The 257,811-nt window shown below is 46.7% G+C and overlaps 3 protein-coding genes and 1 long non-coding RNA gene across 26 annotated transcripts in view; 2 read left to right on the forward strand and 2 right to left on the reverse strand.

Annotated features, from left to right (window-relative positions):
- Window positions 1-2,170, forward strand: part of GADD45A (growth arrest and DNA damage inducible alpha) — a 2,957-nt gene extending 787 nt beyond the window's left edge. The window contains exons 2-4 of the mRNA XM_053592319.1: window positions 1-66; window positions 274-511; window positions 1,514-2,170. The exon at window positions 1-66 is cut by the window's left edge and continues 36 nt beyond it. Coding sequence (XP_053448294.1) covers window positions 1-66; window positions 274-511; window positions 1,514-1,627 — 418 coding nt within the window. The 3' untranslated portion in view covers window positions 1,628-2,170. The remainder of the gene's footprint in view (window positions 67-273; window positions 512-1,513) is intronic.
- A 14,653-nt stretch (window positions 2,171-16,823) lies between these two features.
- On the reverse strand, window positions 16,824-139,640 carry GNG12 (G protein subunit gamma 12). 20 transcript variants are annotated; one of them, XM_053590982.1, is made up of 6 exons: window positions 138,426-138,544; window positions 87,881-87,931; window positions 79,412-79,435; window positions 21,579-21,642; window positions 21,034-21,152; window positions 16,824-19,568 (listed from the first exon to the last, which is right to left on the reverse strand). In XM_053590982.1, exons 5-6 carry the CDS (start codon window positions 21,124-21,126, stop codon window positions 19,443-19,445), a joined length of 219 nt encoding a protein of 72 aa, XP_053446957.1. In that variant the 5' UTR covers window positions 21,127-21,152; window positions 21,579-21,642; window positions 79,412-79,435; window positions 87,881-87,931; window positions 138,426-138,544; the 3' UTR covers window positions 16,824-19,442. The 20 variants fall into 20 exon arrangements, with proteins under 20 accessions (XP_053446957.1, XP_053446956.1, XP_053446951.1 ...); XM_053590981.1 differs by having other exon boundaries at window positions 21,579-21,694; XM_053590976.1 differs by lacking the exons at window positions 21,579-21,642; window positions 138,426-138,544 and adding an exon at window positions 139,224-139,640.
- Window positions 139,181-140,392, forward strand: LOC128585752 (uncharacterized). Its single transcript, XR_008380100.1, has 2 exons — window positions 139,181-139,294; window positions 139,638-140,392. It is a non-coding gene; the product is annotated as an uncharacterized LOC128585752 (long non-coding RNA).
- An 83,092-nt stretch (window positions 140,393-223,484) lies between these two features.
- DIRAS3 (DIRAS family GTPase 3) lies at window positions 223,485-226,052 on the reverse strand. 4 transcript variants are annotated; one of them, XM_053590964.1, is made up of 3 exons: window positions 225,679-226,052; window positions 225,044-225,138; window positions 223,485-224,855 (listed from the first exon to the last, which is right to left on the reverse strand). In XM_053590964.1, exon 3 carries the CDS (start codon window positions 224,812-224,814, stop codon window positions 224,128-224,130), a length of 687 nt encoding a protein of 228 aa, XP_053446939.1. In that variant the 5' UTR covers window positions 224,815-224,855; window positions 225,044-225,138; window positions 225,679-226,052; the 3' UTR covers window positions 223,485-224,127. The 4 variants fall into 4 exon arrangements, with proteins under 4 accessions (XP_053446939.1, XP_053446940.1, XP_053446938.1 ...); XM_053590965.1 differs by having other exon boundaries at window positions 225,645-225,713; XM_053590963.1 differs by lacking the exon at window positions 225,044-225,138 and having other exon boundaries at window positions 225,679-226,051.
- Between the last annotated feature and the right edge of the window lie 31,759 nt (window positions 226,053-257,811).

Genomic DNA, 257,811 nt, shown 5'->3' on the forward strand with positions numbered 1-257,811 from the left:
CAGCAAGGCCCTGAGTCAGCGCACCATCACTGTCGGGGTGTACGAGGCGGCCAAGCTGCTCAACGTGTAAGTGGGGCCCTCGCGCATCCCCTCCCCCATCCTCCCACGCACCCGCAGCCCCGCCACCGGCCACTTTCCCCTGTCCCCGTGGCTGCCTGCCCCAGGGGAGCGAGCGGGCCGCCTTGGCGACCCCCGGGGGCCCGGGCGGGGCGACGGGTGCCACCGCGGGCCAGTCGTGGCCCTGCGGTCAGCAGCCCCGCCCGCTGTCCTCAGTGACCCGGATAACGTGGTGCTGTGCCTGCTGGCGGCGGACGAGGACGACGACAGGGACGTGGCTCTGCAGATCCACTTCACCCTGATCCAGGCGTTCTGCTGTGAAAACGACATCGACATCCTGCGCGTGAGCAACCCGGGCCGGCTGGCCGAGCTCCTGCTGCTGCAGAGCGACGCGGGCCCGGTGGCCGGCGAGGGCGCCGAGCAGCCCCCGGACCTGCACTGCGTGCTGGTGACGGTGAGGGGCGCGGGGGGCGGGGACCGCAGGGCGGCTGCCTTTGTCCCAGTGCGAGCGGCTGGACTTTCAGCCGAGATGGACTAGTTTCATCATCAGAGTCCTGGGGCACAGAACGTGTCTGAGCATGCCGAGGCTGCCACAGCGGAAGAGATCCCCAGATGCCTGTGAGTCAGCAGTCAGCCCGGCCGCGCCTCCTCCGTGTGCTCGACCTCCCGTGACTAATTCCCTTAGCAGGCAGATTAGATAAAGCCACAGAAATTCCTGGCTCACCCCTCATTAAGGAGTCAGCTTCATTCTCTGCCAGTCAAGGCTAAAAATAGAAATGGTGTAGGAGAGAGACCTTATTAATGATCTGGAAATACATCAGGAGAACAGAATGGAATTTTTTTCTTTGCAATCTTGCATTTTCTTAATGGACCTTTTTTTTCCTGATGGAAACCTTTGGTAGGTAGATAAATTGTGTTTAGAGAGTTCAGTGTGCTGTCTTTGTCTTCTGAATTCTACTCTTTTTTGGCCAAGTGGCAGCCTAATTATTTTGCCACTTCTGAAAAGTCTCACTTTCTTTTGGGAAGAGAGCTGGTGGTAATTCCATTTAACTGCTGTGCAGTTCTCATCTCATGGTACACGGAGCATGGAAAGCTTTCCTCCAACTGTCACTCAGGGCCCTGCCAGGGCAGGCAGGTTTGATGAGGCCAGCCTGTGACAGGCACTGTTGTGCAGAGCTGCAGCCTGTCCTGCAGACCTGCGTGTGTCTGAGCCAGGACTGCACGTGTCCATTCACCACAGAGTGTACAGTTTAGTAGATAATCACCGTTAGCAATTTTGCAGGAAACCTTATCACCTAGAAGTAACTTTGTTTCAGGGGCTTGTAATTTGTCTCCATGTGAGATGGCCAACATACAGACTGTTCAAACATCTTCCCCTCAAAAGTAGTAGAGTTATTAGAAAATGCTGATTTTCTTTTTTGAAATAGTAAGTTTACTTTTCTAAATTTGTTCCCAGAATCCACATTCGTCCCAATGGAAGGATCCTGCCTTAAGTCAACTAATTTGTTTTTGCCGGGAAAGCCGCTACATGGATCAGTGGGTTCCAGTGATTAATCTCCCTGAACGGTGATGGCATCCGAATGAAAATAACTGAACCAAATTGCACTGAAGTTTTTGAAATACCTTTGTAGTTACTCAAGCAGTTACTCCCTACACTGATGCAAGGATTACAGAAACTGATGTCAAGGGGCTGAGTGAGTTCAACTACATGTTCTGGGGGCCCAGAGATAGATGACTTTGCAGATGGAAAGAAAATGAAGAAGGAAGCTGTGTGGAAAGAGAAACACAGGTCAAAAGGAACAAAAATTACAGAGAACTATGCAGGAAAGGAAACTATGTATTCATTTGCGATGGTTGAGTTCCTTTAAAACAAACCAAATACGCTTTGTTAAAGTTTAAACGTGCAGCCATAGTTCCAGTATTTTTGGTTTATACGCCCTCAAGAAAAAGGAAGCCAAAAGGGTTAATCATATTTTATTGTATTTTGATGAGATGTTGATTCTCAGAAGTTTTATTATAAATTGTACTAAGTTATTTTATGACATGAAAAGTTATTTATGCTAGAATTTTTTGAAACACAATGCCTACAATAAACTGATATGGAATAATTGCACAGTTTTTACTGTGTGCTTTCGTTTCTTTGAACGTGGACTTTACTCACACATTTTACTGATGCTCTGCTCTATTCAAGGTTCAAAGTCAGAAAAGCAGGTGATTTTTGGAAGAGCTGATATGAGGGAAAAAGGATTAGAGATTCATCTTGCAACATACGAGTATTAGTTCAGTGATAGTAGAGCTGTACCAATGTTATATGCAAAATGTTGAGAAAACAGAGAGAGTAACCAAAGCTACCTGCAGGGCCGGTGAAGTTTTTACTGAGGAGAAATCATTGTATTTGGGTCTTTGAGTTTCAGGTCCTGAGTTAGGAAAGGGATGTTGCTGGTAGCTAGTTTGTGCAGAGGTATGGAGGCCTGAAAGATCACAGCCTTCTGTGCACCGCTGGTGTGGAGAGATAAGGGAGAGACGAGGCCGGAAAGGAAGGTGGGGATTGCACCCAGGATGTGGAGGGCATCCCGGTCACCCTCACGCACTTGGGCTTCCTTCTGTAAATTCAGGCCGATAGCAGAGATCTTCACGAAGGAAATGGCACAAGCAGTGTTCTAGAGGCTGTGAAAGCTGGTGGTTAGGATGAGGGGCGATAGGTAAGAACGTCAGTGAGGAATCTGAGAAACCAAGGCAGCAGCTCGCAGGACGGTGTTTACACAGCCAACAGGGAAGTGGCCTGGCACAGCCCTCAGTCTCTTCTCAGAGCTCTGTACTTTCTACTGTGGTTCCAAAGGGTCGGGTTAAATTATATCAGATGGGAGAAACGGCAGACAATAAAGAAGCAAAAGGAAGGCTTTAGCAGAATGATCATCTTTTCGTTGAACAGTCACTTGCTAATTAACTGCCATAATCCGTTCGAGGTGTAGCCAGAGAAAGCAGAAATGCCCGCTGAGGCAAGGCCTGGCACAGCTTTGGTTCACAGGGTTTTTCTTTCCCTACTACTCCCGGTACCCACCGTGGCTTCCCTGCCATTTGTCTTCCAGCCTCTTTACACACAATCTGTGAAAAGTAGAGAAAACCAACCAATAGCAGTGGCTCTAAGCTGCATATCTTATGAATAACACAGGCCCATGAGTCCTTTTTGCAATTAGGTTTGTTTTTCCACATCTGCTAGTATTATGGGTTTTAGGCTTTGTTCAGGTTTGTATCCTTTTTTTTTTTTTAAAGCCAATGTCTAATCTGAAATATAACTGGTATTTAATAACTGTTTTTTGTTTCTTATATTACCAAACGATTGAAAGTGGTAAGTGTTTTGGGGTTTTTTTTTTTGTTTTTTTTTTTTGCTTGTATTTGAGACACAGTCTCACTCTGTCACCCAGGCTAGAATGGTGTCAGCCTAGTTCACAGCAACCTTAACCTCCTGGGTTCAAGTGATCCTCCTGCCTCAGCCTCCAGAGTAGCTGGGACTACAGGGGTCCGCCACAATGCCAAACTAGTTTTTCTATTTTTGGTAGAGATGGGGACTCACTGCTGCTCAGGCTGGTCTCCAACTCCTGAGCTCAAGGGATCTTCCCACTTTGGCCTCACAGAGTGCTAGGATTACACGGCGCCCGGCCTGAAAGTGATGAGTTTTAAACAGCAGGATTTTTTTACCATCCCACTCAAGGATTTTGCATCCTTTTTCACAACTATATGATAGAAACCATTCTGCAAAGATGAGTGAAACCAGGTGGGCAGAGTGGAGAAAGCAGCTTTGCCTGGAAAGTGTATTAGTCAGCCTTGATCACGTCTTCGTTGTACTTGCTTCCTCTGTAAAATGGAGATAAAATACCCATCCTGCAGAGTTGCAGCCTCTCCTACAACTCTGGAACCTCCTGGAAGACAAGACGCGTAGCCCAGTAGTTGACACAGGTGCCAGCAAGCGGTAGGTACTGAATTAATGTTGACTGAATACGTGATCAGAAGTAATGATAATAAACCACCTGGCACATGATAGCAGCTCCAGAGAGCGCTTGTCACTGAGATACAGGTGACGGCCTTAGGGAGACTAGGAAAATGGCACAGAGCTGCCTGTTGCTTATCATATGTACGTTTACAAATCTATACTTTAATTCATAATGCTTAGAAATACGAAATAGTAGGAGTTACATATTCTTCAGATTGTTTTGTTTAAGGAAAATCTCAACAATGCAATGCTGTTGTTTTTGTCTTACGTTTTTAACTGTTTTTCTTTCCCGATTAAACATAGCACAAAGTTAACACAACACTGAAAAACTTAGTCAGGAAAGAGTTCCTTGTAAACAAGTCTAAAATTACCCAAACAACTTTACTGATAGTCCTCAATTGTTCCCTCAAAACCCTTAAACCTCCTTATTGCCACCCTCAAGGGTAGGAATGTTACAACAAGCACAAAAATCCCCTTTTCTACCTAAGGTGTGCTGTATGCTGAAAATTGGAAAACACCTATTTTTTCCACTGGCAACTTCATCTCAGTGCCATAAATAACATTGTCTCCTCCTTTTTATAATTAACCAAGGCCTCAGTAAGTTAAACTTTTATAATGAAAGGATCCATGAAAGTAGTTAATCTCCTCTAATACATACGCTGTTTCCCAAATAAACCAAAAAAAAGGTCATTTCCAGGAATGAGTTGTTTGTAAACTGTCAATTGAAAGTGGTCAAGTGTGTTTTGAGATGCCCTACTGGAACCTTTATGAAGTAATTATTGCCTTAATTTTCTTTTCTTTCTTTCTTTTTTTAGGCAGAGTCTCATGTTCTCGCCCTTGGTAGAGTAGAGTGCTGTAGCATCACAGCTCACAGCAACCTCACACTCTTGGGCTTAAGCAATTCTGTTGCCTCAACCTCATAAGTGGCTGGGACTACAGGTGCCCACCACAACACCCGGCTATTTTTTTGTAGCAGTTGTCATTATTGTTTAGCAGGCCCAGGCAAGGTTGGAACCCATCAGCCTTGGTGTATGTGGCTGGCGCCCTAACCACTGAGCTTCAGGTGCTGAGCCTGTTTCCTTAATTTTCAACTACATGGGTTAAGTTTCATTCTTTGATATATGGTAAAAGGCTGCAAACAGTGAGATATGTTCCCTTCTCATGAACAAAACTTAATGGCATGATCTGACACCAAGCCAACTCCCTCAAATTAAGAATTGAATTTTTTTTTTTTAAGAAACAGGTCTTGCTCTTTTGCCCAGGTTGGAGTGTGCAGTGGTGTAATCATAGGTCACTGTAACCTTAAACTGGGCTCAAGCCATCCTCCTACCTCAGCCTCTCTGGTAGCTGGGACCACGGATGTGTACAACCATGGGCAGCTAATTTTAAAATTTTCTGTAAAGATGGGGTCTTGCTATGTTGTCAGGCTGGTCTTGAACTCCTGGGCTCAACTGATCTTCCTGGCCTGGCCTCTCAAAGTACTGGGATTACAGGCATGAGCCACCAAGCTTGAATTTTTGTTCATTTTTTAACAATTCTTTAATAAACATAAGGTATGTGCGAAAAAGACTGCATTCAGGAAAACCACCAAGTAATATAAACGAGAGCTTAGTGTAGGCAAGCTCTATGCCAATTATAGCGAATTCTATGAGAAAATCAGACAAATACTCTGGCCTGAATGAATACACCATCTCGTGAAGCAATGTGATCTGTACACTGATATGTACAGTCCAAAGCAGATGATAGCCAGCAGCATAAGAAAGGTCCAAAAAATTGTTTAGGGTTTTTCAGAGGGTGCAAATCTCTGGAGAGTATGTAGGGATAGAATGGAGAAAAGGTCGGCCAATCTCTGATCAGAAGCAAGCACGGTATTTCACAAATGGCACAAAAACAATTGATTGAATATTGAATATAATTCTGCTAGGTGCGGCAGAAAATACACAGATGTAGCCTGGGAACACACTTACCCTTAAGAGCTCTATAATCTACAGGGAAATCATGGGCACTTCTTTAAAAAAAGAGATAAACATAGTCATTCATTTAATGCTATTTATTGAATGCCTATCGTCAGGTCCCCAGGCTACAAAAGTGAAAAGGCATCTGCCTTCAAGGGTGTGCATAATTCAGGAGGGACACCAGACCCCGGTGATGCAGGGAATAAATGATAACGAGATATATTCAGGACTCAAGTTTTCTGGGGGCAGGAGACTGAGGGAGGAAGGGATCTGCCAGATGGGTGTGAAGGGCATTCACAGCAGGAGAAGCAGGGTGTGGATTCGAGGCGTGCCTGAGCCTCGCATCTGGGGGACAAGGACGGGGCTCACGACATGCTGAGCTCCGGGCATTCTACCTGCAGCAACTCCTTACACTCACAACAGCCGTGCGGAAGTAAGCACTGTTACTATCCTCTTTCTGAAGTGGAAGACGAATGCTCGGGGACCTTAACGTGCTCAGAATCACCCTGTCAGCAAGAGGCGAGACTGTACGCAAGCGTGTCCTCCAGTGGTGAGTGATGAGGGAAGATGATCGGAGCCAGAGCACGCCTTTCCTGCAAGCCAAACTTTTCTCCACTAGGTGACAGAAGCCATTGGGCAGTAGGAGGTAAAGCTAAGAGGAGACGTTGGAGACATGTGTCACCACCACGGAAGAGTGAAGGCTGAGATGATGCCACCAAGTCCTAATGTGGGCATGGAAACGTGGCCAAGAGAAATCTGGTTCACACAAGGTTTAACAACTTTTTAAAAAAATCAATTGTAAACATTTAAATATGGGTAAATTTCTTAGACACATCCTGATTTCTATTGTCTTGAAAATGTCCTGCTCATGGTGACAATGGATCCGCATTCTGAGTGGAGATGATTGGCTGGAACTGAGCAGAGACCCTTCCCCTTTAGGAACTCCACGTTGCCACAGACCTCACTCCCCCCTATTATAGCTTGCTAGGCTCAGGTAGGTTCCTCTCTCCAATCCTTTTAGGCATGGGTGGTCCACCCTTTACCCCAAGAACAACATCTCTTAGTCTGAGGCTCAATCTTTCTCAGTAAAGTGAAGTGTTTGCACTGTCAGAATTTTTTTTTTTTTTGCAGTTTTGGCTGGGACCAGGCTTGAACCTGCCACCACCAGCATATAGGGCCGGCACCCTACTCCTTGAGCCACATGTGCCACCCTGCCCTATCAGAATTTCTTAAACTGTTATTAACTGTTGTTAATAAAGGGTACTATGGGCAGCGCCTGTGGCTCAAGGACTAGAGCATGGGCCCCATATACCAGAGGTGGTGGGTTCAAACCCAGCCCTGGCTAAAAACTGCAAAAAAAAGGTGCTTGTTAAAAATACGCTCCAAGACCCCTTCCCAGAAGCTCTAGATTAAGTGTGGCTGGGAAGTGAGAAGGCTCAGAATGCAGCAGCCCAATCCCACAGACGTGAACCACCTCACTTGGCTGACTTTCCTTTTTATAGAGAGTGTCTGACTATGTTGCCCAGGCCAGAAAATTCATTTTTAAATAAGTACTTTGGGTAATTCTTATTATAAAGGAAGTCTGAGAGACACCACATGCTCTGTCAAAGTTCTTCCAGCTGAAGACTCAGCAGAGCCACTCTCCACAAATCTCGGGGGTCAGGGAGGGAGAAGCCCCCACTTTAGGGTCAGCTTCCCGTCTCCCTTGATTTCTCTGCAAGAGTTGCAGGGACGCCCAGGGGACAGGTGTACCAGGAACGTCTGTTAGTTGGGGACAGAGTTAGAACTTATTAGTTAACTGAACTGCAAGGGCCACAAGAGGGGGAGAGCCTGCGGACAGAATGGCTCTTACCTCCCATTGAACTGACAGGTCACCAGATCTGTTATGAGCTAGACACAGCCCTGAGTGCTCTGAAGACCAGAAGCAGCCGAGCAGTGAGATCAGAACAGCCTGTTGTCGTAGGAGGAGCGTTGCTCCGTGTCAGGCCCACCGTGGGTGCTGGGAGTAAATGGGAGTAAGCTTCTACTTTTCTTATACCCACCAGCATTCTCTGCCTTACAGTGTGCTTTCACATTTATTAATTCATTTGATTCTCTGCTAAGCAACTGAGTCTCAGCAAAGTCAGAGGGGTCCCATGGCAAGGAAGCGGAAGAATCAGGATTGACCATGAACTCAGAGCTCTTTGTGCTAGAGCCTTCTGTTAGGGAGGCCACTTGGAGAGCAGAGATTAGCAGGAGGATCAAGTAAATGGAGTCTGATCTTTCATTTATCCATGAAGTGGGATAGAGCCTCAGGAAAACTAAAGGAAGCAAAGACAGGAGAGAGTTCTAAGAATTGTTCCCTTTCATCTCAGAACTGGAAAGGTTCTAAGGACTGTTGTAAAAGTGCTCTTTGTCCTCGAGTGCCTTTATGCCACGTCTTTTTCAGAATGAAGGGTCTGAGAAAGCATTTATGCAGAAATGCAGCAGGCTTTCTTAGTAGCATCACGTAGCGCGCATGATTAGATCACCACACTGTAATCTGAGCTGTGGAAATGAGCACCCAGGAGCGCAGCTCACCTGGAGGCTCTTCTGAGTCCAGGCTGCTTCTTCCCACCTAGAAAGGACAGGGCGGGCAAAAGGCCACACAGAGCTGGGCTCTGATCCCGGATCCTGGGATGGGAGAAAGTTAGTGCAACTTCTCTAAGCCTTCATTATTTCTCCTGTAAAACGGAGAAAATAAACAAGGCTTATACCATTGTGTTGTGAAAATGAAAGAATGCACAGACATCACAGCTCCTAGGTGTTGTGTGCCCGAATGTGATTACTCTATGCTTGCGCATTGCAGGGTTATATAAATACAAAAGAACCCCCCAATCTACTCAGCCCAACATAGCTGAGGACAGCTAGAGGCCATTCGATTAAATTAATTTTCACTAAATGGAGAGGAGGAGAAACTCCTTCCCATTCCCATTAACTTAATTGAGCTCTTTATCTCTCATTTGGATGGTCGGAACAGTTTCTGTTCAAATAAAGGGCTGAGCACATGGGTGTATCCAGCACTAGGTGAGGGTGACTGTGGTACAGTCTCACCTGCAGTCTAGCAGAGGAAGTGCAAGAAACTGACAGACCAAGGAAACCTTCAAATGCTGCATCCTGGCAAGTCTGGGCATGCACAGAATGTGTGTGTGTGTGTGTGTGTGTGTGTGTGTGTGTGTGTGTGTGTGTGTGTGTAGGGGGGTGGTCAGGAAGCCTTCCAGGAAAAGGTGATGTTTGACGTGTCTTAAAGCATGATTAGGACTGAATCAGGGGAGAAGGGTGTGGCTCACGTGTGGCTCTGTAAGTCTGAGAGTTTACGAGAGGATTAAGTGTTCAGGAAAGAACTGGAGAAGGGCTGGCTGGTAGGTAGAGAGGACGCAAAGGGACCCAGGCCCTTCTCAAGAGCATGGAGTTTGTCCCACAGGCAAGGAGGAGGTTTCGAAGATTTTATGTAGGAAAAAAAGATTCAAATTTGCATGTTCTGTGGTTCACAACTCTCAGATAGATTCAGTTGCCCAGACCACAGTGTGCTGGAAGGGCCATTTATCATTCTTGTCTGCCAGGGTCCCCTCCCTCTTTCTCTCCCCTAAGACCTTCTTTCTTAACAGCCCTTGCCCTAGCCTCAAATCTACCCAAGGCTAGATGTGTCTGACAGGGCCTGGTCAATCCTCCTGGCCACATGATTGGTTCATAGATCGATATGGTTAGAACTGTCAAGGACTGCTGGACGCCATCTTGCCTGCCACACAGAATAAGTCTGTTCAAGATAGGAGGCAGGGCCAGGTGCCCGGTGCGTGCCCAGTCCATGACCCTAGCTGCTGTGGAGGCTGAAGTAGGAGGATTGCTTGAGCTTGGAAGTTCCAGTCAGCCTGGGTAACATAGCAAGACTTTGCCATCCATAGAAAAACAAAAACAAACAAAAACCACCACTAATTAAAAGAAAAAAGGAGGCTGGACACAGGGGCTTGTGCCTATAATCCTAGCAACCCTGGGAGGTCAAGGCAGGAGGATTGCATGAAGTCAGGAGTTCAAGACCAGCCTGAGGAAGAGTGAAACCATGTCTCTACTAAAAATAGAAAAATTAGCTGGGTGTGGTGTCAGTTGCCTGTAGTCCCAGCCACGGGGAGGCTGAGGCAGGAGGATCACTTGAGCCCCAGAGTTTGAGGCTGATGTGAGCCATGATGACTCCACTGTACTCCTGGGCAATAGAGTGAGACCCTGTCTTAAGAACACCACCACAAAATATAGGGAGGGATGACAGGAAGGGATGATTGTGTTGACTGAAAATCAAGGACATTCACACTAAAATGGAGACAGCAAAAGAAGTTGGAAGAGAAGACTGTATACAGAAATATCATGAAATAAATGTTTCAATCTTAACAAAAAGTGAAACCATAGCATAAAAAAAGGAATAGGATATGGAGCTAAGGGAATAGCTGGAGGGCTTCATCTTGATGGGAGGCGGGAAGGTTGGGGGCGTTGCTTCTCATGTATAACTGGATGGATGTGATCAGGACGCCCACCCACCTGTCTCCATCACACTCACTGGATTCCCAGTGGGTACTGGGAGCGAGAAGTTTCAGAATTCAGGCCGGATGGCCCGGACATTCTTCTGATGGAGAAGTAGGAGTACTGCACAGCAGAAAGGAGATACATGGGGTGTGGAGTTTGAGGAGGGTGAGAAGGGTTTAGAGGAGTTGAACAAGGACTAGCAGGGACACTGAAATACCACGGGCTCATCCACCCGGGCGTTAGAAACAGCACCACCAGCTCCTCTCCACGGCAGTTCATTCGAGTTATCTTTGTGGTGAGAAAGGTTATCATGTCAAGACTCCATTTAGAAATCTCTACCAGCTCCCCCACCCCTCATTCAGTACAAACTCTTGGCCATTGGTGATTTGGCCCGACCATCCTCCCCAGCTTCAAGCACTTTGTCCTGTACCATGTCTGCCACAGAGATCTGTCGCGTTGACACCCCAGCCTTCTTTAGACTCTAAGGGCTTTTGCACACGTTATTTTCACTGTTGAGAATACCCTTTCTCTATTCTTTACCAACCAACCCCTTCTCATCCTTCAAAGCCCAACAATAGGTTGCTTCCTCTGTGAAATCTTTTTGGAGTTATTCAGGAAGAGCAGAGTAACCTGGTGGTGTTACTCTTTACCAAATTGCATAATAGTGCCTCTGTTCACCTCCTGCTCCCATCCCCCACTCCCCCACCTCCGCTGTCCTGGGAGACCCTGCTCTGTCCTGGGTTTATCCTAGGCCGTACCTTCCACAGTGCTAGTAAGAGCTTTGTCCTGTTTCTGTAAACCTAATGTCTTGTCTTTCACATTTCATGTTTGAGTGAGGTATTTTCTGCTTGGAGCTACGTTTTATGAACTCATGAGTTGTATTTATTAAAGAACTTTGCTCACTTAATTCTCTAGGTTGGAGGCAGTCCATATTCAAAATACCTTTCTACGATTCATTTTTTCCTTTAAAATTCATTCTAGTCCTGCTGATGCGTCAGTAGCTTGAATATCAGGAAGTGATTCTTTTTTTTGTAGAGACAGAGTCTCACTTTATTGCCCTCAGTAGAGTACCGTGGTGTTACAGCTCACAGCAACCTCCAACTCCTGTGCTTACGCGATTCTCTTGCCTCAGCCTCCCAAGTAGCTGGGACTACAGGTGCCCACCACAATGCCTGGCTATTACTTTTGTTGCAGTTTGGCCAGGGCTGGGTTTGAACCTGCCACCCCCAGTATATGGGGCTGGCACCCCGTTCACTGAGCCACAGGCGCCACCCAGGAAGTGACTCTTTAAATATCTTTTAAATATCTGTAATTATACACAGCAAACCCATTACTCTGATTTACAGCTCAAGGAGGGAGGTGCAGAATGACCTGGAGATGGCAGGAGAGATGCCGTCCTCTCAAATTTATATAAAATTAAATCTTTTATTTTTTATTGGAGAGTCTTGTTCTGTGACCTGGGCTAGGATTCAGTGGTGTGATTGCAGCTCACTGTAATCTCAAACTCCTATACAAAAGCAATCCTCCTGCCTCAGCCTCCCGAGCAGCTGGGACTTGAGATGTGCACCACCGCCGCAGGCTGACGCTTCTATTTTTTCTAGAGATAGAGTCTTGCTATGTTGCTCAGGCTGGCCTCCTGCCTTGGCCTCCGACAGTGCTGGGATGACAGGCATGAGCCTTAATCCTTGAAAAAAAAAAATAGATGAGGAAACAGACTAGAAGTCACACATGTTCTAAGGTCACGCAACAAATTAGTGGTAATCAGACCAGCACAGTTCCTGATTCCAAGGTGTGAGCTCTCTTACATTTTCTGCCACTGTGCAAAATGTGGGATCCTTAAGCACATCAAATGTGGTCTGGACCTCTTCACACTTCCGTTTCCTTGTAGCTAAAGTGGGGATAATAATGGTAGAGATCTCCTGGATTTGTTGGGAGAATTAAAAGAATAAACACAAATGCTAAGAATAGTTCCTGGTCCTACCAAACACCCGCAAGAGACCACGGTTCATTCTTAAGGCTGGGATATTATACTCTTGGCTACTTAAGAACTTATGTGCTCACTTCGCCTTACTTAAAAATACAGAATTATTAGTTCAATCCTATTCAAGTTGTGCTAGGAACATGAAGGCGGCCCACATGCTCTGGAATCTGCCTGACTGGGGTTTATAAACCTGGGATCTGTAGTTTTCAGCTGCAGAATCTAGCACAACTTTAATTTCTCTGAGTCTCAGTTTTCTCATCTGTAAAATGAAGTTCAGTTACATTTACTTTTCCTTAGAGAACTTATGTGAGGCTTAACGGAGGGCAGGTGCAGAATGCGGGCCTGGCCTGATGTCTGGAGTTCAGTGTCCAACGCCCCTTTCCCCAGAGCCTTGCACCATGTCTGTGAACACCCTCAGATGTCCCATGGCCCATGCTGAAATGTACATACTTCACTGTCATCAGATATAATGGGTTTACAGGGTGTCCCAAAAGTTCCCCTAGAGTCACCATACTTAGGGAAAATGTAACTAAATATACCCGTATTTACACTATAAAATATTTACAAATATTCTCCATGTGTTGGCCACCTCTTTGTAAAATTTTGTAGTGCACTGGCCATAGAAAATATTTCAAGGTTAAAAGTAGAAATAGGAACCTGACTTCCCTATGTGGATGACTCTTAGGAGTGTGCCTGACTCTTGGAGTGTGGCTCTTAGAGGGGATGCTTGTCTTTTGAGATGTTAGAAGGCTTCTTTACAACATTTGCCATATCCTTGGAGAAGCTATACTATTATATACTTATGTTTAAAAAATGTACATTAGGGCTGGGCAAGGTGGCTCACACCTGTAATCCCAGTACTGTGGTTGGCCAAGGTAGGTGGATCCACTGAGCTCAGGAGTTCAAGGGAAGCCTCAAAAAGAGTTAGACTCTGTCTCTGCTAAAAATAGAGAAACTAGTTGGGCTTCAGGGCAGTTGCCTGTGGCCCCAGCTACTCGGGAGGCTGAGGCAGGAGGATCACTTCAGCCCAGGAGTCTGAGGTTGCTCTGAGCTATGCAGAGGCCACAATACTCTAGCCTAAGGCAAGAAAGGGAGACCCCCCAAAAAGTAAATTGGCTTTTAAATTTATTTTAAAAGGAAACTTTATATCACGTAGTAGAAGTTCTAGTTTTCCTAATACACACAACTACACAATTAGTAAGTTAGAAAATTAACACGTGTACTACCTAAATCTCACATGTCAACCTCTAAAGTTGGCCTTTCCTGATCCCAGGGGACTTTAGTGGCCACATGTGCTTGGCTCAGAGATGGCAGCATTATCCATGTTTGTTCAGGGAGTGACAGCTTCAGCCTGCCTCAGCACGCAAACTTACAGACCCACCGGGCACTTACACTGCCACACGGTCAGGACCAGAGTTACAGATGAAGCCCTCTTATCGTGGAGCAGGGTGGGAGGTGACTGGCTCTGCAGGGCAGAAGTAGCCACTCTCACACATGCCTCAACTGCAAATTTATTAGAGTTCTTATCACGATGGATTGCAACCATTTCAATCACTTGCTTTCATCACTGGATAGATTGTTCAGGAGAATTCAGAGAGTATAGGGTATAGGAATGTTTTAAATGTGAAACTAGTTCTCAGTGATGCCTAAACCGTCACTGCTACTGCCACTGCTCTGCACCAAGCATCGCTGCCCCCGAGCTCGACTCAGGGCAATGGTCTTCTGCAGACCAGGTGTCAGGCCATCAGCACTTCAGCATGTATTTACCACAACTGCATTGTCCTCCAAGGGTAGAGAAAATACTGGTTTCTGAAAAAGTTGACAGGTTAGGTGCGGGTTCCCTAGCCTAACCGCACATTTGCCCAGGACTGGCCTACAGTTAATGTCTTTAATAGGCTTGACTCAGATAAGGAGACAGTAATTGGGGCCAGAGGTTACTTGCCGTTCACAGTGAAGGGGTAGAGCAGGAAGAAGGGCCACGATCGGAAAAGGAGGCGAAGGCTCTCGCCACCCCAGGGCAGGCAGAGGGCTAGAGCTGATGGCGGCACCGGGTTCCACACACGCGGTCAGAGCCCTCCCTGAGATCGTGTACCTAGCACAGGAAGACACACATCGACTGTCTACTGGGCCCTGAATAAGGCTTATAAAGCCCCAGATGAAAAGGCTCGGGTGAACACACGTGTTCACGGGTAACCAATCCTCCTGCCAAGGAAAAACTTGGAGAGCTGAGAAGCCAGGGAACATGCACCTCCCCACCAAACCCCCACCACTCCCCAGGGGCTCCCTCTGTTGCTCGGCTAGAGCACAGAGGCATCCTAGCCCTCAGCAACCTCAAACTCCTGGGCTTAAGCATTCTCCAGCCTCAGCCTCCCGAGTAGCTGGGACTATACGTATGTGCCCCATACTCAGCTAACATTTTTAGGAGAGATGGGGATCTTTCTCTTGCTTAGGCTGGTCTCAAATGAAGCTCCCTTTTCGGCCTCCCGGAGTGCTGGCACCGAGTTTCTTGTTCACTCTGAGACAGTGTGCATTTCACCTGCCTCCTTAGCTTCCTGGCCCCCGCCCCCCCAGTCCTGCCATCCTGCACTGAGTTACAAGGACTTCTGTAATTTGGTCAGAACTGGTGATGTGCTGGTCAGTTGTTACCTACTTTTCATAAGGAAACTAAGCTTTTCAGTTCTCTCCTAAGGGGCTGCCTTTGAGTGCCAGCTCTCAGGCCTAGTGCCCTAGGACTGCCCTCACTTGTCCCCAGGAATCCCAGCCTTGGGGCGAGGGCCAGAAGCCGCAGGCGCTTGGACAAACAAGGTGAATATGAATCACTGCGAGTGGATGACCTTGCCCTTTGTTATCTGTTCCCATGGTCACGGCTGGTCTCGGCCTGGGAAACGCCCCTCACAGGCTGGCAGCACCAAGTCACTCCCCGATATGCAGCCTGCACCGTCTCCTTGAAGCTCATATGACGGTCGCAGGAGCGACCTTCCGCTTTTGTTTCCAGAGGCTTCATTCCAAAGCGCTGTTTCTTCTCAGACTCCCCCTCAGCGCCGGCTCCCTGGGAAGGCTTCTTGGGGCCTCGCTGAGGGGGCTGCTCCTTCCTCTGGGCTCCCAGGCACTCTGGGTTCTCCCGAGTTACAGCTCTTGTCACAGGATACTATAATGCCCAGTTTGTGCATCTGTCATCCCCACCCTACTTGCTCTGGACCGGCAGCTTCCCCCAGGCAGGTGCCTTGCTCATTTGCGTGTCACCAGAGCCTGACTCAGCCCCTTGCCCCTAGCAGATGCTCAGAAAAGAAATGAAGGGAAGAGAAGTGGCTTTTTATCACATTGAGCAAAACAGGCCGGGATGATACAATGAGGTGCTGACACAGTAAAGAAAGCAACAGTGCTTTCATCAATGAAACTTCTTTCAGATCTGAACATGCTAGCTGTGAAGTAAATACTTTTATTCTTTCCATAGGACAGATTTCCAAACGATCACAGTGTTAAGGTTAATAAGATGCTGGACAGAAGAGCAGCCAAAGAATGTTGTAACAAAATCTCACCAATGATACATCAAATGTAGATTTACTGAGACATCAAGAGAATGTGTTTGTATTCTAAAAATAAGACATTACAGTAACCAAGCCCATAAAATTAGGAAAAAAAGCACTGTATAACAAAAGGCCTTTTTAAGCTACTAAATAAGCATGTTATAGACAAACCAATTTTATACTGAAGCAGCTTATAGCACCAGGACTAGCAGAGGGCTGGGGTCACTGGATGGGACAGGACCTCCGCCATCACCTGCTCCCAGCTAGCTCCTCATTTAACCAAGGGAGAAATGAAGGCCCAAAGAGATGACGTCCCTTGTCCAAAGTCACAGGCACAGAATCAACTAGGAAACGACACAGCATTAACACCCTGGCCACTTCAGCTCAGTGCTTGGTTCAGTTTGATACATTGTTCCGTTTGGTGCATTTTTTTCCTATTAACAGGTCTACCATAAAATAAATCACTACAACCCATTATATGTGCATGTACAGTCTGGTATTGCACCTCACTGAGAAATGGAGTGTGTATTTCTTGGACCTATATATCTCTTAAATTAAAAGTCAGTAATCTGTCAAGACGACACTAGTTATAGATTGGTTGAGAAGACGGCATTTGAAGAGAAAATTTGGCACATCTTCCACAATGTAAGATAACCTATGCTTCAAAATCATTGGTATAAAGTTGTGGTTTCTTCTTGATGGATTAAGAGATTAAACAATCCAAACAGGGAAAAGTCAATCAGATCTTTCCTTTAAATGCTAAGAAAGATGGCACTTTTTAAAATAATTTAAAAACCTTTTTTTAGAGAAAAAATAGCTGCAACCGATAGCTTGTGAACCACCCAGTATATAAAATATTTCCCTGTTAAAAAAATGTGTTTCTGTAAAATATTTTGTAGTCATGAAATCTTGCCATGGTCCTGTGGCCTGGATAGATTTATGAAGTATCACAATGAAAATAGAAAAGATCACTGCTAACAGAAGCAGCATTAAAGACAAAGTATTCTGAACATATTTAAATAGTTCATGAAATGAAGCCCAGAAGTTGCCTGTACGCATGAGAAAGTCATTGTAGTGGTAGGTGGGAAAACACACACTGGGCATTTATCATCATAAACCAGCTGCTGCAGACACAAACTGTGGCTTCGTAACTAGAATAAAGCCTGATAAATAAAACTGACTTTTTCTTCGATAGATGCCTAGTTATAAGTAAATCAATATTTAGCTACAGTTTTTCTTCTCTTGGATCCAGCATCCTTTTTTAAGTGAACATGGCCTATACCTGGTGAGGAAGTTACACGGCATATAACATAACCTTTATCATATCTGACCCCGGAAAATAAAATCTTAGAACCCCAAATCTACTGCTCACCACCACAAGCAAATTAACATATGGCAAAACATATTTACTATTAAAGAGCATATTTTAGTACTAAATAAACTACGTTTACTATCAACATGGAGATAACAGCATAATAGAATTTCATGAAAACCTTTTGTAATAAGCTGTAGTATAAATGTTTAAAGAAACATGATAATCAGTGAAAAGGCTAGCATTTTGAAACTATCTGTAGAAAAATATAATGTCTCATTAGGTGAAGCAATAAATGTAAAGTTCTTAGTGTACATATCAAATTTCACCCTTTGAAACGTACAACCTTTATCTTTCCCCAAATAGGTATCGATCACGTTTTTGAAACCCAGGCAGAGTGCAGAACCGAGCTGAGGACACAGGTCAAGGGCAGTGCCCTGATTTTTCACACGGTCTTGGAAAGTGAGGGCCAATCACCACGCTGACAAGACAGACTTGGAGGAACCTGAATGCTGCTGTGAACAGTTTGAAGACAGTGCTGCACCTGTTAACCCTCAGTGGGCGGACCACTCACAGCCCAGATATCAGATCCTAAAGGGGCCTGAGCCGCAGAGCAGATGGCATAAATCTAGGGAAGCTGTTGTAAATAATTCCTTCTTGGGTTAAACCCTTTATTTTTAGTGAAGTGAGAATGATTAAAACATTAAAAGCTTTGTATGTGGTTTAGCATTTATGTGCTTCCCTAATTAAGCATTTAAAAGTAGGAGCCTCTTCCTCTCCGATAAAGTCAAGATGTCCTCTTGGCCACAGGAAATTTCTTCTTTTGGGATCCCCTACTGTAAACCCCAAGGCTGTGAGGGATATATTCATTCCCTGGGGAAAATCAAGGAGTCAGATACCTATGGGCTGGACACTTTGGGCCCCAAGCAGGGCACCACAGAATCTGCACCTCTCCCCAGCCAACTGCACCTGTCTTGCACAAGACAGGGATGAAGCTGCAGACCCCCGAGAAGACTGAGAATCTTGATAGTCTTAGACTTTTTGTAGGTTTCCTTTCCACGGTTCTCCACCCACCTGAGGTTGGGGAGGGGAACGTTACTGTTTCTGCACAGGGATGCTGTAGCATCTGAAGGCAGAGAGAGGGAGCATGTGCTGACCACACATTCCTGCTCCTCGTGCCGGCTCCTGTTACTTCACCTCATTCCAATCATCGGGTGGACATTCCAGGTGTCTGTCCCTAATCCAGTAGGGAACATGAGCCTGGGAGCACAGCTGCATGGGATCCTCCCACCAGTCTCCTCCCCTTCCCTTGATTCTGCCACTGATGCCCAAAAGGCTCCTTGTGAATTAATACCATGTATTACCGAACGGCTTTCAGTTCAGTTTAAAATTTTTAATTGGCACAGTTCATCACAGCCTAAGAGGTCCAGCAGGATTCGAGGAGAGGACAGATGACTGTACTACTTGATCACAACAAATACGTTTTGGGTGCTCTTTACTTTTTGTACACTAACTATGAAAGACATTTTTATTTTCTCTATTCACAGTTCAAGATAAAGATAACTTCTGGAACTGAGAAACTGATGGATTACAGAGAGGGAAGACTTTTAAGCAACCAGCTTTGCTATGTGTATACACAGAGACTTATATACACACAAAATACCCCCGTCCTTAGTATACTGTACAGGTTGGCACAACTTTATTAGGAACATATGATACAGGGTTTCAGGATTTAAGTTATTCTTGGCATTTTAATTTGACAGGTGCTTAAGCCATTTAGGTCTTGACACAGCTGCACCAACTGTATATTTAAAGTGTGTGTTTTAAAACAGGCCCAGATCAACTTTCCTTAAACAGTAACCCAACATAACACCACAGTTAACAAATGGAAAACAAGATTGTTATTGTGTATAGGGCATTTTAAATGAAGAGCAACTTGGAAAATAAAGACCTCAGAGTCCATTGTTCCAAGTTAAGAGCATTTTAGTTATGAGCAGTGGTTACCAAATAAGCTGAAGGTAAATCTCTTCAAGGAGCTTCTCGTCCTTGGCTTTGTGGAGAAGAGGCGAGGAAGCGTGTCACCCTTCCATTATAAGATGGTGCAAGTTTTTTTATCCTTGAAAGGGTTTTCTGAAGTTGGTATCCCTATCAGCAAAGGGTCACTCCTGGCGTGTTCCTCACAGTATGACATGAGGTCCGCTGATGCTTTCGAAACCTGATGTGGAGACAAACCAAAGCAAACAAGACAGACTTTATTTCCACACTTGCAGGGTGTATCTGAGCGCTGAGCCACTGAGTGGGAGACAGGTTTGAACAGGATCAGAGTCACAGCATCACTCTGGGGTTACTTGTCAGGTAGAAAGGGAAACCATATCTTTAAAATGGAGCAATCTGGCAGGCAGGGCCTCGGTACTCGTGTGCGCACGAGGACACGTGCCAGCTGCCTGGCTTTCCTGCCAAGACATTTAGCTGGAATCTGATCAGCAAAGGGTCACGTAGAAGTGAGGGAGACCCTGAGAAACATGTGGCCTGAATTCTGTGTGAGGTATTATTGGGTAATCCTGAATTGGAGGTAACTTTCAAGTGGTTTAAAGAAAAACGTACGTGTACATGCATACAGGCAGAGACAGAGGAGAGTAAGGAAACCAATCTTGGTATAGGATATATAAATGCTTGTGACAGCTCTTCCGGAGGTTTAAAATGTCTCAGAACTTTAGGGTTGGGGGCCAGGGAGGAAAAAGCCTATGTGAATCAGGAGAAGGTTGTATCTCACTTCTATCCAAGAAAAAATAGACTGGAATGCAGATTTTATAAACCAAATCATGAGCTTGGAGCATCAAGATTTACCGTCAGAGACTTGGGAAGTGAAGAGAGCAACCAGCACACACCTGACTCTAGCACGAGTTAGAGGGGAAGTAGGGCCAGGTCTGGGGGCCTGGCAAGGAGATGCTGAAGAATCATTACATCAATGACCTAAGGCCAGGAGCATGGGGCTGCAGAGCTCGGTCAAGGGCAGCAAGAAGCCTCTGCTCGGAAGACAGGCGACTATCTCCAGGCACACAGGAATCTATAGTGACGCTTCAGTTTCTAGGAAGCAGCAGGCGTCACAACATTCCAGGGTTCTTACTGCCTCTTCCTCTCTTGGGATTTGGGGGAATAAAGACTTCAAAGTCAGGTGACCTAAGAAAAGCATTCCAGTTTCTCTCGAGGATTTCAACCACAGCTGGCACTGAAGGCCACTTTAAAAAGCTTCAACTTCCTTAAAAGGAGATTTGGACTACGGACTCGTGATGTGAGGCTGCCTCAGCCACACTGATAACTCCAGAACTCTCAGACTTCTAATTACAGAAGGATGAGGAGGGTGTTGATGAAGTCTGCCCAGAACCCATCCCAGGATCAACCCTAAGGACCTCTGGGCTTTGCCATGTTCACTCAGGAAAGGTGCGTCCTCAGGAGATCCTGACCGGAGCTTTACAGAGAAGGCAGCCCAGGCCCCCCAGGCTCCTCAGCTCCCGTGAAATGAGGCCCGTGCTCACAGGAAACCAAGTTACGATTCTGAGGCCTCCTAGCACTGTCAGGAAACCCTGGAAGGTAAAGCAAATGGCCTTCTCCCCTGACCATGCCAGCCTTGGTGGGCAGGGGCTGATCATGGAGCACATCTGACCCCGGCAGCCTCCTACCTTGATCCTCTCGATGGAGGCTTCCAGCCTCAGCTGCTGCACGGTCCTTCGCGCCTGGGCCGTGCTGTTGGTGCTCGCAGCTTTGCTGGACATCTTTAGTGGCGGCTTCTACCTGAAATCTGAGGAGACCTTTCTTTAAAAGGCAAAGAATAGTCACCTGTAAACTATGTGAGCATTCCCAACTTGCACCAGGTAAGTAGATGGACACACATTCCCAGCCGTCGTAGCCTCTTGGAGGCCGGCACTAAAATGCCCCTCAGCGGCTGCATGGTGGCCTCCATGCAGGAGCTCGTCACGCCTCGAGCTCCTACATCAGCCTTTGGTTTGCAGAAACCCAGCACCCGTTTACTCAATGCACCCGACATCCACAGGATGGTGGCCTGTTCTCACATCTTCTATGAGGAAACAAACATCTCCTCTCATCACAGGGCTCTGGGCCAGAGAGAGCATTTGCCACTGGGGCTACATTACGGGTCAGATGGTGTCACTGCTACCACTGCTACTTTAATCCAAGATCTGACTTCGCTTATTTTGGGGTCTCTTACCCGACTATTAGGCTGACGTAGGCCTGAGTGATGGAACACGGGGTGGGGGCTCCTCTGGAAGACTCTGCGTTGCACAAAGGGAGCATTTTTAGGTGCTATCAAGATGTGCAGTCATTCTGGAAACATCAGGCAGGCATATAGGAAATTCTTTATTCATAAAAAGTGGGGGCCTGCCAGCTGAGACTGTCAGTGGTAGACACACCCACAGTAAATATCAAATGGGAGACAAAAATAGCCCAGAGCCTGAAATGCACCACTATTATCCCCCTTAGACCTCTTCTGGGACACATCCTGGGCACGGGCTGTTCCCCACTGTGTGTGTGTGGGTTGACTCTCCTCTCTAGCCTGAGTCCCTGGACTCCAGGCTACCCTGCTGCCCTCTCCCCAGCCCCCTGGTAAAGGAACAGAAACATCCTGGCCCTTGTGCTGCAACCTGTCTGGCTGTCCCTGGCACATTTTACAAGGTGGTGGTGGGGGGGGAGGGTGGGAGGAATGTTGCCTGGTGCCCTGACATACATGGCTAAGTGCACGCTTGGCACAGCGGTGACCGGAGGAAGACGCTGGGCTGGCAGCAGCATGGCAATTTCGTGAGTCATGAGTCATGAGAGCAGGTGGATGACAGGTGTGCTCATCCTCAGAGCTGCAGCTGAAGCCGCACAGGCCAGGTCTGCCATGAAGGCTGAGAGGCCAGACTCGGCTGTAGAAAACAGGAGCAACCACCACTCCACAGTACAAGAAAGCACCGAGGTGCCGTTCCACGTTCCTGACTTTGAGAATGTTCTCAAAGGCTGCGTTGGAGGACTTGGGTAGGGCATGTAGCCTTTGCAATCAGGGGAAGCTTTAGGTCAGATGTACAAGCACCACTGTGCCTTTAACTGTGTGCAGACCTACCCGATCAGCTGTGTTAGCAAGCTCCGGCATCCTGGTTTTGAATCTGCCTGTGCCACTGACTAGCTGGGTGAAACCATACAGGCTACTTTACTCTGTGAGCCCCAGTTCTGTTTTTAATATGAGGGTACATTACTGTCCTCAGAGACAGGCTCTATGAGGGGCTGGGGAGAGAGTCAGCTCACTGGTGAATGTGCAGCATTCAGCAGAGGGTCAAGGCCTCCACAAACAGCTGCCGTGGTCACCATCCTGGGGGTGCACACCGCACTGGGAATCGGAATTAATTCCTTGTTTACCTAATTGTTCCCAACCACCTCCTTCCCCACTGGTCAGTGAGCCTCAGGATTTGGCTGGGCCTGGGTGGGGTGCTGGGCACGTGCCCTTCTGGGAGTCCCAAGGCCACCCTGCTGTACTAGTGTCAGGGCACTGGCAGACAGCAGAGAATTTTCATCGGAATAGGGAAGCTGGAGCAGTGTAGGAAACTGGGAGGATGAAGTGTGTGGCAGGGCACGGTGGCCTGGCCCTGCCTTGTCCCAGGGCTTGGGTGACCTCATTTCAACATACTCTGGGACTAGGTCCCTCTTTCTGAATCATCCTGCCCCACCCACAGGACAAGTGCAGGGTCTGACTTTCCTCACACCCTGCAGCACGGCGCCTTTCAGGGCTCCCAGGCTGGTGGTAACAGAGCATCTGAAACCAGTGAGGCCGCCAGCAGCCTTCCCTGGCTGCGCAGCTTGGGTCTCTAGCAGCTCCTGTTTTATTCCTCATAACATATTAAACTGGGCTCCCTTGCCGCTGCCACTGCCTGGCTCTAACCCAGGAGGACAAGACACCTTTCCTCTCTAAATGTTCTCTTTACATGAGAACCACCAAGCACTCCCTTCTCCTTAGCCTCCAGGGCATGAGATTTCCCAGGCAGAGCTGGACAGTCTGCTCCTACCCTGCAGCACGGCCCCAAGCAAAGCAAAGCAAACAGTCCACAGTGAAGCTCTGTTTGTAAAAAGCTTTGTGCAGGCTCCTCTGAAATTGGCCGGAAACTTGGCTTTTAGTACTAGGAGAATTCTTTCTTTCTGACAATACTGACAGTCAGAATTAAAGGCAACTGGCCACTCAGGTGGGCTTCCTGCAGCTCCTGTCCTGTTGTCTGTGCTCACCTGCCCCTCCAGTGGCCTCCTCCCTCCTCATGCAGACAACTCCCCTCTGCTCCCTCCCAAAGGGGAGTCCTGCAGGGCCCAGGCTCTGCAAAGTCCACTCAAATTTTTAAACTGGGTGCTACTGATACCAGGCATAGTGTGTTCAGAATAAGTTGGGAGGACAGGCGACAGCTCCTGCCCTCAGAGAGGGTGTCAAGTAAGCCCTTGGCTATGCCACCCTCCTCACGTTCCCAACACAAGTGTAGTTTCTCTTCCGAAAGTCCTTTCGCTGCTGGTACAAATATGGACAACTCCCCAGCACCCCCCAAAAACTAAAGTTTAAGAGATGGGTAATCTTTACAGCTTCTAAGATTAAAACATAAAAACTTCCTACTGACCACTGTAGGGGATACTTTGGGAAGTCAATTACATTGGTGTTTGTGGCTATAGAGGAATAAAAAATGTCTTCTCTATACCTTTCCTAGGTTCTTTGGCTGGGATACAAATTAAGTTGACTTATAAACAGCCTAATGGGAGAAAAGTCACATTTAATTATGTATATAACAGGGAGCTCCACAAAACAGACTCAGGACCAACTGGCTGGACCTCACCCAGCATCCTGAGCTGTAGAAAGGGCTCAGGGCTTCTGGCAGGTGGGGGAGAAAGGTGTGGGAAGGAGATGTTTGGTGAATAAAGGTGTTATCAGGCACAGAAAAAGTCTCAGGTAGTAAAGGTTGTCTGCCTTCAGTAGAAGAGGTGACAGTCTGGGTATGGTGTCACTTCTAGTCCCCACTCCTGTGACCCTAGTTAATCTTCCCCTGGTTGATAAGACTCCTGGGGAGAAGACTCATGACAATTGAGTATTTCTGGGGAGATCGTCTGTGGGCAGATACAGGAGCTCAGAGAAAGCCTCCGGCCTGCACGGTGCTCCCCAGAAGCCCCCTCGGTAGAAAGCGCTCAGCAGACCAGAGCATCATCCTATTTTAGGGTGACGTTTCCTCAAATCCTTTGATTATCACAGAAAAAGCTGCACACTGGGCTAATGGGAAAGGATATAATCTGATTATACCTTTACTCCTATGGGAAACCAGGTCAGTACTGTACTGTCTCACATTGAGAAGCCTCTTCAAAGAGCGGGTCTGCAGAGAGGCACAGCCTGAGCTGGGAGGCCCACCACCTTCATGGAGTTGAGCCGCGCCCACAGCTACCTTCCCACCTGCAGCTGCTCGCAGGTCCCTCCACAGCTGGATGGGACAGGACAGAAGCGAGCCAGGGAAACGAGCCTTCCCCAACACCCCTGCGTCTTGGGAAGGTGTTCTCCAGTATTTCCTCAGTGACCAGGACGTCTGCCCAGCCATGTGTTTGTGCTGCCGGGTGGATGAACAGTCTGCTTTATTCATACACCAAACATAGCCGCTGCCAAGGCAGATGCTGCCTGACATGTAGGAGCCTGGGCTGCTTTCACGTACTTTCGTGAAGCCTCACCTGAAAGGTGCATCACGAAGTGAGAAAACTCTGCTTCAAGTTAACCCAGCTCGAAAGCCCCCCTCACTCCAGAAGCCTCCCTTTCCACTGCACCAAGGAAAAGACGGTTCGAATTAACCTGGATTACACACACTCAGGGTGTCTCTGACACACCACAATGTGCTGCTCAGTGCAGAGGGACTTGGACAGGTCGTGACCCGGAGTTGGTGTTTGCTGATGGCCCTTTGAGCAACCCCCTTCCGATGGATGGGAAGGCTCCTTTATCTAGTGTTTGGGGGCAGACCTCCCCTCTCAAGTATGCAAGCTAAGCAAGAATGCTCTCCGGCCCCTCCCTAAAGTCAGCATCTAGAAAGCTGGGGCCACAGTGCCACCAGCCCAGACGGGCTGAGGCCTGCATATATCTGTGCAGACAGAGGTCTGAGAAAGCCCCGCTATCTCTTCTTCAGCCATGCGTCCATTTTCACATCTGGGCAGCAGATTTGAATAAACATGCAGTTCTCAGCTCTTCAAATACTTTGCAACAGTTTTGATGCTATGGTTCATCTGAATTCTCAGGTTCCCAGAAATTCCCAGGAACAAGATGTCCCAGTAGGGAAATAAGGGCATTTTAACCTTTGTGGAGAGAGGCCTGAAGCTGGGAGAGGCAGGCAGGGACGTTTGAGTGTCACAGCATACTCTGGGAGGAAGGCACCAGGAAGTCCCGGGGCCTGAATCACAAGTCGTCATGGTCTGGTCAGTAATTGAACCGCTGGAGTGAAGCCAGCTTCGTGAGCAGACACACGCCCTTGTGACAGGAATAGGGAGCAGATTTTAAAAAGCCATAGGCTTGCACTTATCCTGATCTCAAGTTCAAGTATCTTATTCTAGCTTGTTTGCCGGCTCTTCTGTAAAAGGGAGACAGCGACACAGAACACACGTGGTCTAGAGGAAACGCAGGGAGCACAGAATCGGGTTCTTAGAAGCAGTTGCTGTTCTCACAAACATTTATATCAGAACCTGCAGGTGAAACCCAGGTTATAGAAGTGTTTTGTTGGGCCCCACACAGTGCGAACTCAATGGTGAGCATTTTGATTTGTCAACATTTGGAAAATGGAGGGATTTTACTTGAAAAGGAAGATTTCTGGGAAAATCAGGAAATTCTACAAAACTTGGTTGAAACAAGAAGTGTCTGCCATTTTGGTATTTGCTGACCATGTGGGGCTGTGTGAACTCACTGCCTGTATGCTATGCCTTGGACATTTCCTTCCCAGGACACAGTCCAGGACTAGCCAGAGGATGTGGTCTCATTCCTGCCTTGCCAATTCCCAGATCTAAGGCCCTGGCAGCACTTGGAACCTGCTTAAGCCTCAATTTTCTCCTGGGACGAATGGGGAAAACAATACTTACCAATCTCAAAGGACTGTTAGGAGCATCAGATAAAATGAGCACGAATGTAATAAATGAAACGGACACATTTCCTGAGTGTTGGGCACCTGGTAAAATACCCTAAGCTCTTTGCAGGCCCTGACCAGCTGGCTCCAGGCAGTTCTGGCCTCCTAGCATGCCTCACTGAGCCGCAGGGCTAGAAAGTTTCCCAGAGATAAGGGCTGAACTGTGTACCCCCAGAAGTCATAAGTTGAAGTTCTAGCCCCCAGTAACTCAGAATGTGACTGTATTTGGAGACAGGGCCCTTGAGGAAGTAATTAAATTAAAACGAGGTCATTAGGTCATAGACTCATATCTGTAATCCCAGTACTCTGGGAGGCCGAGGAGGGTGGATTGCTTGAGCTCAGGAGTTTGAGACCAGCCTAAGCAAGAGTGAGAGACCCTTTCTCTACTAAACACAGAAAAAAAAAAAAACAAACCAACAAAGAAACTAGCCAGGAGTGGTGGCAGGCGCCTACAGTCCCAGGTATTTGGGAGGCTGAAGCAAGAGGATCTCTTAAGCTCAGGAGTTTGCTGTGAGCTGTGATGCCACAGCACTCTACTCAGGGACCCAGGACAACAGTGTGAAACTGTCAAAAAAAAAAAAAAAAAAGAAGAGGAGGAGGTCATTAGGGCTCCCCCTAATCCAATATGAAGAGATGGGAAGAGGAATGTGGACACAGAGGGTTACTGGGAGGGCCCGGTGAGAGGCAGTGGGGGTCGGGGGAGAGGCACCTGTGAAATAAAGAGGGGTCTCAGACAAGCCCACCCACCAGTGCAATGCTCAGACTTCCAGCCTCCAGAAGTGAGAACACACATTTCTGTTGTGTGAACCCCGAGTCTGCAGGGGCTTGTCAGGGACTCCTAGCATACTGACACACCCAGGGGCTCCCGCTGATGCAGGCTCCACCAATTCGACTCACTGAGGACAGATCTGCTGGGTGGGAGAGAGAAGGCAGCCAGTTTTCTCGCTGTTTGGCTCATGTCTGCTGACAGCAGGGTGGTAGCAAGTTTCCCTGTGGGGAGGTGGAGCATCCCAGTGTCTGTTCTGAGAAGCCGTGTGACGGCAGCAGCCCCCCAGTTCTCACACCCTGAGGGCCCCAGCAGCCAGTTCTATGCTATGCCTGTATGCTGGTATCCAGGAGCTGTTCCAGAGAACAGCTGAGAGCCTCCTCCCCCAGCCCTTCCAAGGCTTATGCAAGCTCTGTGCATTAAAGCCCACTCTGCCAATATTGTCAAGAGTGGTTTCTGTTTACTGTAAAGGAACCCCAACTGATTGATCATCTCTTGTTTTGTAAATAGCAAATAACTTATTACAAATATTAGCTGTAATTTTGGTTATTACCATGCCGTTGTTGCCAAACATCCCAAACCCTAAGACTTGAAAGGAAGGAGGAGTAAGACACAAAATTCTTTCTCCTGCTCCCCAAGTTGCAGGCCAGGAGGCAGTGATGGGACCTGTGGCCAGCGGCATGTGCTGGCCTGCAGCTCTCACAGCAATGGGCCGGGGAAACATGCTGCTGGCTTAGGGGAGGGAGAGGAGGAAAGGCTACGTGTGAAGCATGGTTGAGCAGGGGAGAGAGAATGTCTGGAGCTCTTTTAAGAGAAATTTTTATGGGCTCAGAAATAAGCAGAATGATTAAGACCTCAACAGAGCTCATTCTGCAAAAGCAGTATGCTTTGAGTTCTTTGAGTCTTTATCTAGGATCTGTCATTAGTTGATTTCACCTGCCATCCAGGGCACAAGTCCCTGAATAATAAAGTTATGATGATTAACTTTGACAATGAACATCATTTACCAAGTACTTAGTCTGTGCCAGGAGAATAAATGTCACAAATCGTTGCATCTAATCCTCTTAACAAGTCTAAGATGAACTTTATCATCATCTGTTTTACAGATGTAGCACAGGATGTTAAAAAATTCTTGCCTAAGATCATGAGAGCTAACGTGGTGGAGCTGGGACACAGGGCTACCTAACTCTCAAGACCATGGCCTTACCCCTGAACTTACTGCTCTGAACGGCAAGGTCACAAGGGAAGAGTTGGGGGGAAGGTGGGCAAGTGCCAGCCAGAAGCACCAAACCAAAAGCAACACTGGGCTTCAAATGGTTTATGAAGTGAGTGTATGATGCCCCATAATCATATCATTGTATACAGTTATGATTTAATAAAAATAAAAAAAATAAAGAAAAAAATAAAATAAAACCTGAAAAACCAAAAAAAAAAAAAAAAAAACACTGGGCTTGGTGCCTGTGGCTTAAGCGGCCAAGACACCAGCCACATACACCTGAGCTGGTGGGTTCGAATCCAGCCCGGGCCCTCCAAACAACAATGACAGCTGCAACCAAAAAATAGCCGGGCTTGCGGCAGGTGCCTGTAGTCCCAGCTACCTGGGAGGCAGAGGCAAGAGACTGGCTTGAGTCCAGGAGCTGGAGGTTGCTGTGAGCTGTGATGCCATGGCACTCTACCCAGGGTGACAGCTTGAGGCTCTGTCTCAAAAAAAAAAAAAAAAAAAAAACCACAACCCTGGCCTCTGCTGAGGGGCTGTCCCTCATTCAGACAGGTGGTCCCTAGAGCGATGTGGGAAACAGGAAGCTTAGTGGTCTTACTGTTAGGTAGAAAACTAGGAATCCTCTCTTGGGGAAGGAGGGAGGACAAGGACACCAGCCACCAGGCCCCTATCTTGGTGCCGTCCACCTTGATTCTGTCCCAGGTAATTGCTCACACCTGAGGAGCAGAGACTGTCTTATCAACCTCACAGTCAGAACTTAGTGTGCCAAATGCAGAAGTATGGGGGCCTGGCAACAAGTTCAATAGACTCTCAAAGGTGACCTGGAATAGCCTTATGGCTCAGCTCATTCTTGTGTCATTAGCTTAAATCTACATTGTGGGCTCAAGCTCTTGGGAGGTCCCAAGCACAGTAAGACTCTGGTTCCAGGGTGACCGCTGAACCAGGACGCAGGCCTGACAGGGACAGTATAAAAGAGACATCCCCCCCCTCCATCTTCAAAGCCCTTTGTTTGTCCTCACGATGACAATGGCTGCCCCTTTGCAGGAGTCTATGGCAAACGTTTTGCTCTGTAAGCCTGTCTTTCTCTTCTTCCATAAACTTTGTTTCACACTTGCATTACTTTGGGGTATCTAGTATTTTTTGACCATGAGCACCCTAAGAACTGAGGACACAGCTGCCTCGACACCTGACATTTTCAGAAGAACTAGAGGAGGAGCATTGGTTGCCCTTATTCATAAAGAAGGCCGCCCCGGATTCTAGGTAAAGCTACCGCGGAAGACTCAGCTAACCCCGTCTTCCTCCTGTGCCCTCGGGAAGCTGGCAGGGAGCCAGGGGAATGAGCCGCTCCCGGCAGGAAACCTGGAGCAGTAGAGCCTCAGAGCCTGGCAGCCAGTTCCTGACTTCCCTGTGTCCAGAACACCTGTGGCTCTTGTTTTTAAAAACCTGATTCAGTAGGTCTGGGGTGGGGCTCAAGAATGTGTATTCCAAAGCTTCCTTGGTGAGTCTGATAGGGATGGTCCTGAAAAACACTGAAGTGACCAGAGTTTTTTGCCTCTTAATCCTGCCCATGTTTATTTCTGCCCAGGGAATTAAAAGCCTGTCAATTTAATAGCATGTCACTTCTAAGCTTAACTTTTCTTTTTCTTTTTTTTTTTTTTTTTTTTAACTTTTCAAAGCTCAGAACAAGCCCTGAGAAATTCTAGCTCCCTTTAATGACCTTAACCTACAGGGTCAAGCCTTCTTCAGCTTGAAATTGCCTTTACCACACCTCTTGGCCACAATGATTTGTTTCTGTAACAGCCACTGTGTCCTGGAAAGTGCCTTCTCCCTGATTCAACAATGCTGGACTGTTCTCATCTGACTGGGCATTCTCAGGGGCTCAGAACCAGCACTCCAGGGGGCAAAGTGGATGTGGCTTTTACAGTCAGATAAATTCCAATCCTAGCTCAATGACTTCCCACCTAATTGCTTTCCTTCTGAGCCTCAGTTTCCTCATCTATAAAATGGGAAGGGATAATTACAGCAGGATGAACTAAGAACACAGGCAGGTTACTCAGTCCTCGCCTGCACACACCAGTCCCCAGGAAAGGTAGGCGACACTCCGCCCTTATGACCTTGGCTGTGACCCCTGCACTACATGCGTAGCCCTGACCTTTCACCTGAATTCCAGAGTCTTTAGAAGACTAAACTCACACTTGCAGTGTTGACAGTTGCTTGGGCCAGCACTGTCTGCCCCCAACCGTTCCCATGCCCGTTCCAGGGGTGACATCACCATGGCCCTGGTCACCAAGGCACCTTTTGCCTCAAAGTCAATAGAAATGTGGGCTTCGTGTGATTTAAACTTTCTTAGTAGCTACATTTTTAAAAGTGAAATTTAAAGTATCTTTTAGCCCAATAAGAAAATTGACACGTAATTACTGTAAAAAATAGTTTTTTTGTACTGAATCTTTGAGACTGGCATGCACTTTACACTTATGGCACATCTCACGACAGTGGCCACTTTACTGGGCAGAGCGAGCTTAGGCCCTGGCACTTCCTGAATCCTACTTTGACAAACCCCATGTCTCCCCCCCAACACGTACACACACTTCTATTTTACCTGAGTCTTGGCCCCTCAGATCAGGGGTGCATGTAAGCCTTGTCACAGCTCTTCCCAATCTCTCTCCTGCTGATCTACCCTGAGGCTATAACCAGACACCACTTTCAGCTTGGTCCTCTCCAGCTTTCCTAGGACCCTATAGGAAAAGTCCAAAGTTTGCACTTGCGATCCTAATGTTTCTGCCACCGTAATAAAAACCCTAATCATGAAAACGGCAGATTTCTACAGAGCCTCCTGTATGCCAGACACCAGGCCACCTGTCCATCACTGCGACAGTGTCCCACTGAACCCTCATGATGACCCTGAGGGAGGCACTATTTTCATGCCCATTTTACAGATGAAGAAACAGAGACAGAACCAGAGACAGATGTTTACAGCCAACACCAAGAGTGACATTTACAAACAAGTTTTACTTTCAAACTGGTGTGGCAAGATTGGCTGAGGAGATTTGCTTTTATCTACATGGCTGGCTTGAGTCAGATGTGTTTATCCACAAATGAATGAATTCAATCACCATTTAATGTGGAAAGCAGAAGTGAAGATTTAGAGTGCTTTTTCTGTGGCAAGGGCTTTATGGAAACTTATTTTGTACTAATTACTCTTCACAACATCCCTGAAGAAAAGATCACTATTATTTCATTAACTTATTTTCAAATTTTAAAAGGATACATGCATATAGTAAAAATTACCAGCAATCCAAAAGGGTATACAGCAGAGACTAGCTCTCCGTACCCTTTAGACTTTCCCAGGCAGCCACCTATCAGCTTCTCTCGTTTCCTTCTGGAGTTGTCCCCTGCATATAGAGACGCAGTGACATGCATGTATCTGTCCCTAAAAATACAAGTGGGGTGGGGTGTCGGGGTTCACACTTGTAGTCTAGAACTTTGAGGTCAGGGCAGGAGGATCACTTGAAGCCAGGAGCTCAAGATCAGTCTGGGTAACACAGTGAGACCCCATTCTCTATAGAAAAATAAGAAAAATTAGCTGGATTTGGTGTCGTATACCCGCAGTCCTTTCAGGAGGCTGAGGCAGGTGGATTACTTACACTCAGAATGTGAGATTGCAGTGACCTATGATTGCACCAGTGCACTCTAGCCAGGGTGACAGAGCAAGGTTCTGTCTCTTAAAAATATAAACATAACAAAAAATACATATGAGAACATGTTATGTGCATTCTCTGTACTACATTTTAATATAATCTGGAGATCATGATAAATTTAGTAAAATTAATCCAGTTTCTAGATACACCTTCCTCGAAGCATTCTGAGGCTGGAGAGAGGGAGCAGAAGCGATTACGGAAGTTGAAGACAAAATTCCTGCCCTACAAAGACTCATTCTTTTTTTTTTTTTTTTTGGGGGGGGGGTGCCAAACAGTACTACACAAAACGACATGAGAACTTGTCCAGGAAGTTCAGCTTCAGGAAGGGAAGGAGCCTCAGAGTGGGGGCGACCCTAGTGAGGTCCTCTACAACAGAGGGGTGTCAACAGGTGGTCCCCACACCAGACATGGCAGCAACACCATCACTATCACCTGGGCACTTGTTAGAAATGCAACTTCTCGATGGCCCCCAGACCTGTACCATCAAACTCCTGGGTAGGCCTAGCCACCTGCTGCTGAAGTCCTCCCAGGATGTTATGCTCCCTAAGGTATGAGAACCACTTCCTAGGGGGAGGTGAGTTCTGAACTAGAGATTTTAAACAGGATGAGAAATCTAGCTGTCAAGTAAATTCACAGTTTATGTAAACCAAGCTTGATCCATATTCCTGGCATTATTTTAGCACTAAGCTGAGAGTGGGGGATACAAAGACAGACCCTACTCCTTAAGGAGGTTATTCCTGGCAAGGAGCATAAGATAAATGTATCTAAGGAAGGAGGAAGAATATTCTAAAAGCACTGGCTGAGGGCTCTCTGTCCCAGCTGTAATAAAGTGGTCTGTGGCCCTTTTGATACCTAGACCTGGAAAACTTGTACCTTCCTTACTCTCTACATGGCCAATCGGCAGTCCTCCCCCTCAGCGTTCCTACAGAAGCCTTTGACCCTCCAGCTCCTCCCTGGCTGAGCGGGGTTGGGGGTGCCTGCAGTGGGACCCCCTGGCTGAGCGGGGCTGGGGGGTGCCCATGGTAGGACCCTTGCCCTGGACATTGCTCCCCATACCCACTCTACCCCGTGCCCGGCAGGGGTAGAATCCTATTGAGGGTCTAGCATCTGATCATTGTAAAGGCATACTTTACAATGTCGCTAAGCAGATGGAAGTTCACTTAAGAAACCAAAAAACACCCAATGGGAGAGCTGAAAATGTGACAATAGGCAAATGCTTCAGCTTAAGAGGTTGTTATCCTATACTGAACGGTGCCAGCTTCCTGAAGGGGCAGGAGAAAAGAATTCAGGAGGGAGAAAGGCTGAGAAGGAACTGAAGAGTATGTGCAGCTGACCTTTATGGTCACCAGCTGGGGCAGGGCACACCCATAATGAATGTGGGTTATCGGGCTGGTTGTAACGGGACCCCAGCAGGACGGCTGAATGTAAGTCCTGAGTATAAATAAGCCATGCCTGTCTCTATTTCTCATATTACGTGGCCAGATACTTTCCGCTCATCAAAAGCAAGCATCAGGAGCTTCAAGAAGGAAGGCCAGTGAGGACTCCAGCAGCCAGAGTAGCTCAGTCCTCGAAGGGTAGGAAACGGAGAGTGGGGCGGGGATGGGGGGGTGCAGCAGAGGTTAAAGCTGACTTTCCTGAGTGAAATGGGATCCACGGCAGGAGGGGCAGGCGTAAGGAAAAGTTGTCAGAAAACTCAGCATCCCTAGGTAGGCTGGAAACAAGTGTGAGCAAGAGGGACAAGGCGACTGTTTGCACGGAAGGCCTGGGGCAGGCAGCACAGTCAGGCTGTGGCGTCCCATGGAACTGGGTTCAAATCTAGACTCTGCCACTAATCTCATTCAAGTCACTAGTCTCCCTGAGCCCCCAGGTTCTCTGTCAAACAGGATAGCAAGAGTGCCTAACTCACAGGACTGTCATGATTAAACAAAAAATAGAAACCCCCAGTGTTGCCTAAACATCCATCTCTGCCATCATCCTCTGGAGCTAAGAGCATGAGATTTCAAACAGACGAAGGCAACTAGAGTGGAGAAAAGGCTGGATGCAAGAGACAGGAAAACGTAAGGACGAACAGGATTCAAGAACTGCAGCGGGAGGGGCAGCCCTGAGCGCTGTGACTCCCGAGAAGCCTGGGCAGGAAAAAGTGCAGCCTGGCTGGGGGCTTCCGCAGGTGGAGGGGACATGGAGGGCAACTTCGAACAGCAGAGGGGGCGGGGAAGCCGCAGGGACCAGGCAGCACTCTCACAAAAGCTTGGAGTGCCTGTCGCCTCATTTTCAACTGTTAAGCGTTTAGGTTTCTCTGCTTTTATAAAAAAATGTACTTTATAGGCAGTAGGTGGGCTCCTGTCTGCTTGGTAAAAGGGCATGTTAAGAAGGGTAAGTTAATTCTGTATAAATACATTGGGCTAAAAACAGTATACTCAAAGAACATATAGAAATCCAGATCCCAGAGTGTCGCTATTGCTTGGTGGTAAAGGTTTTAGGGGATGCGCAGTGCTCCCGCACTCCTGTAGTTTATAAACTGGCGGTTTTGTGCAATTAAGAGCATATACAGCACTTGCCAAGTATAGTTCCCAGGGCTTAACCCTTATTAATTTACTGAACTCTCAAAACAATGCTATGAGGCTGCCCAGGTTAGGGAGGGGGCCCCTCAGAAAAGGCCAGAGGAGTGGTGCTGCAGCCCGGCTCCAGGCTCTGTGTTCTTACCACTTTTATGATTGGAAAACAAAGAAAAACCCACCCAGTAATTGTTATTCACAAAACCAGGAGAAGAGAAGTAGGTATTTCAAGGAAAGGGCAGGAAGAGCTCGCTGGATTTGGGGACTTGAGTGAGCACTTTCCACAGTGTGAAGGAACAGGGGTCAGAGGACAATGGGCTACAGAGAGAACCATCAGTTCAGGGACATGGGCAGAGGAAAAGTTAGAGGAACTGGCCGTGCAGCAAAGACAAGGACTTGGCTGGAGACTTTCAGGGGCAGGAGCGTCATCTTAAGAGATGACTGGCACCAGGGAACACCTCGGAAGGACTGGGGGACGCTTGCAGAGAGAGAAGGGCGTGACCTAGGGCTGGGCAGGAGACCTGGAGGGCACAGGAGGAGGGCCAGATGGGGGGCAGACGGGAGGATGAACAGCAGAGGGTGGAGGCAGACACCTTCTAGATGCGTGCAACATGGTGCGCCTCAGACACTCGGAGCAGAAGCAGCCAATCACAGGGAGCACATTGGTCCCATTTCCCTTATATGAAGTTGGAGAAGAGGCAGAGCAGATGTAAGGTGATAGGGACCACAGGAGTGCAGAGTGGGTGCAGAGGCGGCCAGACTGGCCAGGACTTAGCTGCTAACTGCTGAAGCTGAGGGATTTCAACAATTAAGTTGCATGGGGTTCATTTTGATTGTGCATATGTTTGAAAATTTTTACTAAAAAATTATAGTTCTGTGATCCTAAACACCACAGAACAGATGGCACGGCAACTATTAACATTACCAGCTGAGATTTATCCTTAAGGAATAAAAGGTATGTTACATGATTAACTTCTCTCCTCAGGTCATGATCTAACAAGTACGTCCAACGTCCACAGTACAAAGGAAGCAACTGCCTTCTGAGGGCGCACCAACGTGGTCTGGGCCCTCTGTCCATGTCACGCAGGCCCGTGGTCTGGGCCCTCTGTCCACGTCACGCAGGCCCACGGTCTGGGCCCTCTGTCCACGTCATGCAGAGCTCAGGCTCTGGGTTTCCTTTGCCAGGAAGCATCACTTCCCTGAGGCACCTGCCAAAAAGGAAAGGCCCAACCTTGTGCTCCAGTTACCCAGAACCTGGACATGCCCATAGACTGCAAAATATGACAGATTTCTTCATTTCACCTTTCCCACAAAAACACAGCAAGGGGGCGGCGCCTGTGGCTCAAAGGAGTAGGGCGCCAGCCCCATATGCCGGAGGTGGTGAGTTCAAACCCAGCCCCGGCCAAAAAAAAAAGGCAAGGGAACATGCTATCACTGCCTTCCAAACACGTCTGGGCATGAGGAAACATGTCCTCCAAACATGTCTGAATTTTGATAGAGAACAGAGTCTGCGGGATTCCTAGAGTGGCCAGCAAGACGAACATTGTTCTGGGCCTCGCAGTTAAGGCACCTGTTTCGAGCCTCACACGTACACGTTTACATATTATATTTGAAAGGAGCAACACTGAAGATACAAGATGTTCCCAAGTTTTCTTGAAGTTCTAGTTCATTCTCTATCTGAATTTACTAGAATTCTCCCTCTAAAAGCAAACTTGTTGATTTAACAACTTTTTAAAACTGTTACTTAAGGGTAAGTATGAGTGGGACGGGAAAGGAAGCTAGGTCAGTTAAGGTCCAAACGCCACCAGCAACATCAATGCAGTTTAAATCATGGGTCGCCCACAAGGTCCAGTTCTACCTTAGTTCACGGAGTTTTATAAAATTTTAGGATGTTTCAGTTCATCTCAGGGAATGACGTAAAATCTCTCAAAAATACGAATTCAAATTCATTAAAAAATTCTTCTGTAAATAAGGTATAGAACTTTTAAGGAAGGTGGCTGGGTTAAAACACATCGTAACAAAACTAGAACAATGATGTCAATTTAAAGATGCTGCAGGTTACTACAAACTACCAGCTTGTTCTGTTCTCACCCTCAAGACTTCATAAAACAAGATCAAACAGAAGATTTCCCACTTCTAAGACCTGTTCCAGACTTTCTGTGCCAAATTTAGAAAATTCTGCCTCCTTTGGTATGTGAGGAAGTGACCAGACCAGGAATCCCGAGTCTTGGCTTTAAATCCCTTCACAAACACTGACCTCGAGCTCAGCCAGCGTGCGAGTCTAGTCCTGCCTCTGATGCGATGACAGTTCTTTGTATCTTCCAAATGTAACACACAAATAATAAGTCTACTATGAGACATGTGGACAGCCCTGAGTGGCAGCTGTTCAACTCTTCATACTCTGAGACACAGAGGGAGGGATGGCACATTTTTGGGCTGGGTAGTGAGCGGCACCTCCAACCCCTCACCCAGTGAGATGACAACGTGGGCCCGTGGTGGTGCTGTAGCTGAGTGACGAGGGCCTGGCCCAGTGTGTACAAGTTGGAATCTCACTTCTGTCCCCTAAGAGACAGGATCTTGTTCTGCTGCCCAGGCTGGGCTGCAGTGGCGGGGTCATGGCACGCTGTGGCCTCACTTCTGGGTTTGAGCGGCCCTGCCACCTCAGCCTCCCAAGAAGCTGGGACCACAGGCCAGGGCCATTATGCCTGCCATATTCTTCCTTCTAATAATCTCACATGACCTCAGAAGAAAGAATTGCTTTTCCTCTTTTCAATAGAGCATACTTAATGATAGATTTTTTTCTGCTTTCTTAGAAGCAGATTATATCTGCGCATACGAGGGTGGGTGGAATAAAGACCCAAAACACAGACGAAGCCCCTACAGGATAGATTCATCACCGGCTGACTTTTGGAGTCATTTGGACAGCTCTTTTAACACACCCACGTTCAAACCTCACCCCACACCTCCAGAATCAGAGAATCAGGGGTAGGACCTCAGTGCCTTCTGGAAAAGCTCTGCTGGTGTTTTGTGATTTTTTTTTTTTTTTTTTTGAGAGTCTCACTCTGTCACCCTGGGTACAGTGCTGTGTCATCGCAGCTCACAGCAGCCTCCAAGTCTTGGGCTCAAGCGATCCTTTTGCCTCAACCTCCGGAGTAGCTGGGACTACAGGCGCCGCCACAACATCCGGCTAGTTTTTCTATTTTTAGTAGAGATGGGGTCTCACTCTTGCTAAGGCTGGTCTCGAACTCCTGAGCTCACCCCAGCCTCCCACAGTGCTGGGATTACAGGCGTGAGCCATCGTGCCCGGCCAGCCCCCGTGATTCTGATGTGCACTACTGGTAAGAGCCATGAGCAGGGAGCACATCAGGACTGCTTGGCCAGGCCAAGGTCTTCCTGACTGCTCTGCCTGGTGGCGTGGGCAAGTCATTGCCCCTCTGGGCCTCAGTTTGTCCTCAACGGGGGGGGAGGACACACATGGTGTGGTCCCCTCTGCCTCTCTGCACAGCCCTCCCTTCCCCCGCTCTTCAGAACTGCTCAGGCCACAGGCACAAGCTTTTGATATGTACATATTATTGTAATGATCAAGACAGGCACTGTGTCACTGAAGGGAGGTGAGTAGGGGACAAACTGCAGCAGGTGCACCAGTGCCTAACAGAATTATGCACCTGGAGTGGGGCTGGGGGACAAGGTCAGCTCTTAGCTGCTCCTGCAGCCCCAGAAGACATTGTAATTGGAGACCAGCCTATGGGGGGTGGGGGAGTGGGGAGTGTTTCCTTACCAAGGAGGTTCTAAAGCAGGTAAGCGTTCAGGAGAAAAAACACAGTAGGACCTCTAAGCTGACCACCCAAGGGACTGCGACACACTGGCCAATGTACAGACCAAGGCTCCTGTGCTGATATATACACGTGGTTCATGTCTGGTCTGTGGAAATTAGGTCGGGGAGGGGTCAGTGTGGGGAGGGGTCAGCTATGGAGGTTCTATTGCAGTTTTAATGGATTGTCTTTCTTTCTTTTTTTAACCCATGCCCACACAGAGTGCTTTCTTCCAGACAAGCATGTTTTGGAAAAGGGTATCACAGCAAACTGAAGTTTTTGGCTGAGTTACCACGTGCGAAGTGGTGGTGACTTACTGCTAGTTTTCAAAGAGAAGAGCAGGACTCGGATGAGACCTGGAGTACAAGCAACAGTTATGAGGCATTTCTAAAAATGTTACAATTTCAGACAGAGCTCACAACCCCTCTGAATACTGGCCTCCGGCCCCCACCCCACCCTGGGGGTGTCTTCCCGTTTCTGATGGGCCCTGACGTCTTCCATGCTCTTAACTCAGCTGTCCTTGGAGATCTTGTCCAAATGCCCACCCTCCTGTGGCCCCTCCCCTCATCATCTCCAAGTGCCTGTAGAGAACTGACCCATCTGCCTCTGGCCTGAGCCCGAGAACCGCCCCTTCACCCCTCAACTTGCCTGTTTCTGGAACTCAGAGTCTGAATCCCCTCCCTCTACAGGAGCTGCACTCTGGATGGTACTCTCTCTGCTAATGAAATACCTTTGTGACAGCTGCCTGGACTAGAATCTTCTGTTCTCTTTCTGACACCACCGGGCCCCCCCACATCAGAAGGCCTGACATCCTCCCCGACGTCTACTCTCCGAGATTCCTCTCCAGCCCACAGCACCCTGTTGCTCAGGCCCTCCCTGGCTATGTGTGGGGACAATGCCGCAGCCTTGGTTTTCTCAGTTTCCCTTGAGCCATCAGACAGTGGCCCACTGTCCGGACTCCTGGACCATGGCATGAGCTCACTAAACAGATGCGAGTGAGTCCTCTCTGCCCAAAGCCCACCCTGGTGAGCCTGCTCCCTGGTGACACCCTGAGAGTACTCTGCAGGTCCCCAGGGCTTCCTGAAACAAAGAATTCGAAACCTCTGCTGCAGCCACTCCAGACACTACAGTCAGATGAGTCTTCCTAAGATTCAATTCTTATGACTCTATACCCCTCAGAAATCAGATGGGGTGGGGGGTAGGTCACCATAGTCCTAACTCCACCAGCACAGGTGCACCTTGCCAGTCTAGTACCAGGAATATTCCAGAGCTGTGCACCTGTGTTCACCCAAAGATGGGTGTCAGAATGTTCACAGAAGCACTTTCCAAACACACCCCGGATGGAAACTGTCCCAGTGAGCAGCCGGGAGCAGACTGACCCACTCGAAACACGCAGCCGACGCGCTTTAACCGACCGACCCACTCGGAACACGCAGCCGACGCGCTTTAACCGACCGACCCACTCGGAACACGCAGCCGACGCGCTTTAACCGACCGACCCACTCGGAACACGCAGCCGACGCGCTTTAACCGACCGACCCACTCGGAACACGCAGCCGACGCGCTTTAACCGACCGACCCACTCGGAACACGCAGCCGACGCGCTGTAACCGACCGACCCACTCGGAACACGCAGCCGACGCGCTTTAACACGCAGCAGGACGAGTCCCACCAACAGCTGGGAGGCGGCAGCCGAGGAGGGATGGAGACGCACCCACCAACGCAGACCCCAGCTCACACTGCTCACACCAACCCAGGGACATCCGTCGGTGCTGCTGCCAAGGTCAGGAGGGGGTGGGGGCAGCTCTGAAGGGGAAGGAAAGTAGAGAGGAAATGCAAGAGGCTCCCAAGTGTCACCAATGAATCATACTCACGATTTGGGTACTTTTCTGTATAATATTTTACCTCAAAAAGCTTAAAACAAGCCATCAAATGTTCCAAATTAACTATTGAACTAAATGAAACTTTCACTGTGGCTATAACTGACCCTTCCAGAGTCTTCTCTTTAGGATAACGTTGGGGGGATGTGCACTTTCTGGGAGCAGCGTCCACTGCATTGCAGCATTTGCAAAGGGCCCCACCACCCAGAAAAGGTGAAGAACCATGGCTCGCCTTGCTGTTCCTCAATGGTCCCTAAGATTTAACTGACTCACTCCTGACTCACTCAGAAAGCCTTCTGACTGCTCCCTTTCAAGGGCCTGTTTGTAGGGCCTCCCCGTCACCTCTACCGCCATCACTGTTGGTCCCCGACCACAAACCACCAGCCCCTCCCACAGCTATTTACCAGGGGTCTGCTGTGGTGCTTCCACAGGCACTGAGGATGCACAAATAAGCAGACCCTGCCTCTGCCCCAGGGAGCTTTCCAGGCACAGATGCAGCCCCACATAACCCCCGGCAGAAAGGGAGCATCAGCTGAGAGAGGGTGAGTGCAAGGTGAGTTCAGAGGGGGCAGTGGTTACTTCTGGCTGGGGAAATCCAGGCAGCTTCATGGAGCTTCATGGCACTGCCCTGCAGCACGTGGAGCTGGGAGGGAAAGGGCCCTCTCAGGCAGGTGCTATGAAAGCCCGGAGCCCCTGTGGGGCCAGAGAATTATATCTTCTCAGAGCAGAGACCCCAGGAAGATCACTTAGAAGCTACGGCCTGCAGTCAGAAGGTTGCTATCAGGCCTTGGAGGTCACTGAAAGGAGTGAAAGGAGATAGATTAGGGGGATTGCTTCCTCCTGGGGGGGGGGACAGGGGGCACTCATGGCCTTGCCTCTCTGGAACTTTCAGCTTTTCCTTTATAATGTGGCTATCTGTATGCTTTTTGTACTCTCTTCCTTGACTTGACTCAACCAACCTAAAGGAGAAAACAGATGGTTTTAGCACTAGCACACCATCCTACGTACCATGGCACTCCGTGAACGTGTATGCTATGTGCAGTGACCTGCGCCTGTAATCCTAGGTATTTGGGGAGGCAGAGGCAGAGGATCACTTGCAGCCAGGAGTTTGAGACCAGCCTGGGCAATTCAGTGAGACCCCATCTCAAGAAAAATTCTGAAAAATTAGCTGGGTGCCGTGGTGTGTGTGTGCCTGTAGTCTCAGCCACTGAGGAGGCTGAGGCAGGAGGATCCTGAGCCCAGGAGTTTGAGGCTGCTGTGAGCTGTGATTGTGTCACTGTACTTCAGCCTGGGCAACAGAATGATACCTCATCTAAAATTACAAAATACAAAACAAACTTTAATGAACGTGCGACACCCATTTACAATGGTTTTGAATGAATGAGAAAGGAGGGTTCAAAGGGAAAACATACAGGGACTAATATAAATGAGCTGGACAAGTCCAGGTGCCTGGTTCACCCCTCAGACCCTAAACAGTCTGTGCCTAAACGGTCACTATTCTGAGTGACATCTAAAGGAAAAACTTGCAGTTGTGAAGAACGTTCAAAGTTACTTAAGGACTCTACCTGGAGCCCGCGTGAGAAGTGCCACCTGCCTTGTAACCTCGAATGAACTGCTATTAGTTGGGGGAGGGGGGAGTCCTTAGAATAAAGGGAACATTATATTGAACTTCCTGGAACTTGGAATCTGAAAGTCCAGCCTTACCCTGTTCCTGGACTTCCAGTGGCATCTGGCAGGTGGGGAGAAGAAATAGGTAAGAAATGGAAGGGCCTGAGAGGTTAGCCCAGCAAGGAGACTAAGGACTTTGAACGCTGTGAAGGAAGGGACCCGGCATGGCGGAGGAATGAACCGCTACTGGGAAAGAAACCAACGAGGTACCGAGAGGTGGGTCCCACAGCTCACCTCAGCCAATAACCACGTTCATTGTGCTTTTTCTTTGTATGTCTCCACTTACTTCTGAAGCTCTTTCATCTTGTTACACACCTCACAATCACCCTGTAAGGTCTGGCTGCCACATGAAAGTTCCCTCAGAACTGGGCCAAGAATCTGGATGTCTGACTCTCAGATGAGGTTCCCTCTGTCTGTCTCAAGGCCTCTCTGGAAGGGTACCTTTCACGGAGATACCTCTGCAGGGGGGACCCCAAGACAGCTGCTGCCCTCCCGCCAGTGTGCCCACTTGTGCATGCTTAAGGGGGGCTCCATTTGGCCCGGCCTGGGTGATTAAGTGTTTTATCACGGCCAAGAGCAATACTTGGGAAGCTGAGCCTTGCAGGATCTGAGCAGCTGGCATGGCCTACCCGAGGGCGTGGGAAAGGAAAAGCAAAGCTCAGCACCATTTGCAACTCTACAAGCTCCCGCCTGGTTCCTGCCCTGGTCAGTGTTCAGGGGCTGGGGCAACTGCAGCTGGCACCGCACGGGGTGTGTGGTGTGCAGGGGCCGGGGCGATTGAGGCTGGCCCCACATGGGGTGTGCAGTATGCAGAGCTGGGGTGATTACAGCTGGCCTGGCATGAGGGGTGCAATCTGCAGGGACGGAATGACTGCTGCTGGCCCCACATCAGGTACACAGTATGCAGGGCCGGAGTGACTGCAGCTGGCCCCGTGTGAAGAGTGCAGTGTACAGGGCCGGGGTGACCGCAGCTGGCCCCGTGTGAAGAGTGCAGTGTACAGGGCCGGGGTGACCGCAGCTGGCCCCGTGTGAAGAGTGCAGTGTACAGGGCCGGGGTGACCGCAGCTGGCCCCGTGTGAAGAGTGCAGTGTACAGGGCCGGGGTGACCGCAGCTGGCCCCGTGTGAAGAGTGCAGTGTACAGGGCCGGGGTGACCGCAGCTGGCCCCGTGTGAAGAGTGCAGTGTACAGAGCTAGGTGACCGCAGCTGGCCCTGTATGCCGTGTGCAGAGTCTGAGTGACAGTGGCCGCCCAGTGTGCAGGGCTAGGGTGACAGCAGCTGGCCCCGTGTGAAGAGTGCAGTGTACAGAGCTAGGTGACCGCAGCTGGCCCTGTATGCCGTGTGCAGAGTCTGAGTGACAGTGGCCGCCCAGTGTGCAGGGCTAAGGTGACCGCAGCTGGCCCTGTATGCCGTGTGCAGAGTCTGAGTGACAGTGGCCGCCCAGTGTGCAGGGCTAGGGTGACCGCAGCTGGCCCTGTATGCCGTGTGCAGAGTCTGAGTGACAGTGGCCGCCCAGTGTGCAGGGCTAGGGTGACCGCAGCTGCCCAGAAGGTAGGAGTTTCCTGCCTTCTCACTGCAAAGCCTTCCAGCCTGCCAGGCAGCAATGCAGTGCAGGCCACCACTATTTAGTGTAGCCCTACACTAGGGCTAGACCTTAACTTTTCTTAAAAAAAAAAAAAAAAAAAAAAAAAAATCAAACTTTACGTATATGAATAAAATAAGTTAAAACTTTCCATCTCATTTCACTCAAAAAGGATAATTACTGTCAATACAGCCCTTTTCCTCCTTCCTCACCTTTTTCTGGCCTTTGCAAACATAAGCACCACACACGTGTATGATTTTTAAACCAGTAAGATCACATTTACATGTAATAGTTCTGCAAACTGCGTTTTTCACTCGACTATAAACTTCAGGAACAACCAGATTTGGCTATATAGAAGGTTGGTGTATTTTTCTCGCTTTAATTTATTTTGAAACGCTTATAAAATTTACAGAAAAACCAGAAAGGATGACATAAAAGGATTTAGGGTCAATTCTACAAATTAGTGAATTCCTGCGATTGCGCCTTCCTAATGGACCTCCCCCAAGCCGTCCTGGAAGTCCCTGCAAGGACCAGCTCAGAACACATTGAGAAGGGGAAGAGCAAAACCTGATCAGACGCTGTCCACCTATCGCAGGACCGTCCAAGCGCCTGGCAGGCTGCTGCTGGGAGAACAGACCAGAAGCTGAGCCTGCAGAATCATAGGGTCCCCTCCTCCAGAGCTCATTCCCACTGGAAAACAGTCACAGGTACCAGGAGGCAGTGGCAAATTCAGTGATGGTGCAAAGCTTTGCGATGCTTCCCCTTTAGGCAACCCAGGGGTCAGTGGTCTGCAGCAGCAGCCTGGCTCAAGCACAGGGAACTTAAAAGAATTTCTCATTGAAGACTCTGCAGGGGACACCCACAGTATACGGCTGACCTGATAGTGGTGTCGGAGTGTGTGTAATGCCCTCCCTGGGGCAGAGACTGGAGCCCAGGTCCAAGCCAAGCTGCTATCTGAACCAGCAGATGGGGAGGGGCAGCCAGAGCTGGAGGACGTGGGTGGGACTCACTGCTTCTGTGATAGGGCTTCTGAAGGAAGTAGCATTTTGGCTGTGGCCAGGCCCCGTAGAGAGCAACTTTGAACATTTTTTTTTTTTTTTAATTTTTTTGGCCTTTTTAGGCTCTAGAAGGGAACAAATCTTTTGATTCCTCCTGCTCCATTCAGAACATTGAGCACTTCTCTCTGTGCAGTGGCGTCTGAGGCCTTAGATGTGGTGAATACTTTAGTCCTCACAAGTGCCTTCCCAGAGAGGGCCACAACATCCCCATGACAGACAGGGAAGAGATAACTGACCTGGGGACAGAGACATGAGGTCTGGCCCCAAAGCCGAAGCACCCGACCATCACAGCCCCCCGCCTCCTCAGACGTGTGTTTCTCAAAGTACATTACAATGTAATAGTGTACAGGGATGGATGCGGGCTCCACTGTGCTTTGGGAAGCCCTCATTCACACACAGATAGGCAGCCTTCCTTCACCAGGGCTTCCCTGTATTAAGAGGCACATGGTCTGCAGCACCTCCTCCCACTTATGAGAGCAGAGATGCTTCCTAGGAGCGTCTCCCGAGCTCAGTGTTCTGCTGCCCAGACTACGTGCTGGCAAAGGCTGCTCCTAGGAGCAGGGGGCAGCGCTGCCTGCCCTGCAGCTGTGTGACTCGAAGTCCTGCTTAACCAGAGCCTGTCTCATCTGCAAAAGACGGGCACAGTCCCCGTGCCACTTGGACTACGTGAGGATGACGTGCACAGGACAGCCCTCCTCTCAGCATTCAGTAATGGGAGCCCTCAGGATCATACAGAACACTAAATAATTTAACAAAGGAACTACGAGAATTCAGTGAAAAGGAGCAGAGAATCACAGCAGATACAACCTGAGTGACCTTCACTAACAGCCCGTCAGAAATCCGAGAGAAAGTCTCTCGTGAAAATACCCTAAGACACCACAGAATGCAATAGCACCCCAAGGAAAGGGGAAACATGGGAAAGTATTTTTTAAAATAGCTCAGACTTAAAGTTTCTTGGGCAAAGAGGGCCCTCTGATAGCCGATAGCTGCAGACCAACGACATGGGCCTCTGCCTGAGTGTCGACCTGGCTGAGTAGCCTGTCACAGAGAAAGGGCCAGGTGCCAGCACCGCTGTGTGGTGACAGAAGGAAGTTGCGGGCATTTTCGGGGGTAAATTCTCACCACTGGGCTGAAAATCTCTTGCTACGCACAGGACATCTTCCCGCCCCCACTGAGGAAGTGTCTCTAGCCTCATTTCATGTGCACCACTGGGAACAGGGCAAGGGGTTCATCAGGGGCTCAGCTACACTGGACACCCTGTCACTCCCTGATGCCTTCTCCCCACCTTCTTCCAGCTGCACCCACCAGACACAAGAGCACCCCCAAGAAACAGAAGCCCCAAGGCCCACCCAGTGGCCCGCAGGGACAAGGCTGCAGAGCAGGGCCAGGGCACTGGAGTGACTGGCTGGCAGTGGGCCGGGCAGTTCTGGCCACTGGGCCCGCTTCCTGCTGTGCAGCTGTGTAAGTGTGTCTTGTGCTGGGCCAGGGCCTGCTGGCAGGGCTGACCGGGGAACAGAGCCACCAGCACAGCCTCGGTGGAGCTCTCTAGAGCAGGCTGCAGGTTAGGCCGGGCCCAGGAGCAGTGACCCCCACAGGAGATGCTGCCTGTGTCAGGGAAGCCAATTCCCTGGCAAGCATAGCCTGAGAAAGGCAGGAACCGCGAACTGCAGGGAATGGTGGAAAACGGCTGAGCTAAAACCTGGGAGATTAGACCAGGCTGACTCAGGATGGTTCCCTTGGGTCCCTTCTCATCAGCCTCAGTTTCCTCATGAGATGAGACAGGCTCATCTTTCTCTCTGGGCATCACCTGCGCAGGCACCAAACTTAAGTACTCTAACATTCGCAACACTGGAAAGGAAGCATCTCACACCCCATTTTGCAGATGTGTCAACGGAGGTTTGAAGGAGTCAGTGTGGCCAGCACTGTACAGGTACATTAAATCCTGGCTACACAACATTAGGAACTCAGAATTGTGCATATTCAGACATATCGCCTCCTGAAATTCTACACAGGCTGCTAAGCTTCCTTACAATGAGGGCTGCAACTAAAATCAAGTCTTAATTTTTCGACACAAGCATTATTCACTTGATAAATTATCCAATGCAAATTAAAAATCGTTCATCAGCCCTTCTCGGGCTACTGATTCTCTTGCATTGCCAAATGGGATGTGCTTTGGGAATTGTAAATGAAATGTGCAATCAGCTGGAGCAAAGTCTAACTATAATCTTCAGATTAAATCATCAGCAAGACAAACCACTAACAGTTCTGCGGGCACATACAAATGATTTCTGTTCTGTGACAGTATCTTGTTCATTGGTCTGGAGCAAGCTGAAATTAAAAGACAGACCAGGCACTTGGACAGGGAGGGAGCCCTGCGCCCAGGGTCAGAGACCTGGAGTGTATCTGGCCCTTGTTGGTAACTACTGTTGGGCAACTGTGTAAACCACACAAGTCACTTAACCCCCTTCAGCATCAGTAAAGCAAAGGCTTACATTAGATCAGTGTTTCCTACCGCCTTAATATAAAGACTCCTTTCCGTGTACACACACTTAGGAGATTCTCCTCCCTCAAACGCAGGTGTTTTGAAGCCTATTGGTTATGAAAAAATTTACTAAGAAGTTAACAGAATAGCTCTTTGTTTTATTAACTGCAAGGATATCAGAATAGCACTCTCAGGTTTGAAACATCATTACTCAGTTTTTGTCCGTAGGTGGCCCCTATAAACATTTGCTTACCCTTCCCAATCAACTATTTATTCCCCTTGCCGTTCTTCGCTGTGAATTTTGAACCTTTGTATTAAATGGTCTCACGTTTCCTTTACAGTGGCAAGCTTTATCCTATTTTATGATAAGCCAATTATTTATAAGAAGCTACATACCAGGCTTCCATTTTTTTGTTTTGGATAATAAAACATTTTTAGTTAGTGATTTTGTTTTGCATTAAAGACTCACTGCACGATAGCCATGGGTTAATTTATTCATCAGATATATACTGAATGCCCATGCCAGATATATAGTCGCTCTCCTCAGAAGGTCTGTTCCTTGACCTCAAGACCCCCTCTGTTCGTTAGCCTCAACCTACCCCAGAGCTATGGTCTCCTGTCTCCCCCTGCCTGCCCCACACCACCTGGATTTCTAAAATGCAGCTCAGCCTTAACTCATGTAGAGCAGACTTCTAGACTCCCTCCCACGCTTGCCCAACCCTTCCTCCTGCCCACTCCCATCTCTGAAATGGCAACAGCATTCACTAAGTGCTTAGGCCCAGGGGTCAGGTCTACAGAGAGTTGATCATGGGGACCAGTGTGACCTTAATCCCGTGTAAGTTCACTGAGAGCCTCCTGGGTGCCAGGGCCCCCAGGGACACAGGCGAGGCAGGCCGACACCACATAGGTGATGTGAAGCTGAGTGTTTGATGGAGATGTCCTCAGTGTTGGGAAACTGGAGCACCAAGGGGCTCTAGTAGGGGATGGGAGCAGCCTCTCAGAGGGGTGCTCAGGACCTACACTCTCAAAGAAGAGCCTGTTTCAAAGCAGTCTACTTGGAAGGTTAGAAATTTACTCCTACTAACATTGCCACTGCTCAAAATATCTGACAGATGAACTTCAAGGGCAAAGTATGTTTCTATACTCCTGTAGGACAAAGCAAATCAGAGCTGGCCACACCCCAGAAACAGGGAGCTCAGACCAAATCAGTGACCTGCTTAATTGAAGCCTAACTTTGTCCTAAGCGATTTCCCTCTTCAGAAAGCATCAACATGTTCATGCCCTCTGTCCCAATACTCTGAGCCCAGGGAATTTATCTTAAGGAAATCAGGCAAAGTACATGTCCTGAGATATTTACTACAGTGTTATTTACTGAAAAATTAAAAAAGAAGGAAAATACAGAAAACACAAATAAATAACTCATGGCATGCCAACTGCATGGAACGCTCTACCACTGAGGATATGTTTGAAAATTGTGTTGCCGTATGAAATGTTTAGGATATTACCCTGAGAAAAAATTATATAATTTCATCTGTGTTTCACACAAGGTATTTAAAAATTATGCATCAGATGGCTAAAGAGCAGAACATACAAAAATGAAGTTAATTTGCTAGATAGGTCTATGAATAATCTTACTCTTATTTAAACAAGAACAATTAGAAACAGCAAGTCTTTTACTTCTTCACTCACCTGGAGCAGAGGTCTGCAAATTAAAGCCTGTGGGACTGATTTTTGTAAATAAAGTTTTATTAGAACACAGGCATGCCTACTTATTTACATATAATCCATGGCTGCCTCTGCCTTGCAAAAGTTGAGTGGTTAGGATAGAGACTGCATATCCCACAAAGCCTAACATATTTATTTGGTCCTTTATAAAACAAGTTTGCCCTCTATCGCTCTAGAGTCAGGAAAAATTCTGTTTCAGTCTAGAAGTCCACCACATACACAATTGCTATGTTTAAATGTCAGTGTCTCTCCAGAATCCGTATGGAGAAGTCCTAAGCCCCAAGGTGATGGTGATCAGACAGCGAGGGTAGGACCTTCACAATCGGATTAATGCCCTTATTAAAGACGCTGATGGGAGCTCATTGGCTCTGCCTGGTGAGTAAGCAGGGAGAAGGTGCCCCCTGTGGGAAGCAGGACCTCAGACACTAAGCCTGCCAGAGCCTTGATCCTGGACTTCCCGGGCCCCAGAACGGTGAGCAACAGGTGTTTGTCACGAGCCATCCAATTTATGGTGTTTCTATTGTAACCAACACGCATACGGCTGAATGAACAAGCAATCTTCTATGCTTTATATTTCCATCCACTAGTTTTTTAAGGAAAAAGAAAACCCAGACAATAAAACTACTCCCCCAAATACACTTCCCCACTGTTAGTTTCTATTTCAGCACGAATACAAAGGTCATGCAGTAAACAGATAGCTTATTACCTCATTTAAACCTCTGTTCACTTTTACAAAATATGGACTGAGGGAAGGAGACAAATACTGCTGAATTTAAAGGTTCTTTCCAGCAACTAAAAAGTACTTCCCACAATTTAAGGGTGTTTTGTTTTTAAAGGAGTTAGATTCCTGGCCAGCGCAAGGGTGCACCTGCACAGTAGGGCCTCTGCCCTCTTGCCTAAGGCCATTAACACGCAGAGACTACAACAGATTTTTCTCCCAAGCTATTCCCCATTGCACTAAAAAAAGGCCTTCACCTTTGAAGAAAGTTCACCATATTCTGTCCAAAGTCCCTAACAAGTTACCTGTGCCATTAATTGCCTGGCAACTGTTTTCTTTGTTTGCCAAGCAGGGAAGAACTGTAACCCTAGCTTAGGGTCAAAGGCTTATTCTCAGGTTTTAGAGGAACAGGCATTGTCCCAAATAGAAAACCAACACCAAAGCCACAAATTGCTCTTTGATTCCAGCATTTTGCAATCTGTAACAATTAAACTAGATGTTTGATATTAGAACCAATTAACTTAAAACATTATATAACTTAGGAAAAACTCTAAAATTGGATCAAGAAAGTGAAGCCTAAGTCATAAAGTCCCAAACTGGCGGTTGGATGAAGTTGGCTTGCAGATCTGTTTCATTTGGCCCACTGAAAATTATTCAAAAAAGTGCAGCCAACATTTAAAAATTGGGAGTTTTCACATTAAAAAAAATCTCTTTCTGGTGTTTTTTTTTTTGAGACAGTCTCTCATTACGTTGTCCTCCATAGAGTGCTGTCCCGTCACAGCTCACAGCAACCTCAAACTATCAAGTGTAAGCAATTCTCTTGCCTCAACCTCCCAAGTAGCTGGGACTACAGGCACCCACCACAACACCTGGCTATTTTTTTTGTTAGTTGTCGTTGTTGTTTAGCAGGCCTGGCCCCGTGTACGTGGCCGGCACCCTAACCACTGAGCTATGGGCGCCGAGCCCATTTCTGGCTTTTCTACGAGAACACATTCCCACGTGGATGCTTGACTACGGCTGAGTGCAGGTGCACGCAAGGCCGGGCCCAACCTCACCTCCGGCACCATGGTGCTTGCCTGGGCACCCCAGGTGGATGAGGGTGTAACCATGGGGTGAGCCAGCTTTTGGAAAGTTGTTCTTATGTTTCAAGCAGGCAGTGGGGTCAAGGTCAAGTCTAGGAACCCAAACCTTCAAAGTACTGAGACTGCATGTCAGTCCCTTCTGCTTTTCCACTTGGAGGTGGCCCAAACGTGAACATCTCTCCAAAAAGGACTTAAAGGTTCACGAAATTCACAAAAGATTCATCTAGCCCAATGTGCATCAATACTGAGAAATGTTTTATTCTCATGACCCCAGTTGTGCTTCTCCCCCTGATGTACTCTAAACTGACCTGACCTTTAATGATCTGGTAAACATGTCCCAGCATTTTCTAGAGGCCAGTCGCTACACCATATACTCAAAGTTCCAGAATTATCTAACTCAAGGCTTTGGAAATTCAGCTGGGAAGAAAACTCCCACTCAGACCAAAAGATAAGATACTAAGAGGGATAAATCTGGAAGAAAAACAGCACAGAACCGTGTGCAGAACAGGGGACATACTCCTGAGAAGAAAGGGATCTCGGTTATAAGTGAAGTCGCTAAATTTCAGAGAAAGGTCACTGGCAAATTATACCATATGCTTATTCTGTACATTAAAGAATACGGCTTTCCACTTTTGGGAACATCATTTTTGGTGGTATATAGACAGATTTTTTTTAATGGGAACAGCTCATATTTACTTAAAGATTACACATCAACCAGCAGTTATATGGATTGTTTGAGACAGGATTAAATTTAAAAGTGACTTAATTTAAAATAAAGAAAAACAGTAAATATCTGATATTAGGCAGTATGCAGGTGTGATAAATACTCTGATGGTGGCGTGCAAAATACTGGTGTCTAGAATGTGTTACTGTATTAGGAGGTACAAGCTGTCTACTTATCACTCAGGAAGAACCAGGGTTCTCTGACTGCTCCATACAAAATCCAGGGTAACACTGGACTCACTGACAGCCCCATCTCCGGGTACAGCATTTTCACTGAAGCCATCTCCTGGGACCTGCAGCCTAGGAGGGAAGGGATGGGGCAGGTGGGTGAGGCTGAAATGCCGTGTAGCGTGTCAGGAATCTGAACCCAGAATTCTCAGCACCAGGGGTGAGCATGCGCTGAACTTAGGACCTGAAGGAGCAAAGAGGTCCTCGTTGCCAACGTTAGCTGCATAGGCAAAACGTGAATAATAAAAACTGCACCCAATTCCATGGAACAGATGCTTCCATACAGCAAATGAAAGTTTTTATGCGCTGCAGACACAGCCAAAGGCAACAGAAGGAAAAGAGTGAAACCTAGATAAGGCTGGGTTAGATAAGGGCAGGGTCTGGCCGCAGGCGCTGTAGGCAGGATTTTGCAAGGAGAGTCCCAGGGAAGACATCTGTCTCTGAATCTGCTTCCCGCCCACCCCACGCCACCCCTGAAAACATCCTATCAAAATTCATGGTATAAAAATCTCAAAACTTCACAAAATTTGAGAAGCAATTAATATAGGCTATTTTAATACTTAAAATATTTCTGTATTTCTATTAATTAAAACATAGAATTTGGTTGGGTGTGGTGGCTCAGGCCTGTGATCCCAGCACTCTGGGATACTGAGTCAGGTGGACTGCTTGAGCTCAGGAGTTCGAGACCAGCCTGAGCAAGAGCGAGACCCCCTCTCTGCTAAAATAGAAAAATTAGCCAGGTGTTGTGGAAGGTGCCTATAGTCCCAGCTGCTTGGGAAGCTGAGGCAAGAAGATTGTGTGAGCCCAGGAGTTAGAAGTTGCTGTGAGCTGTGACACCACAGCACTCTAAGGGTGACAGTGAGACTCTGTCTCTAAATAGATACACAAACAGAACTGTGTTGGAAATAGGCGAGTTCTGAGGAAGAACAGTCACGCAGCTTTCACAGAGACACTGGCTTCTAAGACGTGGGAACATTAGTTGTATGTCAGATACTTTTCTGGAAATACTGACATCATAATAGATAAGATGGCATTTACATCCATCAGTGAAGTACTAAAAACGGTCAGTGGAAATAACGCAAGCCACTCTGGGTGTGTTTGTGGGGGGGGGGGGGGGGAAGAGACCCCAAAGGGCACTGCTGAATGACAACAGTAACGACACCACCAGTGGTGACCAGGACAGTATTTGCTGAGTGCTTCCCGACCCCCTCATGCGGTCGTCACCCCAGCCCTGGGAGTGACTGCTAACCTCCCTACCCCTGTCAGGAGAAACTAAGAGAGCCAGTCAGAGCTGGCATATGATCCCAGGTGAACGGACTCCATATTTTACTCCTGAGATGCTGGTCCCTCCACTGCCTTCCCAGCAAGGTGGCTCCATGTTCAATAGCAGGGTCCTTGGGCCAAGGAGCGCTGAGTGCCGCCCGGAGCCTGGGCTGGAACTCCCCCGGTTTCTTCTCTGCCGTGCCCCACGTGTGCTCACGGCATGTCTCTCAGTAACAGATTTTCAAAGACATAGAGAATGTTTGTGACAAGGAACACGAGGGCCCACAAATCTCAGTCTGGCTCTATAGAAGTGGACAGCAAGGGCCACGTCCAGAGTCACGACTGTATGACCGCCACTCATCCGGCAGCTGCTAAGAGGATGCGGGTGTTTCTGTGACAGGCTGAGTAGCTGCTCCCTCATTCCTCTCACGCCAGCCCCTTGGAGTGTGCCCTGGGTCTGCATCGTGGGTGGGAAGGGTGACAAGTCACCTGCACCAGATCACATACCCAGCAGGGGCAGGCCCAGAATTTGAGTCTACACCTTTGTCGCTCCACATCTTAGAAGCTTGGGTCCTACTTAGAACCATGGCCTAGAGTAGCAGCTAAGTTCACAGACTTGGTGCGACCAGCTCTTCCGCCCACGTGCTGTTTGAGGGCAAGTCACTCTGTGCCACCTGCTGTAAGGTAAGGTGAGCGGAACTGTACCCACCCCGTGGGTTGTGCTGAGTAATGAAGGCAGTGTCATCTGCAGACTTTGGAACAGTGCCTGAAACACAGCGGATGTTTACCTAAGTGTGTGAAATAAAAATTTCCCTCTCTGTGAGCACTTATGTCCACCAGACACGGAGCTGTTTTCTACCTGAGTTGTTGAACTGAAGGACACATTTGGAAAAGAGCTCCAGGCTTTAGTCCCAGGTCCGACATGAATCAGCCCTGGGGCTTGGAGAAAGCATTTCAGCCCCAGGGCCTCCTTTCCTGCCCCAGTGTGGCCCAGCAGCAGAGCACCCAGAAACCGGAGTCCAAATCCCCTGGGGCCTGCTCTCCCATATAGGATATAAACAGCTTCATTCCTTTGAGTCTCAATTTTTTTCCTCTAAAATGAAGAAAAAGATATCTGTGCTCCTATTTTACAGGGTTGGGGGCAAATAGAGCAAACATGAGCGCCTGGGTAAACAGGCTCCCCAAGAGCACCTCCTGCTGCCGGGAACAGGTGGACACTTATAAATATTTGTGGAAATGACTCCCACCATCTACTACGGCCTGAAGAAACCGTTTATTACTTGTCTCTCCCTCCCCTTAGAATCTAAGGTCCCTGAAAGCAAGGGTATCTGCCTCTGTTCCTGCAGCTGGCAGAGTCAGCATTTAACATTTACTGACCGAGTTTGTGGAAAGTATGAACACATGAGTCAACGATTAAATCACTGTGAAGTTACATAGGGAGCAAACAAACTGAACTAAACATTTTTAACAAAACCCCACAGGACTAGGATACAGAAGCAAAGCTGTGGAGGGACCAAGCCCTCCCTGCGTCCCCTGACCCCTCTAACTCCTTCTCTTTGGGGAGTTGGCTGGGGTGGGGGAACAGCAGAGTTAAGATACTATAAAGTGGTCAAATTAACATACTCAGCAGGCACCCAGACTTTCTAAAGCTGATACCAACTGGGATAATTAAAGGCCAGAGCCTTCTCCTTTTTTTAATTGACTCCCCTATAAACTACCTGCTGACAAAAGCATAATTACGTTGATTCCTGTAAGAACACATGAGGACACTTTGCTTCTTCATTCTTAATTAAAAAAAGTCTCCACTTTCACCCCAAGCTCAATGAGCACTTAAATTCACCAGAACTAAAAGGAAAGTTAGAAAAATAACTTAAGAAAAAAGCAAACCCAAAACCAAGCTAAGCCTGCAACATCCCTTCTTCCCAGGAACCAATTCTGGAGGCTCAGAAGTGGCTGAGCCAGGGAAGGCAGCCCAGGGAGGTGGCCACACCAGCTCCTGGGGCAGGGGATGCGGCCAGAAGCCGCCCCCATTACTGACTGTCCATATTGTCTAAAATAAAAGCTGCCCTTTAAAAATTACTTTCTAAAAATAGAAGGGTTCGCTTGAATCTACCAGTTGGTGTTTTGATTTTTAAATTATGTACAACAATGTATGCTTGAAACCCAATATAAGTAACAGACGCAAAAGACCTGACTTCCAATTTGAAAACAAAAGGTGACTTGACATTCCCAAAACACACACACATTTAAGAAAAAAAAAAAAAAAAAAAAATTACTTACTCCAAATAAATGGAAGAAAAACCAGTGAGTTTCAACTTAATTACTCCAATCTTTCCTGATGCCATTTCTGGATCAAACCTTCAAGCACACAAAACTATAAGTAGTTCCTAACGGGCAGCTTTAAAAGCATAACTTTTGAGTGTTGGGTGACCCAATTCTGTGTCTTTGGAATAAGAGTTTTAAAGTCCCCCGTCATTAGGCACTAATCATAACCAGAGCATATTTCCAGCAAAGGGAAGATACATTTCACATGAAATGGGGCTACTCTTAAAAGGAGTTGGGTGGGTAGGTGGGATTATCAGAAGCATTAATGCTGTCTGCTTCTGGACAAAAAGAAGTTTCTTTAATGTTTGGTTTGACCTGTGAGCTTTTGCTCAATTTTCAGATAACCTATAATTAGATCAGATTTAGACATGTTGTGGGTGGGTAGCATCATGTGTGGACCATGAAAGTCACCATCTCTCCCCCTCTCCCCGGAACAAACACCCACAAACTGATGGCCTGCTCTGAAGGTTAAACTGGATATTTCAACTGTCAAGGAATGTTCACTATGCAAACAATGTCGGCTCCCGGTGCCAAGGCAGAGACGGAGGGGCTTGAGGCTGCTGGTGCAAGAAGGGTGGTGGGGCAGAGGGGATCCCACAGAGAGGCTGAAATGTTTCCTTATTTTAATCTGCAAAAGACAAGTAATTACAGAGCTTGCTATATCAGAAAGAGTCTGTGTGGGGAGCAGGTGGAAGGGAGAGAACGGAGAGAAGGCAGTGATAACGAACCTTCTTTTTGTCTGGGGGTGGAGGGAGGAAGGAGAGAAGCTGCAAAGTCCAGTACAATTGACTTTTCAAAGGAGTCTTCTGCTTGTAAAATGTTTCTTTTGAAGAGTGGAAATCCTAGGCATTTAAGAGTTTGGTTAGAGATCAATAAAGAAGTATCTGGCTTTCCAGAGGCAGAGGTGGCAGGCAGTCTCCAATCAGAGACCAATCAGATATATCAATCATATATAACAGAGCCCAGCAACCACACCAAGGCTACTGGGAAGATGGGGCTTGCTTTGCAACAACCTCCTATGTTCATTTTTCCCCAGAGAAACAAAAGGAGCATGGGATCTTCCAGAGGCAGCAGGGAGGACGGGAGGACACAGGAAGCAGAACTCAGGGCTGGGGAAAGGGGACAAGAAGAGGGTGGAGTGGCGACGGCAGCGTCTGCCCTGGGACGGCAACTATTTTATGTGTACCCTGGGAGAGTTCCTGGAGTCATTAACATGAACTGCCATTCTTGTTTTTCCAGTGGTGATTTCATCCCAGAAACTCAGAATTACATGTCATGGCTTTGTTTTTGGAAAGGCAGACTCTCCCCCAAATAAAGGAGCTCTGCATACCGCTGAGAGCACACAAGATCTGAGATGTCTGCAGAGCTGATCATTAACCAGCCTCTGCAGGCAGGCCTGCCCTTCCCCTGCTGGCCATCAAGCCGCCTTCTGTTTGATCCGCCCTGTCCTGGTTACTTGGTTTCTCCCACCCATTTCCACGCATTCCTCCATAACACATGTGAAGTCCAGAGCAGCCTCCCCTCTCTGCTGGCTAATCCTCTATTTCCCTCATAAACCCTCCTTTCTCAAAATAAATTTGTCTCTGACTTATTTTCCAAGGTTTCTCCCTCTTCCCACTCCTCTGAGGGAAGGAAAAGAAAAGCCAAAACCCCTCCACGCCCTCTTGAGTAACAGGGAGAGCAAAGTGAGGTCAGGTCTGTAACTACTGCAGAGGTGTCTGAGAATAGTCTTGCTAATGAAGGCTGGAGGGAGGTGGATCCGGGCTGTTTTCTGTCTTTTCACTGGTGGGGAGGCTATGGATAGTTACTTAACCTCCCCTAAACTTCAGTATTCTCATCTGCAAAATCTAACTTTAAGTTAGGATAAAATCATTTCAGGATAAAATTATTAGAAGCTTTTAATGATGTAAAACCCCTTCCAGGGTTATAAGGGACTTAAATGAAACAAAGCACATACTGGCTCCAGGGCTGGAAGCTGGGAAGCACTCAATAAATGTTTGCTATTTACTATTATTATCATATGAATCCTTCCGCTAGGAATGTCATACCTTTTCTCCACTGCACTCCTGGAAAAGAGGACTCAGTGCTTCTACAAGCTAAACAGTAGTAAGGTATCTATCAGCAGGAAGTCCTGATGCAATTATCTGCTGTGGGCAGCCCTGGGAAGCCCTTCTCAGAGGCAGCCTGCAGCAGAGAAAGGCTTATTTTAGGAGCCTCCACTCAGGACAGACCAGTAGACTGGCCTGCCGGCCGCCCGGGCATCCCCAGCCACATGCCCTCCACAGGCTGTCAGCATTCCCCAGGGGGCGCACAGGCCCCAAACTGGAACTCGGCTGCCTGCCTGCCCCTTTCCCTTCTCCCTTTTGGAGACCTCAAGGCTTTAGAGAAATGGAAAGCAATAGCTCTGGCTCTCAAACAAGGCAAGGACTCTGTCTGGTCTGGAGTCGCTGGTTACGACCTGTCACAGAAACACCATGTCAGGCTGCAAAACTTCAGTGCACTCAGAAGGGTTCTGATTCATCAGGGCGTGCTTTGGAGCTGGAACTCTGGGCATGGGAGGTACCCACGCTGCCCAGCCTGCCAACAGCTTATCTTCCTTGGAAAACAAAAAAGAAAAATGCCCAAACCTTTCCTAATAAGGTAACGACACATGCCATTTGTAGTCAGGAATTGCTGGGCACACTGGGATCATAGGACACCCACTGCGTGCACCATCAGCCAGGCTCTGCAGGGAGGAGGAGGGGAGTCTGCAGTGTGCCTCTGGGGCTGCAAATAACCACGTTCTCCCTGTAACCACACCTGCCCCCGCCCCGCCCCCAGCGTCGGCTTGGCAGGGCACTGTGAAAGGTTTCCAGCTGCGGCTGCCTCCTAGGCAGGACTTCTCTCTCCAACTAGGTACCTGCTTCTGGGAGGCAGAGGCTCCTTTCCTTTGTTGCATCCTGCCATGCTTATCATGGGTGTAATCTGCCCAGCAGTCACCCAATAAACGCTTGATGACAGAGTACCGCTGAGAATTTCTCAGATCAGTAGGTGATTGCTTTATATCATTAGCCCCCAACTTATAAATCAGCAGGGGTTCGAAAGCTGGTTTCAAAGAGATTCTTGGAGGGTATTTTCCCATAGAAAAAGGTGTTGTAACTGGGGCTTCGGTCCCCAGGCCCGCCCACCCCTCAGATGATCTCATGTACGTTTACTTATCTTCTTACCAGCTCCGTCCTTCACCTCAGACTGCCAGTCCCACGCAGAATAAATGTTTGTTCTTTGAATTATAGTGACATTGACTTGCATAGATCTCTCTCGTTAGATGTATTTTTATCATTTTATGACATTACATGCAGCATTCGGTACTAATTGACATATTAGATACTTGACAATAACGTTAGTAGGTAAGGAATTATTTTTGCTTATCTAAATATGCACACATTTTTCTCTTATAATATTCTTCCAACAGTTTTCAACCTCGGTTGTTTGGGCCACTCCAGACTTTCCCAACCGTCTACACGCACTTACCCTCATATAGACTCACTCCCAGTCTACCTAAATCTAACAAAGATTTGCAGTAAAAATTACAGGCTGTTCAAAGTCTCCGTACACAAGAAAGATGCATAACGCGGCATCTCGGAACACATTAGCCATGCGTGGGAGAGAAGAGTTTGTGTGTGTAGAAAGATGCAGCTGACATGTAGAAATTTTATAAATATTTTATGAAATTTTATAATCAATATTTTGTAAATGAAGGTACATTTAGCTACAATTCCTCATTTTGTTTATGTATGGCAACTTTATGGGTGACCTTTGGGACATACTGTGTGTACATAGAAGGTGCCAAAAAATGTATTCCTATTTTAAGAAAGGAAAAATGGGGCCAGGCGAAGAGGCTCACACCTGTAAATCCTAGCACTCTGGGAGGCCAAGGCAGGTGGACTGTCTGAGCTCAGTTTCAAGACCAGCCGAAGCCAGAGCAAGATCCTGTCTCTAAAAATGCCTGGGCATTGGGGTGGGCGCCTGAGGTGAGAGGCCAAGAGTTTGAGGTTACTGTAAAGCTATGACACCATGGCACTCTCCTAAGGATGACAAAGTGAGTCCAAAATAAATGAAAGGAAAAATATTAAAATGGTAATAATATTAGCTTTAAAAGTAAAAGCTAATATTGTTCAATGGTAAGGCAGAGTCTGAGATAACCTCCTTGCTGCAATATAGAATGTTTAATATCTCTGGAAACAACACTGCATCTTAGAAGCAGCTTTCAGTGGCTCAGAGGATACCCCTCCAGTTGCCTTGGCCTATCAATGAGGATAATCTGGGGTCCCTGTGCCCAGTTCTCTGAGTGGCAGCTTCAGAGGAACACGGTCTCCTATCCTGGAGAGGGAGGGCCTTTAAGCCAGTCAGAATTGCTGGGTTTAAAACCACAAGTACAAGGTCAACTGAATTCTCGAACTCATCCTAGAAGTGCTACATCCTTTACTGCTGAATATCACAATGGCAGTCGTTGAGGTGCTCCCCTTGGGAAGCTATGCGCTGATGCCAGCCCTCAGTCCACCCTTCACAGTAACTTTGGAAATCTTTCTGGAATGGCCAAAGCTGTAACCGTATTACCCTTGATGTACTGAATGTCATCAAAATGTGTTCAACATTTCCTTCATTGTCAGGTAAAGAGAAAAGCCACTGTGGTCCAGATCAGGTGAGTAGGGAGGGTGTTCCAAAATAGTTGTTTACTGGCTAAAGACTCCCTCTCAGTGCCGTGTGAGCTGGTGCACTGTTGGGATGCAAGAGCCCAACTTTCCCCCACGCCAGGATCTTCAGTTGAGCTTTTCCTATTTCTCCACCAATGTCTACTTGGTCTGCTATGCTTCTCATAGTCGGCCTACGATTTTGATGCACAATTTGACAAATTTTTGCAATGTTTTCAAACAGTTCTGCCTGCTTCTGGCCACCCTGACTTCTCTTTACCAGTGATACTTTCTCTACCTTCAAAAAAAGGTTTAATCCATTTGTTCACTGCCATTTTTTTTTTTTTTTTTTGTAGAAACAAGAGTCCTCGGGTAGAGTGCCATGGCGTCACACAGCTCACAGCAACCTCTAACTCTTGGGCTTATGTGATTCTCTTGCCTCAGCCTCCCGAGCAGCTGGGACTACAGGCGCCCGCCACAATGCCCGGCTATTTTTTGTTGCAGTTTGGCAGGGGCTGGGTTTGAACCCGCCACCCTCGGTATATGGGGCCGGCGCCCTACTCACTGAGCCACAGGCGCCGCCCACTGCCATTTTCTTCATGACATCATCCCCATAAACTTGGAGTAACACGCCCCTGATTTCACTTCACTCCTGCTAAGTGTGACAAGAAATTTACAAATGTTTGTTCACTATTCTAATTCAGGCTCGACATTCTCATCACGATACGCAACACCACCACTCAGCAAGACACCGCCAGACGTCAACCCCAACAGCTGTGAGACACTCACGCACTGAGGTTATGAAACGTAACGGAGCTGTTTGACAGTGCTGCCAATGGAGGAGAGCTTGTGACCTTAACCCCATACGCACACAAATGTCAACTGTTGTACTGCGCCCGACAGTTTACTGGACACTTAGATAACATGAAAAGCCGTGTCATGCTTCCTGTCCCCGTTCAGTAGCATCCTGAACACCACTTTCCAGCACCATGAGATGCATCGTACCTCTAAGGCTGATAGAAAAGATTATCATGCAGATATTCTAGTCAAGCCTCAACAACATGCAAACAGAAACCTGTCCTAACATGTTGAACACATGCGCTAAATAAAATGGACCTCTCCGTCTCCAGAGCACACGGCTGCTTTTCTAACGCAAACCAACGTTTAAGGCTGCGCAATCAAGATATCAGGTTAACGTCAGTGAGGCATGACAAGGGTCAGTCCATCTGTTCCACAACTGTCTGTGAGCAAGTTATTACCAAGACACGAGCATCTGTGGTCCCTTCCCAGCCCTGTCACACCTCACAGAAATGTGACGGCCCATCCCTGATAGACTCATCTTTTGATGAGATGTTCTGCATAACCACATATTCTCCTTAGCAGCCCTTTGACCAGTTCTTATAGAAAATCCAGTATATTCCTTTAACCTCCTACCACTGGAAGAAATTTAATTGAATCGAGGTGGTGATTACCCTGTATTTCTCTTTCCTTAGTGTTTCAGATGCTTCTCTGCTTCCAGGTCCAACCAGCAACAAGACAGGTGCTGGCCAGAAGCAGCCCGTGTTGAAGACTGCTCTGAGTACACTTAAGAGTTCAAAAGACACTTTCAGGTATGACTGCCCACTTCATCTCTGAAAGTCAGTAGGTCTTATATAGCCAGATCCCAGTTAGTGGAACTATTATTCTGACTAAGGATGGCAACATGTGGCCTGCAGGCTTTTTCTCTCCTGCACCCACAGCAGGCATCACTAATGGATCACAGCACTTTCTTGCTGGGCCCAGCCATAAGTTAACACCTCTTTTTAAAATCTGGCTCCAATTGACTGTAAGTCGTAAGTCGGAAACAATTAGCTATTCCAGTTTTGATTTAATGTGCTTTACCTTTATGTGACTAATAGTCACTGATCTTCCTTAGCAACACTCTACTCTCCTCAGCTAATCCATCCACTAATCTGAGCTGCAAATATTGAGTGCGGATCCACTGCCAGACACAGTAAGACATTGCCAACTTACGCCTGTGTTTTTGAGAATCCCAAAGCAGGCAAAGGTAGTTTGACTCTGACCTGTGTCACAGCTTCCAGCAACTTTCCCTAGCAGCTGCCGGCTGAGTTTGTGGACCCCCCACCCACCTGCCTCCTAACAAGGGGGCTGCTGCATTTGTGCCTTGCACTGAGATGGTCTGTTACATGACCTTCTACGTTCAACTCCACGAATGCGAGATGGATGCCTAGGACCAGGACCTGCTGAGAACAGTGGCTGTTTAGTAAACATGCTGAATTTTTCTTTTTAAATAGGTTCTGTCACCCAGTGGCATCACAACTCACTACAGCCTCCAACTCCCGAGAGCTCAAGTGATCCTCCTGCCTCAGCCTCCTGAGTAGTTGGGACTATACGCATGTACCACAATGCCCAGCTAATTATTCTCTGTAGAGATGGGGGTTCACTATTGCCCAGGCTGGTCTTGAACTCCTAGCCTCAAGCAATCCTCTTGCCTCAGCCTCCTAAAGTGTTGGGATGACAGGTGTAAGCCACTGTACCTGGCCCAAAGCTCCTTTTCTAAAATATAAGTTAAGCGCCTCCATCTGAAAATCTAAAGTGTTTCAGTAGCTGAAATTCTGGGGGCACGGACATGATGCTCAAAAGATTTTGGTATTTGGGATGCTTAAGTATATAGTGCAAATATTCCAAAATCTGAAAGCTGGGACACTTCTGGTCCTACACATTTTGCATAAGGAACGCTCAATGTGTACTGAGTCTCATGCTCAGAGCACAGACGATCCAGAACATGTGTTGCACTGGGTTAGTGAATTGTCTACACCAGGAAGCGAGGAGCGCTGTGTAGGCAGCCAGAAAAGAGCCGGGGTAGCCCCCGGCGGCACACACTTCACCTGAGCTCGTAAAGTGCCATGGTCACTCAGAGCTGTTTCTGCTTTCACGCTTTTCTTTTCACTGTTCTGTGTCTCTAGCACCTGGCAAAGTATTTGGTCAGTAATGAGTAACGGTCATTACTAGAGTAAAGAGCATAGGGAGATGGGAGCCGCTTCCAGCTTTGCCCTACCTGATGTGGGCGGATTCTGTCCTCATCAGGGAAGGACACCCGTCCAGCAGGACGGGCGGCCATTGCTCTGCCAGGGGCTCCCTTCTCGTTTGAGGCTGTACACAGGGCAGGTGCTGTCACCCACTCCTTTTTGGCTGCCTCACCCCCTAGCCCACGTTGTACAGACCACTTACTGTCATGTACAACAGCTCGCCGCCCACGTGTGCCTGGAGTGCAGCAGCTCCTCTGACTGCTCCTGGGACTTCCTTTTCTCCTCCTCTGCTCACCTCCCCTGCCCAGGTCTGAGGGTCAAGGGTGATCTCCAGGCAAGGCCCTGCCTGCTCTGACTCCTGGTCACCTCTAGCTGGCTGTGACCCGCCCACCTCCCACAGACTAAGCTCTGGTCATTCTTGTGCCCTGCACAGACCTCCACCTACTGCTGTGACCCAGCTCAGGGAGCTGCCAGGCCAGACCCCTGGTACATCTGGCACCCCCACTTCTAACACCCAATCCTCCTTGCTCCCCCCACCTCAGCATTTCTCAAGTCACTGTTCTGTCCCCATTGCCCCCAGTCCACGTGGGACTGAGTGCTCAGTGCTGGGTTTCTGCAGTGGCCTCCTAGCTCTCTCCCTCTCAGCAACTTCTACAGTCATTCTTCTCATCCCGAGACCTTTCTAGAAGGAAAATCTCACCTGGTCCTCCCCTTTCTAAACTGTCCACAACTCAGACATGGCCTCCTTTAGGGGCACCATGCTGACATGTCCCTGAGCCCTAAAACAGTAGCAGCTCTCAGTCTCTGCATCAGAGCAACCCCACCCTGAGGGCCCACCAGGCCTCCCACCTCCTCTCTGCTGGCAGAACAAGTCTACACTGTCCTCATGTGACCATTGGTCTCGGAACATAAATGGCCCCAGCCTGTTTGGAAGGTTGAGGATTGGGGTGGGCTTGTGTCCCCGCTCTAGTCAATGAGACACCAGGGAAAGTCGGCAGTTTGGAAAGGTCTCTCCATTCTTACATACAAGCAGTAGTTCTCTACCTTGGCACTGGTATGCAATGACAAGCTGCCTGCAGCCTTCCTGTGTCCAGGAGGAGAGCTGGCTGACGCTGAGGAGGATGTAATAGGAAGAACATGATGTTGCTTCGACCTGGTGAGTTAGTGAACTAAAGCCTCCCCGGGAACCCATGTAAGTCCCCTTCTGGTTTAAGCTATCATGAGCTGGGTTTTCTGTTACTTACAGGTACAACAAATACAGACTCTCAGGCATTTTTCAATCCTTATTTTGTCACAGAGGTATCTCAGGCAAAAGTCTTGCTCCTCCTTTTAGACTATGGGCTTTGAGAGGACAGGTCTGCCCCGAAGGTGGGCAGCTTACCCACTCCTGGGCTTAAAAAGCCACCATCTAGCAACCTCACATTGTAAGGTCCCACTGTGCATGAGGTGAGCCTTCTTCAGGGGAGCAGCTTGTTAATGCACAACATAGGAATACACGTGAACAGAACACAGAAGCTTCAGGGGGCCAACCCATCCTGCCCATCCTTATGCCTCCTCAAGCTGAGTGCACGCTGTCTGCTAAGTGGGTACTCTAACTTGCCTCTGATGAATCAAGAGCACTTAAGAGTTTTATAATGTCCTAGGGTCATAATGACAGTAATTAACAAAGTGTGCTAAATATACCCTGATCCTAGGAGATCACTAGTGCTAGGTTCTTGTTTGTATGAGAACCCTGACCCTGCCAAGATGCTAAAGCTTTAAAGCAGAACAGAGCCAGCCATCATGAAGGATGCCCAGGCTGAGGTCGGAGCGGCAGGGCTGCCCGTGGACACGCTACACTGAATGCCCGTTTTGCCTTGCCAGGCCGTGGGGCTACAGCCTCCAGTAAGAGCGTCCCACTGTCGTCAAGGGGCTGAAGACTACAGTGGAAGGGAAACAAACTTCACAACAGAGTGGGTAATGTCACGGCAGGTGAGCTGGAAGGTGCAACAGGAACCCCAAGGCCAGTACTGGTGTGCTGCATACCCCCCAGACGAATATCCACCCCCACCCCACCCCCGCACTGTATCTGAACTCAGGGGAAGGTCACCAAAGAGAAAAAGAGTGGCAGAATCAGGTCGGGAGTTTATGAAGAGCCTGTTCTGGCTGCACGATGGGGCGGGAGGGACAAGGCCGGAGTCAGGGCTGATGCTAGGCAAGGTCCCCAGGAACGCGTGCTGCTGTGGCCACTGCTCACAGGACGGCGGCTCTGGACACCAGCCTCCCCCTTCTGGTTCAGGATGGGCAGTGGGTTTGCACTGGAGGCAGCATGGTAGGAGCAAAGCAGTTTTAATATTTGTTTTGGCTGTAGTTTCAGTAGGGAAAAAAACCTTGTTAGAGGGAGAAACATTCAGAAGGAAAATCAGTGCTTTCCTGGAGGCAGCCACATCATGCCTGCCCGGAGATGCTGCGAGTCTGGGAAGCTCTGAGAAAGACTCCAGGTGGCTCATCTCACTTCGAGAGAAAATGCAGGGACGGGGACACAAAGTTCAGGGCTCAGAACGACAGGTGTGAAGAGGTTTCGTTTTTGTTCTGTTTTGGTTTCCTACTGTAGCCCCATTAGAGCAGAGCAGCAGCAAACCCTGGGGACTGGAGGATTATTAGTGTGGCCTGCGACCTTCAATCTCATGGGCCCTGTGATGACCAGACACTGTACCTGGCAGCAGTGACCAGCATATTCCTGGGCAGCAGACCCCCACGCTCTTCACCACCCCGGCATTGGCCTAGCCTCAGGACGGGGGCGGGGAGGGGTGCTGGGTGGCCCCCGTACACACACCAGACACATGCTGACAGTGCCTGGACACTGGCCGGCCCCAGTGACAAGGCCAGACATGACTATATCAGAGCAAAGAGATTCAAGCAACGCCTCTGCTGGGAAAACGTGAAGCAAAGAAAATTAGCCTGGATGCTTTCTGTGGAAGTACGTCTTGAAAACATTTGCCATGGACACCTTTTCCCGCCTGCTGATAGAAGAATCTCTTATTACAAACAAGTCTGGGACAGCATGTGGGTGCTAAACAGTGGGTGTCAGAGGGAGAAAGTGGAGAACGGGGGTCACCAGAGGCGGGAAAGGGGCTGGGGGCACAAAAGTGCTGTTAGAAGGAATAAGTCCTAGTATTTAGTATAGTGAGAAATAGTTTTTATATTTCAAATAGCTAGATGAGAATACTTGTCCCCAACAAAAAATATTTAAGGTGACAGAGATCCCAGATATTCTGAATTGATCACTACACAGTCTACATGTATCAAAATATGATGTACCCCTAAAATATGTACAACTATTATACATCAGTAAAAAAAATCTTTCTAAAGTTCGGAGTAAAATCCAATAATACTAACGGAGGGCAAAGTGGTGCGGCCTGGGGAGGGAGGAGTGTCAAGGTGTGCAGGGTTCTCCGGGAGTCTTCTGTCAGCTGATTACAGTTTGGGAACTAGTCAACTCACTCACCAAGTGCCTACTGCAGTGTACTGTGGGAGGCAGTCCCGTACAGTGGTTAAACACACCCCACAGTCAGGTAAGTCTGGGTTTGTGTTCTGATTCTTCTCATTCCCTGTGTGACCCCGACAAAGCTGTATAACCTGCGTTTCAGCTCCCTTCTTGGTAAACTGAAGGTAATAGGATTATTGTGGGAATATTAAGGCTCTTGGAATAAACGACCTCTATTACTTCATACCTGTTGGCCAGTATAATATGGCTGCACCTCAATTTCCTCATTTATAAAATGGGCATAAAACTGTACCTATACTTGAGCAGCACCTGTGGTTCAAAGGAGTAGGGCACTGGCCCCATATGCTGGAGGTGGCGGGTTCAAATCCAGCCCCAGCCAGAAACTACAAAAAACAACAACAAAAACTGTGCCAAGTCCTCATACAGTTCCTGTGAAAACTAAATGCCTTAAGACATGGATAGTGTTTTGCATAATGCCTTGTACCTAGTAGGTGTGCAACAAATACTAGTCATTATCCCTGGACAAGTCTAAATTTTAAAAATAAGACACCCTGATCCAAGTGAGAGTCTACGCAATAAAGGAACCCTTGCCTCGAACAATCCCAGCAAAGGACATTTTGTGACAGTGCTGCCTCACTGCTTCCCCGCCAAGCCCCAGTTAAGCAAAAAATACTTTGTTTTATGCTGATTAAGCTCCACAGTGACACTCCAAGGAGTCCTGACAGTGTCCAAATGTTACAGGCTGCCCTTTTAACCTGAGACTGACACACCACCCACTCTGCTGTTTAAGGGGCTATTTTGTTTTTGAGAGACTCTCAAGGTGTCACTCTTGGTAGTGCTATGGTGTCACAGCTCACAGAAACCTCAAACTCTTGGGCTTAAGTGATTCTCTAGTCTCCTCCCAAGTAGCTGGGACTACAGATGTCCACCACAATGCCCGGCTATTTTTGTTGTTCTTGCAGTTGTCATTGTTGTTTTAGCTGGCCCCGGGCTGGGTTCAAACCTGCCAGCCTCCGTGTACCTGGCAGCGCCCTACCCACTGAGCTATTGGCACCGCCTAAGGGGCTATTTGTAAATGAGGCTTTCTAAGACTGGGAGCAAGGCACAAAACCTACAAAGCTTTAGCTCTTGACTCAGCAGGGAACAGAAAAGCAGCATTTTACAGTATGAAGCACCAGAAGTGGCTCTTGTGGCTGTTTACGGTGGCTGGCTCCCTTCCTCCATTGAAGCAAAATGCCCCGTGAGGATCCAGCTGGTGTGAGCAGAGCCGGGGCTCTAACTTACACCTGGTTCTAAAGTCCATGGGTGCAAGCCCTGGGGCCACCCCTGGCCTCCCCAGGGGGACCCAGCCAACTCATGCAAAGGCAGCTCTGTGTCACTCCCTCCACCTTACTGGGAGAGTGAAAAGCCCAATCCTTCTCTCTCCCAATCTTTTTTGCTTTCTCTGCTGACCAACCGCGACACCTAGTGGCCACACAAGCACAAACACGCTCTCCATGAAAGTCTGGTAGACAGGGGTGGCTGGTACCTGCACACATGGTACCCACCAGGAGGGACCTACAGAGCGTGTTCAAGGTGATGACCTGGAAGCTCAGAGGTCAGAGCTTAACTGGAGCCATATGGAAAGCCTGGAGATCAAGTCAGGCATGCGTTCTGATTCAGACTTGGCCCACCTTCCACCCTTCGCAAGACACTTCCATCAGTGAGCACACACTAACCCAACTCCTACTGGCCAGACTGGGGGGATGGCATGACAGAGCAAGCAGGGACAGTCTCCATCCTCAGTCAAATGGAAGGAGGGAAGGCAACCAAACAGGAATTGACAGTAACAGTACCAGCTAACACATATTAAGGACTTAATTCTGACAGAGCCTTGCATACACTAACCTCTGTCCCCAAAACCACCCTATGATGGGGGAACAATTATTCTTGCTCTAAGAATATGTCAGAATATTTATGTTATGGTAATAAACTTGGGCCACTATGCCTTTCTAGGTCTAAGTTTCTGAAAATAAGGTCAAGGTCTCCCTCTGTCACTTAGGCTGGAGCATAGAGATGAAATTATGGCTCACTGCAGCCTCAACTTCCTGGGCTCAATAGAGCCTCCAGAGTAGCTGGGACTACAGGCATGAGCTATCACACCAGCTGCTTTTTAAAGTTATTTTATAGAGATGAGCTCTTGTTATTTTGCCCAGGCTGGTCTTAAACTCCTGGGTTTGAGTAATCCTCTTGCCACAGCCTCTGGAAGTGCTGAGATTAGACACAAGCCACTGTGCCCAGCAGTTAATAAAAGAATTATAAGGCCTTGTTCCAGCTCGTTTCTCCTTACTTCTGGGATTTTTTTTGGGGGGGGGGGGGGAGAAGTGGAATTGGACATCAGCTTTCCTAACAAAGAACACCTGTGCTATGTTCTCTTTACTCTGCTGGTTCCTATTAACTAGTTACTGAATGCTTACAAAGTGCCACACCCTGAATTTATATCAGTGTGCAGAATCTTTGAAACAATGATAGCCTGAAAATGGAAGTAACACCTGAGTAAAAAATTATGCTATAAAAATTTGGGTTTTAAAAATACCCAAGATAAATGGAGAGACTTCCAACCTAATGTAGGTGTAGGACTCTTGACCACTGTTCTGTTTTTTGTCACATGATAGATTAAAAAATTGCATATTAGCGTCCAGGCTTTTATCATGGGGAGGCACTGCCCAGGGAAACTGGGAGCATATTGTTCAACAAAAAGGCTGCTTTGCGGTAACTCTGGGTATCCAGAAACATCTATAAAGCCTGCAAAAGGCAAAGCCAAGTGCCACATATAAATGAAACCAAGGGGCCAAGTCTGATTCCAGATGAATAAAGCATATTCCAGCAGTTCGACCAAGTACATCAGATCTGCAAACTCCAGGCTGGTCTCACTGCTTCCCTTTCTTCCCTCCCTGAGGGTGTCTCACCCCATTTACTTTCTGTGGTGGGGGCGAACAAGCAAAATCCTACAGTGATCCTGGAAGTGGGGCTGTAAGTTCAACCAGTGCTTTGCTCCAGGACCACAGAAAGCACCTACCTGCAGCATCCAGGCCAGGCCTCCCACACTGGGAAAGCAGACTCAGCAGGACCTGGGAAGGTATTGTGAGACTCTGCCCTGTTTGTCCAGGGTCTCCAGAACGATGCTCCAGGGGGGCCAGGGCAAGAACACACACCTAGAACACTCTGCTAGCCTTCCCTAAATGGCAAACTCAATGAACTTTCTAGGTCTAGAGGATCAATGCCCCCTCTTTGGTTTAGCTTGGCCTGAACTAAGCAGTGAGGAAATCACAGCTCACTGTAGCCTCAACCTGGGTCACCCCTGCCCCAACCCAAGTCTGTGCACAGTGGGAACTGCTACACTCAGAGGACCTAGCACGGGACCCCGTCCCTGACCCGTTCGCCTGCCCACTCCCACGGGCCCCCGTCCCTGACCCGTTCGCCTGCCGGCGCCCACGGGCCCCTGTCCCTGACCCGTTCACCTGCCCGTGCCCATAAACTATGAACTTCTCTCCCAGATGGAGTAGGTGGCTTAGCCATATTTACTGCTCAGGACTGCGGAGGCCTACCATGCTCACAACCCTTCCCCAACCCCCAGAGACCTGCCCTGGAAATCCACCTGATTGGTCTATTTCAACACTTCCTTTGCAGGAAAGTGGATGGGGCAGCTCAGAGGGAGCTGGTGGGATGATGTTGATTGGTTTTTAATACCAAGGTTGCACTTACATAGACCAGTGAAACTCTCAACACCCACTTTCCCACCCTATGAAGGCAACGGCATCGAGCCAGCAGCTGTAGATGTCATCTCAGGCTGTTCCCCAGCAGGCTTGGACTAGTCTGCACACTCTGGTCTCTTGGGGTTCATGCATTATCCTGTCAAGTGCAAAGCACAGGTTTCCAGCCTCAGCTCTGGAATACTGATGCCCAAGAACTGGACTGCTATTTACGACCTCCTTTTTAAGGATGAAGTGATGTGGCCAAGGAGGACGTCTAGACACCAGAGTTGGCAGATAAGAACATGCCAACCTTCGCATCATGAAGGCCAGGCAGTCTCTCAAATCACGAGACCACATGAAGGAAGTTTGCCTGGAGACATGTCTACTGGCACTTACCAATCACCAGCATCTCCGTGATTACCTGCACTTGCCCCACACCCCCAACCCCGCAATTGTGCCTGCCACCCTGTACCACAGCCATCCAGAGACAGGCAGACCTCGGCCGAAAGTCTGGAAGGCAAGCAACCTGCAAGACTCAGAGAGGAAGGGTACAAGAACACCCAATGACGGAGTCCTGCGTACCCCCGCCCTCAACAAGAAAGCTGAGCTAAGGCACAACTGAATTCCAGTTTAGAGGCAGATTTGGTTGTGGACATGGTCAGCTCCTTCAGTAAAACTGGAGAGGATTACTTTGGCTAAATAAACCTGTAGCTGGAATAACTTTTAAAAAGTACCAAACACAGCTTCTATATCAGAAGTGCTGACTCCCAAAAAAATGGGAGGCAAGAACTCCAATGCCAGACTAGGAGGAAGAGGTCATCTCATTTATAATCCTGACCAATATAGAGTTTTCCCAGAAAACTTAAAAAGACCAAAAGTTTTTAAAGTGTGTTTATGCACACGCATGTGCACATGCACCCCCCTGGAATGGGGTGAGGGTGGTAAAGACACGGGGAGTCACTCTGATCATTCGGAGCCTGTAAGTTTTCCCTCTTAATTTTTTTTTTTTTTTGTAGAGACAGAGTCTCACTTTATGGCCCTCGGTAGAGTGCCGTGGCCTCACACAGCTCACAGCAACCTCCAACTCCTGGGCTTCGGCGATTCTCCTGCCTCAGCCTCCCGAGCAGCTGGGACTACAGGCGCCCGCCACAACGCCCAGCTATTTTTTTGTTGCAGTTTGGCTGGGGCCGGGTTTGAACCCACCACCCTCGGTATATGGGGCCGGCGCCCTACCGACTGAGCCACAGGCACTGCCCTTCCCTCTTAATTTTTAAAAAAATTATGTACTAAAGAAAAAATTGTAAAATATATTAGAAGTGAATACAGTAAGTTAACATTCTAATTTTTTTTTTTTTTTGGCCGGGGCTGGGTTTGAACCCACCACCTCTGGCACATGGGACCGGCGCCCCACTCCTTTGAGCCACAGGCGCTACCCTTAACATTCTAATCTTGTCTGAGTTTTTAAGGTAGCAGAAATCACACTTTGATATACAATTTTGTATTTTGCTCTTCTAGCAAAAGCTTTTCCCTATGTGATTAGTTACAGGGTGCCATGTTTTAAGGTTTTTATTTTGGCATGAGTTTGGACTTAGGGCAGTGGTTCTCAACCTTCCTAATGCCATGACCCTTTAATACAGTTCCTCATGTTGTGGTGACCCCCAACCATAAAATTATTTTCATTGCTACTTCATAACTGTAATTTTGCTATGAATCGTAATGTAAATATCTGATATGCAGGATGTATTTTCATTGTTACAAATTGAGCATAATTAAAGCATAGTGATTAATCACAAAAACAATATGTAATCATTGTGAAATATTTATTTCTAATTAGAAATAAATGAAATTTTGTTTTGAAGCATGGTGTAGCCTGGGTAACAGTCTTAATATAACAATAAACTACATTGCTACATTTCGCAACAGTATGCGTAAAAAGCCAGCGTCAGTGCAAAGGTTGAGATTGCATCTTCTCACCAGCTCAGAAATTCTCGGGGCAGTCTTTGCAAGAGCACAACGAAGATCATCTTCCTCAACTTGATAATCAACAAGCTAGAAAACCCTGTTTCACACAGATATGTCATTGGAAATGAAAGGTGGTGGCGCAACTCAGTCTCAGAACAGGATATGACTGCAAACACTGGATCCAGAATTTTGTAAGTGGCATTGTAGAGAAATCAGTTATCGCTGCATTGCTGTTAATAAGTTCAATGAACTCCTCTTGTGCTGTCTCAGGAACATCTTCAACTTTGACTGCGAATGGGCTTCTGGCAAGTGCAAATGGAGTGTCAGGTAGATTTGGAAAGTATGATGAAATTTCATCTACAAGCATGTGCAAGTGTTCTTTCACAGGAATTATCGTAATCTTTTTGTCTGGTTTAACGTCATGTTCCTCAAAGAAAGATAGGGTAGGCAACATGTAAATTTTATTTTCATCCAATTGTTTTTTTTTTGCCAAAGCTGAAGTTTCATTTGGAATGATTGCATCTTTTCGGACAAATCAAGGCATGTTGTGTTTGGTCTGTACAGTGATAAATTTATTTCATTCAAGATGGCAAAGATGTCAACCAAGTAAGTTATTTTCTGCAGTTCACTTTTATTGCTGAAAAGTGCTTCGAACTGCGGTCTTACTTCTGGTTAAAAAATGTTTTGAGTTCATCACGAAGCTCAAAAACACGTTTTAAAACTTTCCTCTCGACAACTGTCTCACTTCAGTGTGAAATAGCAGACCATTGTTCAGTGCATCCAGCTCATCGCACAGTTGCAAAAATAGTTGACTGTTTAAAGTGATCGCATCTACGAAATTGACAGAACTTATGACGCTTTTCATTATTTCTTGTAACTCTTGTGGCAGCGTCTTCATCGCTAATACGTGATGAATCATACAGTGAGTTCCGATGACTTTTGGTGACTCATTCAGTACCAAACGTTGAAATCCAGATCGACATCCTAGCATAGCTGCAGCACCATCTGTGCAAACACCACAAACCTTTTCCCAAGAGATATGCTCTCTCGTAAATGAACCGTGTCAAATACGTCATGTGCAGTAGTTGTCATGTCAAGAGGTTTACATCTTTAAAGTCACCATCATTCATATACCTCACGTAAACCAGGAACAGTTTGCAACGTCCATAGAGTCATCAAGCTGGATACTCAACACTGGAAGTGGAGCAGATTTGATTTCCTGGATTACCTGATCACGGATATCAGCCGACATGTTGTCTATTCTTCTGCGGACAGTGTCGTCAGATAAGGAAATTGCACTCAATTTCGTAACAAATTCATCTCCGATCATAACTGGAACAATGCCTTTGGCCGCTGACAACAGTCAATCCTCAGCAGTGGTGTGAGGTTTCATAGCTCTGGCGATTCTGAGGGCCACCAAATATGAAGCTTCGACGGCCGCTATGTTTTGTTTGTGGTACTTGCCACCAGTGTCAAGTCCGGCTTTCTTGAGTCCGTCAGCTTCTAAAATAGTTGGTATCCTTGCTGGCAAAGCTCAGATGCTTGCTATCAAAATGGCTTTTTAGTTTGTTTGGCTTCATAGATTCGGCTGATAGAACTTCACAACAAATAACACAATTCGGTTCCTCAATTCCTGCTGTAATTGAGGTAAAACCATACTGTCAAAAATCCTCACTATATTTTCTTAACGTTCTTCTCTACACAATCCATTACCATGGGGTGTTTTGCTAATGAAAATATATAGCAATAGCTTTAATAATACAAAAGACGATCCGTGGCATAGTTCAGTCAATACAGTTAGTTAAAGTTTCCTATGACTTACCATTCTTTTTTTTTTTTTACATACCTGTTACTATCACAAGGGGGCAGTATTCACAACAACAGCCGAATATAAAAAGATTGATCAGCATCCAGATTACGTTCCCAGGGCAGACATTTTTTTCAGTAGTTGATTTTACAGTACATGCTTTTACATTTACCCAATAATTACAATTCATGAAGTGTCATTCTACCTCCAATATTGCTGCTTTCAACACAGCAGCTGCTTTTAGCAGAGTAGCTGCTCTCTACACAAGTGTGACTGGTCCACATTATGGGGCCAACCCCATCACATACACCTGTATTTGTACAATGACATCATCGCGCCAGGTACTCGTATGTGGGCGTATCCGCACGTGGGTGGACCTGCCTGGAGACGGGTAGAGGAGCCATGTCTCGGTTCCTAAGACCATTCGAAATATGTGTTTTCTGATGGTTGTAGGCGACCCCTGTGAAAGGGTCAGTTGACCCCCAAAGGGGTCGTGACCCACAGGTTGAGAACCACTGACTTAGAGAATAGTTGCAAGGACAGCACAAACAATTCTGATGCCCTTTGCCCAGATGTGGACGCCTCAAATGGTGACATTTTCCTGTATTTAACACCTGCCCTTTCAGTGGGGAGAAAGGGAGACAGACAGATATGATGTCTTAGCCCTGAATGCTTTGGTATGTATTCCTATGAGTCAGGAGTTCTTATATAACCACACCACAACTAGTCAAATGAGGAATTAACAGACATGTTACTATTATCAACCTCCGATTTTGACAACTGAGTAATGTCCTTCATAGTAAAGGTCAACCCAAAATTACACTGTTCTCAAATATCACGTCTCTTCAGTCTTGGGCACTTTGAGTCTTTGTGTTTTACGATACTGTTAATATTTAAGGTCAAGATGGGTGTGACGGCTCATGCCATAATCCCACAATTTGGGAGGCTAAGGCAGGTGGATTGCTTGAGCTCAAGAGTTCAAGACCAGCCTAAGCAACGGCAAGACCGTCTCTACGAAAAACAGAAAAATGAGCCAGGCTTTGTGATATACACCCATAGGCCCAGCTACTCCAGAGGCTGAGGTAAGAGGATCACTTAAGCATAGGAGTTTGAGGTTGCTGTGGATGAAGACCCCATGGCACTCTAGGTTGGGGAACAGAGTGACACTGTCTCAAGGAAAAAAAAAAAAAAAGTAAAAGTCATCCATTTTGCAGAATGCCCTGCAGTTCAGTTTTGTGAGATGTCTCTCTCTGCTCAGATGCAGGTTATGCACTTTGGGCAGGAATTAATGTAGAAACACATGCACTACTTTTAGTGATTGATGTGAGATTCCATTTTATACAATTATAGAATCTTATTATAGAATATTAGGTTGTTTATAGAATTATTATAGAATCTTATTATAGAATCTTAGGTTGTTTTATAATTTTGCTGTAATTCCAAATCAACCTAGTCCCCTTCCTATCGAATATCTATTGGTTTTTCTCCACTAATTTCTATAGTAATAATTTGTTTTAAAGAAGGAATATTTTAAGGCTTTTGATACTAAACTTTTTCTAAAAATCTCGAATTGCAGTCTAACAAATGAGTGTGTCAACACCACCTAAGGCTAAGCAGCCTCACATGCTGATATGCTATAAAATAATTTTTACTTGGGCTTGGCGCCTATGGGTCAAGCGGCTAAGGCACCAGCCACATACACCTGAGCTGGCAGGTTCGAATCCAGCCCAGGCCCACCAAACAATGATGGAATAGCCAGGCATTGTGGCGGGTGCCTGTGGTCCCAGCTACTTGGGAGGTGGAGGCAGGAGAATCGCTTGAGCCCAGGAGTTGGAGGTTGCTGTGAGCTATGATGCCATGACACTCTACCCAGGGCAAGAGCTTAAGGCTCTGTCTCAAAAAATCATAATTCTTACTTTGAAAGACAAAAATATTTCATTGCTACTTCAGGGGCTTTTATCTTAAAGTCTGACTATAAAGGCAGTTCCTCTCATGACCCTGAACACATGGGTTTGTTCTCTTGTTCACTCATTCTCAAGTAAATACTGAGTGTCTACCCTGGGCCAGTATCCTAGGTCTAAGATAAAGATGTAAATGAGATCATGTGAATCGTGGGAAGGGATAAAACACACAGGTTTGTGTACCTGGAGGGAGTGCTCCATGTAGGCAGGACTGAGCCTGGGACCAAGAAAGACCCAAGAGCCTGTGGGGCCGCAGGAAGGGGTGGGGCTTCTACTGTCTCTGTTCTATCTCTAGGCCCTCACCACAAAATTCCAAAATGTCTGCAAAATATTACCCTTCACTAAAAACACAAACCCTATCCTGACCTGTCCCAAGTACTCTCAAAGCTTGCCCTTGTTCTCCTCCATCCTAGTCAGCAGAGTCTGAATTTCAGTGCATTGTAACTTACTTATGAACAACAATGAAAGCTCAAATGTGCTTTGAAATTACAGGGAACTGTCATGCCATCCTGATACTGCTTAGCCTTGCAATTACCTTGAATCAGATGGTCTCAACATGGCTACTGTCAACTGTGGAAAGGGGATAGATGTCCAAGGTAGGTAGGTACAACCAGCTGAGTGTGTATTATCCTTCAAATAATAGGGACAGTGGCTGTGGCCTTAACCAAGAAAGATGAATGTCCACACACACACACACAAAAATCACTAGCCCATGCATTGGACTGTCTGGTGGACCAGGAATTCTGGCTCTCCAAGCCCCCCCCCCCACCACCACTGTCACATTGGACTTTGCCAAAGGGATTCAGAAAGCAAGAAAAGAGAGGAGTCCCCCAGAAGCTAATCCTGGGAGAAATACATCCTCAAAGACTGGGGCTTAGGGGTAAAGCAAACATGAAACTGTCAACATTTTTCTGACATTAGAAGTCATGAGATGAAAAATTAGACAATATATAAGATCATGACTAATCATTATAGCCCTTGTCAAATATTGAAAAAACAATCTGTAAGATGTATTCACACTCTTTTCACATCCTTTTCAGGAAAAATAGCCCCAATTAAGCAACTAATCTAATGTATAAGTAACCACCTCTTAATGCCCTGCCCTCAGATAGTAAAGTGCATCTCTGTGTTTGAGTACAGAAAGAAAAAAAACAAACATTGAAACCATTACTAATATAAACAATATAACTGTATCCTCCATTTGAGGGATGGAGATCTGAGTGACTCAGAGTGCTTCATCCAGAAACACAAAATACTATGTGGTGAGTAAAAGACGAGATTGTTGTGAAGTCTCAATTTACAGAGGACACAATAGAAGCTGAATAACTGGGTCAAATCTATAACTAAAAGCAGCTGAAAAATCACAGGATTAGCAAAGGTGTCAGGATATTTTCAAAGAGGATGAAATATATGGGAAGCTTTTTATATTCTAACCATTACCCTTTTGAGTCTGTAATGTATTTTTAACAAAAATGCAAAACAAAAAACCATGGAGAGTGGCAGTGAAATAACTGTTACCTAGTTAGCCGAACCATGACTAAGTTCTGCCATTTGTTACTAAGTGCAAAGGAGACGATGCAGTTAGTTTAAAGCAGTGGGGCTAAGTCAGACAATCTCAATGCTGGTGATGACTCTGGCTGGTTTCATCATCTCTGCTACTACCCAAGGAGAGAAAGGAAGACCAGTATGGCTGTGTCAGAACCAGCGCTGGTGACAGAAACCTGGGGAGAGTACGCTGTAGAGTTAGTCGCCGCCTCACACCTGGTGGCACTGTTACCATTTTACTCTTTATAGGTGTAAAAGTATTCAACTCTAAGTTTCCAATGTCTCAAAGCAAAACCAGAAAAATCTAAACACAAAAAACCCTGCAACAGCCTGCAGAGTCAGCCCCTTTAGCTGTCCCCTTACCCCAAACTGGACGGTCCATCAGGAAGGACAGCATGGATGCCCCAGGCCCATTTTAATCAATTCTCTGGTTTTTCTCCAGGGGCCGAATTTGGCTAGCAATGTCACTGAAAAAGGACATTTTCAAAGTGATTTTCACAGAATGCAAAAAAGGCACTCACATACAAGGGGCCTCTCCCTCCCGTTTTGTCCTCAAGGCATTTCACCCTAGCTGAGGAGATGAGCCAAGTACCCAGCCCCTGTGTGGTGACAGGGAGGGACATGGGGGCTCAGAGGCAGCGGGGACGTTGCATCAGCACAGCCCTGCAGGCTGGCCAGCTCCTTTTCAAGCTCGAGAGTACAACTGTGATTCTGCCAAAGCTGACAGTTTCAAGAATGTTCTTTTTCTTTATAAAGGAGAATTTTCCACTGGGTCTATTCCAGCCAGGCGAAGGCTCACACAGGGCTCTCCAAGCCTGTCTCCTTTGTCAGACCTCCCTCTGAGAGATCTAGGCGAGGCTGCCCGGCCTTCCTGCAGGAACGGTGGCACCTTCCCACTCTGGGAATAGCATCTGGTGGCCAGGAAGGAGCCAGACAGAAGAGTTCCCCCCAGCCCTCCCTTCCCTTCACGTAAGGGTTAAGAGTCCCAGCAGGAAGTACGGTCTAGCTTGCACAAGGGCACATTTATGAGAAGCACATTCAAGTCTCAGCATGGTGGTGACCACCCAACAGGGCAGAGGGGAAGACCCTGAGGGTGCGCCCCTCACCTAGGGACAGATCCGGTTTTTGTGGGTTCCGAGATTTACACCATCAGTTGGAGGGGGATTTGCTTTAGAAAAAATTAGGAATGCCACGTTACCCACAGAGCACGGGACAGGTTACCACCAGTGGAAGTCCCTGTAACGCAGGCCCTGCTGGTTGAGGAGAGGTGGCAAGGGGCTCCCTCGAGCTTTATCTGCTCAATAGCAGCGCGATGGTTTTGCACAGGCCACGTGGCTCCCCTCTGCCCAGGGGAGGGGACTGAGGAGCTCAGGGAGAGGGCAGTGGGCTGACAGAGCCCCCTCATCCAGCCCTGAGGGGCCCCGCTGCCCTCTTTATAGCTTGCCAGCCGCAGTCCGTCCAGGGAGATGTGCTCAGTCAGGCCTGACACTACACACACACTCATGTGGGGCACGATACAGGCACGTGGTGGGACACGGGACCAGAGCACCACCTACTACGGGCTGCCCACCACCCATAGACACACCCTGGGAGCAAACTGTGGAAGGAACCGCCTCCTGAGTGAGCATCCCGGCACTGCCCTCAGTCAGCTCTTCACACATGCCCCCTGGCCTGTGGCCTTCAGTGTGGCTCATCCTAGTAGTTCAGCCTCTGCCTCGTCCTCTACCCGTAGACAGTTTCCAGCTCCTTCCAGACCTCCTTGGGCTGCTTCAAGGGGCCAACTGTGCTGATCTTTTCTTGAGGGAGCAAAATAAAGTGATCTGCATTGAGAGCATTTAGCTAAATATAGTTGGTTTGCTTATTTTCATAGTCCTTGTAAAAATATCAATTTCCCCTTTCTGGTGGCAAAAATCACTTACCCAAATCCTAAAATGAGGCAAGGCCTAAAAAAAAAAAAAAAAAAAAAAAAAAAAAAGTGAAGTTGTTTAGTAAACATAGCTTGTTTTCAAATGTGCTAGGTTATTTGTAAGCAAACCAGCTACTAAATGTTCTCTTGAACGAAACAGCGAGTGCAACTTATATACAAAAGTGTCCCCGTGAAGCCATTTATCCACAAGAAAAAGTATTCTGCAGATTTTATTTTTATAGAGAGTCTCACTACATTGCCTAGGGTAGACTTGAGGTCCTGGGCTCCAGGAAGCCTGCTTCAGCCTCTCAATTAGCTAGGAGTACAGGTGTGTGCCACCATGCCTGGCTTGTTCTTCAAATTCTCACCTGTAAAATGTAGGTGATACTGTGATGGGAAAATACTGGCCACCAATATTGAGTTCTCCCTGTGTGCTCCACCTGTGCTAAGCATTTCATATAGATTATTTTACTCAATCCTCTCAGTAACCCATCTTGGGAGGAGGTGGGCAAAGCTCATGTGATGAATCTGGCTGGCGGGGGAAGGGGAGGACGACGTGATAGTAGGAAGGAAGGGAAGGAGCTGTGTCCTACCATCTTTACAAACAGCCAGTAAAAGTAACCTGGGAACGTAAAGAAGGTTCGCGTCTGGATATATGATGTTGAGTCTTGCTAAGGGAAGCAGTGTATGACTGAACTACTCCAACTGCCTTTAATCCATTCTTAAGGCTATTGTCCCCAGGCAATTCCAACTTTAGGTGACTGAGCATCTTGCTAGCCTGTGTCTGTTACTTGTTCATCTGAGAGGCCATCTTCACTGCTTGGTGGTGGCCTAAACTCAGGAAGTGATCGAACGGCTCCAAGACTCAGTGACAGAATGGCCCCACTGCACACGACGGGAGGGCTTATTGGCAGAGAGACTGAGTTCAGTGTGGAGCCTGGAGAAGGCAGAAGAGCACGTGGACTTCAAAGGCCATGTGAGCAGAAGAGGAAACTGCCAAAGTTCATAGAAAGGGGGGTTCTGTGGAGGGAGTCAGATCACCTCCCGCAAACCCTGCATTGGCAGAGTTCACGAGCTGCCTGGAGCCTCAATCGGAATGCCTCCAGGAAGCACACACATCAGCCTCGGATCAGATCAAGAGACACGTTAGGGTCATGTGCATGAGAAATGGCAATGCGGCGGGGGGAGGTGGAGTTTCCAAGTAGCAGCCTTCTGTTGGGGTCCTAGCAGGTGCACTTGGGGGTGCAGGCAGGGACCTAACCAGAGACACCCGTCAGAGGCTTCCCTATGGTCCTGGGGAAAGGTGTTTGAGCCCCACTTTGGAAGCCCGACCACCCAGGCTGCATGCACACACCCCCTTTCTACCCTATTAAAAGCACAGGGTGTGACACACACCCTCAAGCTGTCTACCGAAGGCAATGATTTGGGAAGGAGGTAAGGAGCTCCTCACTCCTGGGTGGGTCTGAAACGCTGGACCAGGGAGGACCACTTTTCAGGGTGCTGAGTTTCTTATACGGGGTCAGAGGTTAACAGTTACTATTACAAGATGCTAAAGAGAAAGTTTCCACCACAATATCAAAATATAACAGAAGGGAAATTCCAAAGCAAAGAGCCAGACCAGCGTGTGGAAACTTCTAAGTTATCTAGCTGGCTCCGAGACCCAGGAGGAGAACACAAACAGGTCTGGACAGTGGAAAGAGAGGAGTGTGCAAGGAAGATTCCTTGGAAATGCTGAGTTTCAGGCTCCTGCGGCTGTAGAGTGGAGAGGGCTGGCCTTTAGGCTCAAGCCTAGAGAAAAGGCTTTGGAAGGCTGTGTCTGGAGGGCTTGAAATGCCTGAGTTCTGAGACCAGTATATGACATTTGCCTGAGAAAGTAAGCGTGACAAGTGACTAGAGGTGCAGCCCCTTCCCCTAATGTGAGCCTGGGCACCCGGAATCTAGCCTGGGTCTGCTCAGAACAGGTGCTACCTAGGAGGGTGCCGGTTGCAGAGAGGACCCCAGAGAGCACGGAGCCCAGAAGCTGTTCAGGGACAGCAGGCAGGAAAGGCCACCACCCAGGAGACCGAGTGAAAGGGGGGTCATGGAAAAAGCCAGAAGCAGCAGTGAGGAGAGAGAAAAAGCCCCTTCCCCCTTCTGCCAGGCTCAGGGGACTCAGTGCCAGGTGTGATCACTGATCAGGCGACCACCTGCCCAACCCTTCCCCTCCCCACCACCCAGAGTGTCCAGAAGAGATGGGGAGCTGAAAGAGGCAGCCCTGGCTGGCCATTCTTTGGCATGAGTCCGACCGCTTATAGACTAGAGGAGGCCTTCTCGTGCTTCTGAGCCAGCCTGGACCGTGTGTGGTGTGCACATGTGTATATGTAATAGACCAACTCTGAGACACGGTCTCTCTGTTACCCAGGCTACAGTGCTGTGGCATCAGCCCAGCTCACGGCAACCTCAAATTCCTGGGCTCAAGTGCCTCGGAATTCTCCTGCCTCAGCCTCCCAGAGTGCTGAAATTATAGGCATGAGCCACCGCACCTGGCTTTGGCATTAGGACTTTTCTTTATCAAAGACTAGCCAGAAAAGTCATAGGCCTGATCAAGTTTTTAGCAGGAAGTGGGGAAAACACCTCATGGAGCAAAGTTTAAAGGAACCATGGGAGGTAATGAAGCTATGTCTTCATTACACCTCCCGAGCTGTATTGGGCCATGTACTGGCTACAGCTAACTCTGCTAAGCCCCAACTGTGTGCCAGGCGCTGGGCCGAGGACTTCACAGATAATACCTCACTGAGTCCCCTCATAATTTGGAGGCAGGTATTGACAGGTAAGGAAACTGTGGCTCAGAGCTCACTCAGGCAAGCTTGCCTTGTCACAGCTCAGTAGTTAGAATCTGTATTCAATCACAAGTCTGATGTTCAACCCTGAACTCTTAGTACCCTAGACCCCTGGTTCTCAGCAGCACCATGTGTGACTGAAGTGGGAAGGGGACTTGGATCCCACCCATCCTTCCCGCTTGCAAGTCCCAGAGCTAGAAAACCAAAGAGCAGAGTTTGAACACCACTGATGGTGTGACCTTAGCAGTCTCTTCCAATACAGGTTCTCTGGTTCCCGCATCTATGGGTGGGAAGGGGGATAGGACAGACCTGCCATGGGCAAAAACCCAGTTTGTGTCCTGTGTCCCCAGTGAGCTGGAAGGACCTGATTCCAGCAGGTGGCACTAGGACAGATGTGAGGCTCAGAGTTATAGTCACGTGTGGAAAGATGTAGTTCAGATAAAGCACGTGAAATGCTTAGTGCACAGCCCGGCATTAGGCAAACGGCAAGTGTGACTGAAAAGTTTTCATACACACCCAGAAGCCTCAACATGTGATTTAGTGCAGCCTACTCTGCCGCTGGCGTCACTGTGCCTGTTCCATAAGGAGCTATGTTTATCACGGACACTACACTAGGACGGGAAAGGAAAGTGTAAGATGCAGCCGCCAAGTTTAAAATAACTGGGGTGAGTTTGAAGCAATGGTTCAGACCAGCAGGGCCAGGACGCCTCGCCGCAGTAAAAGTCACACATGCCCAGCCTTGCCAATGACCACAGGAGATTCGCAGATCTGCCGAGGTGCGTTACCGTCTGAAGTCCTACTCCCATAGATTCTGGGGGGAAAACATGAGGTCCTCAGACAGGGAGCTGCCACTGGGCTCCCCATCCTGTCCTCTCCACACACTGACTGTGGTTGGTCTAGGATCAGGACAAACTTGTAGTTGTCAGTATAGCCAAAACCAAATCTCATTTTCAGCCTTTCTGTTTAATAACTCCATATTAAGAATGCCTAAACCAGGGGATTCTGGGGCGTAGACATTATCTCCTTGGCATGTTCTCCTGTAACAAATCCCTTTTTCATGGGGAACACATCTCATGTGATTCTGATGGGGTCCGTCCCCTCTCCTGGGATGCACAAACTCTGGCCAAAGAGATACTGCATACGGGTCACCTCTTGCTTCTGGCCATGCTGGTTTAGGCAGGAGATCCAAAACCAGGCCAAGTTATAGTACCTCCCTGGGTCTACTGTGGGAACTATGGCAACCGATGCACAGCTGTGAGCATGGAAACCTAGCGCTGAAGGCCACCTTTGCCATCATTCTGGGGGAAGGAGCCCGTGAATGCAGCCTGTGAATTAAGCAAAGCCAAGAGGTAGAGAGTGATAATGGCCTGGTATCTTTTGAACTCCTGGATACAGCTGTGCCTGAACCCTGCCCTACCATGGAGTTTAGTCACGTAAGTCAAGATGCTTGTTTAAGTTGGATTTCTTGTATTTGCAACCAAAATAATTCTAACTTCTAAGTCAGATCTAAAGGAAAAAAAAAAAAAAGCAAAGGAAATTCCCCTTCCTGGAAGTCCGTGTGGAATTCTGGGCTCCTAACAATGATCCTAACGCAATTAAAAGGGTCTCTTTCTGGCATTCCTGCAAAGACGTCAAAGCCAAACATTGTCCCCATAGGACCTTTTGCACCAGCAATTCCCCTTATCAGTGCTGCCACCACCGAGACAGTTCTTGTAAACACCGAAGTTCCCGCCTGGGAGAAGAGGCGCCCAGAGGCGGAGCATGGTAGCCCAGTTTATGGTTTGCTACCATCAAGTACTTGAAGTCTCATGAGCTGTCAAACTGCACAAGTGTACTGGACACTGCAGGATAATAAAGGACCTAGAGTCACAGGGCTCAGAACAGAAGGGAGGCACACGGCACGGGGAGGACCACACAGGGGCAGTGTCACACCTGTGCACAGAGCAGCCACCCCCAGGCTGAGTCCCAGCATAGGACAGAAAAACGGCATCCACACTGCACTGCTGTAAAGTTGGTTCCTGTTTTTTTTTTTTTTTTTTTTTTAAGAACCAGAAGTTGGTGAAAAGATTCCAACTTAGGTGCCAGATCTGGTCCATGGCTAAAATGCCAAGCGTGGCATCAAAACAGCCTGGTAGTCTGGGAAGTCCATCATGATGTAGGGCAGAGGGGAATACAGGGAAATACGAACATAAGTATGTTATTCCAGTTGAAAGCATTAAATTTTATCCTTGACTTAAGGCCAACAGAAATGCACATTTGGACTGGAAAGGCCATCCGGGCTGCACCGCACGTTTCCTCTCCACCTGCCCGACGGCGCCCTCCCTGTTCTACTAACGGCAGGGAGTTCCTCACCACCCTGGGTGGCATCTCTTACGACCACTCTGGAGGAATTTCTTAGGGCTTAGCCATGATTAGCTGCCTTGCATCTGAGTAACCGGCGTGCTTCTGGCCACTGTGAGTTATTAACAGAACATACTTTCCTTCTGGTACTGACTGCTCAGCTCGGAGGCTGTGGACCTGCTAGTAAGCAGGCTCTCCCCCACACACCGCAGCCGACTGCATCTGACTTCACCCTGCTTTTCCCTCCCCACAAATTTCTCCTCCCTGATTTTTCTGAATCTCGTATGTACAATTAAAAGCCACTTAGAAAATCTCTGAAGGACAGGCCATGTACTAGGTCAACAGCAGCCAGATAATGTAGAAGAAATGGCTGGTCAGTAGAGGACAATTTCACAACCCCCTGCTGTGACAACCATAGATAGTGGCCTGAAGACCAGAACAGGCTTGGACCAGACTCGACTCAGCAGGTGTCTCATCCCCCCGCCCCTGCTCACCTCCCTGCGGCAGCTGGGTGCCCTCTGGCCCAACCCTGGACACCTGCTCCCTCTTTCATACAGTAGTTCTCCTTTCCCGACCTTGTACTCGGCTGTGTGTTGGTGATGCCCCACAACAGCTTCACATCTTTCCTCGCTCAAAGACAGGCACGTTTTAACCAGGTATTTTGAAGAGGAGAAAAAGCCACTGGAATAATTTATAAATAGATCATAAAAATGGTACAAATGCAATTGAACAAGGGAATCTTCCTGTAGATCTCCAATAATTCTATATAAAACAGCATAGTGCCCAGTACACAATCAGCACCCTAAAAATACAGATTTTTTTAGTACTATTATCTTTATTTTTTTTTTTGAGACAGAGCCTCAAGCGGTCCCCTTGGGTAGAGTGCAGTGGCATCACAGCTCACAGCAACCTCTAACTCCTGGGCTCAAGTGATTCTCCGCCTCCGCCTCCCAAGTAGCTGGGACTACACGTGCCTGCCACAATGCCCAGCTACTTTTTGGTTGCAGCCGTCATTGTTGTTTGGCGGGCCCAGGCTGGATTCAAACCCACCAGCTCAGGTGAATGTGGCTGGTGCCTTAGCCACCTGGGACAGGTGCCAAGCCTGTTACTGCTATTAACCACTCCACCACCACTGTACTCGCTGCCTGTTCTTCCACCATCACCATTTAGGTCACTGTCCTTTTTAGAACCGTGGCAGGTTAGAGACCCACAATTGTATGTTTTAATTATATTTTGATTTGTAAAGCACTTTTATATACATTATCCTTTTCTTGATCTCCCCAGCAATCAAGTTACATATTATTCCCATTTTACAGACAGAAAAACTGAAGCTAAGATCAACTTTGTAAGGTCCCAGAGCTCAAACCTAGGCCTTATATAAATCTGTTCTCACCATAACAAGCAGTTGCCAACTGTAGGGTGATCACAAGCATCTAAGCTTCACGATTCCTGAGGTCCAAGTTTATGAATGTGGACAGCACAGCAGAAGGGGCTGTGGGTTGGTTTTCGGAGGCACCCCTGTGAGTGATGCACTGCTGCTGATGAGTGTGTAGAACCTACGCTGCTCCTGGTTGACCAGGCACCTGCTGTGCCCTCGGCCCTGTGCTGACAATAAGGAAGGGGTATGTGGCCCTTGGCTCTCAAAGAGCTAACAAAGCAACTAAGGAAGTGGGACCAGCCAAGGTGAAAGAAGAGTGAGCCAAAGACGATACTGCCTGGCTCTGAAGGAACTCAGGGCAATGAGCTCACAGATGGCAGGGGTGGGCAGGAAGGCCAGTCACAGAAGGGAAAATTCCACTGGGCCTTGCAAAACGGGCAGGATTTCCAGTAGAGAAGGGGTAAGCAGAAAGACATGCTCAAGAGAGAAGCTGAGCAGACTGGCAAAAATAAAGGGAATGGTGGGAGTTGAGCAGGAGAGGGAGAGGCCACACACAGGAGCCGGGGCTGGTGGGGCAGGGTGGAGGAGGGTCCCTGAGCAGAGAAGAGCCCTTCTGAAAGATGGCCAGAATGACCACTAACGTGACAGTTCTGCACAGAGCAAGGGGAGACCTGGAGGGTAGAAAACCTGGTGCTGGTAGGACCACCTCGGGATCTGAACTCAGATGCCGATGGCAAGGGGGGACACTAGGATTCTAGGATGCCGGCAGTCAGAACAGAGCAGAAGGACGGACCAAGAGATGGGCGTCCATTCCCAGTCCCTCACTTGCCACATCTTCTCAGCCTAACATAGCTGCTTTCATGGACCAAAATGCCATGGTTGGAAGATCGTCAAGTATGGCTACAATTCTCCCCCTCCCTGTATCCATGGCTCTCTGCAATGTGATTCTGCAGTGCTATGGCAGTCAAGTTCTGACCTCAGCCTCAAGATACTTCTCCCGGTGCCCTGCCCAATCACCTCATGAACACACTCAGGGCAATCTGCAGCTTTGTCCCTGTTATCACCTCAGCTGACAGCCAGGTGACCCCCAGAAACAAAGCCTTGCTGTTTGCAGAAACATAAGTTACAGCCGAAACCAGAAGAATCACTCAGCTGAGCCCAGCCCCAATTACCAACCTACAGAATTGTGACATAGTTATTTATCACTGATGGTTATTTTGAGCCAGCAAATGTTGGGGTGGTTTGTCACACAGCAAAAGCTAACTCATACACATTGCAAACAACAGCATAGCCACAATGTCAGGGATGAAGCCCCAGAAGCTTTTCCCCTTAAGTAGTATATTACTTTCCTAGCACTTGCTTTCTACCACTACAGAACTGTTAACTCATCACAACCACATTTGGGTTGAGAGACAGAGAAAAAAGTAGAGCCCAAATCAGTATGTTGTAGCTGTGAGCTGAGTGTGAGCCCACACTGAAGGGACTGTCTGAATTCCTTGGCTGAACTAACACTGTTGTTTTGGATACTGCCTGAAACAAGCAGACCATAAACAGGGGCCTGGAAATAGTTTCATTACCAAAAAGAAAAGCTTTTATTTTAATAGTATTTGGCATGTAATCATGGATCTTTTTCCTGACCATGGCCTTAGCAAAAGAACATGTGTTACTCTTTTTTTAAGGCATGGAAACATCATAAATCATTTTGGAGAAGCAAAGTGCAGATTAGCAGACATCTAATCACAGTACTGATGGGGTGCATGCAACTTAGAAGTGTCAACTTCATTTCAAAAATAATGTCAAACACACACTCTGCTTAAAAAAATACAGGCAGTGGGCGGCACCTGTGGCTCAAAGGAGTAAGGTGCCAGCCCCATATGCCAGAGGTGGCGGGTTCAAACCCAGCCCCAGCCAAAAACTGCAAAAAAGAATATACAGGCAAACTTACCAGTAAGACTGTGTGGGCCAACGTTTTGAGGTTTTAAGTGGTGGGATGAATCTGAAATAGAATTAAACAAACATTCTGTGAGTAAATCACACTTGGAAAGGGTATGTTTTTGATCTCAAGGGATTGCCATAAACTTGGGCGTTTATTCTTGGGATTAAAGATTAACAAAGCCTTTTCTGGCTCCTGATGGAATAAGGAGCATTTTTCGCCTACATATTTCAGCTTCCTGAATAGGGAGCATTACTCTCATCTACTTCAGGGAGTGCTCAAGTCTGAGGCCAGGATCACTATAAATGGTAGTGTTTCTGTCCAAACCCTCCACATCCGGGAAGTCTCTCGTCGCTGCTCTTGCCTCGGTTCCCTCAAACCCCTTCTTCTGGGACTAAGTTGGAACCAATTAAACAGCTGGTGGTGCAGTGCAACCCGGAAGGCACTAGGATGGGCACACAAGGCTCTCACGGAGACCACGGGACCATGTGAACAGCTGTGCATTTCTGTCCTATTTATGGTGGGTGGAAGGCAGTGCTGTTGGACAGAAATACAATGCAAGCCACATACCTGATGTTAAATGTCCCATATGAAACAAAAAAAGCACCTGAATAGCCAAAGCAATCTTGAACATAAAAAAGCTGGAGGCATCGCACTGCCTGACTGTAAGGCTAGAGTATCCACAGTGGCACGGTACTGGTATAAAAATAGACACACCAAAGGAACAGGAGAGAGAACCCAGAGACAAAACCACACACATCCACCTGATGTGACAAAACCAACAGGAACAGACATTGGGGAAAGGACATCTTTCTCAGTAAGTGATTCTAGGAAAGAAGGATTGCCACGTGAAGAGCAAAACCCAGGCCCTGTCTCTTACCATGCACAAAAATCAACTCTAGATGGATTAAAGATTTGAATATCAGACCTGAAACTCTAAAAACATTAGAGAAAAACTGCAGGAATCTCTTTTGGACATGACTGAGACCTCAAAAATCACAGGCAACACAAAGTCTTAACTACAAACTTCACAAAGCAAAGGGGATCCGCAGAGCAAGTAGACCTGCTGAATGGGAGAAAATACGTCAAACTACACATCTAATGGGGGCCCAACATCCAGAATCGACAAGGAACACAAACTCAACAACAAAAAACAGCCCCATGAAAAAGTGGGTTAAGGACATGAATTGACATTTTTCAAGAGACAAGAAATGGACAACGGCATATGAAAAATGTTCAATCTCACTAATCAGAGAAATGCAAATTAAACCACAATGAGACATAATCTTACACCAATCAGAATGGCTACTGAAAAGAAAAAATAGATGTTGGTGAGGGAGGCTGAGAAGAGGAACTCTTAGCACTGTTGGTGGGAATGTAAATTAGGGCAAGCTCTATGGAAAACAGCGGGCAGGTTTTGCAAAGAACTAAAAATACAACGACCATACGATCCAGCAATCCGACCTCTGGGTATCTATCCAAAGAGATCCATAGGTAAAAATGATACCTGCACTTACACATTTATTGAATTTTTAGTCACAATAGCAAAGATGTGGAACCTAAGTGTCCATCACAGGACTGGATAAAGAAAATGTGAATACCCACGACTGAGGACTATCCAGCCACAGACAAAAATCAAAGCCCATCGTTGGCAGGGACAAGGATGGAACTGAAGGCCATTATCTTCAGTGACACGACTCAGAACACAGACAGACCTCATTTCTCACAAGCAGGAGGTGATCGGGAGGCACGGAAGCAGTGAGAGAGAAAACATGGAGCCTCCCAGACAGGGTAGAGGAGGGAGGCTGCCCAGTGGGTCCTGGGTTGCTCTAGTGATGTTCGTATGAAAGTACCGACTTCAGGGCGGCGCCTGTGGCTCAGTAGGTGGGGCGCTGGCCCTATATACTGAGGGTGGTGGGTTCAAACCCAGCCCCGGCTGAACTGCAACCAAAAAAAATAGCCGGGCGTTGTGGCGGGCGCCTGTAGTCCCAGCTACTCGGGAGGCTGAGGCAAGAGAATGGCTTAAGCCCAGGAGTTGGAGGTTGCTGTGAGCTGTGTGATGCCACAGCACTCTACCAAGGGCCATAAAGTGAAAAAGGAAAAAAAAAAAAAAAAAAAAAAAAAAGTACCGACTTCACCACCACTGATCAATGTAGCAAAACTGTACTTGCACCCCACGCTTACAAAAATAAATGGAGAACAATTTTTATTTTGAGACAGTTTCCCTCCATCGTCCTGAGTAGAGTATGTGGCATCATCACAGCTCACAGCACCCTCAAACGCCTGAGTTCAAGTGATCCTCTTGCCTCAGCCTCCTGAGTAGCTTAGGACTACAGCCGCCCGCCATAATGCCCAGCTAGTTTTTTCAACTTTTAGTAGATGGGGTCTCTCTTGGATCAGGCTGGTCTCAAACTCCTGAGCTCAAGCAATCCACTTGCCCCAGCTTCCCACAGTGCTGGGATTACAGGCATGAGCCACTGCACCTGGCCTGGAAAATAATTTTTAAAAAGTCCTAGTAGCCGGGGGTGGCGCCTGTGGCTCAGTCGGTAAGGCGCCAGCCCCGTATACCGAGGGTGGCGGGTTCAAGCCCGGCCCCGGCCAAACTGCAACCAAAAAATAGCCGGGCATTGTGTAGTCCCAGCTACTCGGGAGGCTGAGGCAAGAGAATCGCTTAAGCCCAGGAGTTGGAGGTTGCTGTGACCTGTGTGAGGCCACGGCACTCTACAGAAGGCCATAAAGTGAGACTCTGTCTCTACAAGAAAAAAAAAAAAAAAAGTCCTAGTAGCCCCATTTAAAAAGTAAAGAAACAGGTAACACATTAATTTTAATATAGTTAACCTAATTTATGCAGATCATTTCAACATGTAATCAATATAAAAATTATTTGTGAGATATTTCACTTTTTTTTATACTAAAGCTTCCAGATCTGGGTACCTGAACTTAAGCCGGCCACGTTTCAAGACGATAAAAGCTACACGTGGCCAGTGGCTACCAAACAGGACACCACAGGTCTAGGGAATCTTTTTCTGGGCCTTCAGTTATTGGCAAGTATCCAAAATCAAACACCCATGGAGATCTTAGGTACCTATTTTTCTTCTCCCAGTAATCCATCTTCATCCCATTTCATGACATCATATAAACAATGTGGATAGCAAGTGTGTGCATGGGGATAGCAAGTGTGTGCATGGTGCTGACCGTGTGCAGGAACTGTTCTGGGCACTTCCCTGGGACCTCAGTTGATCCTCATGGGACCTGAATATACCACCATCCTCATTTCATGACAAGGCAACTGAGGCAGAGAGGTCATGTCTGTTCCCTGGGGCTGAGAGACAGTGGAATTCAAATCCACGCCATCTGCCTTGAGAGCCCAGGATCTTAGACGCTATCCTCTCAAATTTGAACAGCTCAAAATAAGATAATTACTTTCAGTTTTAATTATAACCCTCAAATGGGCCGAGCCTGCGCTGATAACAGGGTTAGATGATAATGGTGACGGCAGATGGGAGAGTTACTGAATGCGCCGGATAATTAAATTAGAACAGTTTGAAAAGGGAGCAGGAAAAGCATGTGGGAGCCCCAGGAAGGGAGGTCAGTGTGAGGATCGATGGAGAGTCTTGCTTTTGTGATTTTTTTCTAAGGGAAGGGCTTACTGCTGTCAGATTTTCATAGGGTAAGCTGAAGCGTCTCTGTTTCAGCGGGATTGGGAGTTAGAATCACGTGGAGGAGTTAGGAAAACACACACTTTGGCTTTGTTAATCCACAGCCCCCAAAGAAATCGCACCCAGTGAGCAAAACAGGTCCATACGCTTGCTTCTTGCCCAAGTCAGACGGCAGGAGGCTGGGCCGTGGCCACTGGAGGGGGCCTGCCTGGTGGGTCCAGGGATTGCTCTGGAGCTGCCCAGGCTCCACACCAGCCCCGAACCTACTGGAAACCTCCCCCGGTTTCCTCCAGCTTTAGGAGTCAGTCCAGCTTTTCAGCCCCCTCCCCAAGGCCCTCTCCCCAAGGCGGCTGCCAGAGGGCGCCCCTCACACCTGCGCCCTTGTAGATCATTCTTCCTGCCAAACATGTTCTTCCCCGACAGCATCTGCTGACTTCACGTTTCAGGGCAGAAGTTGCTGCCTCATAAGCCCCTGAATTGTCAATGGGCACACCCCACACACTGACCCAGCATCTGAACTTGATTAACAGGAAGCCGGGGCTAAACTACTTCACCCTGCCTGAGAACCAGGGAGCATTGCATTTCTCCACAGGGTGGTGGAGAAGAGGCAGAATGAACCCGGCGTGCAACACCTCCCTCCCGTCTAGGCGTACTCTTTCTCCTGTTTCAAAAGACGGCAAGGACATGAAGTCAACTTCCACCTATCTTCTGCTGCTGGTGTCTTGGTATTCTTAATTTGACCTGACTCTTCTGTCTTTTGGCTTCATGTTAGGGGTTCTTGGTCAAAGCCTGCTTTGATGTACATGAAGATTTCAGATTCAAAAATCAATGTCTTAAAACAAGTATTTTAAGGTATGGGGTGGGTAGAGCAAAGCAGGATATAATTGCCAAAACCAAGTTGGAGGTTGGTGACTCTTGGAATGATTTTCCTTCTTCAGGGCCTAGGTCTGAAAATTTACTGCAACAATATCATCTCAAAAGAAACCCTTTCAGGGAGCCAGTGAATTATACAGTATCCACAATTGAGTCATCTAAAGTAGATGTCAGTGTAGGAAACGTTTTTCATAATTCCTAGGCAATCTCATTTTTTGGGCTTTTTTCCCTCCCCTACTTTTGTTTTTATCCTTGAGTTGACATTTTTGGGGGGTGGGGGCAGGAAGTACTTAACATCTCAAAAGTAGATTGGGAAACATGCTGAACTATAAGAGCTGAGCTTTAAATTTTGACTTTAAAGATGTACATCAGGAACAGTTGGGACAGGTCTTTTTTTAAAAAAAATCTTTCAAATTTGATTTTCTGTGCATATTGCTGTTCTGTAAATACTTTGGGATTTTTCATTTTTTTGAAAGTAGACAAAATCTGTTGCGGGATTTTTTTCCCCAAAAAACATTACAAAAGAACCTGTTTATTTACATGCAAATAAATTTCTTTGATTAAAAAAAAAAAGTTGCTGCCTCTGGGAGGGCCTGGTAAACTCCACGGAGTGGCTTTGGGACAACTCTGCTGGTGTTCGCTCAATCCCACTGGCAGTTAGGTCTGGCTGCAGTCAGGCAGCTCTTTACAGCGGGAATATGTTCTGAGAAATGTGTCGACAGGACGTTTTGTGACTGTGTGATCAGAGTGCACGGACACAGCCCAGCGTACAGCCTACTGCACACCCAGGCTACCAACCTACACAGCACACATCCCCGTGCTGAGTACTCCCGGCAACTGTAACAACAGCCAGTAGCTGTGCGTCTAAACTTACCCAAACACAGAAAAGGTATAGTTAGAACACAGCATCTTCTGGGACCACCATCCTATATGTGATCTATTGACTGAAATGCTGTTATAATGGCATGACTATCACTGACAATAAAAGTTGGATTTTATAATCATTTTAGTTAGTAATCCCAGGCGGTAGATTCTTTTATTATTCCATTTAGCAGTTGAGCAAGCTGAGGCATAGCGGTTAAGTCAGGCCAAGGTCATACGAGTTGTAAGTGGCAGGGCCAAATTGTGAACCCAGACCACCAGCTCCAAGGCCTGCACGCAACAGCCACACCACACCAGTCTCCCCTGGGAACTCTGCGCCCTTCCCTTTAAGTAGCCCCATATTTTAGATTTCCACACACTGCTCTCTGTCAGCTTTCTGCAGAATCCCTGAAAGCTGAGAATGTGTCTAACTCAGCTCTGTCTCTCTGGGACCAGTGAGGTGCTTAGTATATACACTAGGTGCTCAATAAAGGCACAGAGGAAAATGCTAGATTAGCACTAGGAGGACAGGAAGCGGGGCTATAAACCTGGGCCAAATAAAAACACTAGTACAGAGAGTCTCCCAACATGCACTTTACCAAAGCAAGCTTTCAACTTCACCTTTTAAATCTAACCAGTAACAAGGGGGACAATCACCTCCTACTCTTGTTCAGCTTCAGAGGGAAAAGAAACTCAAACCCTGCCAGACTTGGTCAAACCTGAGAAGTTCATCAGCTGCCTTTCACTTTGCACATGGACCTGAGTGATTAACACACCTGTGTGACAGCACACCCAAGGTCTCGGCAAGAAATCTAGAGCTGTGATTTCTAATGCAGTCATCACTTGACGTGTGAGTATTTTTAAATGAGACAATTGCAAACTCACTTCCCCAGTTTGAGCCACACTGCAAGAGGTCCAGTAGCCACAGCCAGCTACTGTAGGGAAAGGCGTGGCTAACACTGTGTTTTCACTTGCAAATTCTGATGTGATGTTATCTCAAAAATAGCAAAACAGATGTAAAAGGGCCTTAGACACACACAAAGGACCCTACCGTGGGGATAAAAGGCAAATGCTTCACAAAGGTTGAGGGAAAGAAATTTTCCCTCCACTTTAAGTGCATCACAGAGACATCAGTGGTCATTAGATGCTGGCAGGGCCACCAGTGTTATAAAGTAAGACTATAGATAAGGAAAAGAAAAAAAAAAAAAAAAAAAAAAAAAATCACACGGTGAGTCTTGAGCTCCAAAGGTGAAAGTGTAGGGAGCAAAGGGCTGACAGTTTGTCCCCTTGTGTGAGGGCTTCATCCTAGGGACCCGCATACCCTGTGTGAGGTGCACCGGCCTACTTTAACCAAGTCTCCACAGTGGCACTGGTCCCCGGCCAGGAAAACTAGTCCAGGCTGTTCTTCTAGAGACACTCCTCTACCTGGTCACCATCCTAACCCACAGAAAGCTTCTGTAGGCATAAAATTGTGTTTTTAATTAAGGAGCTGGTGATGTATGTCCTCAACTAGTTTGCAGATAATACCAAAGCCAACATTGAAATTTAAAAAATACACATGGATTCCTATTTTTGTCATACCTTATTAAAAGGTCAGAGTGTACAGTAAACTAAAATGTAACACTTGACATTTCCCCATTTTTCTGGTGGAAGGACAATGGCAGTTTTAAAAGGATAGTGTCTCTGGAATGTACCCATGTCCACACCACCCCATGCCGTTTACTGTTGCCTGTTACCCTTGACAGACATGCTCTTTTACACAACGATGGCTGTAGTTTATCTGCCATTGGTATTAAACCTAGCAAAGGCATTGGACTCTGAAAGATCTGGGTTTGAACATTAGATTCTCAACTGAGTGGCGAGTCCTTAGACAATTTGATCTCTAAACCTCAATTTCCTGAAATGGGAAATTCAGGAAAAATAAAATGGGACTAATAATGCCTTTTGCCTAGATTTGCCGTAAGGATAAAAAGGGAAAACGTTAAGCAAAGTGATACAAGGAAAAACCCTATGAATGATGGTTATTTAAGTTTTACTTTAAATTGTAAAGATTTTTGTATTTCTACACATACATTCCTAAGTCCTTCATGCTGAAAAGCCACGTCTACTAAACAACTCCCCTCTGCTGGGTATTTAAGTCCATTAAAAATCTGACTACATGGGTGGCACCTGTGGCTCAAAGGAGTAAGGCGCCGGCCCCATATGCCTGAGGTGGTGGGTTCAAACCCAGCCCTGGCCAAAAACTGCAAAAAAAAAAAAAAAAAAAAAAAAAAATCTGACTACATGGACCGTCCTCCCACCTCCGTTCTCTCATTCCTTACTTCTCTAGCGTCCTTCGATTCTGAACAATCTTTTTTGCTTTTAAAGGGGATGTTACTAACATACAATACCAAACTAACAGTTTCTGAGATCTTGATGTTTTATACATAACTAAATGCTGTTCTATTTTGCATTTCTTAGTGAAGGTGAACATTTTCTGATTAATGGTTTGTTACTTTGAGAAGGTTATATTCGTTGGTCATTCATATAGTAGAATCTTGACATTTTTCTTAGGAATTCGAGTTCTTTATAGTACGTGATAATCAACAATTAATATGTTTGCTGCAAAATATTCCTAAGACTTTTGTAATTAAGATTTTCATTTATATAGCCTTTAAAAACGAATATGCAACAGCCATATTTTGTATAAACCTTCTGAGTTATGATATTGCTTCTTGGCAAAATGCTTGGCTTTTGACCGTTTCTCAAAGTCCATTTATAACCATGTTGATCTTCACAGCAACTTGTGTTATACAGGAAGTATAACAAGATCAGATCAGACAGGAGATGTAGGGTTACCGAATCCTGGAGTTGGGCACAACCAGAGACTAAGTCCCTCCTTCTAAGCCATGCGACCCCTTGTGAAAGGAAGCTTGTGAGGTAAAAACAGGGTGGTATATTTTGTGCACGATGGATTACTGCTATTCAAACCACCCCTTCTGTATCATTTCCTACTGGAAGCCTTTACACAGAGCATCAGAACCAACCACGACCACAGTGGGGGCTCCCAAGAAACATTCAGTCTTTGCAAATCCATCAGAACAATGGCTAACATAAAAAATGCATCAGGGAACTGTATGGTATTGGCATAAAAACAGAGGTAGCTGTCTGGAACAGAATAGAGAACCAAGAGATGAACCCAGACACTTATCGTCATTTGACAAGCCAATTAAAAACATTCAGTGGAGAAAAGATTCCCTACTTAACAAATGGTGCTGGGTGAACAGGCTGGTGACCTATAGAAGACTGAAACTGGACCCACACCTTTCACCATTAACTAAGACTCTTACTAGATTACAGATTTAATCTTAAGACACGAAACTCTAAAATTTCTAGAAGAAAGTGCAGGGAAAACACTTGAAATACGGCCTGGTCGAATATATTATGAGGAAGACCCCCCCCCCCCACCCCGGGCAATTGAAGCAACACCAAAATACATTACTGGAATTTGATCAAAATAAAAAGCTTCTACACAGCCAAAAACAAAGTAAAGCAGACAGCCCTCAGAATGAGAGAAGATATTTGCAGGTTATGTCCCCAACAAAGGTTTAATAACCGGAATCCACAGAGAACTCAAACGTATAAGAAAAGAACACGTGATCTCATCTCAGGCTGGGCAAGGGACTTGAAAAGAAACTTACCTGAAGACAGGTACACGGCCTACAGACACATGAAAAAATGCTCATCATCCTTAATCAGAGAAATGCAAGTCAAAACCACTTTGAGATATCATTTAACTTCAGTAAGATTAGCCCACTTCACAAAATCCCCAAACCAGAGATGTCGGCCTGGATGTGGAGAAAAGGGCACACTTCTACACTGCTGGTGGGAATGCAAACTAATACGTTCCTTTTGGAAAGATGTTTGGAGATCACTTAGGGATCTAAAAATAGACCTGCCATTTGATCCTACAATTCCTCTACTAGGTATATACCCAGAAGACCAAAAATCACATTATAATAAAGATATTTGCACCAGAATGTTTATTGCAGCCCAATTCATAGTTTCTAAGTCATGAAAGAAGCCCAAGTGCCTATCGACCCATGAATGGATCAATAAATTGTGGTATATGTACACCATGGAATATTATGCAGCCTTAAAGAAAGATGGAGACTTTACGTCTTTCATGTTTACATGGATGGAGCTGGAACATATTCTTCTTAGCAAAGTATCTCAAGAATGGAAGAAAAAGTATCCAATTACACAGCCCTACTATGAAACCAAGTTACAGCTTTCATATGAAAGCTATAACCCAACTATAGCCCAAGAAGAAGGGGAAAGGGGAGAGAGAAGGGGGGAGGATGGGAGGGGAGAGGGTAATTGGTGAGATCACACCTACGGTGCATTTTACAAGGGTACAAGTTAGATCTACTAAGTGTAGAGAATAAATGTCTGAACGCAATAAGAAAACGTGGTGAAGGCTATGTTAACCAGTTTTATTTCAAATGGTATATAAAACCAGCACATTGTACCCCATGATTGCATTAATGTACATAGCTAGGATTTAATAAAAAAAGGAAAAATGCAAAAGGGTGGCCATTATGAGGCAAAATAAATTAGCTCTAAGTTTTGTTTCATTATTTTACCTGGTGCAAATACCACTTCTTCTCCCAAGTGGTTCATTGAAACCACTCTTTCCTTCAACATTTTCTAACTTCCTCCCTTTTATCACAGGTATTTAATTTCTCCCATTTTTTTAACTGTTGGGGATTCATTGAGAGTATAAGAAACCAGGTTACAATAATTGCATTTGTTAGGTAAAGTCCCTCTTACAATCGTGTCTTGCCACCAAAAGGTGTGGCACACACCAAGTCCCTCCCCCCCTTCCAATTTCTCCCATTTTTATTACAGGTATTTCAGAATATGCAGCACTTCTCATACTGGATGGGTAGCCCCCCAAAGTTTGCCTTCTTTATACCTCTAAAATTGCCTGGCACCTTGCTTTGTACACAAGAGCACTCAATAATGGGGAGGTGGTTTACACAGTTTTGTTAAAATAAGAACATTCCCCTCCGGCTGCCCTGACTGGGCTCTGCCGTGCCATCCCATCCCTTACTTTGACAAGCTTCCTTTCACGAGGCAGCTCTAATGTACTCATAAACCAGAAGTCAGCATTAGCTAAACAATACTAAACAGAACGTCCAAAATGTTTCCAACCTTGAACAGATCTGTATAATTCCGCAGATATATCTGTTATGCTTTTATTTGCAAAGTCTGATAACTCATTCCTCAAAAATCCACTGTGTACACATGCCCCCAGAACACACGAGCCACGGTCAGCATGCGGGAAAGACTCAGATAAAAATATGGGACATCTGTTTCCTAATATCAGGAAAATTTACAGGAAATGATTAATGTTAACTAGGGTGAGAAAAATAATCTGTATCAAATTATGAAATGAAAACATCCAAAATTCACAACTGGCTTCAGCACAGCCTGTGAGTCATCAGATCTTCAGAACTGGGGAGGATTCTTCATATTTTACTGAAGTACTTGTCACAGTGGAAATATTTTATGTGGATATACAAATATATAGATATACAAATGAGCATGACAGCATGTGCCCAGCCTGCACGGCACTCAGGCTCCGTCTCCGCACTGATATTTCCATAACCCTTGGCAATTAGGGTTATTTCGTGTGTATTTTTATTACACACTCAATGCCTTAATAACCAGGACCTATCTAAACCAGATGGTGATCCCTGGAGAGCATGTGGCTCTTTCGAGAATGTTCTAGTGTGAAGGACAGTGATGGGCAGCCACAGAGCAAGGCCACAGGTGAAGGGGTCTATAACCTCGCCAGCTCTTCACCACCCTGCTCACGTGCTTCTGACTCGCGATGTGCCTGTCGCTGGGGAAAGCTTCTGGGAGGAAGCAGTGTTGAAGCTAAAACGTGAAGAATCCTCGTGTGGGAGACTGGAGTTCGATTCCCGACCAGGGAGTCGAAAAGTAACAAAACACATAATGACCAAGGTTAACTGGGACAGGAAAGGTGGCGGCGTGAGGAGGAGGAGACAGCTCCTGCAAAGCCTTGGGAGGAAGAGCCCTGTGGGCTCCAAAGAGCTCAGCGTGCTGGGGCAGAGCTCCAGGTTGGAGGATGGCTCTGTGGTCAAGCTGAGCCTAAAGCAGGGGACTGCAGGGAGGCGCAGGGGATCCACGTCTCTAGCATCTTCCATCACACAGGAGCAAGCACTGATAGAGGGAGTAGCTGCAGCCCTCTTAGGTGACAGAGCTTCAGGGGGCAAGATGACAGATGGTCCCAAGGCCACCACCTCATCAATGCCGGTACTAACGCCAAGGATAAAGCCAAGGGCCGGCTCCCAGCCTGACAGAGGGGACAGCAAGCGGGAAGTCAGGATTATCTCCATCTTATAAGTTGGTTTTCAAACACGGTGTGTATTTATGTTTCTTCCTGTTAATTGATCCTGCTTCTGCCTAGGGAACCAACTCATCTTCCCACTAAAACTTGAAGTCCCAAAGGATGTCCCATGTCCCAGCAATCCCCTCCGTGTCACAGAAGCCAAAATGGTTGGTCATACTACTCAGTTTACAAAGCACCTGAGTGGCCAGGAGGGCTCATGACCCAGGTTCTTGTGCAGGTTCTGGTGCAAAGTGAAATGATCTTCATCAGGCTAATCTGGGCCTTTCAAGCTGTATAGGATCCTCTGGAATAACTCAGGGGCTTCCCAGGGGCTCCTGTGTCATTTTCGATAATTCATTTTCAACAATACTTGCAAAGCAAAGGTCTGGCGGAGGGCCTAGTGGTGACTATCTGTCCTAAACAGCAGATAGCAAGAAGGGTGGTCCAAACTTAATTTTGTCATTTTCTAAGAGTTAACCAAATATATTTCCACTTTGACTTTTGATACTGGAAGTCTTCCTAAAACAACCTCCTAACACAGAGCAGTAAACATTCGCACGTATCTTTGCAAACCAGGGACTGCAGTGGCTCCCGTTCCTACTGTTCAGCAGAGTTAAGGTGTAGAAGACAGAACACACTAGAAACCAGTTTCCAACACACAGTCACTACAGGACGTTACTTTATGGCAATATTTGACAGGTGGAGGGTGACTGACCAACCTTTATACAGACTGATAGTGGAAAATTAAGTAACACAAAAGTGCAGAAAGACTAAGGATTGCGGATGAGATGAAGGCCACCCACACACTTGTGCCTTTGTCACAGGGCACTGATTAAGGCTGTGGGAACCTCAAACTGCTGTACACCTGTCTTCTGCTACAGGCAAGCAAAGCTCTTCAGGAGGAGTCCTTTCCTTCCAACACGGTAGTGAGTAAAACAGGTGATCGGCCTTCAGTCAGAAGATGAGGAAAGATCAAACTAGGAGGCACCGAGGGCCCAGAGTAAAGTCCCGATTTAAAGGCTTCCTCCTCCCGAGAGCTCAGCAAACCTTACCCAGGCTTAAAGCCATGTGGGGAGAATACTGACAGGAATGAATGAAGATGGGCCTTAGAATCTCTGATAAAAAAAAAAAAAATGACGAGCCAACACTTTAGATTTCAATGAATACATACGTCAAAATCTAACCATGCTTGAAGTTATTAAAACTAAACTTTCTAAAGGAAAACAGTCTTCACTGGTAGTGTCACAATTATGTTTTCCTCTAGAAATCCTGGTTTTATCAGCACATTCTTAGTAACTGAGATTTTGATATACGTTGAAGATAATCACTGGCCATGAGCTTTAGTTCTCTAATCATCTCTCTCCTTTTGAGGGCAACTTTGAGACACACAGATAGAATCACTGCAGAGATGCTCAGATTATGTCTTCGGCACAGAATCAGGGCAGTTGGAGGAGGAGGCAGCACAGGGGCAGAGGAACAAGACCTGCAGGGTTTGCCTCCACCCAGACTTCGGGTGTGGACGTGCTTGCTTCCCCAGCCTCATACTGGAAGGACTCCTCAGGGGGGCTGTGGACTCCAAGACCACGTGTTCACACAGGAGACACAGGTGTGCTCCTCAGAAACGTCCCCCCCCCTCCAGTTTTGAGGATTTGATTCCATTGCATAGTTTATGCAATGACAGCCACCAAAACATGGCTGAGCATTGAATATTTTTTGCCATTAAAAACCAATCAGAGGTCAGGAACCAAGGCTCGTGCCTGTAATCTTAACACTCTGGGGGGTCAAGGCAGGAGGATCACTTGAACTCAGGAGTTCCAAACCACCCTGAACAAGAGCCGAGATCCCAGTCTCTACTCCAAGTAGAAAAACTGAACAAGTGCCCGTAGTCCCAGCTACTCAGAGGAGGCTGAAGGCAAGAGGGTTATTTGAACCCAAGAGTTTGAGGTTGCTGTGAGTTAATGCCATGGCACTCTACCCAGGACACGGATTGTCTTAAAAAAAAAAAAAAAAAAAAAAAAAGTTAGCAAAGGAATTGTCTTTTCCTGAGTCATTAAGTGATAAATGGCTTATTAAAAACAAAACTGTTCAACATGAATCCACTCAAAGCCACAATTCAACAGGAAGATGACAACTCTGAAAAAAATCCAGCTTACCCTGCACCACCCACCTGCTCTTACACGCACCAATTGCTTCCTTGAAGGGGTAAATTACCTCTAATTTTAGTTTGCACCCTGCCACCATTCTCACAGACCTTTCTGATTTATATACATTCTCAACCACACAAGGTGCTAACCACTTGGGGAGGTATATGAGCATATAACACTGCACCAGGAAACCACCCAAAACAAAAAACCTGGAGTCAAGGAAAATGTCCGTTCACTGTATCACTGAAAGGGCAACTCAGGGCACCTGACCAGGTTCCAGCTGGTGCCAGCCACTTGCAAGTCCAGCCCTTCTCCTCAGGGTCTCCCATTATTCATTTGATTAACCGTCTGCACTGACAACGTGGAGGTCTCTTAACTGCGTAGGCCACACTTTGCCGTGTATTTGCTGCTTTCCTTCCCTCGAGGATCTGCTTTATTGGCACAACCTAGGTTTTCAATGAATGGAAATACAAGGTCTGGGTGTACATGTGTATAACGGAAACATTCAGTGGCTCGGGGGAAGGGTGACGGCACAGCTAATTCTGGTTTTCTTCTGTCAAAAGTAGCTTCTGTTCCTGAGAATACATCCATCTTAATTCAACGATTACATCCACAGTGGATACCGATGAGGTAAGAGTCTTACCCTTTCAAAATTCACATACATTTTTGATAATCACAAAATCCTTACCCTCCATAAGCAGGTGCCCTTCCCTGGCCTTGGGAGGCTGGCATAGTCTCAGCCTCCCTCTTCCCCACATCTGATGACTCTCAAATCTCCAGCGCTGGCCTTCTCTGAACTCCTGACTCACTGACCAACTTCCTGGCATCTCCCTGGGTCACTTTATTAGGCATCTCAGACTTAATGCCCCAATCACATTTGAGGGGAGGTGTCAAATGGTCCTTTATTGAAATATTAATTGTTGAGGTCATCATGGCCATCTACATCTACATCTACAGACTGGGCTATCCCCAGGTTCTAATGGTTCCAGAGAGTTCTCTGGCTAAAGGCTGGTCCCCATCTGTCTGGCAATGTTGACAATCCAAAATGGTACTTATGTTGTGTTGAATGTTTCTCTGCTTGTCTCCTGGTGGTTCCTTGAGGGCCTTGCTGATCAGGGCAGAGGCAGAAGGAACCAGTTCAGCCTGGCTGGTCTCTTCTGGATGGTCAGTTTCACTGTGAGGCTCAGACCCTTCCAGTCACCAACTGGAAGACAATTGCCATTGTCTTAGCAATGTCATCACCAACCTCTCTTGGAGACAAACCCCAGGGGCTAATCTTGGGGACCAGAGCAGATGTGGCACCGACTTTGGCACTGGTGCACCTCGGGTACACAACTTTGCACTTGTTGGGGTCAAACTCGGGCACATGGTGGAGGCAGCTGGTGTCAGGTAGACCAGATTTGCGATGACTGAAACAAGTTACACCATGGCCTTCTAAGTCAAAAGCTGAAAAAAAGCCACATCCACATTCTTAATCATTGCCCCACACTGCTCCCCCCTCGGTGGCCCACATGGACATCAGTGGCATCAGTGGGACATTACCACCTGTGCCCTGTTCAAGCCCAAATCCTCATTCATCTTTGGCTCCATTCTCACCAACCGCAAATCCAACCAGCCCATCAGCAAATCTTCTTAGCCCTGCTCCCTTAGAAATCTCCAGAATCCTATCTGGTCTCTATGTATCCAATCCCATCCATGCAGATGGCAGCATCTGGGCCTGAGGGCTGACAGGTCTGTGAGTGTGAGCGCCAGGTTTCACGCTGGCTCCCGACCCACAAAGGCCTCGTCTAACAGGCAGTGTGAGTTACCTCGCTTCTAGAAATCCTTAATGCACGGAATCAACCCATTGGTCAGCCAGGCTCTACAAGGCTGGCCTGGCTCATTCTGACCAGCCAAATAGCCCCCCCAACTTTTCAAATACACCCAGCAGCCCCCTCTTGGGCCCTGACACCAACCTTCTCCTGTCTGAGCTTCTTTTAGGTCTGACTCCCCAGGAAAGGCCTCTGTCCTTCCTGTTCCCTGCTCGGCCTTGTCCTCCCTGTTAACTGTCCCTGGCACGCTTTTCTGTCTTCTGAACCTCCAGCCCCCTCCTTCACCGGAAGGCCAACACCATGAGAAAAAGCTTCTCATCCCCCACTGCACCCGGAGCCAGAGGCAACTGGCGGATGAGGGATGGACCAGAGACATGCTCTTGGTCACCGAATGAACACATATTCTCAACTGCCTAGAAACAGCAAACACATTTGATTTTCTAATATCTATACCATGAAAATATTCTCTTTTCAAGTGAACCATAAGCTAATGTCTGATTCTGAAACCACACGCGCCTCCCTGCAGGCTGTCTGCCCTGAGCACGTTTCAAAGTGTACAACTCACAGCTACCCGGAATTTCACTAAACACCTGGCATGTCGTTTGTCTTATTAAAGCCACAAACATTTCTTACCTTAAGAAAATGCTCATAGAATTAAAGGATTAGAGACACCATTTGCCCTGTCTGGCAGCGTTCCTTTCAGTCATCTCCGAATATGCCCGGCCCAGCGTTCACCGCCCCTGCTCCGTCCCCTGGTTGGCTATAGTACTTCTGTTGTATGGGTGCACGCTGTGCTGAAGGGGCGTAGGGGTGCACGCCATTCGAGCCCGGCCGCCACAGAAAACACTGTGGGATGTTAAGAAAACTCCTCAGGGGGGACCCAGAAGGAAGCACAGATCCCTCCTGCCCGGAGTGTCCTCCCATTTGGGTTCTCTGGCTGCTTGGCCAACACCGGGTGATTCTTAGAAAAGCAGTGTCTTCCCTCATGAATGAGCCCATTTACCATGATGCACCAGGCCTGTGGTGTCAGCCTCCAGGGGACAGCCATTCTCCCAGCCTCCCTGGGCCCCGTCCCAGGGTGGCCATGGACACCACCCCACGGGGACTGCCAGGGCTGCTCTCTCCCTCAGTGAACTCCATCGTCCCGTGACTTGGTCCCTTTAGCAACTCTCAGCCTCAGAGAATTCAGTCAACAGGCATTTATCTGTTGTGTCTTTTCTCCTGTTCTTAAAGCATAATCTTTCTGGAGTCTTTAGATAGAAGATTTAGGAATTCTAACATAAAAACAAAACTCACTGTGTCTAGTTACTTGAGAAACAAGTCAGAAGTAGCACAGTTCAAGGATCAGGCCAAATTCTAAAAGAGCAAAGACAGAAAATAGTGACAGCGACCACCAGTTCTGCCCTTTCACCTCCTCACCAACCAATGTGAAGGCACAGGCCGGTCCTGGTGAACTCTGATTTACAGGCCTATTTCTTTAAAGCTTAAAAGTTCGGATTCCGTGTCATAGACATCACACACCTGATCAGTTAGGACTTTAAGTTGAACGGCTTGTCTAAAACCAGGACTCAAGTAGATACCAATTTTTAAGCTTTTGGCCATCCAACTTCACTCAGAATTTTTTGTTTTAAACCACAACTCTGGATTCCTAGAACATGGTGTGCAGCTGAACCCTGGACTTAACTCCCTGCAGTCTTCACATCCCTCCCGGGCTGTCCAAGTGGCTTCTTCTCTTCCTGTCCAACTGCGGAGAGGGGCAGAGCCACCACAAACTGCACACTGGTGGCATGCTGGGCAACCCCCAGATCCCTGTTCTCTTTTGCAAAGCTTCACAGCCAAGCCCCCTCCTGGCCCCTGCCTCCCTCAAACACTGTTTTGCGTTCACGCCCCACCTCCTGCTCAGCGTGGTCGGGGAAGATACCAATTCTTGGCCAGTTCAGCAAAGCGTTTGAGACTAGTCAGGGCTGCAGCTTTGCAGAGGCCTTGTGCTGACCACGGGAGGAATCTTTTTGAACTCCTTCACGCCTGTCATTCAAACTAGGGGTGGGAGGGGAATAAATTCACAAATACAACCAAGAGACAGATAGCCACAAAAAAACATTTCTGTTCAGCTTAAAACCAACAGAATCTTAACACACCAATTAGGGGCTTGCAAATTCCAAATCCCTTGATGCTGATAACGAGGTCCCATGAATCAATTGCGTCCCATTGTCTGACACTTGCCTTTTCCTTCCTATTTACTCGTGTGCAGATGTGGCCGACAGACACTACAGTCGTCCACACACTAGACAGCCAAGCATCTCCCTGGCAGAACCCAGTTTTGTCTGAGTGGAGCCCCTATCTGGGGCTGGTGCTGAGGAGGTGCTGAGAAAGGCATCCGCTTCTTCACAGGTCCTCAGCTGTGAAACTGGCAGTGAGGATGGGACTGGGGCAACTATGACAACACTGTGCTGACAGTCAGCTTTGAGACAAAGCGTGTCTCAATTTACATACCACTGAGGCAGCTCACAGGGAGAAGGGCAGTGGCCCCTCCTGACTTTCCAAAGATGCAGTGAAACCACCCTACTTCTAGGGCCACAGTTAGCTTTTCTTACTTTAGACTCATAGCTTCTTAGTTTGGTCTCCTCTGAGAGGTGAGAACACCCACTTAGCAAGCTCCCAGCCATATCTGTTACTTAGTACAGAGGATCTTGGTCTTAATCAGAGCTCCTGCCGTGTCCACCCACCTACCCCACCGTCTGTCACTCCCTGACCCCACCTGCTAGGCCAGGCTCCGCACTGGGGACAATGCTGAGCAGAGACATACTGTACCCATTTTAGAGACAAAGACTAAGGTTCACAAGGTTTAAACAGTCTTCCTAAAACCAAGTCTGCGAGTGGCTGAGTTAGGATTCGAATCCAGAACCCTGTGAATTTGCAGCCCTTGGACTTTTCACTATACCCCATGAAGTGGTAAATGCTATCACTGTGTTGGCCTAATTTTGGAATCACAAAAACTATTGCTTTTTAATATTTACAACTTGGACTTCCCCAGCCCTGTCATGTGTAGTTGAAGTAGTTACACGGTGCCATTTCCAGACATTTGGTGCAGACTATGGGTCCATGACCCACCCAGCAGTCTGTGGGACACTGTGCCTACGGGACGGCAGACCACGGCGATGGCTTCTGTCACTGCTCTTGTCTCGTTTCTAACTGCCGCCTACACCAGGGCTCAGGGACCCCTTTCCTATGTTGCTCACCAGTGCCTGGTACGTGCTGTGGCCCTCAATAGGGTCTTCATCCATCTCTGATTAAATGTATGCAGAAAAACAAAATGAGCCAAATAGAGGCTCTCAGGAAATCCTGAATGCCAGTTCTTAGGACTCTTAATTTAATGAGTTGTGTCAGTTCAAAGACCCTGGCAGAGAGTCCCAGGCCAGAAGGTGTTTAATAAGTTGCTGACGAAGCTGTCTGGACACGCTGTTCATAGCAAATGTGTTCCTAACTGTGAGACACTGGAAATAGCCCAAGTACCATTTGGATGACGTTAAACCAAGGGCCACTTGTCAGCGAGGGGTTTGGCATTACAAGGAGAAGGATGTGGAGGGTGAGAGTGCAGGGAAAGGGCAGCACAAACCAAGGTCAGATGCAAAAGCAGACCCAGGAAGGGTGAGGACACCGACTCCCACTGTGCAAACACACGGGAGCCGGGCTCACACGAGTACTCAGACGTGCAGAGAAAATTCGGAATTTAATAAAACCCTGGACAACCGGCTCTTCTATCTCCCCAGCCCTTATGACCACTGTTAATTCTTACAAAATGCATGTTCACAATTTAACATGTGACCCATTTAGAAAAACATGCCTTCCATGTGCCCAAGATGAACACTAACCCTGACAAGACCTCCGTTTATCTGCCCCGTAAAACGTACTACGCCCTTCTCAGTGTCTGCAGGCCACATAACAGTGGCGCCGTGGGAAAAGCCCCATGAGTGACTCTCCCGACTGCAGGGAAAAGCCGGCCTTTCTTTGCAGGGATGGCATTCCTTGCTGAGACTGGTCCACTCGGGATGCTTGTTCCTGAGGCCTACACATCTACACCCCTCCCTCGGCTGCCTCTGGTTCACAAGTTTCTGAACCTGGGTGTACAGTTCTCTAACAACAAGCACCATTGATTATTTTACCACATACTCCGCACGTTCGCACTTTCCCATATGCCTCATGTCAATCTTGTTTCCCTGCAAAACTCCGAGTATCTGACATGCAGAAAGCTCTCAATAAATCCGCGTTCATTCGCTGCTTACACGTCCTCTCTGAGAGGTGCTATGATCATCAGGGTTGTGCGGGTAGAGCGCAGAGTGGCGGCATCAATTGCTTAATGGCTGACGTTCTGCTGAGATCCACAGAAACAGGGCAGTTAATGTTCCTCCTTAGCTCACTGCATTTCATTTAACCCCTGGCTCATTCCCACCTAGATTATTATACTTTTCTGATTTGCATTTTATCAGCTAACTTTTAACTCGTAAGTTCTAAAATTGTTTTTCTACTCATTCTTGTCTTGCCATCAAGATAGAGGCCCTGGAGAGGCCGAGACACCGGCCCTCAGAACTTCATGGGGCTGAGAACCCACAGGCATCCTCAGGCAGCCCGGGAGTTGCTTAACTTAGGCAAGTCGCAATTTTGCTTCCAGCTACCCTGACCAAAACAAGATGAAGGCCATTCTAGCCAGTTAGAGCCCCAGACCGTGGTGGAACTGTCAGCTTCCTGACCTTAACAGCTTCATTACACACGTCATCAGCACACACGTGTCCAAGGAAGCCTCCCTCTCCCATCAGGCACCTGATGTCATGACACTTCCCGCTTGAACATGTTTTGGCAAAAGGATGCCACCCTAATTCCAGGAAAACACTACCCTTTTCCAAGAAATATTTCTCCTTGTTTATCCTATAATTAAGCTGTTGTTTAAATAGAGGGTCCCAAGGAATCATAGGCAGGTTCTCTGCAGGGAATTCTGGCCTGAGGGGGGCTGGCTGTCAGCACAGGGGGCCTATGAATGAGGATTCTTTAGTAAGAGGGTGACATGAGGGTTGTATATCAACCGTCACATTTGTATCATAGAGAAGTTGAACTCAGCAGGATTGGGGATGGCTAGAGTGGCCAGGAGGGACCAGTTTGGGTCCTAGCTCAGTGGTCTACGTGTAAAGCACGATATGGGGAGTATCATCTCACAGGTTTCCCCAATTTGGACATTTAACTATGTGAATTTGGACAAAATACCTTTGCTGTTCAAGCCTTACTTTCCCTCTCTGTTGAATGAGGAAGACTGTATAATGTTATGGAATTGCTGTGAGGGTTAAATGAGAAGGGGCATTTTAAGAACCATCACTGTTCTTAACTCAGTGAATAGTAGCTACCAGGCAGGGATGGAGGGGACAAGTGGGGGGGGGCAGATGCCTGGATGCACCTGGGTGGCGCCAGAAGACAGGCCCAGCTATCAGCCCTGCTCACAGACAAGCGTCCCATCATTCTAAGGCTTCAAGCCCAGGTGACCATAGGAACAAACTGATGTGAAGGTGCCAAGCTGGCTGGTGCTGTGGCTGCCACAGGGCAGAAGTGGGAAGCCCCCTGCAGAGGAACAGGTGAGTCCAGGAGGACACAGGGCAAGAAATCAGTATTGTCGGAGGGAGACCCGTGCAAGTTAAACAAAGACAGACAGATCCGAGGCACGAGGAAGCACCTGCTTAAAACCATCGGGGGCTCCCCTGCCCTGTGGGCCAGGCCATCTGGGCTCTGCCCCCACCCCCGTCTCTAGCCAGCTCTGCTCTGCCAGACCTGGGATCTCACACAGCCGCTGGCCTGAGCAGCCTGCCCCCAGGGCCTCTTCCCCAGAACTGCAGTTTCTCAAGAGCTGTACTTGTTTGTTGTTTTTGCAATTTTTGGCCGAGACCAGGTCTGAACCCACCACCTCCAGCATATGGGGCAGGCACCCCACTCCAAGCCACAGGCGCCCGCACTTGTTACTTTTAAGGTGGTATTAAAATTATGGTAAAACAAAAGTCATTAGGGAGAATGGCATCACTGCCCCACCTTTAAGGTCTGGGCTTCCTCCCATCCCATGGGGTTGCCCTGCTATACACACTGCCTTCCACCCGGCCTGGGCAGCTTCAGGTCACCCTCTCCCAGGCCTCCCCTGGGCTGTGTTCCTCCTGCCCCCTGCACTCTGCTGTCAGCTCCCCAGGTAGAATTAGGTGTATCTCCCCCTTCCTGGTACCCAGTCCCAGCATCTCCACACGCAGGTGCTGAGTCCCCCTCTGTAGGTGAGTAGGACAGGAAGGGTGACAGGGTGGGCCACATGAGCAGCAGCAGGCAGGCAGGCGAGAGGGGTTAGAGACCAAGGGTAAGGATGTCCAGAAACAGGGAGAGAACGTCACAGTTAAATTCATTAAATTTATCACCTTATGTGATAAGGAAAAAAAAAGTTGGCTGGGCACAGTGGCTCATGCCTGCAATCCCAGCACTCTGGGAGGCTAAGGCAGGTGGATCACTTGAGCTCAGGCGTTCGAGACCAGCCTGACCAAGAGCAAGACCCCATTCTCTACTACAAATAGACTAGCAGGGCATAGTTGTGGGCCCCTGCAGTCCCGGCTGCTCAGGAGGCTGAGAGAAGAGGATGGCTGAACCTAAGAGTTTGAGGTTGCTGTGAACTACGACGCTACAGCACCCTACCCAGGCACAGAGCAAGACTGTCTTAGAATACCAAAAAAAAAAAACAAACGTTGAGAAACACTGATTTCTTAAGGGGATTTGCTAGAAAGGGTGAGAGCAGCAGGGAGAACTGGAAGCAACAGCAGATAGGGAGGAAACAGCAGCGACAGTAACTTCCCCCTTCCGTTCGTGGGAAGCCTGAGCCCCACCGCGCTATGGTTATTATGCCTCAGGCCCGTATTAAGGGCTATGCGTTGTTTTCCTTCATGCTCATAAACAATCTTGAAATTATGTTCCCATCTTACAGAGGCTTAGAGAATGCAGGTAACTTATCCAAGGGCCCACAACTGGTCAGGAGTGGGAGAAGTACACACGACAGGGGTTTAATTAGCATAGGAACAGAGCTGGCAGGCCTGAACACATTTGTTGGAAGGAGGCAAGAAGTTAAGTATACTATAAAAAAATTATTTGAGACAGCAGTGAAGCAAAAAAATGAGACTAGGAAACAATGGGTAAGGAATCCGGGCAAGAGGATGGGACGGTGTCCAGGAGGAAAGGCAGGCCTTGGCAAGCAACAGAGAAAGGAGAGAGATAGGAAGGAAGCTGAGAAAGCGGTGAAGGGTGGTGGGTGGGCGACCAGGCCTGGGACTCAGGAGAGCAGGAAGGAAGAGGGCCACCCCCGTGGGAGCCCTGCCGCTGAAGTCACATGGCACGAATTCCTGTTGGACCCTGCCAACAGGACAGCACTTTCTCCAGCCACCTTCTCAAATAAAAACCAGTTATACCTCCTTACCCCCCCGCCCGATTAGAAAAGCTCCCACACTTCAGTGAGATAATTCCCAATTTTTTCTAGTATGAATAAGACTTCTTACCTTTAGAAGCAAAAGGGTAACAACTTCCTAGGCACTCAGGAGTTATCCGTTCAGTATTCACTGAAAAAATGCGAGCTGCTTAGGAGCTCTGTTCATCTGGAACAGCTAATGACTTTTTTTTGGAGACAGTCTCAAGCTGTTGTCCTAGGTAGAGGGCCATGCCATCACAGCTCACAGAAACCTCAAACTCTTGGGCTCAAGCAATTCTCTTGCCTCAGCCTCCCAAGTAGCTGAGACTACAGGTACCCATAACACCCGGCTATTTTTTTTGTTGCAGTGGTCATTGTTGTTTTAAGCAGGCCCAGGCTGGGTTCAAACCTGGTGTATGTGGCTGGCGCCCTACCCAACTCCAGTCGTATATCCTGAAAACGCATTTTAAAAATAGATGGAGCCAGTCGGGCGTGTAAAACGCTTAGATGTCACCCCCATGTCCTAACAGAAAGCTGAACTAAAAGTAAAAATAGATCAATGACTTTTCCTGGATCAGAAAGTGAGGTCACAGGGCAGACCACTGCCCCCAAACTGGTGGGACAGATAGGCGGATACAGAGAATCCCAGCAATAGAATAGCAATCTCGAGCAGAAAACTCTAAGAGAACCCGTACTGAGGCAGGAAAACCAGACGTGTAGCTGACAACCTGCTGGAGACTCAGCGAGGACACGTCTGAGAGTTGAGAACCCAGGGAGACCAGTTATGGGGAAGGGTCCTGTGTTTGAGTTTCACCTCCAGTTCTACCAAGGCCCCCTCCCAGGAATGTAGAGGAACTCCCCTCGTCTTTCCAACGGGGGGTTGGGGGGGGCGTAGAAGGGCCATTTTGAAACATGCCAGAGCATCCTGCTCTTAACAAGGCCTGTCCTTGGGGGAAACTATTTTCAAAGTCTAAAGTGCTGGGGTTTTATCAGAGTCTAACAGGTCTGGGGAAAGGTAATACCCAGCTCCAGCCCGCTCCGGCCTCCTCCAGCCATCCTGCCCCACAGAAGGGAAAAAAATGCCAAGCAGCACCTGTGACATCCATAATTCAGGGGACAAGGTCAAGAGGCTGAGATCTGGTCATAGGACTATAAGCATCTCCCCTGTCCCCAGACCTGACCTCCACACTCAGCCCGTTTACCTTGGTTTACCAACACCTTTCACCTGTTCAACGTCTGCCTCTCCAAAAGTTCAAGGCATACTAAGATGAAAGCACCGTTTGAAAAGACTGAGCAAGCATCAGAACCAGAGTCAGGTGTGACAGGGACACTGAATTAGACCAGGAATTTGAAAGAACTAAGACACCAAGGGCTTTAATGGGAAAAGCAGACAATGTGCAAAAACAAGTGTATGAGATTCCTAAGAAAGAACTCTGGGAAAGAAGGCCCTTGATGCACTCAGTAGGTTGGACACAGCTGAAGAAAGAATCTCAGATTGAGGACACAACAGACTTCCAAATCCAAAAAGCAAAGGGAAAAAGCCAGCAAACCCCAGAGTACCCAAGGACTGTGTGACCGCGACGGAAGTACCATACGTGCAGTGGGCGTGTCAGAAAGTCAGAGGGGACAGCAGCACTACCTGGATCAACAACAACTGAGAACTCCAAGTTAGCACGAGACACCCAACCAGGGGCAGGCAGCTCCGAGAAGGCCAAGCAGGACAAAGGCCACGGGAAGATGCCTGGACATTCATTCAGATTTCAGAAAACAAAGATGCAGAAAAAAAATCTTAGAATAAAAAACATCTGTAGAAAACCAGAGGTAAGATCGGTTTCTACAAAGGCAGATGCCATTCAAGTAAGAGTGGAGTGAAATATTTAAAATGTGGAGAGAAAAAAAACCCTACAATCTATTATTCTGTAACCTGCAAAATTAGATACTTTGAAAGTAAAAAAAATCAAAAAAGTTGAGGGAATCTGTTGCCAGTAGACCTGCCCTTCTAGAAATGTTAAAATTTCTTCCGAAAAGGAAAATACAGGTCAGAAACTCATATCTGCAGAGGGTGTCAAAAAAACGTATACACATTTTAAGAAAACAAAAAAATCCTAGTACTCAGGGAGCCCAAGGAGCCAGGATCTCTTCAACTCAAGAGTTTGAGACCAGCTTAAGACCAAGACCCATCTCTACTAAACAGAAACAGCTATCCAGGTGTGGTGGGCCCCTGTAGTCCCAGCTACTCCGGAGGCTGCGGCAGGAGCATGGTCTGAAGCCGTAAGTTTAAGGTTGCTGTGAGGTAGGCTAAGGCCACAGCACTCTACCCAGGGTGACAAAGTGAGACTGTCTCCCCCCGCCCCCCCCCAAAAAAGCCATAGTTGAACTCAACAGTACCGACCAACTGGCTATAATGGACATTTCTGGACTTTGACAGCAGCAGAACAGATTTTCATGTTCACATGGAAATTCAAGAGACATCAGCTACTGGGCCACAAAAAAAAGATTTGAGATCATAACATATCTGCTCTCAGATAATAGAACTAGAAACAAAAAAAAATAACTAGAAAATCTCAAAAAGCCCGGAGATCAAATAGCACACTTAAATCAGGAGTCTGATGGTTGTGCCCATAGCTCAGTAGGTAGGGCACCAGCCACATACACTGAGGCTGGTGGGTTCGAACCCAGCCCAGGCCAGCTAAAACAATGATAACCGCGACAAAAAAAATAGCTGGGCATTGTGGCTGGTGCCTGTAGTCCCAGCTACTTGGGAGGCTGAGGCAAGAGAAGCACTTAATCCCAAGAGTTGGAGTTTGAGGTTGCCATGGAGCTGTGATGCCAGGGCACTCTACCAAGGGTGACACAGTGAGACCCTGTCTCAAAAAATAAATATCTCAAAAATAAATAAAAATCAGGGGTCTAAGAAATCCAGAGAAATTTTTAAATATTTTGAATTAAATGAAAATACAGTAGAGCCTTCTGTAGTTGACCATCCTTAAATTGACCTAATTTTCATAGACTGAACATGTACCACATTCTCAGTGTTAAGTACATTAACCACCTCCATATGGTGGCCTCTGTATGTTTGTTATAGTCCCGTGGATGGTCAACTCGGAGGCTTTACTGTACAACTTATTGAAAGTTGTGGGATGCAGCAAAAGCTTAGGGAGAAATTTATGGCATTGAATACACATACTAGAAAAGATCTAAAAATTAATGTCAGCTTATACCTTCTGAAACTAGAAATTCAAGTTAAAGAAAAAAAAAAAGGAAATTTAGATCAATAGAGAAAAAAAATAAAACCAAAAGTTGTTTCTTTGAAAAGATCAATAAAATTAGTAAGCCTATAAAAGGCTAACATACATACAACTTTATGCCTACAAATCTGATAACCTACCAACAGCCAAAGACCCAATCTGTCAAAACTCAAACAGATAATCCTGACAGGCCTATTTCTATTAATGAAATCAAATCAATTAATAATTGTCCAAAATAGAAACCACAAGGCTCAGATAGGTTCAATGGCGAATTCTTCTAAATAAATATTTAAGGAAAAGGTTCTTACAGGGGTCCTCAAACTTTTTAAACAGGAGGCCAGTTCACTGTGCCTCAGACCAGTGGAGGGCCGGATTATAGTTAAAAAAAAAAAAAAAAAAACTATGAACAAATTCCTATGCACGGGCAGCGCCTGTGGCTCAATCGGTAAGGCGCAGGCCCCATATACCAAGGGTGGCGGGTTCAAACCCGGCCCTGGCTGAACTGCAACCAAAAAATAGCTGGGCGTTGTGGCGGGTGCCTGTAGTCCCAGCTACTTGGGAGGCTGAGGCAAGAGAATCGCTTAAGCCCAGGAGTTGGAGGTTGCTGTGAGCTGTGTGATGCAATGGCATTCTACCAAGGGCCATAAAGTGAGACTGTCTCTACAAAAAAAAAAAAAAAAAAAATTCCTATGCACACTGCACATATCTTATTTTGAAGTAAAAAAACAAAACAGGAACAAATACAATCACACTGCCTCGTGTGGCCCATGGGCTGTAGTTTGAGGACCCCTGTGTCTACAATCTCTTTAAGACAGAAAAAGAATAATGCCTCATTCTAGGAGGCTAATGTTAGTCTGAGACCAAACAAAGATAAAGATATTACAAGAAAACTTCATTTATTATGAATTAACATGAAAAAATCCTCACAGAAATATTAACAAATTGAGCCCAGCAATGTACAAAAAGAATCATGCCTTGCTATCAAATGGGATTTCTCTCAGGTAAGCAAGGTTGGTTCAACCTTTGAGAATCAATTAATGGAATCCATCCCATCCCAGGCTAAAAAATAATCATGATTATAATCAATATATAATCAATAGATGCAGAAAAACACTTGACAAAACCCAACACTCACAATTAAAAAAAAAAAAAACCTCTAAAACCAGAGGGGAACTTCAACTTGATGAAGTATTTCTATAGCTATTACCGTATGTAATAGTAACTTGAAGCTTTTCTGCTCAGACCAGGAATACAGCTAGGGTGTCCCCCTCACCACCCCTCTTTCTAGGACCTGAGACTCTCACAGGACAGCAACACCACTGTTTCTCAACATTGTACTAGAAGTCCTAGCTAATGCCATATAAAAAAACTTTGATCTCATGATCGGCTAAGTAGAAAATATGAAAAAACTTGACCAATTTCTGGAATAAGCAATGATAGCAAGCTCGTAGGATACAAAGTTAGTATGCAAAAGTCAACTGCTTTCCTGTCAGCAATGAAAATTTGAATAACATTACAAAATTGTGATAAAAGAGATCAAAGAAGAACTAAAATGAACAGAGTGCTATTCCATCTTGGCTCGATATTGCCAAGATGTCAGTTCTTCCAAATTTGACCAATGGTGTCAATGCAATCACAATTAAAATACCAGCAAATTATTTTGTCGATGTTAATAAACTGATTTTAAAGTTTATATGGAGAAGTAAAAAGACCCAGAATAACCAACTCAATATTGACAAAGCTGGAGGGCTGACACCACCTGTCTTCAAGATTTCCTATACAGCTACCATAAGCAAGATAGATCAGCTCTGCCAAAACAACAAATAGGCCGATAGAACAGAACTGAGCTCAGAACAGACCCACACAGATCGCTGATCTTTGACAAAGGCACAAAGGCAGGACAATGGAACAAAGAGTTATCAAGAAACGGTGCTGGTACTAGACGACCATTCCCCACCACTCACAAGCCCAAGGAATCCAGACGCAGACCTTAAAACCTTCCCAAGAGCTCAAAACTGATCACAAGCCTAAATGTGAAACGCATCTGTAAAACTCCTAGAACATAACGTAGGACAAAATGTGGGTGACTCTGGATATGGCAATGACTTTTTAGATATGAACCCAAAGGAATGATCCACAAAGGACAGAATGGACAAGCTGCACTTTGTTAAAATGGAAAACTTTCACATTGTCTTTGGTAGGAAGAATGAGAAGACAAGCCACAGACGAGGAGAAAATATTTTCAAAAGACACTTCTGATAAAGGTCTATTATCCAAAATACGTAACAAACTCTTAAAACTCAATAAGAAAATGCCTCATTAAAATCGGCAAAAGACCTGAACAAATACTTCACCAAAAGATACCTTACCATACAGAAGGTAAACAAACATGAAAAGATGCTCAGTATCACATCATGAGGGAATTGCACAGTGAAACAAGAACAAGACACCACTACCCACTACTGGAAGGGCCCGACCCCAAACGCTGGCATGGACGTGGAGGGCCGGGAACGCTTACTCATTTGCTGGCGGGAACGCAAAACGGTGCACCCACTTTGGAAGACAGTTTGGAAGTTTCTTAACTCAGTGCTCAGTACCATCACTGTTAAGAAACACACAACTTGGTATTTACCAAATGAATTAAAAAATAACATCCACACAAAAATTTACCCGTTTATAGCAGCTTTACTCATAATTGCCCAAGCCTGGAAGCAACCACAGTGTCCTTTAGCAGGTGGGTGGGTAAATAAACTATGACACATCCAGACGATGGAATATTCTGTGCTAAAAAGCAAGGAGCTGAGTAATTAGGAGTTTGAGACTATTTTCTGCTATTTTCTTCCTTTGTAGGCAAAGTAATAAATTTCTCTTTCCTTCTCAACCTGCTTTGGCCCCATTTTCTTGATGTGGCTTAGGGTACAAGTGCTGAGCAATGGTCCCCCAGCGGGTCCATCAGTACCCCAGTGAATGGGGCCTCCGACAGGTGAGGACAGACTCAGATCCAAGCCTGGCTGTGTGGGTCAGAACAACATCCTTGTGGTGAGCGAAGGGATAATCCAGCAGCTGCTGAGCCTGTGTAGCTCCGGAGAACAAACTCCCTTCTCCCCCCGCACAATTAGACACAGCGCCCACAACTTGAACTCACTTAAAACAGATTTGCAAAGTGTCTAGACACCACCCCTTTCGCTGGGTAAATTCCTCAGTGTGCACACAAAGACCATCTGGAGGAGCAGTTCCCATCTTTCTGCTAATTTTGAGGCGCCTTTTGGGAGAAGTCACAAGGTTGTGTGGAACCAGGGGACCTGGTTTGAATTCAGCACTCCTTTCTGGTGGCTACGAGGGTTTACCTTCCAGCCTTATGGGACATCTGGGGCACCACTGGAGGTGCCACATGGGGTGGCCTCTATGCCATTTGGATTCCCATTTGTGTGACAGGCCCCGGCATTTGTGTGTTGAGGACCTCTGTATTGTCTATTTTTGTGTTTCGTTGCAATGTAAGAAAGGTCCGTCTCAAAGTCCCTTGAGGAAAAAAAACTTTGGAAAGAGAATGGTGTTAGGTGTGGCTGTTAGATTGTTAGAATTCCCTGTGCTGTTGGTGTCATAGCAGCCCGATTCACAATCACAAAGATGTAGAAATAACTCAAGTGCCCACCAGTACGAGTGGATTAATAGTGTGTGGCATATGCATCCCATGGAGTAAGGCTCAGCTATAAAAGGAATGTCAACCTTGGGCCTTCTGTGACAACCTGGAGGGAACTGGAAACCATCCTAAGAGAACTATCACAAGAATGTACCATACACCAAATTGGAACTAATCGATCAACACAAGTGCACAAACGAAAGGAAATCTCAGTGAGAATCAGGCTGGGGGCAGGAGATGGGTAAATTCAGCCACTGGGCATAGGGCATGCTACCAGGTGAAGGAACACTTACAACTCTATCTCAAGGTTTATAAGCAAACAAGTGCACCCCTACTATTCTGAAATTAGAAGAAATGAGCTATCAAGCCATGAAAGGACGTGGAGGAACCTTAAACATTATGAAGCGAAAGAAGCCAATCTGAGGACTACATGCTATGATCCCAACCATTTGGCTTTCTACTGTGAAGACTGTGAAAGTATCAATGGTTGCCAGGGGCTAGAAGGGAAGGAGGAACGAATGTGAATAGGCAGAATCAGATATTTAGAACAGGGACACTATTTTGGGTGACACCACATTGGTGAATACATGCGGTCACACTTCTGTCAAAACCCACAGAATGCCCAACGCCAACACCACGTTCTAAACTACAGACTTTGGGTGAGACGCAGGATCTATGTGGGTTCATTGTAACAAATGGACCTCTGTGGTGTGGGATGTGGACAGTAGAGGTGGCTGTGAGTGTGGGGATGGTGGGTACACGGAATCTCTGTACTATCTGCTTGATTCTGTTGTGAAGCCAAAGTTTCTTTTAAAACGTTTAACATAAGGCGGTGCCTGTGGCTCAGTGAGTAGGGCACCAGCCCCAGATACCAAGGGTGGTTGGTTCGAACCCAGCCCCAGCCAAACTGCAACAAAAAAGAGCCGAGTGTTATGGCGGGTCCCTGTAGTCCCAGCTACTTGAAAGGCTGAGGCAAGAGAATTTCCTAAGCCCAAGAGCTGGAGGTTACTGTGAGCTGTGATGCCAGGACACTCTACTGAAAACGTATTTTTTATATATATATATATACACACACTGACCTGTGAGGCATGGAGTCTACCAGCATTGCCTGCTTTACATCTGGGTTTGCAAACCCCTTACCATAAAGCCTCCCTCCGTCAGGCCACAGGTGAGCCCGGGTCTACAAAAAAGGCAAGTGACATCCTGGAGATGAAGGTGTTTGGCCGTTACTGAGACAGTGTGCGTCTCAGAGTTTTCCTTTGTAAAATTAAGACAGGAAGACTTTAAAGGGTTCTCCGCTTCCAGTGAGACTGAATTTTTCACACTTAACAGCACTTGGCATGCCACAGGTAGTTAATATTTCTGTTTGCTAGTATCAGTGGCTCGGTTCTAAAGTGTGGTCCCTGGACAGGCAGCAGCAGTGTCATCTGGAAACTTGTTAGAAGTGCACATTTTCAAGCCAGTGGCCCAGCAATCTGTCTCAACAGATCTCCAGGTGATCCTGATGCTCACTGTAATTTGAGAACTACATCAGATAGGTAACCCCTCAAGACACAAAATTTAAAATTTTTAAGAATTGAAAACTACCCCAAAGCAGCAGTTCTCAACTTTTTTCCCCTCTTTAATCAGAAGAATCCTTTCTTTAAAAGGTATCTCACTCAGAATGAGAAGGCTGACAGGTGTCTGTTTCAGCTGACGGATGAGGAAACAGGCAATCTAAATCCCCACTAAAGAAAGATCGCCCTGATTCCGTGGAGACCAGGTCACAATGCTTTAGCGGCAGAGGGACCTCAGAGGGAGCTCCAGCCCTCCTGCCATTTACAGAGCCGCCACCCTGAATAGAGAGCAGGGAGGAAAGAACAGTTGACCCCAGGTGGGTCTCCTGGTTTGACTCCAGGCCACTGGAAGAGACCCTCTCAGCTAGGCATTGCAGTTCAAGCCTCAGCCTCCCAAGTAGCTGGGACTACATGAGCCCGCCACAAACCTCAGCTATTTTTAAAGACAAGGTCTCGCTGTGACTCAGGCTAGTCTCAAACCTGTGAGGCTCAGGCAATCCACCCACCTCGGCCTCTCAGAGTGCTAGGATTATAGGTCTGAGCCACCTCGCCCAGCCTTGAACTCAAGACTTTGACGTTGCTGTGAGCTAGGACGACGCATTTTTGAGACAGTCTCACTATGTCACCCTCGGTAGAGTGCTGTGGCATCACATCTCACAGCAACCTCAAACTCTTGGGCTTATGCAATTCTCTTGCCTCAGAGCCTCCCAAGTAGCTGGGACTACAGGTGCCTGCCACAATGCCCGGCTTTTTGCTGTTGTTGTTTGGCAGGCCCAGGCTGGGTTCGAACCTGCCAGCCAGTGTACGTGGCTGGTACTGAGTAGCATTCTATCTACTCAGGGAGACAGACTATCTTAAAAAAAAAAATGTCACCCAGTAAGATTGAAGCAGGAGGCAAAAACAGGTCTTTTTCTCCTCCTGTCTCTGAAGCTGGGTTCTCTCAACTGGTAGTTGTAAGTTTAAAATTAAAGAAAGCAAAAAACTCCTCAGTCACACCAGTCACATTTCAAGTGCTCAAGAGCTATGAGTGGTTAGTGGCCCCCACGCTGAATGGACAGGACATTTCTGTCACTGTAAATGTTCTCAGGGAGCTCCTGAGGTTCCCTCTATGACAGACGTGATGTGGGGACAGGCAACTGTAGTCAGGAATCCAGAGCTGTCACCAACTATCTCTGGACCCCCACATCGGTGTGTAAAAAGAAGTTGGATTCCATATTGACAAAAGCCCATCAGTTATAACTTTCCATAACTCTGGACCCCAGCTGGCAGGCTCCTGATGCCCCCCACCCTGCCCCCCATGCTGCGCCCGTTGTCAAGTTAGAGCAGAATTCTGACCAGTGCCCTTATACATCGTGGCTTCCTGCAGAAATCCAGTCACTGAACTCGCATGAGATAGCAAGCTCCGATTATAGTTCAAGAGTCGACATAAGCAGCTCTGGATATGCACCAGGAAGGGCTGCTTCAGGGAGTGACCAGCCACCCCAGGCCACTCCCTGAAGAGCCCACACGATAGATCCGCTGTAGTTCAAGCTCAGGAGAACGCGCTTCTCCACAACTGTACACTCCGTCACCACAGAAGGGAATTACAACGCTTGCTGTGAGTTCTAGGCCTCGGCTAATACCAAAGCCTGGGAGGCCCCTGTCCCACAGCATCTGGGCCAACCTCCCCCAAACTTTCCTCCTCCCCACTGAAGACACATTTCAGCAGAGGCCACATCTAACCCTTTTTGGAAGTAGAGCGAAGATGTTTTAGAAGTAATTCAATGATTTTCCCACTATTGCATACTGTCATGGAATAGAAGTTTGAAGCACGGTAAGAATTAATAGACATAAGCCTCCTTTTATAGAATTACGTACTCTAGAAGCATCTGCAGAGGGCAGGATTGTGGCAACTTTAGTTTCCCCCCATTATTTCTCTCAGCTCCTCCAATTAAATCAGGTTCTAATTAACTAGAACAACAACGGCATTCACCAAGTAAGCTCAGAGTCAGGCACAGGAGTGCCATGCAGACTTGCTCCTCATAGCCACCTTGGGGGGAAGCGTCATCCCTCATTTCCAGGAGGGGACACCGAGGCACAGAAAGGTGAAGTAACTTGTTCAAAGTAGCACAGGTACACGGGTTGCTAGGAAAGCTGAGACTGTTATAGTCCATTATTTCACTCCCAAGAAACAAGTCGACAGCGTCCTTTCTGATTCACCCATGCAACATTTCCACTTGCTCAGCTTATCGGTGCTGTTGGGAGGTCATGATTTGTTTCATTTCATGTTTCTTGATTTGTGTATCAAACTTACATAATGACCCTCATAGCAAGTATCAGCTGGGATTTAAACCCTGCTTCTGCTGTTGTTACAGGAGCTCCCTTTTTAAATGCTGACAATGCACATTTCTTACCTTGAAAAGTATAAAATCATTAAAATACAGAAACACAAGTACAGAAAAACCTACTTCCTTAGCGTTTAAACAACTTCTAGATTTGTCCCCTAGCACCCTTCCAGACTCCCATGCCTGAGCGCTTCCTGTTTAGAAATTTTGGAGAAGGCCAATCCTTTAATTTTGTCACGTCTCCAACATTTACTCTCAACTTCCTCGGCATTGTTTTCTGTGGAATAACCCAAGAGTCTGCACTCAGTAACAATCAACTAAAGGCCTATTAATGCTCAGCAGAGCTGTTCCTACCAACGAGTCTTTATTTAACAAGGGCAGGTCACAGTAATAAAAAGACAATTGAGCTGGGAACTGATAATCCTAGTCTTTGCAGCTGTTATGAGTCAGTTTAAAAATGACTTTGTATGAGCGACTGAGTGTAGGCCTCTTTATAAACACGGTACCTGCCAGGAGACAGCTCCACTTTCTCTTCCCTGGAATTTCTGTCCTCAGATGCTGATACCGTTCAGCCTTAAGTTTTACGATGCTTTATATGCATATGAGGGTATCTGTGGATAAAATACAAGTCTCATAAAGGTATTAGGAAAATGAACACTTGAGTTTTTTTTTTATTTTTAAAGTCCTAGCACTAGTGTAGTCAAACAGCTTTGAATTCTGGCTCTGCTCCTCATGAGCTGTGCAGCCTTGGACAAGTTACTGAATCTCTCTGATTTACTCTTCCTTCTGTAAGACAAACTATCTTTACAGGGTTGTAATGCCTAGTCGAGTGTAGGCACACAAAAGTTACTTCCTCCTTCTCCCCGTAATTAAAGTTATAAAAACTCAAAACCACCTTGCCTCCTGAGATTTCATTTTTTCATCTTGATCTGGTTTGTGAAAGTTCCTGAGGGACCCCTTTCAGGTGCCTCTGGAAAGTGTCACCACACAAGGCTGTTAGTCTGGGGGGAGTGAGGAAATATACATGGATTGGAAGTGCAAACAAAGTGCTCTTAAAAAATACAACCCCCTGGGCGGCGCCTATGACTCAGTGAGTAGGGTGCCAGCCCCATATACCGAGGGTGGCGGGTTCAAACCCAGCCCCGGCCAAACTGCAACAACAACAAAATAGCCGGGCGTTGTGGCGGGCGCCTATAATCCCAGCTGCTCTGGAGGCTGAGGCAAGAGAATCACGTAAGCCCAGGAGCTGGAGGTTGCTGTGAGCCGTGTGACGCCGCGGCACTCTATCGAGGGCAGTAAAGTGAGACTTTGCCTCTACAAAAAAAAAAAAAAAAAATACAACCCCCCATATTTGCATCCAGTGAAATAAAGCCACAAATCATTCCTATGAATGTGAATTTTACAGGTTGCTTTCCTCCCATCATAGTTGTTCCTTTACTAAATCTGTTAAATACTGCTGGATATAAAATTAATCATTAAAGTCGCTTCTAATCAAGAAGTCTACAGGTGTTTCAAAACCCATAATCTGCTCATATAGAGCAAGGCTGGCCATAAGGCCAACACCCCAGAACCTGAATTCTTGAGAAAGCCATCCACGCAGTGTGACCTGCCAGGAGGGGTCCCCTGGGGACCCTCTGTACCTGGGCTCGCTATGCCTGGAGTCACCGTGCTGCTCCCTGTGGGTTGTGCCCAAACAGGAGAGGCAATGTTCTCCCTTCAAGGTCATCCCAGGACCTACCAGCAATGCACTCAGAAGTACAGTCTGTCTTTTTGGGGGGAGGTGCGGCACAGTCGTTACAGCACCAGCCATATACACTGAAGCTGGCAGGTTCAAACCTTGCCTGAGCCAGCTAAAACAATGACAATTCAACAAAAAAATAACCAGGCGTGTAGCAGGTGCCTGTAGTCCCAGCTACTTGAGAGGCTGAGGCAAGAGAATCGCTTAAGCCCAAGAGTTTGCGGTTGCTGTGAGCTGTGACACCATAGCACTGTACCGAGGGCGACATAGTAAGACTGTCTCCAAAAAAAAGTTTGTCTTTTTGAACAGATCAGACAGCCCAAAGGTAGAAAGAACTGTTTTGAGGAAGGGAGCTCTGTGGGCCAAAAGAGGATTTGTGCTCAAAGCCCATTCCCAACCAGGCTCCATAGCCGAATGAGCAAAGTGAGCCAGGACCCTTGGGCCTGCTCAGTAGCCAGTCCCGCTACTCCCAGTGACAACCCTCCCACAGGAGAGGCCACAGCAGGGACAGGAAGGACACCCCCGGTCCCCCACCCAGCTAAGCCCTGGGATCCCCAACACTGATTTCACTGCCATTTTTTGAGAGGCTGCCAGATCCTATTCTCTTGGAGAAGTCTGCCTTCTAATGAAAGAAAAAAATGCATGCAGTCCTAAGTTCTAAGCTTTTCTCAAGTCAGGGGAGTCTCAGGGTCAAGTCCTTAGCATGAATTCATCCCTCTGCCCCACCTACGACCCAGCCTCCAGTGATTAGAGACAGAGCAGACTTCTGAGCAGGGTGTAAAGGGCACCCCTCTCAAAGAGAGGGGAAGTGGCATGTAAAAAGATGTTTATGGGGGGAGGGGAGCAGAAGCCAAACAGGATCAGTGGCCCATGGATATCTTCCCAAGATCTTCTGTAACTAAGCCCCAGACTGGGTTTTCTCCTCCCAGCCCACTCAGCCCTCCCCTCTCATTACAAATTATTCTTAGGAGACAGTCCCCCCACACCATCCTCCCGCAGCCACCTCCTCCAGCTCAGGCCACTGGGCCTCACCTGCACCCCAGGCTTCCAGGTGGCCCCCACTGCTCAGGGTGTGACCTGTAAATATCTGCGGGGCAGCAGCGGGTGAGAGGGCGAGGAGGGTGCGCCAGGCCTCGCAGGCCGGTTCCTGCTTACTCAGCTGTGCCCTCCTGGTACAAGCAGGTGAGTGATAAGAGGTCTCCACCCAGCCAGCACCCAGAGGGCCCCCCAGCCTGCCGGATTGGACCAGGCAACACAAAAACAGGAAAACGGGAGTGTGCAGCTCTGACTTTCACTGTGTTAGCTCCGTGACCTTGGGCAAGAAACAGCTTTCCAGAAAGTACCTCACGCTGTCCCCAACCATGACTGTGTGACCAGAAGCTTCGCAAAGCTTTAAAAGTCCAAAGTGCTCCAAATCAGATGGTTTTAATACCATACAAATCTTTTAGACACTGATGGAGTCTAAGCATGGGACACTACTGGCCACTGACAATATAAAGGAGGAAAAAATTGCCACTGAATTCAAGGGTACATTCTGGAGACACACGAAAGTGGTAACAAGTGGCATAACTCGATGCGATGATTAGAGTGCTGAGTGGATATGCTGGAAACCAGGCAAGGACACTTAAATACACGTCCAGAGGTGGGAGAAGAACAAGGCGACAGCAGAAGTAACATCAGGCAAACACTGGTGGCCTTTATGCATCTGGTCTTCGTAAGCACTTTACACACACACGGAGAGTGCACCCCAAAAGCACCTTGTGACGGAGGAAGGTACTGCCATCCCCATTTTACAGATGAGGAATCTAAAGTTCAGAGACGCACTCAAAGTCACATGGCTGGAGAGTGGGAGAGTTGGACCCCCAGGTCTGGATCATCTTTCTATACGCTACCTTAACTCTGATCGGCTCGCCACTGTGCCTCCGCTGAGCCACCCCTCCTATTCCTCCCACCTGTCTTCACTGGCACTGCCACTTACCACATTGTCATTTATGTGCCTGTAAAAAGTGACTAGTAAACAACCAGTGTTTTCTTAATGGATGAAAGGAACAAAATCTTGAACCCCAGCTTAAGACAAAAGCAGGAGTTCACTGGATGGTGGGAAGGAAACTTTAAGTAGAGGCAGTCCCCTGTTCATCCTTACGTCCCCAGAGTCCTGTGATTGCAGGTGTTTAATAAAGGTAACGAACTACTCCAGCTACAGGAAACAGTATGAAGACAGCCAGAGATTTATAACCATGCCGAGTCTGAGTAACCTGGCCAGTGTGAATCAGAGGGCATGTAGGAACACCGAGGTGCTTCACAATTATTCACGGGAAAGTCTGCTTTTAAGTTCCGGATTCATCATGGGCCGATACTTTTATAAGATACAGCAAAAACGGAACTGCTAAAATTTGAACAAAATGCAAGTCCAGTTCTTTATTAGATTCAGCAGATACACAATAGTCACTTTCTTACAAAAGTTACTAAGTGCAAACCTTCAAGGAGGTTTGCCCACATTGCAGCCTCCAGCGCTGAGCTGCAGGGGGTGAGCTGGAATTCAAGGGATGGCTTGAGAGCCAGTGTGTTCCCTGGGGACACCGGGGAGCCAGGCCCCATTCTCAATGCCTCACACCTACTAACTCATTTAAGTTTCTCAACCTCAGAGTGGGTGCTACCACCACCCTACTTTAGAGACAGGGAAACTGAGTAAAACATTTTCAAGAGCTGGAAAGCAGCACAGCCAGGCCTTAAACATGGGCAGTGTGAATCTTAACACCCAGACTGATGCCTTCGGGGACCAGTCACCACATCCTGCTGGGAGGTGGTGGTGTTTGAAGGTGATGCCACAGGGTTTGGGGGAGCAGGGCGTCTGAGCTAGGAGGGGGCGTAGACGGAAGAGTTCCAGATGACTCCAGGGTTCAGAGCTTGGTAACCAGGCTAAATAGCAATGTCTTGAACTTAGAGAAGGCAGGAACCAGAGCAGGTTTTGAGGGGAAGAGGAGATTAGTTTTCAATAATGCCTACCTGAATTTGGAGAATCTAAGTCAATCTACAGTTGTGCTGTGGGAAAATCCTAGAGACTGAGCTTATTCAATTCAGGCAGTTACTCATTCTAGCCCCAGTTCTGCTAAACTACTTCCCTCCTGTTCACTTTCCCCTTTGCTCTCGTTATACTTAGGATTGTTTAAAAGCAGGAGTTCCACAAACCTGAGCTTTCCTCACTTTGGAAACAGCACACAGTGAGCACCCAGGATCCACACTCCCCTGCCCTCTACAGCTTATCGTGGACAAAATATTTCTCTATGAAGGCTTGTTTGCGTTTTCAATAAATCCAAACTACATGAGGCCCTGCCTCCTCCAAACCCTCTCCCACCCCCACCTTCACTCCTGCCTCCAAGCTCCTCAGAGCTTTCTGTGCCCTACAGCTGTTTCCAGCTCCAGGCCCCTACAGGGCTGCTCCCTCTACCTGGAATGCACCCCAAGATCTCACCTGTCTCACCTCTCTTTTAGCTCAATGGCACCTCCACAGAGTGGTCTTTCCTGGCCACGTCCAAGGCAGCCACACCCCGCCCCAGCCACTTGTGCCCACTTCCCCTTCTCTGCCTTCACAGCACTCCCTATCTCAATGGACCTTATTAATGTGGTTTAGATTCAGAATTTTGTATCTTGTTCATAGCTGTATCTCCATTAGGGTAGGTAATCGGTAAGTAAACAAGAAAATCATTCTTTGTGCTACTAAAAACTGAAAAAACAGGACCTTTGTCCACAATGTGCTAAACTTTTGTAGAGAGGGTCTTACTTTACTGCCCTCAAGTAGAGGGCCACGGCATCACACAGCTCACAGCAAACTCCAACTCCTGGGCTTAGGCGATTCTCTTGCCTCAACCTCCTGAGTCTAGGAGGGACTACAGGTGCCAACCCCAATGCCTGGCTATTTTTTGTTGCAGTTTGGCCCGGGCCGGGTTTGAACCCACCACCCTCAGTATATGGGGCTGGTGCCCCACCCACTGAGCCACAAGTGCCGCTCCAATGTGCTCAACTTCTAATTGCAAAGAAGCATCTGAGCACCAAAGAAAGATGACACTAAGCCCCTTGCCGCCATGTTAGGCTCTCCTGCTGCACTTTTTATGCAGGGTTACAGGTCAGCAAGACGCATCTGGGTTCGGAGCAGATGCCACCCCCAACTCAACATAACCACAGTATGCACAGCCGCCCAGAACCCACTTCTTCACCTGCAGATGGAACCCTACCTCCGATGGTAGTGACAAGGAGAAAGTGTGTGACAGTCCTAGCACATGCCGGGATGTAGCTGGCCCTCAAAGGGCAACAGTAGCCACCACCACCAATTTACTGCCAGGACACTGTCTTGAGAAGTGTTTGATCAATGTATTTAACTGTACAAATAGTGCCAGTTAAGATCAAAGATTGTGGATGTGTGACCACTAGGATCACAGTGTCAGTTATAACCATGACAGTTAACCCCAGAGCTCTTGCTATCACCCCCCGCCCCCAGCACTTATGTTCCTAAGCCAAAGATAGCATTCTGTCAGTGCTTAGCACATCCTGTTCACCTCTGAACATCCCTGACAGCGGCAGAACTCTCCACGGCACGCACAACGCCCACCGCCCACACGCATGGGGAACCTGTCACCCCTCAGGCCCCAAATGTGGCCTCTTGACCAAATCCTCTTGAGGTTTGTTCTGTGAAGTCTGGATTTGTTCCACCAAATCTGGATTCAGTCAAAAGGCTGCACTCAAGGATCCAGAAGGCCACGTGTGGCTCCCGGGCCACAGGGTCCCTACCCTGACACAGGAATATTACATTATATGATAAAAAGGACTTTATTCAATTAAGGTTGCAGGCCTTGATATGGAAGGAGTATCCTATAGGTGGCCTCAATCTAATCAACCTAACCAAATGAATCCTTAAAAGCAGAGAATTTTCTCTGGCTGGCAGCAGAGAAATGAGACAGGCTCCAAGCATGAGGGGGACTTGTCAAGCTGTTCCTATCTCTGAGATGTAGGGTTCAAAGGTAAAGACCAAAGAGGTCTGAGCACTGAGGGTGGCCTCCAGCCAAGAAATTACAAAGAAATGTGTCCTCAGTGCTAGAGCAGGGAACTTGGCTTTGACTCTGAATCTCAGTGAGCCCAGAAAGGGATTCTTCCCAGAGCCACCCAATAAAAGCCCAGGGGTTGACACCTTGACTTCAGACTCATGAAATCCAGGAAAGAAACCAGCCAAGCCCCTCCAACTTTCAACCTACAAGGCTGAGAAGTTACATTTGTGTTGTGTTACGCTGCAAAATTTGTGGGAACTTGCCACAGCAGCCACGGAGGACCAACTCACAGCTGATGTGGACTCTGGTCTGCCAGCCCTTTCTCGGTGGCACAACTGGAATGGCACGTCTCATAAGCAGCGATGCTCTAGATTCATTGAAATTTGGTGTTATGTCTGCTTTGCTGATGGGCAAACAGATTTCAGTGATCAGATGATTTGTCCAAGAGATTCAGACTTCAAACTCGAGCTCCCTACCACCCTGCACACTGCCAGAGGAGCTAGAGGGGAGAGAATCCTGCCCAAGGCCACGGGTCTGCTAACACTTCTCCCAGGTCTGTGACATAGGATCCCCAATGCAGTTGACCACAAGACCCAGCTGGGTCCAGAAACATTCATCCATTATGGGTCTGGGGTCCAAAGGTGCTACATTATCCTTCCAGGTACTCGGGACAGAATGAGACCAAGACCCTGTCCTTTTGGCGCTGATGCCATAGTGACAGCACGCGATACTATCCCAACAGGGTGAGCTCAGTGCTAGAAAAATAAAAAGGATCCAGGGAGCTTTACCTCTGTAAAAGTCAGAACCTACATGTCCAGGAGCTGAGAAACAGAAGTAGGCCTGGAGGATAAGATGCACTTTGGGGATTTTTCACGGGCCACTCGCTGCTAGTGCAGGAACTCCCGAGTTTGTTGTCATGGGCTTTTTTGATGGAGATATAGACCAACTTTAGAGATTGGTAAGAGGCAGTCCTAACAAAACCACAGTTATCTTTCCACCAAACCATAATTTCCTTTTTGGTGGAATTCCATTTTTAAAAGATGGAAATTTTATATTCAAATAGTATCCTAAGAGCTGGCTGAAAGACCACCTCGAAAAGATGCTTCTGCACAACTCCTGGCCCATACCCTCTGCAGAACCCTGGGCTCCGGCATGCCTCCTTACGTTGTTCTCTTACCTTCCTTTCACCTTGGAAACAAAATAGACAGCCCTGACGGTGAGATCAAAGAGGGAACAGGAGCTGAAATTTGGGGAATAAAAAAAGCAGCATGCATCACCTTTCAGGAGAAGCATGTAAATGGAAAAGTCTAGATTTAATATTTTGTAGGAAATGCCATTGAAATTCATGTATTCTCAATTTTTTCTTCTTGTTTAAGAGGGAGAAATTCTAGACTAGATTATCATGGTTTTGGAGAAGCAGCAGTTTAATAACACCATTGAGCCAAAAACTATTTATAATTCAGACATTAGCAACTGGCATAAAACCCCACTTTCCACTTCTCTTGATTTTGCACTGACAATTTGGCAGCCCACTCTTCCCTCGGGCCCAGGAGAGCCATCACATTCTTCAGCCTGTATTTGAGAGATTCTGACAGATATGGGAAGAAAGGTCAGTAGTGCCCACAGGAGTCTACCAGCCCACACAACAGGCAGGAAAAGACACACGGCCCCAAATTGCCAGCCACCCGACTGAATTAGAAAATTTAAACTATCTTAAAATGACCATTTCTCAAACAGATCAGGAAAAATAAAAAGCTGACACTCTTGCCGTTGGGCCTGTAAGCAACTAGGCCACCCAATACGCTGACAACGAGAGAGCAAAAGGATTCAACCCTTCCAGAGGGGACTGGTGAGCCCTGTGACTCAGCAGTCCCACTCCTGGGAATCAATCTTGGGATACACCTTCACAAAAGCAAGATGACTTACTACACTTTATTCATTACAGCACTGGTTTTGAAAGCGAAAGACTAGAAACAGCCCCGTGACCAGCAGCAGGGCAGTGGCGAGATAAACCACCCTAGAGCCCCACGATGGAAATCATGCCGTCAGCAGGAGAGGCTGAGGGTGATCTCCAGGATACACAGCTAATTTAAAATAGCAAGGCCCACCAGACTATATACCAACTTCTACGAAAGGGACGAAATTAAATTTTCTTGCTTGTATTTACAAATTGCTATGGGAAAGGCCTGAATAGGGACAAGACGGGAGCAAGGTTTTTCACTGTTTACCTTTTTATTCGGTTGGGAAGGTTTTGGAAGACCAATTAAATGTATTTCATATTTTTAAGAAAAGAGGTTATATAAGCTATTTTTCTAGGTGTGAGAACAGAACAACAGTTTGGAAAAACCAGTATGGTGGCGCTCCACCAGCTCTGGAAAACCTGAGGCCAGGCAGGCAAGTGCTCCCATGAACATCTCAGTCCAGAGTTCAGCACTAAGTGTGGAGAGCATGGGCAGTGGACTTCTGCCTGGTTTTATGTCACCTGCTGGGTGTGGGTGGTGCTGAGGGTACACCCAGAAGGCAGGCAGAACTGTGGGTGAGTGGGAAGCAGAGACACAAACACCAGGGTCGCCTCCCCGGCAACACCACGGGCAGTTCTTTGTTCTCTGGGTTTAGACAGTAATGGCTGAAGCATGCTGCTTATCAAGTATTTGTTAAAAAAGGGCAAAGCATATGCTAGATTAGTCTGCTTAATTCAACAGAGTAATGTTCCTGAGAAGTTGGGACTAGAATTTTGTAAAATCATACTGTAAATGTAACAGGTTGAGTTTGCTACTTAAGTTCAACAGAGAATTCTTATTAGGAATTGAGGAATTGTTATGTTAGTCTTGCTTTGGCAATCTAAATTTGCGCGAAGGCTGAATCCTGACCTATTAAATGTGAAAGGCATTCACATTTCTGTAGGTGGTGTTTTTCAGAAGGTGTGGTCTCTCCATAAGTCAGAAGGCCAAGGCCAAGGTCCAAAGTATGAGGGAGTTTTTTTTATATCAGAACCACGAAGGTGGCTGAGCCTACCTGCTATGCAGACACCTCCCGGGAAAGCAGCCAGGAGGAGCTCCTGACGGTCGACTTTCTGGAGGATCAGTGTAAAAGAGAAAGCACGCCAAAAAGTGCGGGCTGGTGCTCAGGGACACAGATCAACTTCCTTAGTCGTGGGTAGCTGTGGCAACAAGTCTCCCCTCTTAGCTTAAACTACAAGTCTTTTTCCAGAAGCAGCTGTTCATAGCTAAGTTCCAAAGGCTCTTACCACTGTTCCTTGCACCTTGTGCTCAAAGGCAGGGCCCACAGCTGGTCAATAAACACTAATCCCTTTCCATCTTCCCAAGAATCACCACAACTCCACCCCCCGCATCAGGCAGACCACATAAGGCCTGCAGGGCACCCCAGCATTTAAATGCTAAGCCGGTTGGTGGGTCAATTAACAATGTCAACAGCACCCCAAGTGCTGGTCACTACCTGTCCCCTAAGGAAATGAACTGAGAAAGGCCCATTAGATGGGATGTCCCTCTGAACGTGTTTCCCAGCAAATAAGGTCAGTTGGACTTTTCTGATAAAGAACACTGGCTCATGGATCCCGCTGGCACGTGACACAGAACAGAGTTTCGTGCCTTCTACCGCCGTTTACGACACTTGTATGTGCCAGGCTCTGCCAGCTCACGGCATGTAGAGAGCTACTGTGGCTGAAGGGGCTTTGAGAAGCAGAGCTGCTATTAGCCACACACTGCACCTTTGAGTTTTAAAAAAGGCCTCTCCATGTAGACCTGCCCCAGTATCAGAAAACACCCCTTCTACAGAGGCAGTCCTGCCCCAGGATGCACAGGGTTTTGAACAGATTCGAGCCTCACATTTGCCTCCATGGCCAGGAACCCTCATGCGGTGAACCACCAGTACAACTGTAAGGCAGCCCCGGCCGGATGTCACGGTTCAATCTTTCTCCTCCTGGCCAGGCATCCAGCCTGCCTATGACAACTTACTTCAACAGCCAATCAGGACCTTATACACCCACATGAAGTCTAATTCGCAGGCCAGTGTCTAGTGTTTCAAAAGGTTTCATTACTTTAGGTACAGCTCCCATTCTTACATTTAGCTCATGTAGGGATTTAATGATTTTCAGTCTGAGCCCTGAGAAGCCTCGTGCTTTTCTTCTGCAATGATCTCCAAAAAAAGCAGACAAAATTTGGGGTCACAAGCTTGGGGTATGGGTCAGAGGGTCCCAGGAGGGTTAAGAGTTTAGTGTCCAGTAGTCAGGGACATCTTGGCTGGGAGCTTCTGCAGCTAAAGCCTGATTATTCTATACCCGTGAAGCTAAGCATCCACCCCCAGTGGGCACAAGTCTGCACACAGCCATTTCCCACGCACGGAGCACAAGTGAGAACCGATCCAGACACCGTGCCACAGAGCGTTTGTGATACCACCAACTCAGATTCAGCCAGAGCTTACTCTTCTCTCCTCCATCCACTGGAGGAGATTCTATGTCTATCCTGCTGCCTTGACTAGGAAGGGAATGGGAGCCTCTCATGTAAGGAAGCAGAGTGTACTTTCTTCTGATGCTGGCCCCAAAGTCAGCCACTCCTCTCAATAAATGTGGAAGTTACAGAAGATTCTTAGCAAGTGATTCATTAATAGACCTGAAAAAAGTTTTTAGCTACTAATGTTCCAATAGAAACGAAAGTATCAAGAGACAGTCTACAACACTCTGGTTTTTAACATAATCTTCTGAAATATGGACTGTTAAAAGACAAAAACCTTGTCACAGGATGGAAGCCAGGCACTCAGCTAAGCACTCCTGATTCCCCATGAAGACATGATAAACATTTGCTGCCAGATTTTCAAGACAGACTCTGGGATACATGGAACAATGCAGGTAGAAGTGGTGGAGGTTGCCTTCTGCTCCGCCCTGAATCCAAGCTGCCTGTTCTGTTACTCCTGGGAGGGAAAAGCAGGATCAGGGCCTGTTGGTGTGAACTGTTCTAGAACAGGCTTTAGCAGGTCAGTTCCTTCAAGCCCTGCTTTAAGAGACCAGAGATGAGAGGGGGACCACACACAGGTCACTGAGGGCCCTGGCCTGTGTTCGTTTTAGGCCTGCTGGGTCTCACGGCCATTTAGGAAGCTTTGCTGAGGCTGAAAAGTGGTGAAACCACGGCGAGGGAGGAGGAGTCTCCTCAGAGATAGTCTCAAGAGTTTCTCTTATTTATAGCTTTTATACCAAATTGCCTCCCTGAAACCCTCTTCACTCATTCCTCCAGATGGACACATCTCGATTCTCAGCAGAGCACTGTTGGCATAAAACCTGGCATCAGAACCACTCTGGATCAAATTCCACTCCGGCCCCCTGATCGAGGTTCAGGCCTTTAGGGAACCTCAGTTTCCTTGTCTGGGCTGCTATAAGGAGTAAGGTCATATACATGGGAAGGCTAAGAAGGGGCCCAGGATATAGATCAAAAAACAATCACAGTTGTGCTGTAATTTATCGATTGGTACTCAGTTTAACCAGGGCGGTTCAATGTCTTCCCTATCACCACCTTCCTGGTGTCTAATATACTGCAGGTGTTACACAAATACGGCTTGTTAATGCCAGCCTGGGGCTGGGAAGTCACCGGTTACATAAAATCAGGACCCATGGACCAGGTCTGCATACATATGTCGATAATCTGTTAGTGGACTAAGTTTCTTATGAAGATCAACCTTTTACTACTAAACAATTTCCAATGAAAAAAGGTTTTGATATTTAAAGGACATTCAATTAGTGCCACAGAAGTTTTTTTCTGAAACAAAACCCTGCTTTTGTAGGCAAATAACTATTAACACCAATATATGTGGTTCCTGGTGAAAAGGCAGGGGCACAGTAATTCACCCCCCATTTGTCCATATTTTCTTCTAGCCTTTTAAAATCCATGGTCCATGAACAATTTTAAGCTAGCTGAATTGTAATATACTAACCGTGCATGCCATTTGTCCCCTTCCAAACTATAGCAGACTTCATGCATCGCTGATTTTTAGTTTCTAATAAGGAAAATGGGTGAGATCCAGGAGAATTTGAATACTGCAACCAGTTTCACATGTAAAGGACGCAATGACGACTGCCTAATTTTCTTTTGAAAAGTCTTGCCAATCTTACAATTACTGAGCACTTTTAAATTTGGTAGAAGTGTTAAAACTTTGTAGAACTGTTTTCCTGTTACAAAAATTAATGTTCAGAACATGAAAAAAACATCTCAATCCTCGTGTTAACATTTATTGAACACAGGGTGGTATCCATAGCTCAGTGGGTAGAGCGCAGGCTGCATACACCGAGGCTGGGGGGTTCGAACCCGGCCCAGGCCAGCTAAAAAACAATGACACATGCAACAACAACAGTAAAAAAAATAGCTGGGCGTTGTGGCAGGTTCCTGTAGTCCCAGCTACTTGGGAAGCTGAGGCAAGAGAATCGCTGAAGCACAAGAGAGTTTGAGGTTGCTGTGAGCTGTGATGGCACAGCACTCTGAGGGCGACAGCTTGAGACTATATTCAAGAAATATGTTTTGAGACAGACTCTTCAGGGGTCCCAAACTTTTTAAACAGGGGGCCAATTGAGACCGTTGGAAGGCCGGACTATAGTTTAAAAACTATGAACAAATTCCTATGCACACTGCACATATCTTATTTTGAAGTAAAAAAAAAAAACAAAAAAAAAAAAAACGGGAATACAATCACACTACCTCATGTGGCCCGCGGGCCGTAGTTTGAAGACCCCTGCTAGGTACTGTTCTAAATGTTCTATACAAATCAACTCCTTCACTCCTCACAACACTTAACTAAAGCAGCACAGATTAGCTTGCCCACAGCTAATACAGCTAGAACTATGAATCAGGAACCCATCATTGATTTAGGAGTGAATTTAATCAAATTCTCCACCACTTCAGTACAATGTCACAGACCATTCATAACACTATACCCTTCAGTTATTAGCCACCTCACCACCTGTCTCATTAGTAAAGTGAATCCCCTACGCCATGAGCTGATGCTAGATCTGCCATTCTGTGCACCTGATATGCGTTAAAGAAAAAAAGCTTAAAAAGGTTTGTCTTAAAGATGGAAGCATTTAAGATTTTGCAAATTGTAGCAAGTGATCCAAGGATGTGATGATTCCCTGAATTAACTGAACACTCATCCTTACAAAAGTTTAACAATAAGATTGACACAATCAGTCCTAACACTTTATGGCATATCTGTTGGCCTTGGACATCAGTACATGAAAAAACCAGATACCCTTGGGCCACATTTTCTCCATACTTTTAATTAAAAGTTGCACTTAGAGACAAACTTCTATTCCCCACTCAGGGCTAACACACAACTATTTGAAATAAATTCTTTTAAAGATAATGAAATGTTTCTGGCTGTCAGTCAAAATTACTATGCAACTGTTCTTTAACACTAAAAGCGTATTAAAACTTAATCCTTTAATCATAATTATACTGCTGTGGTAGAAACAATACATACACAATTCACACACAAGTCAGGTACCTTCTTTAGAATTTAAAATTGATCTAGCATTTCTAGAAGGCTCTAAGCTGCCACCTTGCAATTTATTCACTAGCCTGCTGCTTAAGTAAAATACGAACGTTTTTAGTATTTACCGGGTTAGGTTCAGTCTGTTTTCCAAGGATTGTTTCAGTTTCATAAGAACTCTAGAGACCAACTATTCTCCCCATGTCACAAACCTAAGAAACGCTAAACATTCTCATCCAAGTCAGCCTGACAAAGCCCATACTTCAAACCATTCTTCCAAATTAGGGTTCAGAAAAGTTTAACCAAGTTGTGAAAATTAAGCAGACATAAAACACCCCTCCAAAAAACACCCCACCTAATAGAACTCCAAAAGTGACATTCTAACTTGTTTTTCCCACTAGAGGGGTTTATTTTTTAACATAAAAAGACTGATTCTATATTAGCTAAAACGCCAAGTTTTTTTGAACATAAAGCCCTTTTGCTCTCAGAACGTGGTGGGGGAGGTTGTCAAGCTCTAAAACGAGAACACAACCCCCCAGATTCAGTTGTTAGAGCGCTAGTTTTTCAAAGATTGGCGCCTTCTACATAGGCTAAAAAGTTACATTGTTTTGAAACAGACTCGCATGTTGATATACGTGTTTCTACACAGATAGAAATGCCCTATGCCCTATCAGGTTTTGACGCCTAGATTACTAGGGTGTAAAAACAGCAAAAAATGTGACTTCGTTATTTGTAAAGTCAAAAGATGTAGTTTGTTCAGTTTTTGGACTTAACTAGCACCAAAAAGCCCTGGTTTAACTATTAAGGAAGGCAAAGGGACTGAATATTCCATCCGAAAAGTCCTTTTACTTAAGTCTCTGAAATGTTTGATTACTTGAAAATTCTGTGCATAACTAGCATGTTAGTTTACTGGAAAGGAGGCTTGTAAATGCAATTAAAAAAAAAAAAAAAGCCACCTAGCTCCCTAACCCGAACGTGACCTTCCTGGCAGCAGCAGCACTCAGTCCCTCCTTGCAGACTGCCTGCCTTCCCGGTTCTCCTAGGTGAGGGCCGCGATCCTGCGATAATTCACTCGGAGCTGAGAGGCGCTGGCAGCGGTGCAGTCTGGTGACGAGCACTCCAGAAACAGCGCCAAGTCCGCTTTTTAAAATACAGAACAGACACAGACCCTGCCTCCGACAACATTCAAGAGATTCATTACAGTCTATTCAGGCGAGGCTACAATCGCCCCGGGAAACATAAACCGTGTCGGCAAAGACGACGGGGGAGAGGAAGGAACTGCTGTGAAGGAAGCGAGTCACGTGCGGTCCGTCCAGCGCCACCCGGCTCGCGAGTCCCCGGGTCGTTCCCACCCGGGGCAGCCATTAACCGCGGCCTCCCGCCCAGCCCTGGGGTTGGGCTGTGTCCTTCTCCATCCCCTGGTTGGTTCGACCACGCCCGGACAGACTGACCACAAGGTGAAGGTCTGGGCAGCTCCCTCGCTCAGACCCCCAGGTGTCCGACGTTTCCCTCCACCGCGGTGGTTTAGCAAGAGCCGGGGCTTCCCCACCAAGTTCTGAGTGATCCAAGCCAAGTTTACAGGACGCAGAGTGACGCTACAGCGTCTTCCAATTAGCTTTAATTGATGCGCCCTCAAAGTAATAAAGACCTCGCCCTGACCACGGGGTACTTGCTTGGACGATACTTTTAAGAAAAAAAATAACCTCGCAGGACTGGGTCTTGACCTCTCCTGTACCATCTGCAAATGCAGTCTGGGAGCCTCCAGGTCACCACCGGGGGTTCCCTGAGGGGTTCCCTTCTGGCTTCTCTCTGCGACCCACTATTTCTCCGCTAGATCCTAGCGGCTCCCAGGGTCGCATTCCCGCCCGTTAGTCTCAGGAAATGAAGGGAAAAGTCAGTCGGAAGAGGAGGCATAGAGTGCCGGGCGCTCCCTGCCGCCAGTCGTCCTCTGAAGTCAGGAGGCACCGCCAGTGGGGGCTGGGGACGCTGGGGTCCCCCCACACCACTCGGGACGCACGGTCGCGGACGAGAAAACCGGCAGCCCTCCTGGCCCCAGCTCCCGGGCCGCCGCCCGTCGAGGCGTCCCCAGCCCTCCCTCCACCCTCTCTCCAGCGCCTAAGCCCAGACCAGTCCCCGCCCTCCAGGACACTCTTCCCTCCTTCCTTCCTGCCTCCCTTCCCTCCCTTCGTCTCGCTTCCCAGCGCCCGGGAATCACAGGCGGCCCCGACCTCAACTAGCCGCCGCCCGGCGCCGCGTCCCTGCCCCCGCGGGGGACCCTGCTCACCCCCGGCGCCCACAGCTCGGCGCTCACCCGCTGCTGGTGCGCTGTCCCCGCCGCCGCCGGGGACTCGGTCTCCAAGGGCTCCTGGAGACGGCGCCGACCTCGCCTCCTCCCGCGCTGCGACTCCGGCTCCGCCTCGCAGAGTGGGCGGGGCGGGCGGCCCGACGGGCGGGCGGCGGCCCGGGAGCAGCGGCCTCGGCTCCCCGCCCGCCCCGGCTGACCGCGTTCGGCCCGCGTCCCGGCCGGAGCCGGGAGGGGCCGGGCAGGCAAAGGGCGGAGGACGTCTGGCGGCGCCCCCTACCCAAACTCGCGCCGGGGGCCGAAGATCAGAGGTCAGGGCTCCGGGCGCCACCGCCCCTCCTCCCCAGGAGTCCTCGCGTGTGCGCCTTGCAGGCCCCTGGCCGCGTCCCCCGGGCCTCTGAGATCAGGGCTGCCAAACCCTACACAAGTTCGGCTTCGCTCCAGCAGTTTCTAAGGAAAACAGTCACAGGAACGTTTGAAGGGCCCTGGGGCCACCGAGAGACGAAATTTCCCAGAAAGGGCAGGTTCAACTGTGGATAGCTGGGTTTGGAGCCCATTCGCCCACTGGCGCGCCCCCTTCACCCCACCCCCCGGGCAGGGTCCTGCTGGTGGAAGTACTTGGATTGGTTGGGCTTTTCTGGACGGATTCAAAACCATACTCTCCATACAGCGTTCACTAGGTTGAACACCTGCTGTGTGGACGGTGAAGGTGACAGGAGAGTTACAACAACGAGTCAGCCTGGGAGTTTGCCCTCAGAAAGCTTAACGTCCAGAAAGCGTAAAGAAGACAGGAGCCAGAAATCTTACCATCCAGCTGGAGACTTCACTATCCCTGGGTAGCTGCTGTCTTGTTCAACAGGGTGGAGACAAAAGAGAAGGTGAGGCTAAAGTAGGTCAGTTAGAACCAGTGTGGGCAGAATTCATACCTGAAATGGAATCTGTACTGCTAGGGTTTGAGGCGGGAAGGTTCACACGGGATTCGGACAGACCCTTGGGGCGCCCTGCAGGCAGCTTGCCGGGGACAGGTGAGCAAGCGCCGAAGCGTCCCCCCGGGTGGAAAGCCTTAAGTAGTGGCCAGAACAACAGGAGCTCTGAATCACGCCTAATGACCATTACTTAAGAAAGCACGGACACCTGCCTGACTAATCATCCTCACTCAAAATAATCTGGCTCCTCGTGGCCCTCAGGCGAGAAAGCCTAATTGTCTCATCTTCCCTACAGAGGCTAAAACCCTCCTGGAGGGACGCCTCTCCGAGTCTCACCGGCTGAGAAGGGGGCCCCCGGGCTGCGGGCACTGGGAACTGCAGCGAGGACGGCGCCTTCCCTCGTTTTCCTCCTGACCTCCACTCAAGTATCCGGCCTGGTAGGGTTGTTGGTACCGAGTGCAGCAGGGGCGGGGTAGGTAGAGGAAGTGGATGGTTCCCGGAGTGTGGTCTTAACAACCTGTGGATCTCGGTGCTTGTTCGGTTGCCATCCACAGCCTACCAAAGAAGCCCTTTAGTTCCTAATCTGTACAGCATTAGGAAATGCTCGCCTGATTCCCAGATACTAGCAGTTCAAAGTATATACCCTAAACAGGACAGCCTGACGCCTGTAGGGACTGAGGGAGTCACCTGCTGGGGTTTGTATCCTCCAGCCTTCACCTTCTACAGCCATGCCACTAATAATTTCCCATCCTGGGCACTTTATAGTTTAGTATGAGCCCTCCTGGACTTAATTTTATTCTTGTCTTGTTAGTCTAATGCAAAAAGCTGGGAGCAGAATCGCTAAGAACTGAAGACACTTGTTGAAGGCTCTCTAGTTTGATGCTATCCAAAGAGTGGTCTGTAGTGACCCTGCAGTGGCAGTCTGCACACCATGACTTATCTGCAATGGAATGGACACAGAAATTGAACACGTAGAAACTTTTATAGTAGTTTGACAGTAATTTTATGCTTGTTAAATTTAAATCATTAAAAAAGTAGCGTTGGATTCTATTTTTCTCCTTACCTGTTTTGTATATATCATGTTGTACAAAGCATCAGCCTGCAACAGATTGAAAACAGATTATCACAGATAGGTCAAGAAGCACTGAGTTAGTAACAAGGCAGGAATTATAATAGCTAACATTTAGCCAGCACTTCCTGCATGGCAGATGTTACTTTTTAAAGTGTTTTACATATATTCCATCTTTCAACCCTAGAAGGTAGGCACAGGAAGTTTAAGTCACACAACGTGGAAGTGGCAGAGCCAGGTTTGAAACACAAGGCACCTGGCCTCACATGCTTTGTGCTTTTACCCACCGCCCTGGATTCACTGTTGTCTCTAACTCTGCCGGTGTTTACCAAACTTCAGTGTTTACGTTCTATCTTAACATCACTGTACCTCCCATTTTTAATTAATATTTTTGATGGACTCGCTTTTGTTTTTTTCATACATACCTTACCCTTGCAATTATGAAATCCTGGATTTCATAAGCAAGCTCCAGTTTCTTGCCCTCGTCCGTGTTAGAGCACGTGCCCACTTTAGCAATTGCTGCCAGTGCCCAGCAGTATCAGATCTTTCCCAGTGCTGGGCATGCTGGTTCCAGGTGTGTGCGCAGCCCCACCTGCTTGCACCTGCTGCTTGTCAGAGCACTCCCTTCTGCAGGATTTGCTTTTCTCCTGCACAAGACAGCTATAAGCGCCTGGTAATTAATGTTCTCCCCTCATCCCCAGCCCACAAACACCTTGCCTTTAACCAGCGTGATAGTGTGAATACTCTAGCTCCTTTGCCCATGCCGGGCCGCCTCCTGGGTGGGTCTGCAGGGCTCTCTGCGTGGTTAGGCCAAAGTTGCTTCTTTCCCGTGGGGCTCTGCTCACTACCACATCCTTGCTTGTCCTTTCTCTTCAGGTTTTGCTGTCTACTCCCCTACCAGTTTTTCCTGGAAATACAACCTAATCAGGATCTGCTACATGATTTGTGCTACATAAAGGATGAAAGATGTTCATAAATTATTAAGGATTTCCAGATGGCAACAGCCGAGTATTGAACCCAACACAGGGCATTACGTCACGGCACAGGTCTAGACTCTGGACATAGCTCAGTGAAGCTGCCCTGGATTCTAATAGCTCATTTTCACTTGAATTCTTATCAGGGTATGTTTCTGGGGAATCCCAAGATAAAATAACTATATTAAAGTAAAAAGCCCATAAGGGTACGCCCAAAGTCATCTGTGTAACACATGGGTGGTGAGCAGCCTGCACCTTAGAAGGTCTACCTTGTAGGCAGATGAGTTTGGCCACAGAAAGAGGTATAGAAAATGAGAACAGTTTAAGTTAATGAGATAATAGGTCAAGAAACCTGGGTTTGGCTCCGCGCCTGTGGCTCAAGCGGCTAAGGCGCCAGCCACATACACCTAAGCTGGCAGGTTCGAATCTAGCCCCGGCCTGCCAAACAACAATGATGGCTGCAACCAAAACAAAACAAAAAAAAAAATTAGCCAGGCATTGTGGTCGGCACCTGTAGTCCCAGCTACTTGGGAGGCTGAGGCAAGAGGATCGCTTAAGCCCAGGAGTTGGAGGTTGCTGTGAGCTGTGATGCCATAGCACTCTACCCAGGGTGACAGCTTGAGGCTCTGTCTCAAAAAAAAACGAAACCTGGGGTTTAGTGCTAATTCAGACACTGAGTGATACCCACAAAGTATGAATTGGAGTGGTATCTTAGATTGAATTTGTGGAAACATACCTTGGGGGAAGGTTTGTTGGTGAGTGGGTAATAGATATACCTGTTAGGGAGTGAGGTGGGCAAGATTCAGCAGAAGCAGAATTGCTTCTCAGTGTGAATACAGCTGAGGCTTCAGCTGGGTCTGCAGCACAGTGGGGGTCTGAAGCTGGTGGCTCTTCAGAGTTGGCCCAGATTAAATCCAGGGTGCTAGGCCATTGTATCTCACTATCCTACATTACTGGGGAGAAGTATAACCGTTAGCAAAACAGCTCCCCAAGGTAGGGTCTGTGATGGACACAGCTGTTCAGTATACAGGGGCTAGTAGCCAAGCAGCTGAGAAATAAGTGTGTCCTTCCTGAACAGGGGATCTGGGAGTAGCTCCATGGCGCACACTGAAGGCAGGCCATCCCCAGGATCCCACCTGGGCTCACAGGCAGCCACAATGTGAATGTACTGCCCGATCCAGGAGGACCAACCTTGGTCTTCCCTGTACACTGGGGCAATTTCTGGCTGTTCTTTGCCTTCCTGATAACACGGACCTATTTAATTTCCTAGTTTGTTCTTTCTCCGGCCTTCTTTTAAACTCTTTTTTCCTTCCCTTTTTATGTCCTTAGGTTTCTCCTTCCCTCAAGGCATTTAAAACAAACAAATCAGCTGCCTATGAAGAATAGCAGGAGAGTGGAGTGAAATGTATGCCTTGGGAGATGAGGTCTTCAGGGTGAAGTCCTGGCTTTGCCACTAACAGGCAAACTTGGGACAATGACAACCTCACCGTGTCTCTGCTCATCTGTAAAAGATCCTAAGAAGGGCGGCGCCTGTGGCTCAGTCGGTAAGGCACCGGCCCCATATACCGAGGGTGGTGGGTTCAAACCCGGCCCCGGCTGAACTGCAACCAAAAAATAGCTGGGCGTTGTGGCGGGCGCCTGTAGTCCCAGCTACTCGGGAGGCTGAGGCAAGAGAATCGCTTCAGCCCAGGAGTTGGAGGTTGCTGTGAGCTGTGTGATGCCATGGCACTCTACCGAGGGCGATAAAGTGAGACTCTGTCTCTACAAAAAAAGATCCTAAGAAAATGGTCTCCTGAGTTCCAATTCTATGGAAATTAAATTGTACAGAAGTGCTGGCCTTCTTGGCTATATACTTCCTCATGAAGCAAACAAAAGAAATGGTTTTATAACACAGGACAGTTGATTTTTAAATCAATTGCAATTCACATGTCAATCTACTGTGAACTTCTATATAATACTCAGTAACAACACCCTAACTAAAGCATTAGTCAGAAAGATGGTGAAGAAATATGAAAAAAAATGAGGACAGTCGGGCAGCGCCTATGGCTCAGTGAGTAGGGCGCTGGCCCCATATGCTGAGGGTGGCGGGTTCAAACCCAGCCCCGGCCAAACTGCAACAAAAAAAAGCCGGGCGTTGTGGCGGGCGCCTGTAGTCCCAGCTGCTCCGGAAGCTGAGGCAAGAAAATCGCGTAAGCCCAAGAGTTAGAGGTTGCTGTGAGCCGTGTGATGCCACGGCACTCTACCTGAGGGTGGTACAGCGAGACTCTTGTCTCTACCAAAAAAAAAAAATGAGGTCAGCCAGTCTCTGGGTGACCAGGTCTCTATAGGCTGGAGAACAATTATTATGGGATATCAGCTTTGCTCCAGATGTGTTTTGTTTGTCCTATTGCATATGCCCGTACTTTTTGTCTAAATCTGCCCTAGAAGTTGTGGAGAGTGCCCTCCTTTTGGGTAGTTACCTGGGTAAGTGTTTTACAAACTGGTTTTTCTGCTCAGTCAGAGGCAGCCATATTCCCAGGTAGAAGTTAGGTCAGGGAGAAGCACCCACAGTCTTGGAAATCCCCAAAAAACCTGTTGAAACGTGCATTGCCACAGGCAGGGGCTATGACCCAAGCTGTGGCTGCAGATCAGAAGGCATTCAGTGTAGCTCCACACTCACATGGATGGCAGCCTTCAGAGGCTGGGTGGGGAGCGGCCTTAAAGGGAGTCATTAACACAGGTTAGTTGATTACTAAGTCTGTATGAGCTTTCTGGCTCTGAGAGCGGAAGTCTCCAGATGCTGTTGTCTAGAGGTCAAATATATGAGTTCGTGAATTTCCTATCATTGTAGGCATTCGTATTCAACCAGCAGCCAAGGTGGAGGTGTAGAGGACATCAGGGAACCAACCCAAATGTCCATCAGAGGAGATACGGTACCTCCTTCTAAAGTACCCTGTGAAAAAAGATACACCGCTAAATATAGTCACATAAAAAGATGCCTTAAATGTATTTTTAAGCATAGAAAGCAGGTTATGGACCTACATAATATTTCTCATTCGTATCTAAAAAGAACATACCTACACATGAATCTCTTTATGATGATGTTTGGCAAAATACTACCACTGATTTTCTCAGGGTAGTGGGATTTCAGGTAACCTACATTTTTTTTTTATACTGCATGAATTCTTTTATAATGAATGTGTGGCTTCTCTATGAATCATGCCTTTTTAAAATGTTGAAAACGTATCATTTTCAAAAGAAGAAAAAAGGCATTGTTTAGAACAGGAGTTGATTAACTATGGTCAGAGGACAGAGGAACCTGTTTTTATAAGTAAAGTTTTATTGGAACACAACCACACCCTCCCATTTCCCTACTGTCCGTGGCCACTTTTACTTTAAAATGGTAGAGCTGAATGGCTAAGACTGAGCCTAAAACATTTATCTGCCCCTTTAGGGGAAAGTGCGGCATCCCCTAGTGTAAACAACTGGACTAGAAGACTTTATCAGGGAGGCAAATTGCAACCTGTTTGGCAGTTTTTCAGGTTTCAGTGTACCCGAATTTCCATTTTAAAATTTGGTTTGTGTATTTTAAATTACTTCCTGGGTCTAAGCAGTAATTGTAATAACGGAGCAAAATGGCAGTGCTAGTATTTGTGTACTTAGGGTCTACGGTGTTTTCCTTCTTCTTTCTCTTAGTCTTTTCTTCTGCCTGCTCCTCCCTTCTCCTCTCTTCCTTCTGGGGCGGGGGGTGGGTGGGTGGGTGGGAGGGGATTGAGGTTTCACTCTGCTCTCCAAGATGGAATGCTGGAAGAAGTTCCCAAGGCACTCAAGTGTCCCAGGGAAGATGAAGGAGCGGGCTGAGGAGGAGGGGAGGGTGCCCAGCTCCAGAGGAAGGGCTGGGGACTGGAGGGGGCAGATGGCTCCCTCTTTCCCATTCCTCCCTCACCCCTTCCCCCTTACAATCCCTCCAGCCTCCAGCTGTACGAGGTCCAGAGTCTTTCTCCTTCACAGTCCCCTGTACCTAGCGCCAGAACTCCCACCTGCCAAGACCTCATGAGCTAAGGTAACAAATGGCAGTCTGAGAAATGCCAAGCCCTTGCTCATTTCCAGAACTCAGCCAGAAAAGCTGGACATTGGCCCTATATGGCACATACTCAGATGCTAAGTAATTGAACGTTCGATAGAAACATCCTCCTTGCCAGCCACTCACCAAGACCTTCCCTGAAGAAAACACAGGCCCCTGCAGGGTCAGAAAAGGAAGCGCCTGAGAGAGGATGATTCAATTACAGGCTCATCCGTAGCTTACGCTATTGGGTTTTGACTCATACACAGTCAACTGTGCAGACCTGTGAGCTAAGATGGGAATGGAAAGTATTTACTCTGGTACTCTGATAACAAACCTGATAATTTCATTTAGCTTTGGATGCTGGAGAGAATGCAAAGTATCAAGCCTGAATCGCCTGTGGCTCCAATGTGCACGGTTCCTGAAATACCTAAATATTTTTTCAGAGTAAGGGGAATTTCAGAAAATGTGATTAAAATGCTATTTTCTTTTAGTATTCTAGTATTACATGATATTTTAGAGTACTAAAATCCTGTCATTACTATTGATATTATTCAGCTATCTCAGTTTTTTGGGGTTTTTTTTTTCAGTTTTTGGCCGGGGCCGGGTTTGAACCCACCACCTCCAGTATATGGGGCCAGCGCCCTATTGCTTGAGCCACAGGTACCACACTATCTCAGTATTTTTTTTAAATAAAAATATGGACCATTTCTGTCTTGGGACTACCTTTAAAATTATATCTAGTATGTATCACATTAAAATTTTGAAAGTGATAAAGGACCATTGATTTATAGAGTATTCTAACCACATTCTTGTCCTGTTTAAACCCTTTTGGGGTGTCTTTTTTCCCTATTTCCTGGATAATGAGGAGGTTGAACATCTTTCCTTATATTTATTAGTCATCTATGGCCCCAGTACTGATTTGGACATGGATCTGCTTCCAGACATCTCTGATGGATTGTGCTAGATATTTTTGTATTCCTATAAATAACTTTGAGCTTTGTTCTGGAATATAGTTAAGTTCCTTGGAAACAGATTTATCCTTTTAGGTCTTGCTTTTAAGATTTGTTTAGCAGGAGAGGTGCAGTTATCACTCTAGGACTAATTCTTCCTCTGTTGCAGCAAGACTTGTATGTCTGCCCAATGCGCCATAAGTCTTGAGATTTTTCCAGTCTGGTTGGTAGGAAGAGGGGAGAGGCACTATTCCTGGCCCCATGGGACATCGGCACTGTCACCTCTAACCCTTGCCTGTGGTTCCTCCCCATCCTTGGGTAGCTGCACGAATTCATTGCCCTGCGTCACACTTATGGAGGACCTTCCACTAGTCTCTGGGCTCCCTTCCTGGACAGCTCTTCTCTCTGCTTCTCTGTCCTGTGAGTTTCAGTTGCCTTAATCTGTCCGGTCTCCATCCCCCCATCTCAGGTGAGTTACCCCTCTCAGCTGTCACATGGAACTCCCTCAAGGGAGTGTTCTGGAGGAATTTGTCTTCCATCTCAGGAATCACTGTCCTTTGTCACCTGAGGTACAGTATTTTACAAACTGGCATTTCATATCTTTTCCTGTTATTTTGGGTTGCTTCAACTGGGAGAGGAAAACTAGCTTCTTTACTCCATCTTAATTAAAAGCAGAACTCTTCCCCTCCCCATCCCACTAAACGTGCGTTATTTCTTTTCTACCTATTGTTAGCTACTACCGTCTCTCTCCCTATCAGTTGTAAGCTCTGGATGACAGGTGCTGTGTCTCTTTTGATGACTGTTGTCTCCTCAGCACCTGTAACATTGCTGGACACATAGCAGTGTCCTCAGAGAATGAATGAACAAAAGCTAGATCAGGGCCAGATTGTGGGTAGCTTGAATACCCAGCAAGAAAACTGAATGCATTTTACTGAGAAGAGAGGCTCCCAATTTGACTCCAGAAGGACATGGCCACGTTCTGTTCATCTGTACTGTGAGGACTTTAAGAGCTGCGTTGCTGGTGACTTGACTCAGGGTACTTTGTGAATCTGTCAAAGCTCTTGGCAGATGAGGTCACATTTTTGGAATCTGCTTGGAATTCAGGAACCTGGCAGTAATTATGGATCATGCTTTTGACCCTGCCTCTTAATCTTATTGGCTTGAAGCCCTTGACACATATTACTTATGTCTCATTAGGGAGTCGCCACCCTGACCTCTTTTCTTAGACTGGTGGCATGGGGACCAGTGTTCAGCATTCCAGGTCCGTAGTAGCATGCCTGCTCCTCCTTCCCCAAGGAGAAAGGATGAAGAACTTTCTCACCAGCACCCTTAACTTATTTAGCATCCTTCTTACCCTCTTCCTCCCTCCGTTTCCCTTCTTGTTCATAGGCAATTCTATTGTGCATCTTAATTTTGACAAGTCTCTTTTTAATCTGTATATGTCTTTATAAAATAGTAAAAATACGTGTTAGTATTATATTAATGGCGCTATGTACTCTTTATATAGAATAATAGTTACGAATTCTTAACTATTCTTAACTTATTCATAATAATACTTACGAATTCTTAGATGTCATGTTCCATACTTTTCTCCAAAACTGCATCACCTGTTATAAATTTCCCCTTTAGAATGTGTGTATATGCATTCTAATGATGTCTATTTTTATAGACAGTTGTTTTGACTTCTTGGCATTTTAAAAAATAACTTTTATGTTCTGACTGCTTCCTTTTCACCCCCAATCACCCCACATATATACTTTCATTTTTTTTAATAGTAAATATTGTGGTTATATAGACACAGGGTCTTTTATCTCTTTTAAAGTATTGGTTACATATTTTTGGAGGTTTTTCTTCTGGTTCTTTTCATTGTCTTTGTTGTTTCTTTTGAATTTCTTTTCTGTTTTCTAAAAAACTTCTTATTTTTAAGCCTTTCTTAGCAGCTTCCCTCACATGCGCGCTGATGCCGGTGCAGTTCTGGGGTACCTGTGCGTACATGTGCGTGTGCGTGAGTGCGTGAGTGCGTGAGTGCGTGTGTACGTGAGTGCGTGAGTACGTGTGCGCGAGTGCGCGTGCGTGTGGGGCTTTCTGAGCAGGGCAGTAGGTAGGACCGCGGGATGTGGCTGTTTTGTCCGTGGACCGCTGTAGGTTTCTGGAAGTTTCCTCTCTTGAGCTAGTCGAATACCCCCCACACGCGGGATCAGATGCCACACGAGGGGATAGCGAAGAATTTAAACCTGGGCGCCCCCATTCACTGTGGTCTTCAATCTAGATTTTCATTTACTCTCCTTGTTTTCAGGACGATACTTGGCGTTCTGCTGTGGCTGTGGCTGTACGGTCTGGATCAGTCACTCATTTACTCAACAAGTATTTACTGAGCGTCTCCTTAGTACTTTGTGCCGGGCATCGGTGTTTGGGGACCCACCAGCCATCAAAACAGATGACAACCCCTGACTCGGGAGACCTCCTGTGTTCTGCCGGAATCTGGGGCCCAGGGCTTCCGTGGAAGGACTCGAGACCTGTCCTCCTGCTGCGGTTTGCGCGTTAGTCTCCCCCAGCCTCGTGTGAAAGCTGATCCCAGTGTGGAGCTGTGTGTCGTGGGGGTAGATCCCCTGGGCACAGGTTAATGCCATTCTCCATGCAGGCACAGAGCTGTTTGCTTGACAGGTAAGAATGGGGGCAGGCCGGATGCTGGTAGGATCAGGTTCTGATTTTCTGATTGTCACAGCTTTGTGAGGCTGTAGCGCCTGAATTAAAATGACGCCACAGATGGCACCTGTGCGCTGGTGTCTAGGGCCCCGTTATCATGGCTCCTTTTCGTCCTCTCTCTCTCACAGCCTTGCTTTCTCTTTGTTCTTAGAACAAGGCTTATTTAACATTATTCTCCTTCAAATCACATCTTTCTTTTTTTTCCCGTCTATTATTTTTTATTTATTTATATTTTTGAGACAGAGCCTCAGGCTGTCGCCCTGGGTAGAGTGCCATGGTATCACAGCTCGCAGCAACCTCCAGCTCTTGGGTTTAAGAGATCCTCTTGCTTCAGCCTCCCAAGTAGCTGGGACTACAGGTGCCTCCCACAACACCCAGGTATTTTTTGGTTGTAGTTGTTGTTTGGTGGGCCAGGGTGGATTTGAACCCGCCAGCTCTGGTGTATATGGCTGGTGCCTTAGTCATTTGAGCTACAGGTGCCAATACTCTTTTCCATCTATTATTGACCTACATGTTTTCTCTTTTTTGATACCCATGAAGATAGAGTATTTTGAACTAAATTCCTAGTCATTGCACATATACAGGGTGGCAATAAATGGCCATATGGCCCCACTGTGTGTGTATATGTATATATATATATATACATATACACAAATACATACATATGTGGATGAAATGATTTATAAAATAAAAGTGTTTTTTTTAAGAAAGTTAAAGAGTTGAAGGAAATAACAGGAATACTGGCAGCAGACATCAGGGAGTTACTGTGGGCAAGGCACTGTCCTAAGAGCTTTAAACATGTTACCTTATGAAATCTCTACTGTCCTCCATGACATAGGTATCATTTCAATTCTATGGAGGAAATACCAGGTCTTCCCAGTTTATTTTATAAATGCAAGACTAACAGAGAATAAAAATTTGCCTAAATCCTTACAGCAAATGAGTGAAGTTATAAAATATTCATGAAAGGAGTGTGATTTATTTATCATCAAGATCTTATATATCCCTTGTTGGGAGTTTGAAGAGGGATTTGGTGGTCCTAAATCTGTAAGACTGCTGGCTGAGGGAGCTTATATCTAAGGATCAATAGCCAATTAGAAAACAAAGAACCAGATTTATTTGGTAGAACAGCAGTGAAGAGGGTCAGGCTGGCTGTGCTGGGGGTGGGTCTGGAAGCCGGCGAGGAGTGGAGACCAGCTAGTTCACTGGCCTAACCAGTTGTGCAGTGGAGGGGCTGGCTTGCCTCACCCACACTGTTGCAGACCAGAAGTCTGGGCAGAGAGCATAGCATGACTGGGCCTACCTCACACAGGCAGCTTGTGCCCAGGGTGGGAGCCCCACAGGGGTGCAGGATGGGGAAATGGGTCCACTGTGTGCAGGCACGTGAAGGAGAAGCCACAGCTCACAGACCAGGCAGCTATCAACCAATTTCGAAGGGCCTCAGAAAGTGCGGGTGGGAGCGATCTCTGTCTTGGAAGCTGGTGGAAGCATTCTTTTTTCTGTGGGTTGTGGTGGAAACATAAAAAGAAAACAGATTCCTTCCTAACATTTCCATTGAGTGGAGAAAAAAATGCAGAAACTAGTTCCGTATTCTGAATCCAAACGTTTTTTACACAATCATACATATAGTGCATTATTTTTTACTATATATGATGCACTGTGTTATCTTTTCTTTTGTATCTTTTAAATCCATGCTGGTTGCAAGCCACTTGGTGGATTTCTTGACCCACTAGCAGACTGAGACCATCAACTTAGAAAACATTGGCCTGGGAATTTCATTGACACAGTTTTGAAGGAAACGACTACTCTTGTCTGTAAAACGTGTTGTGACCTTTTGCTTATGCATAGAGCAAGAATTGGGGCCTATACTGGACAGGAGTGATTGAGACAAAGACAAGAAGTTTAGTAAAATTGCAAAAGAGGATAAAGTTCAAAAGATGTTCTCTTTGGGTAAAGAGATTATTCTGAAGTTTTCCTGGCAGTGTCGCTGGGGGGATGGGGGGGACGACATGTGGGGTCTTCAGGCCCTGCCTAAGAGGCAGCATTAGGGAAGGACAAGGACTCTGAGGAGAGAGGGCACAGGGGACACTTTGGTCTGAGCAAGAATGGGCCCAGTACATGTGTTTCCAACAGAGAGAGCTCAGGAGGCCCTGACTCTGACTGGGGCATGGTCTGGGGATACTGGAAGTGATAGTTTAGTATCTCTCTCTGGGCTCCGGGTGGTGTTCATGACTATATCGTAATGACGTCAGACTTTAATGAGGCTGATTAACCTCTGCAATGCAGCATCAAAGTAGCCACTTAGGGAAGGAAAGGAAAGGCTATGTCTATGCATGAGGCACTATTTTAGTACGTGGAGAGGATTTGAGTGATAGAAGCATTTAGGTAAGAGGAAAAGATAGTCCATCAGATAGCACACTTGGTGATAGGGAAGAATTTAAACCTGGTTGCCCCCATTCCAGGAGCCCAGAAGCCTCACTGTGGTCTTTAATCTAGATTTTCACTTAATCTCCTTGTTTTCAGGACGATACTTGGCATTCTGCTGTGGCTCGTGGCCATAGATGAAAAGTCCCTCTCATGACATCAGTATGAAGGATTTCTGCAGGAAGCATAAATAACTTAAGGTCCTTGGTACAACAAAGAGCACCAGAAGGTGGGAAGTAAATTCCACAAAACCTGTGGAGCCTGCCCCCACAGCAAGATTTCTGGGGAGGCTCAGCTCTTGTGCAGAAGATGAGTCTCTGCAAGTCATGCCCCTACAGTGGGGCCCATGCACAGGGGCCTCTTTGGATTTTTTTAATTCAAATACGTAATACAGAAAGATCGCCTGCATTCTTTTCCTGGTTCCACCCAATGGTACTGTTTTGCAAAACTAGTATAATGTCATGACAAGGATGTTGACGTTGACAGAGTCAAGATGGGGAACATTCACATCATCACACGCATCCCCATGCTATCCTCTGTGATCACACTCCCCTCTGCAAATCTCGTCTCCAGTTCTATGTTTTTCATTTTAAAAGTTGTTATATAAATGGAGTGATCCATTGTGTAACTTTTTTTTTTTTTTTTGAGATAAAGTCTCAAGCTGCCGCCCTGGGTAGGTTAAGGTATATGAATCAACAGGAAATAGCCAGGGGCTGTACGGGCTGGGGGAGAGGAAGATAGAGGTGCTTGGAATGACCCAGTCAACGGAAATGACTTCACCAAGATGGCGAAACCAGGAGACCTTGCCTTGTATGACACAGGGCATAGGCAGTGGACAACAGTCATTTAATTTTTAGATGAATGTGAATTCGGAAGCCAGATGTGTGTCTACAAAAAGAGTAAGCCCCATTTAACCACACAGTAAAACAAGAGTCTTCCAACTAAGGATGAAATAGGTCAGGATAAAAGACAAACTCAAGTTCTAAATATGTCACCCTTCCCTTATTTTAAAATTTGTTCACGTCTACTTTTTTCCCAAAATGTAGCCAGATGTCCACCAGGTGGCAACATTTCTTTTTAAAAGCCCAGATTGAGAAGCCATACCTTCTTCCAGCTATGTCCAGGGCCTCTTGAGGGGCAGCAGCCAGAGCCTGGCCCAAATGTGTGGTGGTGCAGCCCTCCTGCAGGGTTCTCCCAGTCATCAGCAAGAGCAGCTCCACCCTTGCCGCAGGTGTCAAGGCAACTGGTAGATTATCATATCCCTGTAAGGAATGACCAGGCCCCAGATCTCTGAATTGGGAAACAGTATTTTTTCTGCCCTTCTTATTCACAGTGCCCAGGTTTCCTTTGGCTTTTTCTGAGACACCTGCCTCCCTTGCTGGACAGTGTCCTCAATCAGAACATGGACCAGGTCTCTTTAGGGCATGATGCCTGGCACATATTAAAAGTTGTGGAATTTACCTTTTTTTGGCTTTTGTTTTGACTTTTGGCTTTTGTTTCTCATCTTCCTAATCATATCCCAGACCACTCTGGGGACTCACCTCTGCCCTCTGTGTGTGGTCTTGGTGGGACGGCAGATGCAGAGTCTGAGGGGACAGATGGTGCCTAGACCCCCACAGCAGGGGTACCTCCATCCATCAGTGGCTCCTGCATTACCCAAGGACAAGAGGACAGGTCGGTCCCAGCATCTCTGCCTTGGCCAGAGCCCTCCGGTTGCTAGGCTGTTGCCATGGTTCCTGTTTCCTCCCATCACTAAGCCTGCTCCTCCAGCCTGTTTCTGTGAGCTCCCATATCCTTCCAGTAAATCCCCTTTTGCTTAAGTTGACCAGAGCCTGTCCCTGTTCCTTTCAATTTAAGAAAGCACCAACACTTAACCACTCAATAAAGGTTTGTTGAATGAATGAAACATTATGGTTTTCATTTCACAGAAGGAAAGTCTGAAGTCCAGAGAGGCTCAGCCACATTCCTTTCATATTTCATCAATTCTCTGATGGAAGCTTTTCACATCCTCAAAGCTCTGAGATCAGGATGACTTTTACTATTGATGGTATCTGATGGTTAATTGGCAGTATTTGGGGTGGGGGGGTTAGTGATGTATAAAATAATGACATCTTACATTATTTATATTTAATGAAATAGTAAGTATTGGAGTCAAAATTTGAGCATATCTCAAAAGTCTATACCACTTTCTTTCCAAGGAGTTTACTACCCTGTTTCCCCAAAAATAAGACCTACTTACAGGAAAGATAAGACGTCCCCTGAAAATAAGACCTAGCGCATCTTTGGGAGCACACCTTAAAATAAGACACTGTTTTCGGGGAAACAGGGTATCTAGTTGGAGAAAAAAATAGACCCCTCTTTAATTCAGTGTAGGGTTGCACACAGGCTGAATGGAGGCCCCTGAGCAAGGCTGCTGGTGTTCAGGGCTCTGAAGGGCCGATGGGGAGCTCCTGGGGAGCATTTACACTGATTCTGGGAGGATAAGAAGGGTGTAGAAGGATGGGAGGTGGGAAGAGGGTAGAGGACCATGTTCTAGACCAGGGCAGCCTCTTCAATGCAGGTGTGAGGCTGAGGCTCCATGAGGAAGTCTCCCCCTCCCCTTCTCCTTCTCATGGTAAGAGATCCTTCCAGTTTCCCCCATCTTTCTACTCACACTTATTCTCTGCTGCAACTTTTTCTGGCAAATCCCCACTTCCCAGCTCCTCTCCCTTCCTCCCTCCCAGTCACTTCAGCTCTTGTGTGTGGCAGACAGAACTCCCTCTGGGGGCCATAGACGGGGAGGTGTTCCAGGGGAGGACCAGCAATGAGTGTGGGGGTGGATGTGGATGCAGATGTGTGGGGAGGAGAGAGTGGTAGAGTCCCATGGGAGGGTGGGTGCGGGAGAGGTTTTCATTCATTCAGTTGACATGCTTATTGAGGGCTCCCAGCTCCTGCTCCAGGCACTGCTACCTTCAGGGGCTGACATTCTAATAAGGCAGATAAACTATAAATACATATGTTTAAATATATATGTATACATACCTATTGCAAAAATGTCAGATGGGGTAAGAACGATGAAGTAGCAAGTTAGAAGGGGTAGGGAACAGAGTGTGCTGGGGGAAGCTGGGGTAGGGAACAGAGAGTGCTGAGGGGAGCTGGGGTAGGGAATAGAGAGTGTTAGAGGGGAGCTGGGGTAGGGAATAGTGCTGGGGGGAGCTGGGGTAGGGAACAGAGTGTGCGGAGAGAGCTGGGGTAGGGAACAGAGTGCAGGGGGGAGCTGGGGTAAGGAACAGAGAGTGTTAGAGGGGAGCTGTTGTAGGGAACAGAGAGTGCGGAGGGAGCTGGGGTAGGGAACAGAGAGTGCTGGGGGGAGCTGCTAGTGAAGCAGAATAGCCAGGAAAGCCCCCTTTGCTAAGGTAACACACCCACTGGAGTCTGGGAGAAGCTGGGGACACAGTCTTCAGCATCTCTAGGTGAAAGTGTTCCAGGATGAGGGCACAGTGGATGCAGGGTCTGCAGGGAGCATCACCCGGCACACTTAGGAAACAGGACTTCTGCAGCAGAGGGGGTGAGGGCGTCTGGGCCAGAGCACGCAGACCTTGTCAGCACTGTGTAGATTTTAGACATATTCCAAGAAGACGGAAAAGCTTTCAGAGAAATCTGAGGAAAAGAAAGGGAACGAGAGGTAGACAGGCCCTGATCCTTGAGGAGCTGGAATACTGCTGTAAATAGTTTGAATATGATTCTCCGGAATTTTCATTTCTGAATCATTTAAGCTGAACAGGAAATCTATTCTAATGAAAATATATATGTGTTTGTGTATATTTGTTTTATATATATATTTGTGAATTCAGAGAGGTCGCCACTTAGAACAGATGTAATGAAGTGATAGTTTATTTTGACAGAAATAGGCTGCAGAAGGTCACTCCTCCTGCACTCTGCCTTTGGTTGTCAAGGAGACACCTCTAGACATCTCGGCTTTTGTATCTAAGTGTCACAGTGCAGCACTTACGTTTTCCATGTTCTCCTTTTATTACGTTATTGTAAAGATCACTGTGAGGTTTGCTCTGGAGTTAACGGTCTCATCCCTATGAGTCACTCATTACAGTTACTTCTGATATTTTGTTCGTCTGTCTCCACCCTTCTGAGGCTGGTTTCCTGGAGGAGGCTGCTCCTGAAAGGTCCTGAGGATCCCACTGGCTGAGAGGAACTGATGGCCAGGGGTAACTCAATGGGTCCAGGTACAGAAAACTGCCAGTGCGGGGTCATTTTCAGCACAGTGCCTTCTCTCAGCTGCTGACCAGGAGGGGTGGGTGTTGCTGCACTCATTTCACAGAGAGATAAATTTGAGACTCGGGCTGAGGAGAGTGAACCAGGTGGCTGGTAGCCCTGGACCTGACATCTTCTAGATTTTAGTGTGCTTTCTACAACACAGCACTTTTCAAAGATACAAACCAGAAGTGATTCATTAAGTAGCTCACTCACTGATTCACTCAACAGGCATTTATACCGACTGCCTCCCATGAGTAGGTGCTTTTGGAGGCTCTGGGAACACCGAGGTGTATGAGACGTGCCCCTCCCTCACCAGGCAGCCCTTCCTCTGGACTGTCCTCTGGTTGTAGATGCAGAATCATCACTGACCGCAGTTGGCCCATCAGATGAAAATCTGCTGTCTCCGGCTGAGGCAAACATGGTTCAGAATGATTAGCTGAGTGCTAATCATTCTCCTGAAAGGAAATTGAGGTTTTTCAATAAGCTCTAGAGTCACAAAGACCTGTGAAGATTCATCTGCAGATTAAGGTGGACACGGATATTATTGGTCAGGGATCAGCCTCTTCCCGGAGTGTGATTCTGGAGAGTGGGGGTGTTGCGAGCCAGTGCTGCAAAGGGGAGCGAACCAGAGTGGAATTGGTGGGGAAGGAGGAAAATACAGCCCAAGAGAAGACATGGAAACAAAGGATGGGACTGGAGGACTGACCAAGCTGATGGCTACAGCCAGCCCCAAAGCACAAAATCAGCTTTATTTTATAGTATTTGTACAGGGGTGTCCTGGGGGAAGTAGCATAGACAAAAATGGGAAAATAGCATAAACAAAAGACATAGTTTTGTTTTTACAGGAAAATGTAAATGACTTTAACAAAGACAAACCATCTTGTTAATGGTTTCTACTCAACTTCGTTAACATATGACAAGAGCAAGAAGGGAAAGATCAGGATGATCCCAGCATAGTTAACAAAACAAAGGAAGAACTGTGTGACTTAGTGGTTACGACTTAACTTTGTTAGCATATGACAAGGAGAAAGAAGGGAGAGATCTCCAGGGTCTCTGCATAGTTAACTAGACAAAGAAAGGGCTAGTGACTTCTGGCAGAGGGAGCAGGAAGAAAGGAATATGGCTGTTTTGGGAACACAGGAGAAGCAGTTGGGGGTTCATTCTCTGAATGTTCCCCAGGCTGTGAGAGCTCTGCTGTCTCATAGCCTGCTCTCTACATGGAGGGTTGGGGCGGGGGGAGAGGGGGTCTCTCCCAGCCTGTTCAAACTACACTTTAAAGTGTCACGTCTCTGCAGTCATGCACATTAAGGATAAGTGACGCACCTGCTGTTTCTTCTTTTCAGCACAAGGGAAGGAACAAGCTGATTTCTTTGGAGTCCATGTCCTGCTCCCCACAGTAGTGACACTTTTCTCTTACAATGGGAAGTCTTTAGGACTCCCACCTACTAGCAATGTGCACAGCAAACATTTTTTAATCAAGGAAAGAATGGAGATTTTTGCATCAAAATATTTCTCTGAAAGCTCAGACACATGTCAATAATCAACATATTTAAAGTGCAGTTATACTATCCGCACTACTGAATGCACATTTTAGTTTTTCAAATCTTCCTGAGCTCACCCAACTCAGAAAAAGAGGAAATTACTGAAATGTATTATGATGTTTAGACGTATCAAATAAGAATGTACAAATAGCTCACACTGCGTTCTCTGATTTTGAACTCAGCCTTTGCTGTTAAATCTGAAATGTCTGGATATGTGCATTATCAAGAGAAGTTCATCTCCTTTCTGCTGTGCTGTTTCTGGAGTGGCTCCTTTAATAATTTAATATGGAGCCAATAGGCACCCATTATCCAGCATTTGAGGCATTTCTGAATTTTGTCAACTAGGCAAGGCTGCTACTTGGGGAAATGATGTGGGGGAGGATGGCAATTGATTTGCACAAAAACCAATCATTTTGGAAGATAAGGGACTAAGATGCCAAAGTTTGCTTTCCAAAGTCTAATCAGGACAAGCTGCTGAGGGAGGCAGAGGACTCCCATTAAACCCAGGCATGGAAGGGTTATGAAGCTCCTAAAATACAGTCAGCCTGCGGGTGGGGAATGTGCAGGCTGATGACTGAATCAAGGCCTTAAAGCCTGCGAGGTGGGCTGGTTCCTACACGCGAGTCATCATACAGCTCTTCTGGGTCTGCTACCCTGGCACTAAGAATAAAGGGATGAACTCCTGAGAATTGTCTGAAAGACCTGTATTCTCAGAGCCCAGGGTCGGAGGCTGATCAGGTTTGTGGAGGGAAGCACAGCACGGAGCCCTTGGAGCCCAAATCCGGCAATGATCTCCCACTTGTAGGAAGTCTGCTCTATGTAAACAACAAGCTCCTCGATTTAATAAAGAAATATGGATTCATTAACTGATACTGCAGAATGGTCCTTTTAATTTGATTCTCCTTGCATGATAATCCTGAAAACCAGTCATTCTTTTGAAAGGCTGGAAAGACTTATTAGATACCAACACATGTGCCAATTAAAGATGTTCAAGTAATTATAGCTATGTTTTTAATGAATATAATTATTTTGAATGAATTCAATCAAAAATAAGTTGGGTCTTGTTAGACTTTTTAACCCTTTGATAATTTGCCTTTACTTACCGGGGTGCATCAGTTTTCTTTTGCTGCTGTAACAAATTTCTACACACTTAGCAGCTTAAACTCAATTCCGTGGGTGAGAAGCCTGGCTCAGATCACACCCGGCTCACCAGAGGCTTTCCTCTGGTGCTTTCCTCACCAGAGGCTCAAGAGGAGAATCCATTTCCCTGCCTTTTCCAGCTTCTAGAGGTCACCTACATTGTATGAGTCCAGCATCTTCAAAGCCAGCAACTGTGAATCTCTCTCATCTAAGGACCCTCCAAATTATAGCAAGAAGGGGCCCACCCAGGGAATCCAGGATAACCTCTTTCTTCCACCCCAGTGACTCTCGATTCTGTTCCTGCCACTAGTTCAGCTGCCACCACTTCACACCTGGACAAAGTGGGAACCCAGTGGGTCACTTTGGCCCCTGCCCATCCCCTCCTGATTGGCTCTGCACACGCAGTCCCAATTCCCAGATCTGAACCTTCCCCACCACACTGCCCTCCTGCGGGGACACACCCACCTCTCTAGTCATTGGGCACAGTGGAGTCTCCCAGCCATTGGTGGGACCTGACTAGTGGCGAGAGGGTTGCAAATGACTTACGTGTATCTGATTATAATCCTTAAAGTCTGAAGATTATTTATTTTTTAAAAATTTTTAATAGCTGGGCACTGTGGCAGGCGCCTGTAGTCCCAGCTACTTGGAAAGCTGAGGCAAAAGAGAATGGCTTGAGCCCAAGAGTTTGAGGTTTGAGGTTACTCCGAGCTGTGAAGTCACAGCACTCTACTGAGGGTGACGTAGTGAGACTCTGTCTCAAAATAAATAAATAAGTAAATATAATTTTTAGACAGGTTTCTTTATGTCCATTGCACAAATATTTATGCACCTTTAAATGCACAAGCATTTATGAGGTGTCCAGCAGCACACTAGGTACTAAGGACACAGGGGCACATGAGAGGGACAAGACCACATTCCAGTGTGGGGACACAGGTCACGTTCAATCAAATAAACAAGAAATATCCGATAGTGTTAAATGCTTCCGCCCCCTCCCCCGTTCAGACTAGTGAAATCAGAGAATGTCTAGGTGGCTACTCTGGCCTGAGAGATCCGAGACTCGTGGGAGGAGATGGCGCTGGAGCTGTGTCTGTGAGGAGTGGGCAGAGAGCCCTCCAGGAGTTCAGAACAGGTGGCGAGGGTGTCAGGGGTGGGGTCACAGAGTGTGCTGGCGGCGGGGAGAGTGTGCCTGGGTGGTGCGTAAGTGGCCAGGGTAGCAGTCCAGGGTAGCAGTAGTTGGGTCTGGTCTCAGAAACAGAATATTCAATCTTGGGTTTTTTTTTTTTTTTTAGGGTGATAGAAAGCTCTTGGGGGTTAAATCGGGGAATTAATGTAACTAATGTTTGCTTTTAAAAGCTCATTTTGGCTTCTGTGAGACAAGGTTATTATTGGGGAGGTCAGTTAGGAGACTTGCTATGACCTGGCATTGCTATGATCCAAGCAAGAGACTGGGTGATGACGGCGGTGAAAAAGGTGTGTTTTGGGTTTATTACTGATAAGACTTGCTGAAGGATGGATTGACTGTGTAGGCTAAGACAAAAAGAGTGACTTCTGATTTGCTGGGTGGTTGGTGATACTATTTGCTAAGACAAGAAGACTGAAAACCATCATGGTAACATTTAGAACAACAGTATTCTAATGTATTTTCTTGGCTTATGAGGCATCCCACGGCAATTTGCCCTTGCACAGGCCGCTAAGCTTTATTGGATTTACTTCTATTTTTAAAATAATCTTATAGTGCTTCCCTTTTAGAAAGAATTCCTACCACTAGAAGTTTCTTTCTCCTTTCCCACAAATTTCTTGTGGGCTAGGAAATGGTACAAATGCTCAATGTATGTAAAATGAGAGTAAATAGGAGCTGAAGGAAATTGCAGTTCCTGAGAGTAAAAGATGTGAATCATGTTTTGTGGGCTTTATGGCAAAGTTGCTCCAAGCCCTTTCAGTTACTCACCTTGCGGCAGGGACGGGTGGATTAGGGATTCTGGGTACACGGGAGGCCTCTTTCCCTGTCCTTCCCAGAGTTCCCCTCCCTGCAGGGGGCCAGGTTAGTAAGCTCGAGTTCATCCTGTCGGATTGCTGCTACTTAAAATCTGATTATTTGTCCCCATTTCAGTTACCGTATCTCTGTCCTGTTATTATCACTGGTTTCTCTGGGGTGCCTTGTTTCTGGGTCAGTGCCTTGGCCACTGTCCTGAGGGCCTGCCTTGATCCCCCAGGCTATGTATAATCATGACTCCGTAATTGTTCTTTCCAACCCTTCATCGTGTTGGAGAAGACATTCTAATCCTGAATCAAAGCCTGGAAACAGAGACCCTGCTACTGTTACTGACACTGCTAGTACTGCTGGTAGTAGGACCACCAGCCGGCATTGGCCAAGCATTTATTATGCGCTGAGCATCGTGATAAACACACGGCACCGATGGCCACCCATTTACCCAGTGAGATAGGCTTTATCCTCTTCTCCTCCCCTCCTTCCCTCTTTTCTCTCCCTCTCTCCCTCCTTCCTTCTTCTTTTTTTTTTTGAGACAGTCTCACTTTGTCCCCTGGGTAGAGTGCAATGGTGTCACAGCTCACAGCAACCTCTGACTCCTGGGCTCAAGTGATCCTCCTGTCAGGTCTGGACCTCAGCTCTTGTCTGGTTGATTTCTGTGTAACTTCTTAACTAATTTCTGGGAACTGTCTCCCACATGGCTCTAGCTCGGGGCTAACAGGCCACCTATTTTATATGCAGCATTCAGTTTCTATTTTATTTCCCTGTAAATAAATGTCCCCATACGAGTTTTTATGGTAATAGAAATTTTTAAATGCACTTTTCATCCTCTTGACCCCTCCCTTTAAATAGTAATTTAAAAAGTAAAACAATCGATCAATTGTTTTTGCTCACCTCATTTTAGAACACATTTAATCTTTTTCTTTCTTTTTTTTTTTTTGTAGAGACAAGAGTTTCACTTTATGGCCCTTGGTAGAGTGCCGTGGCCTCACCCAGCTCACAGCAACCTCCAACTCCTGGGCTTAGGCGATTTTCCTGCCTCAGCCTCCCGAGCAGCTGGGACTACAGGCGCCCGCCACAACGCCCGGCTATTTTTTGGTTGCAGTTCAGCCGGGGCCGGGTTTGAACCCGCCACCCTTGGTATATGTGGCCGGTGCCTTACCGACTGAGCCACAGGTGCCGCCCTTAATCTTTTTCTTGTTTTGGACTTGCACTTATTTTTTTGAGAACTCTCTGTAGAGTGTTGTGGTGTCACAGCTCACAGCAACCTCAAACTCCTGGGTTCAGGCGATACTACTGCCTCAGCCTCCCAAGTAGCTGAGACTACAAGTGCTTGCCACAACGCCTGGCTATATTTTTGTTGCAGTTGTTTAGCTGGCCCAGGTTGGGTTCGAACCTGCCACCCTCAGAGTACATGGCTGGCACCATAACTGCTGTGCTGTGGGTGCCAAGCCTGGACTTGCACTTTTGAATGCTTGTTTTGTCTGATTCATGCCTTAAAACTTCTTTTAATCTGAATATATTACTGTCTTAGGAAAATGAGGGGTTTTGAGTAATAGAATTTCTGTGACAAAATTGCTTGATTATTCTGAAATAAACACTATACATCATGTTTATGCATCATTGAGCAATTTAACCAAACAAATGCTCCTAACTAAGAGAAAAAAGTTGTAAGGCTAATTTCATGGAAAGCCTGAAATAATATAATTGTCCTGGAAGTATTTGGGGGGGACACTAATTAGTCTCTTTAAATATTATCAAAAATGAGATTTTTGTGAGATAGTTGAGAAATGTTCTACTTTTCATCTCCCACTAATGATTCAGAAAAATGAAATTTGCTAAATAAAGGCTCTGAGAAGTCAGGCAGTATAGAAATGTGACCCTTAATTAATTTTTCATATTTGCCCTCTGTTGCTTTTGTCTGCCCAGTGTGTTCTCTTTTCTAGGAATAGCACCCTAATTTTGTTCTGGGAAATTATTTCTCTTGGTGGGATATAGTCCTGTTAATCAAGGGCTGTTGCCTAGCCCTGGCCAAGGTGTGAGCACAAGGCCCCAAACACACCAATTAGACATTTTCTCTCTGGCATTTGTACCCTGCGTGGAGCAATGACGTAATTCAACATGGCTGACATTCATTTATCCCAGCAGTGGTGCGCTGCTCCCTGGGTCTTTTGAGCTACTCTCATTCTTGCACCTTCAACATCCTGGCCATCCAAGTTGCCCTCATGTGATTGTAGGCTGTGCACTGCATAAGGCACTCATGCTGCAGATTTATTTCAACTCCCATGAGAATGGGAGTCAATCATGGAGATGTGGGGACTTCCGGCTGCCTCTGGAGCAGCAGAGGAGTGCTCATGTTGGGTAAGGTGCCCCAGTACCCATGAGTGCATAGCCACGCTGGAGCCCGTGTGCATCCTTGCTGATGCCCACACATGCGTAAACTGGTCCTATCCCTATGCAGCTCTGGGTATTCCGTGAGCTTGGATTTCTCTTCCTTCTCCTGTTCTCAGAAACCCCACACAGTCTCCTCAGGGAGGAGCCTGACTGCATTCCTGACATGGTCCCTGGGTATCGCCATGGATGCTACTATTTGCTGTGCATACTCTGAGTATCAGGTTCTGGACCAGAGCATGCCTGGGTTCTAATATGTACCTAATATTATTTTGAGGATACCAAAATATAAACTTTACATTTCAAAATACATGCATATATGTATACGCACACATACATACGCATATATACACATACACATACACACACAAAATGTAAAGTTTAAATATTAATTTGTTTTGTTGTGTTTTGCTGGGTTTTCCTATAACCCCTGGTTCTTCCTGTCTCTTTCAACAGAATCCAATGTTATACAGCTTCATCTTGATGCCCTTCCAAAGGAGAGTTGATCGAGATCACAAAAATAACTCATTGTATTTATCCATCCAGTCATCTGTGCAACCATCTGCTTCAACATCTATCTCGCCGTCTAGCCATTCATCCACAGTTCTCAGAGTCCACTCGTCACACCTCTGCTGCGAAGAATGTAGGTGTTAATGAGACACAGTTATGGCCCCAGGAAATTTCATCATTTGTGGAAATGACAGTTCTTGGGATTTAGTCTCAAGGACAGTATAAATGGAAAGCCTGCAGCCTTGTCAGAGTGCCGGTTAAGTGCCAGGCTGTAGATTTGAAGAGTCCATGATCCGGTCATTCAACATTCTAAACCATGCTTCCAACAATCTAGATAAAATAGAATCTCATTTTCTGGGGAATAAACTTTTCTGATTTTCTCCTGTTTTCACAAAGAATCAATTTGAGTTTTTAAAGAAAAATTCTAAAGTGTAGCTTCTTTGCTTTCACAAAGATGTACTCTTTTCTCTACTGCAGGCAAAAATAAGGGGGATGGGCAGGAATGCCTCGGAGAGGGGGTTATTACCAGTACCGCTAGTGTTGATTTATTTGAGTCAGGACACTTCGTAGAGGTTGCAAAAACTCTGAAGTGCTTCAGAGGGCAGAGGAGAATCACAGAACTATAAAGTTTAAGTCACTCATTTCCTTCCCGACAGGTTAAGTGAAACAGCCTGTTCAGGGTTTCTGCCGTCAGCCTCTTCGTTCAAGAAAAATCAGTGTATTTTTGCAGTCTCTCCAGGAGTGTTTTGGTGGAGGTCAATTAACCTTAAATATTCACATAATAGCAAAGGTATGGAATCAACCTAAGTGTCTATCAATGGATGAATGGATAAAGAAAATGTGTGCATATGCATGTGTGTGTATGTATGTATGTCTGTGTCTGTATGTATGTATGTGTATGCTTGTCCATGTGTATATATGTGTGTGGTCTGTGTGTATACATACATGCATGTATTTACAAACAGCTACCATTGCACTGTCAACCTCTGACTTCTTTTTACCTGGTTGAGGAACAAACTTGTATTGCATGCAGGACCCTGCTGTTGAGGTTTCAGTTACATGTTACCCACATGCAATCCTGACACTGGGTGGTGTTGTGGCTGTGGTGAGTGGGAAAGGGGACCGACAAGGGCCCCGTAGAGGGACTCATGGGCTGAGGCCCTGGCTGAGGAGGCCTGAACCTCGGATTGCATGTTTGTCTACTCTGCACAGCCTGGAGCAGATGCGGGGCCCACGCTCGCTGGATTCTCCAGGGATTTGGGGCCATTAGGGCCAATACAGCAGAACGACAGGCAAGAGAGAAACCCTGGGTGTGGGTGATACTGGGTGTGAAGCATGGCAAACAGGCTGGACATGAAGCCAGATAAAGACGACACCCTGAAGATTTGGATTTAGGGATGGTTTTACCTGTTATAGGTCCACAGGCTAAAGCTCAAGAAGTTGTGATCTGGCCATGAGATTTCTAAGCCTGATATTTCCATTGGGAAAGTCAGAGTTACGAGAATGCTAAGACCTGGGTGTGGCCGTGGGAGTGAGGGGATTGCTGCAGTGGGATAGAATAAAGGATGGCCAGGAACCATGGGCCTTGTCTGAACAGAGGACACCTCTGTTGGTCAGATGACCTAGCAGAAGGTCAGTTGGACCGCTCAGATGGCTGAACCCAAGAGGAATGACGGCTTCAGCTCCAGTCTCAAAAGTCAGGCAGGTCACCCAGAAAGGTTTTAGAAAGAAGTTCAGCTAGGCTGATAGGTTATTAAAACAGGGCAGATAGAGAAAGGCATTAACCACCATCTCTACAAAAATACAGCCAGTAAGTCTCCACTTGAGTGAGCAGAGTTGAAGACTGTCTAGCCGAAGGTCCCTGAGATGGACAGCGCCTTCTGGAAAGGCACCGACAAAGGTAATTTGACATTTTCTGTTCAGACATCTTCTGAGACATGAACATTTCAATCTGGTGTCACAAAGGGAAGGTCATTTCTATTAAAACAGATGATGATTCTTTAGCTTTCAGGAATGTGATGTTAGAGAAGGAGAGAACAGACCTGGGACAGTGATGCCTGTTGCGGTTTCAGGGACATCAGCATTGGTTTTGAATTGATTTGTGCCAGAGAAACAAAGTGTAATTTAATGAAATACATAATGTTCTCTGCCAGGATGACACATCGCCTGGAAAGGGGGGAAATGGTCAGTAGACTGAATTCTCCAGGTGAGGAGTTGGGAGCGAGCTGAGCTTCGGGAGCAGAGGAGTCCCCTTCCCACCTGGGCACCCATGTCCTCTGTGCACCAGGAGGCTGGGTGGCTCGGCGATGACAGAGTGAGTTCTGCAGTCAGACGACCTGATTCTGAATTTCTGCTCTTCCAAATATGAACTGGTGTCCTGGGCAGCTTTATTAACCTCCCCGTTTCTGGGAGAATAATAAACGTCCTCACTTCATTGACTTGTAGAATGTCAAGTGCTCCACCACCCATCACCCGTGTCTGCTTTCCACCATCTAGTTACACATCTCTATCTATCTAAACATTTGGTAGATTCTGAAATACTAGCTGTACGTTAGGATCAACAGACCGAGAAAATATGTGTAACATCAAAAAATATAATGGGAATTCTAATTGGATATAATGAAAGGAAGACCTTCTATACCCCCGGGGATCATACTTCTCAGCAGGACTACTGGAAAGCAGTGGCTGCGAGGAACCTTGATGAACTGACTTCCTCAGAAGAGTCCTACAGAGGTGAGCAGAGAGCTGCACAACTTTATAGAGTCAAACTCCGGATCCGGGTGTAAGTCGGCAGAGGGAGAGGTTACACAGATGAAAAGACTGTGCTGGGAAGAGAGACATCCGGTAAGCTGCTGGAGCCGGTGGGGGTGAGCACGATGCTTGGTTCTGGAAGTGCCCTGAAAGCTCAGCTTTATATTCTCCTCAACCACCACGTGAATGGCTAAGAACATGGCACTGAGGGAAAGGCAGAAAGAGTTCTTGAATTATCTTCATGGCTCCTGGAACCAAGTGCTCGCTGCCCATTGAATCCAAGGCATCCTGGCTCCAAAGCTGATGAGGTCAAAGAGGCTGGTTGGCCAAGGGGGGCTCAACCTTAGCAAAGCCAAGGCTAAGCTCCAGCTAAGCTCGACACTAAATGAACACTGAACACTCACTTTCTCACTTTAGCTACCAGCCCTGGAAAAGAGCTTTTTGCTCTCCAGGAAAAAATATCAGACCTCACCATTCTTCTCCATATCATGTCCAGTATACAATAAAAATATGTCAGATGTATGGGGAAAAATCGTCAGTAATAGACCCAGAGATACTCCGCACATTGGAGTAGTAGAAAAGAACTTTAAACAACTTTTATGAGTATGTTCAAAGATCTATAGGAAAAAGAAGGAAGGAATGGGTGAACAGATGGGTAATATTAGCAGAAAACAGACACTCTGAGGGAAAACCAGATGAAAATTCTAGAACTATAGATACAATATTTAAAAGAAAAAATAAATGGTATTGTTTTATCACCAGAATGGATACTGTAGCAGAAAGGATCATCAAACCTGAATATTAGTAAACAGACATTATTCAAAATAAACAAAAGAAAAAAGAAAAATTATATGGTATTGATGGTCTATGGGAAAATGTCAGGCAGTCTAAAATACGTGTAATCAGAGTCTCCCCCACAAAAAGAGAGAAAAGGCCCGACACCTGTGGCTCAAGCGGCTAAGGCGCCGGCCACATACACCTGAGCTGGCGGGTTCAAATCCAGCCCGGGCCCGCCAAACAACAATGACGGCTGCAACCAAAAAATAGCTGGGCATTGTGGCGGGCGCCTGTAATCCCAGCTACTTGGGAGGCAGAGGCAGGAGAATCGCTTGAGCCCAGGAGTTGGAGGTTGCTGTGAGCAACCTCTACCCAGAGCCACAGCTTGAGGCTCTGTCTAAAAAAAAAAAAAAGTAGTTGAAGAAATGGACAATTTTTTTCCAACTTTATGGAAAACATTAATCATCAAATCTAAGAACCTCACCTCATGCAGGGAATAAATATGGACAAAATCATACCTATATCCATCGAGGTCAAACTGCCCAAATCTCCCCCAAACAGAAAGTCCTGAAAGCGTCTCAGGAATATCCCAGGGAACAAGAACGACAGCAGACTCCTAAGGACAGTGCGGAAGTGCGGAGATCCAGCAGGGTGAGGGGAACAGAGAAAATGAAACTCTTTTCCCAGATGACAGGATTGTGTACCTGAGCACAGGAAGAAATCTACAGGAAAAAACCCTGCTGTTAGATCTCTCAGGTGAATTCAGCAAAGCAGCAGAATACAAGGTTAATATACAAAAAGTCATCGTAATGCACATAATTAGAAAATTAAATGAAGTGGCATTTACAATAGCACAAACATATATCCAGGAATGCAGTGAAAGAAACATACACAGACCCACATGACAAAGCGAGAACATGTGAGTGAGGGAAATTAAAAAAGACCTACGCACACGTCCGTGGAAGAGTAGGTGGGAAACCAGAGAGAAGGATTTTGGGTGGGGACGGGGAATTTTCAGATTAGAGTCAGTGTCTGTCCCTGCGACATTGAGGAAATCCTTCCCAAGTTGAGAAGTTTTTTTTTTTTTGGTTTTTGGCGGGGCTGGGTTTGAACCCGCCACCTCTGGCACATGGGACTGGCGCCCTACTCCTTGAGCCACAGGCGCTGCCCTCAAGTTGAGAAGTTTTTTTTTTTTTGTAGAGACAGAGTCTCACTGTACCGCCCTCGGTAGAGTGCCGTGGCATCACACGGCTCACAGCAACCTCTAACTCTTGGGCTTACGCGATTCTCCTGCCTCAGCCTCCCGAGCAGCTGGGACCACAGGCGCCCGCCACAACGCCCGGCTATTTTTTGGTTGCAGTTTGGCAGGGGCTGGGTTTGAACCCGCCACCCTCGGCATGTGGGGCCGGCGCCCCCTCCAAGTTGATAAGTTTTAACAGTGTTTTAGGGTGAAGCGAGAGTGGCAGGGCCCCTCAAGGACTCATGTGACCATGAATCCTGTTAAACTTCCAGCCTCAGTCCTACATTCTCATTTCACAGTAAAGACGAGAACTAATGCAGTGCAAATGTGTGAGGCTTACGTGCCTCTGAGAGTGGATGATCTGCCCCTCTGTCCATCCATCTGTCCATCTGTTAGTCCAGCCATCCACCCCACTGCCCACCATATACTTCCTGTTCTCTCCAGTTCATTTGAACGAGGAGGCTGAGAAGAGCTTCGCTGGGCTCTATTCCACATGTGACTGCTGTGCCTTTCGGAGTATAGAAACCAAGGGCTATGAACAAAAATCTGTCCCTCCGTCTACCTGGCATTGCTAATAGCTGAAACTGTACCAATGACACTTGATTCTCTTGAATCAAAACATGAAGTTTTCCTCTTGTGATTAATGTATTTATTTTATATTAATAACTACTTACATAACTTTACAGTACACTATCAAGAACACTGTTCTTCACAGAAAAACTCAACATATTTGGAATGCTTTTAAAAAAATATTTAAATCTATTTCAATTTAAGTGTTATTTTTGAATAGTTGATTACTTCCTGTGGCTCACCATTTAAAGGTTCAAAATGATATACAATAAAAATTCTCCCTCTATAGGATTGCTTGAGCCCAGGAGTTTAAAATCAGCCTGGACAACATAGTGAGACCCCCATCTCTATTCAAAAAATAAGAAAAATTACTTGGGCATGGTGGTTGTGGGCACCTGTAGTCCCAGCTACTCAGGAGGCTGAGGCAGGAGGATTGCTTGAACCCAGGAGTCTGGGTTTCTGTGAGCTGTGATGCAATGGCACTTTACTGAGGGTGACAGAGCAAGACCTGTTGTTAGGCAGCTAGTGGTCAGGATATTCTCAGCTGTCACGAGGATAGGACTACGCAGACCCTGGGTTGGGCAATTCCAGGAAAAAGAATTAGACAATGCTTGAGGGATTTTCCAGTGCAATTAGGGAATGTGGAGAGGTCAACTTGACCATTTCAGAAGTGGGTTTAGAAAGAGCAGCTGATTAATACCCCAAAGACTTACGGTATACAATAGAATTGATTAAGACTTAGGATGGACCAATCAAAAAGAAAAATAATAAGACTTTCCAAGGAGCAGGTGGTACTTCTCTAAAAAATGTGCTTTTGTGATGCCTGCAGATACTAAAACCAGGCCTAGCTTACTGTGTAAGTTGTTAATAAACTTTCTTTTCTTTGCTAAATTTTATTTGTTCCCATTTCTATTTTAACAATTACTTTGAGCCATTTTATGGCCCTACCTTTTTTTTTTTTTGCTTACTTTGTTGATTTTGCTGATTCGGTACCAGTAACCATTCTTTGGTACTGGGAACCCAAAACCTGGACACCTGGGGACCTGTCGCTTGGTCCCCACATACCACTTACTTAACACTGCCTCAAAAAAATTTCTCTCTCTTATCATCATTGTATTTATTTTTTTCTTGAGACAGAGTCTCGCTGTGTTTCCTGGGCTGGAGTGCTGTGGCGACATCATGGCTCACTGCAGCCTCAAACTTCTGGGCTCAAGTGATCCCCCTGCCTCAGCCTTCTGAATAGCTGAGATTCCAGGCATGTGCCCCTACACCTGGCTAATTTTTTAAAATTTTTTGTTGAGATGGGGTTTTACTCTTGCTCAGTCTAGTTTCCAACACCTGGCCTCAAGTGATCTTCCCGCCCTGGCCTCCCAGAGTGCTGGGATTACAGGCATGAGCCACCATGCTCTGCCCATCTTTGCATTTTAGACTCTGCACACTGTCACCCTTCTCAGAGGTCAGCAATATGATTTTCTGGCATTTATCTCCACACATATTCTGTGCATTTAACAGGACACAAAGCATTCTTTTTCTTGCTTTCTTTTCTTTTATAAAATGGGAGTACTTTTTGGTACCCCTTTCTAAAAACAACTAACAGTCTTTTTCAGAAATCATTTTGCAGTATTATACAAAGAGCTTCCTCAACTACAGCACATTGAACCAGCTTTCACACTCACTATCTTATAGAAAATGACCGAGGGAGGATTAGGTATGACTTACTCTTTTTGCTCTTGTTCTGTGACAGCAGCAACTTTACTTAATAACCTTTGCTTGCTGACACACAGTGAAGTGCCACAGCTGGGACCAGGATGCAAAAGTTCCAGCTCTGTGTCCACTGCTCACATCTGGGCCAGCCCGTCTGTGAAGCCCATGTGAGGATTCAAACTCTGTGACAGGCCGTCTGGCTGTGTGCATTTCACGGCATCATTGCCCTGGCCTAGTGTCTACTAAATATAGATGCTCTATAAATGTTTGTTGAGTGGAATAAGACTGGTTAATTTGTAACCCTGTGCAATGACTCACATTTTTATCATCAATCTCTCACATTTGCTGGGCAATAGATCCTTAGCATATGTGGTGACGGAAATGCTGGGCATGGGTGCAAGTACGAAACGTCCTGGTCCCAGCCAAGTGCAAATTATTTAGCAACCTGTGAAAATTCACAGTCCTCGAGCTAGCACCCTGGTAAGTCAGATGGCACCCCCTGCCCTGAAAAGCCACCAGTCTGTAAACTCTAATTCTCAGAAATAGCATCTAAATCTCTAGTTTTATCCATCTGAGATTGTTGTATTTATTAAAGGAAGGAGGAGGAACTGTGTAAACTGTGCCTTGTTTATATACCCTGTTCTCCAGGAATCTGTAGAATGTGCTGTCTCCTTGGAAAAGGATTACAGAAATCCATGTAGTTGTGAGTCTGTGCACACGTATGCACCAGGGTCGATCTTCACACTTGGCATGGACATGTGTGTACTAGGAAGGCGATCTTGACTTTGTGTGAACACATGTGTACTGGGGAGGATCTTTATGCTCCATGTGCACACGTGTGTACTAGGAAGGCAATCTTCACCCTTGATGTGAACATGTGTACTAGGAGGGTGATCTTCACGCTTGGTGTGAACATGTGTATACTTGTTGGAGGGTGATCTTCACGCTCGGTGTGAACATGTGTATACTTGTTGGAGGGTGATCTTCACGCTCGCTGTGAACATGTGTGTACTTGTTGGGGTGATCTTCACGCTCAGTGTGAACATGTGTGTACTTGGAGGGTGATCTTCACGCTCGGTGTGAACATGTGTGTACTCAGAGGGTGATCTTCACACTCGGTGTGAACATGTGTGTACTTGTTGGAGGGTGATCTTCACGCTCAGTGTGAACATGTGTGTACTTGGAGGGTGATCTTCACGCTCGGTGTGAACATGTGTGTACTTGTTGGAGGGTGATCTTCACGCTCGGTGTGAACATGTGTGTACTCGGAGGGTGATCTTCATGCTCAGTGTGAACATGTGCTCCCATGTGCTGAAAAGACCCAGAGTCATGCCCCCAGCCTCCTGTGCCACTTGGCCTTCTGCGCAAGATGGTTGGGGGCTTCTCACCTTAGCTGCACTCAATTAGGTCCCTGCCTAGGCAGCTCCCCCCACCCCTGAGCCCTCAATAGTCATTATTGATGATTGAGGGATCCACATGCACATAAAAAAACAGGCAAGGAAAACTTGAGCACCCTACTTGAGCCATGGGTTACTGAATTTTCAAGCAGGTAATTTTGTCTTTTGAGACAGAATCTCACCGTCACCCTGGGTGCAGTGCTGTGGCACCCTGTGCCCTCTTGCTCTCTGCCTTTTCTGCCCTTCCACCTTCTAGCGTGGGGTGACCCAGCACAAAGGCCCTCACCAGATGCCAGTGCCATGCTCTTGGCCTTCCCAGGCTCCAGAACCACAGACCAAACAAACTTCTGTTGTTTATAAATTTCCTGGTCTCAGGTGTTGTGTTAGAACAACATAAAACAGACCAACACAGGTGCTTCCAGACACTAGTGCAGGCGTCCTCAAACTTTTTAAACAGGGGGCCAATTCACTGTCCCTCAGACCACTGGAGGGCCGGACTATAGTTTAAAAAAAAAAACTATGAACAAATTCCTAAGCACACTGCACATACCTTATTTTGAAGTAAAAAACAAAACGGGAACAAATACAATTCACACCGCTTCATGTGGCCTGCGGGCTGCAGTTTGAGGACGCCTACACTAGTGGATGGTGGTCTAATTAAAGTACACGCCACAAAGAGCTCTCACACCACCAGGTGCTTCCAGACACTAGTGCAGGCATCCTCAAACGTCCTCACACGTCTTACCAGGATGTGAGGGTAGCATTTGCCGCTGCCCCATCTCTTTGCCCATAGCTGGGACCAGGGCTGAAGTTTCAGGAAAGGCACGATTTCCATGCTGAAGAGGTCACTTGGGAGTGTTTCTCAGCCTCAGCTGCAGGGCTCATCTTCTCCTGATTAGTGTTATATGTTTAATTTGAGGAAATTAGAACCAAGGACTATATTCTTTGTACTGCTGATAGTTTTTCTTACATGTGGTACCAGGGATATAATATGGCAAAATGTTTACAGTGAATTAAGTGCAAATGACTTGTGTATAAACCATGTACACCCAAGTAAAGTCAGCGATGTGTGCACATGCCCAGGTACTAAATTCATTTTTATTAATGCTTCTTAAGTATCAGCTTATGCTGGGTATTGCCTGAAAGACTGAGGTGGCTGACCTGGTTTTGCTCTCAGGGAGTTGAATGACTGGTCTTGGTTCTTATTCTTTCAAGGTTAGTGCCACAGATTATCCTAACATTTAAGTTTGCCTTTTCCCTGATGGACACACTGCCTGCCCTTCCTCCCCAGATCTTTTTCTTGGTATACACCAGACGTCCTCAAACTGTGGCCCACGGGCCACATGAAGCGGTGTAAATTTGTTCCTGTTTTGTTTTTTTACTTCAAAATAAGATATGTGTAGTGTGCATAGGAATTTGTTCATAGTTTTTTTGTTTAAACTATAGTCCGGCCCTCAAATGGTCTGAGGGACAGTGAATTGGCCCCATGTTTAAAAAGTTTAAGGATGCCTGGTATACACTATACCCCTCACTGTCAAGTGGATTAGCAGGTGCACCTGGCCAAGGTCATAGAATCATCAAGTGTCTTTGACCAGAAGGCCAGGCCTACCACCTGCATCCTGAAGAAGTGTTCTGCTGATCTGATACACACTATTCCCTTCACTCAGAGATCCACATTCTTTGCTAACACATTCATGTCTCCCCGACTTCTGCAATAAAGAAACCTACTCAACCTTATGTTTCCCAGATTTACTTGACCTCAGATGCGTTGCACCAAATTCTTTTTTGTTTCATGGGACATACTTTGGGCAACGTCAATCCAGAGGCATCTTGAACCACTGGAATTTTTGGCTCTGGTCTGAATTAAGAATAGGAACATGTACAGATAGGAACTACTATTTTTGCTATCTTCTTTGACTTTTTACTTAAAAGACAGATTGAGAGATTGAAAATCTCATTAGATCTTTCAAATGAGTTTCTTATTATTTAGCTTTATTCAAGTTAAAGACAATATTATGCTTACCTTACTTGAATCTCTCTTTTAAAACGAATATAACGTTTTTGAGTTGAGAAGCTTCAAGGAGGGCCACTGCATAAGTCCTCATTGGGGGAGTGGTTTCTAGTCCTATATTCTCAATGTGAACAGTATTCCCTGGGTTAGTGTGACACAGACAACCTGAGGATTCCCTGTACAGGAAACGGCTGTGAGTCTGAGTGACGGAACCTGATTTCCTCACCTTTGCATCCCTACAGTATAACACAATGGTGCAGAACTTGGAAAATGAATGAACAGATTCACCAGGAGCAAGATCTGATTGTGGGGACTGTATATTGTTATCCTGGGTACCAGCACCAGAACCACCGTTACACCAACACTTTTTTCCTTATTGGAGAAAGCAACGCAGGCACTCCTGCTGCCTCCACATCTAATGCACATATATCCACGTCAGATATATGTGGAGGTGGCCAGGAAGGACACAGAAAAAATACTATATCCCAATTTAGATTCTGTAGCCTGGTTATTCCTTACAGGGACATGATAATTTACTAGTTTATTTCTCTTGTCCCACTTCCCTTTCTCCCTATGTAACCTATCCCATGTAGACTAGAAATTCCACTAGGTAGCCTTTCTTTTTGAATTACCTTCACTACTATATAATTTTTATTTTCAGAATTTTACTTTCCTTAATTCTAAACCTAAAGACGTACAAGCTACTGCTTAAATTCATTGCCAGAAAGGGTCAGTTGCAGTGTTAATTTCCCAGCACATGGAATCACTTTTTATCATTCCAGTCACATACATTATTTCTTATTTGCCAGTCCTTCCCAGATAATTTAACACACACAATTAGCTTATTATCTCTTCTGAAGCTTCAGTGGCCCTTTGGAACATCCCAAAGTTAGTCTGAGGTTAAAAAAAAAAAAAAAAAAAGATATAATTTTAGCATTTGGAATTTGATTTTGGCAAGCCAAATATGTCAAAGGTTTAAAACAATCAAAATAAGGTCACAGGCCACTTTAAACTACTAGCCATTTACTTATTTACTTAACCAACATGATAATTAAAAGGTTTTTAAAAAGAGAAAAACTGGGAGGCGCCTGTGGCTCAGTGAGTAGGGCGCCAGCCCCATGCACAGAGGGTGGCGGGTTCAAACCCAGCCCCAGCCAAACTGCAACAAAAAAATAGCCCGGCAGTGTGGCGGGTGCCTGTAGTCCCAGCTACTCGGGAGGCTGAGGCAAGAGAATCACCTAAGGAACTGGAGGTTGCTGTGAGCTGTGAGCTGTGATGCTACAGTACTCTACTGAGGGCAATAAAGTAAGACTATATCTCTACAAAAAAAAAAAAAAAAAAAGAGAGAGAAACCTTTATTCATTGAGGACAGACTCAGTTTTCTAAGTAATTCAAAGGTTTCAGACAGCATGGGACTGAATCTCTCTCCTGTCCTGCTGTTATTTTTTCCAAAGTTTACTCAAAAGGAAAACAAAAATCTTTTACTATCTCTTACTAATACTACAGAAAAATCTTGTTCAAAAGAGAAAAACAAATTTTACTTTTACATTATGTATTACTAGTACTAAGCTAATTTTATTTTTGCAGTTTTTCTCTGGGGCTGGGTTTGAACCTGCCACCTCTGGCATATGGGGCTGGCGCCCTACTCCTTTGAGCCACAGGCGCCACCCAGTACTAAGCTAATTTTAATACAACAAACTCATCCAATTTCAGATTTTGACCACACAAGATTTCCATAAATCTTTTCTAGCCTCTAGGTAACCACTTTTCTATATACACTTAGATTTATATTTTTTTATTATCTTCAACTTGGAACAAATTTTAAATAACTTCTAAATTAGACAAAATTTTTTCAACAACCGTATTTTTATACCTTTATAACTTTCCTCACCAAAAACGTATCTTGCCTTTTTTGTACACTTTGCATATAGAATTCTCTTGGTTTCGTTGTTATAATCACAGGTATGCGTTTGAATTTGAACCCCAATTTCTAGGATTTGAAACTGTCTTGTACTAGTATTTGTAGAAGAAAACCATTTCGTAATTCTTTAGAAACAAATACTTCCTCAATTTTTTGTCTATTAACAGATCTAAATCTATTTAGCTTTCCTGTACCATATACAAATAAGACGCCTCACTTATAACAATGCGGATGGGACTGGACTTCATTTTCTTAAGTGAAATAAGCCAGGCATAAAAAAACAAACATCCAATGTCCTCCCTTATATGTAGGAGCTAAAAGACTGGAACACAGGGAGGCAGATTAGAAAATGGGCAACAGAGACTGGGAAAGGAGAGAAGGGCAGAGTGTGCAGGAGGAGGATGAGCAAGAGGAGTGAGTCGAAGGGTACCCACATACAGTTAGACGGAAGGGATAAACTCAGTGTTTGACAGCACAGTAGTATAGTAAGGGTGCCTATACTTGCCAAAAATGTATGTACTCGGGTGACGGAGACCCTGCATACCCTGGCTTGATCACTGCAAATTATATACGTGTAACAAATTTTCTAATGTACCAAATAAATTCGTACAAATAAAAAAAAATTTTTAAATAAGATGCCAAAGTATATAAACTTAAAACGTTTAGTAATTGTTTTCATATTTTAACGTTCAAAGAAATGACTGATACATTTTATGATTATCACATGATTTAACATGACTAAAATTTTAAATTACTGAAAAGAATTTTGAAACTATGACACAAGTACTGTCCCTAATGTCTTTCTTGTCCTGGACTCCCAAGTACACACGCTGTACCCAGAACAACCAGGTAGGGTAGGGGGAGGGCTTAGCTCAATCTTGAATTTATACACTAGCTGGAGAGCTCAGGACAGAGGACAGAGCTGTGAGGAGATGCTGGCCTGACCCCTTCTAGCATGGCCAGGAGGTGTATACAGCTGGTAGCTCAGGTGCTGTGGTCACGCATATGGACCTACGCCTCACCATGGCCATCTGTCCAGACTCCAGAATCTAAAGGCTCAAAACCAAAGACAAATGAAGAAAAGTATCAAAAATATTACAAAAGCCAGCAGTTTATGACCTTAAAACATCTAACAGAGGCAGTATAAATATGTCTGGACAGTAGACCCAGGCAAAAACGTCTGATTACACTTCACAATTCTGAACACATTCCCATTTTCCATACAGACACACACAGGCAGAAGCAGACCTATAGCTTTCATTAAGATTTTTTGTTTTCTGGTTTCCAAATAGTTTTTTCTTCCTAGGAGTTGTTTTAAACTGATGGTTAAGAGTTTCTAGTAACTTGGGTGGTGCCTGTGACTCAAAGGAGTAGGGCCCCGGCCCCATATGCCAGAGGTGATGGGTTCAAACCCAGCCCTGGCCAAAAACTGCAAAAAAAAAAAGTTTCTAGTGACTTAATTCTCCCCTCTTCTAGGTACACACAGGCAGACGCCCTTACAAATGAAGGTTCCTTTTATAGATACAGATCCAATTTTTATTTTTTTATCAACTCGTAGCTAAAAATTTTATTTCCCTTTTGGATGGAGTCTTCTTTTTTTTTTTTTTTTTTTGAAACAGAGTCTCACTTTGTTGCCCTGGTGGAGTACTGTGGCATCACAGCTCACAGCAACCTCAAACTCTTGGGCTCAAATGATTCCCTTGTCTCAAGGCTCCCAAGTAGCTGGGACTCTTTGGTTTTTGAGACAGGCTCTTTCTCTGTCACCCAGGCTAGTATCTGGCATGATCATTGTTTACAACAGCCTTGAACTTCTGGGCTCAGCCGCCCACGTAGTCAGGGACACGGCTTGCACAACCACAGTAGGCCAATTCTTCTATTTCTTTGTACAGATAGGTTCTTACTATGTTGCTCAAACTACTGGCCTCAAGTAATCCTGCTGCCCTGGCCTCCCAAAGTGCTGAGATTATAGGAGCAAGTCACTGTGCTTGGCCTGTAAAGGGTCTTTTTTTTTTCTTTTTCACTTTATGGCTCTCGGTAGAGTGCCGGGGCATCTCGCAGCTCACAGCAACGTCCAACTCCTGGGCTTAAGCGATTCTCTTGCCTCAGCCTCCAGAGTAGCTGGGACTACAGGCGCCCACCACAACGCCCGGCTATTTTTTGGTTGCAGTTCGGCCGGGGCAGGTTTGAACCCACCACCCTCGGTATATGAGGCTGGCGCCTTACTGACTGAGCCACAGGTAAAGAGTCTTTTAAAAGAGGAAATAAAAACATTGAAATCTTTTAAGAAGCTTCTGCACATCAATAGACCTCACTAGGTTAGCCTAATTCAGAAACCCTCATTTTTAAAGCACTACTTAAAGTGCAATGTTGTTCATTTGGAACATTCCACTGCAATTTTAAATCATCTTTAATAAGCGTTTACCATTTTTTCTAAGTGTTCATTTTTTGTGAGTGTAAAGTCCTAAGACACAGCTGACCCATCGACAATGAGTTTAAACTGTGTGGGCCCTCTTGTATGTAAACTTTTTTCAACCAAATGCGGATCAAATATACTCTATTCTTAGGATACAAAACCTATGTATACAGGGCCAACTTTTTGTATATGTGGGTCTGCAAGGCCCATTTCAGGGCTTATGTGCAGATGCTGTTATACGCCACGGTCCTGGAAGCAATCTGTATATGTAATGGGAGGCATAGCTAGGAGTTGGAATATTCAGTCTTCCGGAAGTTAAGATTTCATTTTTTATAATAAGTTTTTGCCTTTGGCTTCCAGATCCCTTTGATCAACTTAGCCAATGGTTTTCCCTACCTAAGCATGCAAGAGAAAGAACCAAAGGGAATAGAATACAAAAATCCCTGTAAATTCTCAAAATCTGTGCTTTGTACCCTCTGCAGTATTGCCCATTCACTGCCAGCTTCCTTTCGACCCAGTCAGACATCTGAGGCCTCAAACTGGAGTCATTTTCAATCCAATCTGGAACCAGTCCAGCTTTTTTTTTTTTTTGAGACAGAGTCTAACTTTGTAGCCCTTGGTAGAGTGCCATAGCGTCACAGCTCACATCAATCTCCAACTCTTGGGCTTAAGTGATTCTCTTGCCTTAGCCTCCCAAGTAGCTAGGACTGCACGTACCCCCCACAGGCCCGGCTATTTTTTGTTGCAGTCTGGCTTGGGCCCGGTTCGAACCTGCCACCCTCGGTGCATGGGGCCAGCACCCTACTCACGGAGCCACAGGCACTGCCGACTTTTTTTTTTTTTTTTTTTTTTTAAGACAGAGTCTTGTTCTGTTGCCCATGGAGTTCTATGGCGTTATCACAGCTCACAGCAACCTCAGAACTCCCAGGTTCAAGCGATCCTCCTGCTTTAGCCTCCTGAGTAGCTGGGACTACAGGTGCCTGCCACAAAGCTCATTTTTTAGAAAACTAAAAATAGTTGTCTAGGCCAGGTGCTGCGGCCTCATAATCCTAGCAGTCTGGGAGGCCAAGGCAGGCGGATTGCTCGAGCTGAGGAACTGGGACCAGCCTGAGCAAGTGCTAGACCACGTCTCTAAAAATAGCTGGGAGTTGTGGCAGGATCCTGTAGTCCCAGCTACTCGGGAGGCTGAGGCAGGAGGATCGCTGGAGCCCAAGAGTTTAAGGTTTTTGTGAGCTATGACGCCAGAGCACTCTATCAAGGGTAACACACACACACACATATAATTTTTTCTTCCGGAGTTCGGAACTTACCAACGATCTGCAGTTGCCGAGAGCGAGCCACGGGTACCATTCGCCCAGCCGCGACCTCACGGCCACTCGGTGCTCGGGAGATCACCGGAAGCCCTCATTCCAACGCTCCTTCAGACCCATCTGTTACAAGGAAAACTTCACGTAAGTTAAATTTAACAGTACAACTGAGCAAAGAACAACCCACAATTCCTGCAGCGCCCATCACCATAGGTCCAGAGCAACTCTAGGGCTGCGGCTTGGTCAGACCCCAGTTATGGATCTTAAACCAGCGACGTCAGAAACGGAAGTGAGGTATTGTAACAGGTGGAACAGCTGTTTGTCCGCCTCGTTTGAACTTCTGTGATTGGCTGAATCTTGGCCTCTGTGACCGATGGAACCTTGGCGGCCTGTGATTGGTGGAACCTGGGCTGTTGTGATTGGCTGGTAATCTCTGGGAAGGTAGGTTTACCCCGCAGGGAGATTACAGTTCGCCGAGTTCTGAGGATCCTTTGGGCTGAACGAACTCAACTTGCACTTGGATGGCAGGCGCGGGGACTCATGCCTGTAATCTCAGTATTTTGGGAGGCCAAGGCTAGAGGATCCCTTGAGTCTGAAGTTGGAAACCTTTATCTCTACAGAATACAAAATATTGAGATCGGAGTCTGTCAGTCAGTCGTTAGGGCACCGACCATAACACCCACCATAACACTGGTGGGTTCAAACCGGCCCGGGCCTGCTAAGCGACAATGACAACAAAAAATATCTGGGCCTTGTGGCGGGCACCTGTGTTCCCAGTTACTTGGGAGGCTGAGGCAAGAGAAGTGCTTAAGCCCAAGAGTTTGAGGCTGGTGTGAGCTGGGACATCTCGGCACTCTACTAAGGGCGACAAAGTGAGACTGAAGTCTCAAAAAGGCCAAAAAATTGGCTAGATGTGGTCACTGAGCCTGTAGCAGCTGCTAGGAGATTGTGGCAGAGGAATGCTTTGAGCCCAGGAGTTGGAGGCTGCAGTGACCTATTACCCCAGCACTTGGGAGGCTGAGGAGGGTGGATTGCTTGAGCTAGAGCGAGACCCCCGTCTCTAAATATAGGCGGGCGTTGTGATGGGCTCCTGAGTCCCAGCCACTCGGGAGGCTGAAGCCAGAGAAGCGCTTGAGCCCAGGAGTTGGAAGTTGCAGTGCGCTATGACGCTACGGCACTCTACCGAGGTCGACATAGTGAGATTGTCACCCTATATTGCATTGTGGTTATGACGTGATGCGAGATTTAGCCAGTAATGGGGTTCATGGCTCACGGCAGAAACATGGTGGCCAAATGCGCACTTAACCTTTTAGATTTAGGAGTTGAGTCAATAAAGATTCTCAGAGTTGGTTCCGTGGAGCAACGGTCAAGGCCAGTACACGTGATAATGTGGAATACACCGTGTATTTTGTCTTTATCACCATTTCCTGGCGTACAATTTTTTAATTCCTTATAATCTCCCAAGTACTGTCTTTTTGTACGCTAATGTTGACTGATAACATCTGGAAAGGGCTGGTCATCAGAAGACAAAGACTTCATTCGAGGGTCGGGACTTTCCGGGTGCACCCCAACTTCCGGGGAGGGGAGGGGGCTGGAGGTCAGTTTGATCCTCATTGGCCAGTGGGGGAGGGGAAGGGAGGAGGGTTTCATGCCTACGTAACCGGAAACCTCCCGAGACCCACCAGGGGCCTTCAGAGAACTTCTGGACGGCGGAACATGTGGCAGCGGCTATGGGGTCTGCACCTGCAGAGCTGGACGCTCTGGGACCCTCCCCACGCGGGGACCTGTATCCTTTATAAGAAGCTGGTAAATGTACGTTTTCCCTTGAGTTTTGTGAGCCCTCTTAGCAAATTAATTGAATCCAAAAAGGTCGGAGAACCCAACGTGGAGCCAGTCATTCAGAAGTTCCGGAGGGCGCGGCTTGTCGCATATGGGGGTGGAGACGCAGTTTGGGGGCCCCCGCCTCCAGTGCACTGCGGCCGAATTGAGTTGTAGGTCACCTGTTCGGTATCTGTGGCATAATCAGTGATTTGCTTGGTGGTGGGGAGAACCCACGTTGTGGGGAAAGTCTTCTGTGTGTGAGAGCAGAGGCAAAACAGTTTGTTTTTTCTAACCAGCATGGATGACATTCCAGTTTACTGTGATGTGAAATATATATATTTGATTCTCTTTTTCCTGACCTACAGCTTCTAAAATCCTTGTAATCTCCAGAGTGATAAGAGCCTATTTTATATGCTAATGAGACGGCGGCTGCGGGTTCTTGAGTAGCCTCCAATGGGGACTGGTTGTCTGGGAAACCAACCCTGTGATTAGAGGGTTGGAACTGTGCCCCGCCCCCACAAGACTAAGTTCTTCACCCAGGACCAATGAGTTGTGTATGTGGCTTTTTTTTTTTTTTTTTTTTGAGGTACAGGGGAAGTGAACAGGTAAAGTGGTTTTTTTTTTCTTTTTTTGTCACCTTTGGTAGAGAGCTCTGGCATCACAGCTCACTGCAATCTCAAACTCTTAGGCTCAAAGTAATTCTCTTGCCTTAGCCTCCTGAGTAGCTGGGACTACAGTTACCCACCACAGTGCCCGGCTATTTTTAGGCACGAGGTCTTACTCCTTCTGAGGCTGGTCTCCAACTCCTGAGCTCAAGCAATCCATCCACCTGGGCCTCCTACAGTGCTGGGATGATAGGCATGGGCTATAACTTAGTCAATTATGTTTTTGTAATGAATCCTCCATAAAACCTCAAAAGGACTTAATTCAGGGGCTTCTGAGCAGCTGAACCCCTACAAGTTGCTGAGGGGAGGCAATCAGGAGTGAGTGTGGAAGTCCCGGCCTCTACCCCTGCACCTCGCCCTGGGCATCTCGGTCATCTGGCTGTCCATCTGTGCCCTGTCATCTCCTTTATAGTGATAGGATAAACATAAGTGTTTTCCTGAGTTCCCTGAACCCTGCTGGCAAATTAACTGAACTCCAGGAGGGGGTCATGGGAACCTGAATTTATAGCTGGCTATGACCTGTGTTGTGGACTCTGACACTATCTCAATGTAGATGGTGTCAGAATTGAATTGGAGGACAACCAGCTATGTCAGAGATGCTATATTTCATTGAATTCAGTCATATACAATTATTTTATATTATCAGGAAGAAAATGCTTGTCGTTCACAGGTAGCGGGGCTTAGAACTTCAACATTTTTGGGGGGGAATACAATTCTACATAAAACAGGTGCCAATGTATGTGTGTTTACTGAGGACTGGAGAGTGTGGAGTAGGATCTTGTCTTTCCAAAAAACTGCTGAAACTTCATTACCCCCTTGAGATTCAGTGGTATTATTCCAGGTCATGCTTGGGACACAGAGACTCTGCAGGGACTGTCTAGGGTCCAGAAGGCACTGATCATTTTGTAGGAGTTGCATCTCCACCCTGTAGCATACCAGGAGGCAGAGAACATGTTCCCCACCCTCTGTACCTATGACATAGTGCCTGGACTTCTCTTTGTTCCAGGAGCTGTAGATCTCTGCCCTCACCCTCTTCTTCCAGCCTGGTCTATCTCTTTGTGATCTGGAGGAAAGCCTTTTCCCTTCACGATTCTCTAGGACAAGTTGGCTGTTTTAAGAGATATTTTCAGGGTGATTTTAAGAGATATTATCTGTGTATTGTTTTGCGAAGTTGAATCGAAGGTACTGTTATTGGGGAAGTCTACCTAGACTTGCGGCCACATCCATTTCACCTGCAATTCATATACTTTTTTGGGAATGATTTATTTTACTTCCAAGACCTCTTAAAATGTGTATACACTTTTTGCACCCCCATTGATGTAAATTAAGGCATCAGAATTGTACCCCAGTTGCATGAGAATTGAGGTATGAGTAAAAAGAAAATGTTCTTTAGTAGCAAAAAGTTAAAACAACAACAAAAAAGTAGTTGCTGTCTCCTCTTGCATGGAGTCACCTCCTTCTTAACCTGCTCAAATCCCTCTGGGTCGACGCTGCCTTTGAGTGCCCCGTGTGAAGCGCTGATTCATCCAGCATTTCCTTCCTTTCTTCCTCTTCATAAGGATGTTTTTCTGTTTTTTTTTTTTCCTGCCATTTACTGCTTACAAACCAATTTTCATCTTAAACCATCTCCTTTTCACACGAACACACACGTCTCCTCTACGCAGGTCCTTTTCTGCCTCTAACATAATTACACCACAAAATTCTCTTTCTCTAGTTGTCATGAGCTCAAGAGTGGCCCTAATTACAATAATGGGCAAAAGGATACTCTAATAACCTACTTAGAGCTAGGAAAAAGAGAGCTGTTAAAGTGTTAGGGGGAAATGAAGACATTACACTCAAAGTACTCACAAGTCCCCTTCAGAATCTGGGAAAGTTTCAGTGTACCTCTCCATCTTTCTCTAATCACGCCTGTCCCTGTACAAGTAGCATTATGTAAGATGAGTAAATTCAAGTACTAACTCATACCATTCTCTCTCTGGGAAGGACTTAGGTATTATGTACTAAGGAAACTAACACTTAGAGAAAAACAGTTGCTGACGATCATGCTGCCGGCTGAGAGCACACTCCTATTAAACCTCTTTCCTCTCTGCTCAGCACTCAGGCTAGGTCTTCGTTGGCTTCTTATGCTCTGATGCTTTGTTTTTCTGTCTGATTTAATAATTCTGACGGCCAGCAAAGTCCGTCTATTCAATTAGTTCATATTAACTAAGCCCCTATTATATGCCAGGCACGTTTTAAGCATTGTAGAGACAGAGATGACTGAGGTGGGCATAGCTCCTTTCTTGCTCGGCTGACTCTTTTATAGAAAGATACAAAGGAGAGCAGGTAACTAATTCAGTGCAGTGTCTGGTGAGAGCTGATAGGCTGATGATGGCAACGCTCTGTGTGCACTTCCTTGGGACAAGCCTCTCGAGGAAGTAGAATCTACTTGGGAGCATTTTACCCAGATACAGGGTGAAATGACGTTGGTGGGCAACTCTAGGAACCATGCTAAAATGATTTTGAGTTGAAGAGAAGTAACTTAGAAATTATGCTGGAACACAGTTTATTTTACAAGGTGAAAAATGAAGCCTGTTTCCTGATAAGTTCACCATGAGCATTTGGCTGTAGGCAGGACACACGAAGTTCAATATGACGAATGTGACTTGAAATCCTCCAGGGAATTCTATCAGCATATCCTCAGGTATATGCACACACAGGCTAGCAACATAGCAGACATTTGAACAGTACTTTTTAAATCAATAAATGGAGAAAATTTCTTTTTTCTTTTTCTTTTCTTTTTTTTTTTTTTGAGATAAAACCTCAAGCTGTTGCCCTGGGTAGTGTGCCGTGGCATCACAGCTCACAGCAACCTCCAACTCCTGGGCTCAAGCGATTCTCCTGCCTTTGCCTCCCAAATAGCTGGGATTACAGGCGCCCGCCACAATACCCAGCTATTTTTTGGCTGCAGCCATCATTGTTTGGCCGGCCCGGGCTGGATTTGAATCCACCAGCTCAGGTCTATGTGGCTGGCGACTTAGTCGCTTGAGCCACAGGCGCCGAGCCAGGAGAAAATTTCTTAAACTTCCAAATATCAATAGGAGAAAGAACAATAAGAGAAAAATCCATCCCTACCCTATGTTAATTTTTATTGAAAAGGTATTGAAAAGGAAAACCAGTTCTAGTGGACCATTTTTAGATTGTTAAGTATATGGAAACACAATTGATTTTTGTATATTATCTTGTATCCCACAACCTTGTTGAACTTTGGATCAGGTCTAATAGATTTTTAATGAATTACTTGGGTTTTTCTATATACAAGATCATGTCTTCTGCAAATGGAGATTGTTTTACTTCTTCTTTGCAATCTGAACACACTTCATTTCTTTTTCTTGCTTAAGAGCCCTGGCCAGACTGCCAACATGTATGTTGAATAGAAATGGTGAGAGAAGGCCTCTTTGTCTCATTACTGATCTTGGAGAGAACACACTTAGTCTTTTACTATTAAGTATAGTTTTTTTGCAGCTTCTTTTTGTTGGGTTGAAGAAATTACCTTCTATACCTACATTGTTGAGTTTCCATCATAAAGGAGTGTTGAATTTTGTCAAGTATTTTTGTGTGTTTATGGAAATGATTATGAGATTTTATATGTTATTCTGTTCATATGGCATATTACATTAATTGATTGTCAGCTATTAAACTAACCAGGCATTCTGGATAAGTCCCCCTTAGTCATGTTTATATATTGCTAGGATAGATTTGCTGACATTGAGAATATTTTGCATCCATATTCCTAAGAAATATTGGCCCATATTTTTTTCTTCTGACATCTTTGTCTGGTTTTATTGTTAAGCCCATATTTCCCTTATAGAATAACTTAAAAAGTGTTCTCTTCTATTTTGGGGGTGGGGAGGAAGAATTTATGAAGAATTGGTAAATTCTCCCAAAGGAGTTAAGCCATCTGTACCTGGACTTTCGTGGGTAGTTTTTTGATTACTAATTCAATCTCTTCACTCATCATAAATCTCTTCAGTTTGTCTATTTCTTTTAAAGTCAGTTTCAGTGGTTTTTCTAAGATTTGTCCATTTCACACAAATCATCTTATTGACATACAATTTTTCAGAATGTTTCTACATAATCTTTTTTTTTTTGTAGAGACAGAGTCTCGTTTTATCACCCTCGGTAGAGTGCCGTGGCATCACACAGCTCACAGCAACCTCCAACTCCTGGGCCTAGGCGATTCCCTTGCCTCAGCCTCCCAAGTAGCTGGGACTACAGGCACCTGCCATAACTCCCAGTTATCTTTTTGTTGCAGTTTGGCCGAGGGCCGGATTTGAACCTGCCATCCTCAGTATATGGGGCTAGCGCCCTACATAATCTTTTTTCTTTCTAGAAAAGTTGTCAATAAAATCATTACTTTCGTTTCTGATATTAGTAGTCTGAATCCTCATTCATTCTTAGTCAGTCTAGCTTAAGGTTTTTCAATTTTGTTGATCTTTTCTAAGAACCAACTTTTCGTTTTATTTATCATTTTTCAGTTCTTATTTCATTAATGCCCACTTTTTTTTTTTTTTGAGACAGAGTCTCAAGCTGTCGTCCTGGGTAGAGTGCCATGGCATCACAGCTCACAGCAACCTCAAACTCTTGGGCTTAAGCGATTCTCTTGCTTCAGCTTCCCAAGTAGCTGGGACTACAGGCACCCGCCACAATGCCCAGCTATTTTGGTTGTAGTTGTCACTGTTTGGCAGGGCTGGGCTGGATTCAATCCCGCCAGCTCTGGTGTATATGGCTATGCGGCGCTGAGCCTAATGCCCACCTAATAATGTTTTTCTACATGCTTTGAGTTTAGTTTGTCTTTTTTCCAGTGTCCTAAGTGGAAGCCTAAGTTACCGATTTGAGACCTTTCTCCTTCTTTGATAAAGGCATTTATATGTTCCCCATTAGGCACAACTTCAGCCTCATCCAATAAGTTATAATATTTTGTATCTTCATTTTTATTTGTCGCCAAGTACTTTCCAATTTTGCTTTTTATTTCTTTTTCTTTTCTTTTTTTTTTTTTTGTGACAGAGTCTTACTATGTCATTCTCGGTAAAGAGCTGTGGTGTCACAGCTCACAGCAACCTTAAACTCTTGGGCTTAAATGATTCTCTTGCCTCAGCCGCCTGAGTAGCTGGGACTACAAGCACCTGCCACAACGCCACGCTATTTTTTGGTTGTGTTTGTCATTGTTGCTTAGCAGGCCTGGGCAAGCTCCAACCCGCCACCATTGGTGTATGTGGCTGGCACCCTACCCACTGAGCTATGAGTGCCAAGCCTTTTTATTTCTTTTTTGACCCATTGGTAGTTTAAGAGCATGTTGATTAATTTCTACATGTTTGTAATTTTCCCAGATTTCTTTCTGTTATTAATTTCTAATTTTATCCTATTGTGGTCAAAGAATGTATTTTGTGTTATAGCTACCGTTTTAGATTTGTGAGGTTTTTTTTCCCCCCAGTATATGGCTTGTCCTGGAGAATATTCTGTGTACTGGAGAGGATGCACACATACTCTGCTCTTGATGCTCTTCTTGAGTCTTTCATTTTCTTGTTGATCTTTTATCTAGTCGTTTTGTTCATTATTTTAAGTGAGGTGTCACAGTTTGCAGTTATTATTGTTGAAATGCCATCTCTCCCTTTTGGTGCTCTGTCATTAGCCACATGTTTGCTTCCAAGTGTGAATTCCTGGTGGTTGACCTTTTATCATGGAAGTGTCCCTCTATTGCTAGTGACATTCTCTAACCTGTTCGTCTGATATTAGCACAGCTACTTCAGCTTTCTTGTGGTTGATGCTTGCAAAATGTCTTTCTTCATGCTTTTACTTGGACTCTATCTGTACCTCTGAATCTGAAGTGCCTCCTGTGGACAGCGAATAGTTGGGATGTGCTTGATCCCGTCTGCGGTCTCTGCCCCTTGAGTGGGTAGTTCTATCCTTTCACGTGATTGTTAATACAATTGATGTGGTTGGATTTACATCTGCTATTTTACTTTTTTTCTGTATGTCTCATATTTTCATTCCTTGATTGTTGCTTCTTTTTGCATTGAGAAAAATTGTATTTTTTTAATGTAGCATTTAAATTTCTTCAATGATTTTTTTTAAACACTAAAAAAAGTTCTTTCTTTAATGGTTACTAAATGTTTGCTCAACTGCATATTTGTCAATACTTTTTTGGTTGCAAGTGTGAGGAACACAACTCAAACTTGCTTAATAAGCAAAAAAGGTGAGCTTATTGGTTCTAAAAGGGAAAGGGCTAGTTACCTGGCCTCATTCTTGGCCACACGTGGTGCTCACGTGATGTTAATAGTGACATCATTAGGTCTCCTTTCTTCCTCGCACTCTGAGGTCTGTTATCCTCTATATTAGCTTCACCATTAGACATGGCTCTCTGTTGTCAAGATGAAAGACTCAAAGTAGCTTCCACTCCACCTGCTCAGTGACTCCGGAGGAAGGAAAAGGCCTCAGAATGACTTGGCCAGGAAAACTCTTCTTCGTTTGTTGTTGTTTTGAGAGAGACTCATTATGTTGCCTTGGGTAGAGTGCCCTGGTGTTATCACAGCTCACAGCAACCTCACAGTCCTAGGCTCCAGCAATCCTCCTGCCTCAGCCTCCTGAGTAGCTGGGACTACAGGCACGTGCCACCACATCCGCCTAGTTTTTTTATTTTTAGTAGAGATGGGGTCTCGCTCTTACTTAGGCTGGTCTCAAACTCGTGACCTCAAGTGATCCTCCCACCTTTGCTTCCCAGAGTGCTGGGGTCACAGGCAGGAGCCACCACACCCAGCCCCCAGGAGGGTTCTCACTAGCACAGCTGGGCTCTGTATTCATCCCTGATGAATTATGTGGCCAAGGGAATGGTATGTTTTGATTGGTGAGGTCCAAAAGCTATCTTCATCCAAAGTAAATGAATTAAAAGTTGGGATGAGAATGTTCATCAAAGGAAAGAGTGTTGGTCTCCTAAGAGGGAGTGGCTACAGGCAGCTTTATTGGGGGGGGGCAGCTCCTGAGGGTACCACACTATGTCTTTCCTCTCTCAGTCCCCCAGCTGAGCACATAGTGGGTTCAGAGCCTATGTAAGGATTGAACTCAGATATGTGCAGTCCCTAAGTCATGGTCTGCTGTCCAAAGCTGGAAGAGGTACTGGATGAGCCACAGAACTGGAGAGCAGAGCAGGAGGAGCCGCCCAGCCTGACTGCGCCCCGTCCACCGTCTCCCTCCTCCTTTCCCTCTGTTCTTTCTTCTCCCCTTCCTCCTAATCATAAAAGTAGATCTTACAGGGGTTTGGTGTAAACAGAGCAAATGTCCCTGGGAACAGGGTGTGCCACAACCCGGGGGTCAGTCCAGATGTATAATACGAAGGAGGATGGTGTGACATGGCAAGTCTTACCGTGGAAGACAGAAGGCTTAATGGAGGGGGCACAGGCAAGATGGGTGGCTGGTGGAGAGCTGTTTCTGGAGGTCTCTGCAGTAGGAAAAGACAAGGAAAACAACTTAGATAGCTTAGACTGGGACCAATGGTAAAAACTTCCCTGCAGGCAGATTTCAGCTCTATGTAAGGAAGAATTCTTATTACCATTAGAATAATAATGGTAATAAGACCATAGAGTCTTAACAATGAGATGGTGTAGTTGTAACAGTTTTATGTTTTGTTTACTTGGAAATCCCCAGAAGCTGACCTTGAGACAGTGGTCTCCCCTCAGACACGTGGGCTTGCTTTTCACAGTTTCAGTTATCTGTAGTCAACTGTGGTCCAGCAATTTTAAAAGGAAAATTCCAGAAACGAATAATTCAGAGTGTAAAATCTTGCGCAGCCTCTGCATCCTGGGATGTGACTCATCCCTTTCTTTGGCGTGCTGGCCTGCCTCGTAGTTACTCAGCCGGTGCACTCATCAGATGGATGTCTCAGCATCAAGGGTTTGCATTTGAATCTGAGTCATCCTTATTTTATTAACTGATGGCCCCAAAGCACAAGAGTAGTGATGCCAGGGTATCGTTTATAATCATTCTATTTTATTGTTAGTCATCGTCGCTTATCTCTTACCATGCCTAATGTACATTTAAACATAATCCTAGGTATGTATGGGAAGAGACAGTTCATGTGGGGTTTGGTGCTATCTGCAGTTTCAGGCATCTGCTCAGCATCTTGGTATGTTTGCCCCACATCTTTGGGGGTGGGTGCTGGAAGGGGAAGAGAGACATGGGGAGAGGAGTGAAGGGGACAGAGAAATGACACAGCCAAGAAAGGGCACTTTTTCAAGCTCCGCCACTATGGACAGCTGGAGCCCAACCTCATCAGGGAGCCTCGCAGAACCATCCCATGCAGGGAATGAGGCAGCAGGTATTTGCCACCAGCTCCGAATCTCCTTTGTTGAGGACCTCTCCTGCACTGCAGGCCGTCTTTCGGGTGGCAGAGCAGCTCCAGCAATGGAAGGGCAGGGAAGCACAGGTGCTGGTGGCTGGGAGTCAGGCTGGCGACCCAGGGGGGCACTGCAGCCCTACTATGCATTTATGAGCACTCTGTGCATGCCTGGCACTTGGCACACATTAACCTGCTTTTTTCTCAGTGCAACCCAATCAGGTCAATATTATCTTGCTCATCTTATAGATGAGGAAACCAAGGCTCTGAGGAGATAGTAACTACAGCGCAACTAGAATGAGGAGAGGCTCAAGGTCAGTCTCCAGTGTGCCTAATTCTTAATCACTTGATTATTCTGTAATGTCACCATTTAGTCAGGGTTCTTCAGAGAAACACCTGATAGAATATAGAGAGGGATGCTCAAAAAGGCATTTGTTGGGGGAATTGACTCATTTGGTTATGGAGGCTGTGAAGTCCCATGACAGGCCGTCTGCAAACTGGAGAACCAGGGGAGTCTGGAGGACTCACAGTGGGAAGGCTGGTGGTGTAACTCTGCTTGAGGCTGAAGGCCAGGGTGGGGGATCCCTTGGTGCATTGCTACCAGTGCTGGAGCCCAATGCCTGGAGAAGGTGGAATTCTGATGTTCAAAGGCAGAAGGGCACTCTTGTACCAGCAGAGAGAATTCACCCTTTGTCCCCCTTGTTTTTTAGTCTGTGCCCCCAGACAATTGGATGGTGCTGACTCACCTGGGGCACGGATCTTCCCCATTCAGCCCACAACTCACAGGCCCGTCTCTGAAAACACCCTTGGAGACACACCTGGGGCAGCCGTCATTAGTCAAAAGCAAAACCTGCTGGGTCTCCCTTTCAGCAGAAGCAGGACAGGCTCAATGCCCAGTGAGACTCTGAGAGTGACACCTGGCTGGCTGGGCATCCCCTTATCCGGTCAAGCTGATACCCTAAGTCAGCCATTACCATCACCCTTGCTGCCCTTCAGGCAGCTGGTTCTAAGGTGAGTGTGGGTGACAGACGCTGCAGGGGCTTTAGGGCTGGTGGCTGTGAGTTCCCTCCAGACTTTGAGGGACACAGACTTTGTCCCTCAAGAAAGTGCCAGAGGAGGTGGCAGGAAGAAGCATGACAAAGGCTGTGGGCTAAGAAGTGGTGTAGGTGTCAGCTTCAGGGCAGTGGGGTCCTTGGTCTCAGAGCAACTTCTGCCTTCATGGAGCTCAGGAAGGATGAGCAGGGAAGTCTGTTTCCCTTGGGCACACATTCCTGGCAGCAGTTAAAGAAGGCCTTAGACAGACCTGGGCTTCCATCCGAGCTGGGTCACTTACAGCTTTATAATCTCAAATCGTGTCCCCCCCACCAACCACCAAATTCAGAATAACCTGGAAGCTGTGAACGTGACCTTATTTGGAAATAGGGTCCTTCCGAGTGTAATCAAATTAAGATGAGGTTATGCAGGATTAGAAATCCAGTGACAGGCGTCCTTAGAGAGAGAAATTTGGACAGAGACAGAGAAGGGGGACACAACCATGTGAGGATTGGGGGAGAGGCTGGAGTGATGCTGCCACAAGCCAGGACACGTCCAGGGCCGCTGGCACCTTGAGAAACTAGAAAGAGTGAGGAGGGTTTGTCTCTAGCCCCAGAGGGGACAGCCCTTCTGACACCTGAGTACGTTTCCAGCCTGCAGAACTGTGGGAAAATAAATTCTAGTTGTTTTCAGCCACCCAGTTGTAAGCTTTTTTAATAGTGTTTTTTATTTTTTTTTACTGGAAAGACTGTACTAGCTATGTGGTGACTTTGCCTCAGTTTCTCATTTACAAACGAGATTAAAGTGAGTTCCTTTGGAGAAGCAGAGGGAAGAGGTGCCCGCAGCTCCCCTGCTTGCTATGGCCAAAATGTTCCCAGAGCAGCCTGCAGTATCTTGGAACAACAGCTCTGGTCTGGGTCTGCTCAGGGGACATTTTCCTCCTCTCTGCCCTAGCAGCTCCCGCCTGGCTCTTTCTTTCCAGACAGAAGCCACCTGGGGGGCACCATTGCTCTGGATACCAGGTCAGTGCTAGCTGTCGGGGAATGATGGCTGCCCTTAGGAGTGCTGGGGTCTGAGGTCAGGGCTGCTGAGCACTGAAGGGTCACTGTGCTTACAGGGAGATGGGGCTGGATGACAGCACTGTGGTGCTCTGGCTGGGCTTTCTTCAGGTGGAGGCCACCTGTGCCACCTGTGCCTGAGGGGGGGGTGAGGTGGCTGCTCAGAGCCACCCAGTCCTCACGTGGACGTGGCAGGCTAGGACTGGTCCCCAAGGAAATGGTCTTTCTCACCCCCTCTAGTCTCAACCCTCATCTTTTCTCACTTACACTTCGTCATAGGAGGAAAAAAGGGAGGAAAATCCTTTCTAGTTAAATTGGCACATTTACAAGAAGCAGCGTTTCCCTCCTTTAACCTGGTCTCTCCTGACCTCCTGCCGTCCCACTGTTAGTATCTGGAACTAATAGACAAGTCTTTCTAGGCAGATCCTAAAGGGTAGCTTGGATTTTGGAGGAACAGCAAATTACAGAGCCATGCTGAGGTGGGTGGTAGGGGTGGCCATAGGGTTTGGGGGGCAGGCAGCCTGCACTCCCACCCACCCCTCTCCCAGACAATGACTGTAGCAGGAGAGAGAAACGAAGGAACAGAGGAGGGAGTTTAAGGGATATGTGGCATTCACATCACTGCCAAGTCCAGGACTGACTGCTGGACACAGGAATTGACGGGCAGAATGCCCAGCCTAAACGTGGCTGCAAGTCAAACCCCACACTTTCTTGCCTGTCTCACTCTCAGTCAAGGGCTCAGTTAGCTGGAAGGGCTGAAGAAACTGTATCTCACACCGTGACCCTGACCTATACTTCCTGACTCTGGAAGCCCTTAGTGGCAGTCAGGTCCCTGGAGCCTCAAATTCAAGGGATATAGAAAAGAGAAGACTGAGTGGGCTGCGGGGAACAAGGGGGAGGCACCCCGAGGGAAAAGCAGCTCCCAGCAGGACACAGCCCTGGCTAGGACAGCAGTCCGGCAGCCTGTTGTATGAAGCAAACTGAAATACTAATTGTAGCAATGTTTCCAAAAATGTTTTCATCCTTCCCCTTAGAGGGGCTGAAGGCTCAGCGGGAGTCAGAATCACCGTCCCAGCTGCTGTTGACCAAGTGTCCCTCACACCTGCGAGTCGGCGCGTTCTGCACGTGCCTCCCTGCGGCAGAGGCGAGCTGCTCCGCCTGGGGAGATGCATAAACAGGCTCCATGTTCACTGAGGTACCTGAGCGCGTGGGCGAGTGTGTGGACGAGGCAGGGATACAGTTGAGTCCGACGCCACAGCCGCGGTCCGACAGCGCCCTCGGACTTGACTCACCCTCCGCGGTGCACCGAGCCTCCCCGGAGTCAGAGTCAGCCAGGAACTCAACAGCCACTTTATTACTTTCATGCTTCTGCGGGAGGATTTCGGCTCCAGGCACTGCGGGGCTCTCCATCCGCTGCCGCCCGGGGCCCAGGCACTGGAGTCGGCTGAGCTGCTGGCCCTGTGTCCACGGCGTCAGCTCTGGTTTTCTGCAGCGTCCCTCCGTTTGCTCCCACTTGCAGCTGCTGATGCCCGAGACGGGGGCTGTCCATCTGTGGCGCGTGGGTTTGGATGACGCGAGCAGCGTCTCTTCCTCTGTCTACCTGGCCGCCACGAGCCAGCTCGGGCTTCCCTCACCTGGGCCCAGCAACTGGCGCAGGCCGCCTGGCCACGTGACGCCTGACGCAGCGTCCGGGCCTGCGCAGAGGCGCTGCCACGTGGCCACGTGACGCCTGACGCAGCGTCCGGGCCTGCGCAGAGGCGCTCATCTCAGATCACAGTGTTTCCACCATAATGATAATGCCTCAGTTTTGTCTTGCTTTTTAGAGGAAATCAAAGTTGTTAACTATTTCCTTTATTTGAGCCTTACCATACGAGTCTTACAGTGAGACATCAAGGCAAGCAGAGGAGGCTGGAACCTCCTTACTGTGAAGAAACTGAGCTTTTCAAAGGCCTAGAGCTGGCGTCCTCAAACTTTTTAAACGGGGCCAATTCACTTTCCCTCAGACTGTTGGAAGGCCGGACTATGGTTTAAAAAAAAAAAAAAAACTATGAACAAATTCCTATGCACTCTGCCCATATCTTATTTTGAAGTAAAAAACAAAACGGGAACAAATACAATTCACACCGCTCCATGTGGCCCGTGGGTGCAGTTTGAGGATGCCTGGCCTAGAGACTCCCCCAGGTGCTGTGGCGGATAAACTCCAGCCCACCTGCAGCCAAGCGCTCTTTATGCCACACCCCTGCACTGTTGTTCCTAGGCTCCGATTTGTCATATATTAATATTTTGCAACTTAAAAAAAAATTTCCAGAGAGCTTTTGAAATAGTAGATCTGTTAAAAATATAAGGCTGGAAATAACTTCATTTCACTGTGTTTTACTAAAGGCAAACATTTGTTTTTTATTGAAGTAAAGTTTATGTAGTAGAAAATTAACCATGTCAAGGTGCACATTTTAGTGGCATTAACAATGTTGTGTAGCCATCATGTCCTCCTCCTTCCAAAGCATTGTCCTCACATCAAAGATTCTGTGTTTTATAATAGAAAATTTGTATGATAGTTTTACTTTATGCTTAGAACCAAAATACTTTGTAGGTAATTATTAACAGTGGGTTTTATGAAAATGAAATCAGCTCAGTCTTTGACTCAGACTGGCATGGATCTGAATCACAGCTCTTCCATTTTCTAGCCATGTGGGTTTTAGCAGGGTGTTTAAGCCTGTGTCCTGTTCCTCACACAAGGGAATAAAGATGCCTGCTTAGAAGGGAAGTGGTGGGGACCAGTGAGACTAGTGAGATGATGGGCTTCAAGCACCTCTTAGTTGTCACCTAAATGGATAGTATTAATGACCAGAAATGAGTTATGGGACCTCAGGACAGTCATCATAACCCTCTGGGCCTCAGATTCCCAAATGGAAACTGAAAGTACGGGTCTAAATGACTTCCATTATTTAAGATGATAAAATAGGCTGGGCATGGTGGCTCACACTGTAATCCCAGCATTCTGGGAGGCCAAGGCAGGAAGATTGCCTGAGCTCACGAATTCAAGACCAGCCTGAGCTAGAGCGAAATCCCTTCTCTAAAATAGCCAGGCATTGTGGCAGGTGCTTGTAGTCCCTGCTACTCAGGAGGCTGGGGCAAGATAGTTGCTTTAGCCCAAGAGTATGAGGTTGCTGTGAGCCATGATGCCATAACACTCCACCAAGGGTGACTGTGAGACTGTCTCAAAAAGAAAAAAAAATGATAAAATAATTTATAGGTCTATCCACCCCATCTTTAAAAAGCCTCCTGCCAATTTCTTTCTTCCCACCCTTGTCACACACAAATCTCATTTCTCATTTTCGTCATAATCATTATTTTTTAATAACTTTATTGAACTAAACTTAAACTACAATAAACTGCATATATCTTAAATATCAATTTAAGTTCCAACATGTGTAGGCACCCCTAAAACCATTCAGATGATGAATGCTTCTCTGTAACTGTCTCCCACCCCTCCCCACTTCCTAATTAGATGTTTGCAGTGTCCCCAGATCTGGCACTTTTGTTGCCTTGCATGTGCAGACACGTGGGCCCTGTGAAGGCTAGATGAGGTGTGCTTTGCCCCTTGTATTCCCACCAGCCAGTAGGTACAGGAGAATGGGAGATGCTCAGGAAAGATTTGTTAAGAGAGCGAATCACCCCTTTGTCCCTTCACTTCTATTCTGGCTATTCTGGCTTTTTTCCTGAGTGCCTTGGTGATCAAAGCCAAGATGGAGAGCGCCAAGGGTGGGCATGTTACTTCTATTTTAAAATGTACAAATTAATTTATTGAACTCTGACAATGCCAGCACTGGGCTAGGCACTAGAATTACAGAGATGAAAAATGTAGTCCCTGGGACCCGTGAGCTCATGGTGTCCTGGAAAAGGGATAAATTATGTACTCTGTTTAAAATTAGTGGGATGGGGCTTGGTGCTGGTGGCTTAAAGGTTAGGGCACCAGCCACATGCACCAGGGCTGGTGAGTTCGAACCCAGCCAGAGCTGGTTAACCAACAATGACAACAATAACAAAAAAATAGCCGGGCATTGTGGCAGGCACCTGTAGTCCCAGCTACTCAGGAGGCTGAGGCAAGAGAATCACTTAAGCCCAAGAGTTTGAGGTAGCTGTAAGCTGTGATACCACTGCACTCTACGGAGGGCAACATAGTAAGACTCTGTCTCAAAATAAAATTAGTGGGATCAGTAATCCTAGCTATCTAGAACTCAAGGTTTTTCTGAATGACCCTGGGTCCACCAAGTAAGGATTTCTTACGGAGGGATGTCCGAGTTGTGTGTTGTAGGAAGGACAGAGAGTAGCAGGGAGGTGACATTCCAGTCATTAGGAAGAGCACAAGCAAAGGAAGCAACACTCGGAGTGCTGGGAGCTTTGACTCAGGACAGTGGGCAGATGCCAGTGTGGTGTGGAACCTGTGCAGGGAGCCGCCCATCCCCCTGGCCTGGCAGGGTGTGATACGCTGACCTTTCCTCCTAAAGCTCGTGCTATTGTGGGATCTACCTTAAGGAAGGCCAGCGAGGCCCCCTGCATTGTCAGGAGGTGTGGGTGTCACACCTTCATCGAGTGGCATTTTTGAAATGCACATGTGACCACTTTCCTGCTTAAACTTTCTAGCATCCACGTATTTCCTGTAAGAGGTAGTTTGACCTGGGGCTTGACCTGCACGGACTTGGTAACCCCAGCTGTTCCAGCCTTTTTGACTCATCTGCTGTCCATAGCCTCCCTCTCTGTGCTCCCCCCTCCTAAGACCCAGCTCTGCCGCCACCTGCTGATGGGCTGGAGTGCTCGCACTCCTACCCACCCTGGCCTTAATGCTTGCTCTTGTTTCTAGAGTGTTTCTGACTGCCCTAGGCCAGTGTCACGACGCTTTAGGTAACAATCCCCCAAATCTACTTTATCCCTCAGTAAAATGCTTGCCAAGCCATGTAATTATGTCCATGTCTGCTGCTTCATAGATTGGTAACCTCTTGAGGTCAAAGATCTTGTCTTTTCATCTTTGGAACCGCAGGACTTGGTGGGCTTGACCCCAGACTAGTGCATTAATGGGACGCCGGTGTGCCCAGGAGACTGAATTTTTAACAAGTGCCCTTCAGCTGATGCTGACATACACTGGAGGGAGGGATGGAGATTGAGGGAGTGTCTGGGAGGAGATAAGCCCAACTTTCCCTGCCCCTTCTGTTACGGGTTGAATTGTGTCTTACCAAATTAGTTTGTCTCAATCCCTGGTCTCTTAGAATGTGACTATATTTGATGATAGGACCTTTAAAAAGGTGATTAAATTAAAATGAGGTTGTTAGGGTGGGCCCTAATCCCATCTGACAGGTGTCCTTATAAGAAGAGAAAAGTTGGACACAAAAGGGACATCCGGGATGCACCTGCAGAGAAAAGACCAGATGAGGACGCGGTGAGAAGGCAGCAGTCTGAGAGCCAGAGAGAGGGGCCTCGGGAAACCCCACACCTGCCAACATTTGATCTTGGCCTTCCCAGCCTCCAGAACTGTAAGAAAATAAACTTGTTGGTTAAGCCTCCCAGTCTGTGGTGGTCCTAGCACATGCCACGCCAGCGGTGCCCCACAGGCCATGATACTTGGGACTTGGCCTGTGTCTGTTGAAGGCATTAATTTTCTGATACGTAGTAGGATTACTCGATTTCTCAAGTTGTGCTGCTTAGAAGAGGTTTGTTCTGAGAGACATACTTGGGGTACCGTGCTGCAGAGAGGCAGGGTACCTTAGCCATCCATCCATGTAGGTTCTCCCCAGCCACACTCAGAGGATATAAAAAGCATCTGGCAGATGAGGGCCTGGCGGTTACCATGGCGAGGCAGAGCAGAGCTGGAGCCAGGGTGTATGTGTCCCTGCTTCAACATTAGAGCCCAGTGAAATGTCAGCCTGGCACGTGTTCGTTTGGGGCAGTATTTTTATCTACTCTCTTCTTTCCAGCTTAGTTATTTAAGAAACACGTATAGGTCAATTCTGATCACTGGGTGTTTTCTTGCTTTAGTCCCTCTTGTTGGCCTCTCGTGTCCCCTCCCCTGTCCTCCACATCCCCCTAGAATGTGAATCAGCGTCTGTCACTGAGTTGATATTCAAAAAGTATTTGCTGGGTTGAGTTGAATCAATTAACCTTTGAAACAGCTCTTGTTTTTGTGTTTGCTTTTGATTTTTAAAGGCACTGACAGTTAATTTCACTGGGAGTGTTATATTAATTTGAGTAGTGAGTCCCAGAATTTGGTTGGTTGCTGCCATGAGGATTGAGATGCTTGGGGAGGATGTGGGGTTCAGTGCCAGGAATTTGGGGCACGGGCTCCAGCCTCAGCTGGACTTGTCTGTTGGGGTCTGCTGCCAGCTCCTTGAGTGACTTGGGGTCAGAGACTTTGCTTCCTTGGCATAAACAATCAAGATTTGAAAAGTTAAAACTCCAGGGTGTCTGTTTCTCTGAGGTGGCTGAATAAATAGGGCAGCTTTTCCAGAGAAGCAGGAGCAGAAGACATTTCAATATGCTAATGTATATTCGATCAGAATGTAAAATGTGAGCACTGAGTTGCCCTGTAGAAAGGTGGGGAAGCAAATTGCCGGTCTGTGCCTGAATCATCAGCCTTGCCAGCCCTCCACCTGCCTGGAAACTGCACTGCTAAGTCCTTGGCCGAGTGTCTGTCATCTTCAAGTCAGCAGCAATAGTTGGAGGACGAGCTGGGGCACTTTCCTGCCGTCCTGCCCACCTCAGAGCCAGCTCCCTCAGACCCTGTCTGAGCTAGAGGCAGGACGTGCCCAGTACTTGGGTTCCTCAGCAGGGGGAGGGGTGGGCTGGCCACCAAGAGTGCAGGATGCCCATTCGTTGTCACTACAGAACATCCTCTCAAAACTTCCTGGGTATCTTTGCTGATATACAGGAAAGAGTTTTGGGAAAAGGAAAAAAAGGAATACTTCCTGGACTATTATAAGCAACATTAGAAAAGTCATATAATAAGAGTGAATCATAAAATAATAAGAATTTAAAAAGTGTCATTATATAGAATGTGTGCTATGTGCCAGATACTGCCGATTTATACATCTGTTTACTCTTTAAAATGTAATTTCATATTAAAAAACGCTTTTATATTCATACAGCCTTAAAAGTCAGTTATTTCTACAGAGATTATTAAAAAGAAAATGAGTCAGATTGCCAACCTCACTCCTGCTGCGGGGACGGTGGCTGTGACCTGTCCACAGCTCCTCTGTCACAGCTCACATGGCTCCGGCCCGTCCATGGCTCCTCGGTCACGGCTCACACCACCCCGGCACGTCCACGGCTCCTCAGTCACAGCTCACATGGCTCCGGCCCGTCCACGGCTCCTCGGTCACGGCTCACACTGCTCCGGCCCGTCCACAGCTCCTCGGTCACGGCTCACACCGCTTCTTCCCGTCCACGGCTCCTCGGTCACGGCTCACACTGCTCCGGCCCGTCCACAGCTCCTCGGTCACGGCTCACACCGCTTCTTCCCGTCCACGGCTCCTCAGTCACAGCTCACACCGCTTCTGCCCGTCCACGGTTCCTCGGTCACAGCTCACACCGCTTCTGCCCGTCCACGGCTCCTCTGTCACAGCTCACATGGCTCTGGCCTGTCCACAGCTCCTCTGTCACAGCTCACATGGCTCCGGCCTGTCCACGGCTCCTTGGTCACAGCTCACCCCACTTCTGCCCGCCCATGGCTCCTCGGTCACAGCTCACACCGCTTCGGCCTGTCCACAGCTCCTCTGTCACAGCTCACATGGCTCTGGCCTGTCCACGGCTTCTCGGTCACAGCTCACCCCGCTTCTGCCCGTCCACGGCTCCTCAGTCACAGCTCACATGGCTCCGGCCTGTCCACAGCTCCTCAGTCACAGCTCACGCTGCTTTGGCTTGGTTTCTGCTCTCACATCCTGACTTCCTGCTGTGGAAGATGAGGAGCTGGTGGTCTTACCCCCTCCTAGATGAAACACATGTACAGATACTCACAAAAAGTAAATTTCACTTCTTCTGTTTTTTTAAAATATTCATATCATAATATTTGGTGACATCTATATGACCAAGCAAATTTTATTCACACTTTATCTGTAAGGTACAGGCAGTCAGTCCTGAGTTACAAATATCCAACTCGCACAGCTCACACTTGCAGACAGAGGTTATTACAGGGAATAGGTAAAAGCACCTGTTCCAACTTACATATAAATTCAACTTAATGAACCTACAGAGCCTATCTCATTTGTGACCCAAGGACCAACTGTAGACCTTTTTCTTGGATACTTTTTTAGTTCAGAATCATTTTTCTTTTAAGCCTTTCAGTTTTGCTATCTTATTTTTAGATTTCCATGTGCTCTCTCTCTTTTTTTTTTTTAACTTTTTAAAATTTTATTTATTTTTGAGACAGAGCCTCAAGCTGTTGCCCTGGGTAGAGTACTGTGGCATCATGGCTCACAGCAACCTCCAACTCCTGGGCTCAAGTGATTCTCTTGTCTCAGCCTCCCAGGTACTGGGACTACAGGCACCTGCCACAACACCCAGCTATTTTTTGGTTTCAGCCGTTAATTGTTGTTTGGCGGGTCCGGGCTGGATTCGAACCCACCAGCTCAGGTGTATGTGGCTGGTGCCTTAGCTGCTTGAGCCACAGGTGCCGAGCGCCTGTGTGTGTGTGTCTCTCTCTCTCTCTCTCTCTCTCTCTTATTTTGTGGCTGAAATAGAGTCTCCTTTCTCGCTGAGGATATTAGCAATAGCTATTTTTTTTTTTTTTTTAAGTTTCCTCTTCCAATATTGTCTCTGTTTTCTACACATTCGCTTTTTGGTGTGTTTTCGTTTCCATCATCAGGTGGCCCACTCCCCACGCTGCTTTCCCACTTCACTCTGCTTAGGTCCCTGTCTTCCTCCATACTGAACCCAGGCTCCATTTCATTGAGAAAAACAAGCACTGGGTTGATACTTCCTCCTTCCCTGAACACCCGCTACCTATATGTCAAATGATATAACCACCCAGAGCTTCTTTCATTCCCAAATTGGGAAAAGATGCCCTTATTCCCAAGTGAGGAGAGTCATCCCTCTTCTCGTGCTCGGGACTCCTTCCTACTTAGCCTCCTTCACGGATCATTGTTTTTAAAAAGTCCAGAGATCCATTAAAAAAAAGTTTTTAACATTCTCCCAACCTGTCAGCATCTCTGACCCATCCTGCGTCTGCCTGGCGTGTGAGCTCCAGGCTGTGATGTTCATGCACAAGAGCTAATCTTGCTGAGCTGGTGTTAAATACAGGAGAATGAGACTCAGTGCACTCATTTCAGCTCTTTGGGTACAAGGCAATTTTAAATTTTAACCTATGTCTTTTAAATCATTTTTACCATAATTAAAAGTTGCTGTTTTCTTTTTCTTTTTCTTTTTTTTGCAGTTTTTGGCCGGGGCTGGGTTTGAACCCACTACCTCTGGCATATGGGGTCAGCGCCCTATTCCTGTGAGCCACAGGCACCGCCCAAAAGTTGCTGTTTTCTTTTCCAGTTCCAGAGCAGTGATTTAATTCAGATCTTTTAGAAAAATATCTAATTGTATTTCTTTCTTAAAGAATAATTTTTGCAACCACAGGAGGTCGTAAGTGTAGATCTACTTTGATGCTGCCTCTTCTCCCTGTGGCCCATATCTGATCAAATCTGTGTGTGCAGGATGTGAAACGTGGAGGAAGAACAAGGGACTGAGGGATTGATTCCCCTAGTGAGAGGTCAAGGGGGATCACTTCCATGTTTCTTAAGGAGTATGCTTCTTTCTTTCATTTACTCAATCTTTGAAAAATGGCTGTTGAGTTCCTAGGGTGAGCCAGGCACTAAGGCAGGGGTCCTCAAACTTTTTAAACAGGGGGCCAGCTCACTGTCCCTCAGACCATTGGAGGGCTGGGGTATAGTTTCAAAAAAAAGAACCTATGAACAAATTCCTATGCACACTGCACATATCTTATTTTGAAGTAAAAAAAAACAAAACGGGAACAAATACAATCATACCGCCGCATGTGGCCCGCAGGCCGTAGTTTGAGGACCCCTGCACTAAGGAAAACACATACTAAACCTGCCCTTAAGAACTGGTGGGCCCATCAGCCCATGGCTAGACTAACAGACTGTGGCATATATGTACCATGGAGACTTGACAGCTTTTGTGTTTACCTAGAGCTGAAACACATTCTTTTTAGTAAAGTAAGAAAGAAAAAAAAGGTAACCAGTGTACTCAATATGAAACCAATATGTAAATAACTACATGCCCATAGGAAAGAAAAACACAAGTATATTTAGCAAGGAGGTGGGGGGGAGGAAAGGCAATTGGCAGGCTGTGCACGCCCCCAGAGGGAAGGGCTCAACTACAACTTGAACTTTACCTCAGAAACAAAAGCCATGTAACCTAAACATTTGTGCCCTCATATCAATCCTAAATAAAATTTTAAAAGAAGAGCTAGTGGCGGATCCAACATTGTTAGAATCACCGTATCACAGATCCACAGTCCCTTGGCTGTAGTTCCAAAGTTCAAGTGACTGAAAATCAAAAGCATTTTCAGAAGTTTGGCTGTAAATCTGATCAGACTGATTTGAAACTATTTATAGACTTTAATTCCAATAATTTAAACACAAGCCAGGTATTCAGACATATCTCTCTCTCAAAAATATGATACTAACATGTTAAATTTATAGTGTGCTGCCCCAGATTCGATGGGGAGGTGTTATGAATATGAAATTCTAAATTTTGAAGCACCTCTGGCTGTAAGAGTTTGCATATATGGACCCTGCGGAGAGACGGCAGTGAGGAAGAGACATGGACTGAGTCCTCCACTGGACATCAAATACCACGCCGGTCACTCTAGACATGTCGTCTCATGGAGACCCCAGGACAGCCCAGTGGAGTAGGCATTGTGGTCCCATCAGACAAATCAAGAAAAGGATCTCCACTAGCTGAAATAACATGTTCAAGAAAGAGGCATCTCCAGGAGTCCAACTCACATCTGCTGACACACGCACCCTGCTGCACGGACCAAAGCCATCTGGGAATGACAGAGATGTGGGTCTGAACGTGGTTATCACTCACTCACGAGTCAGGGAAGCTGTGGACATAGCCACACTACTATGTAGGCTTACATTTTTCAGAGTCAGAAAGAAATGCACTTACTGTATAGAGGCTGAGGGAAGGTGTGACGGGGAGGTGGAAACCGAGCTCATTCTTCAGGGTCAGGGTCACCCTACTTGAGCTATGAGCATGTTTAGTCTACTTGGCTGGAGGGAAAACATGTCCTGGGATGAGTTTCTGTGTCTGTTCTCCAAGGCTGCTTCCTGACTTATTGTGCTTCCTGGGTGGCGACCAAGCTGGGGTCCCTGGTTATGTGGGGCCTGTCCCTCTGGGATTGGGGTTGAGTCTCTGGACTTAGCACCTGCACACTGGCCCCAGCTTGTGAAGCTCAGCGTCCAGACCACCAGCCACAGAGGTCGGACTATGGATCCTGTTTGTTCTTAGTGGTTGTACATCAATTTTTTTCATATGTCTTTTCATATGAAGTATTTATCTTGGCTTTTTCAGGGCTTGGAAGGGCCTAGTTTTCTATGGGACTTACAGAACTCTGTCCCCCCCCCAACCCTGTCCCAGGGCATGAAAAGCACTTCTGTCCCCGTTTGTTCTGATGACATGTTTGTTTCTTCATCTGGAAGGAGCCTGCACATGGGAAGGTTTGGCCCCTAATCTGGAACGGCAGAGTGTCATTAGTGCTTCTGTGGGAGTGTTGGGTGGGAGTGAAAGGGTGTTGTCTTCACTCTAGACTCTGGGGTAAGAAAAGGGAACAAGGGAAGGGACAGGAGAACCAGGACCAGCTCGGACTGGGGCCATAATCCCAGGTGAGAACGGGAAAAGGTTTTCCAGTGGGGCAGTGCAGCACAGGGGCACTCCGCGCTGGCTGGACGGGCTGGAAGTCAGACACACCGGGCTACTCCAGATGCACCACTGGTGGGCTTGTGACTGTCTCACCCCCCTCTTTCTGATGAAGGGGATGAACTAGATTGTCTTCAAGATCCCTTCTTGCTGGGTAAATCTTTGTGACTATGATTCTAAGCTTTTCACTTCACACTTAAAATATTTAAGTATATATTTAATATATATAAAGCCATAACAGGTTATAATTGTTTTAAAGTGGAACGCAGAGGAAATTGGGGAGGGTTGTGTATGTGACAGGAGATTCAGATGGTGAGCAGTGGATGGCAGCTCCGGGCCCTGCCCTGAACTGACCCCTCTGAGGAGCAGCCCTAACCTCTAATGAGTTTGACAAGCTCCCCCATGATGCGTCCGCTTCACTTGCCTGGCTGGCGCAGAGCTGGTATCAGGTTTTGGCTGCCTGCCTAAGGATAATTGCCACCTAGCCGACTGGAGGCTGTCCTTTCGTGAGCACCTATAGTGGAGAAATTACCGGGCTGTCTAGTTTCAGAGCTGAGGCGGGTGGAGGCGCGTTCCCTCCCACTCGGGTCTGTTCTTGCGAGCGGGAAGTGCTGGTGAGAGCAGCCGGGAGCCACGTGCGGTCTCTGTGGGTAGCACTTTATCACTGGGCCATGGCTTGGCAGATACCCCGAGCTCTTTCACAGCTGGGGCGGAGTGGCATATCACATTGCAAGGGGACTCTAGAAGCATGAGATTGTGTATTAATTGCATTTAAAATTTCATTCATTTAAAAATCACAGAACAGCGTAAATACCACCATGCTTACTTAACTGTGGGGCCTGAGTGATGTTTGATCTGACTACAGGAGCAGCTTCTTTTTTTTTTTTTTTTTGAGACGGAGTCTCAGTATGATGCCCTTGAGTGCTCTGGTGTCACAGCTCACAACAACCTCAAACTCTTGGGCTCTAGTGATTCTTTTGCCTCAGCCTCCCAAGTAGCTGGGACTACAGGCACCCACCACAACACCTGGCTATTTTTTCAAGACAAGGTCTTGGCTCTTGCTCAGGCTGGTCCTGAACCCATGAGCTCAGGCGATCCACCAGTCTCTGCTTCCCAAGTGCTGGGATTACAGTTGTGAGCCACCACGACCGGCCCAGGAGCACCTTGTGATGTACCCCTCATTCCTGAAACACGTGAGTTGCCTCCACAGGCCAGGGCAGCGCTTGAGACTGAGCTGCGGACAGGAGCTGCTTCTGATGCACCCCTCATTCCTGAAACATGCCTCTGTGGGCCGGGGCAGCTAGAGACTGGGCTGCCTGTGCGAGCTGGGTTTGCCCTCTGCCCTTGGGGGCTGGTTAAAGGGAGACAGGTCTATGGGGAGGTGATCACGGTACAACATGAGGCAGGGTGGAGGGTGCTGTGGTAGTGTGCTTTGGCTGGATTTACTGAAGTGTGTGTGGGTGTGCGTGACAAGTGGACTTTCCCTCGTCTAAAGATAAGTACTGTGGGCACTTACTAGATGGCAGGTGGTGGGGATGGAATTCTCTTATCACTGGTTCTAGGCAGACTTGGGGTGAGAACAGAGGTGAGGCTCCCTGGGCTGTGGGTTTGTCATACATGGCCTTTACAATTTTGAGGCATGTTCTTCTGTGCCTGCTTTGTTGAAGATTTTTATTGTGGAAGCATGCTGGATTTTGTATTTTTTTCTGCATTTTTTGAGATGATTATATGATCTTTGTTTTTGCTTTTGTTTATGTGATGAATCACATGCATTGATTTACTTACATTGAGCCATCCTTGCATGACTGGGATGAAGATCACTGGGTCCTGGAAAATTGTTTTTTTGATGTGCTGTTGAATTTGGTTTGCTAGTATTTTCTTGAGGATTTTTGCATCTATATTCATAAGGGATATTGGTCTGTAGTTTTTTTTTTTTTTTTTGTTATGTCTTTTCCTGGTTTTGGTATCAAGGTGATAAGGCTTTGTAGAATGAGTTGGGGAGGATTCCCTCCTTCTCCATGTTTTGGAGTAATTTCTAAAGTCTGGGTTCCAGCTGTTCTTTGTAGGGCTGGTAGAATTTGTGTGTGAATCCATCTGGTCCAGGGCTTTTTGGATGGGAGATTTTTTATTTCTGCTTAGATCTCACTACTCATCATTGGTCTGTTCAGCAGTTCTGTTTCTTCCTGACTGAGTCTTGGGAGGTCGTGCATTTCCAGGAATCTGTCCATTTCCTCCGTGTTTTCTAGTTTATGTACATGGAGATGTTCGTAGTATTCACACGTGGTATTTTGTTCCTCTATAGTTATCAGTTGTATATCTCCTTTTCCATTTCTGATTGAACTTGTGTCCTTAGTACTTATGACTAAAACTGGGTTTTGTTTTGTTTTTCATAAGATGCCAAAAATAGCTTTCTCCCAGGATGTGGTCAAATATTCTTCCCTAACATCTCTGGCTTGGACTTTTCTCCTGGGTAGATATTTCCATCCACCACAGGACAAATAGCTAAGGAATAAGAGAATTTATCTGACAATAATTCATTTTCATATTTTTCGTTTAATTACACCTGCAATATGCTAGACATCGTATTAGGCAGTAGAGCTCAAAGCTGAGAGAGAGTAGGAATTCACAGTCTGTTAGAGGTGATTCCACTTTATGCAGATGCCAGATGACAAAGCACAACAGATAAATGTTGGGTAAGTTCAGAGGTGGGAGGGATTTACCGCCAGCTTGGACGAAGAGAGTATAAGTTCAATTTTCTACATCATTTCTACTCTGATATTCTCATAACCAGTTCTGATGTATTAATTATTTGGATGTAGCCTCAGAATAACTACTGTGATTATCTGAAGAATTTTAAAAAGGATTAAATACTATTGTGAAAAAAATGAAAACTCAACAAGAGGCATCAGAGGGAGCTGTTAAGTGCAGTGGGGAAGGTCAAGTGTTCACACGCCCTCCCCTCCTGCTTCAGGCTCCTCTCCTGCTGTGGGAAATGGCATAACAGGCTCTTTGTTACTGTCCTAGAACGGCCCCCTCCCAGCTTATGTTACAGACATGTCTTTCCTCCTCCGCTCGTTTACTCCAGGCATCCCCAGTGCCCCCCTTTCCTAACTTCTTGAAACGTCCTGATTTCCATCATCACTCATCTCTCATGCCAGCTGGGAAAGTGGTGTTTGTAATAGTCATGCGGCAATTGATATCCAGTGAATATTGGCTTGAAGAACTTGGGCACAAATAATAATACCTTCTATTTTTATATCATTTCCTAGTTTCTTATATATTTTTATATATCATTTTTGTGAATTTCATAGATCTTCTGACATTAGTCAGCCCTATATTATGTAGCCCATAGGAGAGAACATTGAACCCAACTGACGTTTAATTCAGGGCCAGCACCTGTAAGTGTCCATTGTCTCCGACACAAGACGTGACAAGGTCCACCCACTATCCCCTGGACAGGGGCATGCAGGCTCCTGCGACTTCTGTTGGGCTTCACTCTGGCAGGCTGGTGGGACTGTTTCTCTATAAAGTGCTTGAACATGTGCCACACTTTCTATTCTGGACCTCTCAGAGAACCATTTCCTCATTCCTCATCTTGGGAGTAATAAACTTTTCTTTGACTCTACCAAGGGACTAGTGTTGGAACCTACATTAGGCATTTTATCCACTTGGAAATTCAACATTTTCTTAAGGATTTCATTCAGGAGGAAGATGAAAAAGGGGCCTACTCAACAAAGGGGCTCGCTATCACTAATCATTAGGGAGACGCAGATGGAAGCTGAAATGAGGGCTTGCACCTGGAGGGCTAGCTGTTACTTGAAAGGAAGAAAGGTAACAAGCATTGACAGGGATATGGAGAGAAGGGAACCTTGAACACTGTTGGCAGGAATGTGAATTGATACAGCCATTATGAAAAACAGTATCAATGTTCCACAAATAATTGAAAACAGACCTCCTTATGATCCAGCAATCCCATTCCTGTGCAAATGTCCGAAGGAAATGAAATCAGTGTCTAAAAGACATGCTACATACACGGCGTAAGTGTGAGCCCCTCCCCGCTCCTGCGGTCCCCCACAGTGGCCTAGGGGACCAGGTGTTAACAGAGGCGGCGCCGTGTGGTGGCCCCTTCTCACCACCGTAATCATTTATGGGCAAGAAATAAGCTTCTTTTGAGACTTGGGTGTTTACTGTCTTAGCAACTAGTGTTAGCTGAACCCTACTGTAATCCTGCGAATTATAACCTCCTCAAGTATAAGATTAACTTCGTGTTTAGTGATAGTGAAACTGGGGCTCAGAGGAGCCCCTGATTTACTGAGGAAGTAACATGACAAGGTCACAAATTTGAAAGTGTCAGAGGCAGAATTCTGACCCCAAAGACTGTTGTATTTCCACAGTGTTTGCTGTAAAACTATTTTCATTTGTTGAAAAAAAGTCATTTTTAAAAACTAAAATTCCTGAGTCATAGATTTCTGGCACAAGTGATGGGAGACACAGCCAACGCTGGAACTAAAGCCTCCTTTTCATTATCCAAATTGCTCCCCTGGACAAGCTCATTTTGTAGTCAGCTCTTTTTTTCATAAAATGGGTTTCAAATATTTTGAAAACCATGGCTATAGAGTTTTCTCTTCAGAATGGAAAATAGGAAAAAAATTTAATTGTATTCTGGAAAAAACCCCCAAAGGGTATTGTGCATAATCATATTTATGTTGTATGTGGACATGCACATGGTATAACATATTATAGATATAGTTATGTATGTATAGAGGGTGCCAAAAATGTATGTACATTTTCAGAAAGGAAAAAATTGCATAAAAATCGCAATACTCAGTATATACAATAACAAAAGATGAATACCTGTCATGTTTGGCTTCTGTAATCACAAGAGATGCTCAAAGTATGTACCTAACATATATAATACACAGATATCATCCTTTGAATGTGTATACATTGTTGCACCCCCCCCATGATATATCTGCACCTTGTTTCATTTTTGATCTCTTGTTCCATTGATTGATTTTTTTTTTTTTTTTTTGAGACAGAGCCTCAAGCTGTCACCGTGGGTAGAGTGCTGTGGCATCACAGCTCACAGAAACCTTCAACTCCTGGGCTCAAGCGATTCTCCTGCCTCCGCCTCCAAAGTAGCTGAGACTACAGGCGCCTGCCACAACACCTGGCTATTTTTATTTTTCTTTTGGTTGCAGCCGTCATTGTTGTTTGGCGGGCCCAGGCTGGATTCGAACCCGCCAGCTCAAATATATGTGGCTGGCGCCTTAGCTGCTTGAGCCACAGGCGCCGAGCCTATTGATTGAATTTTATAGCATGAGATTCTTCATGCTATAAAAATGAAAGTGGCAGAGGACTGCACAGATGGAGACTTAAAGAATGAGTTGAGGACTCCACATCTTGGCAGCTTGAAAATATTTCCACTACAGTAAACATATTTTCAGCAAACAAACGATGGCAGCCCACATGTTGATCTCTGACCAGAATTCTCTAGTTTGGCTCATTTATTGTCTAAGTATAGCTGAACTTTTTGCAAGAAACAGATACTTCCCACACTTTTTAAGCCTGAAAGTGAATTTGAGAATGCCAGGGAACTGGGTGAAACTGTAGAAGTACAGGAGGGATTTTTACTGGGTGAGATTTTAGTAGTGGAATCAGGAGCCGGCACAGGACGGACCATTTGGATCTCTGCCACAGTCTTGCGATGTAGTTTAACTGGGAAATTCTAATATGTAAGCTTTTTCCTTAAACCCATTATTTCCCTAATAATGACAGCTCTGGGAAATGGAGGGGTGAAATTTTGAATCTATATTGTGCCATGAGTTACTGGCAGACCCACTGTTTCTGTGATTCTATATGAGAAGTTTTGATTTCAACTCAGCTTCTCGACATTAAGGAATGTCAATCCTGAAATGGAACTCAAGGGCGTAAAACAAAGATTCTACCCAACTACTTCTGTTACCTGGGAACTGCCTTCAGGCTCTACCTGCGTGGACTGGTCACAAGGGACGAGATAGTTGGGAGAAAAACCGAAGACTTAAGTCACCAGTAAAGTGGTCCGTACAACATGAACGACGGTGAGGGGGGTGCAGCACAAAGCGGGTGGAGAAGAGAATTTCTCTACTTTGAGAACTAGGGAGGAGAGGAGAGTGATGTGGGAGCAGACCCGGGCAGCTAGCTCATCAGTTACCTGGAAAAAGACTGCCCTCAGTTGTTCAGGGCAGGTGGGCGAGGGGCCTGTGGCGCCAGCAGCCCAGCAGTGTAATACTCTGTCATCCAAGGTTCAGAGTTTAACCGTGGACAGCAAGAGGCCAGGTCTCTGTGAAAAAAGGTTGCCAAAAATGTATGCACATTTTAAGAAAGGGAAAAAACTGCATTGAAATTGCAATGCTCAGTATATACCAATAACAAAAGATGAACACAAGTCAATTTTGGCTTCTGTAATTACAAGAGGTTTCAAGGGAAAAGGGGAGAGACCTGGAGAGACCAGGGGGATAGGGAGAGACCTGGAGAGACCAGGGGGATAGGGAGAGACCAGGGCTCTCTTGGTTCCTGTGGTTCATGACTGCTTCAAGCCAGGACAGGTCAGGGTAAAGTCACTGTGACCTTCAGCAACTTGTTCATGCTCCCAGAATCTTTGCTTTTTCCTTCTGTAGTTTGGAAAGGATCATATTTGCCCCACTGAGTTTTTGTTAGTTTGGGGTGGAGGGAAAGTTGATGTGCTGACGTTACTTGTCCACCCTGAGCCCAGGCATCAGCTCTGCAGGGTTCTTTAAAAAATATCCAACAGGTTGCTTAAGCCTGAAATTGCTGCCCTCACAGAGGTTCACAGCCCAGCAGGACTCGCTCCCCACCCGGGCTCAGCTCGCTCTCTGCCCTCCAGAGCCCAACTGCTCTTCAGTGTGGGAGATGACACGCTCCTCCAGCCCAGGCCTCTGCTCTGCTGTGCCCCCCTGGAGCACTCACCCCTCTTCACTGCTCTGCTGTGTCCATCGGGAGCACTTACCTCCTTCCACTGCTCTTCTGTGACCCCCTGGAGCACTCAGCCCCCTTCATGGCTCTGCTGTGCCTCCCTGGAGCCCATGCCTCTCCTCTCCCTCTTGTCCCTCTCTAGGATTTGGCTTAAGCCAAAGTCAGGCGTTCAGCTCCCCTGCCTTTCCAGGGTGCTTCTGTGTGCTGCACACTGTCCCTGACTCTGCCGAAGGTGGTGAGTAGGAGGCAGAGCCCTGCTCGGGGATGCTCACATTCCAGCACTGGGGAGATGCGGAGCCAGCTCAGAAGGAGCCCGGTGGTTCTTACTGTGCTGAGCATTTACAGGCAGAACAAGGGTAATGGGTCAGGCCAGGCTTCTGAAGGGCAGTGCTGGGGCTGGAGAGGGCAGTATGCGCTAGACTGGATCACCTTTTTGTGGTATGGGTGTGACCTGAAAGATAAAAAAGGATACTGCAGAAAGGCAGTGTCAAGTGCAAAGCCCCTGGGGCAAGGATGAGCTTTCCAAAGTCAAGAACAAAAAGGAGACTGTGTTCCTAGGACACAGCAATGGGGATTGGAGGTAACAGGCAGATCAAAGTAGGGGACGATCATCTAGGAACTCTTGGCCATGTGGAAGGGGCTTGGACTTTAAATGGAAGCCACTGGGACATTTTAATTCACACTTACATTAAAAAATATCACTCTGGATGCAGTGGGGGGATGGCAGAGAAAGCAGAGTGTGGGGACCCTCGGGTGATCCCGTGGGAGGTGAGGAGGTGGCTCCGGTGAGGCGGGGTCGGTGGAAGCGAAGTCCAGACACTTGGGAATTAGATCCTGGAGGTGTCACTGATAGATCGCATGGTGCAGGTGGAGCCAAGAGAGAGGGCGGGAGGGAAGGCAGGGGAGGAAGACCTGGGGAGAAGGGACGTTCAGGCGGTGCGGTGTCACGGGGCTTCTTACAGACAGGACTTCCCGACCCTCGTCCTGGCTACTCACTGAAATGCCCTGCAGCTCTCCCTGATAACACTCCAAACAGTCATCGCTTGTCATTATTTGTTCAAAATATTTTCTCCACAAGCCTGAGGGAAGAACCCACCTTTTTGATTAACTCTGTTTCTCCGATGCTTTGCACAGTGCCTGGCACAATATTCTATAGCATTACAGAGTGTGATGTTATAGTAATCGGACCTGCCTTGCATCACAGTAAATGTTTGAAGGGTAGCTTCTCTCTGCCAGGTGCCATTCTGAGCACTTGACATGTCCTAACTCACTGGCCTGTTACAGCTTCCCATCCCGAAATGGGTACTGTTCTCGAGTTTGACAGTGAGGCATACTGAGGCACAGGTGCGGGGGGCATGTGAACTTGCCCAAGGTCGCACAGCTAGCAGACACCAATAAATCAATAACGTCATTTTACAAGCAATAGATTGTTCGTGCTTCACGCCACGACAGTGGGCTGTGTCCTCTGTGTGTCCCTTTTAGGTTTGAGGAAAGTGAGACAGATCTGTGGGGGCTGTCGGGATGGTGGGTGCTGGGAGCAGGGCAGGCTGGGTTAGGACAGCGGGAAAAGGCAGTGTCCCGAGGAAGCAGAGGGCTCCTATCAGCCGAGCTCCAGCATGGTGGCTGAGAGCTCTCCCCTGGGGCCAGGCTGGCTTGCTCTGCAGTCTCTCTCTGCCGCTTACTAGCTGAGTGGGTGAAACTTCGGCCACATTGCCTAAACTTGTGCCTCAGTTTCTTCATCCGTAAACTGACCTAGTACTTGTTTTCATGAGGACGGGTTGTGGTATTTATAGAGCCTTAGATCAAATGCGGTTGTTATGGAAAAAAACTATAGCTTGCTGGTAGAAAGGGTCATATTGGGAGTCTTCTGCTCCCCTAATCCTCACCAGGTAGATTCATCCTGGACTAAGGTGCCTGTTGAAATTAAAGAATCATTGGGGTTCGAGTGGACAGTGATCTAATTTGCTGCTTCCTGTTTGTCATACAGATACTCACACGGGGCTGCTGAGGGCAAGTGGATGAGTCAGAACGAAATGCTGGGAGCCTCTTGAGGAAATGTGAGTCTCTACACGTCAGAGGTTTTATCAAGATGACACATACAATATCCAGACCTAGAAAACTTGCATCTTTGTGAGTGAAAGAAAAGCCTTCCTGATCATTTCTAAGACAATCTTTGAATTTTCTGCGATTCGGGGGGCAAAGGGAACAGAGAACATGAGGCTGCCCACTGATGTTCTGGTTTTATCCTCCCACCAGTCAGAAAAAAGAAGCTCCGGCAGCTTTGACTTTTTCCTTCTATTCCTTCCAGACCTCTGGTGGGGGTGTCAACAGAAAGAGAATTGGTCACACCCCAGCTTATGGGGAGCAGATAGAAAAGGGATAAAAATTCAGGGTAATCAGGCCCCAGATAATTGTGGTTACCTGTTTTGAAGCTTACGCAACAAGTGTCTGATACATCAGTCCTCCGTTTCCTTAAAGAACCTTCTCCAGGTCGTGTTCCTTTCTGGCAGGCCGTGAACTCAGTGATGTCAGCCTGCGTTTCTGCTCCAATATAAGCTGCTGCTTACCCAGTCCCTGGGCACTGAGAAAATGTGGCTTCAGGAAGAAACTGTCCTGATATGAAATACAATCCAAGTCAAAATATTTGAAATCAGTTTAGAACTGTGGTCAGGCAGGATCCCTGTGATTCAGGGCTAGGCGCTCATAAACTGATGAAATCCACTGGAGGGCTGGGGGTGTGCAGATTAATGTGGTCTTTCTGGAAAGCCATTTAGAAATATTGATCAAGAACCTTTAAAAGGCCCATATCCTTTAACCCAATAATCTCACTCATAGGAAATATTGCACCTGCTAAGGTTGTTCCCAAAGCACTATTTGCAGGTACAAAAAGAAAACAGGAACCAAAAAAACATTCACTAATTCACATTTATCGTATTCCAAGCATTCCAATTTCTGGTTGCTTAAATATTTAATGGTATGGGAAAAATATTGTCGACATGAACAATGAAGGAAACCCAGGTTCCCAAACTACAAGTGATATGATTCTTATTTTGTAAGTTAATTCTCCCTGTGTTCCCATCCTTCCAGCCACCCATCCATCCACACACTCACCTATCCATCCACCTACCAACCCTCCATCCATCCATCTATCCATCCATCCATCCATCCTCCCAGCCACCCATCCATCCACACACTCACCTATCCATCCACCTACCCACCATCCATCCATCCATCCTCCCAGCCACCCATCCATCCACACACTCACCTATCCATCCACCTACCCACCATCCATCCATCCATCTATCCATCCATCCATCCATCCTCCTAGCCACCCAACCATCCACACACTCACCTATCCATCCACCTACCCACCATCCATCCATCCATCCATCTATCCATCCATCCATCCGTCCTCCCAGCCACCCATCCATCCACGCACTCACCTATCCATCCACCTACCCACCATCCATCCATCCATCCTCCCAGCCACCCATCCATCCATGCACTCACCTATCCATCCACCTACCCACCATCCATCCATCCTCCCAGCCACCCATCCATCCACCTACCCACCCATTCACCCTCCTACACTCATCCATCCATCCACCCACCCACCCACTCACCCATCCATCTACCTACCCACAAAGGAAGGAAAAATAGGCCATTGAGTTGAATGACCACTGTGTTCCAGGTACCGTGATGCCCTTTTCATATGTGTGTCCTGTTAAAAATGTAAAACACACTTAGAAATAGTGTGTCCACAGTCAAACTGATCTGTCCCTCTGAAGCTTGCCTGGCATTTCCCTAGCCCAGATACCTCTCCTGTTCTGTGCCCATCCATTGTCTGCCTACTAGAAAGCTCTACTTTCTGCTCGGCGCCCGTAGCACAGTGGTTACGGCACCAGCCACATGCACTGAGGCCGGCAGGTTCAAACCCAGCCAGGCCCAGCTAAAACAACAGTGACAACTGCAACAACAACAAAAATAGCTGGACACTGTGGTGGGCGCCTGTAGTCCCAGCTACTTGTGAGGCCGAGGCAACAGAATCGCTTAAGCCCAAGAGTTTGAAGCTGTGAGCTGTGACGCCACGGCACTCTACTGAGGGCGAAATAGTGAGACTCTGCCTAAAAAAAAAAAAAGGAGAGCTCTACTCTCATGTGTAAAGTGGAGTTAATTATTCTCTATCCCAAACCTACTCTGTGTCCTCACCATCCACTCAGCTGCCCAAGTCGGAAACCTGGGGATCACCGTCCCAACTTCTCAAGAAATCCTTCAGATTCTTCCTGCCTAACCCCTGGCGGCTTCCCCTTGATTTCCAGACCCGCGACTTCAGTTGGGGCCACCTTCATGTTTCATCTGCCTTATGGTAAAAACCTTCTGTACGTCCCCCATCCCCACTCCTCGGCCCATCTAATCTATTTTTCTCATTACAGTCCATGATGTTTGCAAAGTAAAAACATAACCTTGTCACTCTCTGGCTTTTAAGCCCTCAGTTGCTCTCTGTGAACTCCATAAGGTGCCACCTCCCTCCCACTTCTCTCTCAAGCTTTCTCTCTCCACCCACCAAATTGTTGGTCATAGGTGCTATGAGGTTGCACATGCTACATACGTGGAACTTCACATGCTGCCTGAGAGCTTCTCAAAATGTGGTCGGAGGACCCATGGAATCCCCACCTCTCTCTCGGGGGCAGAGGGGAGTGGGAGGTCTGAGGACCAAATTATCTCAATATAACAATACTAACGCATAATTTGCCTTGTTATTCATGTTCATTCTCTTGAACACAGGTGCATTTTCCCGAAGCCACGAGACACGAGACACGTACTATTCAAGAGGTCAGATGCAGAGGTAGGTGTGGGAGTCCAGCCAGTGGTCCTCGACTAGGCCAGGCATTGAAGAGATTTATGAGACTGTAGATCTATGCCAGGTTTTCACTAAATTGTTTTTGTTTTGAAAAATACGTTTATTTTCTGTACCATGTTAGCAGATAATAGGCTTATTATTATATGATATTAATAAATAATATATTTTTTAAATCTTACAATTTCAACTTAGAATATGGCAAATGCCAATAATTATTGATATAGTCCACATCAATAAAATCGTGTGGTCCTCAATAATTTTTAATACTATGAAAGCATCTCAAGACCAAAAAGCTGCGGACCACTGCCCTGCTCTAGCCGCACGGAGCCGTCCAGAGCATGCTCACTATGTCTCCCCAGCTCCCTGTGGCTTCCCTGGTCACGTGACCTTTTCTCTGCCCCCTCCCCCACTCAGTTCCCCTGCTGCTCCAGGCGTCGGCTTGGGGGTCACCTTCAGGAAAAGCCTCACTCAGGGGGGAATGGTTATTCTTCCCCGTTTTACAGATTTAGAAACAGGCCCTCCACCAAGTTCACCTGGGTAGTGAGCACAGAGCCTGATGTCAGATTCAGGTGTCTGGCCCCGAGTCCCTGCTTGTCACCAGTAGGCTCTGTCACCACCCTAACTGAGGGAACCCGGTCTGGAGTGCTCTTGTCACAAATGGCAGCAACTTCCACACTCTGAACCATGCTCACCTGCTGTCCGCAATTCTAGTAACCTGTTTGTGTCAAGTTTAAAGTTTGAAACACATTTCACACGGCCCAGTGATGTGGGGGAAGCAGCTGGTTCGCCATTTTCCATGTAGAGAAGCTGCGGATAAATCCCTCTGCTACCACAGAGGAGAGATGGGGCTGGACCACGAGCCTTTGCCTACAGCCTCCAAGCCACATGGGGCCCTCTGAACCTGCAAGGGAGCGAGTGCACACTTTATTCCCCCACCTAGAAATGAGGCTGTCACAAACCCCTACAGAGAGAGGGATCTTCCACACTGTAGCCTGAGGTCTCTAGCTGGTGGCCGGCACAGCTGATTTAGTTGGGCCCAAATAGAACTTTTCAACATACAACTTTTAATCCAGTAGTCTCTTCTTATCCAAGGTTTTGCCTTCCACAGTTTCAGTCAACCATGGTCTGAAAATATTAAGTGAAAAATTACAGGAATAAACAATTCACAGGGGTGAAAATCTGGGCTTTCCTGAACAGTGTAATGAAATCTTACATTGGCTGGCTCCGTCCTGCCCGAGGCACCATCGCCCCATTGTCCAGCATCTCCCCGTCCACACTCTGCCCCCCTTGGTTTAGTAGCCTTCTGTGTGGCCTTGTCACCATGTTCAAGTCTCCCTTACTTTACCCACTAATGGCCCCACGCGTAGCAGTACTGACGTTGGCAGTTCAGATATGCCAGAGAGAAGCTGTAAAGTGCTCCCTTTAAATGAAAAGGTGAAAATACATAATAAAAGAAAAGAAATTGTATGCTGAGGTTGCTAAAATCTATGGCAAAGCTCACTCTTGGTTGGGCTCGTTGCTCTATGTCTGTAATCCCAGCACTCTGGGAGGCCAAGGCAGGAGAATCCCTTGAGCCCAGGAGTTTGAGGCCAGCCTGAGCAATAGTCAGACCCCATCTCTGTAAAAAGTAGAAAAATTACACAGGCATTGTGACCGGCACCTGTAGTCCCAGCTACTCGAGAGGCTGAGGCAAGAGGATCACTTGAGCCCAAGAGTTTGAGGTTGCTATGAGCTGTGACGCCACAGGACTCTACCAGGGTGACTGAGTGAAACTCTCTAATAAAAGAAAATAAATAAAAATTAGTAGATTCCCCATTAAAATTAGAAAAATGTTGTAACACTGGACCCATGTTTCTAGAGGCTACAGAGTGGGTGTTGGGTAACCTTCCCTGTATGTGGTCTTCATTTAGACTCTGTCCTTGGCTGCTGTGGACCTCGAGTTGAGATCCTATTTCAAAGATGAGAAACTGCAGCCCAGGATGTTTCTAGAGGGCACCATCTAGTTAAGAGCAGCAGAGCTGATGTTAAAGCACCCGTACCGTCAAGGCAGGGGCATTTTCAGGCACAGTTCCAAACATGTGAAGAACTGACTTGTCCTCAAATAGCCCAGCCCTTCAGCACTGCCTTATTCACAGTTAAATTGCACTGGGAACAAATACATTTCGCAATGTTCAGCTCCAGGTTTCAGAGAAAAACAGTGATAGCTGCAATTCCCAGTCATCGCCCCCCACACCCTCTCCTTCTCCAGGGGGTAATGACAGCCTTCACAGGGAGGCCGCATTAGCTTTCAGAGCACGAGCCGTGAGCAGGAGGACTTGCATTAGCACGGCAGGCCAGCTGCCTCCGTGCCTGGCAGCAGGGCTTTGAGAAATGGGATTTTTAAGAAGTGCTTCTCTTACAAATAGCAGCCAACACAATCCAGAGTCCAGCAGCAGTGGATGTTGGGCAGAATGATGTTTGCTTTAGCCATGGAGAGAGTATCTGTGAGCAGCTAGAAAGGGAAGGAGACGTTTATGTCAGCTAACGGGCTGAGGGCTTTCTAGATGCTGGGCCCTGTGAACAGTGGTTTCACAGGTGCTGTTTAATTTCACTTGCACAACTCACAAAGTTGCACAACAAAGACAAGACACAGGACTTAAATCCATGTTTTCTGACTCTGGGCTTGTCTTGGTGACAGCAGACAGGTCTGGATGCTATTCTCAGCTCCAGCGATCTCTGCAGTAACCTTGCGACACGTACTCACCTGTTCCGAGCCTCGTAGCTTTCATCTCCTGCCCGGCCGTGTGCTGGCTGCGCAGTGCAGGTGGGGTTTGCCTGCCTCGCTAGGCACCTGCCTCCTCACTGGGACTACTTCCCTCTTACTAAGACTGGAAAGGCACTGGGCTGGTGTCAGAAGACTTCCTGCTAAGACTCAGAAGGAAATCATGTTTTGTTTTGTTTTTTTAATAATTAAAAAATCAAATAGGCACGCGGGAATATAATTCAAACTGTATTAAGGAGTGTAAAAGAAAAGTGGGTCTCCTTTCTCCCCTAAACTATCCTTTCCCTTCTCAGAGCCAATGCCTATTAAAAATTACTTGAATATCATTCTAGAAGAGTTTTCTTGCCTGTGTCCTTTGTGAAGGCAGGGACCCCAGATCCCAGGGCTTGGCTGGAGTTATGAGCTTTGTGAAGGCAGGGACCCCCAACCCCAGGGCTTGACACAGGCCCGGCATCTGGTCAACTCTTCATAACGTCTGTGAATGAATTACTGAAAAACAGGGAAGCCTTAGATGGGAGTGTATTTGGGATTTGAGCTGGGTCTTAAAGGGTGAATCATCATCAGTGGGAAGGAAATACACTGTTTAGTGACAAACAGCAAAGCAGAGACTGCTGGGTGTTTGGGGGGCCATGCATCATCCAGGCTGGCTGGGGAAAGGGTGTGTGTCACGATGCGCTCAGGGAGGGGCCAGCAAGGGAACCGGCAGGCAGAAGACAAGGGATCCAGCGCTGTGCCAAGTTACGCACCAGACACTGGGTTAACATGACCATTAAACCAGAGGCATCTGTGAGCTCCCCCACACACACCTGCCAGCCTGGTGTCCCCAACGTGACCATTAACCCGGAGGCATCTGTGAGCTCACGCACACACTCCCTCCATCCTGGTGTCAGGTAAAGTTATTGACTCTCACAGGCAGAACAATCCTTATCCCCACACTGGTTTCCTTCCTCCACTTTTTCCTCTTCTCAGTGTCAAAGGATGGCAGGTTTGAGAGTCAGTGTCTGTAGCACCCTATCAGTGCAGTGGAAATATTTTCAATTTTCACTTATAATCCTCACCAACGCTCTGAATTCATTGAGTCTCACATATTTATCTATCCAAGCTATGGGCCTGTGGGCCCTTTTATAGATATAGCTTACAGATACGCTGCTGAGTTCATTTATATGCAGACACACCTCACTGGATTTTGCTACACTTCAGTTAATCTTGGAACCGATGAAGTTCCTCAGCATCTGACAATGCAGAGTTTACATACGTGCTGTCACTTTCCCAAGACTCTTGGTAGTTGGCCTTTGCCTAATACATTTAATCAAACTGAAATTGCAAATTTGTTCCAACAGCCACCCTGGGAATGTGCAGGCTCCACTCAAGAAGCATGCCTGCAGGGCTTAAGGTGCAAGAAGTGTGTGTGGTGCAGCCTTGGCCAGCAGAGTTAGATAACGTGAAGTCCGGTGCATAACAAGCAATTCCGATTGTAATGTCATGACTTTTCTCTGCTCTTTGGGAGCACTTCCTGCACCACTGTTGACACTTTCTAAGCATCCCCTGGTGTTTATCAAGGTTTGTGCTACTGCACTAAATGTGATGAAAAGTATGTGAGAAGGCCGGGCTCACACTGTAATCCCAGCACTCTAGGAGGCTGGGGCAGATGCATTGCTTGAGCTCAGGAGTCCGAAACCATCCTGAGCAACAGCAAAACCCTTTCTCCACTAAAAATAGGAAAAATTAGCTAGGCATTGTGGTAGTATCTGTAGTCCCAGCTACTTGGGAGGCTGAGGCAGGAGGATCGCTTGAGCCCAGGAGTTTGAGGTTGCTGTGAATATGACACCACAGTACTCTACTTGCAGTGGAAAGATGATATGTCTTGTATAATATAGAGATACTGGCATGCATATGGTCTGGATAAATAGTCTCACTTTTTTACTCTTCCCTGGAACCCTTTCTGAAGGTTACTATATGCCACTCAAGTTCTGAGCAATCCCTTTGTTCCTCTACAAGGAGCAATTAATGTAACACATTTTCCAAGAATTCCCCTAGAAAATAGCCAAGGTAGAGTATTTTATTTTAGAAAGGGAGTGAATCCATTAGAGAGTTTGGTTAAGAAGTATTTTCTAAGGATAGAATTCATTGAAAAGCAATAAGTTAGAACCATTTAGATAGTGTCTAGTGGTTGAGAATAATTGCTATGGAAGTGAACAGAGAAGATTTTACATAAACTATTTAAAAAGGAGCCACTGAATGGATTTTCTAAGCTTGAAACTTTGTATATACAACTGTAAAATGTATGCTTATGATTCTTTAAACTAAGAATAAAATATTAAGTCTCCCCCAAATGGGCCCCCTCTTGGCCAAAGGGACCCCAGAAATACCTTACAATTGAGTCCCTGGCCATAAAAGTTAGGGAGATGGACACCCCTCGTGCACGCTTTTCCTTTTAGGGTTTAGGCACAACTGACCAGCATTAATGGAGAGATAAAGATCCTAAGATTGACAGAATGGAGTCTTTGTGATGATAAGATACCAAATTATAAGCAGACCCTAAGGACATGGCAGGCCAAGATTAATGTACTGCTCTAAAATTTTAGATAAAAACAAGTCTACCAATGGCATTACGGCAAGCAGGCTACAGGGCTGGGACCCAGTTTGTATTTCCCCAAGGAGCCCCAAGCACCTTTGACAGTGAGGAACAAGCTTTTTAATGGGCACAGGTACAACCTATTCAGTTATTAACACCAAACTGGTACGGGACTTCTGTCTACTCTCATCTCCTTTCTCCAAGTCCTATATAGACTAGAACTGTAGTGACTCTTCTCAGACCAAGTCCCCTATACTTTTTAAGATCTCTCACCCTGCAAAATAGTACAGCTGTGGGGATCCCTCCCAATCTATGCGAAGCCTTTAACTCCACAATTCATGGCCTCTTCCCTTTTATAATTTTATAATAAAACCAGAACTAAGAGATCAGTAAGCCAAGGAATGAATCAGGATGTTTATTATTTCAGGATGAATCAGTTACAGACAGATTAGTTCTGTAACTTAGTCGTGTAGTCCGGACACTCTTAGTGACTGGGTTACAGACCTAACCTCTTGGATTTATAGTGGAATCTGGTCAATCCTGAGAAGCACTCTTAAACTAGATCTCACTGTTACCGTTTGCTTATGATGATACACATACTGACAAACTTATCATATATTCTACAACCAAGAACTCTGTATGTCTGACCACAACCAAGGCAGCAAAGAGGAGAGGGCTTCAAAGGACACTAGCAAGTGTGTCCTTAGGTCAGACAGCTTCAGTCCTCAGCCGCGTGTGTACAGGAAGTACAGGGTATGAGAGGAAGCTACACGGTCCCAGCTCCACAAGGCTGTGGAGTGAACCTTTAACAGGGCAGACAAGGCTTAACACAACAAGCTCCATTGTGCTTCTGAGCCCTGCAATAACATCCTTTAGGTTAAAAGCTTCTGCCTCACTCTGCACTGATTATAGAAAAAATTTAGGCTGTAGTTCAATTCTAAAAGAAAGAAAATTTCCCTTTCCCCAAACTAACTCCTGAGGAGATTTAAAAAAAAAAGTACTCACACAAGTATCTATGCTGTTAAAGATTCACAGGAACATCACGACCTGAGCCCATCACACAGAGGTAACGGATCAGCAGCTTTTACAGCTTCCTCAGACCCTCACTGACACTCAGATGTCTGCAGTCCCTGGGACCTCTTACAACCCCACTTCACCCTTCCCATAAGAGGAGAAGGAGTCTTAAGTTCATGGTAACTTACATTTCCTTAGGACATTGGTCTACCATCCTCTCGGCTTTCTGGCTCTCTGAATAAAAGTCGCCTTTCCTGCCCCAGCACCTTGTCTCTCAACTTATTGGCTGTCCTACAGCAAGTGGTAGGAGCTTGGACTCGAAGTGTTTCCTCACTCAAAAAAATTAGGTCCAGGGACAGCGCCTGTGGCTCAGTCGGTAAGGCGCCGGCCTTATACCAAGGGTGGTGGGTTCAAACCCTGCCCCTGCCAAACTGCAACCAAAAATAGCCGGGCATTGTGGCAGGCACCTGTAGTCCCAGCTACTTGGGAGGCTGAGGCAAGAGAATCACTTAAGCCCAGGAGTTGGAGGTTGCTGTGAGCTGTGTGAGGCCACGGCACTCTACCGAAGGCCATACAGTTTGACTCTGTCTCTACAAAAAAAAAAAAAAAAAAAAAAAATAGGTCCAAATACAAAATTAATCTTTAAAAAAGATTCCTTAAATTTCAAATCCCACCCATCTCTGCCTCCTCTCACCTTCCATCCTACTCTCTACATTACCTATCTTTTGAGGAAAGACTTTTGGGACATCAGAAGGCTGAAGTTTGCTTTTTACCTGCTTCCCCTGACACAGCAATGTGGTCTTTGAAGATCTTCCAGAGGTGGGTCTAGGAAATGAGAAGGGTACAAAACAGTTCTGCACTGCAGGGCCCCCTCTGCCATTGGCTAATTTCAAGAAGGCAAGGATGTCCAGGGGTGAAGTTCTTACTGGAAACATTAACATAGGTGCTTTAAGTTTTAATGTAACAGCAATTTTTTGTCCAGTAGGAAAGAAATTCTTAGAGCTGACTGCAGGCAAAAAAGCTTTATTGAGTCAAAGAAATAGGAACACTTTTAAACACTGCTGTGTGGAACACTGGAACGTTTTTAAATGACACAGGAAACAACATGTCTTTGGTGAGAGAGTTCTACCATCACACTTTTCTCTGGGCTTCTGCCCCACCTCCATGGTCAGCTATAGAAGAATCTTTTGTTTATCTGCCCACAGCAATTTGGTGAAGTGTTTGTTGTGAAAACACATTTTTAAATTAAATACACAATGAAAAGATATGATTAAACACAGGAATTGAAATGTCTAAAAATAATACACAATAATAGGGTTAGCAAAAGGATGGTGGCATCTTTGAATTCATTTTGGTGTTTTATTCTATTCAGAACATTTTCTTAAATTTATTATTAAAGATGTTATTTAAAATTCTTCATGCTACTTTTTCATTCTCCTCAAATGCCACGTGTTTTAACCATTTGAGTTCTCTCGCCTGAGAAAAATGTTATTAACTCACAAGGTACATTTATTGACACCCAGCTATTACTGTTTAAACTGCTGGACGCTACGTGACCAAGCGCGCGCACGCACACACACACACACAGGTGACACGTATCAGCTCAGGTTTTCTGCGCACTGTAGGGTAGGCGACTTCTGCTCCTAAGGCCCAAGGCTCACATGACGATGCATTTGCCGAGCAGCTTCTCCGTGGCCTTGGGCATGTGGGATTTCTTTCGGGGACCCTGGAAGCAGGCAGCGAACATTTTCTTCTGGGTCAGCAGCACGTGGAACAGTTCCTGAACGTTCACTTCCATCTTGGCCGAGATCTCCATGAAGGCGCAATTCCACTCCGACGCGCAGGTGGCGCCATCGGTCAGGGCCACCTCTCGGCCCAGCGCGTCGCTTTTGTTGCCCACCAGCAGGATGGGGACCCTGCACAAGTCACGGCCTTTAATCTTGCGGATCAGCTCGTAGAAGGGCTTCAGCTCTTCCAAGGTCTCTCTCTTGGTGACCGAGTAGAGCAGGATGAATGCGTGACCCTCCGTGACGGCCTGGCGCTGCATCGCCGGGTTGTGGTGGCCGCTGGCACTATCAGTGACGCGCAGCGTGGTGACGCCGTGGTCACAGCCCCGCAGCCTGCAGTAGGTGTTCTCAACGGTCGCTGGGTGCGCGCTCCCGAAGGTGCCCCGCGCCCAGCGCTGCATCAGGGAACTCTTCCCAACACCAGCCGAGCCCGCCACCACTACCTGGTACTCGGTGGGGCGCTGACCCGCCTGGGACGTGCGGACGACCAGCGCGGAGCGCAGGAGCTGCAGCCTTCGCAGTACCCAGTCCTGGGGCCCGAAGCCTGAGCTGCCCATCGCTGGGATGGTTCGGGGCTTCACTGGCGCTAGGTGGGGGTCTGGGAAGGAAGGAAGAGAGTGAACAGCACAGTCAACCCGTCTCCCGGCCCCGCTGCTCCCTGGGACTCTGAGAAAAGTCTACCCTGTATGCAAAGCAGCTGTGCTAATAAAAGCAAAAATTCTAGACCCGAGCCCGAGCAAGAGTGAGGCCCCCGTCTCCACTAAAAATAAATGTACTAGTGCACACCTGCAGTCCCAGCGACTCGGCAGGCTGAGTCGAGGGTCGCTTGAGCCCAGCAGTTGGAGGTTTCAGTGAGCTATGATGATGCCACTTGCTCCACTCTGCGAGACAGAATGAGGCTCTTCTGTCTCTATCAGAGAAAAAAACACAACACCAAGCCAACCAACCAAACTAACCCCAAGTCCTGGTGTAGTGGTTGCTGTCTGTACCCAGCAGTTTCAATCGCGCGGGCGCGCGGGCATGGCGTCTGCACTCCAGCCTAGGCAATGCTCTTAGTACAAATCTTGTCAATTTTCAAAACAAATTTCTAAAGGCATTTGAAAACTGAATTTTGTAAGGTTAAACAATGCATTTATGTGGTACATGGTACCCGTACAAGAAAAAAGGAAAAATTCTCAAAGCCTCCCCCACTTCCGTCCTTGGCACCCCCCTGGCGCGTCTCCATCACTAGGTAGCCCGGTGGTCCTAGGGCTCCCAAAGGTCCCCTAGGAGCCTCAGCTCGCTTGGGGGTTCCAAGTCCTGCCGCCTCCAGCTGCCAGGCCCTCCCCCAGCACACCTGCCCTCCGTTTCTTGGCTGTCCCCATCTCCCAGACCGCAAGTGCCTTACGATGGATAGTTCAGTGCCTGGAGTCCCTCTGTACCTGTACGTTGCAATTGGCGCAGAAGATTTAGTTGCTGTCAGCCCAGCCTAGCTCTCTCCTTCCAGGTACCTAAATGCATCCTAAGGCTTGCCCCCGCCCCCGTGTCTCCGCCCCCATGGCAGGCGCCACCTGCTGGAATTACCGGTGGCTCCTCGCCTATCGGCTTTCTTTGTCCAATCCCTTGTCTTGGTAACTGATTCAAGTTGCATTGCCCAAAATTTGGTTCATAGAACTTATAAAATCCAGCCCAATTTGCCAGAAATCCCTCAAGAAGTTTTTATTCTGATTGGTTTAAGTGAAGAGACATTCATATAAAACAAATAGTAATTAACCTTTTGTAGTTTTCTTGGCCAGGGTGGGTTTGAACCAACCACCTCCAGTCTATGGGGCCGGCACCCTACTCCTTTGAGCCACAGTCGCCACCCAGAAAGACCATTCCTAAAAAGTCTAAAAACAACAGATGCTGGCACAGATTCAGAGAAAAAGGTACACTTATACCTTGTTGGTGGGACTATGAATTAGTACCACCTCTATGAAAAACTGTGTGAAGATTCCTCAAAGAGCTAAAAAGAAACTTACCATTTGATCAGCAATCCCAATATTGGGTGTCTATCCAAAAGAAAAGAAATCATTTTATCAAAAAGACACCTGCACCTGCATGAGTCCTGCAGCACAGTTCACAGCTGCAGAGATGTGGAATCACCCCAGTGCCCATCAGTATAGGGATGGGTAAAGGAAATGTGGTATGTGTACATAAATGTATACTTCCTCTCTACACCTCTCTCTATAAACCACACATAGAATACTAATCAGCCATATAAAGGAATGAAATAATATCATTTGCAGCAACTTGTATGGAACTGGAGACCTTCATCTTAAGTGAAATATCTCAGGAATAGAAAAGCAGATGTCACATGTGCTAATAAGCGGGAGCTAAACAAGGGGCACACATGTGCCCTCCAAAGACATTGGAAACTAAGAAATAGGAAGCGCGAGGGATAAAAACTTACCTGCTGGTTACGATGAATGCTGCTGTGCTGGTGGGCACATTGAAAGCCCCGATTTCAGCATTAGAGAGTGTATCCATGTATTAAAAACTTTTGTACCTCCTTAATACTTTGAAGTTAAAAAAATATTATTTAATAAAAATAGCTGTCTCTTCTGAGTTGACAAGATATCCATGTATTTAAGTTCTTACTCAGGTAAACATCTGATATTAACAGGCTATAACATTGGTTAATTTAAAAAACTTGAAATAATGACTTAGCTTTAATATTTCAGTTTTTATAAGTAATCTACATAGTTGTTAAAATAATTAAATTCACTAATTGTAACTAGAATAATTGCTATGAGTAATAAAAATAAATAAATTTCCTTGTTAATTGTAAATTTTTATCGGATTTTTAACTATAACTATTCTAAGTTTTATTATCTGTGGTTATTTTGAATCCTTCTCTAAAAATGTTTACAATTAGATTATTGGAAAAGACTACAAAATGTACTTTTAAATACAGCTTTCTTTCTTTTTTAGACAGTCTCACTTTCTTGCCCTCGTTAGAGTGCTATGGTGTCACAGCTCACAGCAGCTTCACACTGTTGGACTCAAGCAATTCTCTTGCCTCAGCCTCCCAAGTAGCTGGGACTACAGGTACCCACCACAATACCCAACTATTTTTTTCAGAAATGAGGTCTCGCTCTTGCTCAGGCTGGTCTCTAACGCCTGAACTCAGGCAATCTACCCACCTCGGCCTCCCAGATTGCTAGGATTACAGGCATGAACCACTGCCCTTGGCTTTAATATAGGTTTCTAGTAGATTTTATTTTAAAGATACTAATGTTTATTTTCCATCAACTTTGTTTCCATCTTGATTAAGAACCTATAGAAGAGGCTTAGGAAAGGCAGGTTTCTGATAACTTTTAGGTCAACAAACTAAAAACAATTTCCAGATGGATTCATGACACTATTGATGGAGGTCAAGCAGAGTTAAAGTTGACTGCAGGAGACTGAATAACTGATGAAGATAATGTTCTTATGCCTTTGTTTGAAACACTGGCCCTCTGATCAAAGATTTTGTTTTCCAGATTTAAGAACGTTTTCTCTCTCAAGCTGTCTATAATTTATAGCAATTTGGTAAAATATACTTCAGTAAACAAGGATAAATACATTCATTTTTGTTTTTCTCTCCTTGATTCCCTGGAGTTCAAAATTTATTTGTAAATATTCATATGGCTATCTGGTCATTTACATAAATTCAGTAAAAATCTGCTCTCTCTTTATAGCAGAATATAGTTGAAAACTTTAGTTAGGCTTTGACTGAAGTCGTAAGATACAATTGAAAACTTTAGTTAGGCTTTGACTGAAGTCGTAAGACTTGAAAGTCTGCATAAAATGCCTGACTTCAAGGGTTCCCAGCCTTACGATGAGTAAATAAAAACTGTCCTTTTCTGGTGGGCCTAGGGACCTTAAGACTGTAAATAAAATCTGACGTCTGTCTTGGTTTGCCTTCCTAGTCTCAAAGAGTTTTTGTAGAGATGAGATTTTCCAGTCCCAAACCCCTGGCCTCAAGCCATCTCTGTATTCTTCCTCCCAAAGTACTTGAGAGGTTTTCAAATGTAAAATTCCTATATGATTAACGTAGAGGAAAAAAATGTTTTTAAAGAAAAACTATAATATATCTGTCATCAGATTGTAGCTCTGTACATTGCTGAGTTCTCATTATTTACCTATAGACTAGATTCTAAATTCTTCCAAGTTCCTCCAGCCCAGCTACTCAATTACTACATCCGATTGCTAAAATGGGAACTGCCCTACAGCCCTATGAGATGAACCTAAATGCATTCTAAGGAACAGTTCTTGAGTTTGAGGTGTAGGCCACAGAGAAAGCCCGTCAAACTGCTCAACGTCATAGCCAGAGACCTTGTAATGCAAGTTAAGACAAGAAATTGCTGTGAGCAGCTTTTACTAGGACATTGAAACAAGACCGCATGTTGTAGTGAGACCCTCACTCACCCCTTGAATGCCTGCGTCTTCACTTCACAGAGGAATGCTACCATTAAACTTTCACAGTCAGCAACTGCTGTAGGTCACTTGACAAAATCAGACCTAAAAGATCTTTTTAGAGTACCTAGTGGGCAACCTTGACAATATTCCTGGCATGCTTTTTGTTCAAACTGTACAGTGGTCTCTGCTGGAGAGCTGGCATTCTCTGCTTAGTTTCTCCCACTTATGAAATGTAACTCAAGGGCAACAACAGATTCACAACATCTTCCCCACAATCTTTTTAGTTGGTAACTTTCAAAATCAGATTTATGGTTTATCACTGTTAATCAAACTGGATTTATTACATTATCTTTTTTTGCCTTATGATTTTTTAACCTTGTTCTTATTGCCTGTCTCATCTTTGTAAGGCCAGTTCTGCCCATGACATGATGTTACCCCCGTGGGTTGGATGTCTGCTGGTGTCTATGGAACTGGTAAGACGGGACTTGATGCTGGACTCCAGACAAACCTACTCTGAGAAAACTTTTTCTTTGTAACTCCAATGTGGCCCAGGTCCCTGACATGGATTCCTATCCATTCCTCTGGACATGGGACAGGGACAACCAGGACATATCTATCCCAACAGTGAGGGACAATTAAGCCTAACTTCAAGATGGTTGGTCAGTGATGCTTTCAGAGAAAGATCTTGACCAAAAGGTATGAATGTGAAAGTTCATCACACAAATTGGGTAATTCTTGTCATATCCAACTAAATCACTTGTGGGGGCTGGTGGAAAACCATTTAGAGAACACAGCATTACTCCAAGAATTTATTCTCAGCAAGCCTGGCTGATAAAATTATAACCTGCAACCAGTTTTAGCTAATAGCTACTGAAACAACGCAGTGTTTCTTTTCTTTTTTTTTCCCTAAGACTTGTATTACCACCACCATCACCAATTAGCACTTTCCAGTTCCCCCAAACTACCAGGGCCAATGAGTTTTTTTTTTTTTGCAGTTTTTGGCTAGGGCTGGGTTTGAACCCGCCACCTCCGGCATATGGGGCCAGCGCCCTACTCCTTTGAGCCACAGGCGCTGCCTACCAATGAGCTTTCTTTCACAATAATATGAAATAATTCTCATTTTTGTAAAAGCTTCAACTTCTCTTTGTTCATATCAAAGACCACCTGGTCTACTATAGGTGTGCTCTGGATTGCCATTCTTGCTACGCCAATGCAAGTTTTTAAGGTAGGAAATTTATCTCTGTATTTTATTTGACTTCAACTTATCCACATTATGGACTTAGAGGGAAAAAAGGCATTACTGAAATGTGTGACACCTTGGATGAATCTCAAAAGAATTATGCTGTGTGGAAAACAAGCCAATTGCAGAAGGTCGTATACTGTTATATCCTCATTCTTTCCCCTGGACGTGGGGCAGGGACAACCAGGACAGGTCTGTCCAAACACTGAGGGACAATTAAGCCCAACTTAATTTAGGCTTAATTGTTACTTTCTTATAATCACGAAATAATAGAAATGGTGTATTAGTTGCCAAGGGTTAGGGGTGAAGCCGAGGGCACAGGATGAAGGTGGACATGTTTGTAAAGGGCAACAAGAGAGATTCCTGTGCTGATGGAGCTGCTCTGCGGCTCCAAAGTGGTTGTAGGAACACAAACCCACCGCTGTACAAAGTTTCCCAGAGTTAGATACACGCACAACACAGCACAAGTGAAACCGGGGAACTGAACAGGGTCAGTGGATCGTCTGAGTGTTAACAGTCTGGTTGTGATACTGACTGTAGTTTGCTTTGGGAAAACTGGGTAAAACGTACCTCTCTATGATCTCCTACAACTACGTAAGACCCTTCAATTATCTCAAAGTAAAGTTAATTTGAAAAATTATTTTAAAAAACAATGCAATTCTGATGGCTTCCTGTTGCTTATAAAAATGAGGTTCAAACCCTCTAGCTTTGGATTCCCAGCTCCTTGCAAGCAGATTTCAAGTTCTCTTTTGAATCTGACCTTCCAGAAGCCTTCCGCACGTATGGCTTAATCACCGGCTGTTCCTGGGAGGCCCCTGCGTCTGTCCCCATCCCTCGCCTCGCCCACCCTCGTCCGCTCCTGCACCGCCCCAATCCTGCTCCCCGGCCGTCCTCGCCTGCTGGGAGGACGCTCCTGTACCTTTTCATCTCGACTTGCAGCCGGGTGCGGACTCGGTTTATATTCTCCACAAACCTGTACGCTTTTCTTGGACCCGACTGAGTTCTTTTGTCTCTGATCCCTCGTGGGTGCTAGAGACGCCAGTACGCAGCGCTCGGAGGCAGCTCGAGGCTGGGGGGTTGGACCGCTTTGCACTGCGCGAACGAGTCTCCAGGCAGGTGATTTATAAAGACGTCTGTTCGGGTCTGGTTCTGCGTGCAGGTTGTACAGGAAGCATCGCAACAGCGGCTGCTTCGGGTGAGAGTTCAGGGGCTCCCAAAGGCAGTGGATGGCAAAGGGGGAGCAGGGGAGTCACGTGGCCAGAGAAGGAGGAAGATGAGGAGGTGGTACCGGGCTCTCTTAAACAGCCGCTTTCGAGTTAAGTGCTAAGCACTGAGTGAGGACTAAGTACTAAGTACTGAGCGAGTGAGGACTAAGTACTAAGTACTGAGTGAGGACTAAGTAATAAGTGAGAACTCGCACAGGGGACATCAAGACGTTCACTGGGATTCGCTGCCACGGCACAGAAGCCTCTCACCTGGCCGCACCCCAAGACGGGGGATGGAATTTGTACCTGAGATTTGGAGGGAACAAGCATCCCAACTGTATCAGGGAGCGCAGGTGCTGTCCACAGAGCGAAAGTACCGTTTCTCATTTGCCCTTTAACTCTCTCCTCAGTTTCTTCACCTGGCAGTGGGGTAGTACCCGAGAGTGCTGATGTGTTAAAAACACCTCCCTCGATGGCGTCTGACACACACTCAGAAAACACAGGTGGATTTGGGGGACCTGGTTTTTGTTTCCCATGCGGTCACAGACTAATTGTATGAACTCAAGCAAACAACTTCTTTTCCTTTTACATTTGGTTTCTTTATCTGTAAAATGGAGACAAAGTATTTATATTTGAAGTAAGATTGGATGATTAGTGTGAAACCACCTTTGAAATGCGACAGCACAACATTCAAGCAGGGTGTCATCTATGGAGTTGAGGTGCTGGATGAATTTACACGTGCCGCCTGTTAATCTTACCATGATGGGGGAGGAGACCGCAGCTCTGTGACTTTCACGGGGGAGGCGCCTAAGCATCCAGAGGGTTAGTGGCAGAGGTGGGGAGGGATAGTCGCCTCAGTCCTTGAGACTTGAGCCTTCAGACCACACTGCCTTCCACTAGAGACCTCTGGGGGTGGGGGTGGTGTTGGATCTTCCTAATTACTATTTTGGGATTCTGCTTTCTTTCAGCTTGCCGAAATTTTTCCTACTCCCTTTTTAAAACCCTGTAGAAAACTAACAGCAGTTGTGTTCCCATCCTTCACAAGGAAAAAAGAATCTTTACAGCTTTTGACTTTGGATCAGAGATGCATAAAAATCCCTTCCCTTTTCCCACTTAAGTGTCTTCTCTGGCTCCTACCAGGTCTCTCCCCAACCTGTCTGCCTTCTCCTAGCACCTGGCTGCTCTAAACAGCTCCCTGCTGCCAGAGAGATCATGCCCCAGTTCACAGGGAAATGGGACAGATAAAACTCAGCAGCTCCTGGCCCCCGACCAGGCTCCAGCTCCGTCCAAGATCAGTAGCTTCATCTGAACCCTGGATTGTTTTTCAACCTGTGTTCCTAGGCTCACCTGAGTTGGAATCTCCTGGAATTCCTGTTAAAAACACCTGTCCCACATCTACAGAATCAGAATGTGGGGTCTGAAGGAGGGAGTGCCGGAGTTTAACAAGCTCCCTCAGGTGGTGCCAGAGCAGAGACCAGCTCAGGACTAACCTTAGAAACACACTTGAGCAATCATCCCACCCCCCAACCTGTCACCTTTTCTCTCATTGTCAATTACATTCTTCCTCTTAGCTTATAAATACACCTGGCTGCCTTCTGTCCTACTATATAAGGTCTTACAGCATAGCGTTGTGGTGATGAATAATGTTAACACATTTACAACCCAGCAGTACCTCGTACGTACACTACTTGCATTGGTGACCTTTTTTCTTAGATTTGTTGTAATTAATAAAGTCGTAGTTCATGCACATCTCAGTTTGTGGAGATGTGCGTGTCCTTTTTGTGGTCCGCAGTCTCACCCAATAACACACAGCTGTCACACCTCCTTGGGCTCCTCTGGGTATGACAGCCTCCCAGGGCTTCCTTGTTTCCCTGCGACAGTTTTGAGGAATGGCGTTTAGGTACTTTGTAGGGCACTCCTTGATTGCAACTTGTCTGACTTAAAAAAAAAAAATCATGATTAGGTCAGGGTTATAGGTCTTTGGGAGGAAGACCCCAGAAGAAAACTACTATGTTCCTTTTTTTTTTCTATAGAGACAGAGTCTCATTTTATTGCCCTCGGTAGAGTGCGGTGATGTCACAGCTCACAGCAACCTCCAGCTCTTGGGCTTAGGCGATTCTCTTGCCTCAACCTCCCGAGTGGCTGGGACTACAGGCGCCCACCACAATTCCCAGCTATATTTTTGTTGCAGTTTGGCCAGGGCCGGGTTGGAACCCGCCACACTTGGTATATGGGCCCGGCACCCTACCCACTGAGCCACAGGCGCCACCTCCCCTGTGTTCCTTTCTCCATGTGTTTGTTGGCCATTTGTCTGTTTTCTTGTAGGAACGCAGTGTAACCTAATCATCTGTGCCCTCATATTTATCGGAAATTTAAAAAAATTTTAAATGTGCTGTATGCATTAGGCACATCCAGGGCGCGTGCTGTGAACAGGTTGACGTGACCTCCGCGACCGGGCTGAGAGTCTGTCCAGCTTCTCCACTGCAGAGTTTCTTCCCCTGCTCTCCCCTCCTCGGAGGAAGTCACTGTGTGCAGCCCACCTAGCAAGTGGGGGTTTTGCTCCACTTCTTTTGAAAAGCTTCCGTCCGCATCTTTTGCCCTCTTTTTAATGGGTTGTTTGGTTTTACCCTTGCTGATTTGCCAGAGTCCTTTGTAGATTCTGATGACTAGACCTTTATCAGACGCACAGTTTGTGAATATTCTCTCCCATTCTGTAACTTGCATGTTGGATTGTTTCTTTAGCTGTGCAGAAGATTTGTAATTTAACCAAGCCACACTTATTTCTCTCTTTTTCTGTTTTTTTCTGCTTTTAATACATTTTATATGATTCCATTTTTCTCTCTTAGCATATCAATTACACTTAAAATTAGGTTTTTGACAGCCTTAAAGAAAGATGGAGACTTTACCTCTTTCATGTTTACATGGATGGAGCTGGAACATATTCTTCTTAGCAAAGTATCTCAAGAATGAAAGAAAAAGTATCCAAAGTACTCAGCCCTACTATGAAACTAATTTATAGCTTTCATATGAAAGCTATAATCCAATTATAACCTAAGAATATGGGGAAAGGGAGGGGAGGGGAAGTAGGAAGATGGGTGGAGGGAGGGTGATTGGTGGGATCACACCTATGGTGCATCTTACAAGGGTACATGTGAAACTTATCAAATGTAGAATATAAATGTCTTAACACAATAACTAAGAAAATGCCAGGAAGGCTATGTTAACCAGTGTGATGAAAATATTTCAAATTGTATATAAAACCAGTGTATGGTGTCCCATGATTGCATTAACATACACAGCTATGATTTAATAAAAAAAAGACAAATAAAAATGTTAGGTTTTTAGTAATCACCCTAACATTGAAAATATGTATTTATAATTAGAGTTCACTTGTAAATAATACTGCTCCACCTTCACATGGAATGCAAGTACTTTACAACAGTATTCCTAATTTATCTCCATTCATTATAAAATCTCTATTGTTATTTATATAATTTATAATTGCTGTTAAATTTATCTGTGTGCTATCATTGCCTCATACACTATTATTACTCGGAACATTTATTTATTAGCTCAATTAAAAGTAAGAAAATTAAAAGATTTTATTTACTGTCATTTACCCCATCTTCAACCTTATTCCTTTCCTTTTTAAAGTCTGAGTTCTGTCCTCTGTTATTTTCCCACTCCTTGAAGAATTTCTTCTTCTGATGGTGAATTTCCACTGTTTGAGTCTGAGAAAGTCTTCATTTCTCGTACTTCTCAAGAATAATTTTTCTGGATATAAAATTCCCAATTGGCCAGTGTATTTCTTTCAACACTTTAAATATTTCACTCAACTTTTCTTCTGACAAGAAGTCTGGTCCAGGGCAGGCTCAAAGGAGTAAGGTGCCGGCCCCATATACCGAACGAAGATGGTGGGTTCAAACACGGGCCCGACCAAAAACTGAAAAAAAAAAAAAGTCTGGTCTGATTCTTTACTGATTCTTCTAAAGGTGAGGTTTTCTTTTTTCTCTCAAGCCTTTGGTTTCGGATTTTCCCTTTGTCTTTCTTTAGATTCAGGGTGATACACCAAGGTGTTGATTTTGGGGTGTTTATCCTGCTTGGTGTTCTGTGAGCTTCCTGGATCTGTGGTTTGTACCTATCACCAATTTTGGAAAAATTTCATCCATCATTATTTCAAAAATTTTGTCTGGTATATTCTCTCTTCTACTTTTGGCATTTCAATTACATATATGTTATGATTTTTTCTAATTGTCTTATACCTTTTAAACATTCTGTTCTTTTTATTATTATTATTTTGATCTTTGCATTTAAGTTTGGGACATTCCTATTAATATATCTTCAAGTTGCTGATTCTTTCTTCAGCTGTGTCTAGTCTTCTGGTGAACCTGTCAAAAGCATTCTTAATTTCTGTTACAGTAAGTCCTTACTTAATATTGTCAATAGGTTCTTGGAAATGGCAACTTTAAGTGAAACAGCATACAGCATAAAGAAACCATTATAAAATGGTTTTATAATCATAGGCTAATTGATATAAACAAAATTATGTTCCTGCCTCATTTTGCTTAAAGTTGCAGTTTCCGGGAACGTATTCATGATGTTAATTGAGGACTTACTCTGCAGCGTTTTTTATTTCTAGCATTTCTTTTTGCTTCTTTCTCGGACTCTCCTTTTCTCTGTTTACATTGCCCATCTACTCTTGCGTGCTATTTTAAATTTTTTCATCAGATCCCTTCATATTAATTGCATTTATTTTATTTTATTATTTTATTTGTTTTCTATTTTTTTTATTAAATCACAAACACATAGATCATGTATACATTAATGCATTTATGGGGTACAATGTGCTGATTTCATATAAAATTAGGATGCTTACATCACACTGGTTAATATATACCTCATCTCATTTACTTAGTTATTGTGTGAAGACATTTATACTCTATACTAATAGATCCGACATGTACCCTTGCATTATGCACCATATGTGTGATCCCACCATTCACCCTCCCTCTATCTGACTTCCCCCTCCCCCCTCCTCCTTCCTTCATCTTGGGCCATAGTTGTGATCTATTCTTCATATGAATGTGTTAGTGATTGTAAATTGGTTTCATAGTAGTACTGAGTACATTGGATATGCAAAGTAGTATCTTAACAGACTGACCACCCTACAAAAAAACAACTGAAAATACCATTTGGTAGATTTTGAAGAGGAATTAAAATTCAGAAGAAGGCACTATCAGTAGTTGAGTTTCCTGGTTTTAAGGCTTTCACCCAAGGGCAAGAGGCAGTCACATAATGGTGAAGGGTAACTAAAACTGACAGAAATTCTTTTATTTATTTATTTATTTATTTTTAAATTTCCAATTGTCTACTAATAAAAATTAAGTAAATTCACTCCATAAAAAAATAAATAAATAAATTTCCAATTGTCTTTTATATATCAAAAGTATTTCTTTTTTTTTTTTTATTGTTGGGGATTCATTGAGGGTACAATAAGCCAGGTTACACTGATTGCAATTGTTAGGTAAAGTCCCTCTTGCAATCATGTCTTGCCCCCATTAAGTGTGACACACACCAAGGCCCCACCCCCTCCCTAATTGCATTTATTTTAAATTTCCTATCTGATAATTCCAAAATCTATATCATATCTGAATATGATTGTTTCTTCACATGGGGTTTTAGTTCCCCTTTTACTATGCCTTGTGAACTATTGTTGAAAGCCAGATGTCTCGTATCCAGTAGTTGGACCCAGGTGGTCAGGCCTTCAGCGTGAGCTTCTGTGTCAGTCTGATTACAGGTTGGCTATGTTTGATGTTGGCTATAGCTCTGGGTGCAGAGGCTTTAGTTTCCTCTGCTGTCCTTATTCTATTTTCATCCTTTATTTTCTTATTTTTTCCCTAAGAGGTCCTTTTAAAATGATCTTGCAGCCTTTTTGGTGACAATCCACTGTTGTTAAATTGGACCTCTGTTGCTGCAGTGACAGGGCGTAGTAGAGGAAGGAATTCTATAATCTTATGTTTAAATGTCCATTCTCTAGGGGCCTGAGTCCTGGAGCTTCAGAAGTGTTTCTCATCCTTTACTTTTATTTTTTATCTGTCTAGGAGAAATAGAATGGTACACAGGGTCTGAGCTGGCTCCTGACCTTCCCTTCAGGGAGACACCACACTGGTGAAGTTGTTTTCCTACCTCTGTGCCACAAACATACTCTCCTACTTGGGGGATTAACTTTACTTTCATCTTTCAGAATTAAGTCTTTAACTTTGTGTGTGGTAAGCAATGATCTAGTTTTCTTTTTCTTAAATAATGCAGCAGATGTAATAATGGCCCTGGCTTGTCAGTGCCATTTAATCATTAGCTGGCCCCATATTTATGATGGAAATACAGTGCTGGGGGTTTCTCCCACTTTTCAGGGGTTGGTAGGGGATAGGGTTGGAGGAACGAGGAAGAGTTTCATAGAGGGTGTGTGGTGTCACCTGGCACAAACCTGGGAGGGAGGAGAGGATAGTCCTGGAAAAAAGCATTCCAGACAGAAAAGTGACCCCAAGAGAGCCCGAGCCAGGAAAGAATCTATTAATGAAACAGTAGTTGAGTTGAAACCTGTCCCAGAAATCATCTGTGGGCGAATTCCCTCATTTCTTAGGTAGGTAGTGTGATTTGGTCAAGATTATGTGGCTGGAAAGTTGCAGAGCTGGGGTTCAGATGCAGGAGGAAGAGGAAGGGAGCGTATGTTCCCTTCCCCAGCAGACTGCACCTGCTCAGGGTGGCCCAGCCACGTAGGCACAAGCCAGGACAAAGCCTTTCCTTCTGTCTCCCAGCTCCTCCACCTTCCATCCCTTGTATTAATTAGAAAGGGAAGACCCCGGGCAGCGCCTGTGGCTCAAGGGGTAGGGCGCCGGTCCCATATGCCGGAGGTGGTGGGTTCAAACCCAGCCCCGGCCAAAAACAAACAAACAAAAAAAAAAAAAAAAAAAAAGGGAAGACCTTCCATTCCTTCACAGGCTTACCATATACCCTAGCCTGTGAAGGAATGGAAGGTGCTTCCCTTCCTAATGAATGCTTAGAAATCCTATGGATATTTTACTGGAGTTGACAGAGTCCTCTGGGGTCAAGGGACAAAAGCTTCTGTGGGAACCAGAAGCGATATCTTCTCAGGAGGCACAGAGGATTTGTAGAGAGGCACTAACTATGGCTCTGAAAAGCTGCCAGCATATTCTGTTGATTAAATGAGCCAGAATATTTCTTTGGAAACTTTCCTTTTGATGAGGTCTGTGCAAGTGAATACTTAGGCTCTAGACTCCCCAGACTGCACCAGCCAATTGAACCCAACTCTCACCTTGAGGAAGGGAGTGGTGGGAGGAGAGTGGGATGGGCAGAGAAGGGTCTTCTTGGGCTGGTCACCTTGGAGTGTCGTCACGCAGAAATTGAAAGTAAAAGATCAGATGTTCACAAAACAACACGAACGGGTGTTAGACTCAGTGCTGAACTCACGGCTCCTCTTCAGCCTCCTTAATGGTTCTGAGCACGACCAATCCTTCCCTGGCCCTACTCCCAGTCTCTCTCAGCCACACCCGTCTACTAAAATGCCAGGGAAGAGTTGCCCACAAAGAGAACATTGGTAAAGTGAAAATAGCTGGGCGCAGTGGTGCACGTATGTCATCCCAGCACTCCGGGAGATCGAGGCAGGAGGATCTCTTGAGGTCAGGATTTGATACCAGCTTGAGCAAAGTAAGACCCTGTCTCTACTAAAAATAGAAAAACTATCCAGTACTGTGGCAGGCCTCTGTGGTCCCGGCTACTCAGGAGGCTGGGGCAGGAGGATCACTTGAGCCCACAAATTTGAGGTTGCTGAGCTAGGCTGACTCCACAGCACTCTAGCCTGGGCAGCAGAGAAAGACTCTAAGTAAGTAATTAAATAAATGAATAATTGAACTATTTCAATAGCTAAATCTCCTATGTAACTTATCAGTTTTTACAAAGTGTCCTCTTGTTTCTGTTGTCTTGAAAGCAGTTTTTCTGTTTTGCTCTGGCAGTTCTAAAGCTTTTTCTCTTTGTAGTTAGCAGTTTTACTAAGCTTAGTAAAACTGTGAATTGATTACATGAATTGATATCACTTATGGAAATTTTTGAGCCATTATACCTTGAAATCCGACTTATGCTCTCTTCTTTGCCCTTTTTCCTGGAACTTCAAATCTGAGACTCTCTAACCATATCCCTTGTTTCGCTCTCTCTTTTCCCCCTGCCTAGTCTATTCCTTAATGTTCATGCTCAATTCTTGTGGTATTTTCTTTTGATTGTTTCTAGTTGATCCACGTTTTCCTCAGCTTTGTCCAATCTGCTGCTAAACAAATCCATTGACTTCTGAATTTCAGTTATTTTACTCTTTGAGCTCTAAACTATCCATTTGGTTTTGAAAGTTTCTAGGTCTTTGCCAAAACTCTCATGTGTTATTTTATATTCTTAAACGCTGTGAGCATAACTACTTTAGGTTTATGTCTGAAACGTATAATCTTCTGTACGTGAATCTATTTTTTCTTGCCTCTCAGCTCTCTTTTGTGTTGTTTTTTTGTTGTTGTTTTGTTGTTTTGCGGTTTTTGGCTGGGGCTGGGCTTGAACCAACCACCCACAGCGTATTTCTTCATGTACCTCTTTATTCTTCATTGAGTGTGAAAAAAATCTAAAGATATTTGAGGCTGGAGATGATATTGCCTTTCCCAGAGATGGTTTTGTTTGCTACTGGCAGGGAACTGGAGGCATTAACAACCTCAGATCACGTTAATTCAATCCGAAATTTGGATGATTCAAAAGGAGGCCTCCATCTCAAGCGTGGTAAGTCCGTTCACCTTTCCCCTCTACTTCTGGACGTCAGTCCTTTAGGATCCGAAGCAAAAGCTTCCTTGGTGGGCCTTGAGTTCTGATCTTTGTCCCCTGGGCCTCACGTGTCTCTCCAAAGTTAGTTTGGCTTCTCAGCCTCACAGGCGCCTCCATCTGAGCTGGCCTCCCATGGACCGCAGCTGGACGACCCACGCTCGTGTCTCTGGTTTCCTGCCTGACTCTGGTCCTGCCCTGCCGTGCAGCTCTGCCCACTTCTCCCGTTGCCATGTAAAGCTGGGAACCACAGAGGTGAAGCAGCCCTTCCCTCTGCCAGAAAACAGTGGTTCTCACCCTACAGATTTAACATTATGACATTAAATATATATTTATAATGCTCCCTTTGCTGTTCTGGAAAAAATTCACAGATAATCTAGAATTTTAGAAAATAACACAATATCCTCTTACGTAAAGAATAAATGGGAAGTAATTTGTATTAAACTATTACATATTTCCGTCTGGAGACGCTCAGTCGTGATTGCACCAGATGTGTAATGAAGCTGGTGCGCACTTGCTCTACTCATAGCAGCAAATCTGGTGTCAGACATGACAATACTTAAGGAGTATTTATTGTTCACACTTTATATTTAACATTTTGAAATGAAGGTTAAATGAGCATATTTCTGTGAATACATAAGTAGAACAGATGTGAATGTGACAGCTTCAAACACAACCTGGCACAGGTGTGTCGTGCTGTTGACTCAATTCTGGCAGCAGTGTTGTTATTATTGACAAAAATATTTTGAAATGATGAACAATTCCTGGTCTAGTCCTCAAGCCCTCTACTCTGGAGCATCTATTGTCTGTCCAGTTAGACCCACTTCTGGCTGACGACGCATGTTGTTCAGACTGCAGGTGACTTTTGTAATTACCATGGCAAAGTCCTATTGTGTGTTTATGTTCTCTGGTTGTGTTGTCCAATGTGGCGTCCACCAGCCACAGATGGTCAGTGAGTGTTTGAAATATAGCAACTGAGAAACTAAAATTGTTATTTTATTTTATTCACAATTAAAAACTGAACCAGTGTCAACTACTCAGTTGACCACAATTTGATTGTTTCGGTAGGGCTGGATTTCACTTTAAACTACAGAACTGGATAAGATATTCATGCTGGACTGCAGTCCTGTGTCAAGCTAGTGAGTGATTCTAACCCAAACATTACCATCTAGTTCAGTGGTTCTCAACCTGTGGGTCGCGACCCCCAGGAACTGAACTAAAGGGTCACGTCAATTAGGAAGGTTGAGAACCACTACTGATCTAGTTGATGTCAATGGCCTGATTCAATGGGAATAATTTTATTGATGCATTTACTTAATGTTATAATATGTTCATTGAAAATTTTATGCAGATAATACAAGTTACATATTGCCTTTTTCTTTCTTTATTTTAAAATGTAGCTTCTAAAACTTTTAAATTATGAAAGTGTTCATGTTATATTTCTCTTAGACAGTCCCATTCTATAGAGTTTATGACACTTATTCTAAGTAAATATTGATCAGATCCAATGTTTTTGATCATATCCCAATTTGAGTGGTTCTGTGGAGGAAAGAGCAGAGCAAGGTGGCCACAGGGTCTGTCACATAGTGGAAGGCAATAAATATTTGATGAATGAATGAATTTGGATGAAGCAGAGACACATGAAAGCACATTGATTATGCTAATCTGGGAATCATATGGTTGAAGTTGAAGAAGGCCCTTAAGTGTGCCAGAAACAAGCGCCTCTAAAACCTTAGCAGATGAAATAACATCATTTAAAATTAATATTTGTAATGCTCCCTTTGCTTTCATGAAAAAAATCACAGATAATCTAAAAATTTAGAAAATAATACAATATCCTGTTATGTAAAGAATAAGTAGCTGAAAAGTAATTTTTAACAGAAAAATACGTTTTTCAATCTAAAAACGCTCAGCTGTGAGTACACTAAATGCCTGGCTGGCAGGTGCTTCTGCGTCTATTGAGTAAATATGGATGTCAGAGAAGTGACGTTGTGCTCCGGGTCACCGTAGACACTTTTTCCTTACATTTCACTTCTGGATGTAAAGGCTAAGTGAGCACATTTGTGTGCGTACAGGAGCAGAAGCAGCGTGAATGTGAGGGCTGCGCAGGTCGACTGACCCAGATGCGCTATGTTGTTGATTCAGATACCAGAAGCAGGGTTGTCACTGATGATGGGAAATTTCCAAGCGGTGAAAAATCTTGGTAAATTTCTGAAGCAAACAAAGTGCAATCTTCCTTCAATTTACATGGGAGTTGCATTCCTGGAAAATTCAATATATATTAAAACCATGCATGATATCTTTTTAAAAAGGTGTAAAATGGAAGTTAGGAACTCAGGTAACCATACAGATTTTTACCCACGTTGATTTTCAGGGGGGTGTTTAGAATTCATGTGGGACTATCTTCTCCACTGCAGGACATCAGCAGATTTGTCCCTTGCCCAGTAAATCCCAGTAGCACCTCCTTCCCCAGTCATGGAGACAATTAATCTCTCCATGCCCAACAAATTTTCCAATGCCTTACAAGGAACACTACACTGAACACTGGCGCCTTCCAAGGAACACTAGCTGAGAACCTGTGCTGAGTTCATCTTAAGGCAGAGCTGCCTCCCCGACACCTGCTCTTCCTCCCCAGTTCTGTGTAAACCCCCCAGAAGGCCTGGGGGCTCCAGCAAGTCACTCAGGAGGATTCCGAACTTGTATCATTGCATTGTCTTTATATAAATTATTATGATCATTTTTTACGTCTTACCATCTTCCAAAAATGATGCTTTGGTGAAGTGAAAGCGATATACTCACAGATAAGAAAAAAAATCTGGTGGGGAAATGAAAACAGGCTGGGGGTGAACGTGGTACCCCAAACACTCCCAAGATTTGCACACTCACGAAAGGTGAGAAGTAACTGGGACGTCAATGTAAAGAGTTTGATAATGTACACAATTCTATTGTTTAGGAGACAAAAAGGAATGAAGTCATCCTTTAATATCTGCAGGGGGGTGAGGGGGTGCGGCAGGGGTGGGTTCCCAGAACCCTGCAGACAGCAAAATTTCTGGATGCCCAAATCCTTTATGTAAATGGATTAGTGGCTGCATCAAATTTTTGCACATCCTCCCCACACTTAAATCGTCTCTAGGTCACTTACACGCCAGTTTATGTGATACAGCGTAAATGCTATATAAATAGCTGTTACACTGCTATTTTTTCCATTTGTATCATTTTTTGTTGTATTGTTATTTTTTAAAGTATTTTCAATCAGCAGTCGATTGCAGAGTCCATGGCACAGAAGGCTCCCTGCACCATCAAGATAAAAGCACCTGAGTCAGATGGCTCAGGCCCCACGTGGCTTCCCGCTCACAAGCTGTGGGACCTCTAGTGACTCATCACAGGCTTCCATCCCCGGCCTGTGAGCAGGATGACACCCGTGCCTGTGACACGTGCCACACAGGCATGTTGGGAGGACTAGGTACGTTGACATAAAGTGCTTAAGTGTCATATAAGCTTTTGCCAGACAAACAAGCAAAAAATGTTCTCAGATAAAACCGCATTCCTAGCAGTCTCTCTCACTGAGTGATGTAGGATTGTATTTCCTAGGTTGAAAGCTCAGAGGAAATTTGAAATCCAGCAATTGCAACCCACTTGTGCAAGAGTGAGGAAGACTGCACCTGGAGAGGGGAGTGCAGTGGCTGCGCTCCTGGAGTTAAGGTCGCTGGAGTCCCAGGTCCTCTGGCCCCTACAGGCTCCTGTTCTCATCCCAAGGTTCCTAGAGCTGGTGAGCCAGGGGTGCAGAGAGGCAGCTGTTTCCTCTCCTTCCTGGAGGGTCCACAGATTCAAAAATCCCACCTTCCGCCAACTGTCCTTTAACTCACCAAACCCTTATGTCTTCCTAAGTCCAGAAAGTAAAGACTAAATCAAGTGAGAATGACCCATTGACCAAAAATTTTAAGGGATCTGCAAAGTCAAAGTGGGGCTCCTTTAAATGAATCTCTGACTTTGGATAGGAGGGGAGATGAGCAGGTAGGAAGCAGAGATTTATATTTGAAATTTAAGATTAAATTGTCTGAACTGGCAAATCCCACCACTTTCCAGTTGTGAGGCGGCACACAGAGTTACTTAGGACTCTCCAACCCCCGTTTTCCTCTTCTGTAACCGGGGGATAAAAAAATCCCCTCCTCGTGGGCTGCCTGCCGTGAAGATGCAATGAAGTGGTATGAAGCACCAGGCACCAGGCGGGGCGCAGAGTCAGGCCAATAATTGCCAGGTGCCGTGGCTGTTATGATTATTACAGGCATCTGCAGTCCGTCATAAGAGAGATGTTTTTCCTATGCACCCCCCCCAATAAGGCCATGTGTTATTGTACCCCAGAAAAGTTTTATTTGGTGGCCTTCCTTTTGCATGAGCCAGTTATCCAGCGGGAGGTGAAAAGGATGTCTGTGAAGACAGAGTCTGAAGGCCCGGTGACTCCAGACCTCATTGAGCAGCCGTGCTGGGCACGGACAAAGGCTCTACCCCACTCAGTCCCTCACCCTAGCTGGCTCCAAGCACGTTGGCATCCCTTTCTGCCCCTTAAACAAATATGTGACTGTTCGGTGCCCAAAATACGCCACACGACGTGGCTCACATCATGATTAAAATGCTGATTCCTAATTAGGGAACTTGGAAATGCTGCACCACATCTAGACAGCCCATGAATCAGGGGTGACGCTCCCTGTGGTGAAAGCTCAGAAAGACGGGTGGCAACAGGCTTTGCAAAATCATCCCTCCTCTCCCTCCTACAAGGAAAGTGATAACATTGTACAGTTCAATCCTAGTGTGAAACACTGGACGACTTTAATAAAAATGTTTACACCTTTACAATTTCAATAACTTAATATCTCCATTCTAATAAACTGATAGTGAACGGAAATGAAGTGTCTTGGTTCAGATTTTGATTTCAAAGGGATATTACCCATGTGGGCAGGTGGCAGTCAATGTCCTCTTTCCGGAGCACGGGTCCCTTGCATGCACAGGCGTGGCCGGACAGACCCCTGCTGTCTGGGAGGCGAGGCCTGGCAGGGAGGGCCCTGGGCCAGCTTCGTGCCTCAGTGTTACATTCAACACTCCCGCCCCTGGGGGGGCCATTTGTCCCCGTCTGCATTCCTGCCAGCCTGTGACACAGGACTTTCTGCTCTCTCGGGGGGACTGAGAAGTTAGTTCCTGTCCATTCTTCCTCCTCTCCCAAAGGCAGGGATAATCTCTGTTCCCGATGAGGCTGGAGAGGGTCCTGAGCCTGCTCTCTCTTTTTCAGCTGTTTGGGCATAAGGCAAGGACATTGCTTCCCAGCTTCTGCTTTCCTGCGGGAAGCACAGTGGGGTCCCAGCCCGGGGTCTGGAGGCTGGTGCCTGTCTTCCGGCTCTCCAGTCCTCATCCGTTTGAGGTGGGCCGCCAACCTCCCCATGTCTCAGGGTAGGGCAGACCCAGTTCCTCTTCCGTGCAGGTTCATGCCTGGTGGGGTCACACCATTTTGAAAGCCATTTGGTTGTGGGTCCAGTGTAAGGGCTCCAATTTGGCACCAATAAAGCCTCTACGTTTATCTCTATCCGGCTGCCCGTATGTGTTTCTATTGGCTAGAGCAGGCATCCTCAAACTTTTTAAACAGGGGGCCCATTCACTGTCCCTCAGACCGTTGGAGGGCTGGACTATAGTTTAAAAAAAAGAACTATGAACAAATTCCTATGCACACTGCACACATCTTATTTTGAAGTAAAAAAACAAAACGGGAACAAATACAATCACACCGCCTCATGTGGCCTGCGGGCCGCAGTTTGAGGACCCCTGGGCTACAGCCTAAGAAGCTCTAACTCCCCAAGGAGTTGGAAGTTTTAAAAAATGTTCAAACCCCTTACCAGGCAGGCAAAACTCAAGAACTGGACGCCCGTTCAGGTGGGCCGTTCTCCCGGCCCCCACCAAGTCGCAGCAGCGAGATGATGTGTGTTGCCCAAGGTTGTGATTTCCCTGTCCTGGCCCCGCTGGCCCCGCTGGAGCTGCGCAGCCCCGTACAGGGCAGGAGCAGCCTGCATCTGACTGCATTGTGCTTTGTGTGGGAGACCCCCTGCCTCACTGTTCTGTGCCTAATATTCCCCCTTACTTAGAAACCCCTGCATATTCCTCCCCCTGGCACTGTTATGGTCCTTTTCCTGTGCTGAGGGCACTGTCACCAGTGTCTTGGGATGTGTTCCTGTTCTGGATCTGACCCCTGTGGCCTCCCTGCCCGGAGCTCTTTCTGCCACACCAGGGTGGACAGAGCTGTGAATTTCGTGGCCATGCTTCCCTTAATGCTGGACTCTATTAACTACAGCAATCATTTTATCCCATTGTGTGATTCAGACTCGGTTGCCAGGGAAACCAGTGGAGACATATTTAATTTGTAAATCCTGTAATTGCCCTAAATTAGCAGCTATTCATGCTCCTGCTTCAGAAGGATCTGGACTGAGCCAGCTGGGAGCAGGTGAGGAGGAAGGAACACTTACAGGGCGCTCCCGCAGCCACCTGCTCACTCCTCCAAAAGTGTTTTTTCCCACTGCTTTGCCAGAAAGCGAGGGATTAAAGATGGAGCTAGAGAAACACGGGGTGCCTCCTAACCAAAGGGGCAGGAAGCTCGATGGGGTGCTCTCCTAACTAACGGGGCAGCCCCTCCCTTCCTGAGAACACTGTCGCCGGCAGTCTGGTGACGGGGCCTGTCTTGCGAGTGGCGGTGAGATCAGGGCCTTTCACATGAACTCAGAATGCTAAAATGGTCGTTTGCAGGAGGCTGCTGACTCTAAATGGGAAAAATCAAGATATTTGGGAAGTCTCATCATTAGGAAAAACCTGGGTCGTCTGTGTAGGAACAGTCCGATTTGGGGGAGGGCCTGCATTGCCCCCGCCAGGCCTTTCCTTAACCCACAATGGCATTCTGAGGTCCCCAACACTCTGCTTGGGCATTGCCAGTGACAAAGAGCTCACTCCTTCCTAAGGTAGCCCATCGTGTTTTAAAACAGCCCTGATGATTAGAAAATCTGCTTTAGATTGAGCTGGAAAACGAGTTGCCATGTTGGAGACACTTCCTTCTTGAGGCAGTGGACTGGCTGAGCTCACAGAGCTGTGTTTATAAGACAGGCCCCACCTCTGTCACAGTGCCCATGACCACACAAGCCACACTGGCCCGAGGGTTCAGGGCCGTGCAGACAGGTGAGGAGTCCCAGCTTCAGGCAGAGAGACAGGCAGCAGGGAGGACAGTACAGTCCTTCACGTGATGATTGACTGGGAATAAAGAACAGTCTCCGTTTCTCAGGGTCTGGAAACGTTTGTCTCATGTAATTAAAACAGAATCAAGATGCAGACCCTGCTGCTTGAGGTAAATGTCCCTTAGAGTCTTCTTTATACAGTGTGGTTTTGAGAATCACCACTGTCGTTATCTACGGAGGGTGGCACAGCCCTCCAGATGCAGCCTGTCTGCTAAGCCCAGCGCTGTCTCGTGGAGACGCTACAATTCTGTGAATGCACTTGACTGTGACATTCAGTTGTGTCCCACTGGCATTGGATGTCACCGTCAGTGGGAAAGCCCGGGCGCTCTCTCATTTATTGGTGCAAAAACACATGGTCCCCCCACTCCAGCTCTGTTGGGACCACGGGTATCCAGGGTCCCACCTAGGTCCTTGCCTGCTTTTGCCGTCAAGTTCACGAGCTCCCATGGACTGCACCTCCTTGCCTCTGGTTCTGTGGCACCTGTCTTGGGCTTTGAGGTCCCAGGAGGTCACTGCCTGTGGACAGGTGATCTCACTGCACAGTCCATTCCCTTCAGCTCTAATTCATCTAGACCAGGAAGTTTAATGAAGTTAGGTGTCTCTTCTACCCTATGTCAATGTTGTTCTCTCTTTTCTAACTCCTTGACAGAAGAGTTGAAGGAGAGGCGACAGCTGAGGGGTTCTGCTCTTTCTTTAGCCTGCCGATGCAGCTTAATTAGTTTATCAAACGATGGATCACCCTTGTGAGAGGTGACTATTCAGGATTTTGAGAAGAGACTTCCAAGCTAAGCGTTTATACTGTATAGCCCTTTTATGTTGTGCAGTACTGCTGGGTTCTGTGCTACTGAACTGATTTTAATGCAAAGGTCTACAGTCTATGAAAGTGAGCACTAGGTGATAAATTCTCCTTGCATTACTCTTATGGAGAGTATAGTTTTATGTACCACAAAGCCATCACCAAGGTTTGCCTCATTGTAGAAGAAGTCCAGGAAGAAATAAATGGTCCCAAGTAGCAACTTTGCAATTCCAAATTACGAGATGAAGACAGAAATTGGAGGTCCTTAGCACTCCAGGAAATCATCCTGGTTTTCTCTCTGAATTCTGTGCAAAGTTTATTGGGAAAGTGATTTCCGTGTAATAGTGGGGAATACACAAGGCAGTATTTTTTGGAATGTGAGTGGTGTTAGATTTGGACTTGGGGGAAAGGAGTTGGAACCTGTCTGAACTAGGATAGAGGGGGAAGACAGGCCGGGTTCCGAGGCTGCATCTTGGGAGAACCTGTCAGTGCTGGGAACCTAATGTCAGAAGCGTGGGCAGGGACACTTCAGGAGGAAAGAGGAAAAAGGAAGAAATGCCCTCTGCTCCAGATACGAGGATTGTTATGACAGTGCGAAAAAAGATGGTAACGTATAATCACATTTCTACATTGTTCTGTCAGAATAAAAACCTTAAACTTAACACTGGTTGCTGCCCTCAAAGTTTTCATATGGAAAACTAAGCACATGGCTCTGAAAGTCCAGAACTCCTTGGTGCAGAGTAGGAACTGGAAGAATCACGGCTAAAACGAGCAATAGTAACTGCTGTTTCAGCTCTCTATTTGAGATGTAGATGCATCAATTATACACCTGCTCTTGAGTGGCTTATTAAAAGGCACTTAGCGCCCTGCACCCTTTGGGGAGAGATGAGTGATGGCGTGAGGCAGCCTGACCCAGCAGCCAGGATGGGTGGAGTGGCCAGACCTGACAGGATGCTGAGCCTGGGAGGATGGGGGTGCCGGAGGGAGCCCGAGCCTGGAAGACTGTGTCCTGAGGATGCCCGCGTCTCTCTGTGATCTCTGCAGCCTCACTCTACCCAAAAGAAGTCTGGAGGAGGGGGACACATCCCTGGGCAGAAGGGAAAACACAGGCCAGTGGCCTCCAGGTCTCGGACACTCCAAGGCAAGAGCTAGGAAAGTGTCCTGTGGCTGCACTCCATCCAGGAGGCCAAGGGACCAGACCTCCACTGCAGTCCGTGTCCCCGGGGGATCTGGGCACTTGCAGCTACTCGAGGGCATCTGACACGTGGGTGCAGGAAGGGCAGTGCTTCTCACATGGGCTGCCCGGGTATGTGTGCACACGTGTTTGTATGTGCATGTGTGCACGTGTGTACCTGTGTGCACCTATGTGCACGTGTGTGCATGAACATGTTTGTATGTGTGCTGTGCGTCTGTGTGTACCTGTGTGTGCCCACATGCCAGGGATACCTACTAGTGTTAAGTACAGGAGAAAGGCAGGTATTGGTGCTGACACTGAAGCTGCAGTCTAAAGCTAAATGCCAACAAGATGGAGACACGGAGCCTGGACAGTCCCATGCAGGATGCCAGTGGGCTCCCGTGGAGAGGCACTGCCTCGGAGGCCCTTGGAGCCAGCCCTCTGGTCTGCACGTGGTTTTGCTGCTCTGGGCCCTTGCGTGAAGCACAGTCTCTACTCTCTACTCAAGCCTCTGAGGGCCTCACAGGGTCTCCCGGCTGCAGGCACCCTGTCTCCCTACCATCCTGCTTGGGGGATGAGTGGTCCTGGGCAGGCAGGAGGTTTGGCTGGATTCGGTTGCTGACCATCACAAACCGTTGCCCCCTCACTCTGACCGCCAGCGGACAAGAGATTCAGCTGCTTCCAGCTCTAACTGCATCCTCAGAGCCGTGCACAGCTGAGCAGCGCCCTCCTTGGGACACTCCGGGAATGTGCATGGCTGCAGCTCAGACTTGCCGTGGCCACAGGAGGAAAGCCTGTGTAGGCTCCTGTGTGAACACTGGACAGATCTGCCTGGGGGAGGCAGCCCCACACCAGGGTGCATAGCTTGATGAGAGGGGAGACCCGCATCCTTTCTCGCTCTCCTGGCTGGGTGCTCTTGTGCAGTGCACAAGCTGCACAACTGTCCCTGGGGACCAGACCCTCTCCTCTGTATAGACTGATTCATCAACCCACTCTGGGCTAGGCCGGACCCTCTCCTTATCTGCCAGCTCATGAACCCACTCTGAGCTTCACTGGGATCCTGTCTCCCTGGCATGTGTGTCAGCCTCCCAGGCTCTATTTCTAAAGGATTGGTCTGGGTGTCCGGCCCCCCCAGCCTGATGTTCAAGGCAGTTACACTCGGACTCCACTTTGCTTTCCTGCCCTCTGCACCCCAGAGACTCGTCCAAGCAGGCTGTTTGGTCATCACCTCCTAAGAATGCTTGTACAATCACACACACACACACACACACACACACACACGGCCCTCTGCCCTCCTCCCCTTTTACCCAGTGACGTTGAGACTTGCCTATTTATCCTCTGGGCAGCCCTCTGGCACTGCCCTGCACAAGGGTCCCCGGAAAGTGTCACTGTGCCTCCCCCAGGGCACTGCCTGCTCAGTGTTGGGGACCTGGATCCCTGAGAAGGCAGGAAACTAACGTGAGGAAACTTGGCTCCCAGACCCCACTACGTAAGCAATGGCCATGGTGACAAATAACTTCTCCCCCTGTCCCTCAGGGTCAAAACAGACAGATGGTTAAAGAGCAAGAAACTCGGCTCCTAAGTTGGTGGTGAGAGCATCAGGACAAGGTTGAGGCAGGAATCCGTGAGAAGGGATGTTTGGTCTCATTTTAAAGAAAATGCTTCATTCTGGGGACCCTTGTCAGCTTGCAGCCCACCCCTGAGTGTCAGAGCAGAAAGCTTCTCTGTCCACCTGCCTCTCTGAGACCACATCTGTGGAAGCCCGGGCTCACTCACACCCAGGCCATCCAGCCTCCTGTGACCATGAAGACATCCGTGTCCTCTAGGTGAACACCTTACAGAGAGGGTAGAGGGGTCGGATAGGTGAGTTTAAGACATGCTAGGGCGGCGCCTGTGGCTCAGTGAGTAGGGCGCCGGCCCCACATGCCGAGGGTGGCGGGTTCAGGCCCAGCCCCGGCCAAACTGCAACAAAAAAATAGCCGGGCGTTGTGGCGGGCGCCTGTAGTCCCAGCTGCTCGGGAGGCTGAGGCAAGAGAATCACATAAGCCCAAGAGTTAGAGGTTGCTGTGAGCCGTGTGACGCCACGGCACTCTACCCGAGGGTGGTACAGTGAGACTGTCTCTACAAAAAAAAAAAAGAAAAGAAAGACATGCTTTTTAAAATCTTTGGTGAGTTTGTGGAAGTCCTGGACTCAAAGTCATCACAACTCAGCACAATGAAAGTTTCAGAAAGGGCAGGATGCCCAGGAAAGGGCATCTTTGGGGAACTGCCCTGACCCTGCCCTTACTCCCTGGCTGATTACTGAGCCCCTCGGTGCTCCAGGCACAGTTCTGCGTCCCCAGCAGATAGCTGGGAACAGAGACAGACAGAGATCTCATGAGCCCATGGCCAAGGCTGCTTTTCAGATGATCCAAGTGCCTTGTGGTTCCTGGGCCTGTGAGAGGGATGTCACGGGACTTCCAGGATGGGGCACACAGCAGATGTGTCTTCTAGAAATAGCTCCACTCTGTGATCCCAGCACTCTAGGAGGTAGGAGGATCGTTTGAGCTCAGGAGTGGAAGAGCCAGACCCCATCTCCGCTAAAAATAGAAAAAACTAGCCAGATGTGATGGTGCCTGTAGTCCCAGCCCCTCGGGAGGCTGAGGCTGGAGGATCCCTGAACCCAAGAATTTGAGGTTACTGTGAGTGAGGCTGATGCGTGGCACTCTACCAAGGGTGACAGAGTGAAACTCTTGTATAAAAAAAAAAAGATAGAATAATAAAAGAAATAGCTCCCATGCCTCACAGTGTGAAGTGTGCTCTGGCTGGCAGCCAGAACTGCCTGGGAGCATGGTGGGAAGGCACCATCTCAGGGTCCTCTCCAGACCCTCAGAATCAGAAATCGTCTTTCAGAACCTTCACTTTCTCAGACCCCAGTGAGCTGTGCACCCTGCTGTGAACACCGAGTCCCACAGCCATGCTGTGAGGAGAAGGGAGCACAGTGACCGAACGTGTTTGGGAGAAGAGCACATCCTGTAGCCCCCTGCAGATTCAGAAGGCGGTGTGTTCGAGACCTAGATGGTCTCGATGCCTCAGACTGTGTAAATCCCCAGCAAGGACCTGGCAGCTGCTGGCACCCAGGGCCCAGAGGGGCTTGCTCAGTTCATGTCTCCCTCATTCTGGGATGCCAGGTGGGGTAGGGCTGACGAGTCAGTCAGGCACAGCCCTGTGTGCTGGCTGTGTGACCTAGGGCAAGTGACTTAACCTCTCTGAACTTCAGTGTGCTTGTTGGTAAGCGGTGTGAATAAAAGTACCTACGTCATGGGCCTGGTGGGAGGTGCTGGCTCATAGCTGGTGCTTCACACAGGGGTCGCTATTGTTACTTCATGTGGGGTAGCTATTGTTATTGTTATTTGGACATCATTGGTTACAGAGAAAATTCTGGGCTATCATATTATGACAGGATACCTTTAAAAAACATCTACATATTTCTGAAGGCATGTTTTATTTGCTTATTTTTTAATGTCTTATTCTGTAGGCATATTTTATTTGCTTATTTTTTATTTATTTATTTTTTTGAGACAGATTCTCACTCTCTTGCCCTGGGTAGAGCAACCTCAGGCTCCTGGGCTCAAGCAATCCTCTTGCCTCAGCCCCCCGATAGTACTTGCCACAGGCACCTACCACAGTGGCTAGCTAATTTTTTTCTATATTTAGTACAGACAGGGTCTCACTCTTGCTCAGGCTGGTCTGGAACTCGTGAATGCAAGTGATCCACCCCAGAGTGCTGGATAACAGGTGAGCCACTGTGACCAGCCTCTGAAGGCACTTTTAAAAAACAAAATTTAAAAACATGATCATATAAAGCAGTGGTTCTCCACCTGTGGGTCACAACCCCTTTGGGAGGTTGAATGACCCTTTCACAGGGGTCGTCTAAATACATCCTGCATATCAGATATTTACATTACGATTCATAACAGCAGCAAAATTACAGCTAGGAAGTAGCAACGAAAATAATTTTATGGTTGGGGGTCACCACAACATGAGGAACTGTGTAAATCGCGGCATTAGGAAGGTTGAGAACCACTGATCTAAAGTTAATCTTTTTTGCATGAGAGTGGACATACCTGATTTTTAAAACTTACAAATAGGAATCAAGGGCTTCAAAAACATTCTGAGGATTCCCCCACTGCACCTGAGTTCTGCTTCTTTTGACACTCTCCCTCCCAGCAGCAGGCACTGGCATTTTAGCACAGCCCTCCCTGGAGACTAGAGTTCTCCTCTCCTGGACAGCAGCTGCCGTCTCTCCCAGGAGCTGTCCCATTGCCAACAGGGAAGATCCTCCATCATTCACCCCCAGGCTAGCCCGTGTGTTATGCCAAGCTGGAAAAGCTGGGACCACTGAGACCTGGGACCACAGCCCAGAGATTCAGCCCCTTCTTGGCTGTGTTGACACTCTGCCCCAGGGCAAAGCATCGGGAGGGAGGCAGAGAGGGACGACAGTTGGCAGGACCCCGGCTGTAAGTACACACTTCTCACATACTAATTCTCTGACAACCTCATGGGGTCAGGGACTGGCTCGGAGCCACAGGGTGGCTGAGATCGACAAGTGGCTAAGTCAAAAGAGCAGCATTTTGCCTCCCCATCTAGAAACGATGCTGGTTTACATATTCCAATTGGGAAGAGGGATTCATCTCCCAGAACCTGAAAGGTGGAGTATGGGATGGTTAAGAACAGGGTCTGGAACCAAACCAAGTTAAACCAGGCTCAGTTACTTCCTAGCTGTGTGACTGTAGGGATATCATTTGACCTCTCTGTGCCCCAGATTCCTCATCTGTAAACTGGGGGGAAAATAATTGTACCTATACCACAGAATTGATTTGAGGATTAAATTAAGCTGGGCACGGTGGTTGGTGCCTATAATCCCAGGACTCTGGGAGGCCGAGGCAGGTGGATTCCCTGAGCAAATAGGTTGGAGCCCAGCCGGAGCCAGAGCGAGACCCTGTCTCTAAAAATAGCCGGGCATTCTGGTGGGCACCTGTAGTCCCAGCTACTCTGGAGGCTGAGACAAAAGAATCGCTTGAGCCCAAGAGTTTGAGGTTGCTGTGAGCTACCATGCCACAGCACTCTATTGAGGGTGAAAAAGTGAGACTCTGTCTCAAAAAAAAAAGTTGGTAAGTATGAAGCTATTAAAATAAAGGCAGGCATATAAATAGCTACACATGTTAATATTATTATTGTTGCTATTTTTGAATTAAGTTTCACGAAGACAGGGGTCTTTGTCTATTTTGAGTACTGGATAGAACAGTACCTGGCACTTAATGGACACTGGATAACTATTTTTTGGCGAAAGAGTAACACTGTTCTTTCAATCAGGTACGACTGTCGCAATGCAGCCATTATTCATTGTGGCCAGCAGAGGGCAGCAAATAGCCGCGACTAATTCCGGGCAGGTGCGGTTTTCAGCGCCAGCAGGTCCCCCCCGAATTATTGGCAGAAATTTCAACTCACAACAAATCTAGGTTCAAATTCTTCCCAACGCATTTTCAACTCCCTCCTTCCCTCCCTCCCTCCCTCCCAGTCCCTTCTTTCTCTAACTGTGCGCTTCCCTCTCTACCCCACACGCTCTCTCTCCTGCCCCCAGCTAGTGCACAGCGCGCACCCTGCACCTGCCGCGCGCACTCCGAGCCCGGGACGGGCCACGGACTCCGGGACCTGGACTGCTCCGCCCAGGACACACAGCCACCCGCAGTCGCGCTGGAGTCCTCGTCACCACGGCTTTCTCTGTGCCCGCAGAGGTGGCTCGCGTGGTCCCTGTTTGTCCCGCAGTCATTACGGCCATCTGCTTCTAGCTGGTGCCTTCCCGGCCTGCGCTGCAGCACGGAGGGGCAGAAGGCAGGACGCGTCTAGGGCAGCTCCTGGGAGGTCCAGGGACAGCGGTCAGGTGGCCACCGCGGCCCTCTTTCCCTTAGCTCGCTCAGCCCCTGCCGTGGGGCACAGGGCAAGTCCACCGTCCCAGATGTGCGTGTCCTTGGCACCTGGGGGCAGAGTTGGAGGCGCGTTCCCCGGGAGTCCCCAGCATAGTCCGAGGCTACTTCCTGCTGGCACCTCCTGGCAGGCTAGTGTTTGCAATGGTTCCGTGGCCTCAGCCCGCCCTGCTCCAAGGAGCACCTGCCGCCATCGCCCAGCTTGCTCAAAATCCCGCCCTCCCCAGTGATTATCCAAATAATCATGTAGGGGTAACTATTTGGGAAAAATATTCAACTGAGATTTCTACTGAAAAGCAAATCTCATATGAATTGATGAGTTAAAGAAAACTAAAAAAAAAAAATTTTTTTTTTTAAAACTAGGAAAACCATGGGTAACCTATAATCTTAGGGAAGCTCTCCTTAAGTGATTTGCAAGCTGGTTACATAAAAAATTGAAAAGCTCTCTGTTGCAGCAAATGTCAAAATCAAAATTAAAACTAAGTGACAAATTTACCCTAAATCCTAACATCAAAAGGAAATAGGCAAGGAAGCTGACCTGATCACCTAAAAACACAAATTCGTGGGAGTATGGGACATGCTCCGTATTGCCAGTAACGAAGCAAATACAAAATTCAACTTATTTTGCCTCTTGAGGTCACACATTTCAGAACTGCAGTGTCAGCCTGCAGATGCCCTCGCTGAATGCATTTGGCCTTCATCACTGTGACTGTGCTTGTCTGTTCCCTGTCACCTTCCTCACACCTGTCCCCCACCAGTGAACACACCCCACGGTGAAGGGGACGTCATTTACTGCTGTGCCTCAAGTGCTTAGATTAGCACCTGGCCCACAATGGGATGCTGAACATAAATGTAACCAAGGAATAACTGATCTTTTACCAATAACTCTAAGGAATTGACCGTAAGGCAATTGTCCTTTGTATATAATCAGAGATGTACAGAAAAAGATTTTATATCCAAGGATGTTCATTTCAACATATGTAATAGTGAAACGGCAAACCATTTAAATGTCCCACAGTAGAGAAATAGAAATAAATTATGCCACATCCTTATTGGAGACTACGATAACAAAGTCATTAAAATCATGTTATAGATGACAACTAATAACATGAAAATATTTTCTAGTTACAAACATTGTGAAAAGGTCACGTAACACCATCCAGAAATGTATTTTCTGTTTAATACAACATTAATTTCTACATATATAACACACATGGGCATATGCATGGGAGACCTGGGGTGAGAACACGCTCAGAGTATTTAATAATATCTCTGGGTGGTATGATCGTGAAAAGTTTACCGTTTTTTTCTTTCACTCTTCAATGTATTTTGCAAAGTGTTTGTCTTAAGACTGTTTCCCTTTTGAGATCAGATAAAAACAATGTAGCACAGCCATGGATACCCCAGCCATAGTCCCCACGGTTGCCCCAGTTCCAAGTGGCTACAAGTCCAGGTGTGACCCTCTGCCTAGGAAGGGTGGGAGCAGGTGCTGACCCCACCTCCTGGTGGCCCTGTGGCACACTCCTGGCACGTTGGAGGCCCTTCCTTGCTTTCCCTTCTCCTCACCCTTACTTCTCCATCCTCCCTCAGTGGGTCCCAGGACAACTTTTTGCAGACAAATCCTCTGGGTCTGCTTTAAGGAGGCCTCTAGACTAAGAGGCACAAATACTATTTTTAAAATGTTCCCCATGCCTCTAAAACCACCTCTTTTGTCAAGCCCTCTACAGACAGGTAGGATCTGCTAACCGTGGTGCTTTGCTTAGAAGAGCCTGGATCTGGGCACAGGTGTCTGTGGCCACCAGCACAGCACTGCCCCGAAGCCCACATGATTAGGGTTAGGGTTAGGGGCCGTGGGCCAAGCACAGGCTGTGGAGAGAGCTGTGTCCTGACTGCTCCCGCACGCAGCTCCTTTAGCTCTCTGAGCACTGAGGAGAAGCTCCGCTTTGCTTGGAGACGACTCCCCAGACTTGATTCATCCCTAAGGACAGAGTGTCCAGCTGCAGCAGTCAGCCTGGGTCTTGTGACCCAGCGCGAGGAAGGAGAAATAACCTGAGTGGAAATGGGAAACGAGAAAGACAGACAAGACACAGCAGCTTCAGTCATAAGGTGGGGTCGGAGGCCTGTCTGCAGCCAGCAGCGGGCTGTGCAGCAGCTTCAGTCATTAGGTGGGGTGGGAGGCCTGTCTGCAGCCAGCAGCGGGCTGTGCAGCAGCTTCGGTCATAAGGTGTCATTACCAAGGTAAATCTTAACACCTGGGGTGAGGATTAACCTTAAGGAGGAAAAGCTGTGTACTTGCCGATAATAAGGAAAGTATGTAGGGGCTACGTGACTTCTGGCAGGTGAAAAGAATGTGTCCCTCAAAGCTGGAGGGTCGCTCCCCACACCTGGGGAGCTGGAGGCGAGGGGCTGTGCCACGGGGAGGGGTCTGCGGGCTGCAGAATCTGCAAACTCATGTCCGTTCCTGGACTGTGATGCCAGCACATTGCCCCACACTGTCCAGGTGGCCGCCCTCATGGTCCTTCAGCATCAGGCCAGGGCGGACTTCAGACATCCCCAGTGAAGGGGCAGGGCGAGGCTGTGCCGAGATCCCAGAGTGAGAGGTGGAGGCAGAGCTGGGACCAGAA

The sequence above is a fragment of the Nycticebus coucang genome, chromosome 5, assembly GCF_027406575.1.
Source record: "Nycticebus coucang isolate mNycCou1 chromosome 5, mNycCou1.pri, whole genome shotgun sequence".
In the NCBI taxonomy this organism is placed as follows: domain Eukaryota; kingdom Metazoa; phylum Chordata; class Mammalia; order Primates; family Lorisidae; genus Nycticebus; species Nycticebus coucang.

Excerpts from the sequence above, each read along its gene's own strand:
- GNG12 (XM_053590968.1), bottom strand. The coding sequence starts at position 21,126 with ATGTCCAGCAAAGCTGCGAGCACCAACAGCACGGCCCAGGCGCGAAGG. Across the intron at positions 19,569-21,033 it reads CCTCCATCGAGAGGATCAAG|GTTTCGAAAGCATCAGCGGA; the intron begins GTAGGAGGCTGC and ends TCTCCACATCAG.
- DIRAS3 (XM_053590964.1), bottom strand. The coding sequence starts at position 224,814 with ATGGGCAGCTCAGGCTTCGGGCCCCAGGACTGGGTACTGCGAAGGCTG.